The sequence below is a fragment of the Varanus komodoensis genome, unplaced genomic scaffold, assembly GCF_004798865.1.
Source record: "Varanus komodoensis strain SLA01 unplaced genomic scaffold, ASM479886v1 scaffold25, whole genome shotgun sequence".
Lineage (NCBI taxonomy): Eukaryota > Metazoa > Chordata > Lepidosauria > Squamata > Varanidae > Varanus > Varanus komodoensis.
The window spans coordinates 9,033,999-9,266,871 of record NW_025335661.1 but is presented as its reverse complement, the minus strand read 5'-3'; the positions used below and the strand labels follow the sequence as shown (position 1 = coordinate 9,266,871).

The window sequence follows — 232,873 nt, the reverse complement described above, 5'->3', positions numbered from 1 at the left end:
GCCCTCATTGGTCAAATTCCCCAACGGCAGTGTTTCACTGGTTCATCTGCTGCTACTCATAGCTTACAAAACATCCCCCTTAAATTAAAATGGTGCACCGCAGGACTGCAACCTTGACTGCTACCATCCTTTTAACAGTGAGTATTGAAACTTGATTCCCTGGACTGAGGTAGAAGTACTAATCAGAATTTTTTATTGCAGTAATTCCAATAATTAGCTATAAGCCTTTACAGTTCCAATAAAGATTCACAGATAACAGATACAGTGAAGCTGGTAGAGGAGAATCATTTCATGAGTGTTACAACAGAAGACTCATTTATACTTCAGATCAGCACATAGAACAAGTCCCAATAAGTACATAGTTCCCAAGAAAGCAGGAAACCTTCCAGGTTGCTTCTGCGTTCTTTTCAGTGGTCTGCAGCAGGGTGTTCCATCTTTGGCTGCTGAAGTTTTGCTATCAACCATTTGATCCTAACAGGGGAACCTGGCTCTCCGACAGTCTTTGAAGTTCCTTACCAGATGCATCTGCCTGAGTTGTTTAGTTGATGATGTAGCAAAGGGGACACCCTGAAACACCCTTTCCTTCAGAGACCTCCTGCGGCTGCCACCCCATTCCCATGGGAAACATCGCTGGTTGAGAAGCAGGATCCTTCATTAAGGCCAGGCCTCCTAGCTGTGAAAGACGGGCCATATTGGCCTCCTGTACCACATGCCCTCATGGCTCAAAAGCTAGTGGGAGGCCTGTTAGAACAGGGTTCTTAGGCATCGGGCTTCTTATGACTGGGAGTGACTCTACAGCTTCTGCATTTGACTTGGAAGCAGTGCCACAGGCTAGAGCTTTCCCTAGAAAGGTGCAAGATCCCACATCAGGTCAGGAGGAGGAGCTGCCATTTGTCAGGAGGGAATTTGCCCCCCCCCCCCGAACTGTGGGGCAGCAAACTTGCATTCTGCAGATTGGCAACATCCCTGTATCCTTTAAAGTAAAGATGTAGCATTCAAGACTTCCAACTCTGGGATTGGAAATCTGGCTCTAAAAGTAAAATAAAGTTGGTTATGTTCAGTTAAATGAACTGAAATGTTACTAAAAATAGGAAAGAGTTGATTTTTATTCCAGGATTCTAATTTAGATCTATTATTTCGAAGCCAGAATAATGGTCTAATGTTCGTTGCTTTTCAGGCACTTACGTTGCATGCTTAGAAACCATTTTTCAATTTACTGGATTCCCTTCTATCTGAAGCTGCAATGGGTTGTTATTGCTGTTTGCTGAGCAGTTTCTGTATTGACTTCCTTCTCGTGTGATGCATAACTTGTCCTGCAGTTCTTTATTACGCAGCCCATAAACCACAGGGCTAAAGCTTTGTGCAAATGAGAAAACAACAAAAGCTCCAAATTTTATTGCATTTTGTGTTCCCATTCCTTTTCCAATAGCTATAATGATTACAGGTGGAAGAATATGAAGACTCATTTGTAAAACATGAATAACTATTGTTCTTCTGGCTTTCTTATTTGAACAGTTAAAATGACCAGTGAGTTTTCCTTCCCTGTATAGGAAGAAATAACTAGTTACTATGGTGGCTGCAAGAAGTGAAATGAGAACAAGTCCAGATATTTTGGCAAAATTACCACCCAGAACAGTCAAGCAAGAGGGTTCCATTTCAAATTTGTGCTGTGGATTTTCTTCTGTATATTCTAGAATGATCAGGCATATAGATTTGAGCACTGTCCCAATCCAACTGCAAACTGTAACTTTGTGTTTTACCGAGTGCACAAATGCCAAGTATCTTAAAGGCCAGCAAACTGCTAAGCTAGTGTTAAGTGCCATCAAAGCCAAGGTTACTAGGACTGATTCTCCAATTGCTGTTTGTATTCCAAAGATTATCCATATCCCCAAGTTTTGCACTTTAAATGCTTGTAATGCACTGCACGCTGCGCCAAAGAAACAGAATAAAGAGGAACAGAGAAGATGATGGCATAGGAGGAAGTATCTAACTTCCTTCTTCATGCAGGAGTTTTCTCTCACAGTCTTGATTATTAATATACTCACAGCAGTAATGAAGATGAAATTAACCAAATAAATGCCTCCCTTCAGAATTACTAGTGTTGGTATTAAATCTGTTGTGTTTCTTTGGCTGGACGAATTCATAATCTCCAGATATAGTTCTTTCCCTGGAAATACACACATATTAACATTATAACATGAAACTAATTTTGTACTCGTATACAATGTTTAGATACAGTCTGAAGACAATCTGTGTGCACAGGATTGTAACCTGTGTGCATTGTTTCTATCCATTTGTTTTTGTACTGGCCTCTCTTCTTACTGTTCTCTCTATATAACTAAAACCTGAGAGATGACCTGAGTGGTGCAACCACATCCCAATGGCTGAATTGCGGAAGTATTGTTCATACTCACAAACATTCTAACTGATACAGGAAAACTTTCAACAACAGAACGTTCACAAGCAATACAGTTTCTGTAAAGAAAATGAAAGATTCACTGAAGAAGGGAAACATTATCCATGGCTTTGGAAAAGAGTGGCTATGAAAAGGTTTGCACACATTATGTCACAAAATACTTTTTAAAAAAGTTTCCCAACTACTGGCACACCTCCAAGGTACAGTTGCTGGGGTTCATATGACATGGCAAGCCATCATGGGTACAATAACTTGTAGAACAACCCATGAGTTCTCATGGTGGCTTGTTGCCCCCAAATATTGTTGTGGGGAAATTGCCTTTCTCCAAAATTCTAAGATATTCTGAGCAAGGAAAGATGTTTGACTCAACACTCAAGAAATACTATTCACACAAAACAGTCAGAGTTGCTGTTTAGTATCATCTATAAGCAGTTGACTGCTCTTCTTGCTTTATTTTCCATCACAGGTCAGGTGGCTGCCATATATGCCTTTGCCTAGCTTAGGCTGGTATGCTAGCTATGTCCTATGCCTGGAGATGAGATGCCTGGCCATCACAGCAACACAAGTCCTAGTTGCATCATATTTGTATTACTGCAATTGTTCTTCTGGGCCTTCAGCTAGTCTAGAATGCAGAGCAGTCAGTTAAGAAGGCCACCTACTGTGAACACGTAATTACCTTACTGCAGCATATGCAGTGGCTTCCCGTTCATCTCTGCTACCCTCATTGACACATGTGCCTCTCTTACATAAGGAAATGCCAAGAGTAGCATAATTAGAGCATAATCATATGCACAGTTGGCTGAGGAATGCTGGATTTGTTAGGATTTAAGATTTAGCTTTAGGATTTTTTATCTAAGCATGCCTAAGATTGTACCCTTAAGATTAAAAAAACCCCAGCACATTTGCATGGTGCTGCTTAACATGGTAAGGTGAACCCAAGTGATTTCAGGATAGAAGTTAGAAAATGGAGCTCTTGCATGCCACAGCCAATTTATGCACGCAACAAGAAGTAGAATATGTCCGCGTCATACATACCTTTTCACACTCCCCTCTCCCAAGAATGGGCTCAGATTTCCAAAGTGAAAGTTTAAGACATCTCAGATTTTATTACCACATTCAGCAGAGCATGATGACAGCCTGAAAATGCAAAATCTCTAGAGCCTGAAGTTCAATCCTAGCTTAAATTCTTAGATTTTTAAAAGTCTAGCAAACTGATGACAAATGGCAACAGAACTCCTCATCTGGAAACACTGGGTTCTATCCATTGTTAGTCTAGCTTACTTCCTATTCATTTCATGCGTCTACTCTAAGTAGGACTAACACTGCTTTACAACCCATCAGTTTCATTTGACAATGCATTCAAAAGATAGACATACCTTTCCGTGCTCCCTGCTTTTGGAGATGGTATCTCTTTCTTCTGCGTTTTCGTACTTGAAATGCCCTAAAACAGAAGAGGAACTAGTTCTAAGAAGTGAACATTCAATATGATACTAGGAGAACCAAAAACAAAGAAAGAAACCCACCTTCAAACAACTCCTATTAATTAGTTTCCAGTTTCCTAGCACGATCTACTTATGCTTAGTTCTATATGCTGTCTGGATCAATGACTATGTCGCTCAGAGCAGCCTAACCTACAATGGTTTTATGGAGTATCAATGTTGTGGGGGGGGGGGTAGTGGCAATGTACACTAGGCATTTTACCCACATTGCAAGGCCAGCCCAACTGGCACTCACGCTAACCCATCCTCCTTGTACTATCAGTGCAATTAAATCCCAGATTTCCCTAGCATAGCTTTTTATATGATGCAGTTTCTCACTAGGATATATATCAGTGTATGCTTAAACTGTGATACTATTCTGGGCTCAAGAGGAATGACTTTGTGGACTGGTGTTGGTGGAGAAGAGGAAGCATCCTGACGGAGCTTTGGCAAAAGAGCAGCAACCGTGAAGTCTTTCCCTTGCTTTCCCACCCCACTGCTTCTCTCTCTCTCTCTCTCTGACTTGCAGGAACAAAGCTGCTTCCCCTTCCCCTCCAGAAATATAAAGTTTGCAGTATCTTTTCAAGCCTGGAAATACATGCCTGCTCAGAAGTAAATCAGATTGTCTTCTAAGGAACTAATCCATTGGAAAGTTTGCATGGGAGAGGAGCTGCATTTGCTTTCCAGGAACTGCTTTGCGGTAGAGGGGCATGAGGGTGTTGATCCCTGTGGTGCCACCCCATGGGAGGTGGAAAGAGAGCAGCAAGTTTCCCATTCTCTATGATTTTTGCAAGAGGGTAAGGTGTCAATTATTTTCCCCTTTAAAAAAACTCTGCTTATTTACACAAACAGAAAGGAACACAAAAGCAACTTAAACTTAAAGGGGCATTTCCAGCACACAGTCCCTTTCCAACTCCTCCATTTCCTGCAATTGCATGTGTGCGTGACACAACTGCAGGTCACCAGCACCGCACTATATTCAGCAGCCTGTGTCCCAGCTGCAGTAAATGCACTTTGTGTAACATGCTGCAACTGTGCTATCTCATAAATGAAAGCGATCCACCGCAGATCTTCCCAGGGCCTGCTCCACACATTTTGCTGCCTGAGCAAAATACTCCATCTCTTCAGAGTTGAACCTATTTCAATGCTGGTGATGGAGTAGCATTAAAAGATGTCCTTTACTGCACCCAAGAGCCATAGGCTACCTTAAGGGGTGCAGGACAGGCTATGGGGCTGACGGAGCTCTGTCCTCCAACACTTCATAATCCCAGCATCTGCTGCCTAAGGTAGGTGCTTCGTTCTGCCTAAGGGTAGGGCTGGTCCTGAGTATTAACTGAATGCAACTTAAGGATCAACAGAATGCGATATAATTTAGATCAGCCTTCCCCAATTGGACACCCTCCAGCTTTGGACTTTGGGAGGGAGGGTAGGGAAAACCTCTACTTACTGAATTTCTGATAGTCGCAAATAGTTGTAAAGATCTAGGAGCCCTTAACCCCAAGAATAAGCCCGGGGGGCAACCTACATTTTGGTCACAGTATGACCAGAGGGTTGCATGCAAAGTTACTGTTTTGCTGCATGCTGTATTCAACAGGTGATTCAAAGCCAGACCTATTAAAATAAGTGGGACTTGTTGGATCCAAGCCTTTAGCTCCAACGTCTTTGCTCTGAAAGAGTTAAAGAGTGAATCCTTCACGGCTCAATGCAGCTTCCTGCCATTCTTCAACAACCTGCTGTTCCCGTAGATACAGCCGCGCGTTTGCAATTAGCTGTCTTCTACCTATCCATATCAAGGACTAAAGGGCTTTGTCTCGGCACTCTGCAATTAGTTGACGAAGTAGCTGGCAGGCTGTTGATCCGTGAAAACAAAAGCAAGCCGTCCTTGTGGCGAGAGTAGCCACGAGCCAGCGAAACGACTTGTAGCAAGCAAGCGCTTGCACTTTTCTCGCCCATCTTGTTAGCACCGGAACAAATCCGCAGTCGCTCACGCTAAGGAGGACCTGCCGCTGCTTCCCTTCCATTTTACCGCACACCCGCTCTCAGGACCGCCTGCTTTTAGAAATCCTGCAGGCTTAAGAAAAGATTTTGGCCAGACGTTTCTTATTTGTCACCCAGTGGGGGGCGCCAGAGGGCAATTCGTTGCTGGGCAGATTACAACGCAAACCAAGCTGCAGAGCTTCAATCGACTTCCTTCTGCACTTTAGGTGCATAGCAAGCATTGCTCACATGTTATTCCGAGGTTGCTTTTGCTGAATTAAAGGTCGGTCTGTGCGTTCTGCTGACGCCTGTTACTGACGGTTTGCACATCATTCAGTGGAGACAGATATCTTGCAATAAAGACAGATAACAGCTTGGAATTAAGAGCCTCCCTAACTGTGAAAATCAGACCTGATCTACACATGCTGCATTTTTTAATTTATTTTATTCATGCATTATATTTATACCCTGCTTTCCTTTCCTTTCAAGGAATGCAAGGTGGTTTACAGAATTCTCCTCCTCCTCCTCTTAGTCTTATCCTCACAACAACAGCCCTGTGAGGTAGGCTGGGCTGAGAGTCAGTGATTGGCCCAAAGTCACCCACTGAACCCCACGGCGGAGTGGGGACTAGAATCCAGATCTCCAAGACCCAATCCTGCACTCTTAACCACTACACCACACTGGCTCGTGATGGGGAGATGATTAGCCGCTTTTGAATTCTTGACTACATTTAGCTTACACCTACACAACCACTGACTCCCTGCAGACAGAAAAACACCACATAGGTAATGGGTTGAGTTAGAATAATTACTCACTGATGCACTGTGCTGCTTTGAAGTTGTGTGTGCCTTTTAGTGCAGAAGAGTAGCAAAATGATACACTCAAACTTGGAGGTGGAATGTGTACAGCCCCTTCCACCATCTCAGTGTTCCGCCACCATGTTCTCACCTCATTCTGATGTATGTTTAACTGCAAGGTACAAGGGCCACATCCTATGAAGTGAGACAGAACATTTCAGGGTCTTTCATCTCAGGATATGTAAGGAGGAGACAAGTGCTGAGGTGGCAGAATTATGCTCACAGGAAGCTCTGCATCAGCCTTCTATGACCTGCTACCATCATCCCCGGCCAGTATGATCACTGGCTGCCAGTTAGACCTTTGTGCATCAAGCACTTCTGATGCATAATCTGTATCAAGGACAAGATGCTACTGATAGAACATAATATGGAGAAACAGAATGGTTTCCTCTAGGCAAAGACTTCAGACAAGGGTCCCTTTTATCTCCTTGTCTGTTCAATCCGCAAGCAGAACATGTCATAAAGAAAGCTGGGTTGAGAACAGTAGGAGGAGGAATGAACATCGGCAGAAGATACATCAGTCGTTTAAGATGTTCCGATAACACAACATTACTGTCAGGAAGGAACAATGACTTGAAATGATTTCTGATGGAAGTTGAAAGAAGAAAGTGCGAAAGCAAGCCTGCGGCTGAACAGTAAGAAAACAAAAATCACAACTATGGGAGAATTACACTACTTTATTGTCAACACTGAAGCAATTGAAATTGTGAAAGATTTTACATACCTTGGCTCTGTCATCAGTTCAAAGGGAGACTGCAGCTAAGAAATTAGAAGATTGAAACTCAGAAGGGCAGCAATGAAGGAACTAGGAAAGGTCATCCACACTATTGTATATTTAATCACTATGTATGGGTGTGAAAGCTGGACAATGAAGGAAGCTGACCTGAAAATCGATTGGTTAGAAGCATAGATTTGGAGGAGAGCATTGTGAACATCCTGGACTAATGGAAAGACAAACATGTGGATCCTAGATCAAGTCAAGGCAGAGCCTACCCTAGAAGCAAAAATGATGAAACTGAAGCTGTTGTAATTTGGGCACATCATGAGAAAGAAAGTTTCATTGGACAAGACAAAATGCTACAGAAACTGACAGCAGAAGAAGATGAAGACCTAATATGAGATGGATAATGCCAGAATGGAAGTCACAGCCTTACGTTTACAGGAACTGTGCAGAAAAGCTGTTAAGGACTGAACATTCTGTAGGGGATTCATTCACAGGGTCACCATATGTCAGAAATAACTTGATGGTATGTAGCAACAATAACAACAAAAGGACAGAAATGTATGCTACATCTCCTACAAACTTAGATTACACAAAGAAAAATGTGGCTTTAGTATCAAGGCAGCTTTTTATCTCCTCCCTTTTCTGCTTGTGATCCAGTTTGATACTCCATGAATTCAAAAATGCACTCATCACTTTGTGACAGTATGGTTGTTATTGCCCAATACTGGATTTTGACATTTTTCTATTGGAGCAATATGGCTTCCATGTCTTTTCCTGGCTTTTGTGTGGTTTCTCCCTGTTCTAAAAGGCTGAAATGCCTCTAAGGCTCTAAAGCTTGAAACTAAAATATGTCGGTGTGCTTGGCCACTTCCCTTATGCCTTCGGTCCCACCTGCCACTGGAATGTTGCCCGAGAAGTGCCTGGAATCAAGTTCAACCCTCAGCCTCAAAGACCCTGCTCTAGATGCGTCAGTGAAAGTTGGGAGGGTCTGGTTCAGTGACTGACAGGTCCACCTTGTAATTCTAGAGGACATCTTACCATGGGCTCCAATGTCCTTTGGAAGAAGGTATGGGCATAACGATAAAATAGACATTCTTTCAATGCTACCATGTTTCACTGTGAAAACACCCTTAAACTGGTTGCAAGCAGCAACACTCCCTAGCTCTTCCTCCTATCATTCTGAAACATTCCATGTTTATTGCTTAGGACCACTGCTATGACATATCATTTCCATACAAGTTGACCCAAAAATCATTAGTCAGGGTGAAGAAGAGAGAAAGATAAATTAATTGCTTCTCCATCCAATATAACTAAGAACTGCCCTTCCACACAAGAACTATTGTATATATCCTTCTGAAACCTTGCAGGTTTTGCAGGTAGGGCTACCTCTAGACTGCTTGTACATTTTCAAAACAGTAGTTTGGGCTGTGTGTGTGGATAAGCATGTCCTCTTTAGGAACCTTCAAAATGTCAAAGTCAGTCTTACACAAAACCCCAGCTGGTATTGTTCTGAAATTTAGTATGTAGGCTTGATCCCCGCATAAGGGGCAACTGTTCCGGTAATTTTCATCCAAATTCCACCACCAAACAAACACCCACTATCAGCACTTCCCTCAGAAAGTGCAGAGTCATGTGGCACAAATTCCCCTGTACCTAATTTTCTGACTTTGAGAGGGCATATTCTCCTCCTTAAGGGTCTATAGCAGGGGTAGGCAACCCACAGCTCCGGAGCCACACATGGCTCTTGAATCCCTCTGCTGCGGCACCGTCACTCAAAACATGCTCTGGCACAGCCGCCCGCCGATCTGCGACTGAGGCTCCGAGTTACAAAATACTAAGGCCTGGCTAGCTGGTTAAGTAAATTGCTACATTCCTCTGCTATTGTGCAATCGAAGAAAAGTTTCTGAAGAAAACCAAACGTTTAATGATACATGGGTAGATTCATTTGCTTTTGAACTTATGGGGTTTGCTGTTTAATGCATGCAGCCCTTTAGCACTGACTTTGACTCTTCAGGAAACTGTTCTCCTATTCAAAATATATGAAAGGAGTCCTATTAGTTTATCATGTAAGATTAAAAATAACAGTTTTTAGTGACTGAACAAGAGCTGCAGCTAAATCATAATGAAGATTTACATAGCATTAAGGTAAAAAATGATATATGCAGTGTTACCTTCATTTTAGGTATCAAAAGGGTTTTGCGGCTCCCGCTGTTTTCTTTTGTGTGGGAAACGGGTCCAAATGGCTCTTTGAGCATTAAAGGTTGCCGACCCCTGGTCTTGAGGCTACAACTACCAACCAGTTCTGACCAAGAGGGAAGAAATGTTATAGCTTTTTATTTTCTGTAATAGTTAATAAGAGCAAGATCCATTTTTGACCCTAGACTCAGGTTCCTACATGATTCAAGATACACTGTCTTTGAATTAGTCTAAGCAGAAATGCTCAACTGGGAGTTAGTGTATACGTGAGCTGTGAGCTTCAGCTGGGCCCCCAGTTGTATGTACTTGAATCAAGTCCAAGTTTAATTAAATCTTTCATATCAACAGTAAATCAGGATTAAACTGAAAGAGCTATTGCTACAGATGAAGAACATGATTCATAATTAACAGGTGGGAAATGGAAACTCTTTCTTTCTTTCATGGTCGGACAGCTGCATCAGCACAATGAAACCAACACCCTAAATGTATAGCCCCCAAAATGTCGGGCTCAGCGGAATATCTCCCACATATACTAGTATTATGATTACAAAGAACAGAGGCACTGCTATCATTGTAAATCATAAACCAACCCAAGCTGAAACATTATGAGATGTGGCAAGTCTCTGGCTGTCACACAGATAGAATTACAGAAAGAAATAAACAATAAAAGAGCCTTGCCTTTCTTATTAAAGAAACAAGAAGGAAAAGAAAAATTAGCACAGAATATGCCTTGAAATTGCTGTAAGGCAGGGGTGGCAAATCCAGATATTGATGAATTAACTCTCATCTGCCCTAGATAGCATGGTCAGTCAAGGATCATGGGGATTCTGGCCCAGCAGCATCGGGAGGGCCACAGGTTCCTCGCAGCTGCTCTAAGGAGTGACTACATCTTAAGATCTACTTATTGGTGAGTGGTGTGGCTATCTGGGAATAAAAGTTTAACATGAATAAGGTTTGTGCTACCGTACCATTTCCATTGTATCTTTGTAGAGAAAAGCAAGAAAATGTAAGCAACAAGGAGTCTTGTGACACATTTAAGGCTAAGCCATTTGTTACTGCAAAAGCTTTCATAGGCATTTGATGGGGTGGGTGGCTTTTGCCATAAGAAATTTAAGGAGCCTAAAACCTCTAAAAACATTAAAGTACAGACTAAGAATGCAATCTTATTTACTCCTACTTAGAAGAAAACCCACTAAATTTAACAGGGCTTACATCCAAGTCTGTAGAGGATTGCCAGCATATTTGACTCCTCCTCTGTAAAAGTAAAACAGAAAATATTGTGCGCTTCAGACAACAGAAAATTTTTTAAAAAGATATTTGCTTGTTCGATGCCTATCTTCCCTAGACTGAATTCTCATTGATTGCCATTACACTTTTGTTCTCCAATGGCCACAAGTCCCTTGTCTTTTAGGGCTGAACACACAATTTAAAATGCTGTTTAATAAAGGTGAAGGAAATCTATTTCAGTCTGCCCAGCCATGCAAACCACAGCTGCTTCCAGCATTACCTGTCATTTTTTCTTCAGTAGGCATAGAACACTTAGGCAGGAGTGCCTGAATAATAATAGGCTGATTTTTCACTTACCTTCTGCACTTCCTCCGACAACCTGCTATGGTGGTCAGGCACTCGCCCAAACAGAGCCATGGAAAAGACAGCTGTGTTCCAGCTGCATTAGCAGATTCTCTCTCCCTGCCGCCCCACCATTTGGTAAGATTAATTATTGGAAAAACAAAGCATCATAATTATCCCCCATTCTGAACACCTTGTTTGCTTTGTTTCTCAAGAAGTGCTGATTCCCTAGACAACCAGGAAATTAAGAAAAAGCAACAGCTAGGCTTATGCTTCTGGATAGCTTATCAATACTAATCTAACACTGCTGGCTTTCATTTTGACTTTTCAACCTTATATAGACAGTGTGATGCAGACTAACATGCACTCATACATTGAGGAAATACATTGATCATTGAACTTAGGACTTCCCTAAACTGAGATACCATTCAGAGCGTACACCAACTCAGCCCCCTCCAGATGTGTTTGTGTATGCTCCATGCCACTCCTCCTAGTGCTAGGGATGGGGGAAATAGGGATGTTTGAGTTTGCTGCAATTCTCTGAACATAATTTTGAAGCTTAGTTTAGCTTGCTCTTTATTTCCTTTAATGACTTTTCTTGAAGTTCATTTGGAGTAGAAAGTGGACAGTTTTGAACGAGAAAAATGTGCATTTCTGTGTGCACAGAAAATGAAAAGTGTGTGTTTCCTTCCATTGACTAAAACATGAAAATGCACATTTAAAGTACATTCCAAAATGTTTATTAAAATACACACACACATTTTCCAAATGCAATTGCAAGTTTGGAAATGTGCAAACATATTTCAGAAAAAATGCACTCTCATTTGCATTGGAGAAGACAAATGGAGCAAGGTTAGATTGTTTGGAAAATGAAAATAAATTTTCATACCTTTTTCTATCCAGAGAATTGGAAAAAGTGCAAAGAAATGCAACTAGAATAATCAAGGAATTTGAGTAACTCCCCTATGAGGAGGTTACAATAGCTCAGAAAACAGACAAATACAGCCACACAAGGTAGAGGTGTTCAGAATTAAGTATCGTGTAAAGAAAAAGAGGGAGAAGAATGTATCTCATAATACTAGAACCTGGAATCATGTTATGAAGCTAATTGGTGGGAGATTCATGACAGGTAAAGGGAACTTAGTTCAATTTGTGGAATTCCTGCTACAAGAAGTAGCAATGGTCACCAATTCAGACACCTTCAAAGGGAATTTGACAGATTTTTGGAAGAGACAGCTACCAGTGCTATTCATCTTGATGGCTATAAGCTTCCTCCAGCATCAGAAGCCATGTGCTCTGTACCCCGGCTACTGGGAAGCTGAGGCAGGGGAAAGCTGTTGTATTCATACCCTGCTTGAGGGATCCTGGTTTACCACTGTGAGAACAGAATGCTGGACTAGGTGAACCATTGGTCTGACCCAGCATAGCTTTTCTTATGTTCTTATGTCTGCTCCTGTCCTGTACTCCCATTTGACTTATTGGTCCCCAAGTTTGTTTGTGTCCTCACACTTGTGGGCAACAGTTTTTCTACTGAGGACAGCATTCCCTCACCAGTAATCTACTGGGAAGTGTGTGTCGCAGTGTGTGTAGGGCTGGAACTGAGATTGAGTGCCTCACCTTGTTTCTTTTTCTGTCGTTCTCTTCTCTCTCTCACCCCCTCTCATGCTCTCTCCCCGCTCTTTCTTCCTCCTCTCCCTTTTTGCCCAGCAGAATGCCAGGAAAGGGACGGATGGCTCTTGCCAGCGATCTGAACTGACCTCATGCAAAGGGCTGGCTGAAAGTTTTAAGAAGGCAAACCTCTGTGCCGCACTTTTATGATTAAATGCTTCTCACTTGTAACTTCCTGTACATAGAAAATTAGAAAAAGGTGACATTAGATCTCTTTTTCTGATGTGTGTGGGCGTGTAGACAAATGGAAGGAAGGAAGCTTCCATCCTGTGAGTCGTGTGTCTGCAGACTGAAGTGGTATGGTGCAACCCAGATAGTTGGCTACAAACAACCCACCTTGCAGACAGTCAGGCTCACTGTGCGTTGCTCACCCCACCCTCCTCTTCTTTTCCCCACTCACTCCTGCTATGGGTATCCCAGGGGATTGTATGGCAGAAAATATTGACCTGCTTTCCCCCAACATCATGACTGCAAGCCCTTATTGTTCAATTTGGGGTTTTCTTGTTGCCTCCTTTACATCTTTTATTTCAGAGACTGTGAATTCCAGCTTGACAGCCAGTTTTGTGATCCCTGTTTTGACAGCCACTGACAGCTCCTTCAAACTGATACTTAAAACAAAATGAGTGTTGTTTCACAAAGGCCCAGATTTTGAGGAAATGGGAGACTTGCTTCCTTATTTTTCTTTCTTTCAGTCTAGGCTGTAATGTTGTGCTGAACATGCTCTCTTTCTGAAATGCTTTAAAAGTGACATTATGGAGGGAATTCAGCTTCTCATCAACCTTCCAAAATCACCAGGAATTAAAATAGTGGGATGGCCAAGATGAAAATCCACTTTACTTGGCTGTAGATCTTTCTCTCCCACTTGCACAGATTCGGTCAAGCAAGGCAGCAAATATGTATAACTGATTCTATGTATATTTTGTGGTAAGACAATGTGGTTGATCCAATATAGGATGGAAAATGGTTACAGACAATCAGATTAATGTCATCACTCCTAAAGACAAGTGCATTTTGCCTTGAAGGATTCTGGCACTGTCCAGGTTTAGGCCGGTGAGAACATGACACAGGACCTTCACTGTAGTGGCACCAACATTCTGGATCTTCCTTCTTGAGGTCCTGAATGTGGCTTCTTCCCTTTTCTCCTTATGATGGATGATGAAGACGGGGGATGTGCGAGGAATTCACTTTGGGAAGAGGAATCTGTCAGATTTTCTGTTTGGTCTGCTTTCACTCTGCCCTAAGTTTACCTCTTACTGCATGTTTGCATGGGCATCTGGCAGGAAGTGAGTTCAAGCAGAGTTGTGCTTCTGTATGCATGACTTTCAGCCTGTGAAAAGAATTACATACTCTGATTTTTTTTACAAAGAAACCACTAGCATTCCCAGGAATTCATGGACATGATCTCAGTTTGGCTTACTTCCTGGCCAGAGCCAAGCATGGAAAAGAAGTGCAGCAAGAGCAACAGAGCCAAATTCTGGTCTGATCTTTGCATCCCTAGTGAATACTATCCTTTTCTATCTGGCCAGACTCTGATTTGGTGAACGCTTTGTCTCCTAAGATGCTGCCATTGAGGTCCACTTTTTAAAATATAAATGCTTTAATTTGTATTATCATGTTTAATTTTGTATTTTAACTTTTTGTGTGCCATTTTGGGGTCTTGGGCAAAAAGCAACATAAAAATAATGTTAAATATAACATTTGCAAAGTTAATTTGTTTGCCATACATATTATCTATGTATATTGAAATAAATATTTGATCATTGAACATTTCTGCTCTGTCTCTCATTGTTGAGATCCAGTGGATGCAGAGTAGCTACACTGTTGGATTTGGACATGTACTAAGGTCACTGACTGAGTAGAAGAGTGGATAACATGGGAGCTTGAATATGGAAACCCAGATTGCTGCTCTAGCATGAAGCTCAGTGACAGCATTGGGCAAGTAACTTGATTGTCAAACAGGCTGCTTTGGAAGAAAGCAGCAGATGCAGCCGATTAGCCAGTGGCTTCGGATTTTACATTTCTGATATACTTACAGATAAGGCCTGACTGAGTGCAAAAGTTGGCTTGAAACTCAACATTAAGAAAACTAAGATCATGGCATCCGGTCCTCTCACTTCCTGGCAAATAGATGGGGAAGAAATGGAGGTAGTGACAGATTTTATTTTCCTGGGCTCCAAGATCACCACAGATGGGGACTGCAGCCAAGAAATTAAAAGATGCTTGCTCCTGGGGAGGAAAGCTATGACAAATCTAGACAGCATACTAAAAAGCAGAGAATCACCCTGCCAACAAAAGTGCGTATAGTCAAGGCTATGGTTTTCCCAGTTGCAAGGTATGGCTGTAAAAGTTGAACGATAAGGAAGGCTGAACGCCGAAGAATTGAGGCCTTTGAATTGTGGTGCTGGAGGAGACTCCTGCGAGTCCCTTGGACTGCAAGGTGATCAAACCGGTCAGTCCTAGAGATCAACCCTAACTGCTCTTTAGAAGGCCAGATACTGAAGATGAAACTCAAAATACTTTGGCCACCTAATGAGAAGGAAGGACTCCCTGGAGAAGAGCCTAATGCTGGGAACAATAGATGGCAAAAGAAGAAGGGGACGGCAGAGGATGAGGTGGCTAGATGGAGTCACTGCAGCAGCTGGTGTGAGCTTAAGTGGACTCCAGGGGATGGTGGAGGACAGGAAGGCCTAGAGGAATGTTGTCCATGGGGTCGCGATGGGTCGGACACGACTTCGTGACTAACAAAAACAAAGGCCTGATCAGTGCCAGTTCCAAGTACAGTGACCCATTGCCTTTTGTTCTTTTTTTGTTGCTGAATCATTTTGCATATATTTGAGAAGAAAGAGTTAAACAGAGTTTGGTATTGGTAAATTGGACAGTAGTGGGAATGGAAATTGAAAGGAAAAGGGGAGTAATAGCACTTCTGCGTCAAATAGAGGGGACACAGAAGAGGCATTGTGTATGGGTGAGGAATTTTACATATTTAAATTTTTAAAAGGAAATCAAATGGATGTTGTAACTATGAATTTTACCTTATATGGAACAAGAAATGTCTAATGTTCAAGCTGCATTCCAAAAAGAAAGAGGAATTCAAGATCATACTGAAAATAGATGTATACTGCAGTACACCAAAGAATTACAAAAAAGATCATCCTATGCTTTATAAATTATAACAAAGCTATTGGCTGTATGGATCATGAGAAGCATGGGTGGTCCTGAAAGAAATGGGAGTGCCTTAGCACTTGATTGTCCCTGACATGTAACCTGTATCATGGACAAGAAGCTATCGTTAGGATCGAATGTAGAGAACAGAATGGTTTCCCATAGGCAAAGGTATCAGACAAAAGTGCATTTTATCTCCCTACCTCTTCAATCTGTATGCATAGCATATCATAAAGGAAGCTGGATTCAGAACAGAGGAAGAAGGAGTGAAAATTGGCAGAAGATACGCATACATCGATTCTTTAAGCTATACAGATGATACCATATTACTGACAGAAAGCAGCAATGATGTGAAGTGACTCCTGATGAAAGTGCAAAAGCAAACCTGCTGCTGAACACAGTAAGAAAATAAAAATCACAACTACGGCAGAATCACACAACATTGTCAACCTTGAAAAAAATTGAAAGTGTAAAAGATTTTACATACCTTGGCTCTGTCATCATTTCAAAGGGAAACTGCTGTCAAGAAATTAGAAGATTGAAACTCAGAAGGGAAGCAATGAAGGAACTAGAAAAGATCAAGTGTCAGGACGTTTCACTGGAGAACAAGACCAAAATCGCCCACACTATTGTATATCCAGTCACTATGTATAGGTGTGAAAGCTGGACAATGAAGCAAGTTGGCAGGGAGAAAATTGATGCATTCAAAATATGGTGGTGCTGGAGGAGACATACCCTTGCACATACCCTTGACCAACAGAAAGACAAATGTGGATCCTAAATCAAATCAAGCTAGAACTTGCCTTGGAAACAAAAATGATGAAACTGAAGCTCTCTTACTTCAGGCACATCATGAACAGACAAGGCTTACCGGAGAAGACATTAATTTTAGGGAAAGTTAAAGGCCAAAGATGAAGGGAAAGATTAAATATGAGATAAGCCAATTTTGCGGGGGGGGGAGGCTATTTGTGGAGTAACAACTTGGAGATGACTTAACAGCATGTAACAATAGCAACATTTCACATCAAAGCTCCCATCCCATTTTCCCAAGAAAGTGGTGGTGCCTAGGACTGCAGCCTTATTTTAACTCCCAGCTGATGTTTCATTGTAATTGGCATTTGAAAATTGTTTTCAAGCAAATGCAGAGATAGAGCAGTTGCTCACTCCTAGCACCCAAATACAGAGGGCCAGACTCGTGAGCTGACTTTTGTATTGTAGCCAGCAATTGAACTGGGATTGCCCAAACTCTTTGAAACGTAGATCTTGTTCCAGAAAGTATAGCTTGTGAGATGCTAAGAATGCAGTGAATGCTGGGAGTTGTACAACTTTTTTTCTGTCTAAGCATGCCTAAGGTTGCGCCTTAAAGCTCTGCAACTGCCACAGAGGCAAAAGATCCAAATCTCTTGTTCTCTTCTTGATTAAAAAGAATGGAGAAACTGCTTCTCCATTGGGAAATCCCAGCTGTGAGGTTTCTTCAGGGCCTAAGGAATCCATCTATAATTTAAGATCACCACAAACTTTTTTTTTTGCTACTATCAACTCTCTAAGAATATTTTCAAATTTCCTAGTTGCTGCATATAAGGTGGAAAAGGTGCCACTCAATGTGGCTGTTTATAACTTTCTAAATTCAGAGGATGATGGGTTTCCAATCCAGAGCAGGAGGAATGCAGAGGCAAGAATTGTTTTCATGCCTCTTCAGCCCAGCAAAGGCATCAGTGGTTGGTTTTAGTTGCCCATGTCTGTTGCCCTGGCTTGTGAAGAGAAGAGCTAAGTCCCTGCTGAGATTACCCATATCCCAGTGGAACGTCATTCCTCTCCCCATAACCCCGCTCTGGCTTCGCACTTCCTGCAACTTCAGAGCTGCAGCTGGCATGGAAAGAACTGTGCCGACTGAGGACAGAGGCAGGTGGTCTGGGTTCTCGCTCTAACCCTGGAACATAATGGATTGAGCTTTTTAAGCATGAGGTGGACACCAGTACTAGAGACAAGATAATCTATTAACCAGGTGGTCTATTAATGAGATATTCTATACGTTAGAAAATACTATTTATTTTGTGGGTTTTGAAATGATGTTTGCCAATGCTTCTTAAGGACTCCAGAGACATGTGACCTTTCTTTTACCTTTTTTCCCTATGTTTATTGCTGTTTTTCTTGTGCCATTGCTGTTGTGTTGTGTTTGTATGGTTCTTATAATGTACTTATTCGCCTGTGAGTTTTATTGGTGCATGCCATCTTGGAAGGGCTTCTTCCCTTAAAGGCTGACAAGAAGTATTTTAAAGAAATAGTAAGTTTATTTTAGGCCAAATCCACTAAACCACCACCCCAGCCACATTTATGCGCAACCACGTGCAGCTCTTGGGTGCAGTGTTCCCCTGAATCCAGTGCTCCTCCTAGGCCACAGTTCATCTGGCTTTTAATGCCCTTTTAGTGGTGCCATCCCAGTTGTTGGATTACCTCCCTAAAAGGCTCCACTGGCACCTACACTACTTTATTTTGTTTTTTAAGCAGCAAAAGGCCTCTTTATTTTCTGGGTCATTTTAACTCTTCAGTTTCTAAAAGTAGAATGGTATGTTTTTGGATTTTTGTACTGTTACTGCTTTTGTCTTGGTTACTACTTGCCTTGTTTTTAGTTTACAGTTATCTATATTGTTTTTCAGTGTTATTGTATTTTATGGTTTTAAGCTTTGTCTTGTAATGAACCTAAAGATCGTTCTGTAATGGATGATATAAAAATGTACTAAATAAATAAATTTTGGGGAAAAACAGGGAGTACATCAGGGAATAGTGTGCTAGCTAGGTGGTCCCTTTGAAGGAAGAGTCATCTATTCAGCATCATAGCTTCCCTTCTGGGTGAGGATTTCTTTTCTCTCTCCAATATTCCATTCCATGATGGAGATCTGTTGGGGGCTGCATGCCATGTCGGGTGGGGCTACAGCCAAGCATGTGGGACACTGTAGGGTAAATTTATGTAGGGCTTTACCTGAGCTTTGCTAAAGCAAGCATGTGGTCCAAGGCCGTGGATTCTTCACACCTGGCCAAGGTCCACACACAAAAGAGCCATGCAGCCCTTGAAAGATTAGCAGTTTCATTCCACCACGTGTGGGATTCATTCCATGAAAAATGGAACCTACTCCAAGGTAAGCATGCATGGCAGCTTTCCCCAACCTGATGCCCTCCAGGTGTGTTGGACCAGGCTTGGGGAAGATGGGAGCTGTAGTCCAGCACATCTGAAGGGTGCTGGGTTGAGCACATAGGGCTGCAGACTCAAAGCTGTATGCAGTCTTAGTCCCAGTTAGGACAGAGACATTGAATTAAGTTAGACCCCAATCCTCTGTGCAATTAGACAGAAACAGTTCTTTCCCCGTCTAAACGTGTACAGGATTGCAGGCCTAGTCATCTAGTTAATTTCAAAGGGTCCTTTCCAAGTGAAGGATGCTACTAGGAAATGAGGCCAGCCAGGGGCGAAGGGCGAGAACATTTCTGCAACTGAGAAGCCAAGCCAACAGGGAGTGCAAATCCTGCCCGGGGAGGTCATTCTGAAGACCATCCTAGATCTACTCCCCCCACAAGTTTCCACGAATCCGGCTCGGCCGGGCTGCGAGCAACAAACAACGCCTCTTTCTCTTCGGCGGTGTCGACTTCACGACTCTCCCGCCGCGGCGCTAGGCTTGGATGCAGGAGAGGGAACCGCCGGCGCGCGGCCGCCGCGGGTGCGTTAGGCCGGGCGCGGGGTGGGAACTTGGGCCGGGGGCGCGCAACCGGCTTCCAACTCGCCCCCGCGCCAAACCTCTGCACGGGGGCAGCCAAATGGCACGCCAGCGATGGGCTGGTGGCGGCGCGGGGAGGGGGAAGACCACGCCGAGGCGAGCTTCCCTGCAGAGAGCAAAAGGGCGATGAGCAGGCGCGGAGACCGGCTAAGAACATAAGCCCGACGCGCGCCCCCCACCGCGCGGAAGGCTCCGGGCGCCGGGCTGAAGCTGCCTCCGCAGTTGGCACTGCAGCAGTGCCGCGAAGGCGCTCTCAGCGGCGGAGCCGTCGGGCGGTGAGTGGGCGCTTTCGCCGGGCCCGTCCCGGGGCTGGGTTGGGCGGCCCTGGCGAGCGGGAACGCGGCACGCCAGGCGGCAAGCCGGCGCAGGCAGCGTTGTCCGCTGCGGGGGGCAGACGTGCTGCTGCGGGGGGCGAGGTCACTCGCCTCTTGGCCCCGCCGTGATGGATGTGGAGGAAAAGTCCTCCTCTTCAGCCTCCTTTGCACCTGCCCGCGGCTGGGAGCCGGGTCGCGAGCTTTCTGCGCTCAGGGCGCTGCGAGGCTGCACCATCCGCCCCTCTCCCCGTGGCTTGCAGGGAGTACGACGCCTGTATAGAGTAGACCCATTGGAATGACGGGGCTGAAGCAGTTCACTGTAAATTGGACCCACTTTGGCTATCTGAAAAAGCAGTGTAGTCCCTCCGGGGGCTACCTGCATGCCGCGTATATTTCCTGTATGTCCGAGGAATCTGTAAGTGCTCATTTGATTGTACCCCCCAGCAGACTGGTTTTCTTGCCAGGTGCAATTGTCATTCCCGCACCCCCCAGCAGAGCTTGTCTAGGAGGCTTGGGGCTTCTGTGGGGTGGGGGCGAGGGGCGGACAGGGAACGATCCACCAGATGGCCGAGCCCAGCCCTTTTTCTTCGGTTCCTACTTACGGGAAAAACACGGCCCTAACGTTTGCTTCTCTTAGTCTGGGGGCCGGGTGGGGGATGAGGAGATGGCTCAGGGTATCATTGTTGTTTTGAGCATATTGTAAGTGGTCCATCTTCAGGCTTTGCCCCCACGCCCGTTGTCTCTGTCAGATCCCGGGATTGCAGTCATGCAATTAAAAGATCACTTGCAGTGAAATCCTATTCACTGAACAGAGTGGGGCTTATTTCTTGGAAAGTAGGTATAAAATTGCCCTGTTAGTCCCCAGCAGTTGCAGTATGCAATTATGTATAGTAGTAGTTCATTGCTTTTCTATCTTTCCTTTTTACCTCTTACAGAGAATCCAAGGCGGCGTACTAGGTTCCCTTCCTCTCCATTTTATCCTCACAACAACCACCCTGTGAGGTAGGTTAGGCTTGAGGGCCCATGACTGACCCAAAGTCATGCAGTGAGTTCCATTGCCGAGTAGGGTCCAGAACCAAATTGCCCGAGTCCCAGCAAACACTGCACCATATTACATTTATAACCAGCTTGTTTCAAAGCAGACCTGAAGCTGCCTTGCAAAGTGTGCAGAGAAGGCTTTAAGCATGAGGATCTGTTGCAACAAGTCCTAGTCAAATATTGCAGAGTACAGCAGGAAGTGGTGTGCTGCAGTCAGTGTGGGAGGCATGATCCTTAGTATGAAAAGAAAGGGATATATTGGAGGATAGGCAACACTTGGGTTCAGGTACAATACTGATCGCACAGCTAGTGGAGTGAAGGATCACATGGGTGCAATGATCAGGCCTTTGTGCTTCACAGGGATTAGCTCCTGGATATGCGAAGTGCTAGAACGGGTTGGTTGATGTGGGTCAGCACAGCTGCCTGCAGTTTTGGTCTCTCCTAAGGGGACTGTCATGATGAGTTCCAAGTTTTCTTGGAAGGAGGTCCCACTGTTACACAAGTGACTTGAATGGCAGCCTTAGGCAGTAGTCCTGTGGGCTCTGAGAGAGGCTTCCCAGGCCCTTGAAATATTTTGGAGCTACCATTCTGAAGGCAGAGACAAAGGTGCAGCCTTGGAGGGGGAGACCCAGCCTCACAAATTTTCCTCCAGGCACTGCAGCAACTTCTGCGGCCCATGCTTCTCTGTGTTAGAAGCCATAATGGGGTGTTCTGGGCATGTGTAAGCGGCAGATAGCAGGAAGGCTTGAAGATACAGGCTCCATAGCCTTCCTTTCCCCCTGCCATGCCCTGATAGGGCAGGGGAGATGCGTACAAGTGCAATCAGTGGGTGAAAAGTCATAGAAGTAAAGGGCAAGAATTCAGTGGGAGTGGGAGAAAAGAAAAATGCAGCTCTTCCTTCAGTTTTGTTCTGGCTGTAAAAGGCTGATGGCATTTTGGACAAGGTGATTCCTCCTACCCCCATTCTGGTAGGACTGCTCAGCCTACAATAAACCCCTTTGGATTCGGTGGGATAACATTCCTACTTTTTAAGGCAAATGACACAAAGGGTAGTGCACAAGTCTCTCTGGGAAACTAATTCCAAGTAAGCCAGTTTACAGACTGGACTTTTTTTTTGCAACATTAAAACAGATTTTAATATTGAAAACAAAACAGCATTTTAATGGGGAGATGTTTACCGGTGCAATTTTGTTCACTGTTCATGACCACATCTTAGCTGAGTCCATGTGGGCAGAGAGGAAGAAGGATAGCAAAAAGACGCATCCATGGACTCCTTTGAGACTAGAGAAGAATCTTGCATAACTGAAAGGCTGTTCAGCTCCTGCATGGTGGGTACAAGGAGATGTTTGTTTATTATTTATTGGTACGAGGAGATGTTTGTTTATTACATTCATATCCTGCCTTTTTTCCTTCCAAGGAACTCAAGATGGTGTACATCTTTTTCTTCTCTTGATGTTAGCCTCACCACAACAGTCCTGTGAAGTAGGTTAGATTGAGAGTCTGCAGCTGGCCTAGAGTCACCGAGTAACTCCATGGCTGGGTGGGGACTAGAACCCAGATCTTCTGTGTCCCTGCACTCCTGCACTCCTAACCACTAACCACACAGCTAGCAATACAGGTCATATATGATTGTCTTTGAATTAATCTCTGTGTAGAGGTGCCATTACTGTAGGTTTTTGGTTATGTTTTAAGCTGCCCTATGAGATAGGGATCTTTGGTAGAATACAATGTGACTGATGAATGTGTTGCACACATACAGATTTCCAGCAGAAGCAGGGAGATTAAGATGCTACCTACTGCTATTGTGTCAGTTCCATAGATTATGTTTTTTTTATTTTAAGCTTCAGGGATAGACAGTGATAGTATTTGGTAACATACATGTGTGAAAAAGCCCTTCATAATTCATCTTGCTTTTTGTTCTTATAACATTAAGGCACATGTTGTAATTAAACATGTATTATTATTATTATTATTATTACATGACTTTTATACCCTACATTTTTTCATCTTGCAAAGAACTCAAGGCAGTTTACGAGGCTCTTATCCTTTCTGGGTTATCCTCATGACAACAGTCCAGTAAGGTAGGTTGGCCTGAGAATCTGTGCCTGTCACCCAGTCACCCAGTGAACTTCATGGCTGAGTGGGGACTAGAAACCAGATTCCCCAAGCCTCAGTCCAACACTCTAACCACTTGTGGTGTTTAGGTATGTCTCTTTAAGAGACCTGTTTATGTGGAAAGAGAACAAGGGAGTGGTAGGTATGAGTGTGTGTAGAGGTGTAGTGGTGTGTTGTTTTAACTTGTTTGGTCCTGAATTAATATGGAGCCTGTATTTGGAAGGGGATTTCTTGAGTAAGATACTACATCAATATACCACACTGGCTCTTAATTATTCTTTGACTTAATCTCAATTTAGACTTTGTTTTGCAGCCCTAATATATTAACTTTCAGGACTGAAATTAAAACCCAGGATTCTATGGAAAAGTTGTGCTTTTGGACTTAGAAACAGAGAAAGCTGACAAACAAGTGCCATCTTTTAGAAATTCTGTTCTCAGATTTGATCTGTTGATCCTTCTACCTAGGGTAGGGAACCCTGTGACCTTCCCTAAATTTCATTTCTCAGCAGCCCCATGTCAGCATAGGCAACAGTCAGTGATGATGGGACTTGTAATCCAGCATTATTTGAATGACCACATGTTCTTAACTTGATGATCAGGGGAACGGAAATTACTGGGGCTAAATATTATTTGTGTAGTGACAAAGAGGACTAACAGGTTGAATTGCTGTGGCCAGTTATCAGTGACTTGTGTTGCCTCAAGTCTTTTAGGCTATGTTTTTCCTTAAAAAATGCTTATTGCTTAGAGGGGAACTTAATTGTCATTCTACATCATTGGGTAACTGGCATTCCCTTAGGTCATTCTGTACTGTAAGGCTGGTCCTTTTAGGACACTGCCACAAAATTCTTAATCTAAAAAGTCCCCAAATGTCCATTGCTTGCCTTTTTCATTTTTTTCCTATAAACCAAACATGCCCAGGGCATGAAAGTATGCTAGAGATAGTTCCAGGACTGAAATTTAAAGGGATAATTCACTGAGATATCCCAAACAGTATGTCCAAAACAAACACAAGAAGGTTTGATGCAGATCATTTTGGTTTCTTTTTGAAGATAAGCTTCTTAGCTGAAATCTGTAACCAACAAAATTACAATCTAGGGAAGGCTTTGCTATGATTTTTTTTTAAATCAGGAGGCCAAACTAATGTTACGTAGAGCAGAAGTCAATAGGACAAGCATTGATATACAGGTTTTACTGTTTTATGGAAATATTAAAACCTTAAATTACTTGCTGAGAACTGAAAGCCATTCTTACCTTGACTGAAACCTCCTGGGGTAAACATTGTTGTTAGTTGTGAAGTTGTGTCTGACTCATTGTGACCCCATGGACAACATTCCTCTAGGCCTTCCTGTCCTCCACCATCCCACGGAGTCTGCCTAAGCTCACACCAACTGCTTCAGTGACTCCATCTAGCCACCTCATTGTCTGCCGACCCCTTCTTTTTTTGCCATCTATTGTTCCCAGCATTAGGCTCTTCTCCAGGGAGTCCTTCCTTCTCATTAGGTGGCCAAAGTATTTGAGTTTCATCTTCAGTATCTGGCCTTCTAAAGAGCAGTCAGGGTTGATCTCTAGGACTGACCTTGCAGTCCAAGGGACTCGCAGGAGTCTCCTCCAGCACCACAATTTAAAGGCCTCAATTCTTTGGTGCTCAGCCTTCCTTATGGTCCAGCTTTCACAGCCATACATTGCAAGGGGTAAACATTAGGCAAGAACAAAGGCCTTTTACCTGCAGCATTTCCCATGCCCCAGTCATTTTTGTCTGGGGTAACAAAATAACTCTAAATGTGACTAATGCTAGTTTTTATTGACACTTGCTAATGAATAAGGATCCAGATTTACAGACATTCTGAGCACCGAGTACTCTGCTGGTATCCTGAAGTAATCATTTATTTGTGAGTGGCATTTTTTATTTTACTTTTCATACAAGGAGTTCAGAACATTGTACATGCCACCTCTCATTTTCTCCTCACAACAATCATGTGAAATAAATTAGAGGGAGATGTAATGAATGGTCCAAGATCACTCAGTGAACCTCATGCGTAAGCAGATACTCATTTAAAAATTCCAATAAAAGGCTGAAGACTGCAGTCTTAGACCCACACTTACCCAGGAATACATCCCCTTGGACTTAATGGGCTGCACCTCTCAGTAGACATGTTCCAGCAGAAATAATCTGAAGGCCAGAGTTACTAAAAGAGCAGTCCTGTGAAAATTTTGACAAAAGGGCCAACTACTCCCAGAATTAGCCAGCCAGCCCTAAGTAAAATAAATTTATCTTAGATTTGATTTCAGCAAATTATATCTATGGCAGTCATGAAACTGATGCTAAATATTGCATGTGGTTACTTTTCTCTTTTGAGTGGGGCTTCTTTTATATGGTGCATGTTCAAAAAGGAATATTAGAAAGGAAAATAGAAAGGGGATTCTTACCTCCTTCTCACACTATTTCCCCACCAAGAATTGCACCTCATTTAAATCCCATCTCAGGGCAAAATGTGGAAGACTAAATTAAATTGTTCCCAGAACAAAAGTGACCTTCCTAACATTAAGGTTATTATTAGGATAGCATAAAGTAAGGATTTGCACACTGACAGTGCAGTCTTATGAACTCAGAAGGAAGTCCAACTGAGTGAAATACTACTTCCCTGCAGGTTAGTCATTATAGAGTTGCAGTTGAAAAGAGATATGGAATATGGTAAGTGACCATATTCCCAGAATCCATGACTAGTTAAGTGGGATCAAAATCTAGCAATAGCTTGAATTGTAGCCTTAGAGACCTGCTTGTCTTACTTGATTAAGAGCAGAGAACACTGAGTAGTGTTTGCCTGTACTACTCCAATGAGTGGCCTCTGCCTTTTGAGTGGCATGATGGTCATTTTGGAGCAGTGAATGGAGGTGCAAAGCTAGGTCAAGGCTGCTCTGAGTCCGCAGTGAGGTGAGGGCCCATGTCCTATCCTGGTTCCAGCCTGCTAATGGGTGTATGCACTGGTTTTATGACTGATCTTTCCTGTTCCTGAGTGTATTTACAAAGCAGATAGCCAAAGATAAAAAATAACATGATGGTAACAGTGTAAAAGTATATTCATGGCCAAGAGGTTAGTCCATACTAAGGGCACGGTAAACATTTCAGTTCCCACTGCTGTTGCAGAGTGTTGAGAAACTGCTTCCAACCCAGGCCTTGTCATTACACTTGTCTATCTTCAACTTCACCTGATATCAAAAGTGAAAAAAGCCTAACCTACTACATGCATAGATTGAATAGGGAAAACTTTTTGTCACAGGGAAAAAAGTCTTAAGCCTCACAAAGACACTTAACGGGACATTTTTGGTTGTTTCTTATTAATACAGGGCCAGCATTTGATTGCAGAGCGGGAAATCAAAGCTCTTAATATATAATTTGTGGGAGCTGCCTTTGCTTTGGTTCATCTAATGGCACTGCTGTTACATTTAAAGAAGGAGTGTTGAACTTCAGACCTGTAGACCAAATCTGGCCCAGCTGGAGTGTTAACTGGGCCCTCTGCCATTCTCCATATGGCCACAGCCCTTCTCCTGGCAACTCCCTTAACCTCTGATAGGTAGGTGGTATCCAAGCTTTTGCACATTTTCCCCCATTCTAAAAGGTTGCAATTAAAAGATTAAAATATGTTGGTATTCTTCGATTATGACCCCATCCCTTTTGCCTACCACTGGAAAGCAGCCTGTAAGAAATTGAATTATCTGAAATTGCATTCAGCCCTCAGTCTGAAAGATGTTTGACTTCCCTGATTTCAAGGCTTGCCCCATGTGCCAATCACATGAGTGCCTGACACCTGTTTGATGTCTCTGACTCTCAGTAGGTGACAATTGAATGATGCCAATTTGCATGATTGCCCTTGCTCTCGTGCTGGTGGCATGTTGGGAACAGTCCATCAGAAGCAACTGCTAAATGGGATCTCTGTCACCCACCATTGTGGAGTGGGTTATCCTGCTGTGACTCCAACTGGTACCCATTCTGCATAGCTAGTGAGAGATACCTGGAAGAAGATGCTGGCTGGGATGTACATTGGCTCCACCTATTGGATAGATTCAGTATTGGCCCTGATAGCAGGCTTGCAGGAGGTATGAACAGTGGGGTGCTCCTTCCAACCCCATTTACGTTTGCTGCATTTCCCAGTAATAGTAGGACATTATCCTGCTCTTCACCAGAGACAGACAGCTTATTTGTACACATGTACAAAAATTGTCACCTGTGAATGTATGACAACTTGCACAGTTGATTATGCAAATTCAGTGTATCTCTCAGAGATTTCAGTTTGGCAGGGGAGAGGGCCCAGGCAGTGGCTTTTATGATATTCTGAATAAGCAACAGATGGCTTGATTATGCTAAACAAGTAGTGCAGATGGTTGTATCATTGCAATCAGCAGGGAGAGTAATTCTGGGCTGGATTGTGGCCATTATTGTTGTTTCTTAGGTCAACTATGGAAATTAAAGTACAAAATCTAAGTTAGAACACTGTAACCTACTAGACCAGAAAGTAATGCAACCATTTATGCATCATTTGAAAGCTAGAATAACTATTTGAAAATTGACATAGTAGCTGTAACCCATGTCTCTGCTTTGACTCCAGTTGTGCTTTGGTCATCTTAAGTTATAAAACTGTGCATGTAGTATGTAACTAAAGTTTTTTTAAAGATTGAATTGACTCAACATATTTTATATATTTATTTGATTTATAAAACTGGATGGTGTGCATCCAGTACTCACACATATCCTTATATATAATATGTAAGGAGAAAATGGAACTCTAGTTATCGGGTATAATCACATCAAGTGTGAAACATTTAGAAACATTGTCAGCTAACTTTGTTTCACCATACCTAGCAATTTTCAGAAAGGGGTTCAGCCTGATTATATTGACAGGTGCCTGTCATTTCTGTTTCTCCCCTTGACCACTTGAGACAGATGTGATCCAAGAGGAGTGAACTTGATGGAGGCAGTTTAGCAGTTAATTTGATTTAGCAGAAAATCTGTAAATAAAAAGCTTAAAGCAATTTTGAAAAGCAACAAATCTGAGCCTTTTTCAAGGTTTGATGAGAACTTTTTCTCTCTTTGTTTTAGGATACTTTGCAGAAAATGTATACCAGTTGTGAAGATACTGATTCCAAAGCAAGAGGAAGGATTAAGCCAAATCCAGATATTGATGGTGGATGGGCTTGGATGATTGTCCTTTCTTCCTTCTTGGTACACATACTCATTATGGGATCGCAAATGGCCCTTGGTATTCTGAACGTGGAATGGCTTGAAGAATTCAGCCAGAGTCGAGGCCTGACAGCATGGGTCAGCTCCCTCAGTATGGGTATCACTCTGATTGTAGGTAGGGGCCTGTATCATTTGATTTACCTGGTTGTTACAATTATACCCCACCTTTACTCCAGGGAGTCTGAGGCACATGCACAAACCTTCTCTTTTCTTCTTCACAGCAACCCTGCGAGGTAGGTTAGGATGACAGTCAGTGACTGCCTCAAAACCACCCAGTGAGCTTCATGGCCAAATGGGAACTAGACTGTGTGATACTAGATCTGAAATCATACAAAGTTTTCACAATAGCAGCAATGTCTGTCACTTTGGTGAGGAACTGAGCATGAATCACCTTCTCGCCTCCCCCATTCACATATATTTCTGCAACAAATAAGATTCTGCTAGATTCCAGATTGACAGAGAAGGCAGCCTTTAGAGCTGGGCAAGGATGAAGGTGAAATCAGAGACATCTGGGCTCAGCCACTTCTCTTGCTCTTGTCTAGCCAGCCTTGTATGAGTGTTGGAGCCTCCTCTTCTGCTACACCAGCCAGAGCACAGGCACATGATGAAGGTCAGGAACTGCAGGGTTCTTTGCAGTTCCTAGTTAATGAAGGGTCTGGCTTCTAGACAGTCTTTGTGTGCCAACCTAGGGAGACCAAGAAGTTTGTGAATTGTGAGAATATCCCACAGTAAATCAAGCCATTAACAATACTTTCTTTTAAAATAAGAGATGGTTTTCCAATTTCTCTTTTCCTTTGCCCTCTGCCTGTTATGATCAATTCTGGGTACTGATTTTAATGATTTTCAGCCAGTAACCTAGAATCTACTGGTCGTCTTGCAAATGAGAATCAAGTGGTTTAAGATCTCATTCTGTTCATGAAGAAAATAAACATAGTTTCAAACTACCCTTCCTGTTCCATCATAGGCCCTTTTATTGGCTTGTTCATTAATACCTGTGGATGTCGGAAGACAGCAATAACTGGAGGAATCTTGAATGCCTTAGGATGGATACTGAGTTCTTATGCCTCAAATGTGTATTACCTCTTTATTACATTTGGTGTTATAGCTGGTAAGCATGATTTATTTCTGATATGCATTTGTATATTTTAAATTACATTGTACCATATCTTAACACAAAAATATCTAAGAATAGAAGTGGCAATTTACAGTTTGTTGTGTTAAGAGGAACTCCACCATAATTCAGATCTTTTTAGTCTTGTACGGGTTTCTTCTTTCACTTCAATGCAGGGGACAGGTTTGTGCATGCAAAAAATGAAGAGATGTCTCCTGTCCTGGAGTCCAACAATGACATTTGCACATGCGGGATCTGTGTATGAGGATCAGGTTGCACACACAGATGTCTGTTTTTGATGATGTGTGACATTTAAGTTTAGTTCGAGAGCCACAATGAATTAAATATTTCTGTCTTCATGTGATTGTTAAGAACAAAGCAAATACCAAAACTTCACTTTCTTTTTCAAGCTTATATCCTGCTGTTTTCCCAGAGAAGGATTTTGAGGTGACGAACAAAAAAACCCATTTAAAACCTGCTCAAACCTGTTACTGTACTGTACTTGTAAATATTGGCAAACAAATTTCTCATTTCATGCCACAGGATTGTTGTGAAATGGCAAATTGATTGATTGATTATTAAAACTTTAGAACAGGCACAGAAAGTTTTTCAGCCAATGCCCAAATTCTATTTCAGAGAAGCTCCCAGGGGGCCTTATACCAGTGTCAAACAAAGCTGAAGGCAAGCACAAGGGGGTCAAAATACCAAATATAGCAGCATATTGTAACTTACAGCTTTTTGAACCTTTAGGAAACAGGAAAAAAACTGCCCAAATGCTGGGAAACTGCCAAACAGTTGGTGAGAGGAGAGGAGTGAGTGAGGGACAGGGGGCGTGGCCTTCTGGGAAATCTTGGAAGGGCAGATTGGGACTCCCAAAGCACTAGAATTGGCTATAAAACATTTCCGGGGTGGCTTACACAGAATGGTTAAGTAGATAGAACACACACAAATGCAACAATGTACTATACAATTTAGCCATTGTTTTTTAGCTCCTTGTGTTATTTTAGTGGAGTGCTTTGTGCTTTTGAACCGACGGCACATTGATGATACAAAGGTGTGTGATACAAGCATGATCCTGCCCTCCCTTCAACATCCTATTTCAACAATGCAGCCAAGAGGCCACTGAAATTATTAACATCAGGATGGTCAGAACTTTCATGTTGACAAAATCCCTTTGCTGCAGGGGAAATGTGTCAGTAATTTACTGTAAAATGTGGCTCCAAGTAAACAGGACTGTGAAATGTGAAACATTTGTATTCATTTCAGAAAGCATTTTAAAGAATATTCAAACTACACTGAACTGGTTTAAAGAAGTTGAGTGGGGCCAGTGTGTCTTTTCAAGAAAACTTTTTACTGTTTTGCATTGCTGAACCTTGTGAACGATATTCTCTGGGGTTTGTTCAGGTCACTAAATTTGGTCTTCTTTGATGTACACTTTCTTCTAAATTATTTACTTGATTGATAATCATTTGAAAACAGTAGGCAGCTTTGAACTGGAGGAGGCATTATTGATAGTTGAACATGATGGTTGATTTATGAGTTTCAAGTGATATATAAACTTGGATTATGCAACCAAGCAGTCAATATAAAGTAGCATAAGACGGTATGGCCTTGTAAGCTGGAAAGTTTATATGTAGTGCAATGCATTCCTAAGCACCTTCATTTTGAAGTATGTCCCACTGAACACACTGTGGCTTACCTGCCAGTAAATGTGCCTGGTTGATGCATCTCCCCCTCCCCCCCCCAAAAAAAGTGTAGAACTAGAGCAGGTGTAAAAAGGGGCAAACAAAATGATCAGGGGCCTGGTGCATTTTCCTGCGAGGAAAGACGACAACATTTGGGATTTTTCAGATTAGGAAAAAGGGCTAAGGGGCCGCTGTGGAAATGGGATGCTGGACTAGATAGGCTTTGGGTCTGATCCTGTATAAGTGTTCTAGATGCAGATTTAATGCAAAACCACGTTAAAAGGGAGTATTAAATTGCGGTACAATTCTATGCGTATTTAGTCTGAAGGAAAATAAAGCCTTAAGGCTCCCAGCCTATGGCAGCCAGCATTCTGGGAGATGTAGGTCTTCAGGGATTGCGCTCTTAATGAATTAGAGTTTGAGGCTGTTGCTTAATTTCCCTACATTCTCTGTCTTTAAATAGAGCATTTTAGACATCTCTGCCATGTGGTGGCTTATGGTGTGTGGCCACCTAGAAGTTGCTGTCAACAGTTATCATCAGCTGTCCATTTACAGAATGCACAGGCAGCCTTTTGCTCTCAGCTGTCCTCCTTGTAGTGTGACTGTATAAATAGATGGGCAAAGGGGGAGAAGTAAATTTTGCTGTGTGCAGAAGAGAAAGCTGATTTTTGGAGTAGAGAGAATTAATCAACAGCAGCACTGTAAGGAATTACTGGTGGACAGCTGTGGGGCCAGCCTAAGACATATTGGTATCTGAAGTGGAAAATCCTAATGGCACCCTCTGCTGCAAAATATACAATAATAAGTGAAATCAAACATTCAGACTCCATTTAATGGAATAGAAAAGCTGCTATCTTTGGTTGTCATCACCTTCCATCTTCTGATAGCACTTTCCTGTGACTAATACTCTCCAGAATAATAATGAGAAGAATCTTTATGTTCCGTGCTCACATTCATCCTAAAATGCATGGGAAGATCCCTAAGAAAAATCTTCCTGAAACTTTGATATAGAAACTTAGGGGCTTAGAGATAGCAAAAGCATTCTCCAGCAAAAAATGCCTTAGTCTGCAAATATGTTCGTATTCTTACAGATGATGCAACAGAATTGATCTAGGATTGGGTTGGATTTTTGCAAAAACCATTTAAATTGATTAACTTAGAGATTTTTTGAACACATGAAAACAGAATAGAGATCAATTTCAATGCTTTTCTCAGAAAAAAAACATTAAATACTTGCTGAAAATAGAGGTTTAACTCATATAAAGTTAGAGACTACCATTTTTACATGCAAGGTAGCATCTTTCATTAGAGTAGACGATTGTCCCATGAGACTGTGGGTTATATCCCAAACACTGTTTGGTAGATGAGCACCGAGCGGCTGAATAAGATTTGTTGACTGAATATTTGGTGCTAGTTTAGGGGCCAAAAATGACCGGAGAATAACACTAGGTATTGTCCTTCTGGTGACAGAGATGTAGCCTGCAATTCTCAGAATCATTTATAGAGCATAATCATAGGAGCATTGGAAAGGGCCTTTTGCCATCAAGTCCACCCCCCTGTTCAGTGCAGGACTCCAAGTTAAAGCATTCCTGACAGCTGGCTATCCAGTTGCCTCTTGAATGCTTCCAGTGTTGGGAAAGCCCACAACTTCCCTAGGTAATTGATTCCATTGCTGTACTGCTCTAGCAGTTATAGAAAGCAGTCCAGAAAATGACTTCATAAACTTAAAACCCATTATTCTATGTCCTGCACTCTGGGATGATTGAGGAGATCCTGGCCCTCCTCTGTGACAGCCTTTCAAGTATTTGAAAAACCAGTGTGGTGCAGTAGCTAAGAGCCTGGGACTAGGAGTCGGGTGATCTGGGTTCTAGTCCCCACTCAATCGTGGAGCCAAATGGGTGCCTTGGGTCAGTCACAGACTCTCAGTCCAACCTACCTCACAGGGCTGTTGTGGGGATAAGAATGAGAGCAGGAGGAGAAGAATGATGTAGGTCACTTTGAGTTCTTTAAAAGAAGGGCAGAATATGAATCAAATAAATAAAAAATCGTATCTTCCCCCCATTCTTCACTTTTCTAGGCTAAGTAAGCTCAGTTATTTCAATCTCTCCTTATAGGGCTTTGTCTCCAATATCCTGATTATTTTTCTTGCTCTCCTCAGAAGGGCAATAAAGATGATAGAGCAGACCACAAGCAATCTCCCATTGATTATATATTGCATATCAATAGGTCCTGATTTTACAGGGGCTATATAGGTCTGGGGAATGTATTCCATAACAATTTCTGCATAAAGTATGCCTTAGGATAGGTGGAAGAACAGATCAGTGGGCTAATCTAAACCTCAGTTTAACTACCCTTGCCATCACCCATTGCTGGTACTGCCAAAGATTTACCTATTGGGCTTGCAGGGAGTATATGCAAGGATGACACATCATTCTCTTGCACTTCAGCCTGTCGTAAGCCTGGTCCAAATTAGTCACTGTGAGGGCTGGTGGTTTGCAGGACCAGCTGCAGCTCTCTGGCTGGCAGGTGGCCAGTTATTGCTGCATGGATAGACTGTGGGCAGGCTTATAAATGGCTGAAAAGGAAGAATTACAGCAGCAAGAAAGAGAGCACACTATCTGCCTAAAAATGCGTGTGAAAATTTATATGTACAGAGGAGAAGTTAGTAATTCTTGTTGTCATTTAAATAGAAATACAGTACTTCTCTTCACACCACACAGTGGAGTGGACTGGACTGTGACCAGGTGACCCATGCACTTGTCTGTTCAGTCTGCTTCTCAGATGCAAACCGTCGAAAGACAAACTCTTAGGGTTCTTTTTCATTAAGTTGGACTTGGACTGGATGGCCCTTCAAAGAGAGGATAGAGGTAAAGGTGGTCTTCTGGTATTCCCTCAGATAAGGGACTTGGTTCTATAAGAGGAGCATACACAGCCACCTTAGCCATGGGAGGCAAAGCAAAGGCAGACATTTAGATGGACAGAAAGGAAAGCTGAAACTGCAGTGAGCGAGCGAGGGTGGCCAGGAGTTTTTTTATTGTTCACTCTAATGATAAGTTGCATCAGCTGATGATCGAGGTCACTTTTGCAGGCATGCCTGGTGACCTGATGGCTACTTTTGTTGCATGTTAACTACTGAGTCAGTACATTACACCGTTTCTTCTCAGTCAAATGTGTTGGTAGCGCAGTGCAATAGGCAGTAGGCTAGTATTTCTTCCCCCTTTTCTCTTTTTGGATGCAGAAGTACAGAGAGGAGATTTGGCTTTCTGATTCCAGGTCAATCAATATGGAACAAAACACACAATCTCAGTTCTACACATGCAACTGAGTTCAGGACATCTGAAAGTTTTCTCAGACAGCCCTGTCAAATTAATAGTCACAATCAAGTTCAAGGATACTCTGATATCACAGTCCAGAGCAACTTCATGGAGTGTATTCACAATCTGGACTTGTGGTTCCTGAAAGTTCTTGCTATTTACTGATTCTAAAAGCTGGCATAAGCAGAACAGTCTGGAGAATGCATGAGGGGTGAGGGAGGCATACTGATGCGGTTATAGGATTAGCCTGTGTAAGGAGAGTCTTGCCTGCAATCACGGCACATCAGCTGCGGCCACACACTTCGCAAGTTGCTGTGCAAAAGTCGGGGTTGGATTCAGATTTAGTCATACCTAGAAGAGACCCACTGAAATCAATGAGACTTAAGTCAATGGGTGTATGCTAGGTATGATTAAGTCTGGATCTAGCCCTTGATGTGCCAGTTTAACTGCACAGTACTTGACTTGGTTGCACTCAAAATGTGTCATATGCAGTGTGACCACACCAGCGCTCATGGGACTCATGGTCTATGTAGCAGGTCATTTGCACTTTTAAAAATGATTCCTCATTTCTGCATCAGGGCAGGTGAGAGGATCTCTCTTCTGAGAGCCTCACTCTTCTGGCCCATTCTGGGACTGAACATTTCCCTGTTTCAGTTATTTTCAGAAGTGCCATAGCCCCATAGATCAAGTGCTGTGTTCCCCAGTAATGAGTACAGTAGTTTCCAGCCCTAAGCTTTCCTATACCACAAAAAGCTTTATGAAATGCTGCAGCAATGCCAGTCCCATATTTGAGTGATCCTTGTATAAAGCCACACAATGTCCCGATTTCTCAGCATGGTTGTGCAAGGCAGTTCTGAATGCTTGGCTGATGCTATGCTAGATCATAATATTTGGCCTACGTCAGTTCAGCTTGGATGAATTATGCCTAGTAAAGGACTCTTAGATATGTTTGGAATGTCTGTTTTTCAGGTGTTGGGAGTGGTATGGTGTACCTGCCTGCTGTGGTCATGGTAGGAGAATACTTTCAGAATAGAAGAGCATTTGCCCAAGGACTCAGCACAACCGGAACAGGGTTTGGTGCTTTCCTAATGACAGCTTTGCTGAAATGTCTTTGCATGGAGTTTGGTTGGAGGAATGCCATGTTCATCCAGGGTGCAGTCTGTCTGAACCTTTGTGCTTGTGGAGCACTCATGAGACCCATTCATTCCAAGGAGGATGTTGCTGAAAATTGTGGGGAGAGAAACAGTTGCAAAGGTCAGAGCTCCGTGAATGATCTCTCCTGCTCTGTAGAAGCAGTGAAATCTAATGGTGTCTTAAAGGAAGAAGAAAAAGGACAAGGTAAGGAAGAAAAGCTGGGCAGTCTTCTAGTGTTGGAAAACAAAGATGAACCCAAACAGAGGGAGAATTTCTACGCTCTTTGTATTGTGAAGACAGTGAGCCAGCTGACAGTTACAATCCAGAAAGGCTTTGGGACCTGGTATTTGAGTTATTTTGGAGCTGCATCCCTCTTCACTAACAGAAAGTTTGCAGCCTTTGTCTTTTGGGCCCTGTTTGCCTACAGCACCTTTGTAATTCCTTTTATTCATCTCCCAGAAATCGTGAAACAGTATAACCTTTCTGCACAGAATGATATTTTCCCCTTGACTTCAATTATTGCTATTGTCCACATTTTTGGTAAGATCCTCCTTGGCATCATCTCTGATAGCCCTTGTGTCAGTGCTTGGAATGTCTTCATGGCAGCTAACTTTACTCTTGTCTCTTGCATTTTTATTTTACCACTTATGCATACTTATGCTGGATTGGCAGTGGTTTGTGCCCTAATAGGATTTTCCAGTGGATATTTTTCACTCATGCCTGTTGTAACAGAAGATTTAGTAGGGATTAAGCACCTTGCCAATGCCTATGGAATCATTATTTGTGCCAATGGGATATCAGCACTCCTGGGACCACCATTTGCAGGTAAATGTGATATTTTGTTTGACTTACTTTCCATACATCCATCCCATATTCATTAAAAATCTCATGACAGTTTACAACATTTTAAAAAACAATGCAAACAGTAAAACAATTAAAAACTCCTTAGTGCCAGTACTTGATGCTAAAATAATTAAAATACTATTTAACAATGTAAAACTGGGTAAGTAAAAGTTTGGGCCTGGTACCAGAATAAATAAAGCATCGGTGCCAGATCCACCACTCTAGGGAGCAAGCTCCATAATTGGGGGTGTTAGAACAGAAAAGGCCCTTCTCATAACAGCCCACCTCACCTCTTTCAAGGGGGGCTGTTAGGAAAGGATCTCCACAGATGATGTTAAGGTCCAGGCAGGCTCATACGGAAGGAGATGTTCTCTTAGATAGCCAGGCCCTAAACCATTTAGGGCTTTATATATCATCATTAGCATCTTAAATCAGGCCCAGGGTTCATTTGGTAGCAAGTGTAGCTGATACAGGACTGGCATAATATGTTCTTATCTTCTGGCCCCAGTCGGCAATCTGGCAGCTCTATTTTGAACCAGTTGCAACAACCAGTTCATCTTCAAGGGCAGCCCCACATAAAGCATGTTACCGTAGCCCAAGTTACTAGTGTGTGAGTTACTCTTGCTAGGGCCTGCCTGTCCAGGTTAGGATGCAGATGATGAACCAACCTTAGCTGAAAGAAAGCACTCCTTGCCGCAGACGCCACCTGGGATTCAAAGGGTAGCTTAGGGTCAAAGAGTACTCCCAAGCTGCGTACCCTGTCCCTTACCTGAACAGTTGACCTTCGCACCAGCAACACTCCTGTTTTATCTGGATTGAGCCTCAATTAATTGGCCCTCATCCAGTCCATCACACCATCCTGACACTTGTTTAGAACAGTCACCCCCTCACCTGGATTGGATGAAAATGAGACGTAGAGCTGGATGTCATCAGTGTACTTCTCCCAGCAGTTTCATGTAGATATTGAACAGCATAGGGGATAAAATGGAACCCTGTGGACCCCGTGGCATAACTGTCATGGTGCAGAGCCACAATTTCCTGGCAACACCAACTGGAATTGGCCAGTGAAGTAGGAGTGGAACAACCAGAAAGCAGTGCCTCTGACTCCTATCCTAGCCAGCCTATCTAGAAGCGTTAGGGTTAGGGTTTTGCCAGTATTTTGTAATGCGGTGCCTTCCAGAAGTTTGAACTACAGTCCTGATCAGTTCCAGCCATTGATCAGGGAGGAAGGAGATTGTATTCTAAACCATCTTGAGCGATCATGTTGGGAAGGGTTGTCCAGGCTGTGCAGTCCTTAAAGGTCATAGCAACTAATTGCATATGCTTTTCTCATTTGCAGTAGCAACATCATTTTCATTAAAAATACTGCACATTTATTTTCTTCCTCCCTTAAGACAGACTCTAATTTAAAGGGGGCTTCTAGCAGAAATTTAAATTGCATATGGAACCTTGTCAGCACTGTCTTTCTCAAAGATGAGCTGATAGTTTCTTATCTCATTGACTAGGGTTAGGCTCCAGTTCACTGGCTTCAGCATAAGCAAAACAGTGTGCAGTTTGAATCAAATCGTTACAGGTCACTCTAGATTGTTCTAGTGCTAAAGGGTGAGTCTCACCATGCCTGCTTTGGCATAATCAACTAAATACACATATAGAATGCACAGGCTCCATACTTTTTTCGGATATGGAGGTGTGTTGTTGTTATTGCTGTTGTGTGATGTGTAAGCAAGCAAGCAAGCTCTTTCCATGAGAACTTGAGTCTTAATTTTGATGCAGGGGAGACATCAAAGATGGTTTTGCAAGCCGTCTTGAGATCCATTTTGGATATAGATGGGATAAAAACGTTTTAAAAATACAATATAAATAGAGGAAAATGGAAGTAGAGTTCAACAAGGGAAAATGTGTGTGTATTCCTGTTACACACTTAGGCTTAGTTGCAGCAGCTTATCAGATCTAAGGCAGCAGTGGACATTCTCCAAGAGCTGGGTAGCATACTGTATCCTGGGACCTATCAAGGCCTGCCACGCAGTATTGTGATTTTGCAAGGAAGCAAGGCGTGTGGGGAGTATATGCCTTGTTTTCAAGCAAAATCTCACTTCTGTGCCTTATTTTCTTGCAAAGCTGCCATGCTTTTTACCACCAACATGGTTTCATTCAGTGGCAGGTGAACATATAAAAAATGGCCAGTCCTGTGTTGCCCACTTGTGATTAGGAAAAGGTTTAAAGGCTTATTGGAAAAAGTGAGTTTTGGGAGGTATTGGAAGAAGAGAAATGGCATCACACAGATTTTGGGAGGCAGTTCTGGGTAAAGGGCAGCAAGAGAGAAAGAACAGAGTTGTTTGAGGAAATAGCAGACCTAATGTAATGTAAAAGAGGATCTAGTTAAAGGTTTCCCATGTTGGAAATTGTTCAATTTAACTTTGAAGGTAGCATTCTGTATTTCTAATTTTTAAAGTATTTATTATGTCTTTCATTATCACTTCATCTTATTTCTCTTATTATATTGCATTTTTAATGTGAACCGCATAGGGATTTTAGTATATTAAACAATATAAACATATTATAAATAGCATTCTCATAATAATAATTCTGTAGATGGAAAACATGAGATGGTGTTGACTTACAATCTTTCTATAAACTGAGCCAATAATACCTCTGTTTCTAACTGATTTGTTGACCATACTCTGTTGATAACTGGTTCATTCTTGTTTTCCAGGATGGATTTATGACCTCACACAAAAGTATGACTTTTCTTTTTACATATGTGGCTTACTTTACATGGTGGGAATACTTACATTGCTGATACAGCCTTGTGTTGGCAAGAAAAAGTCAGCGCCAGAAAAAAACACAGAAAATGGAAAAGTATAGGACAGTTTACTGAATGTTTTTAGACTGAGTGTCATTTCTTCATGTTTTCTGAAAAGTGTACAAATGGTATGTTAGACGGGACCAACTGGACAGAATTACACCAATTTTGGCCACTGAATAAATGTTCACACTGCCACTGTCAGTGGACTGGTGGAAAAATCCTTAGCTGGTAGATCTAAAACCAAAATATCCAAACACAGAGTGGTGTAGGATTCAATAGGTGAACATTAGTTTTCATTTGTGATTTACAGTGGTTTAACACAAGCATAGCTCCATAGACTGGAATTCATTTACCCTCATGCATTGCTAACATGGAAAAAAAACCCCAAAACTGAATTTATCCCTTTAGGAATTACTGATGTGAGAATAATTCCTATGGGTAATTCCAGCCGAAAAAAATAGTTATTGAATAGAACTTAATAGTCTACCTGTGTTAGTAACTATACAGTAATTTCTTCCTCTAAGCTTTAGGGGAAGGCTCCTCTAAGCCTCTAAGTCTAAGGGCTCCTGATAATGATTAAAAATCTAGGTTTTCATTATGGGATAAATTTGTTCACTGTATTGAGGCCGCAATGCAATTTACTGTATTTGAGCTCTCTAAAATAACCTTGAGATACCAATGTGGTAAAGTTGTACAATGGAAAGAAAAGTCAAAAGCTTTTAGTGGTTACAGATGGGGAGATGTATCCTGGTTCTTAGAATTAAAGGATCATTTGCCAGGTTGGAAGATCTTACGTTTTTAGTTAAAGGTGGCTTTTGGTCACTGTTGAATTGGCAGTATCATCAGATCCTAATTCAAACGAAATCAACAGCTACCTCTCGATTCTTGCTTGCAGAGGTATAATGGTGTTTCTTCTGTTGACTCACAAGCATTATTAATAAATTCTGAATAACCCTCTTCGTTAGTTTGTAAAAATGCAAATATACAAGGGTCTAATATATGGATCAGAATATGCCTCTCTTTCTCAAGGTATGGCTGATCTTTTCCCTCATGTAGGTATTACAGCATGCTCCTCTGTTCCATACTAAAGCAGTAGCCTATGCATAGCAAACAGGGTTCAAAGGAGGGTTGATGTAAAGAGAAAAGTCATGGCCGTTACAATATAGCACTTGGGATGGGGCAATCCTCCACCATCTTAATCTTCTGTAGATCAAATCTCTCTCTGTGCTGTCATGCCAAATAGCAGGTTGTTTCTGCTTCTGCACTAGAGAAAGCTCCTGATGCTCACCAACCATGGAGTAAAGCCAGTTCTTCGTCGTGGCCTCTGTGCATCACACATGTGGGTATTGCGCCTGCGCAGTGCCTGTGGTCGGAAGATTGAAAGCTAATGGGTTTGGCGGGAAAAACTCCGCTCCCCTCCCCCCTAGCTGTATATATGGTGCAGAGTGTCCGCCATTTTCCAGTCTTTGCGACTACTGTTCGTTGTGCCTCGTGCCGCTTCGCTCTTGCTTAGATCATTACTTACCTCCTCTCGCTTGTTGAATTTTCTCCTTTTCTCTTATCAAGTTAGTATTCCCTTGTTCGTGTTACTCGTTAGTACTTCACTCAGTTCCTTCATTTTTTCACTTCTCTCTTGTTCCTAAAAAAAAAAAAAAAAAACCAAACCCCAAAAATATTATCTACTCCCTCTATACTATCTTCTTCTTTTCTACTTCTGCGATGGCGCAACGGGCGGCGTTCTGCAAGTGTGGGAAGTGTGGTTCTAAAATGCCCGCTGTGGACCCGCATGACCTGTGCCTCCTTTGCCTGGGGGAAGGGCACAGGACAGATAAATGTGGCCACTGTTTGGCCTTCTCCAAACAGGCGAGGAAGAATTGGGAGAACCACCTCCGCAAACTCCTGTGGGACCAGGCTCTCCTCCAATTGGACCAGCTGGTGGCTAAGCCTCCCACAACTTTGGCTCCACCTGAAGGTCGTCCAACTTCGGCTGATTCGCCGCAACGCCTGGCCTCTTCCTCCACTGTTCTGCCCTCGCGTCCTTCCGACAAAGGTGCTCTTAGCATGGGTGATCAGCCTGTTTCCCTACCAAGGAAACAAAAGGAAAAGAGGAAGCACAGTGACCCGGAAAAGTTGCCTGTGCACAAGAAGGCCGAAAAGGATAAAACCAGAAAGCCGATTAAAAAACCGAGGAACCCCGAGCATTCTAAGCTTCAGCACTCGGGTTTGGTGGCCTCTTCGATCCCGACTCCAGTCATGGTAGCTACCCCCTTGGTCCTGGCCATCCAGGCGGCTATGAGGGTCACTCTGCCAGGCTCCCCGCGCCAGACGGGATCCGAACTACTCAGGATCCACATCGCGGCTCGATTTCGGATGGCGAAATAAGAGATTCACCACCGAGGGCTCGATTTCCAACACCTATGCCGCCTGTTCCTCTGGATGTCAACACTGGCATGTCTCCTCTGAGAAGCCGCAGGAGTTGTTCTTCGGATGCCAGATTTGATGACTGGTACCAGTCCCAGTACTCCTCCATTCCGAGAATACCAATCTGTCAGGTACTACCCAGTACCCAGAGGCTGCTCTTCTCTGCCAGCTCCTCGGAATCGATTTCACTCCACACCTAGAGACGCTCCGAGGGTACCATCTAGAGAGAGCGGCAGATCGGAGCTGCCAGGAGATTCCTCCTCCATTGTCCCACCTCCCTATTGGATGGACTCGGATGAGTCCGAGGTCGCCTCAGCTTCACCAGATGCCACGGTTACTTCATAAGGCCCAGGATCGCCTGAAGAGCCGCACATCTCTTTCGCCGAACTGATGTCCAGGCTGGTGAAGTCACTTGAGATTGAAGCCCACCAATAACCGGGACCCAGACCCAACCGTTTTTACGATGTGGTCAGGGGCGAGCAATCCACCTCCATTGCCCTGCCGTTTATAACAACCCTACAACAGGCTATGACCCAACCGTAGGACCTCCCGGCTCATCCACAACCGACTTCACGCAGATATGAAGCTATGTACCGGGTTCAGGAGGGGGACATTCCGTTCCTCCTCCGTCACCCCAAGCCGAACGCGGTCGTTGTGGAGGGAGGCACAGGGGCACACCAGGGCTGGGAGGCACAGGGGCACACCGCGCCTCGTGATAAGGAGGGAAGAAAAGTCGACTCCCTCGCACGCCGGGTCTATGCAGCCTCTGGGCTCGGCTTACGAATCTCAAATTACGAAGCGACTTTGGCGCGCTATCAATACTTTATCATGCAGCACCTAGACAACATCTTTGCCACCTTCCCAGACAATCAAGGCGAATTGGCAAGGGTTTTTGTAAAAGAGGTTATGCAAGTGGCGGTGCAGCAGCTCTCTATAGCCAGGCACCATGTGGATACGGACTCGAGGTCTCTGGTCGGTGCCATTCCTTTCCGCAGGCACACCTGGTTGCATAACTGCAACTTTCCAGAAGAAATGAAGCAGAGAATTGAGGAGATGCCCTTTGACAGGTACGGTCTCTTCAATGCGAAGACCGATAGCAAATTGAAGAAAATCCATGAATCGAGGATGACGGCCTGTCATATGGAACTACAGTCCCAGCCTCGACGTAAGTGGTCATGGACCCATCCACAATACCGCCAACAATACCAGCCTCGACAGCAACCGCATCAACGCCAACAACGTCGTAGGCAGCAACCGTCCCAGCACTTCCAGCAAAGCCGTCGTCGCTTTGACGGGGGTAAACGCCAGTGCTGATGGGGTGGGTGAATCCTTCCTCTCCTTCCAACCTCACCCTTCCCCCTCTTATTCGGGGACCTGCTGAAAGGTTGGCTTCCCGTTTGGGAGTCCATTACATCTGATAGTTGGGTGTTATCCATCATGCAGCATGGATATCGAATAGAATTCGACGTTATTCCTCCATTGAGTCCCATCTGGTTTACTCCCAGCTCACCAGTGTTGCTGGAAGAGGTTCGCCAACTCCTTTCCAAGGGAGCTATTCGTTGCTTATCTCTAACAGAAGGACTCCACGGATTCTATTCCAGATATATTACAGTCCTGAAACGGGATGGTGGTCTCCGACCAATATTGGACCTAAGAGATATTAACAAATTCATAACTCCAAAGAAATTTTGGATGACCACTCTTCAAAATATCTTACCGCTGCTGAGGAGGGAGGATTGGTTCGCCTCACTGGACTTGAGGGACATCTATTTTCATATTTCGATCCATCCATGTCATAGGCGTTTCCTCTGTTTTGCTGTTGCGTCTGAAATCTACAAATTCACCGTGCTTCCGTTTGGACTGGCCACTGCCCCGAGGGTTTTTACAAAGTGTATGGCCCCTATCTGCACGCACCTACAACTTCGCGGGGTCCAGATATACCTCTACCTTGATGACTGGTTGTTGGTTTCTCAAACCAGAGAAGCACTGTGTTCCCCTATAAATGTTACCTGCTCCCTGTTACGGGATCTCGGACTTTGTATTAACCGCGAGAAATCCTCTCTTGTTCCTGCACAGGTGATCCGTTTCATTGGAGCTCGTCTGGATTCTACGGTAACGAAGGCATTCCTCCCCCGTGACAGACAACGCACCCTTGCTCGACACATCCATCAAATTCGAAGAGACAAAATTGTTCCTGCACGCTCTGTCCAAAGGCCGCTAGGGCATATGGCTGCATCCATAGCGGTCATCCCATATGCCAGGCTTCGGCTTCGGCCCCTCCAACTTTTCTTCAGCAAGGTTTTTCGGCCGCAAAGGGATTTGCCCACAAGACTGATTTGACTTCCATCCTCAGTTCTTCAATCTCTCATATGGTGGACAGTGCCAGACAACCTGAATATCGGGGTCCCATTCCAACTGCAACGCCCGACGGCGACTCTCGATACCGACGCATCTCTGCTCAGCTGGGGAGCACTATGCTCGGGCCCACGTACTCAGGGCGTCTGGAATCGACAAGAGTCCAGGAATCATATCAACTTCCTGGAACTTCTAGCAGTTTACAAGGCTTTTCAGTCGTTTGAGGACATTCTTCGCCATCGAGTCGTTCAGATAACCTCGGACAACATCACTACAGTCTTTTATCTGAACAAGCAAGGAGGAACGAAGTCACCAGTGTTAGCATGGCTAGCGATACAAATCTGGGAGTGGTGCATCCAGAGAGATATCTCCCTGATCGCAGTGCACCTCGCCGGTACGGACAATGTGGAAGCCAATTTCCTAAGCAGACACATGTCCACATCCCACGAATGGGAACTGGATCGCCAGACATGCGATCACCTTTTCCAGCGCTGGGGTCTTCCAGAAATAGACCTATTCGCTACCCAGAGGAACCGGGTTTGCGAGGTTTTTTGTTCGAGAGTGGGAATCGGACAGGGATCATCCGGAGATGCCTTTATGATCTCATGGAACAACGTTCACTTTTACGCTTTTCCCCCAATCCCCCTCATGAGAGTGATTTCGAAGATAATCCACGACACGGCCACAGGAATATCGATAACCTCATGGTGGCCACGGCAAGCATGGTTTTCGACACTCGTTCACATTTCTTGAGAAGAATACCTTCAGCTTCCATCCATTCTGTCGCTCATTACCAGGAGAGAAGGCACAATTCGCCACCCAGATCTGACATCACTGAGGTTGACAGCCTGGTGAATTCGATAGCAGTCCGTTTTGACACAGTATCGATGTTGTCTGCTGTCTCTATGAATCCTGTCCCCAAATCCGATGTACTGCGCCATGATTTGCACCTGCCTGTCTTCCCCATGTCTTCGGTTCCGATGGCCGTTTCCTCGGTTCCAACAGTTCTTTACCTGGACATCCAACACATTCTTGATTCTGCGCTGAGGCCGTCCACCTGAAAGTCATATGCGGCTAAGTGGCGTAGATTCTCTCTCTTTTCTGAATCACGATCGTTTCTCTCGCAGTCAGCATCCATAGATCATATTCTCCAGTTCTTGTTTGAACTCCACCAGTATGGACTTAAGCCATCCTCCATAAAAGTGTACACGACTGCTATTTCCTATGACCAGGGTGCTATCCAGGGCTCCTCCATTTTCTTTCAACTGCTAATAAAGAGATTCCTTAAGGGGTTACATAGCCTTCATCCGGCAGTCAGACCGCTTATGCCCACTTGGAGTCTTTCAGTGGTGTTACAAGCGTTAACAAGACCTCCTTTCGAACCTTTGGCAACAATTGATCTCCATCTCGTCTCTTGGAAAACTGCATTTCTTGTAGCAGTTACATCAGCACGGAGAGCGAGTGAGCTCTGTGCCCTTAGGGTGGACCCTCCGTATTTGAACTTCCATAAGGAAAAGGTAGTTCTACGAATGGATCAAGCCTTTGTTCCAAAAGTGGCTACCTCCTTCCACATGGACCAGGAAATTGTTTTAACCGCCTTCTTTCCATCTCCGTTGAATCCGATTGAGAGGTCATTACACACCCTTGATGTACGGTGCCGCCTTGCCTTCTATAGATCAAGGACTGAGTGTATTTGGCACTCCAACAAGCTCTTTGTGGAATATTCTGAATCCAGTCAGGGTTCTCCAGTCACCCCTCAGAGACTTTCCAAGTGGATAGTACAAACCGTTATTTTCTCTTACCAGTTAGCTAAGTTGGACTTACCTATGATCCCGAAGGGTCATTCTACTAGAGCTGTGGCTGCTTCTTCCGCCTTTACGTCTGGAGTTCCGATTGACACTGTCTGCAGAGCTGCTACCTGGGCTAACCCATGCACATTCGCAAAGCATTATTGACTGGATGTCCGTGCCAGGCAGGACTGTTCCTTCGGCAGAGCCGTTCTTTCATCTATTCTTCGTTGATGACACCGCCCTCCTCCATTCAGGGTAAGCTTGTTAATCTACCCACATGTGTGATGCACAGAGGCCATGACGAAGAAAAGCAGGTTGCTCACCTGTAACTGATGTTCTTCGAGTGGCCATCTGTGCAGTCACACAACCCACCCGCCAGCCCCGCTCGGTGTGATTGGGTGGCATTTTTTTCTTGGTACCATGTTGTTCTTGTCCTCGGTACCTATACAGTATTTTTCAAACTTGTCGGCAGTACTGACACCGTTCTTTTCATTAGTTCCATTTTTTTCTCTAGAGAGTGAACGTCCGGTCTATCAAAGACTGGAAAATGGCGGACACTCTGCTCCATATATATGGCTAGGGGGAAGGGGAGCGGAGTTTTTCCCGCCAAAACCATTAGCTTTCAATCTTCCGGCCACAGGCACTGCACAGGCGCAGTACCCACATGTGTGACTGCACAGGTGGCCACTCAAAGAACATCAGTTACAGATAAGCAACCTGCTTTTCTCAATAACATTGCAAGGGAGATGAAACCTAATCTTGTGCCAGTTCCTGGTGTTGAGCACATTATTCTGTTCTGTGCTGTCGCTATGCAGTCAAAGTTGAATTTTATAATCTAAGGGCAGCGTTATTTAGGATGTGGTCTTACCTTGCATCCAGTAATAAAAATACACTGTGGTAAATACTAGACTACACATTAGACACACATTGTTTTATTTTTAAAAACCTGTGGCTAATTCTTCTAGGCCGGGGTGGTGTACAGATGGCCTCTGAGCCACATGTAGTCCCTGTGTGATTCTTAGTGCTGCTGAATTTGCTAGTGCACCAGCAGGAGAAAAGCCACTTTAAATAGACCTTTTGGTGCAAATTTCTGTGGTAAACCACATTTTTAAAACTTACATGTTGCCACACTGCCCAATTTTGGTGATACATTTGGTGGCATAGGCAGGGAGGGTTTCAGGCTCTTTTAGGTTCCAAAGGAGCAGAATCAGCTCCCCAGGCTCCCAGAAGTTGTTCACCTCTTTTCTACGCAAAACAACTTTATAAGGCAACTTTCAGTAAAGAAATGATGGTGAAGGGAATGGGTAACCTTTTTGAAGCTGAATGGTTTACTGCTGGAGTTTTCTTCTCCAAGACATTTCTCATGTCTGTGGGTTTTCAGGTAAATTGCAAATATATCATTGTAATACTAGTGGCAAGTGGGGAGGTGTTACAACAGAAAAGAGGTAGGGAAGGCTTGAACATTTGTGACCCATGCTGCATCGCTGAAAATTGCCACCTCCTGAACTGCCTTGCCTGGAAAGAGCATGCATGTACAATGTGTAGCTTAGCCTTCAGTTTACCACCTTTTATTATTGCACAGAAACATTTTATCTATGTTATGAAGCAATTCTTCTTGATTCTTGCCAAAGACAATTTCTCAGTTCTAAGGCAACTGGAAATAATCTTTTTTAGCATGCTCTTTTACTATCTCCTGGACCTTATAGGTAAACAACCTCCCAAAGGGATTTCCAGCCTAGGAAATGTCTCCTGAGACATTCTGAAATTCCTTGCTGTCTTATTGTTTGTGTAACGTAGATCTGTACCATTTAAATTCTTAAAATGGATTGTGTAAGACAATTTCTCAGGGACAGGGCTTGTCGATATTAGGTAAAATTTGTCCAAAGTAAATATATAGCCTTAGAACCATTTTTACAATTTTAATATAGAATGTTTGATGGAAATGTATACAATGTGTGTGTGTGTAAAATAAGTCACAATGGTACAAGACATATAATCCAACAACACTTTAACATGCATTACTTCAATCATTTAAAAAAAAAAACATCTGAGTATATGATGCAAATACAAGATTTATTTCATGCATTTGCAGTAATAAGAACAGGTGCAACCTCCTGTACCCAAGGAACTAAGTCTCAAATTTTTTGAAAGTTAGTCTCTCCTTCAAAAATTGCCCTACCCTCTGTGGTCTCTAATGCAGCATCAATCACCTGTTCCCTAGATAAACACACATTGCACACACATGTTGTTATTAAATTTCTATACTGCTCCACAGCTAAAGCTCTCTGGGCAGTTTATATATGCTTTTCTAACTGCTGGGATCTTGGAACACTAAACCCAAATCTGGTTTGTGAATAGAACCTGATTTCTGACTCCTTTTAAAGTCATAAACAGCAAAACATCATTAGACCAAAGTCCTTTTTTTTTCTAAATCAAACTGGGATGATGGAGCAGTGAGGGTCCCCTGCTAGAGGGAATTCAATCCACCCAGATCCTGGTTGGTGAGAGCAGAAGGCACCTCCTGTTTTAGAACTCTAATCCTTTTTGGATGTTTGTTTCTGCCACTAGGTTCACTATCTCAAGAGGAGTCTGCCTCACATGTTCTGAAGTAGTAGCTTAAGGTATAATACAGGCACTTTCCGTGGAGATTTGATTTGCATAATTCTTCCCTTCAGTAAAGACAGTCCAATAGGTTCCATGTGCATGAGACTCTAATGAAAAACCTGCATCATTTTAGGGGTGCAATAGAGAGGGACCCATCCAGATAGGATTGGTGGGCCAGTTAAGTATGTGAAGAAGCCTCTGTTATCATATTTTGAGTGTTTCTAGAAATTATGTGGTAGTTTGTCTTATGAAAGTACTTTTCATTACAGACTAAATCATTAATGCAGAATTGCAGTACTGAGATCTTCTGAAAATGTAGCACAGTCAATCTAAACTACACAACCAATGACGATAAACATGAGCTTGTTGTTACTTTTGTTGGACTGCTAATAAATGTTTATTATTTCTCGTGAATCTGTTAATTGTTCATATGGAAATACTACTATCTATTGCTTTAAATTTGTAATTTATATAACTTATATTTCACATTATTTTTGTTAAAAATTAGAATTAGAATCCTAACATGTTAACCATTTCTGTTCTGTGTCATATACTTTTTTGCATAAGTAGAATATGGAATCAGCCATTTTTTTAGTAACTTACAGTACTATCTTGAATTCCACAACACTGCACTGAGATAATCATCTTTCCAGTGACAACTAGGATGATAAAAAACACTGGAGTAAGATACAGTTTGAACTTTTGGTGAAAATGGAGAGCCATCCTTGGCCATGACCTTCAGTAGACACTGAGAGATACTGTTCAGTATCTTGACAGCTGTATGATGAAAATCCAAATTAACTTGCATGAGAAGTAAATTTCTATTAGAGCTGGAAAACTAGTTCAGCTTTAGACCAGAAATAAGAATAAAGACTGCCACAGTGGTATATAACTAACCCTTTTCTATTTTGATCTAGAGACCAAGCACCAGTAAATCTATCCTTATGCTGGAGTGGAAATCCAAGAACTGCAGGTTCTGCTGAAGTAGACTGGGGGCAGGGGGCTGTAGTTCTGTTTGCCAAAGATCCCAAATTAAATGTCCAAGTTCTCCATGAAGAGCTAGGAAAGAATTCTGTCTGAAGAGCCACTGCTAGAACCAGATGGGCAGGTATGAGGTATAGGGCAGGTTTCTATGATCCCCAGCAGTTGCTTGGCTAGGTTTGTTCAAAATCTTCAGAAGAAATGCATCATACAGATTTGCAGCTCCCATTTAACAAATGTTGAGATTGCCAAAGGCATGCAGCAGTGTCAGTTGCTTGTCTCTTAACCACATGGTTGATCTGGCATCCTGGCTCCTACACATTTTCAAGGACTAGTTTACCCTGGCGCTAGAGGTGAATTGTGCTACCTCAAATATTTATACATATTTATTTTCATGAATGCTTTCACTAACATACATGAAAAGGAAATAAGAATTAGACTTAATACTAGCAGTCCACATTAAAACAATTTATTAAAAGGATTTGTAGTTTCAGAATAGCACTAGAATGATCACACATGAATGTACTCAAGTTATTTACAAAATATTTTATAAAAATGTTATTTTAAAGAAATATCTAAATAATATTTATAATAATACTGATTATACAACTTTCTAAAGGTAAGGAAACCAAATAATATCATTTAGTTTAGCCCTGAACAGTTTTACAAAAAAATTAGTCCTCTGCCAAACCTGAAGTGAAATACATACAGTTAAAAAGAACTAAATTCAAATTGGCACATTTTCTAAAAAGTCAGACATTGCAACAGCATAACTATGAAATATAATTTTGATCTGTATCATTGAATTGAGATAGGGAAGTGACAAAAGTGAATAGCTACTGTAATAAATGAAAATTTGTTTTCAGTTGAATAGCATTCTAATCTTACAAGTGTAAATTGTAGCTGGGTTAGATGAAAATGGGTACAACAATGGCATTGTTCTAGATCATTTGGCTTTTTTCACTGTACTTGTTAACAAGCAGATTTAATGTTTGATATTAAAAATGCAGTGATCTTGCCTTCAAAAATAGTGTCATGGGATTCAATATCAGTTGTGCAGTTAAGGATTCATTATAGTGTAAGCTAGTCAGGCCTCTCATATACTACATCAGCCTGCTAATTTCTTTCAATTTATAGTCTAAAATGGGCTTCTCAAACGAGATCAATCTGTTTTGATGACTTCCATTCTGGTACCTATACCTTTTCTTGGTGGCAATGTTCTCAGTTTTCATGTTTCTAGATTTATGTCCAAACACACATACAAAATCTTTTTTTCTTGTGCAGCAGACACATATAAACTGTCTACAGATGTTTCACGTTTGTGGCATACAGTACACTTATGCACTATCCTTTAGTGAGCAGAGAATCATTTGGAAAATTTCTTCTATTATTTACACAAGGGTGAGAAATACAATATACTGGCAACCTGTGTCATGTGATATGGCCATGTCATCTGTCAAGGAGTTAATGACCTTGGGTTGGCAAGTACTTTCTTATCAGAGGTATCGCATCTCTTATCTTTAGATGTTAAGCTGGTCTCAGAAACAAAGTATGAAAGCAAATTGTTTCTCTATACATTAAATTGTGGCAAAACCAATCTTAAAAATATTCCATAAATTATAATTAAGTCTGCATTTATTTCATCATGAATGAAAAATTGAACCAAATCATTTTGTTTCTTCCATTCATACCCACATATGGTAGGAGGGCCTTTCTCTTACGGCAATAGCAGATTTCAGTGGCCACGTGGAAAGGTGCCAGTTACTTTTCTGAAAGCGCCCTGGGTGTTGTGTTCTCTAAGCCATTGTGGGAAAAATTGCTGCTGCTAGTGTTGACCATTATTTTTTTTAGTGGCTGCTAACACCCTCCCCCAATTTCCTGAGCCACAGCACAGCATCTTAGTCCATTCTGAGAAAATAAATTGTGGGTTCTAAAATCACAAAAGTCAGCTCCTAAAAGAGGAAGTAAAATAAAAGATGACAATGAAAAGTTGTGTTAAATAAAAATGAATGTACCTGTAAATGAATAACAAGCATTAATGTAATTGAAATGAATTACCTTTTTACAGAATAAAAATGTATGGAATAATGAACTGCAGAAACTTTTCACACAAGCTCACTGAACCAAATTTCTTGTTTGAGAAAGCTTATCAAGATGCTCTTATCTCAACAACTATGCAGATTACAACAGTTGATTCCAACTGGCAAGACCACACCTTTAATCTGACAGGCTTTCTGATGAATCAGATTTCTTTCTCCTCCTTCGAAGCTGGAGCTGGAGCTGCAGTTTGTTAGTAAAGAAAAACTGTTTCCATCCCACATCTTGTGCCAGTGATCTCATTTCTGGGGTAATTCTGCCTGATAGATTTTCTACAACCATCTCCCATAACTTGTCAGAGTTGCATAACTATTTCAAAGAAACAAGAGGGTTAACAAATCTTATACATTGTTCATTTTTTTTAAATTAAAAATATATTGGAAAGCAAAGTCATTTAAATCTGATTCACCAGGCTGTTTGATTTCCAACAATGGCAAAGCCTTTTTAAAGAAATGAGTAAGTATTATAGCAGTAGTTTACGTACCTATCGCTTTTTTTAAATTATAGAACCTAGCATTAACTATTACAGTTTAATCAAACTGCATTTTCTTTCAGGTCAAATCACTTGCATTTAAATGCACTATAATTGTCACTCAAAGAATCTGTCTACAGTTAACATCTATCATCACAAATTATTTTAGTGTTTTATTTTAATGTGATTGTGGCATGTTTTAGACTTCATTTTTTTTTGCATATTCTCCTGGTATACACTATAATTAAAGATGGCTTCAAAACACTAAGTAAGTAAATAACAAGATATGATTTCCCCATTTTAAGTGTTGTCCATCTTCTTCAGTTAGAGTGGGAGAAGAAGTCCCCTCATATCTGTCCTTTATACTAGTCCAAATTGCTCTCTGAGTAGACTCTGCTACATTTTCACATTCCTGTTTGCATACCTTCTTTTCTCCCAAGTGAATCTGAAGAGGCCAACATTAAACATGGTTAAAATTTTCACTTAACAGAATGACGGATTGTATTGGAATTTTGAGAATGAAATAAAAGAGTTAAATTCCCATGGAAAGCACCTATGCCCTCTTTAACTGAATTGCTATACATTGGGTATTAGCTCCCCCTGGTGGCATTTTGCTTTACTTAAGTGCTATGCAACCATTTAAAATTTAAAGCTGAGGATGTAATATTCACTAATCATGGCTAGTCAGTGAGGAATATGGCATATCCTTTGTTATCTTACTAGGTGGGATACAGATGTAATGCATAATATAATAATATTTTATGACAGCCAGACAGTCTGCGTTTTTTTCTCCAATAGATGGATATATATAACAGAAGGAGGCATAAGGCCCAGTGGTATAAAGCACTACAAGGAAGGGGATATATTTGGAATAGTGTCTTATGTAAATATTAGAATAAACAATATTATAGTTAAGCACTGGCTGGATATGACATAATGTTGACATTTGGAACTATTTTTCTCAAGCTTGGACGCCAAATTGTCCAATGCAGAAATACTGCATTTCAGAAATATTGCTAGTTCTTTATAAAGCTCATTTCTTTCTAAACCAGTAACTAGCAGATAATGGTGTCTGAGACTTTATGGTTGTTGCATGTGTTTGAAAGCACTCAACTAGACAATAATTAGACATCAGGTGAAAGTGCACATCTCCTGATATGGACTATTTATGAGCTATTAAAGGATAACATATTTCAAACAAATGTTTACCGTTTCAAATCTGTGAGATACTTGAGAAAGCCTAGCAATGTCTTCAAGATCCAAGTAGGATATGATGTATAGAAGCAATGCATCAGGGAGTCGCACCAGGAAATCAAAATTACCCCGACACATATTGAAGATATGATCCAGGGTATCTCCTCCGAACACAATGGCAATCTGAACTGTAATTTTTAAAATACAACAAAGATCAGAAAGACTAGCCATTCCATTAAATATATGGAAAATTATGTTTTGCAGAGCTAAACAGTTTAAAGATGAGCACGTGCATATTAAACTACACAAGGTGAGATCCACAGGTTTTCAGTGAAAAAAATTGCATGCCTGGAAGAAAATTACAACTTTAGATATGTAATGTTAACTGAATTAAATCCAATGTGGAACTCTTAGAAGTTTATTGGGACTTTCTCCTCCTTTATTCCTTCCTGTTACCTTTACTTCTGCTCTAGAATGCTTCCCAGCCCTCTGAAATGTATTTTTAGTGTTGGAAGGAGAAGGATTTGGACAGGCAGGGACCAACCCTGTCTTGATTTTGTTAATGGAACTTTCTGCTAGTGTAATGACAAGACTGGACACACCCTGCTGCTGCATGGCAATAAAACTGCTGACATTAATGATAAACACTAGGCATGATAATTGCTAAAAACACACATGATATACCAACAGTGCAATCCTACATATATTCACTGTTGAACATATTTGAGAATTAAGGCTACAACAGTAACCTTTCTTCTTTCCAATTAACTAAAGTATATAATAGAATATATCAGAGATGACAAAGTATTTTACATACAAGTACATAACTGCATTCACATTTAATGATATGTGTAGTCTGTTGGACAATAAAAGGAAGCTGCAAACATACATGAGAATGACTAGTCATGATTTAGGTTATAAAAGAATCATAATAAAACATGGCTTTTTGTGCTATTGTGGAATTTTCCAGTGTTTAACCCTATGCAATTTTGAGTATTTCCTTAGCACTTTTAACTCCAAAATCTTCATTTGGCCGGGACTGAAATGTAGGCATACAAGACAAGAAATAAGCAAGCATATATTACTGATTCTCTGTTAGTACAGAATACATGAGAAATTTCCACCTATGGTCAAGCAAGACTGGGACCTCCAGAATGTGTAAACATCTTTCTCTATGTTTAGTGCCTAATGGAATCATGTTATCTGGCATATCCACTGTTTGTCTGTCTAGAGCCCCAATGAGGAAAGTACCATGCAGGAAGCATGAGAAAATCCATCATTTGTATTCTTGAAGTTTACACCCAAAATATGCATTCATATCCCTAAAGTTTATACCCAAAATATGTATACAATCACCTCTTGGATTCTGCACTGGTCACTCATGATGGGAAGAACAAACTCTCCATGTTACCTATATTCCCTTGTACCTATTTTCATCTTAAGGACACCCCCCACCCATTCAAGGTTTTAAAAAGGAATTCTGATTGTAACAAATCAGAAAAGAGAGTGTTCTTTTGTTCAACAAGGAACTCTCACCTTTTCTTGTTATTGACATACACTCTAATCTTTTACTGTTTGCAGAATTCAAGCCAAACCTATGATTTTTTTTTAAGTTTGAGCCCAGCTTATTCATAATTCATGAAGAACAACCTGTAGGACCCTGGTGCCCTAGTCTGAAGGCAGGACCCTTCTGCTCACCTCTGTTTTTGGAATAGCTAATATTAACACTTCAGTTTCTTTCCTTTTCAATTTTGCCTTTTTTCTTACACCTCCCTAATTTGAGAAAGATACCTGTGTTGCTTCAGGCCAAAGTGCTGTCTTTGTGATGGCCTCATCTCCAACCCAGTTAACTATCTTACCCTATCATCCTCCTATTTCCTTATCAGGTATTAGCATTCCCTTCTGCTCTGTCTTTCCAAAATATCTGTACCTTGTCCCATCTCTTCTCCTCCTCCTGCAACCTTCCCAATAAGTCACAAAATAACTGCTGGTCCTACTGGAATGTTGTTCATGGGCCCCATTTTGAAATAAGCAATGTATTAAATTATTCTAAACTCTGGTTTGCTATCTCTTCACACTTTCCTCACAACTGACTGTCCTAAGTACTCCTTTTGTATGGTTTTTGATGAAAGATATTACTATATGTCATTTGTATACATTTATATTCATGTAGACCAGGGGTTTCAAACTCAACTTACCTGGGGGCCGCTGGAAGTAGAGCCTGGGTGAGGCTGGGCCGCATCAAGTATTCCACCACCGCGGTGGTGGTGGGCCGCTCATCCCACGGCTGGCCCAGATGCCGCCAGCGCTTTGAAGGCCACAGGGCCCCTCCCCCATGCCCCGCCCATCCCGGCAATTGGCCCGCGGGCTGCGAGTTTGAGACCCCTGATGTAGATGATGACATGAAAGTTAGGCTGAGGTAACAAAATACACCATCTCACAAAGAACATGAAACAATCCTAATGTCTCAATAAAGAATGAAAAGTTGTTACTGTATCCTCCAATCTAATAGAATGGAACCAAAATATATATGCTCTTGTGTATGGCTATTCTGTTTAGAATGAACGGAAAGGTAAACTGAAACATGAAATAAAATGAACATAGGAAGATTGGATTATCAAGTTTTGATAGAATAGCAGTATTTAAAATAAAAATCTGATATAGGATAAATCTTCTGTTCATGTTACCAATTGATAGACAAACTTACTCAACTCAAAGAATCACAACCTATGCAGGGTGGGAGAAACACAGAGGAGAAAGTCCTGTCCTGCAAAACACCTGGACAGGCAATTTTGGCTAACTCTGATGCTTTGGATGGGGGAGGGAAGGAGGCTCAGTTCCACCAGGATACAATAGATGGTGGTACTGGACTCTTCCCTTCCCTGCTACCCGGAATGCCCAACAAAAACTTTATGTGATGTCACTTTGTGGCCCTGTAGCCAGCATGCTGACTGTAAGGGAAGGGGACAGGGGTCCAAATGCAGCTCCTCAAGCCAGAGTGATTTTCTGACCCTTGACAGGAAACTCAAACAATCCTATGGTTTCCTAGGCATTGTCTAGAGGCCACTGAAGTGCGCTCTTATTAAAAATGCACAATTGACTAAGTTTTGAACCTAAAGAAAAGGGATATAGTGGTCTGTTACTGAAATGCTAATACACAGAGAATCATAAAATTTCACAAGGCTTGTAGACATAGATGATCAAATATAAAATCAAATTAAAGAGCATGATAATGCCCTGAAACCCAGCATAAATTGGCAAGAATACAATTGCCATTGAGCTTGGCTGCTTCACTCTGCATAATGTTTAGACACTATTACTAACATTTTGAAACCATTATTAGTTCCTGATTATTTAAAATGTTTATCTCATAAGTATTCCACTATAAGCTTAAAGTGCCTGTGTATGATAGTAAACTGGCATAATGTTTAAACTGGCATAATGACAAAAATTATTTTATCTTTGCTTGAGGAAAAACAAATATTTTACAAAAGCATTTTTGTGAATGCCTCCCAGTGTTATAAAAGACATACAATTATAGCATGAAGACCAACTATGGAGAGGCAAAGTCAAATGTTAATTAATTACTCTAAAAACTAGAGATAAAATTAGCTAAATGGAATTAGCTATGGAATTTTGCATTTTTAGGATCTTACCAGAATTAGGATCAGATTTTCATTTATCAACAACTCAGCCCATTAAAGTAGTATCACTGGCTTAATTGTCATATTTTTTCACAAATTAATATATTTCTCTCTTAATTTTGCCAAAGTTTTAGACAGAAAAGGTTTCCTAAACTTGGAAAGATTTGAAGGAAAGTAAACAACCTTGGAAGTGGTGTGTCAGTACTGGTTCGCTTTTCATTTGGAACCTTCATCCCTCGGAGGGATTTCCTCCAAGCTGCACCACTTCGTCTGAGGCAAATATTCCCTGAAGAAATGTTCCACCTAACTTTGCACTTAAGCATAGAATAGTCTTGGGATACCCCCCATGGCTGTGTACTCCTCGTAGCTTCTAGGCTTTCCTAACTCCTGGATTATTTCTAGTTATTCCTGAAGACCCTTTATCCATTTCCCAGTACCCCTCCATATTCTGAATTCAAGTCATTCCATCAGAGAGATCTTTTAGCAGCTGAATCCATCTTGATCCCATTTAAACTTCTCCCGTCAAGCTGAGTAAATCAATCCTTTTGGCTATCATTAGTTCTCCCTGAACTTGTCTGTGCTGAATTTCTCAACTGTCTAAGACAGAGGATACTGACTTTAGTTAGGAAATAGTGACATGGGGGAAAGAAAGCCTGTATTTACTTGGGGATGTAAGAAATGTATTTCAGTGTAAAGGCTTTCAAGACCTGGCTCTCCAGTTTGCACAACTTGTCAAGGGGATACAGACTTCTGAAGCAAAACTAAGCCCTGTTGATTGCCATTATCTTCAGGAACTCAACCACCTTCTTTCTAGGACTGGAACATGTTACCTGCTCCTGGCCCTTGGGAACTTTGGTTGTTGCCTTTGGAACTTGCCTTAGTTCTAAATCGAACTTACTAAATGCCTCTGGCTACTTTATGCTACTTATTTTTGGCTCCTTAAAGCTCCTTTATTTATGCTCCTTTGGCTCCTTATACTGTAGCAAACAGTACAACCACAGGCCCTAAAATCTTGGGGATTGTCCAGGGGCTGACACACTGGGCCCTTTCACACTCCTTCATGCATTTAACCTGCTGCTGCCTGCTCCTGATTAGTGGAATCAAAGGAAAACCACCTCAAGGTACAGAAGGCAGGGTGAGTGACATAGGAATCTATCTTATACCAAGTCAGACCAGTGGTCCATTATTCAGCATTGGCTCTTCTGAACAGCCATCAGCAATCCAAAGGCTCATGTGAAGGTCTCATTCTTTTAGCTAGACATTTAACCTGGAATCTTCTGCACGCAAAGCATGTGCTCTACCACTGAGCTATGGCTTTCCCTAGAAAACTGATTTATAGCACATTTGAAAAAAGGGTTGGCATCTACTCATCTATCCCAATCATGAATATTTGAGATTTATTTAAACAAATAGATGCCATCTTATATCAATGACTCTAAGGTGGATTACAAAATTTTAAGAAGTTAAACATGAAGCAATATATGCAATTATAACAGCAGATAAAAATCCAATAAAGAAAAATGGTTAAAATATTTATGATGGCAAATGTGTTTTAAAATGCCTGGATGATTCTTTTTGGGCTTAGAATCTAACAGACAACTAAGCTAGTGCCCGCTCCCCCCCCCATTTATTTATTACGGTCACAGACCACGAAATTAATTTTTTAAAAATCAATGGTAGAATAAATACACAGTTAAAACAAATACAGTTTATACAGTATCTTCACTCAACAGGGTGACTACATTTTTTTCCTTCCTGGCAACATTTCCAGTAACATAAGAGAATACAACAAATTGATACCAGAGTAAAATAATTATTACTATAAAGGTCTGTTATTAGTGGTATAATCAATATCTCTGCATTCCCTATAAAAGCTGCAATATAAGAGAACATGTCCCACTGTTTCTACTGCTCTAGCTGCACAAGAACATACCAATTCATTGACTGGGATCTTGCTCAATCATCCTTTTAATAGTGCTGATGGTAGCACATTAAAGCAGGCAAGAGTAAATGTTCTTCTGTACTTTGGAATAGTTAATGTGTACAGATACGCGGCTGCAGTAATTCCAGCATTATAGCTGTTATTGTAGTTGGGGTGAAATAATGAGGAACAATTTTATTAGCAGCAGTTCTCAAATGCCAAAGATCCATTAATCTTTGTACAACAAGAAATTGGGACTTCTTGAGCCCATAATTACCCAAAATTACTGCAGAGAAGCCTAGTCTATATAGCTTCTTCTCCATCTCTCTCATTCAGCAGGTAAAATATGTACCTGTAAGTAGTAGAGAAAGGCAGCTACCAGGAGCTGACAGAAAATGTAAATGTAGCCACTATTTAAAGGTTTCCATCCATGTGCCAGGTATACCTCCCTGTGGAGGACATTCCATTATTGGGGTGCTTCTATCAAATATGTCCTTTCCTCTATAATGTAAGCTTTATAATGTAAGCTTTATGATAAAGGGGGTGAGAAGGGAGTCAACTGATGACTTTAACATGTTGGCATGATGTCAAGTTCCAGAGGCACACCCACCTCTGCCCTGCCCTGTCCTCTTGTGCTGATGGACTCAAGAAAATACCCCTGAAACACCTTCTCCTGCAGAGATCTCTTCCTGTTGCTAGGGATGATATCCTGACTGATATATAGGAGACTTCATCAAAGCTAAGGAGGACTGGCTTTATCAGTCTTTAACACCTCACACCATCCCCTTTCATCAGGCTGTAGGAGGCCAGGCAGAGCAGCAGGGCCCAACATTACATTCTCCTCTTTTGAGCCAGAATTCATGTCTGAGGCAGAAGCCCCACCTGGCAAAATTCAACATCCAGTGCCTGAGACCATCTTAATTATTCCACCCCAATAATACACAGGGAGCAGGACCGCTTTAACTAAAATGATGGCACTCTGATAAATTAAGATAGAGGACTGCACAGGACTGGAACTCTGCAGAATACCATTTTTGGGCCAAGCTGTTTTCTCAGCCTCCGGTACCATCTGGCTGAGCCAGAACCCTTGCAACCAAAAATAGCAAAACAAAAATTGGGGGTTGTCTTGTATGCTGGTATATGAATATCAAGAAAAAAGGGAAATTTTACAATATTTCCACTTTTGAGGGGGTCTTGTGCCCCCAACCCCAGAGAATATGGATGCCCAGGGCTTTTTTTTGTCATCGAACGCACCAGAACGGTGTTCTGGCACCTTTTTTTCCAATGGATTTTACGAAGTGATTTTGAATCATAGCAGATCAGCAGCAAACATCATTAACATAGTGCCTGCAGGCTGCTTTTGTGTCTGCTATCTGATAGTGAGATAGCTGCTGGCTTGGGATGCTCTACTGTGTGTGTGTGGTCGCACACTTACTGCCGGCTACTTGAGTTCCGGCACCTTTTTTTTTTTTTTTTTACAAAAAAAGCACTGTGGATGCCCAACTGTAATAACAACAACAACAATAGATGCACAAAATTTTTCCATATCTTGCATCTCGGTATAAGTGGACAGTGTCATTCTATAGCTCAATCACTAGCTGGAATCTGGGGAGAGTCAGATGTTTCTTGTTACTTGTCTGTTCTTGCTTGTAAGAGGAAGATAGATAAATGAATTCATTTCTTATCTACTGACTAGGGTGCCCTCTAAGACTTCTGAGAACTCCCTAAAAACTTCCAGCACTTCCATGCATATATCTTTCATTCAATCTTTATTACAGTCAATTGACCATACACCTTTAATACAAACATACAGTATTGCATGACTATAGGAAAACAGCTGACAAGGTCTAATAGAGATAGCCTTACGCAAAAATGTAGTCACTTGCTCCCTAATTGACTTATCTGAGCTTTTAAGTAATAAAATGGTTAAAAAGGTAAATCGAATGGCCAGAAAAAAACCCATATAATAGTATTTAAAAGGTCATTTCTTCCCCCTTGATGAAGCCTACAGGACAATAAAACAATAAACAAAATCAATAAAATATACCCTATGGATTCCCCCATATTACATGGGCACCATATTTTGTTATATCTACCATCCAAAAGTTTGGAGAAAAATGCACTGAATCTAGAAAGTGAAAATGCTTTCATATATTTAAGAGTCATCAGTCAAAATAGATAGGGCATCCCTTCTTTACTAAATGATACTGGTTATCCTATAGACTGAAGTGAACATGGTCCCTAGGCAGTACCACAGAGATCCTGTGAATCTATGTCCAGCAGCTGCTGTTTCACAATTGATTTAGCACTGGCCAGACCCCTGGATAATAACATGTCCAGAGAAAGCCTTGTTGAAGTAATTTTGGTCATCACAGCCTTTGACCAGGGAGATTCAAAAGAACCAAAGAGAGTCTGAGAGACCAGAGAGTTTATAAGGACTATCCTGCAGCAAAGCCAAAATGGATAACCTGGAACCAAGCAAAACAGCTTATTGAATTCAGTCCCACCTACAGACTGGCTTTAAAACAGCTCCTGTGACACTGAAAGAAGACGATGTAATACCTTTGAGGGAACAATTAGAGCATGGAAACCAAATTGGTGCCCACATAATATCTGTTCTATGAGTTTCAGATGCTGCTGCTGTGAGTTACCAATGCAGCTATGAGCATCTGACATGACTCATGAAGAGCTTCATTCTTTAGAAGAGTATCTTATAGTCTTTCCTAAGCTCATATTATGATGTGGGAGCTGAAGCTTATTATATACATGATATGATCTGTAGGCTGATTGAACATGGCTCTGGAATACAGAACATTCCTGGATGAACCATTTATTCCTGACAGATCCTGGTCACATTGTTGTACTAGCAGGGGCTTGTAAGAGTAACTTCAGGATTGGTATAGCTTCTCCAAAAATTTAAATGTCCTGGCTAGTGAGAGTGGTTATAGAAAGCATTTGCTAAGCAAGGGGAATGGACTAATGTATTAAAAGCCTGACCAATTTCATGAGACCATTGGATCTTCTTGGAATTTCCTATAGTCTATGAACCAGAAAATAGACTAAGTTGAGCCTTCAATTTTGAAGGACCTGAGTTGTCAAGAAGTAGCTCCAGGGGAGATGATCACTATCAGTATGGGCTGCATCTCCAAAACTACAGCCCCATATTTTAAACTGAGGATGTACTAGGATATAGTCAACTATACTTGCTCTTTCTCCTTCATGAATCACTGCCTTGTCGTGGTGAAGGGGCTTGTGTAGCTCAATGAAGCTATGAGCTGTGCTGTGCAGGGGCACCCAAGACGGACAGGTCATAGCAGAGAACTCTGACAAAACGTGATCCACTGGAGAAGGAAGTGGCAACCCACTCCAGTATCCTTGCCATGAAAACCCCATGGACGGTACCAAAAGGCAAAAAGATACGATGCTAGCAGATGAGCCCCTCAGGTCGGAAGGTGTCCAATGTGCTACTGGAGAAGAGCAGAGGGCTAGTACTAGTAGCACCAGAAAGAATGAAGCGACTGGGTCAAAGCCGAAAGGACACTCAGTTGCAGATGTATCTGGTGGTGAAAGGAGAGTTCGATGCTGTAAAGAACTATACTGCATAGAAACCTGGAATGTAAGATCTATGAGTCCAGGTAGTAAGCTGGATGTGGTCAAACATGAGATGACAAGACTGAATATTGACATCTTGGGAATCAGCAAACTAAAATGGACAGGAATGGGTGATTTTAATTCAGATGACCATCAGGTATACTACTATGGGCAGGATTCTCTCAGAAGAAATGGAGTAGCCTTCATAGTCAATAAAAGAGTAGGAAAAGCAGTACTGGGATACAATCTCCAAAATGACAGAATTATCTCAGTTCGAATCCGAGGCAAACCATTCAACATCACAGTAGTCCAAGTCTATGCCCCAACCACTGGTGCTGAAGAGGCTGAAGTTGACCGGTTCTATGAAGGCCTACAACACCTTCTAGAATTAACACCAAAAAATGATGCCCTGATCATCATGGGGGATTGGAATGCTAAAGTAGGAAGCCAAAAGATAACTGGAAAAACAGGCAAGTTTGGCCTTGGAGTACAAAATGAAGCAGGGCACAGGCTGGTAGAATTTTGTCAAGAGAATACGATGGTCATAGCAAACACTCTTTTCCAACAACCCAAGAAACGACTCTACACATGGACATCACCAGACGGTCAACACAGAAATCAGATTGACTATGTGCTCTGCAGTCAAAGATGGCAAAGCTCTATACAGTCAGTAAAAACTAGACCAGGAGCTGACTGTGGCTCAGATCATGAGCTTCTGGTTGCAAAATTTAGGCTTAAATTGAAGAAAGTAGGGAAAAGCACTAGGTCACTCAGGTATGACCTAAATCATATACCTGATGAATATACAGTAGAGTGCCTGAAGAACTATGGATGGAGGTTTGCAACATTGTAAAAGAGGTAGCAATTAAAACCATCCCAAAGAAAAAGAAATGCAAGAAAGCAAAAAGGCTGTCTGAGGAAGCTTTATAAATAGCTGAGGAAAGAAGGGAAGCAAAAGGCAAGGGAGAAAGAGAATGATACACCCAAATGAATGCAGAATTCCAGAGAATAGCTAGAAGAGATAAGAATGCCTTCTTAAATGAACAGTGCAAAGAAATAGAAGAAAACAATAGAATAGGGAGGACCAGAGATCTCTTCAAAAAAATTGGAGATATGAAGGGAATATTTCATGCAAAGATGGGCATGATAAAGGACCAGAATGGCAGGGACCTAACAGAGGCAGAAGAGATTAAGAAGAGGTGGTAAGATTACACAAGAAGAGCTTAATGTCCCTGATAACCACGATGGGGTGGTCACTGACTGCAAGCCAGACATCCTGGAATGTGAAGTCAAAAGGGCCTTAGGAGGTCTGAGCAACAACAAAGCTAGTGGAGGAGACAGTATTCCAGCTGAGCTGTTCAAAACCTTAAAAGACGATGCAGTAAAAGTGCTACACTCAATATGCCAGCAAATTTGGAAGACTCAACAGTGGCCTCAGGATTGGAAAAGGTCAGTTTACATTCCAATTCCAAAGAAGGGCAATGTCAAAGAATGTTCAAACTACCACACCATTGCACTCATTTCACGTGCTAGCAAAGTTATGCTCAAAATCCTACAAGCTAGGCTCCAGCAGTATGTGGACCGAGAACTACCAGAAGTACAGGCGGGATTTCTAAGAGGCGGAGGAACTAGAGATTAAATTGCCAACATATGCTGGATCATGGAGAAAGCTAGGGAGTTCCAGAAAAACATCTACTTCTGCTTCATTGACTATGCTAAAGCCTGTGACTGTGTGCATCACAACAAATTGTGGCAAGTTCTTAAAGAGATGGGAGTACCAGATTTTCTTATTTGTCTCTTGAGAAACCTATATGTGGGTCAAGATGCAATAGTGAGAACTGGACACGGAACCACTGACTGGTTCAAAATTGAGAAACGAGTTCAGCAAGGCCGTATACTGTCGCTCTGCCTATTTAACTTATATACAGAGCACATCATGAGAAAGGCAGGGCTAGATGAATCACCAGTTGGAATTAAGATTGCTGGGAGAAATATCAACAACCTCAGATATGCAGATGATACCACTCTCATGGCAGAAAGTGAAGAGGAACTAAAGATCCTCTTGATGCAGGTGAAGGAGAAGTCCGCAAAAGGTGGCTTGAAACTCAACATTAAGAAAACTAAGATCATGGCATCCGGTCCGCTCACTTCCTGGCAAATAGATGGGGAAGAAATGGAGGTAGTGACAGATTTTATTTTCCCGGTCTCCAAGATCACAACAGACGGGGACTGCAGCCAAGAAATTAAAAGACGCTTGCTCCTGGGGAGGAAAGCTATGGCAAATCTAGACAGCATACTAAAAAGCAGAGACATCACCTTGCCAACAAAAGTGTGTATAGTCAACTATGGTTTTCCCAGTTGCAATGTATGGCTGTGAAACATGGACCATAAGGAAGGCCGAGAGTTGAAGAATTGAGGCCTTTGAATTGTGGTGCTGGAGGAGACTCCTGTGAGTCCCTTGGACTGCAAGGTGGTCAAACCAGTCAGTCCTAGAGGAGATCAACCCTGACTGCTCTTTAGAAGGCCAGATCCTGAAGATGAAACTCAAAATACTTTGGCCACCTAATGAGAAGGAAGGACTCCCTGGAGAAGAGCCTAATGCTGGGAACAGTAGATGGCAAAAGAAGAAGGGGACGGCAGAGGATGAGGTGGCTAGATGGAGTCACTGAAGCAGTCAGCGTGAGCTTAAGTGGACTCCAGGGGATGGTGGAGGACAGGAAGGCCTGGAGGAATGTTGTCCATGGGGTCGTGATGGGTCGGACACGACTTCGCGACTAACAACAACAACAACTTGTACTTTTGGAGGATGTGTATGTAAATCCACTGCAGGCATCCTCAGCACTGCAGCAATTTAAATAATTAAATTGTTTCTGGATGCAAAGAGGAGTAAGAGAACTCCAGTAAAATTGACAAGGCTGTCTTTGGAACAGTGTAGATCATCTTTAAGGTTTTCCCTGCTCAAAGAAAAGTGCTCACAATTATTGGATGGGTCTACCAGGGAGGTCCCAGTTTTTGTATTAAAGCCTCCTGCAATTAAGGGATAGGCCAAAGGGAATTTTGCCAACTGTTCTACATAAAAGCTTTCATCTTTAAGCCAGTGAACCTAAACAGCTTCTCTCTACAAGCCAGCAGAGGATGAACAACATTAAAAAACAGAACAGATAGTCTCTTACCTCTTAGCTCCACTACTAGAGCCAGCACAAAGGGACAGCCTTTGCGAAGATCTAGAGACAACGACACCAACAAACATGAACCTTATCTGGCTCTATCTTTGCCTTTATTAGGAATTGATAGGGTATAGTGGGACACAAATCCATGAACATGAATAAGGACCGCACTCCAAGTTTCTTGGAGAATAACTTCTTCAAAGCTGTTGAGGTAGGCTATAAAATCTGGATCATTACACTTATATTTCCAACCTGCTATATTCCAGGAGAGAATTTTTAAGGGAAAGTTAGCATGAGGTTGTGCAAGCTTAGGCTCATGGAGCTTGTCTTTACACTCTGAATCATTTCCTCTTTGTTATGATGTTAGATTCTATTCTGCATGATTGCATGATACTTGTAGAAGATGTTTAAATGTCTTTTTTAGGTTTAAATATCATCTATCTTTAAATGTCAGGCTACTATCTGCCTGCCTGACCCCATTGCTGTACCCTGCATGGATGGACCATCCACGTCACTGTCTCTCTTTTCTACCACTGCCTTCCATAGCAACCCAAATGTGGCTAGAGAGAAAGAGAAAGAGTGAGAGCAGGAGAAAGCCAATCCCACCTTTAGGTTTGGGGTGTGGCTTTTCCAACAGCCATTTTCTTCAGTGGTAGTGTGCACGAAGGCACTTCAAAGATGGTGCCAAAGGGCTTTGCCCATTTGCCACTGGTTCAACATGGGTTCAGGTGCTAGGTCCTTTAGTGATGGTGAGGACATTTATTATAGGAACTTACTGTTTTATATGTGTTATTAATGTACTGTTTATCTTATTGTATTTTATGGTTAACCACCCAGACAGCTGTCTGGGCTATGGGGTGGTAAATAAATATAATCAAATAAATAAATCTTGATGGATTTGCACCTGTATAACTTATTACCCAGTTGTGTAGCTATCTTGGTTTTACTGTTCTCTGACCTAAATTTTTCCCAACCTTCCCTTTTGAGAGCAGTTGGACAGGAGGATTGTTTATACAGTTATCTTTTGGCTTAGACATGTTAAGAGAGTCCGGCATAACTGTTCCAACTAAGAGTTGTTCCCCTCCTCTTAAGCTGACCAACACAAAGTTCAGTAGGGTAGATAGATGCTCCTTGTATTCGGTCAAAAATACCTTTTTCTTGGATAGATCATCTGCCCAGCAGGAGAAGAGACTCCTTAACAGGTCGTATTGGTTGCTAAGTAGCTGTTTTTCAAACTGGAAATCTGCAAAAACATCATTGATATTCATAGGATGGGTATCCGGCTGTGTTGCTACTAAAACATCTTCTTGCTTGTACAGTTGCAAGTGGATGTCTGGGTGTTAATGGTTCTTAAATTTGATCTAGTGCTCACCAGAGATCTGCAGGGCAAAGCTTCTGAACTGCAGAAGACCTCTCCTGCAGAAGCCAAATCAGCAACTAAGCTGCCCCTACCTCTTGTCTATATTTTAGTGTCCAGAGATTTCATTAGACATTTAGGATCAAGAGACCAGTCTAGGGCACCCTCAGTGGATGTACTGGCTTCCCAATTATGATCATTTTCTCTACACAATGGCTTAAAAAAGGAATGATTCTGGGTTGTATAAACATCTTAACAAAAGACTTAACATTTTCAGTCACAGGGGTTAGACCTAACTGTTTGTATTGTTCTCTGGTAAAAACCATTCTCCGACAAGAGGGAGTTTATTATAATAGTGCTGACAAAAAGCCAAAATTATGTATTAGCCAAGTCTTAGGCTTAATCTAAAAATTACCAAGCAGCAAAAGTCTTCCTACAGAAACATTAAGAGCAAAGCAGAAAATGATGAACTGTTGGGCTCACTGAAAGCAAACTTAGAAATACTAAGCTACAAGATTAAGCAGAGAATCCCAAAATCCAAATTCAAAAACAATGCTTGTTGGATTAAAGTCTTTGCATTAACTAATTCCACTTCCTTACTCACTGTGGAGTTGAGCATAAATGTTGCAACAACTGTTTATAGTAATTAATGTAATAAGATACGGGTCTATAGTAAATTTGCTATCATGTCCTTGGTATTTGAGGATTTTAGGATTTCAAATAACCAGGTTAAATAACCAGGTTGAGGATTTTGATAACCAGGTTATAAAAATGAAACACTGCTTTTAAAATTAAAGGGGAAAAATTGAAACAATAACAAGCTTGCAAAGCTAGAACCAAGTTGCTTCCAACTCTTCCACCCTGACCAGAAGAGATGATATATCTACATATCAGCCATCTTTTTTACTTAGCTAAACAACAATGTCAGCACACTTAAACATTCAATGACATATTAGAAATACAAACTCCACAATTCATAATTTGAGACCAACAAATCCACACATACCTTTTAGAATCTTTCAGCAGTTTTTTTTTTGAAGATGGTAACTCAAGGGATTTTCTAATTACAATAAAAAAAGAACCTTGAAAAACATTTTGTACTTTCAAAAATTAGGGATTGTCCCCTAACAATTTGGTATATATATGATTTTAATTGATTTCCACCAGAAGTAGTGATTATATGTGTCCTTCAAAAGTATTTGGCATGAATGTACAAGATTATATCTTTTCCTTCTGAAACACTGGGCATATATTTCCTTCAAATCCTAACAAGCTAAAAAAATAGGAGGAATGTCATGTTAGTACTATTACATGCTGTCACCTTTCATCAGGAAACAAGGGTACTTTTCCATCATTTGAAATGTCATCTTTACAGCTCATCATTAAAGAGGTGATTAATCAAGGTCTTATGCTGGCATGTATATGGATAAGTGGCACATCCATCATGAGACTGTATTTTCCTGTATCTTACTTTGGAGAGAGGGGTCATCTAAGAAGTCTTCATGGGATTCTTTGAGTTCTCCAGGTCTTGCTTCACGATTTTCACTTCTAAGAGAAATTTTCCACCACCTGAAAATTACCTGTAAGTAGAGAATATTATCAAACATTAAAAATGAAGTTCAGGATATTTTATATACAATATTTTGCTTATATTAGCAAGTATTTTAGATTCAAATACTACAATTCTATACCCTTCTGATAATTACACCAGGAGGAATTGCATCAGATTATAGCTACTTTTCCAGTACCATATGTGATCCCTGAATGTTAGAATACCTTCATTCTTTAAGGGGAAAACTATTCCTCCTTTCTGGTGTGCAATCCTTTTAGCTTCTCAAGTATGACATATAATTAGTATCTCAGCTATGCAAGTGTTTGCATCAAGAAGAGAGAACTGACAATTCATGTAATTATCAGAGTGATGTCTGATTAAAGCTGACGGCTGGAATTCAAGAAGCTATTTGATGCATATTCAAAGTCTGGTTGCGTACAGTGGAACTGTTAACTATTTTTCGTTTTGAACAGCAGACTCCCCAACTATGTCATAAGGTGCTTTTTAAAGGCCTTTTATTTTCAAAAGTGCTATTCTTATGAGAGCCGGTGTGCTATAATGAATGAGAACTGGACTGGAACTCAGGAGATCTAGGTTGCAGTTCTTTTGGCTACAAAGTTCTCTGACTGAGTTTGGTTTGTCATTAACTCTCAGCCTATCCTACCTCATAGGGTAGGATAAAATGGATTATGTAATTTGCCTTGGATTTCTGCCAGGAAAAAGGTGGGCTATACGTATTTTTAATAATATTAATAACTCAAACCCACTCAGAAAGAATTAATTGCATTCTGCATACAAAAAACCCAGTATAATAAGCTACAGGGGAAGCATTACGGAGGAAAATTTGGGTATTTATTTCTTGTGTAAACATTCATCCTTCAATTCTATCAACTAAATGGCACATTGTATCAATCTCTTATAGAAAATGAAGACATACAGCTATACTGATATAGCATGCCTACAAGCCTATTATTTGCTTCATGTATCTGTTTTCCAGAATTTGTGTTTGTACACACTTCTACAAATGTATACTTTTGAAAATGCACAAATTCCAAAATGCAAATTTCCATATTTAGTCCATAGGTAAAAGTACACATTTTTAGTCAGAATTATTCATTTATTTATTTATTGTATTTTCAAGTATTAAAATTGCATACCATTCCAGAAACTAGAAAAATACTGGTCTGCAAGACTACGTAATCCATGCAACTCAGGAAAAACCGGTCTGTTGTGGAAACTGCAGGTCAGATTCATAGACCAATGAACCTATTTGAATCTATTACAGATTCTTCTGACATCCCTAATTAGGAGCTCAGTTTAGTGCTGGTACTCAAAACAAATTATTGGGATCTGAATTGGTCCAGACATTGGTTGGTAGAATTCAGGGTTCTAGTTAAACAATAGATACAGAAATCCTTAAGTCTTTCCAACATGTCCTTGGAGACACATTTAATAGAGAAAGCATGTTCCCCAGAAGACTGTTAAACAAGCACCTGCACTTACTTCTGGGTGAAAATTAATGGGTGGGTCAAATTCTGGCATGCATTGTAGCTCTCCTGATCTCATAGGCCTATGGATTCTATTTTATCCTGTTCTGAACTTTGGACAGAGGTACTATGTTTAAATGGGTCAGTTGCATACCTTTTAAAATATCATATACCTGAAGAACATGTAAAGTCCAAACTTCTGTATGTTTACGCAGATGTAACTCCTACTGTGTTTAATTGGGCTTATTCTCAAATAAGGATGCATAAACTTGCAGCCTTAACTGTTCACTGTATACTGTGTACTATGTTGTCTGACTACACCTACGATATTATATTTTAAGTACTATTAGACTAAATCTTACAGTAATGAAGAAGACAAGATTGAGTGCTGTCATCTAGTAAAGAAGCTTTTAATGAGTAAAAAGAAGACAGACATAGCATATCATTTATTATAATTCCATTACTCTCTTTAATATCTAGGTAATCTGAAATGCTGGAACATACACTCAGGGGGAAAAATAACCTTTCAGGGCCTAAGAATAGGAAGCAACTATACTCTTCAGCTAGAGTAACTTGTCATTATAACATATACTTTGTTGTAGTATTATTACAAGTCATCTTAACAGTTTGAGAATCCTGTTGGAGTTACTGTGATATCACTTTTTTATTCCAAAGAAGTTTATCCAACTTTTAAAAATATATTTTAAGCAACATGACATGAAAAGCTTTATACTTCAGTGCACTGTGACACCCAGAATGCATGGGTGACACCCAGAGTGCATAATTGTGTGAATTATGCATGGCTCAGGTTTTATGCACCTGTAATACTGTTGCGGCACAAAAAAGGGTGTGTGCACTACAACTCTAGTAGCATCCTGTACTGTCAAATAGAACAGAACTGACAAACCTCCTTCCCAAATCCTCCAAAACCCAGAAATTGCTGCAGTAGTACAGAATGCGGGGGTGATGAAGCGTCCAAACTAGCTTCCAAATACAAAACAACTAAAATTACTCCCTCCCAAGTGCCTGATCTTGGTAATGGACTGGATGAGGCTCAATAAACTGAAGTTCAAGCCATATAAGAGGTGCTATTGATGGGCGGTTCATCTGTTCAAGCTGGCAATCCGTATGATGTTCTGGATAGGATTACATTCCCTTACAAGAAAGAACTACTCTTTGGAGAGATTTGTAGATTCAGGTTCATTGATGGAAGCACAAATGGTGTCCATAGGTGTACCAACTGTGAGCCTTTCTTTAGCAGAGAAATCCTAGCCTCTAGTTCATGCTTTGAAACCTCTAAGGTAAACTACTATACTGCATGATGATGGTTTAAGAGGACTAACTGAAATGGGCACTACACACACATTGTGCTGATGCCAACATCTATAAAAGCTCCTGGTCAGCTTCTGAGTCCTAATTCAAAGCACCAGTACTTAATTCCTGCTAAGTCATGGAATCGACTGGGTGACTTTTGGCCAGTTGCAGACTCTCAAGCCAACTTACTTCATAAGGTAGCTGTTGGGAGCAGCAGGAGGAGAATTATGTAAGCTGCTTTAAAAGAAAAAGGTGGGATATAAATCTAATAAATAACAAATCTCCTGCTGTCTCTGCTGTCACAAACATAGTGAACACCAGTGACAGTAAAGAGCAGGGGTCCTCAAACTTTTTGAATAGGGGGCCAGTTGAAAGGCTGCAGTGACCATCACGGGCCGGTGAAGTGGGGGTGCCTGGGGGTGCAGGCAGTGAGGTGCCGTCAGGCGTGCGCAGCAGTGGCTCACTCGCTCGGAGATCTCCCAGCGAGTCCAAAACCATCTCTGAGTGAACAAGCCACCACCTCCCTGCCCGCGCTGCGAGGCAGTGGCAAGCGCATGCGTACAGGAAGCAGATGGCAGTGGCTTGCTCGCTCGGAGACCATTTCCGAGCAAGCAAGCCACCACCTCCCCACCCGCGTGGTAAGCGAGCGCACGGACGGCAAATGGTGGTGTGGGCCGGATGGATGGCCATGGCGAGCCAGATCCGTCCTGCGAGCCGTACTTTGAGGACCCATGGTAAAGAGGCCCGAGGCTTTGGCGAATGGGGCGGCATAAAAATGTTTTAATAAATAAATAAATAAAATAAAGAGCCTTCTTGGTGGCAGTGTCCCACTTGTGGAATATTCCCCCAAGAAAAGCTTAGTTGACACCTGATCTTGTCTATTTTAGTGCTAGGTGAAAACCTTATAATGTCCAAGGCATTTTAACTGAGTTTCATCTTCAGTTATGGTTTTACGCTGCTTGGTCATGCTCTATTTTATATTTGTTACTATTGCTCTTTTATTGTATATCTGCTATTATTTCAATTCTATTGCATTATTTCTATTTCTGATATTTCTATTTACTTATATTTCCTTTGCTAAGCTGCCAATTACTTAAAAAGTCCCTAGGCAGCTTACAAATATAAAGTTTACATCAACAACTTTCTGTGAAGAGCAGAGATTTGTAGCTGAAGTGAACAAAATTGTAAAATTCAGTTAAATTACTTCAGTAATAATGGAACAGAAAACAAATGATAAAAGCAGAAGCTTAGAAAAAGCAGCAATCACACTAAAACTAGAAACAAAATCCTGTAAAAGCCTAAGATGAGAAAAGTATCTACTTGCTACTGGAAAGACAACAGACTTAGAGCCACTGGAGTGTTGAAGGTGACACCATTCCAAAAAAAGGACACTATCAGTTACATAGTTAAAATCTGTGATACTGCCAGCAGTTGTCAGGTCTGAGAGATAAAGGTTATCAAGCTATCATTCAGTTATACTGAGAACCAGACACTCTAGAACTCTTTTCTCAAGAAGAGAAACACCCCAAAACTTTGGATGGAGTAAAGCAAGTAATAGATTTCTTTTTGTCATTCATTCACATATGTACCTTTCAAACTCAAGATCATAGCAACATCCTTTTCCAATACTTGAATCATTAGAGCAAGGCAAAAAAGAATTTGTAACAGTTCAACTTTTTCAAAAGAACTTTTACTTCAGTAATAGCTATGCAGTAAGTTAACCGCATCTTGTTTTACCTTTTCATCCAAATGGTAATTAAAAGAACAAAATAGTCAACTCATCGATGCAAAAATACATTTGCTTTAATATCTGCACTTTTCAAATCTAGGAGAAATCTCTTCCCCTCAGTGCCACCATGGTGGGAAAGAATTAATACTAGCCCTGATGGCTACCTACTATATGGACCAGAGACAGGACCCCTATGTGCATCCTTTGCTGGGGTCCATGGACAGAAGGGTGCTTTTGTACTGAAGCCCTCATGGGCTGCTGGTAGGCCACTATGTGAACAGTAGCCAGATGGACTCCTGGTATCATCTAGCACAGGTTCTCTTATATGTTTATACAAGGAGGAAAGGAAAGCAATTTCCATGGTTAAGAGTGCTCTAAATTATACTGTGCAGAACTGGGCAGGAATTCGAATCCAGCTGCCCCAGGTCCCCAGTCTAGCACTTTAACTACCACAACACACTGGCTATTTTGTGAGGATGGATGACTTCATTTTCTGCATTCAGTCTAGTATGTTGTCCAAGGATGATCAGAACAGTCCTTTATTGTCAAACGGGAGGTTTTCTACTCTCAAGTTTGTTTCTTGGTGAAAGCCTGAGTTGTAAGGCTAGATATGTTTCCTAAGGGAAATGCTATTGTCATCGCTTTTGAACCACAATAAGCCATGTGCCATGCTTTATTAATTTGCCAGCTTGTTAGCCTATGTGCTTTGGTTTGGAATATCACCATAAGGATCCTGAGATTTTAGGGAAGGCAGCCAAAGAATGATGTTACTTTATTCCACAGAAACTGTTAGTAGGCTGATGTTTGCTAATTGGCCCTCTAAGGGATAGTGTCTCTGTGGAATACTCTTTTGACTGATTGTCTAGTTTTCATCCCACTGTGGGGGAGGTGTGAGTGTTATGTTTAGGTTTTTATTGTGATGCTGCTCCTATTGAGTTGGGAGTAGACTGTTTGAACTAGAAGGCCTTCTTCCTAAAGTCTATAAAGTGTATAAAGAGTCTATAAAGATTCTCTATTTTGCAAAAAATTGGTGGCAGAATTGAGAGCTTTCACCATTCTTGCTCAATTATGTGGATTAAAGTAGGCAGCAATGGGATGGTGATAAGACTGTATTCTGTTGAACAGTGAATCTATGATAGGAGCCAACAGAACATTGATTTCTATGCTAAGAAACTGGGGTGTTCTTAAAACTTCCTCCCCATTAGGTCTGATATCATACAAATTCTTTATTATTAACAATAATATGCAGAACACACCATGAGTGCCCAGACCCATCAGCAAGGCCATGTGAAGAATCTACAAAAACACTTAAAACCTGAGAATGCCTTTCCTTCTTAAGTAGTTAGATCTACTGTCCACTGAGACAAAGTCTGATCATGTCAAAAGTTTGGAGCCACCTACTCAACATCAGAACTAAACAGTCTAGCTAAACAGTTATTTATCTATATTTGATGTCTACCTGAAGTGTTTCGATAAGACAAACTAAGTTCCTAAGGAACATGATCAAATTACAGTTTAATCAGGGTCAAAGAGATGTCTCATGTTTCAAGTCTATTAGGAGAAACAGTCTGTGGTTCTGAAAATAAAATCATCCCTAAGTGTGTGGATGGGTTTCTGCCTTTATTCAGGTAGCACGCTATCTTCCCTAAAGGAGCCACAATAGCCATTTGGGGCTCATCTAGGGGCATATCATTTGTAATGTAGCATGCTTTGTTTTCCTTTACCCCTGGGGGGAATATCCCAGTTAAGGAAACACTAAACTGAAAAATGAGTACACCCCACAGAGGCTATTCTTATTAGTTATCATAGTTGTCTAAGTCCTACACGGGCACTTTTATGGAAGATAATTACTTTGACTACAAAAACATTTTATTCATTTGTCCTCCTTTTGTTATTCCTGTCTTGTTACCCTGATTTTCCTTTGCTCCAGAGCTTCTGTAGCAGGAAATGTAACTCTAAAGAGTTAGTCTTTACAATTCTTTACCAAAAGCTCTGACAAACAAAATTGTTTCAACCTGCTAATTGTTGCAACTTGCCCTCCAAATAAAACAAAATGATGTTCAAAGAAAATCATTTGGAAGATTATGGCATCATCACAGATAAGACCTTATTTGCAACCGCTGCCCACCCAAATTCTGGGCCCCCAAGATAGAGCATAGTAATCATGACTAAAGATAGGTGACATTTCCATCAGAATAATTCCTCTATAGATTCCTCTGGGGAAAGCTAGTTTTGCAGAATTTTACTTTTCTCAAAAGAAAGCTGGAAATACATTGTATTTAAATCTTTGTACTGCTGGGACATCCTATTCTACTTCCTGCTTTTATTTTATACTGTAGTTTTAGCTATTTAGATTTTATACTGCATTTTATATTGTATTCTATGTTTTAAATTGTTTAATATTGTGCATTGCCTAGAGAGCGTTGGCTAGTGGTTGGAATTAAAAAATAAAATAAAATAAATGTCCCTATCAAAAACACCTCTTGGATGCCTGCCTTAACATGGTGAGAGGTTTTCAGAGTGTTGAGAACAATCCTGTCAAGAGACCAGAACAGTCTCCTAGCAGGGTCACCCAAGAATGGTCAAGAATGAGACACCAGAATAAGATGCATCCACCATTAGTAATGGTCATATCAGCAAAATGAGAATGGATCTCATTAATGGTGATGGGGGCAGAGAAACTTCTGAAAGGCAGCTACTGGGCAGCAACAGAAGATGAAGGTGACACTGGTGGAGGATCTTTTACAGACAATGGCAATGATGTTCAAGCTAACTCTGGTTAGTAGTACACAGGAGGATGTGGCAATCCCCTTTTGAATTTTCTCACTTTGAAAACCCTATGATAAAACGATCCAAAATGAAACAAGAGATGGTGTCAGAAGATGAGACCCCCAGTTTGGAAGGCACTTTCGGAGCTACTTGGGAAAGGTCAAGGACAAATACCAGTAGTGATGTTGCTAATGATGCTACTAGATCAAAACTGAAGTCTGATGGCTGATATGCACAGAGGTGAAAGGAAAATCCAATGCAGCACAACACATTCAATTAGGACACAGAACATGAGAATCTAAGAAGCATGAATCAAGGTAAACTGGAGATTGTGAAGCAAGAAATGGAAAGAATGAACATTGCAGTACTTGCTATGAGCAAACTGAATTGGACTGAAATGGGACATTTCCACTCAAACAAAATGCTGTACTCTGGAAATGACAAACTCAGAAGAAATTGAGTATCTCTAATATTGAGACAAGATGTAGCACAGGTAATAGCAGTTTATAATGCAAAATTCAACTTAATAATCTCAATCAGAATTAGTGGAAAACCTACCAACATAACCATCATTCAAGTTTATGCTCCAACAACAGATGCCAAACAAGAAATAAAAATTTCTATGCAGATGTTCAAGAGGAAATTGATAACACAACAAAACAAGAAATGCTGCTAATCCCAGAAGAATGGAAAAGTAGGAAACAAACCAGAATCAAATTTGGTAGGAAAATTTGGCGTAGGGGTAAGAAATGAATCAGAAAAATAACTAAGAATTTGTGAAGCCAACAACCTGTTCATTGCAAACACATACTTCAAGCAATGGCTCAGATGGTTGTCTACATGGACTTCTCCAGACGGCCAATACAGAAATCAAGCAGATTATGTAATTGGAAGCAAAGGATAGAAAAGCTGCATTCTTACTTCCAAAACAAGACCAGGAGCAGATTGTAGTAGTGACCACCAGCTGTTTATTTAAAAACCAGTGTCAAGCTAAAAAGATCCTCGATAGAAACACAGTGCCAAAATAAAATTTAAGTGACATCTCTTAAGAATTTAAAGTCCACATAAAGAACAGATTTCCATTGTGCAACAAAATTGACTGTGAGCCAGAAGAAAGGTGGACTGAAACCAGAGACATTATTAAATAAGGATGCCAAAAGACAATCTAGTAGCAACAAGGCAGAAAAAGCTTAGAGATTGAAGAAACACTCAAAGAAAGCTAGCACTTTCCCTAGAAGCAAAAATGACAAAACTGAGGCTGTCATACTTGGGACACACAATGAGAAGGGAAAACTTCCTGGAAAGACAGTAATGGTGATGAAAGCAGAAGACAGAAGAAAAAAAGGAGGACCAGATATGAGATGGATTGAATCCATAAAGAAATGCACCACCTTGAATTGAAAAGAGTTGAAGGCTGACATGGATAGGGCAATTTGGAGAGCTTTCATATATAGAGTCACCATAAGTTGGAGGGACTTGAGAGCACTAACAACAAAATAAATAATTAAAGTATTCTAATTAAAGTTGGCTTCACTGTCATAGCCAGAAAAAAGAAACAGACAGGCAGTATTGCTACAGCCTACTATACTACAGTCTAATTCTACTCAACGATTGCTTGATTCCACCAGATCAGTGAACATTTTTTTCTTAGTTGATACAATTTAACTTTTACAGATTATTATAGGCCACTTTGCCCTGGGAATTGTTCTCCAATTCTCTCTCCTGCTAAACTGGGTTGGAAATTTTAATTAAAATATGTTGAGTGTACATTTCAGATTTCATAATCTGAGCTTAGTAACATTACTATAATTACTATAAACCACACTGAATAGCAAATGAATCAATGCATTAACTAAAATTAATTTTGGACATTCTTAACTCTATTTGGAACTACAGTAAATTATTTATATTATGTATTAGTCATCTTTCAATAAAAAAACATTTAGATTCATGTACAATAAAACTTAACATCCCTAAAACAGTAATAAAAATAAAGAAGAGAAACATTGGAATCTATTCATCCATATATTCCTGTAAATACAGCAGGTCTTAACTGAATATCTAAAACTAACTGATGAATAGCCTGGCAAGCATCCTTAGGATGCTTATCTTCAGCTGGTGGCACCACTACTGAAAAGGCACTACAGAAAATTAGATGTTTCTTTTTGAGAAGAAGATATTGGAAGCAGCATCCTAAGGGCCCTAAAAAGTGACATGAAAGTAGTGATCACAGAGATATGCCAATCCTTTGCTATTTCATGATTAAACAGTCCTATTTGTTCTTCTCTATTTTGCTGCGATATGAAACCTTCTTAAATCCCTACACTGCCTCCGGTTTGATACTAGATTTAATACGGAATCTTCATTATCTTCAAAGGCCTCAAACAAGGCCCTCTCTCCCTTGCTACTCCTTATATCTGGGACTGCTTTCTACTATCTAGGCCAGTGATGGTGAACCTTTTAGAGACCGAGTGCCCAAACTGCAACCCAAAACCCACTTATTTATTGCAAAGCGCTAACACTACCATAAAACCTGAAAACTGAGGTTTTCATTTAGAAAAAACAACTCACAGCCATTCCAATCAAATACACACACACACACACACACACACACACACACACACGGCAGTGCACTGACCGGCCATGTGAAAGCTTGGATGAGTTGCAGCTAATCAAATCATTGCCTGGCACCGCTACTCCTTTCCGAGCATGCGTATGGCCCCTATGTGTGCTGTTATCCGATGCTCGGCTGCTGGGGCAATGCTGGGGCAACTTGGTTTGCGTGCTGACAGAGAGGGCTCTGTGTGCCCACTGTGGCACGTATGCCATAGGTTGGCCACCATTGGCCTATCCCTACCCTGGTGCATACCCCTAACCCTAATACAGGGCTAAAGTTCCATTGAAAAGAGGAAGATTTTGAAAAAGTCTTCCTTAAGTAGCTTTTTCTGCACAGCTCATCATTTCTGCCCATTCTAAACACATTCCAACCATAAAAATCATGCCAGGACACCTCATTTTTCTAACCCTAGCCCAGTGATGGAGAACCTTTTAGAGACTGAGTCCCCAAACTGCAACCCAAAACCCACTTATTTATTGTAAAGTGCCAACACTGCAATAAAACCTGAAAACAGCCAGTCCAACCAAATATATATGTATCTTTGGCAGCGCACTGACAGGTCATGCCAAAGCTCAGATGAGTCAAGGCTAATGTGTCGCGGCTTTTGACATCATCACCTGGCACCATTACTCCTTTCCGAGCAAGCGCATGGCCCCTGTGTACACTGTTATCCGATGTTTGGCTGCTGGGGTGATGCTGGGGCAACTTGGCTCGCGTGCTAACAGATAGGGCTTCGCATGCCCACTGTGGCACATGTGCCATAGGTTCGCCACCACCGATCTAAGCGATGACAGATCTTACTTTGTTCCAAAACTTCCTCAAAACCCACCTCTTTTGTTGGCTCAGCCCCTTAGTTTCCATACCTTATCCTCCTCTTACTTGAGCCTTAGCACATATAACTGAAACAAATAAGTAAATGTTCCTGCCTCAGCCCCTTCTTTATCACATTCTCTTTCTTAATCAATTTTAGATCTAAAATACAATTTAGATCTGAAACACTATGCAATCTAGAAGACTATCACAAGAATCAACATCCAAGTGCCACTATGCCTTTTTGTACACAGTTATTCCTGACATCACAAAACAATACCTTACCTCCTAATCAGTCCGGCTCAACAGGTAATTTCCTTTTGAAGTGAATGCTATTTATTTCCCTTGGAAGAGCACAATGCCTATGACTGGAACTGGAACTGCTCAACAATAACATGAAGATGCTATTTATGAGAGGACTCAGCTTCATATGTGGGTTGCAGCTCGCTCACTCTCTTGCTCGCTTTCTCTCTCTCTGCCATTGCCATAGAGCACATTGTCTCAACAGCCCTCACACAGATGCATTGGTTCTTACAAGGCATGCCTAGCCAAGACTCCAAGTGCTCTTAAGGTGCTTATGCAGGAGGTGCCATAAGTGTGAATCAGTCCTTGAATAGTGAGGGCAGTGAATCAGTGCTTGAATAAGTTAATTCAAGAAATAAATTATAATTTGTAGTAGCATAAATATATTAGAGACAAAATGTTGCATGACAAGATGAGTATTAAGTCTGGGTATATCAATAATTGCCAGTATAGAATGTTAAGCAGGAATTGCAACATTGCAACAGTATTTCAGATTAAGCAAGATGTATAAACAATATAGTACTGGATTAAGAAACCATGTAACTCTACCATTTCTCTCTTGCCAACAGTGCCAACATACTCACACATATTTGAGTCTGAAAGCTCCACTACACTGCTTTAACAAGGTAGCAAGCAGATATGTCATTTACTCTGAAGAAAGCTCAATGGACTTACTGTGGGTTGGCCAACTAGAGTGGTGGATAGGAAGGCATTATCAGTCCTACACTGTTATGGTTCCAGATAGATCAGAGGTCCCATGCCTGCAATATACAATGCCAAATAGCAATTTCTTATAGGAAATGTATCACTGTTAGGCAATATAAACTGCATGTGTGGAGCTCTTGACTAGAGTAAACCTAGTGGCTTTGGTGCTCCGCTGTGCAAGGAATATTCTGCCACAACACTGAATACCACAGTGGCCTGCTCCAATGCTACCACAGGCCAGGTCAACCATTGCTCTAAGGCAGAGGGGATCTGAAATGGATCATCCTTGAGCTCTTGCAGTCTCCTAGGGAGAGAATCAAGAGCAAGCATGCCCAGCCAGAATCCCAAAAATTAATTTTAAAATTTGAAGGTGGGTGGAGTGAACAAGGACAAAACACTGTATTTGTGACAGGCCAGAGAAATATTGTGCTATTGTCATGTTCTCTAACAAACTGCTGGGCAAACTCCCCTGACATTGAGGATATATATGTAATACAGAACAGTATCTACCACTACATCCAAATTAGCAGAGAATTCAGAACTTCTTTGCTAAAGGAAGACAGCAACAGGTGTGGTAAAACCACAGGTTGGGATAGGCTGATTTGGCACACAATCTGAAGAAGTCAGAAGAATTTATATTAAGCACCCAGGATACTCAGGTTGCCCTGAGGTGGAGGTTGGTTGAAACAAGTATTGAATCATTCTGCCGAAAGTCAGAACCAAGATATAAACAAAAGGCTAGAAAATTCTAAAGTAAGCATTTATCTCAACAGTTAAGAAAGGCACATGTTTATTTTACATAATTTAAGCATCCTTCCCCAGATATCATTTCTGAAGGAGCTGAATAGCAGAAACTCACATATATCATTACATTCTGCAACTCCATGAGTATTAGAGGGGGCAATATAATCTTGCCTCCCAAGTTACTAGTAAAATTAAGTCACCAGTACTATTTATGTACCCTGCAGTATAAGCACTTTTGCTGCAATCCCTGTAAATGAAGGCTAATCTCATTTATAACACAACTGCATTAAGTCCTGTGCAAGTGTCAGTTTCACAAATATGTATTGATTCTCCAACACAATTAAGATATATTTCTTAGTTAACAGATCTGTGAATCTCTAGTTATCCAGGAAGCGGCTGGTACTGTCAAGTTTGACAGAATAGGCCACGCACACATGTGGCTCCCTCCAATTCAATGTGGAGAATTGAGCATGTTCTCAAAGCAACTAGGAACTATATTTGTACCATGCTTTTGAACAGATCAGTACATTCCAGTTCAGCAGAGGAAATACATTCCATTGAATAATGTTTCAATGGAAAAAATATTCTTTGTTGGAGCTCATTCAGGGCAATATAACCTTGAACAAGTCAATTTGACTTTTTCTGCCTAAAAAACTTCAGTGAGCCCACCATATTCACTAGGCTTACAATCAGATGTGAACCTTGGAAACTAAGTTGCTTTTTCTTTTTGTATTTGGAGTAAGAATGAGGAGAAACAAACTTACTGGGAGACAGAAAACATGCATCTACCAAAAGAGACATTTGAGTGCTGGAAATCTATAGACCACTTTTTACAATAGTTAGTGCCCAATCTTAAGCATAATTGGGAAACTGTTGTTGTAGTTGTTGTTAGTTGCAAAGTCATGTCCGACCCATCGCGACCCACTGGACAACATTCCTCCAGGCCTTCCTGTCCTCCACCATCCCCCGAAGTCCACTTAAGCTCACACCAACTGCTTCAGTGACTCCATCTAGCCACCTCATCCTCTGCCATCCCCTTCTTCTTTTGCCCCCAATTGTTCCCAGCATTATCCTCTTCTCCAGTGAGTTCTTCCTTCACATTAGGTGGCAAAGTATTAGAATTTCATCTTAAGAATCTGGCCTTCTAAAGAGCAGTCAGGGTTGATCTCCTCTAGGACTGACTGGTTTGACCACCTTGCAGTCTCCAGCATCACAATTCAAAGGCCTCAATTCTTCAGCGCTCAGCCTTCCTTATGGTCCAGCTTTCACAGCCATACATTGCAACTGGGAAAACCATAGCCTTGACTATACGCACTTTTGTTGGCAGGGTGATGTCTCTGCTTTTCAGTATGCTGTCCAGATTTGCCATAGCTTTCCTCCCAAGGAGCAAGCGTCTTTTAATTTCTTGGCTGCAGTCCCCATCTGCGCTGATCTTGGAGCCCAGGAAAATAAAATCTGGCACTACCTCCATTTCTTCCCCATCTTTTTGCCAGAAAGTGAGAGGACCGGATGCCATGATCTTAGTTTTCTTAATGTTGAGTTTCAAGCCAACTTTTGTTCTCTCCTCTTTCACCCGCATCAAGAGACTCTTTAGTTCCTCTTCACTTTCTGCCATTAGAGTGGTATCATCTGCATATCTGAGGTTGTTGATATTCAAAGGCTTTGGCATAATCAATTAAGCAAAAGTAGATTTTTTTCTGGAACTCCCTAGCTTTCTCCATGGTCCAACTTATGTTGGCAATTTAATCTCTAGTTCCTCTGCCTCTTCGAAACCCTGCCTGTACTTCTGGTAGTTCTCGGTCCACATACTGCTGGAGCCTAGCTTGTAGGATTTTAAGCATAACTTTGCTAGCACATGAAATGAGTGCAATGGTGTGGTAGTTTGAACATTCTTTGGCACTGCCCTTCTTTGGGATCAGAATGTAAACTGACCTTTTCCAATCCTGAGGCCACTGCTGAGTTTTCCAAGTTTGCTGGCATATTGAGTGTAGCACTTTTACTGCATCTTTTAAGATTTTGAACAGCTCAGCTGGAATACTGTCTCCTCCACTAGCTTTGTTGTTGCTCAGACCTCCTAAGGCCCTTTTGACTTCACATTCCAGGATGTCTGGCTTGTGGTCAGTGATGGACGTTAAGCTCTTTCATGTATAGTTCTTCTGTGTAATCTTGTCACCTCTTCTTAATCTCTTCTGCCTCTATTAGGTCCCTGCTATTCTGGTCCTTTATCATGCCCATCTTTGCATGAAACGTTCCCTTCATATCTCCAATTTTTTTGAAGAGATCTCTGGTCCTCCCTATTCTATTGTTTTCTTCTATTTCTTTGCACTGTTCATTTAAGAAGGCATTCTTAGCTCTTCTAGCTATTCTCTGGAATTCTGCATTCAGTTGGGTGTATCGTTCTCTTTCTCCCTTGCCTTTCGCTTCCCTTCTTTCCTCAGCTATTTGTAAAGCTTCCTCAGACAGCCTTTTTGCTTTCTTGCATTTCTTCTTCTTTGGGATGGTTTTAATTGCTACCTCTTTTACAACCTTGTGAACCTCCGTCCATAGTTCTTCAGGCACTCTGTCTATCAGATCTAATTCCTTAAATCTATTTGTCACCTCTACTGTATATTCATCAGGAATGTAATTTAGGTCATACCTGAGTGGCCTAGTGCTTTTCCCTACTTTCTTCAATTTAAGCCTAAATTTTGCAACCAGAAGCTCATGATCTGGGCCACAGTCAGCTCCTGGTCTAGTTTTTACTGACTGTATGGAGCTTCTCCATCTTTGGCTACACAGCACATAGACAATCTGATTTCTGTGATGACCGTCTGGTGATGTCCATGTGTAGAGTCGTCTCTTGGGTTGTTGGAAAAGAGTGTTTGCTCTGACCATCATATTCTCTTGACAAAATTCTTCCAGCCTGTGCCCTGCTTCATTTTGTACTCAAGGCCAAACTTGCCTGTTATTCCGGTTATCTTTTGGCTTCCTACTTTAGCATTCCAATCCCCCATGATGATACGGACATCATTTTTGGTGTTATTTCTAGAAGGTGTTGTAGGCCTTCATAGAACTGGTCAATTTCAGCCTCTTCAACACCAATGGTTGGGGTGTAGACTTGGATTATTGTGATGTTGAATGGTTTGCCTTGGATTCAAATTGAGATCATTCTGTCATTTTGAAGATTGTATCCCAGTACTGCTTTTCCTACTCTTTTATTGACTATGAAGGCTACTCCATTTCTTCTGAGGGATTCTTGCCCGCAGTAGTATACCTGATGGTCATCTGAATTAAATTCACCCATTCCTGTCCGTTTTAGTTCACTGATTCCTAAGATGTCAATGTTCAGTCTTGTCTTCTCATGTTTGACCTTGTCCAGGTTACCTTGATTCATATATCTGACATTCCAGGTTTCTATGCAGTATAGTTTTTTACAGCATCGAACTCTCCTTTCACCACCAGATACATCTGCAACTGAGTGTCCTTTTGGCTTTGACCCATTTGCTTCATTCTTCTGGTGCTACTAGTACTAGCCCTCTGTTCTTCCCAGTAGCACATTGGACACCTTTTGACCTGAGGGGCTCATCCTCCGGCGTCATATCTTTTTGCCTTTTGGTACTGTCCATGGGGTTTTCATGGCAAGGATACTGGAGTGGGTTGCCATTTCCTTCTCCAGTGGATCAGCTTTTGTCAGAGCTCTCTGCTATGACTTTTCTGTCTTGGATGCCCCTGCACGGCATAGCTCATAGTTTCATTGAGCTACACAAGCCCCTTCGACATGACAAGGCATTGATCCTTGAAGGGGAATTGGGAAATATGTCCTGTTAAATTCACCACAGCTTACTTCTGAGTAGCCCTCAGACTGCAGACACAGAAGTGATGTAGAGCATGAGGATGAATTACTTCTAATGTAACAAGTCCATTACCACAAACAAAACATTCACAATCATATTTATCATATTTTGACAATTTATCAATATGCTTATTAGATATACAACTAGCAATAATTTTGCAAAATGTCTTAATGCGCAAACACTGATATTTCAACACATATGCTCCTGCCTGTGATGATATTCAATATGCCACCACGAATTGATGCTTCAGCACATGCTCTCTTATATCTTAATCTTAAAACACATTCACATGGGAAGTTATCACACACATTGAACTGGCTTTCAAAGTAATATGTTTGTAAAGATGCCATGGTGCAAAGAGTTAAATACTAATGCGAATGGCAACATTTATTTTTTGGGGGGCTGTGTACTTATCAAGAACATAGGAAAAGCCACACTGGATCAGAACAACGATCCATCTAATCTAGCAGTCTGTACACATGGTACTAAATCCCTGCCCACAGGATCCCTCAAGCAGAATGTGTACAAGACCTCCTGCTCAAGCTTCTCAGTAGGCACGGCACCTCTGGTACAGGAGGCACTCCACAGTCAGCAAGACTGGTAGCCATTGAAAGCATCCTTCCTCATAAATCTGTCCAACCCCTTTTTAAACCCATCCAGATTGGCAGCCATTATCATTTTCCATGGCAGTGAATTCCATAGTTTAACTATACTGCAGGAAGAACAACTTCCTTTTATCTATCCTAAACCTTCCACCAATCAGCTTCATGAGATGACCTAGGTTTGAGTGTTATGGGAGAGCAAGCTAAATGTCTCCCCTCTACATTCTTCACACCATGCATAAACAGCTCTCTCTTGTCTCCCCTTAGTCACCTTTTTTCTAAGCTAAACAGTCCCAGTTGTTGTACCTGCTCCTCATAGGGGAGCCACTCCAGTCCTCTGATCATTTTTGTTGCCCTTCTCTGTACTTTTCTCAACTCAATAATGCCCTTTTTTAGATAAGGCAACCAGAATTGAACACAATATTCCAAGTGCGGTTGCACCAAAGATATGTAAGTAAGAACTAAGACATCTTCTGCTTCTATGGCAGTTCTATTGTCTATTTTATTCCTAATTGTGCCTGACACAGAGTTTGAATTCTTCACAGTGGCTGTGCATTGGGCAGGCATTTTCATCAAGCTGTCCATTACCCCAGATCCCTTTCTTGCTCAGTCACTGCTAGTTCAGATGCCATCAATGTATCCTTGAAGCTGGGATTTTTTGCCCCAACATGCATTAGTCTACACTTGCTTATATTAAATTGCATTTGCCATTTTGATGTGCACTCTCCCAGCTTGGAGCTCCTCACAATCCTCTTTCGGTTTTAACATTCCTAAAAAATTTAGTATCATCAGTAAACTTGGCCACTTCAATATCTACTCCAAGATTATTCATGAATAGGTTGAAAAGTATTCCTCCTAACACAGAACCAATAAAGTGCCATTTATTCCCAGCCTCTCTCTTCTGTACTTTAACCAGTTAGTGATCTGTAAGAGGACCCCCTTCTTTATTTCATGACTGTTTAGTTTGCTTAGGAGTCTTTGATAAGGGACTTTATCAAAAGCCTTTTGGAAGTCCAACTACACAAAGTCTACTGGATTGTCCCATCCAGTGCTTTTTTTGGTAAGAAAAATGGTGCCAGAACTCATGAAATTATTTACCTTTCACACGTAGTCAATCACTGTGCATACACCCACACACATCAGTTGTGTAACGAAACATAATGGTCGCTGCCCTCAGTAAGCACTCAGCACGCGACCACATGACCAGTCACAAGCTGAGCATCGCCACAAGCTGAGCATCGCCATCATAACCAGCACAGATGAAGTACGCATGCATTGGATTTGACACACAAGCAGCTTGCATGCATCATTTTAATGATTTTGCTGCCAACCTGCTACGCTCAACAGGGCGATTCGAATCCACATGAACTGCAAGGTTGGCAGGAGCTGGGATGGAGCAACAGGAACTCACCCTGTTGTGCAGATTCAAACCAGTGACCTTTCGATCGACCACCCCAGCAGCACAGCAGTTTAAACCACTGTGCCCCTTGCATCCCAACTGCTTCCTTAGCCACTTACTTTCTTTTGATATATTGAAAGTAATCTTTATTGTAGGCCTTGATATTGTTAGCAATATGTTCCTGAAACTGTTTCTTTGATATTCTGATGCTCTGCTTGCATCTCCCTTGTGCAAGCTTGTGGTCTCATCTGTTCTTTTCATTTGGACAAGACTTGCATTTTTTGAAGGAAGCTTACTTCTCTCTAATAGCTTGAGTCCATGTGTTACCCACGCAGATGATTTCCTGGACTCTGTCCTACCTTTCTTCACTTGTGGTATTCATATTATCTGTGCCTCTATTACAGTGTTTTTGTGTAATTTCTAAGTGCTTTGAAATGGTTTAGACTTCTTGATCCTGTTCTTCTGCTTCTTCTTTACCAGCTCCTTCATTCTTGAGATGTGTCCCCTTTTGAAGTCAAATGCTACTGTGTTTGACCTTCTTCCACCTAACTGTATATTAAACCTGAAACCAGCTGTTACCTAATCACTCAACAGCATTTACATCCTGTACTGTCCTGGGCAACTCTACCTAGAGATTACCTCCCCTATGGTTGGTTCCATGACCAGCTGTCCAAGGGCACAGTCATTTATGGCATTGAGAAATTTAATCTCTCTGTCAAAAATGAAACATACATTTATCAAGTCAATGTATGGATAGCTGAAGTTCTCATTATTATAGTATTGCCTTGGTTGGAGGCCTCCTTGATTTCATTTCTCATCTCAGGATCACCCTGTGAGCATTCTGGTCTGGGGGAAGATAGCATATTCCTATGACTAAGTTAATTTTGGAGCCAGGAATTTTCACTCATAGTGCTTCTGTGGAGGAGTCTTCACACTTTAGATAGATTATCAAGTCTGCTGGACTCTGTGCCCTCGTTAACATAAGAGGGGAAACACCTCCTACAGTATGCCCCTCCCTGTCTTTCCTTTACAGTTTATATCCAGAGATGACTGTGTCCCATTTAATAAATAATAATAAATAAATAAATAGGTTATTTCTATTCCACCAGGTTTCAGTAATGCCTACCATATCTATGGTCTCCTTTATCACCAGGTACTTCAGCTTTCCCATTTTGACCCTAAGGCTTCCAGTATTTGCATAGGAATACCTAACCACAGTGTCCCCTCTGGCTGGGTGTAACCATTGTTCTGGCACATTGTCCTCTCCAAGTGGTTACCTCATTACTTCCTCCCTCCCCTCCTACACTTGGGCAATCTGAAACTTCCTTCCTTTCATTCACTAGAGATGCTTTGACCGAAACCAGATGCTTCCCAACTCCAGTTTTTCAGTTTAAACATTTAAGGTTCAGTTTAAAAGCTGCTCTACCACCTTTTTTATGTTACATGCCAGCAATCTGGTTTCATTCTGCTTTAAGTGGAGCCTGTCCATCCTATACAGGCCTAACTTGTCCCAAAATGTTCCTCCATACCCAACAAATGTGAAGCCCTCCTCTGTGAGGAAGCCCACCGTCTCATTCAAACATTGAAACTCCTCAGCTCTGCCTGCTTAGCTGGCCCTAGGTGTGAAACCGGTAGTATTTCAGAGAAAGCTACCTAGGAGATTATGGATTTCAACCTTCTACCTAGGAATGTAATTTGGCTTCTCAGACCTTATAACTACATTTTCCCACATCACTGGTACCAACATGGACCACAACCACTGATGCCACACCAGCATGTAATACCTGCAACCTTCACACCAGTCAGGTGTGAAGTCAGGTGTTACACCTCGTCCACAAACCCATCGTAAACCCAGCTTTCCAGCTTTTATTGCAGTCTTCCATTCCGACAGGGTTTGTTTTCACATAAAAATAATCTGTGCCCTCAAACCTTTGATCACTCTATTTTTGTATAAATATTTAGAAGAAAATAAGAATTTTACTTCTCCTTAAAGACAGGCTATTCATGCCAATCTGGTTTTACACCTCATTAGAAATCTGCCTAGATATGAAACAATAAATAAATATTCTATCTCATCTTTATTCATTTGATACTATACAGGAAGGAAATAAAAGATTCCTAATTAAACAGTTTTCATTAGTCCTTAACCTTATGATATATTTCAATCCTGGTTCAAGTTAGGTAACAACAATACAGAAGAGTGTGTAGTGGAATATGTAGAGTACGTCTTTGCCACATTTTGAGTACGTGCCAACATCAAGGAAATGGTTTATGGAGGAACTGAGACTCAGTCCAAAAACTTTTCAGAACAGAAGTGCAGCACCACGGTCTTAAGTACTTGACTTCCAAAGAATAACTATCTTACTCCTTTACTGAATCAAGCCTTTCCCTTGAACGAGGAGAGAAAGAAATTTCACCCATCGCTTCTTTTCTTACACCCATCTAGCGTACCCTCACGCGAAGTAACTAATACCCTTCTCTTTCCTATCGTCGACACACTATCCGTTATACATCACTCATCCTGCCGCCGCCGCCCCCTCCTCGTCACGCGCCGCGCCGGGCCAGGCAGGACTGGTGACATTACAGAAATATCTATCAAGCCCCATGGGGAGAACGGACGAGAGAGTTTACTCACTTCCTTCCTTGTAACCATGAGCTGGTAGAAATCCTTACTAGGCGCTGGGGCCTGTCCTCGCGCCTCGAACAAAGTACCTGCGAGGAGAGACGCCATTTTAGGACGCCAGGAGCTAGTTGCTGTGGCAACCAGGAAGAGGCGGGCGTACGGAGAGGTCACTGGAAGCCCGGCCCCCCCTCTTAAAGGAGACGACTATCTTTCCGTGCCTGGAGTCGAAGGAGCTTTGCCACCGCAACGATGGGAAGAGCTCCCTGGAATCGCCACGGTTGAGGAGGGGAGGGACGCAAAACCGCCAACGGGGGCGCCACTTGTGGTTTCGCTGACCCCGAGGGGGGACAACGCTTGCGCGCACCCCGAGGGTGACGACCCCAGCGGAGGGATACCTTTTTTTCAGCCAAGGAACGTCTGAGACAAGCGGAGGGGGACGGAAAGGATAGAACGGCTGCCGATCCTTGAGGGAGGGGAGGGGAGGGGGCTGCCGGCTCCGCGGCAGGGAGCGAGAAGGCGGGCAGGAGGAGAACACCCGCTGCTGGCGAGGGGGGGGGAGAGCGGGGGCCCGCGGGCCCCTTTGGGGGTAAAGTAGTCCCCGGCCTCCCCCTACGCCGCTGGAGGGGGTACGGTAGCGGAGGTAGACGGCGCACTGGTCGGTGGTGCGGCTTCAGCTGATAATTGAAGGGAAGAGGCACCGGCAGGGCAGAAAAAGAGCCAGAGCCATCAGGGAGGCGCGGAGCGCTTTCGCGGAGGCCGCGTCGGGACAAACTAGGTACTGTGAGAATATGGGGGGCGGTGGGGGTGGCTTGTTTTTCTATGTGAAGGTTTCTGTGGGAGTAAGAAGCCTCTCTTGTGTTGTTTTTCTTTTCCTTCCTCGCTGGGGTCAAAAATAGGGGATTTGGGGTAAGGTGGGGAGGAAGGGGCTGTTCTGTAGAACATGACAGAAGAGATTTGTGGTGAGGAAGTCCTGGGCCGGGAGGTGGGGAAGGTGACTGTTGGCTTGAGGCCTTTCATAGGCTTAAGGAAGTACTGCCTCTAAAAGAAGGCTCTTTTTATTGGGGTGGGGAGTGGTAAATACAAGGGTTTTCCTCATAAGAAAGACTGGTGGAAGAGAAGCTAGGGTGGAAGAAATGGAGCTGACAAAATGGCCAGACGGCTGCTTGAAGCTTATCGTGATTCAGCCCTTCCATCCTTTTCTCCTCCCTCTCTTGCAAACCCTAGCTGTTTAATGGGGTGAATCTGAACCTCGTATTTATATGCTGAAGTTCACAGTAGTATAGAATGCATAGACTATTACTACCCTCCCCTTTGCGGTTTGGGCCTACCGTCTACCCCCCCCCCCCCCCGGTTAAGATTTGCTTTCTGATTTGTGTGGCTTCTAAATACAAAAGGATAGTGTCAGTGTTGACACTGCACCCGATTTGTGTTCGGCCCCACTTAGAATCTCCCTAACCTTTTCACTAGCCACTATTTCCTCTGGGCTTTATTTTATGGGGTTTCTTTACCCTTTGAAGGTTCAATTGAACCCTCTTGAATACACTTGGGGGAGAAAAGAAAACTGTTCTCTGTAGCCAAACAACGACAACAATAAAAAAATGCTAAATGATCAGTAGCCTCCATATTGGCCGGGCTTTTGGTGCCCGAGGCACGGCGAAATCGTACTCTACTAAGCAGAAAACAGGTACTACTTAATCTAGTCCCTTTCGGTACTGAATCGCAAAACCGGAGCTGAATGTTTTTCACCCCTGTAATTTTAGAGCTGGGTTATGCTGCTTGTGCCTTCGAGAAGAAAGTAGCCTAGCTTGAGGCTTGTTTGCATAACGCGTCGTATTTAGATATTTGCATTCTTCTCTTTTTCCCATCCGTACCTTTCCCGCATGATAGCTTTTGAATATCTGCCGACTAGTACGGGGCTAACATTCAAACTGATCTCGGGGCTTTTCCAGCCTCGCAGGCCGAGCTGCCTGCTGTACAACTTTTATTGTTCCTTCCTCCTAATGGCCAGTGTTATTCGGTGGGGGCATTCTTCGCAGTAGGGGTTTAAAGGCATCAGGAATTTGAAAAAGTTTAGATTAGGAACAAGGAAACATTAGGGCGGAGAGACTGGAAAGTTTTATCAAGGGCTTTAGGGGAAAACATCGATGTATGGAACAAAGGTCCTGTCTGTATTATAGAGGCCTACATTCGAGGCCTGACTATGTCGCATTTACAGAGGAAAGAATTAAGAGCTTGGCATTTGTCTAATATATTCAATGCCTGGCATGCATTTTAGAATTGTTTCTAGGATTCTTTCAGTTAAATTTCAGGATCGGTTTTAATAATACAGCCATGTTCTAATAAATTTACTTTGGTTTTTCTTAATGTAAGCAGTTGTTTTCTTCCTATGTTTAGGCCTGTTCATCAAGAGGAGTATAGATCTGAGGCCACATCCCTTCCTTTTTTGACAAAATAAATTTCCTAACTATGACTTCATGTAGATATTGGCTCTTGTGACAATGTCTAGCTCTCACTTTTTTTAGTTTTGAGGATTAAAGGCAAATGGAACTAAATTTGCAGTAAAGGGGAGAAATTTTAAACAGCAAACTATTTTCAAAAAGTTGTCCTCAAAACAAGGCTTGGTAAAGCTTGTTTTCCCTACTGTTATATGTATCATATAAACAGATGTTAACAAAATGTTGTCTTGAGAACTAGAGGACAGCAGTTGTTGGTTTATTATTTGACACAATTGCATTTTCAACATTTGCTCTTATTGTATGATACTCTTTTTAATGAGTATCATACTTCTGAGGGAAGGCAACCAATAATTTCAGGAATTTGAAATTATTTAAATTTAGAGCTTTTAGATATTGTATCTTAAACACACTATATATTCAAGCCATCAGTTTACTTCAGAACCTTTAGTTAATATAACTGCATGCCATCCTTTAAAGGCATAGCTAAATTATCACTGTACTCAGCATTGATAAATTAAAGCTGCAATTCTGTGCCTTTGGGAGTATGTTCCATTTGAAACCAGAGGGACTTCCTTCTGGTTATAATTAGGCTGTTATTCTGTGCTATTTCTTAAGCATAATTTTAAAAATCTTAATCAGTTGCTTTCTTCATTTTTTGCACCTGCTTATAACATAAATCTATTTTTCCTTTCAGTTGCTTGATTCCTTTCCCTGTTGTAGTTTCTGAGGGATAAGGAATAGCAAGTACTTGGTCCCTTGCACCGTCATGTTATACAAGGATACTATGAGCCAACAGGTGTTAATCCACTTTCTGTATTTTGAATGTTTTATGCTGCTTATCCTTAAGGTTTCCTTTGCCTCCATTGTCCGCACATATACCAGGTAAAGACTGCACGAAGTAAGAATGATTGCTAACTAGAAGACTGCTATGTATTGGTTGGTTCTTCCAAGTGAAGAAGCCCTCTCCTCTAGCTACAGAAGAAATATAGAAGCCGGGTTAGGTACTGGGGATGAGCCACTTGATGAGCATGATTGATAGATATGGAACAACTTGAAAAGTATGGAAACAAAGTGATTGCCTATTTACAGTAGTTTACTGTAAACTCCTGAATTTAATAAATAGAGTTAATTTTCCAGGCTTTAGCATTGCTGGTCTGGGAGTAACTTGAGTTCCTTGATACCTTGCTGTGTAAATCTAATGTTGGCAACCAGGAATTGGAAGCATTATTCAGCTTAGAATGAATACTTTTCTGCCATGTGCTTTGGGAGGTATTTCTGCCATCCAGATTTTGACATGGGGCAGTGAAGAGGTTGTAAAAAGTTTAAATGAGTTTCTTGCACCTGTAATTTCTCTTTTGTGCTTGAAGTAAAAGGACACTCTAAAGTGGGTAGCTTTCCCCAAGACTCAGGTAAAGGAAACTACTTTGTGTTGAAGTATGCATAGCAAAATTCAGGATGCTTGCCATCAAGCAGCTGTTTAGTATACTTGTACAACTGTAGTATAGCTGGAGTCCTAAAACTATTTAGTGTAGGGCAGGCAACACTTAGACTTTTGCAGTAAGTGTCTCAGAACCACAGACTTGAACTAGTTTCATAAGGATTTCCTCTTCCTAAGGAGCCCCAGTACTATAATTCTTTGTGCTAGGATATTAGTCAAAACATTCTTGGTGCTCTTGCCAGACTACAGTCACAAGGACTCATCAAATAAACCTGAGTTATAATAGAACAGCTATAAAATCAGAGTAGTATACAAAAGACTTGAGCCACCTGTTCTTAAACTGGTAGCCTTCAGATGCTTTGACTACAACTCTTATCAGTTCCTATTTTGGCAAATGGTCTGAACCAACTGAAGGCCATTGCTTTGGTGAAGGCTGCCTTAAGCCACCAGTCATGCTGAGCAAGACTCCCTTGGTGTGTTACACACTTAATGTTATTAGAATTAGAATTTGAATGAACAGTTAACTACTGTGTTGTGGTGTTAATGAAAAAATAGATGCATGATATAAGTGGGTGCAGGGAATTTGAACCCAGTCTGGAATCCACCCAGAGTAGAGCGTTCAGTATATTTTGTGTCTGTGGAATTCTTCACTTGTTGATGTTAAGTAGACACTGGAGTTGATTTGGCATCTACTGAAGGCATTTTTACTTAGCAAATGTTTCTGGATTGATCAGCCATCAATTTTATAGTAGTATATATTATAATTTCATTTTAAATTTTAATTTTGCATTTTGATAATTCTTTTTGTTGATCACTGATTAGAAATCTATTAAAATGGAGTATAAGCATCTTGTAAATTATTCATTCACATTTGATTAACTGATTAAAGTATTAAACCTCAAATTTCATGTCTTTAGAACAGACAGCTATAGTGGTGATAACTTGGCAAAAACCTGGCCCTAATCTTGGAAGGGATAACAAGCTGGTGCCTATGTGCTAGTGCAATATTGCATAGTCCCTAGTTAGTCATAACAACTTCTAATCAAGATGTGGTAAGAATGTTGCTAGATTTTTACATGGTGTGCATATTATACAAATGTTAAGGTTACTTTGTCCCAGTTAGTGATGTGGGTTTTCCAGAAAATTTTGAATTGCATTTTTTTCTGGAAAATTAATAAAAAAACAGTTCTATGCAGACAAGCTAATCTGCACTGGAATTTTTATATGTATTAATTCTGGGGCAGGGCAACATGCAGTCTGGCCCCCATGTTTATACTGATTAATTTGGTGGTGGCAAAGAAATTGTGGGAGAAGTCAACCATTTTAGTGCTGTTGAACTCTTAAAAGCTAAAGTGTAGCTTGCTTTAAATGTGACTCCTTTAGCTTTTGAATCTCAATCATTGATTTTCCCTGCCCACCTGGTGTCCCATGAAGCATGGCCTGATGAAAATGGCTGACAGATTCTCCTGAAGTTGCTCACCCTGTTCTAAAAAGTGATGCCAATACTTGCAGAAATTTAAGGACAATGTTAGTATGTTAATGTTTCCTTTGAACCATTTGAATTTAAGAAAAAGAAAAGGTCCTGAATGGGCATGAAATAGCAAAGAATTGCTGCTGACAGTTTGCTTCTTTCATTCCTCTATCCCTTACAATTAATAATCTCATGCTAATTGAGTATATGTGGTTGTTACCAGTGATACCCTTAATACTAGTTGATGCTTACTAAGGGTTTAGCCATTTGGCTGATAGTTTCTCCATAGTTTTCAAATTTTTAAAACATGTGAGAACAAAGGAGAACCAACAGGTTCAACGCTGATAATGCAAAAAAATCTAATGGACAATTATTTTTATGTGTTTTGATTTGTTCCTTGCATCCCCTCCTTCCAATTTTAAACTCTCAGCAGTCCAGTGAGATAGGCGAAGCTGTGTATGGTGAGTCCAGTGTCATAATACATTTATATCTGAGTGTGAATTTGAACCTGAATCTCTTATCTGGTCAGATACTCTACTCCTAGTTAGTGGCCTTTCCTGCTGATGACTGAGTGTATTCCTATTTGTGGTTTCAGGAGGTTTTACAGAAAATATTTCTAATGAAGTAGACTGTAGTCTATGAATCTTCTATCTGTAGTAAACTATTAGATTTTTCTGGTACTGTGAGTCTTCACAGTTGATACAGCAGACTAAAACAGAAGCGACAGATTAAAACAGTTACCCCTCTTGTAATCCTGGAATAGCAACAAGAAAGGTTTTTTCTGGGGGAGTGTTTTGAAAAGTTTTTGGGACTTGGTCATCTCCAGCCAAACCTGAGAGGCTGCTTTAGTGTTTTCCTACTTTTAAATGCTTTAAATCATCTGGTTGGCTCCAGCAAAACTTGTTGAATATGGCTTAGTCAGCCTAGAAATTATTTACTTACCTATTTAGGTTTGAAATTGTCTCTGATAGATATTTACTGGGGCTATCAGCTTGTTAACATTTGTGCACAGCTCTAATCAGGATTGGTCTTTGACTATAATACTTGTTTTAATTTAATCAAATATAGTTTCCCAGTAAATAAGAAATGACAAATACTCGGTTTAACAGGTATTTTATCTTAAACTTTCTGGTGTGTGACTTTCCCTGAACTCTAAGAGTCCACAGATACAAAACAGCAAATGTTTTGGAATGGGAGGTTGTACCCTTCTGCCTAATATGGTGTAGAGGATCCACAACTTCTAGTCAAATATATAACCGGTGACCATTGATATTGCCCATCTTTCATTATTGGCACACTAGGTCAGAGGTGGGCAGATGTCAGACTTGTAGGAACAACTTTGGTTTTGGCTTGAACACTGAGTCCAGCACCAAGAGACTGATGTAAAAGGCATATACTCTAGAATGCTTTCAGATGGATGGCTCTAATTCTGTCAGTCAAAAGGTATTGCAGTAGTTATTCCATCTCCAATGGATTATTTGTTGGAAGAAAGACAAGGTGGTGGGAAAATAAGGGGAGGATTACAACTGGAATATGGCATTGTCTAGTTTACTTGTAAAATTCTTTGCATGAGGCAAGGCAAATGCACAATGAATGCTTCTTCTGGAAATACCCTTATGCTTAAAGAATTAGTACAGGAATTTGAGTACCAGAATTGAATGGAACTGATAGTGCTTCCATACAAACTCATTCCTTTGTACTCAAAACTTACTTGATTTCAGCAGTATAATTTAATTGGTGGGTGTTACTTTGTTGTGCCTAAGTAACAGTATTAGAAATCCTAGCGAATCTATGGCAAATCACCCAGAGATATACCAGTAGGTCTAGATTAACTTCTCACTCCTGCACTATATGGGTTAAAAGTTGGACTAGGTGCAGGGAGGTGGGAAGCTTGAGGTTCTGATTGGTAGATATAGTTAAAAAGTAAATGCTGTGGTCAAAGATCAGAGTGTCTGCTTCTTTCCTACTTTGAGAGGTGGTCAGTTGTGCCCCCACCTCTTGCTGATTGGAATAATATTAGTGATAATGCTACCTTCATTATTGTGAGTAAAAACCTGAAAGATGTTTAAGCCATGACTATGGCCATGTTTGCATGTACTGGGCTTAAGAACTAATCATAGGTTAACTTTGGATTGTTTAATCTACAAACCAAAGTGTGTGGGTTCATGTGTCTCACAACAACATACAATTGGGCAATTGGAGATGGCTTATATGAAGTGGAAACTGCTTGCACGTGGCAAGAAACTTGGCAAATTATAAGGTTAACAAACCCACGATTTGCTGCTGTTACATGCAAACCAGGTCATTATCTGACACTATTAATTACACTGGAGCTGCCTGAGCAACCGGTATGACTCCAGGTAAAATTAAGGGAGTGTTATACAGAGACCTTGCTTCTCAATATAATTATGTTATTTAACTTGTTCAATTAAGTGCTGGACCAAGACTTGGGATAAACTAAGGGTTCCATAGGTGTAATGCCAACTTTCACCAGATATTTGGTGGGTGTTCTGACCTTGGATTATGTTGACATCCCCTAGGCTTATTATTCTGGGCTATTTTTACAGGTGTGGTAAGGCTAGGTTTTCACAGCTTGGCCTCAGTTACAATTGTTTCTCTTCTCAAATGGTATGTTGCTTAGCACATATTGAACAGTATGCTATATTGCTCTGTAATTGAATGAAATAAGTAGAGATCACCATTGTTATGGCTAAATATTCTTCCTTCTAGTTCCCAGATCCTTAACTTCCTAGGGCCATCATAGAAGTGGTTCAGCTAAGATGGCTTGCCCCAGAGATATAGGGAACCAATTAGATTTTAGAATTTTTTCTCCAGATTTCCATGACAGCAATACTTTGCTGATTGATTAAGCTGGAGCTGACCTTCGTCACTGATAGTCATTTGCATTGTCTTCTATCATTTAATTATTTTAAGTTGCATAATGTTCACTTTCTGATTAACTTTAAAACAGGTGGTGTTTAGCATTTGATATCTCAAGTACATTTATGAAATCCAAACTTTTTTCATCCCAAAGAATTGATGTGTATTTTTTATCTGCAATGTGTGGAAAAGTAGATTCATGCTAGCTAATTGCAGCTGAATTTAGAGTAATGATAAGACTGTTCTAGTGACTTGAGGGAAAGGGGATTTCAGTGAAAGGGAGTAAAGTGGTGAGGGGAAATCATAATATGAGGGTCTGCTGCCATAGAAAGCAGATTACCTTCAATTGGTAGAGGAACATACTTTTCTGCAAAAAGTCACTATTAACTAGGGACACTTGACCAGCAGTTTATAAATTATGGCTGGGCTTAAAAGCCAAATATTTCTAAAAGTCAGCAGTAAAATAGTAAAAGTGCCTCTGAGCAAAAGCAAAGTCCTCTTTTTCCACCCAGCAAGTGGCAGCCTGCTCATTCCGCAGAATGAAGAAGGATTAATAATGTGGATAGCATTGTTTCACATAAGTTTGGGTCTCCTACAGGTCTCTTTTTGAAAATGAAAAATTGTCCCCACTTCCCCAGAGAGCATCAACAAAGCAAGCATCTGTTACCCAAACCTGGCTTAAAACAGTCATCTAGCAGCCATTCCATCAGGCTGTAGGAGAGGGAGAAGTAGGGATGCTTGATCAGCTTAGCTGAAAGACAAATCAGTCTTTTTTGCTCCTCCTCTCTTTGAATTTGTTTACATTCCAGCAGGTTGGATAATGAAACCAATCTTGTTGCACTGCAGTAGATTGTTATAATAACTACATAATGCTGAAAAATGCAGCCTGTTATTTTTCCCTCTGTCTTTCCTGATGGTTGCTAGGTGGGCTTTTTAACCTTTCTTATGAGGGTGCTTCAGAAGGCAAGGAAGATAGCTGTAAGAGGCTCAGAATAATTCATGTACTGGCTTCTCCAATCCCCCCCCCCCCCGCCACTCCCCTCTGCAGCCATTGGAACTCTTCTTCCTCTGAAGTCACTTTTCTAATCTTGGAGGGTAGCCAGTGTGGTTCTTTCTTCAGTACCTGTGAGGGGTTGGGGATATTAAATCATGTTAGAGCCAAGGTCAGAATGCAGTTTCTAACCTCGGAGGGGTTTTGTCAGTCACTCTGTGCTTCCTGGAATACTTGCTCAGGACCATAGGATTGCTCTCTAAGAGAAGGTAAATTTGAGCTTATTGTCAGACAGGCATGGCATGGGAAGACTAGTACCTATGAATTCCTCTCTGAAAAATGATGCCAGTGACTATGATTGTAGTAATACATGAGATGTAAAGAGGAGCACTGAATAGATGCTTTCCTAGCATGAAGCCTTCACAATGCGAATATGTGGACTATGATACAAAGGCAGGCACTGCGCTGCTGTAAAATTCTGGGTAACTGTGCCATACTGTGTATATTCTACTTCTTCCTGTGTTCAGAGATGCCAATAGGAAGGTCACGTGACATGACTAGGAAAGAAGAAGGCAGCAGCTCTCTAAAGAGAAGTTGTGGGGCAGTGGGGGCATGCTCTCAGAAATGAATCTGAATTGCGCTCCAGCCATATTGGCCAGCAAAGACTCACTCTTGCTATTAATATCGGATGATACCATGATGTAATAAAATAGGCTACTACTTGGAACATTAGATTTTATTCCCTCTCATGTATTTTTATAAGTAAATTGTCCATTATTACACTCTAAAGCAGGGGTGGGCAATTAATTTTCCTGTGGGGCCACATGAGAAACTTTGACAGTTGTTAAGGGCCGGACCAATACACTTACAGCTCTGCTCAATATATATCTCTATAAAAACAGTAAATGAAACATTACAATGATACAATGAAATGTGGAGCACAGAATATTTAATGAATATTCACAAAAACATGAGCATTACATGAAAAGCAATAAATTCATTTCAATTTAGCAGATCCTTCAAAATAAAAGCAGTGCAGTTGTATTGTGTGCAACTATATTACGACGATATATATTTGCATTGACTTTTAATTTGCCAGTGACCTCATGCGGGCCAGTCAGGGTCAGCCATCAGGCCGGATGTGGCCCGCGGGCCGTACAATGCCCAGGTCTGCTCTAAAGGGTTAGTGGAAGGAAGGGGTGGTGAGGTCAGAGAAGCTATATTGTGGAGTATTCAGTCTTGCTGTTGAAACTGATGGATAGCATTTAAAAGACATAGGCACTGCATACATTTATATGAAAGCATATGAGAAGATGATGCACCATTATGTTCTAGGTAAGACATTTGAACACCCACTTTTGCTCCTGTTTTAAGATTATGGCATTGCAGTAAAATGTACCTGAGCCTGGACTCCTCCTCTCCACCTAGGGTTAGAAGACTAATCTATTTATGGTTTGTCTAGCTATATTAGATTGACAAATTTCTTTTCTGACTTAAAAATTATTACAAATATTGAACACTTAAATCAGCCAGGACATTTTTCTACCAGCCAGTTGAAGGCTCACCTTGGAGCAGCAAACCTTTAGATGCAGTCTGTAATATGCATGGAGGTTGGGGCTCCCTCCTCTGGCAACTGAACATATAGGAAGGACAGAGTACTTTGTTTCTTTTCTGCAGCTCCTTGTTGTGTATAGCTACTAGGTGATTACTTAAATGTAAGACTTAATTAATCACCTAATAACTATGGACAACTACTATACACCTTAATTTCTCTTAAATGTAAAAGCTAAATTGTAGCTTGTCTTAGAGAACGGAAGGAAAGTATGGATCCACAGCCGGCAATAATAGAGGAACAGGTTATGTACTGATATTCAATTCTGAGGCCCCCGGAAGATGGGTGCTCAGCTATTCTAGCTGCCACTAGAATACAGAAGAAAGGAGGGAAAGCCAGAGGCTAACCTGTCATTCTAATGGAATTTGGTTGGTCCTTATTTCAGTCTTCTGTGGAAGGAAAGCACCAGCAATCTTGAAGGAACAGCTGGAGAGAAACTTTCTGCTGACCATCACTGATAATGACTTCCTTGCCTATGAGTGTTCTGCAAACATTTGGTGCTGAGCATACTACAAAACTGCACTGAATCTTTCTTCACTTTGTGTTGTCTTATTTTCTGAATTAGCATGTATATCCCTATATGCTATCACAAATGGGTGCTGGCCACAATAACATATAATTTATATGCATATATCTAGTTATGCTTTCTAAGCCCAGACAGCACTACTTTGTGATAGTATATAGAAATACAGATACAGTTAAAAGAAATAGAGTGAAGGCTGGGAAGTTAAGGAAGAATATGTATGCAGCTTTGTAATCTGTTCAGCTATAAAATGCATGTCTATTTCATTCTTGATTTTGTATGTTTGTGAGAGATAAGAGAAATGTGTATGCTTGTGCACATACATCAAAGATGAGATGCACATTAATTCCCTTGTTGGAAAATGAGAGTAGAGATGAGATGTGGCAGGGAGCTTCACATACAGTGTGCTGCCACTACATGTCATAAAGTAATGATAATTCATGCAAGGGGCATTACAGCTGACCTTAAGGGATTAGCAAACTGACAAGAGAGGAGACAGTCCTTCAAGTTGCCTGCCCCCAAGTTATTTAGCTACGATGACAGAGTTTACATGAATTTCCCTTATTGGATAAATATTGGGTACTGAACAGCAATCAGCTATTAAGGCAACCTTTCTGAGATGGAACACTACAGCCTTCATTTCATTTGCCCATTGGCATATTGACAGCAGATTGCTTGCAGATGTATATCCACCATTAACTCAATCGGAACTAAATGCAACTTCATAAAAGTTACTGTAAATGTGTATGCTGATGAGAACATGGCATGTTTGACTAGGTGGCAATATTTCAGGAATGTTGAATAAAGGGCATGCTCAATAGGTTTACAAATATTTAATGTCCTAGAACTTTAATTTTGAAAGAAAAGTGGCAGGTAATTTGAAAGAAAAGATTGAAGTTATTACAGAAACATTTAATTTTTAAGGAGTACAACAGTCTTTGAAAGTATGAACTATCACGTGAGCCATACAATTTCAAAGATCGCATCAGTTCTAAAGAATTTAATTTCATATACATTAGACGCAAAGGTGTTTTCTGTAAGTGGAAAGGCATTTCTTCTTCTTTAAGGTAGCCTAGGCTCATCCCTGAAAAGGCAGTTTCTATATGTGACAAATGATTAAATTTGCATTTGCTTTCTTACTGAGGATTAGTTGGCACAAGATTCAGAAAAGTTGTACTACTTTAGATAAGTTAGAAGCTATTGCCAAAGGTCACTTAATTATGTCTTGAATAACCACAGTTAAAAATCTATGTAAGTGTATCCAACCTCTGAAACACTATAGTGGGCTAACAGGTAACTTGATCATATGACTAAAAAGTTAGCAAATTCTAGTTGTTCCATTGCTTATTTGAGGAATTTGAAGGATTGGTCAAAAATCAGATTGCTTATGTCTCTCTTCTTTTGTCAAAATGATATAATTCATTGTCTTTTGTCAGAACAACATTGATCTGGTGACTTCCAGTTGTCTATATAATCCAAGATATAATGTGATGGCGCTTTTGGTTTGGTTTTGTGTTTCTCTGTAAACTTTAGGCTGGTTCACACATCACTGTAAGATATGGTAGATTAGTTGCTCACTGAACAACTGTTCACAGTGTGCCAGTATTCCAGTGTTCTTTGCAGTATAACCTGTCTTTGTCTCCCCTTCCCTGTTTTAATCTGTACCACATTTTGTTTGCCCCAGGTTTTTTCTCCTTTGGAACCTTAAGGAATCATACTTAGGTTTGGGGATGTGCTATTAAAAGACATGTGTCTATTTTTTCCTCCTTGGTCAAAATGATTAAATTGGCAATTGCACACTTCAGGTTATCCAATATGTGCTGTCTTGCCTGGTCAATATCCTCGTCAGTTTCATCTGTCAAAGGGAGGAGAAAGGTGAGTCTGCATATAAATTAATTTATGCACATAGGAACCAAGTGCCTAGCTGTCAGTTGAAAAGTACCAGTAAAGGGGAAAATAAATAGCAATATAAAGGGCCCCAAAAGAGGGTGGGGATAGTATCTCGCCTTAGCAATTTGTTGGATTTTAAAGTAAAGTTGAATTAACAGTTCTCATTATCTTCCACCTTTTCAACAATCTCCTGCTATTCCAGAAAAGAGGAATGTTAACTCTCTTCCCAGTCATTTTTCAGAGAACTTAACTTCTGTAGGAGCTGTGGTTTCTTGATGGCTCAAAACCCTTTGTGGAAATGTCTGCAAATAGCTGTAAAGAGGCCTGAGTACTAATAGCCGCCCACCTGACTTCCTTTGGCAGGAGCTCTCTCAGAAGAATTGCTATGGATGATCTTGGGGCCTGAGCAGGTGTATATGGAAGGAGGTAGTCCTTCAAGTAACTTGGATGCAATCCATTTAGGTGTTTGAATGTTAGTACCATAACAATGAATTGGGACACCTGGTCTTAACGTTTCTCCCATCTCAATTGTGGATCTCTTTACCTCCTCTTCACTTCTGACTGATGTCTTCCTTACCTGGCCACTGAGTTTTGGTGGAGGACTTTCTCTAGAGCTTTATTTCCATTTTGTAATAATGGACTTAATGGTACTCTGTGGGATGCTCATAGGTGGCTCTTCATTTTTGATAACTTCTGTGCCACAATAAAAATATGTTGCACTTTCACAGTGTTAAGTATCTGGTGTACATCAAGTGATGATAATGCAAATTTAATCCTCCTCAGTTTCAGGTTGCAGCACAACTGAATATGGAAAAGTTCAAGGGGAGGGATGACTACTTGTAAGATATTGTATTTTCCTTTTTACTGGTGCTGGTCAACTGACAGCTAGGTACTTGTGCTGATAAATTGAATATAATGTAATAACAAATGATGAATACAGTTGCCCAGGTTTTAGAAGCTGGAAAAAATATTGACCCTAATACTTTTTGGAACCTCTGAAAAACAAAATGAAGTGAATGAAAAAGGGTTGTGGTCAGAGCAGGAGACAGGTTTTCTTTTGATGGGTACCAGGATACATTGAAAAGCTAACTGGAAGGCAGAGGTAGAAAGGGAGGGGAACATACCGTGGTGAGTCTGGTTATCTCTTGGTTACACTGTAGATGGTTTAGCAAACAACCATCCTAAAGTGGCTTATTTTCAGGGTAGCTTAGTGTGACATCTGAACTTGCCCAGTGAGTTCAAACGTTATGGGGAGGAGTGTCAGCAGCATAGAGGCTGCAGAAGCCACATGAGCCTGGTAAGGCTCTTGACCCCATGATGCTGTGTCAGGAGAGAAGGGCTTAACCCTACTCTCAGCTTTTCTGAAGTGGCTTACAGATAAGAGGCTTGCCCGCTCCAAAAGGGCCCTCCCAGAGAGTTGGAGTCCAGGGTTGCTCAAAAGGAGTGTTCTTGGAAGTAGTTGCTAGATTGTGTTCAATGAACCGCTCTGTGGATGCTCAGTGATTGTACCTTACTGGATGTACATTGGAGAATGAAGAGCTTTTGCCAAAGAATGGGCTGTTGCTTTGAATATGAAGGGGGAAACCTAGTTTCTTACACTTATTTAGGAAGTTTGTTCAAGAATACCCACTCTGAGATCATTGACTGGGTGTTGTCAGAGGTTAAAGTGTTCCCTCACTGTATTTCAAATATTGTTCTTCCTTGTGTTAGATTTCTTTTCATTTATGTGAAGACTGGTCTATTTTTCACCTGCAGAATGCAGTAGGACATTGTTGGCATCTGATGCTATATTTAATCCTGGAAGATGGAGCAGGTGTATGAACATTAGATGGTGGATAGTCTTATTGGGCCCTGTAATTGTGTTGCCAGAGTAGAAGTGGAGAAAGAGGTAACAGCTGGAAATGCTGCAGGTTTCTGTATTCATATGTCTGTTATGAGGTTTTTTGCTGTTGAGCAATCATTGGTTATGGGGGTTTCTTGGAAGAGGGGAATATATTAGTCATATTTAAGGACCTAGAAGAAATGAATGGAGCAGGTATTTACACTCCTTTGAATATTTCTAATTCTAAAGATAATCTTCATAAACACTGTCTAATGTTAATCTGAATCAATGCTAATACTTTAATACAAATGCAACTCATCCAGAAATATTGGCAGTGTGTTCTGATTGTGAGCAGTTATTTAAAATTTTTGTGCTGCAGCAGGTGATCACTACTATCATTCACAGTGAACAAAGATAAGACTTCTGCTTCATTTAAGCAGCATTTCTGAAGTGAGCTGACTCAATAGCTTACAGGATTACAAATAAGGTTCTGACTGTTGTAAAGGTGTTTAGTGTCTTTGGACTGGATCTACTGCAATTCCCAGCACTGGAATAGTATTTAAGTGGTGCTGCTATCAGTATGGACAGAAGTGATGGACTATTTGATAAAGAGGCAAGGCCAGGATGCATTGTATCTTTCTTACAAAGATGAGATCCTTATTAAACTACAGCACTGACATTAAATTCCCTTGGGTACAAAAGCTGTTCTACAGAACTTTAATGTATACTATTAGAATTCACTGATTGTTTTTAATTTTTATACCTTTCATTGAATAGAAAACTGAGGGAAAGCAATAAAACATGGCATAGCTGTATAAATGTTGGAGACAACACCTGATTTAAAGACATATCCGTTTTTTACTTAGGAGTTTGATTACATAGCTGAATAAAACTTGTAGTCCCTCTAAAAGCAGAAACATACTTCCATTTTGGGATGCTGCTTTTGTTGTAGTCAACCGAAGAGGCATCCTTAGCTGTATGAGAGAAGAATAATCTCTTTAAGGTGTTCTTTCTAGTTGCCATTTTAAAAACACGAATACATCTAAAAATGCCTTGCAAAAATCATCTGCTTGAATAATTGGGACACTGTTTTAGTTAGGTTATTTATCAATTGATTAAATGTAGCAGCTTTTAGAAACACAAGTGAGCATTCAACTACCATACAGTATCATAAATAGTCATAAATAACATCTGGATGGTTACATATGTTATAGCTGTATATATATATGTTTCATTTTTCTGAGCACATCTATTATGGTTTGGCTAATGCAGGAAATGTTTCTTATTGTTCCTAAAGAGATTTTACTCTGGAGAAATATTATGTTACATTAAAGCTACAATTCTTTCCATGTAACTGAAACACAACAAATAATTTATTTTCTTAAATTAAAATCCCAGATAGTTAATAACACCAAAAAGTGGGAGAAAAGAGGATGGATAAAAATCAATGTTTTTTAAAAATTTAAATTGAATTTTTAAATTGAAATTGAAATTTCCTTACACGATCTTTTCTGGTCCTTTCCTTGTTTCCATTCCAAATCTCAGTTCTCTTCTTATTTCTTAGCTGCAGCCAATAACTGAGCCAAGGTGTACAAAATCTTTCACAGTTGCAGTTTCTTCAGTTTTAATAGACAAGTTCTCCAACTTTTGTGTAGTCATAATTTGTTTTATTTATGTTCATCTGTAATTCTGCTTTTGTACTTTGTTCCTTCACTTTTATTAGAAGCTATTTAAGTCCAGATTTCTGTATGATGTGGTCTATGTACAGATTGAAAAGGTAAGGAGATAACATACACCCTTCACTGATGCCCATGGGAAACCATTCTGTTTCTCCAAAGCAAAGACTGAACTGAAATTCTTTGGTGTGCTTCAGTAGCCAAAGTATATTTGCTCTATGATCTCTAGTACCACTTCCTTTTTGGAGTATAGCTTGAATATCTGGTATTTCTTATTCTTTATAGGTATTATTCCATATAGGATTGCACTACCTTGAGCATCACTTTCCTTACATGGCTAATTAGTGCAATATCAGTGCTGTAATATTTTGCATATCCTTTCTTGGGGAATGGTACATAATTTGAAGGTTTCCAATTCATGGGCCATTGTTTTGTTTACCATATTTGTTGGCAAATTCTTGTTAGGCTTTTGGCCAATTCAGTCTCACAGCCTGAATTTTACCTAACTATCGATTCATAAGAGGATGCCAACATCATTCTATGACTGCTAGTTTTGTTCAGGAGTCTTTTGTGAGGAACTTTGTTTACTTGGACTTCCAAAAGGCTTTTGACAATGTCTGGCAGATTTCCCTGTCTACATGTTTATTGGCACTCTCAAAGAACACTTAATAGTTTAGTGAGACAGGATTTGCTTTTGCAGAAGCCGTGTTGATTCTTTTTTCAGCAGGGCTTTTCCCTCTATGTGCTTGTGGGTTCTATAATAATGCTTTCAAGCAGTGTACCTAGGAGAGAAGTTAAGCTTAACTGGCTTGAAATTCCTGAGATCCCCTGAATTCTTTTTTAAAAACTTGGTGCATCCTCCAGTCCTCTGGTACAGAGGCTGATCTTAGGGACATGTGAAATATTTTGGTAGGTTAAGAAAGTAAGCAATTCAATATTCATTTACTATATTTATATCCCACTTGTTTTCCTTTAAAGGACACTTTATTTTATTTTTTATTTAAAACATTTCTATGCCACCCCCATTGCAACAAAGCCTCGGGGCGGCTCACAACAGAAACAAAATCATACAAAAATTATACACTAACAATATTAAAACCTGATGCATCTCGGCTTGAAAATTTTAAAAAATCCTACATAATTAACACTTAAAATAAGTTTTAAATAAAAAGGCCTTAGCCTGGCGCCGAAAAACAAATAACGACAGCGCCAGGCGGACCTCTCTGGGGAGCGCATTCCATAGATGGGGCGCCACCACAGAGAAAGCCCTCCGCCGGGTAGTCACCCTCCTAATATCATTCACAGAGGGTTCCCAGAGAAGGGCATCTGTTGCTGATCTCAAGGGGTAGGAGGGCATATATGGACACAAACATTCTTTTAGATACCCAGGGCCCAAGCCGTTGAGGGCTTTATAGGTCATAACCAACACCTTGAATTGGGCCTGGACTTCAATCGGGAGCCAGTGGAGCTGACGGAGAACTGGGGTTATACGAGAACAACTCCCAGTCCCCGTCAGCAGCCTGGCAGCTCTGTTCTGCACCAATTGAAGTATCCGGACCGTCTTCAAAGGTAGCCCCATGTAGAGTGCATTGCAGAAATCTAATCAGGAAGTTACCAACGCGTGTGTCACTGTCGCCAGGCATTCGTTCTCCAGGAAGGGACGCAGCTGATGGATCAGCTGAAGCTGAAGGAAAGCACTCCTCGCCACTGCTGTCACCTGGGCTTCTAAAGACAGCTCAGGGTCGAGGAGCACTCCTAAGCTGTGAACCCTGTCCCTCAGAAGGAGTGCAACTCCATTTAGGACAAGGCCCAAGTCCCCCATCCCAAGTCCCGAACCACCCACCAACAGGACCTCCGTCTTGTCTGGATTGAGCTTCAGTTTATTGGCCCTCATCCAGCCCATTACCTTGGCCAAGCACCGGTTCAGCACAGCCACTGCCTCACCTGGATTGGTGGAAAACGAGAGGTACAGCTGGGTATCATCAGTGTACTGATGATTCCGCAGCCCACACCTGAAGACCTCTCCCAGCGGTTTCATGTAGATGTTGAATAGCAAGGGGGACAAAATGGACAATTAAAGGACACTTAATTGTCTTCCTCTCAATCTTACATTTGTATCAACAACCCTGTGAGTAAGGTTGAGCTGAAAGTCTTTGGCCCAAACTCACTCAGTGAGTTCCATGGCTAAATGGGAACTAGAACTTAGATCTCCTGAGTTACCGTCCCACACTAGGATGGATGCCATCTGTACCAGTTGGGTTATTGACTTTCACTTTGTTAATAAGATTGAGAATGTCATCTTTTGCCATTACTATCAGCTTTGATTTCCATGACTCCCTTCCACATAAGTTCAGGAACAAGTACCTGTTTTGTACCCTCTGCTGTGAAACAGATAAAAAATATTCATTCATCTTCTCTACAATTTCTTTATCCCTTTTTAAATGGTTGATTCCTTTATCTAATTCCATATAATGCCTCCCTAGCTGGTATCTTTCTTCTGATATAAAAAGCCTTTGCTTATCTTTAGTTTCTATTTTTTTAAAATGCTTCCCTCCCCACAGTTGAAGTTTACAACAGTCTATTAAAACACCATCTGAAATGTTGCTGTTGTTAGTCGCGAAGTCATGTCCGACCCATCGCGACCCCATGGACAACATTCCTCCAGGCCTTCCTGTCCTCCACCATCCCCCGGAGTCCACTTAAGCTCACACCAACTGCATAAAAACATTAAATAAAACAACCATACCCCCCAAAAATTAAAATATCACATTTAAAGCCATAGTTATTCTGATAATATAAACAATATAAAACCTGATTAACATGGATTTTAAAAAGAACGCTAACAAAGCTCCAATTAATTAAATGCCCTGAGGCAGGGAAAAGTCTTGACCTGGCGCCAAAAAGATAGTAAGGTGGTGGGCCTCAGAGAGCTCATTCCTTAACTGGGAGGCCACCACTGAAAAAGGTTCTACTCCTTGTCTACCTATTTTTGGTTCATGCAGGCATTTTTAAAGAGCAATAATGTTTGGGAAAAGCCTGTGTGTTCTCTGGGGGCTAAGGAAAGGTGGTAAGAACAGCAACAAAAGCTTCTAAATTATCCCTTGAAGTTGATAAACCTGCAGTGATGGTAACATTGGTAACCAGCACAGAGAGGTGGTAATGTTGTTTCAACTTAGACACATTGTTATAAAAGCCAATTGAACATTAGTTTAAGATAATGAATTGTAGTACTGACAGTAGCTTTTAATGTAGGTGATTTATATAGTTTTCAAGGTGATAACAGGAGCTCACAAAATTAAAGAACTTGTGACCTAGAAAAATGTTGCTTTTTCTCAATTCAGCTTTCTACAAGATCTTATGATACTAAAATTCAAACTAAGACTAGTACAAATTAGCTTGAATATAACATCTTCAACATAAAAGGACTCAGGCTGAATGCCACAGTTGATGTGGCCCTGGAATGGAAAGTGTCCAGAGTGCTGTCTGGTTCATTCTTGTTGGATGAGTTTCAATTGCTGCAGCCTGGGAATGTAAACAAGGTTGTTGGACAAGTCCAACCCACCACCTGTTAACTTGTCCCTTGGCCTTCATGGCTGCTCACCAAAGCCAAGGATGGAATGTGTACCTGGGTCCAGAAGGTTATTAACACTTCTCTAAGGGAGGGTTGAGTCCTCACCCCCTTGAAGGAGGCGGTGATCAGGTCCATCCTGAAGAGGGTGAACCTGGACCCAGAGATGGCCACCAATTATAGACTGGTGGCTAGCATCCCGTTGTTGGGCAAGGTGTTTGAGTGGATGGTGGCTGGGCAACTCCAGGCAGTCTGGGAGGAAATTGACCATCTGGACCCATTCCAGTCTGGTTTTAGGCCTGGCTATTGGACTGAAACTGCCTTGGTCGCCCTGCATGATGACCTGTGCAGGGAGAGTGCATCCCTGTTGGTTCTCCTGGACCTCTCAGTGGCTTTTTATACCATTGGCCATGGTATCCTTCTGGATAGGCTGGCTGAGTTGGGGGTCAGAGTCACTGCTTTGTGGTGGTTCTGCTCCTAGTTGGCTGACTGATTCCAGAAGATGGTGCTGGAGGATTATGGCTCTGTACCATGGCAGCTTTGCCATGGAGTTCTGCAGGGTTTCATTTTATCCCCCATGTTTTTTAACATCTACATGAAACTGCTGAGAGAGGTCATCCAGGGGTTTGGGCTATGGAGTCACCAGTATGCTGATGACACCCAGCTCTACCTCTCCTTTACATCTAATCCAAGTGAGGCAGTGGGTATCCTTAACTGGAGTCTGGCCGGTGGGATGGGCTTGATGAGAGCCGATAAATTGAGACTTAATCCAGACAAGACAGAGGTCCTGTTGGTAGGTGGTTCAGCCTTCCAAGTAAGTGATTTTAGCCCTGTTCTGGATGTGGTTGCACTCACCCTAAAGGACAGTGTGCAGTTTGAGAGTGCTCCTCAACCCAGAGCTATCCTTGGAATCCCAGGTGGCTGCTAAGTGACGAGGAGCGCTTTCCTTCAACTGATTCATCAACTGCTCCCTTATCTGGATGAGCAGAGCCTAGCAATGGTGATCCGTGCTCTAGTAACCTCCCTATTGGGCTATTGTAACATGCTCTACATGGGGCTGTCCTTGAAGACGGTCCGAATTCTTCAGTTGGTTCAGAAAAGAGCAGCCAGGATGTTAACAGGGACCGTCAGATATGCACACATAACTGCGATCCTTTACCATCTACATTGACTACCAATTGATGTCAGCCCAATTTAAGGTCTTGGTGATGACCTATAAAGCCCTAAATGGCTTAGGACATGGATATCTGAAGAAGTGTCACCTTTCCTATGTGCCTGCACCCCCCCCCCCCGCCTTAAGACCTGGGTGGGAGGTCCTTCTTCAGAAGCTCTCTTTGAGTGAGATTAGGAGAGTGACTACCAGAGAAGGATGTTCTCTGCAGTGGCACTCTGGTTATGGATATGCTCCCCAGAGGGGTTTGCCTGGCGCTGACATTCTTTTTGGTGCCAGGACAAAATCTTTTTATTATGCCAGTATTTTAAGGTTTGAATTGTTTGAATTGGGGTTTTATAGATGATGCTGTGCTTTGCTTTTTTTACTTTGTTTTGTTGCAAGACTGTCCTGAGACTTTTGGTAATAAGGATGCTATAGAAAAGCTTTAAATAAATAAAATATTAAACAAATAATATTTGAGTGGGTATGTGACCAAAAATTGGTATTATGCTAAAAATTAGAATCCATTTGCAGGGTATTGATTGTCTCCATCCTGATGTTTACAGTGCATTCTTATACATATTCCCTCATATGACCCACTGAGTTCAGTGGGACGTACTCTCTGGTAAGTGTGTATATGATTACAGCCTAAGTGTGCCTGATAATTAAGTATTGGATCTCTTATTCTATCCAAAAGCATCACTTTCAGAGCCTAACAAAGCCAAGATTTAATCAGCACTAATACAGTTTAATGAAACTTCTGTGTTACACTCCAAACATATAGCACACTCTGTTACATTTCCTGGAGTTGGCAAGTAGTATCATTGTACATTAGATTTTTTTTTTTTGCACATGTCTCTGTATTGTAAACAAAATATTAAAATATTTCCTTAAAACTGTATCTTTCAGTTACTAAAATAGTTGGACTACTAAGATGATTGCTTACAGGAATACCTGTGTACTGACCAAAGACTTGAACTGGGGATATTTGGAAGTAAATGCTTGTAAACAAACTAGCTTAAGATTTCACCTCTGAACTAACATCCGTATCATTCTGATAAAAATGCTGGAACAACTGTAGACAGAACAGATATTATTTTGTCTGACTTTCCTCCGGTTCAGCTTGAGAATTATCAACATCATGGGCTATATAATTTGCTGTGGCATCCTGCAGTCCTAATGTTCAACACTTGAGGCAAATATAGTTCTAGTTGAGCCGTTCATGAGGATTTGTATTGGGCAAAGGTGCTTCTCTGTTTGTATTAACAAAGGTTAATATCAGGAGGGTGTAAGAATGCACATCTGAATGTATGTAACTGGACTAATCTCCATCCTGGTACCATCCAGATATGGACTAGGACTCCCACCATCCCTATCCAGCATAGTGTATGTATGTGGTCTAAAGCCTTTGGAGGGCTGGTGATGTGATTTTGCAGAGTTTGGAGAAATACTTGAACAAATCTGGACTACTTTGGATCATTTCACAATAGTAATGTTATCTCGGTTTGTGGGATTGATGAGAGACTTCATTTATTTCATTAAAAGGCTTAAGAGCCATGGTTCATGTTTGTCATTCTTGTGGAGTATAACATTGTTATAATCAATTTTATGTTTGATTCTGTGGAATGTCTTGCCTCAAAATTCATAAGAAATATTTTTATAATTAGTAAATGAAGTGTGGTTTTTTATATGAGCTACAGCTTCTTACCTAATATGCATTTTTCCTCTCTAGTGATAGCCATTTAATGTTAGTACTGGCTTCATTTAATGTGTGTTACATTGGAAATAAATTTGCTGCATTTGTAGCAATTGTTTTTGCTATAACTGTTGGACATGCGACCAACTTAAATATCTGGGTTATTTTACCTTGACAATTGTATTTTTCAGTTTTTCACTCCATGCAAGTTCTCATTGCCAATTTATATTAAACCTATATGTGGATAACAGCATTTGCTCCCATTTCTTCTTGTTGTATCAGTTGATATCTCCCCCACCTCTCCCCATTGTTGAATCTAGTTGTATACTCTTCTGGGCATAGCCCTGCCTGCTTTATTTTGTTTGTGAATCAGTATGGTGGTATGTTACAGCTATAGTCCTATATTTACCTGAGAAGAAGCTACATTTATTTAAGTAAGCTTCAGAGTAGATAATATGGTTGCGCCTTAGTAAGATCCTACATATTATCTGTGTGGTACAAGAATTTTTCCATACTTTTTCTTTTAAAAAAATTAAGGACAGACTCATAAAATAAGCTTATTGGCTTGGCTGCAATGAGTGCCTTAAATACAAAATAGTATATATAAAATAAAAATGGATAGTTTTGTATCCTTGGAATGGAATAGTCTTTAAAAACCTTTTCAAGGACTCTAGCAGGGTGGTATTAGTCCTTACTTTGAGGGCATTGTCAAAGTCTTGGAAGTTCACAAGTCCCCCAGCCTTCTTGTACCTTTTATACCCTTCAATGGTTATATATAATGATCATCCACCCTATCAATGTTATGTTTGTTTGCTGAACGGATTATTGGACTTGTCATGGGTTGCTGTCCTCCATCCTTCTTATTCTTTATCTGGCTCTGGCACATATCCCAGGGGCTTTGCCTGAAAAACCATTTTGTTTCTTTACCTAGCATGCTCCTTCTTAATTTTTATTTCTCTGGGGCTTATTTAAGGAAAGTAAATGGAGGGGAAGTGTGTGCACCTACAGAAATGGAGCATTTAATGGAGCTATGCAAATTTATCCTCCATTTCCCTGCCATCAGATGGGTATGTGTATCCCCCACTTCAAAAAAGGTGCAAGTATTCTGATAGTTTTAAAAATAAAACCCATAGAGATGGCAGAACAGGATAGAGTAAATGGGATGTTAGCACAAATGGTAGTTAAACTGCCCTTTTCTCTCAGTGGGGCACCATCCCTTGATCCCATTCAGATGCTTCTTCAGGGTTTTTGTTTGAATTTCCAGAGAATAGTAACTACAGCAGTAGGTGCTTTCAAAAAGGAACCACAGTGTAGTTCCTGTGTAAGTAAAAGGTAAATAAGTTACCTTTTGAGAGTAGCTGGAGAATTGAGGGAGTGTTAGGGAAGGTAAAAGATGCTAAGAACACTGAAGATTACATTTTGTAATTACAAAAGAGAATTACATTGCCAGACAGAACATATTGGTGCGTCCTTCTAATACTTTCCCCATGCTTTCCCCTGTTTTTGGTGCTTTTCCATGGCACAGATAGGTTTCTTCTCTCCTTTAGTACCATTTCCCCTTTCCTTGTACTTGTCAACTTTGTACAAACTAGCCTATTTGCTGGGGTGGCTGGACTTGTTTTATGGAAGAGCCACATATGGTAAATGTCAGATGTTAGAGTGCCACGAAATAAGAACTTTTTTTTTGGTCACCAGACAGACATTTGTTGGCATTATCAGGGTAGTTACTGCTAGTAGAGACAGTATGAGTCTTCATCTTGGCTGTAAACATTGCAAATCTGGCCGATATGTTGGCAAGGCTGTATGAATTGGCTCCACCTGGTGTGCTGACTGGGCTGCCCTTTGGGGCTCAGAGTAGAAGTGAGATGATTGAAGTATTGCTGTGATTGGCTATCACAGTAGGAGATTCATAGGACTTTCCCTGGAGGGTTATTGTGTTAGTAGGTTCAGCTGCTGATTGATTCTTGATTGGTTAAGGCTCAGAGTTGAAGTCACACGATGGAAGCACCATAATTGGTTATCACAAAGGAGATTAGTGTCTTTTTCCCTGCTTTTGTTTCTGCCTGCTTGGCTGCTCAGAAGGGAAGTTGTGTCCAGCTTTCTAGCCCCTCTGCAAGCCATGAAATAAACTCAAAGAACCACATGTGGCTTGCAAGTCTTAGTTTGACCACCCTTGCTATATACAGTCTCTCCTTGTCAGTTTCCTTGTAGATTCCCTACTTTACTTCAGTGCTACTTTTCAACACTGCAACATTCAAGGAAATTGAACAGGAAAGACAACACATATTGTACAGCTGCAAATGTGCTCCTATGCACCTATGAAATACTGACAAAAATGAAAAAAAATACAGTTTTTAGGAATCAAATGAAAAAAGCATGCCAAACAAGTGATGGTCACTCCAAAGTGCTGTTTGTGTGTCTATGAAGGGTCAGTCACAAAGAATGCTAGTTTTTCCCACTCTCACTGAGCAATTTTCTGATTCTAGTAATCCACATAATGAAATTGTTGTGTTGGGTTTGGATGAGAGAACAACGCATCGGGATACAAATAGCTCCTACAACAAGTGGCTTGCTCATGGAAAAAAGCCATTCTGCGGAAAGTGGGCTTGGTACACACAATGCAACAACCCACTGCAGCTATATGCCCCCAGTGAATTGCCATATTGTGTGCACCAGGTCAGTGGCTGCTTTAAAATTTCTGAAGTTTTCTCCCTCAGGGGAACACCTTTTTTCCCTCCTTGGACAGTTTTAAAAGCTATTCAAAGGGGAGTTTAAAGCTTGGCATTATAACTAATTTGAGCTATGAAGAAATCAATAAAGTCTGTCTTGTGCAGTATTTGCCTCCTCTGCTTTAGCAAGGGCAGAATTCAGTTTGAATTGTTTTAGAGCAGGTAATTCATGCAGGCTTATGCAAGTATTTGTTGGGGGAATTTTATGAAGTCTTGTGGCACCTTAAAGACTAAATGGCTTGGGACCAGGATACTTGAAGGGAACACCTTCCTTATATGCCCTCATGCCCCTTAAGATGTGTGGGAGAGGCCCTGCTCCGGGAACCCTCCTTGAAGGAGGTAAAAAGGGCATCTAGTTGGTGTAGGGCCTTCTCTGTGGTGGTGCCCACTGGGGAGTCCGCTCTCCTGAGAGGTTTGCTTGGTGCCAAGCCTATATTCTGTTTGGCGCCAGGTTAAAACCTTTTTATTCAAACACCATTTTAAGAATTAGTTTTTAGATTTTTAAACTTAACAGTTGCATGTTGTTATTTTATTTACTTTATTATTTTATCCATTATTTATTTATTCATGATTGTGATTTATTCTCTTATTTTTTATTGGTTTAAAGTTATTTTGTTAGTAATGATTGTATTTATCATGATCTATTTATTGCTCTTTATTATATTATGGATTGTATTTTTATTTTTATTTTATATTCTGTAAGCCATCTTGAGACATTTGTGAAAAGACAGGATAAAATGTTTTATTAAATTAAATTAATACATTCATTCTGGCATGAGTTTTTGTGGACACTGTCTAGTTCTTCAGAATTATGAAGTGTTAACCTTAGATTGGCTGTTCTATACACTCTTGGAGAGGGGAAGGAGGAAGTGATGCTGAACAGTGTAACAGTGTTGCAAAAGTGGATATGGTAACAAAGTTCATCTTTGTGTATATTGCAGGGGATGGTGTGAGGTCCACTGCATGTTAGTTCCTTATTTTTATTTATCATTGGTTTTAGGTTGCCCTTAATGATAGAATCCTCTCTTATTTTTTTAGGTTGGGTGGCTTTTTGTTAACAAGACCTGTGAGGTGGAAGTGTTATTGTTCAGCATGGGTTGTATGCCACTAAGGTTGCATTTGAGTGTTCCTAGCTGAGGATTATAAGTGATAAAACGACAGTCTGTTTTCTAGGTCTCTCCTGAGGTAGTTTATTTCCAGACTAATTATTATTAGCCTGGCCCAAAATGAAATTTATGTAACTGTATATCCATAATGAAAATAGCTGAAACAAGCATCTATGGTGGTTTTGTTCTTTTGTTTACAACATGTTTATGTATTGGAGAGCATAACATAACACTCTTGTGTGGCAAGTGATCACATGCACCTTTTCTGCATGAATTTGTCAAATGTCCACTAGTTAGGACATATTAGAACTGACTTGTCTGACTTGTTTTCAGCCAGCTTCTGAGGCTGGTTCTAGATCTCTGATTATAACCCTAGTCTGCTTTAACAATGGCTGGCAATTTTTCTTGCAAAGGAGACATAGTCTTTGGATTCAATAATAGTTAAACAGAGTGAAGTATTGTCTATAGAACCCCTTAAACATATTGATTTGATAAAACATCTGCTATAGTTCTTTGAAAAATTACCTTCTTTTGATCCAGTGATTCCCAGAGTGGGTGGCACTGCCCCCCTGGGGACAGTGGCAAGATCAAGGGTGGTAGTGAGGAAAAGGGGGACAGCAGGCATGTTAGGAAATTATGCATTACCGCTACACCCCCCCCCCAAAAGCACAAAGAGTTGATATGATTTTTTTTTAAATAGGTCTCAAGATTTTGTTACCCCCTCATCCCCGCAAAAATCTCACTATCTTGAACTGTAGAACAAAGTCAAGATGTACTTTGTTGCCTCCCCAATATCATATTTAGTAGAGTGAGATTTCAGTGCAGTCTCCCAGCTTCTTTCCAAACAAAGAAACAGACTGAAAATTAGTGAACTCCAGGATCTAAGACTTCTTAGTGCCTTCCAGCCTGACATTAAAAAATAATAACTCTGCATGAAGCACATCCATCCCATTAAAACTGTGAAAACAATGTATTTACAGATGAGATGTATTTTTTAAATTGAAAAAACACTGAACTGTTTTGAAAAGTTAAGCTTTATTTCTGAAATATATATATGCTTGTTTAACTGTATAGTGCCAGATTGCTTGTTTTAAATTTGCAGTAGAGTAATAGACCTAATACAAAGAAAGAGGGATGGGGGTATTAGGGTTGTCACCCAAGAGGAAAGGGGGGCAGCCCAAAAAGTTTGGGGATCATTATTTTAACCAGTTAGCCTTTATCCTAATTAATGGATATTTGGCTCCTCCTTTTCCAATATGTCTCCATGTTCCTAAAAAGCGTTCTGATGTGTCATTATTACTCAAGTTGAAGTAACTGTAAGCCCTATTCTTGGGAAGACAACTAGCAGCTCTAGTGGGCCATTTTTTAAAGCAATTATGCACAGCATAGTTGTAATAAATATTGAAACCTGTGTAAGATAAAACGTTGTTCATATAGTATTCAGGTTGTAATCAAGGTTTCTTGTAATCCTTGTAATCCAGGTTTCTTTACTCCATGCTTATTTGTACTTCTCCATTTCTGCTTCCAACTACTTAATCTTTTTCTGCTCTTTAGGGCTAGTGTGCTTTGTCAAATTAATAAGACCCTCATATAATCACTTTTTTTGGTTTCCACCACCGTTTCTGATGTAAAGATAGAGGACCTGACAACTTTGGAACATTGTGCAGTTTCCTATAGTGGATTTGTTACAGAAAGCTAATTTTTTGGAGGGGGAATGGGGGAGAGAGAGAAATTCAAATTCAGGTTTTAAATTACATCATTCTAGGTCAAATGGTGTGTTATCTCTGCTTTGAGACTCTGAATGACATTTTAACACAGCTTTAGTATATATTCTTGGGATGCTTGTTCTCAAGAAGATATACAACAAACACAATTTGGGGGGAAAGCAAGCAGCTCCATGAAAAGGAGCTTTGTTTTTTTTCTGAAGTATTCATATGTACTTGGTTCTGTGCTCTGCAAAATAATAGCCTTTTTCAAGATATGGAAACATGTCGACCAAGTAGTGACAAGTTACTACTAATTAATCAGTAGTGACAAATTAATTCAGCCACTTGTGACATACAGTGGAAAGTGTGTCCAGTGCACACACCTGTACGCAGCAACCATCTTGCATTTTATTAATAAACACATTTTTGTCTTTCAGTGAATGGTAGTGTCTAGAAAGGGTATGTCCCTTCAGGAGAGAGGTGCCAATGTCCAACCGGCCTAATAACAGTCCAGGGGGGTCACTGCGACGTTCACAAAGGAACACTGTCGGGGCCCAACCACAAGACGACGCAGTAGGAGGAAGGTATGATTATTTATAAACATCTTATTAGTAAGTCACCAATAGTCAAAAACAGATACATTATTTACAATCAAGGATTTGATTGATAACAGTATTTGTCCTGAGAATTTTAATACATATTTCTGAAATGTCTGCTTCTTTGTTATCAGCTGAAATTATGAAGGGAAATATAAAATGCACAAGCTTCTCTTATCCACTTAGGCAGAATAATTTATACTAATATCAAAATTGAATAATGAGGAGTATAAATTGCACAGCACAAATAACTGCAAACCATCTGTATTTCCAACCTATTACCATTTTATGACAAAGTGGGTGAATTCATCTTAAAAGAAACCAATATCACTTCTTGAAGTTTACTTGAAGCTTTTTATTTGGAAGTTAGACTTTCAGAATGATTGCATTAAAATTAATGTACATATTAAAAGTATATCCTAATTTGCTAGCCTGCTGGACATGTCCATAATCCAGAAACTTCTGCCATACTTGAGGTTGAAAGATCTTTTAATTTATTGTCTGTGCTATCAAAGATGGTAAATACTATATACATCAACACTTTAAATATGGCACAAATCTCAGACTTAGGATTCCTTAATAATATGAACTGCTTGGATTAGATCTTCATGATGAAAATGTAAATATTTGTAATGGAACTTAATGGCTCAAAGAAAGCATTGTGCCATGCAACCCCTGATCCTTATTCTATGATTCTCTAAAACAGGCCAAATTCTCAGGATTTATCTTTTAATTTCTCTCTGACATAACACAAGGTTTATATTAAATTTACAGGAGAAACTGTGCTTTACTAAAACTTTTTAAAATACTGGCCTTTTCACTTTTCATTACTGTTTATAAATCTAAATTAGCTTTGCTGCACTGTATTACACCTTCTGTGATTCCTTGAAAGATATTGCCTAAATGAACTTTGAAATCATCTATCTTGATTTTAATTTTGTTTATTAGATTTGTTTAAAAGCTGCATGTTAGCATCATGTTCTCTGGGTAGCTCAATTTTGGGATGAATTTTTATAATTGTTAGCAGAAAACCCTTTTTACTTGTCATAGGTAAACAAAGCTACTACCTGGAAGAAAAATTTGCAACATTTCCAGTTTCAATAACCGTTTGCTACTAATAAGTAAAATGTGGCTGGGATCCAGCCAGTCTTCATAGGATGAATGGGGGAGAAGTTTGTGCTTTTCTTTCCAGTGTAGTCCTTTACATCCTGCTCTAGATAATCCATCTTTCTTTAGAAGCAACTATCCAGAGGAGTTGGTAAGGCTGAAAGTCCTATTGTATGAACAGAAGCAAATGTACTGTCATTGGGATCATATGTATAGCACAGACTCATGTGGAATAAAGTGGTTCATAATACATTTAACTTTGTGTGTACACACAGTAACTGCTGTAGTGGAAGGTTCTGCACATATCTAGAAGCATGATAGTGTTCCAAGTGTTAAATTTTTTTGTCACAATAAAAATATTTTGCTCCTTCACAGTAATAAGTATCATTTGTGCATCAGTTGGTAACAATGGCAGTTCCACCCATTTCCATTCCAGTCTGTAACACAACAAAATGTGGAAAAGTGAAAGTGGGTGAATACTTTTGTAAGGCACTATGTTTGCACAATTAATTAAAATTTAAGCACAACTTGATGCTGTTTTAGTGCAACTTGTGTAACACTAAATGTAGCAACTAACACTACATTTTCACTGTTTGGTAGGTAAATAGGGAAGCAGACTGTTGAACAAGTTGCATTTCAAGCTAGATTCTGAAGTTGAGATCTGAAATGGTACAGGAATGTGCATTATAAGTATTCTGGAGTTGTTCATAGTTCTTGGTTATTAATACATTTATGAAGAATTAGACTGCTAATACCTGGCCGTTCCCAAGATGAATCCACACAATTAGAAGAAACTTAAAGGGGTGGCCATCTAGAAATTGAACCTCTTTATAGACTGCAGATGGACAGTTGCAGCATTGAAAGATTAACCTCTTAATTAAAAGTAACACCCCCAGTACATGAGCGTCTTGTATAGCTGATGTCTAGCCTTCTCTCTAATGTGCTAGACTTGTGTGGGGAGTGTTCAGATAGCTAGCTGTCCATCTACAATGTGTTTTTCCCCCTCAATGTATTGATCAGGAACTGCAGAGGTATTATCCAAGGCAAATCCCCATGTCCTATTTCCTATCTACTAAATAGATAATCTTCCTAACTTCAAGGTGGAATTATATTAGTGTTTGTTTGAAAAAACCCTTCATGGTATCACCACTGTCTGTGTATCTGCTTTGGTGAAGCCTAGGAGAACAGTGAGGTTTGTTAGGGAGAACAGCATAATGCACATTAAAGTAAGATTTCTTACTTTACAATATTGGCTGAAGGTCCTAACATTACAAGTATAGTAGATATAGATTCCATGTGATGAACCATCTTTGCCTATAAAATATGAAATATGTACATCATTATGCCACTTTGCTTCCTGAACATATCTTAAGTAGATGGTCTGCTATATCTTGTCTCTTCTAGATCTCACTGGCACTTGCTGTGATTTTGGCCACTGCCAAGTGAACTCTGCTATGACACTTGTCATATTGGACTTCTTTAAGCACATGGCTAATATGGTCAGAAGTTTGTAGTCAAGTGTGTATTGCTCTTCTGAGGCTTTCTCCAGCTCACCTCTGTAATATTGAGGCAGTCATATTAATCCTTAATACTTGGAATTCACAAATTCAAGGTTTGCTGTAACCCTTGAGCAACTGTTGCTTTTTCCCAGTGGACTTGAAGATGTGAGACGTGACCTTTGGGACATTATGCCTATATTTTGACTCCTGAAAACTGAGACTTAAAACTACAATGCTGACTGCTAACAATAGAAAATGAAATTCCAAACTGCTTTGTTAAACTGCTGTAATGTTATTTTTTTTACTTATTTACGCTGTCCTTTGGGCTCTAAATATCATACCTTTCATTAAACTCCCAGGATGGTTTACAAGAAGTTCAAGTTACAATAATATAGTTTGAAATAAAAGCATAGTAAGTATATTTAAAAAGCAGTCAGCAGAAATAAAAACAGCATGCCACATAAACAGTCCAGAGGATTAAAAATCTGGGGAAATAAGTGGGTTTTATGAGATATATATGCTGTAACTTTGGACTTAGAGTTCTGACATTTAAGTCCTACTGTAAATTATTTCTCCTTGAAATATTAAAATGTACCTGTTACTAGCAAGTTTTATAAACAAAGCTGTTCCGTATTGGAACAAGTGATCTTTTTTTTTCTAGTTACACAGAAGCATTTTAAGTATGACTCAGCTCTGCTTTAGTTGTCTTTCTGTAGAAAACTCCACAGGAGTTGTCTTCACCTTCACCATTATTGAATTTTGTGACAATGCCTGCGGCCTATATTTTATAACTAAATTATTGCTTCATTTTGCTGACAAACAATAAGGAAAAGCCTTTTGTAATGAGTCAAGCATGATAGTTTACTGGAGACCACCCTCTTTTCAACACATCTAAATACCATTACCACTATGGATTATATTCACCAGGTTTTACTTCTCTAGCCAGCTGTATACATAATACCTTAATCTTTAGTCAGTGTATTTATTGTATTTTTTATATTCTCCAGATAAGAGGCTGTGGCTTGCCTTGAAATTATAAAGTGTTACATGATTAGATTTGTGTTGAAGCATATAAAACTTAACTTTCATATGTGATTTCATGTTGGGTATTGTAAAATCATTAACCTAAACTCAAATGGTCAGTCACACCAACAATTGGTCTCTAAGATTTAGGAGGAAGATGGTATCTAGTGCCTTAACTGTGCCTGTGTGCATCTCCTTTAGCATTATCAGTAAACCTTGTGGCAGCTTGTGCTTCAACTTTGTCTAGACTATCCTGTCTAAATTTTTGTGTGGGGTGGGTACAAAATAAGCAGTAGGCATAGCTTTAAAGAGCAGCTTAGTAAAAGCCTTTCTGATTAAAGGAAATTTACGGTTATGGAAATGATTTATCTTGATACACTTGTACAACAGAGAAAACCTCATGTTTTCTGGATTTTCCAAATTTGAGTTATTCTCCTTGTTGAATAGCATACTCTTGATTTTTTTTATCCTTCCAAAATTGTCATGAGTGTTGCAATTGTGATGTCACAATGGTATCCACACATAACATTGTGTTACATTGCTCTTTACTTGGCTTTTGGGTTCAAACAATCTCATGGTTTCCATGCTGCTTCGGTTTCCACCCTCCTCCATCATTCCTCCTAATGGCAGCAGATATCCCATCAGCCTCCATGGCTGAAATTCAGTGCCAGGGTACATTGCTTCTGCCTGTATTGCCTGCCCCTTCCTCCCTGGTGTACACTCTCTCTTTGGTATACACACCATCCTAAGAAGCCCCTCTCCCACCTCCACCCGCACCAGCACATGCAGAGGTGGCTCACCCTGGTACCCTTCCTCTTACCAGGTCATGCTGTGTGCTGCCTGACCTGGTGCTTCCCTCACTCTTCTCCACACAGCCTCATAGCCAGCCCTTTCCAGAAGAACCATACTCCTATTACAAAACATGTCTTTATTTCTGTAGCATCATGGGTATTCAGATTCAGGGAAAGTGGAGCAGTACCAGAGAGCTAGCACTCTCTTCTGCCACTGTGTGAACTGAGCAACCCCAGGGCTGTGCCCGCATACTGCTTCCTACCCCTAGCTAGTATGCATCCAGCTGCTGGGTTCAGGTGCCCTACTTCTACCATTCACTGTGTCTGGCACTGCCTGCTCTCTCGGAGCACTGAGAGCCACTTGTGAGGTGGTGGGAAGGAAGCATCTGCACTGCATCTACCACACATGCAGTCCTTGTGTATGAGCAGCTTTGCAGAGAGGGAGCAATGCTTCTGCTAGAAAGAGAGAAGCAGAGCAACTCATGAACGCTTTCAGAGTAAACTGCAGCAAACAGACTGGTGTGGCCAAACACAGCTGTCTTCAAGGTCAGCTGCTGGAGGTTGCTCAGTGCACTTCTCCATTGCTGGTGACATTCTAACGCCACAGATGGGCATCTGGAAGACAGCATGAAGATAATGTCAAATGAGAGTGGAGTAGCCAATTGGAGCAGGGCAGAAGCATTTCCTCCAATAGTGGCTGCTCTTTTGGCAGGACTCCAGGGCATCAGCATTGAAACCATGCTTAAACATTGTTTATGGGTCACACAAACTATGGTAAAATGTGGAAACCACAGAACAGACTGTTTCTCTTTGTGGCTACTATGCTGTAGCTCTCTGGCTAGTCTCACAAAACAATAAAACTTGTCACAATGGTTCCCACCATGGGTTAGCACTAGATATGGATAATACTTCACATTTTTTTCCAGCTTTTGGAACCTAGTTGTTCCTGAAAAATAGTTGAGATTAGCCTATAATAGGGCATGTGCTTCACTTTTAGATATTACATAAAGGCTGCATACATGCAATGCTAAACCATGCTGTGCAATAACTATGCAGTGTGGCATATTATTTTGGGGATAGGGTTCAAAGACTTCCCTGAGGGGGGTTCATGTGGGCATCCACCTGAGACAGTTTTCTGGCTGTCTGTGTGAACAGTATTGTGTAGCTGTGGCAATGGTGCTTGTTAACAGTCCCAAGGACTGTGAGGGACAGAATAGAAGTGGAGGCATGGGTGGGAAGTGGAGCAGAAGATATACTGCTTGGGATACTTGTCCTGTTGGCAATGCCCCATGTGCTGCCCATGTGCTCCTTGAAGGCAGGGCAGCTTTCCTGAGAGTAAGCCTTTAAAGCAAAGACAGTACAGTAACCAGATGTCTCTCCAGTACAGTGTAGCAACCAGGCATGGGGGTCAGGCACGGCTGTCCCCACAAGCAGAGCTGCTGGATGCAGTTGTGGGGCAATGCCCTGCTGTTGACAAAATTCTGAAGCTGCAAGTGGGCATCTGAAGATAGCATTTTGGAATGGCAAGTCAGTTGCTGTGCAGACCTAGACACTCCTGAGCACAGGCAGGAGTGCCTGCGGCAGGCATGGCTCCTCTTTCCTCAGAACTCTATGGAAGAAGCATGGAAACTATGCAGAAGTGTGGTTTCCAGGTTCAGTTTCAAAAGCAACCATAATCAAGCAGGGAAACCATAGAACAGACTGTTTCTCCACATGGTTCAACAGAGACCATCCTTCACCATGGTTGTTGGGTGCAGAGATAAAGACAACCCATTCCACAGCAGTTTGCACTGTGGCTTGACATTTATGTTTGAACCTGGCCAAAGTGTCTTGTGTATTTTATGTAGCTTTAATAGAGGGCATAGCAACTTCAGTTTGGAACATTAGAAATCCAATTTTTCAATATTATTCTTTTTCTGTATTTCAAAGAACTTGTACCCACCCATCCTCATAACTCTGCACCATATAGGATTTGGGCAAAAAAATTCTACTAAGATGTTAATTGATGGCATTACCTGTTTTGCCTCCTGTACTGAAGTAATACCTCTAAAGGAATGTATTCTGACAAATTGTAAGAACCCTGCTGACAAAATCCTTCATAATATTTTTAGTATTATTCCTCCTCCTTTTTCTAACTAGTTCAAAAAGATTTCTTGTCTGGAAACCCAGGCTGTATCCGGTGCATGAAGGCCTATTGTTATTACTACACTTGTATACTGCCCTATAGCCCATTTGGGCTTCTGGGTGGTTTATAGATTTAAAATTTGCATAGAAACAACAAAATCACATTTAACAAGCAAAAAACTATGTAAAATAGTAATCATAAGTGTTACTGCAGAAGTCTTAATACCTTCTTGTACCAAACATAACACTATATCATTAGATGATGACTTGTGTACTTTGAAGGTATGACATCATTTCATCATCAAATTGTAGAGATGGGGGTCTGCACATGATTAGAGTTTGGATATTTTGTTAGAAAATATGGATGCGGTAAGGGTGAGAATGTGGAAAAGTGTAGCATGTCTTGTACGCTAGCAGGCTGACAGGCATTTTCTTTCCCTGGATGGGAATATAAAATACTCTGAAAGCATAGTAACACACTCACACTGCTCATTTGGCATTAATAAAGAGAGGAAGGGAGTTTGGCACCTGCCTGGTGATTGCTGGTAACTGTAAAACCAGGCTGCCTTTGGATCAGTGATATGCCTGCTAAGAAACTGGACTGGTGCAAATGTTTGGTAATCACTTCCTCATTTACCATGAGAATTGAGGAACTTGCCCATTCCTACTCAGTGAGCTTTATGGTTGCACAAAGACTTAAGCTTCTGTGTGAAGGTTGAGACTGTATCATTCCTGTCAAACTAATCCTAACACATTGTTGCACCAGATGATACCTATATTACATACTAACATAGATCTTAAGCTAAGTCTTTAAATGCATGCATTATAAATTAAACTGTTAATTGCACCATTGAACCATAATTTAGTGTTTAGAAAGCTTCTCAAGATGGGCTGAATGCATGATATGAAAATTAATTGTTCAGATGAAAATTACCTAATCCAAAATTTTTGTTGTCCAGAGTTTTGAGAAGAGAAAGCTGATAGAGATTTGGGAGTACGTTTTAGATAACTCAATGCAAGTTAATAATGAGAGAACATAGGCAAATACGAAGAAGACATGGAAATTCCTCAATAATTTCACCATTCTAAATTCCTATTTAAATATTGGGATATCTGGAAGACACAGAGATTGATGTCTGACATAATAAAGGCCAAGCTAACTTTCTTCCCTAAAATACCATTTTGTAGGCTTGATGGAAAACTATTTACATTGCTAATACAATGTGTAAATACTCCTTGTACATTTTTTGTTTGTATGAGAGTTTTCCTGATAGCTTTCTGTTTTTAACTTTCTGCTGACAGGTCACATTTAGGGCAGGCAAAACATAAGGCACATAGCCCTTCCGAAAGTAGAAAATCTATATCAAAGGCACCCAAAGTGCAGTCCAATACTACTTCTGAACAGTCCAAGGGACACTTTCCAAAAAGGTAATACTTTTATATTTATGAGTTTATATATGTAACTTCAGTGGCATATATTGCATTCTTATGATGGTTCTTTACTTGAAAATATCCAGAAATGCCCTATAATTTGATTAAATCTACAACTTTGTGAAATGGTCATGGCATCCTATTTCAAGCTTTAGTATATAGTAGGGAAAGCCTGACATAAAATGTTTCCAGCAGAATAAAAATTACCTATTAGGGTGATGTAGTAGTGTATTTGCCAGTCTGTTCTGAACTGTAACACAAGAAAAGGCAATTTTTATTTATGGAAGATAGATCCTCAAGAATGCTTCTGGCTTGTAATGTTGATTATAGGCTGGATATCCTGCCTGCATACTTCTTGAGGCATCTGGCTGGTCTCTTGACTTGACAGATCACTTGCCTGATCTCATAAGGCAATTCTTTCCTATTCATGGTCTTTAACTAGCTCCTTTCATACAAGTGAAACAGTATTTTCATTGGCCTAGTCAAATGGAATCAACTTAACTTACTAAACATTGATACCACATTCAGTTTTAGACAAAGACAGTGCTTGCTGTCCCATTTACTGTGAAAGTTTGGTGTAATTCATGCTGGTGTATCTTAGGAATCCAATGCAATCAGCTTAAGTACATTGTAAGAGTGTGTACTAGGGCTTGAATTCAGAGCAGCATTTGCTCTGCAAGCCCGTATAAGTGTGCTGCTGGGAACAAGCGAGCAGAGAGCCAGAGGAGTTGGGCATTTATCACCGTTCTAGGTAGCTTACTCTCTGAAAAGCTTTTCTAGAGTGGCTTCAGGGCAGAATGCTTCTTTCTGTGCACTGGCCTATTTAAGGTTGCTACTCCTTTCCCCAAAAGTTACAACAACTACTGCTGACTGCTTTTAAACATGCGGCATCTGCTGTTACTAGAAGTCTAACTGGCCACTGGGGAAAACTTTTCCCCAACTATATTGCATTTATGAATTTGTGTTAACAATTAAATGATATTCTAAAACTTAATGCCATCATTACTTGGTTATTCTTTATTGTTTTGTACATCTGAGAGACCCAGGTGGATATTAAATAAAAACTCAAGCTTCTGTAAACCTCTGCAGCACCACTCCTTGAATGTTTCCCTCATAGTTGCTTACTGAAATCTGAATAGAAATTTTGCAGTGAGTGTTTACCCTTACAATGGAAAGAACACTTAACTAAGTGCAAATTAAACAGTCTGGGTGATTTGTTGCTTTTCAAAATAATGTTTTTTTGAAGTGCTAATACTGCATCTCTTTTTACCTTCTCAGAGGCTGTAGCTCATCTGCTATTATAATTCCACAACAAGAGGCCCTGGACACAGACAATATTTTGGAACGACAAAAACCAGGGCAGGTGTCTAAAAAAGACAGTCCGCGAGGAGTGAAACGCAGTGCTAGCCCAGATTACAATCAGACAAATTCTTCTAGCCCTGCCAAAAAAACCAAAGCACTTCAGCACGCTGATTCTTCCTCTGATTTGGAAAGAAACAAGCCACAGACTAAGTCTAAGAAAAGACATTTTCATCAGGAACAGGAATCAAAGTCCTCACAATTGCCATCAACAAGCAAAGCTCATACCAGAAAGGGTGGAGCTACTGGTAGCTCCAGAAGCCAGAAACGGAAAAGGACAGAGACCTCACCCATTGTAAAGAGTCGTCCAGCAGCTGAATCGACTGGCAGTGAAGAGAGACCAGCAAAACCTACCAAGCTGGCTTCAAAATCAGCGAGCTCAGCCAAAGCTGGGTGTAGCACGATCACAGATTCCTCCTCTTCAGCCTCTACATCCTCCTCCTCTTCTGTTGTTGCATCTGCCTCTTCTGCTGTTCCTCAGGGTGCCCGAGTGAAACAGGGAAAAGACCAGAGCAAGGCCAGGCGTTCCAGATCTGCATCTAGCCCCAGCCCACGGAGGAGTAGCAGGGATAAAGAGCAGAATAAAATAGGTGGCTCTTCAAAGTTTGATTGGGCTGCTCGTTTCAGCCCCAAGGTTAGCCTGCCTAAAACAAAACTGTCTCTACCAGGCTCTTCTAAGCCAGAGGCATCAAAACCTGGGCCTTCAGGATTACAGGCTAAACTAGCAAGTGAGTTATTAAAAATTATCTTTACTTATGTGAAGGCATAAAAATCGGCTTCCATCTATAATATGCTTATTGTTTCAGTCTGGCAGGATTTGTGTTAACTAATGTGAAATGCAATTTATGAAAGATAATCATTCGGACCAATTTTTATAGTTAGTACAGCTAAGAAAAAGTTGCATTGCTACTTCAGAATATAGGTGGTGAGGGTATATATGTACATGCTTCCATGGGAGGGGTAAATCCATGTGAAGAGAAAGAATTCACTGTAATCTTCTCTGGATGCAATGCAGCTTTTCCTGTGGCCCTTATCTCACGTGTGTGTTTGTCTCCATTATAGCTGATCTGATTTATTGTACAGCAGGGCTGAGTAGTTTGTGGCCCTCTAGTTATTCTGGGCTACATGTTCTCTACTCATATTGTACAATATCAAACTCTGCTTTATATGTGGGCCTGATACTATTTTAGTAATTTTAGTAACCTCGTACTATTTTGTCTCTATATATTTTGCCTAGGCTTTATAATTCTGTATTTGTTTACTGAAACATGTTTGCCGAATAAGTCCAGGTTTCTTACCACTTAAGATTCTTCTAGCAAGCTAGAATGTTATTAATTTATCAGTCTGTATAGTATTTAAGGCAATAAGGTTTGGCAGTGTTGCAGGCTGTAATTTTAGAACATTGTAACTTGAATGCACAGAGCATATGGTGATGTAACCTAATTATTCATTTTGTAGAATTGCATATTGCAATATTTCTTTAACTTTTTGGATGGATATAAAAATTGGAAATAGTATGTTTCAGACTATTCTCTCTAACAGTTAGTCACTTTAAAAAACCCAGGATGGTTTGATTTAAATCAAGATTCTAATTTTGAAGTGCACATATTTCTGAACATGGATGTCTACTAATTGAGTTTTGTAACAGCAAAAATGTGTGTGCATTAAGTTAAGCATTTATGCTATGTAGGGGCATCCACCACATTTTCTTGTCATTCATTCCATATGTTTTTGAAATACCAACTTGATATCTACTTAAAAGAACAATTGTGAAATTAAGGCTTTCTCTTTAGCACACTGCATACATGTAAGAATATGAAGCAAGAAAGTTTGTTTCTCAGAAGTTGGTGATTACTGGGAGGAATGCTGTTTTTTCATAACATGGAAATGTTCATATTGGTTGGTTCCCTATCTAATATTCATATATTATAAAGTAATAAATAAAATTCATGGCCTATTTATAAGTCACATATTGTGGCCTCAGTGCAGGTCTGAGATTATTTTACATAATGAAAACTTGAAGTTGATGTTGCTGACAATGGAGAGTGTTTGAAGATACTTAAGTAAAAGCATTAGTTTCTGTTACATTCATATAATGTTTAAAAGGCCATGTTTTAAAAGTATAATGTTGACTGTTGGTAGCTTACTCCTAGTATGTACAAAGTCCCAGGTTTATCACTTGGTATTTGCATGTATGTCAAGGAAAGACAAATCTGAAATCCTAGAAATCTGCTGCTTTTCGGGGTAGACACTGCTGACCTACATGGTCTGGCTTGCTCATTCCCATGTTGTTCCATCCAGCTAAATATATCCAGGTTGTTTGGAATGTTTCATATATAAACATCACAACAGATCCATCTGGATTTATTTATTTAAACCAAGAATTTGGAATTAAGTACTGCTTTTTGGTTACTAAATCCCAAGTCAGACCAACCAAAAGGCTAAATGCCTATGATAGAGAACATACTTTGTTTACTTTAAGAACACAAGTGCCATGCTGGATCAGATTAATCTAATCCAACATTTTGTTCACACAGTGGTCAACCAACTGCTCACTTTGTTCCATGTAGTTTAGTTTTCATAGGGCAAAATACTTGTATCTATAAAACATTGGGTAAGTAAATGAAGTGCTAATTGGCTGACATTACCAGTTAGTCTTAGAGGTTACTCCTGTGTACTCTAAATGGTTATCAAGGGTGAAGTTGGGAACATCTAGTTATGTACCTCATTGGGTCTTTGTATACAGAAACTCTCAAGTTCAATCTTTGAAAGAAAATCTTGTAGTAGTTTGTTTTCACTAAATAAGCAGTGTCAGGTAATTGTTAGATGTTAGGATGAAGCTTCATAAGGAGAGGAGGCATAGCTAACTGGAAGAGCTGAATGCTTTGCATTCAGATAGCTGCAGGTTCACTTTCTAGCAACTCCCAATTAAAAGAATAAGGTAGCTGGTGATGGGGAAAGATTTCTACTAAGGCCTTAAAGAGAGCTGTTTCTAATCAGAGGGCAAAATCCAACAGGGTGCTTACACCAGTGCTGATTATTTTTTGACCTGCCAATTTCTTTCCACAAATTGCATTGTACAATCAGGACCCAACACTTAGGCAAGGAATATCTAGTTCATTTTAGGAGGATCCTTGAAACAAGTGGAAATGCTTACTTTTAGAAGGACGCAGGTTGGTGAAGCTTTCCTTATGTGAGTTCTACCAATTTTTCTGCCAAAGAAATGAGCATTTCCAGTTGATTTAGGTTACTCTAGAAGCTATGAACCACCATTATAAGTGATGAAGCAGAAGACAATCAATGGGAATGTAAGTGCCTGTTGGGTTCTGTCCAGATTAAACACTGAACAGAGATTAAAGGACATCACAGTTCAGTCTACTGGTTCAAAATATGCATGTTACAAAAACAGAAAAGAATAAGAAAATTGAGCACTGAAACAACAAATTTTTCTCTTGCTGATGGGTGGCCAGGATTCTCCCTAGCTATGAATTTTGTCTTGGACACAGAGGCTGCACTGACTCATAGTCTCCTGACAAGTATCTGAGGTTTTATTCTGAATGTGAAAGTTGCTACAATTTCCAACTTTTGTATACAACTGGGTAGTACAATATTCTGCTTGCAGCTATCCAGGTATTTGGGTCATTTAGGATCTAAACAACCCAGTGGCATAGAGTTGCACATCTATGCTTATGGAGATTGTTTGTAGAAAATAGGCACAATTGATATATTGTGCATGACCCCACAAACATAGATTAATTAGCCTTTGTGCCGCTGTGGTGTGCAGACCAGGTTTAAAGCTGGCTCTGTTTTATAACGAACTCCACAGCAAAGTGTTCTGTGGACATTGTAGCCAGTAGAGAGGATGTTGACTATTTCTAAGCAAGAGGCTTAACACTTAACTTGGTTAAAATTATAAGCAAAAATTATAGTGAAAAGTTTGTTGCTGCATGTAGTACAGACTTGCTGGATTAAATTCTTTTAGAAATTGCAGTAGGCTCAGTGAAAAGGTGTAGGAGAGAGATGTCTAATGGACCTCTACTAAAACTGCATTTCCTTGTTAAAAAAACAAAACAAAACTAGCTAGCATAAGACCAGTATAAGTTTATACTGCAAACATCCCCGTTTGCACCCTTTTCAGTCCTCCTAATTTTTCTACTAAAGCAGAGGACAAAACTTAAGGTGCTGTGATGTGTGGGTCCCAGCCTACTGGTTGAAGGAGAAAAAATGTTCATCATTAGGTCCCATAACAACCTTTAAGTTTGTGGCACTTAAAATCTTAACATCAGCAGATTTATAAAGTACAGCAGCAAAACATGTTGGTTAGCATGCCTGATCCTCCACCAAAAGTAAGATCTAAACCCCTTTCCCCAACCTAAGCCCCTAAACTTCTGCTGCCTAAACAGTTAGGTAGATAAAGCCAAGTGTCAAACTAGACATTGAAGGATAAGTTGTATACATTTTATTTTGTTGTTCCTTTGCAAAGTCATGCCGACTCTTTGTGACAATATACCTCCCTAATAACATAAAGTGTGGGGCTGGGAAGCTTTTTTTTTTTTAATAAAGCAAAGAACTTTCTGGAGTGAGGGACCTAAAAAGCTTACCTTATTTCTCCATTGCTCCAACCAACTTTCTCTCAACCCAGTTCAGCTATGGGAAGTGAAATGGATTCTCAGACAGTGACCTGCAGGAATGGAGTACAGTGAGTTAGAGCAGGGTTTAGCTCACCTCACCAGCCTACTCCAGTGTTTTGTGTGTGTGCCGCTGTATGCACGTTTGTGCATACATGTGACTTTAAATTGCATGATGTAATGTAGTACTTGCCACGTAAATATGCACAATGTGTGATGTATTATCTCTATAGTGTATATGCTTCCTTAAATTCATATTTGAGTTTAGAAGTTCTTGATTAGTGATGTGAGGAAAAAAATGGTAGGTTGAGTAGAAGTACTTCACTTGTTACACATCTTTCTCTTTACAGTGTATGCAGAGAAGCAAAGTTTCCTGGTGTTGACTGTCTTTTATTTATGTAGGCTTGAGAAAATCAACAAAAAAGCGCAGTGAATCGCCACCTGCTGAGCTCCCCAGTTTGAGGCGGAGCACACGGCAAAAGACCACGGGCTCCTGTGCTAGCACCAGGTATTACTGAAATCTAGGATTAGTGATGTTAGGGTTTCTGTGAAGAACAAGGACTCCTTGAAGACTTCCTGGCTTATTGCAGCATTCAGATAAGAGAAAGGGACAAGGATGAAGTGCATGAGGAAAAGTTTCTTGCATATCTTGGAATATTAACCTAAAACTTGACTATAGTTACTTTCTTAGGACAGCAGTTAAGTAATGTGAAAGATATCACGTTATTTTGTATTGTTTGAGTCAGCATTGAGGAATTTGGCCTTGTATAACATTGCAGAACTCTTGGGTGGTTTATTGCATATTGCCCCGAAGCCAGCAGTGCACAAATGGAGGTTGTCAATAGGAATTGCACAGTATGAAGTCTTTAGGTTGTTTCTCTGAAATGCAAGGTTTCCCTTATGTTCGGATAGTAAACTATGGTTATCAGGTTTGAAGCAGACCAAGATCCTGGGCTGTGATTTGAAGCAACCTCTAGGCGTTGGTTTGTTTCAATCAGGTAACAATAGATTGTTAATTTGGATGTAATAGGAAACATTAGAAGGTTCCTGAGGCTAACTGTGGCTTAGAAGGAGGGAGGGAAGAAAAGAGCTGCATTCTTGTGTAATATGACTTCACATATGTTGACATATGATAGTTTCAACTGGATCATTAAATTATGTATATTTCCAGGCTGAAGCTATGTTGCACAAGTTTGCAAACCAGATTAGCATTTTCTTTTAGGAAATTAAATACAGCAGCTTGGTACAGGTATGTGTTTCCAAAACCAAACTTTACTCCTAAAGGTTAAAATAAATGAAGGTGATATTTAATTGTGCAGAAGGAAAAGTGGTTCATATAATAGTGTTTTGAAAGAGTAATGGTCCTACCATATGTAGATACTTGCAGTACATGTTATATAGCACTCATGATATTTAATGAACGCAGAAGGAAACACACAACAGATGTTTCTTCATCAAGAAACGTTGAAGGTAACATTGAAGAGGCCACTGCTTCCATTCTAAGCTTTCTGTTCCTTTGAAAACTATTGTTTTTCTCTTGCTTTCTCTAAAAACTGCAGGGCGCGCCTCCTTTAAAGCCCTACTAATACACCTTTTTAAAAAAAAGAAAAATTAGTTTTGACCAAAGGGTATGTTCAGATCTGAAATGTGTTAAATTTTATTCAGAGATCTTAGCATACTACTAGCATTTAGTCTAGTGTGTGATCTTAAGATATATTGTTACTCAAAAACTGTTTTGATTTAATAAGAAATTCGATAGTATCATAGAGATTATGAAAATAGAAGGAAAACATTTTTAGGCGTTCTTTTAATTTTCATTCATTATTATGTTCAGCTAAGCACATATGTGATATTAATGAAGCATCTTTTTTCCTTAACACATTGCCCCTTTTTAATCTCCATATTTGGATAAGGTTTCCTTTTAAATTGGCTTGTATATGCATTGTCTATAGTTTGAATGCCACTGTGGGGAATGTATTCCCTGATGACTCCGTGTCTACAGAGGTTTTAATTTTGAGTGCTAGTAATACCAGCTTTGTATATTAAATAGTGTAACCAGGTAGGTCTCTGATGATATTTGTTGTTTTAGTCGGCGAGGCTCTGGCCTGGGCAAAAGAGGAGCAGCTGAAGCTCGCCGACAGGAGAAAATGGCTGATCCTGATAACAACCAGGATGGAGTTAATTCTTCAGCTGCACGAGCTGATGAGACTCCACAAGGAGCTGCAGGTAAGAAAAATGAGTGATAATGAACACATGTACAGAGTAAAATAATGTAGGTTTTGCAACTTTCATTTCTAACAACTGAAATAAAATCTTCTAGTGACGCTATTTTATTCAAATTGCTTCTGTTCGCTCAGTCTCTAAATGCTTGCATCAATAACTGAAAGAACCTTGATATCCCAAGTTCTTTTGCCCAGAATAAAGTAACATGCAGTGCTAGGGATGTTTACATTTGTATTACTTGAACAACTGTTCTCCACCAGTTTCAAATGCAAAATCCCTTTTGAAACTGGGAGGTTTTCATAAGTTGATGTGGTTTTTGGTGCTTCCCAGATGTTTTGGTCATTAACGCCTATCAGCCACTATGGTCAGTAATGTTGAGAGCTGTAATCAAAAACATTTGGAGGGTACCAGGTTGGGGAATGCTAGCGGAGAAACTTACTCAAGAGAATCTCTGAATTATCCTTCAGTTTCAGCTGTTGGGCAATATATACAGTAGATAATCAAAGAGAGAATATATAAAGAAAAATAAAATGTCCATTTAGTATTCTCCAATTTTGGGTGTATTCAGACTAGTCCTTTGGAACCTGACTCAAATCAAAACAACTATTTTCACCTACCCTGTGGATTGGACTTCTGTTTCTTCTTCAACAAATATTGGCTACTTTATAGTTGTTAGATGGAAACTAACCTAGATTCACTTTCTGAAAATACATAGTCTCTTACTGATATTCAATGTTTTGTTCTGATGTTAGATAAAACAATCCTACCTAGTATTAACTGTGGTTAAATAAGTGTTTTTAAAGTGGTGGCCAGGATAGTTCCCAAGAGAAACTATGGCTGGCTCTTGATACCTTCACTTTGATTAAAAAGGAATCAGCATTACATCTGTAGTATCTCCAGTTTAGTATATCTTGTGCATGATCATAGATTTATTGGCTTCTCTTTGGTCAGAAATATAGCTGAATCCAAATAAATGCTTCATCTTATTGGCTCTTGTTCCCTGTGACATTTCAATTGGCTGTGGCTTTTTGCTCCTTTGACTGATGCCAGTACCATGAGTTCCTGGAGTCTTTGTTATTTATAAACAGTTTCATAGGGAGCAAGGCCCATTGAAATCAGTGGACTTACTTCTGAGTAACACACACAGAATGGTATTATTAATAATGTTTAATGTGTGCAAGTATCTAACAAACTGAACAAATGCCTCTCTGTGCCATGAGACTGTAGGAAGTATTTTCTCTGTCTCTCACTGCTGTGATTCTGGCAGGTATAGAGTTGCTGCAGCAGTCTAAATCATACAGGCTGAGTTAATACAGATTTGCCTGAGAAGCCTGCTGTTGGGTGCAGTTATGAACTCCTGTTCACAAGTCCCAATTTGGAACATTCATAAATTTTATATTTAATGAACACTTCATAATTTTGTTTTATGTCTATTGGTATAATGCCTTGATCTTCTATTGTAATGAACTGCTATTTAGTAAAATTTCAAGAGGTTTCAATCACATGCATGGCTGAAAGTTTAAACTGACCTTGTGTGTCTAAGTGCAGTCTTTCCATACTGTGTGGGTCAGGACTAAAAATAAACTTGCTCTTCTTGTATGCCATTTCATATTCTTACTGGAGTCGCTAAACTTTTGTTTGACTACTTAGGAAGAAGGATTTCAGGGAGAGTTGACAAGTAAGTATACAGTTTGACTTACTAATATAGTGTCATTATTTTTTCTCTTTCTCCTATAGCTTCTAGTTCAGTTGCTGGGGCTGTGGGCATGACTACCTCCGGTGAAAGTGAATCGGATGATTCTGAGATGGGGAGATTGCAAGGTACAAAATAAAAGGCCTATTATGTTAATTTCATGGCAATTGTAAATATTCAATGCCCTTTGCTTTTTCCCTAAGAAGTTAATGCCTGTCTATGTTCTACTTTTTGTGGGAGGATGTACAGCTCAACTAGCAATACTTTTCCAGAATTGTAATGTAATACTTAGTTTCTTCTCAGTCCACTTCCCCATCCCCTTTAAGTCTGTCCAATTCCTGTGAAATTGAGTGCAAGCATAGGATTTAAATACACAAATAATATGAGCCTACAATGTTGAAAATGCCTTTTATCTGAATCATCGGTTCTGTTTCACACAATTATGTTAACTTCTTTGAATATAGCTCTGTTGGAAGCTAGAGGACTTCCTCCACATCTTTTTGGTCCTCTTGGTCCTCGAATGTCGCAGCTGTTCCATCGGACAATTGGAAGTGGAGCTAGTAAGGCTTACTTGCATGTTTTAAAATCTCAGAACCCTGAACTTTAATTTCCTGTAGGACTACTAATAAAAACTCTAATATTAATTGAATCTTGTACCTGTAACTCAAGTTGGACTTCAGATTTGTAGATCTGTAGATTTGTTCATCATCACAAGTTCAGTTTATTGTACTATACACAAATAGATTAAATATTTAGATATCTTTCTTTTCTTTTTTTTAAGCAACCTACTTTTTTCTAGTTTGATGAAGAAAGAAGCTTCATATTTAACAATACTTCTACAGTATTGCACTGCTCTGGTCGAGTGGATTTAAAGTTTTTAAACTTTTCTAATACTGTAGTAAGACCTGTATAGTTAGCAAATTGTCTTTATGTCTGTTTGTCCTCAGGTTTAAGCAAATGAGGCACGCTTCACATGGCTTAAACTTAGATTTACATCAAATTCTCCACTTTGCAATGATAATGATGTTTTTAAAACTTACTAGTGAGCTACTGTTCTTATACAGTGCAGAAATACAATTTACCTTGTGTTCTAATCCCCCTTGGCTGAGAGACAACTTAGAAATGCAATATGTTGTTGATATTTATTTCATTATTGTGCTACACAATAGCCAATGTTCATGTTAATGATAGTTCTGTATAAAAGGAACACAGTGTTTCAGGCATGAGTTTGTTTCTGTATTGGATTTGTATAGGATCATTCTTCCTGCACTGTCACTCTTCAAGTATCTGGGCTTTTATTTATTTATTATACTTACATCCCACCTTTTTTCCTTTCAAGGAACTCAAGGTGACTTAATTCTCCTCTTCCTCTCAGTCTTATCCTCACAACAACAAATCTGTGAGGTAGGTTGGGCTGAGAGTCTATGACTGGCCCAAAGTTACCAAGTTAGCTCCATGGCTGAATGGGGCCTAGAATCCAGACCTCCTGAGTCCCAGTCCTGCATTCTTAACCACTATACTACATGGGCTTTTAGAACTGCTAGCCTCCTGTTGTACAAGCAGTGAGTCCTTTATGAACAATGGAATGAGCAGGAGTGCTGAGACCCTGTTGAATACTGCCTGATATGACTCATGCATTTTACAATTACTGTCCTGTGACATTTAAACACTGACAGGGATTCATATAGAAATGAAGGATTATTAGTCTCCTGCATTCACCTGTATGATAAACAGCTAATGAAAATGTATTGTCCTTTTGGTCAGTTTCGTGATTTAATATGAACCAACATTTAAAAGGTTGATGCTTTTAAAATCCTCTATTTTTTTAGGTTCTAAAGCTCAGCAACTTCTACAAGGGCTTCAAGCCACTGATGAAAGCCAGCAGTTACAGTCTGTGATAGAAATGTGTCAGTTGTTGGTCATGGGAAATGAAGAAACATTGGGAGGATTTCCAGTCAAGAGTGTTGTGCCAGCTCTGGTAAGGATCAATATACACTTATTTGAATTTGTAACCTACTCTTTCCATTGTGCGTTCATGAAGGATCAACTGGTTGCAAAGTAATTGCACTGCCTCTACAAATATGTTGGTTTCATCAGTTGGCTTATTAAAGGCTAAGGAGAAAATCACTTTTTAAAAATAGCATGTATATTCTTTTTCTGGGTATTACTTGGATGTATTACATAGAATCTACAAACTGGGACAGTGAGAAGCTAAAGTGGTTGGTCCTTATAGATAATTGATTGGCCTTACTTTGTTTCAGTATACATATGCTGACTGCTGATGGAATAATACTATTTATATATAGTATTATTACAAAGTAAGTTGTAGTTACTATAGAAGGGAGTCTTTAACCAGAATTCAGTTGGTTTATCCTGATTTTTAGTAAATAGTAGATTTGTAGTATGAAATTCATATTTAGGTTATAATATCTTTACCATCCAGGCTGCTAGGATTTCATGTTTTGGATGATAACTGATAGTGATTCCATAAATTTGATAAGCATTTTCTCATTTTGCTTAGTATATCACAGTCATGCATGCATGGTTACTTCTGGTTTGGTTTCTGTAACATACTTTACATGTGGTTAGGCATGAAGAGAGTTTGGGAACATCAGTTAGTTGAGAATGCCACCAGTTTCATATTAGCATGATAGGGAGGGTAGAATTAAGCTTTCAATTTCTGGATTTGCTTGGGGTTTAGGGTATTTTAAGATATGTACAACCATTTTTTCTACTGTGGATTGATTTCTGTAAATGAGGCATAGTTTCTTAAATACTATCTACTACTAAAAATAGAGCTTTTCTGGTGGCAATATCATAGATAAGTCCTTCTCAAAGGAGGTATGTTTATTCTGTTGAAATGTTTTAGAAAATCAATAAAGATTTTTTTCTGATAGACTTTAGAGAATAGAAACACATTTAAGGTAGTGCTCTGACTTGTCTGTTTTTTGTTTTGCTTTTTTTCATGAATTTGTTATTGTATTTTACAATGTGTTTAATTTCACATATGTAATGAATATAATCTGCTTTCAAAGCCCACAAGGGCCAATAAGTAGGATGAACATGCAAAAGAAATAACAAACTATTGAAAATGCACTAAAGAGAGGCAATTACTATCACTTGTGGTGGGAATCCCTTCTGGCTCAGAGTTACTGGTGGTAGGAGGACTCAAGTTTATTATAGGAAAGAGCTTAGAATATGAAATACTATCACATCCATTATTTCTTTTGAATTACATAGTGAACATAGAGTATATTAAAGTCAACTATCTTACATAAAGTTGACTAAAACATAAGGAACTAATATATGGTCACTGCAGTTAGCTTTATGCAAAGTTAAGAAATCTCAAAATTTACCAAATTTGAAATAATGATTGGACAAAATGTGGGACTTGGCTGCTATGTTCAAATTAACACACTCACGTGGTCTGCGCATAATTAATATGGTTAATTGTTGAATTGTGAATTAGTGTTACATGCAAACTGGAACTTTTGCAAACTCCTTTTACACATTCAAAACCAAAAACTTTTCTTGCAAAATGTTCTTTATTGACCAAAGCATTTTCCAGATGCACAAACACCCAGAATAAATCTCCTGAGTGTGTACAGAGTGGTTTGTTGAACCCAATCTATTATTTACCTTCAGGAACACTCCTTATGAGCACTCCTTCAGGAGGAGTCTTCTGAAAATGAACATACTTTCTCTCTGCATGCCGATCCTCTAATTGTGCCACTGTTCTGTGCTGACAACATGTCATGGGGTCAAGAGTCTTGTCTGTCTCTGAGAAACTCCCCTGTTCTGATCCTCCTACCTCCAACTGTACATCTTGATCATTCCCAGAGACAGCCTGCCTACCTGGCAACTCTGGCCTTGAGAGAAGAATCTCTGCTTCTCTCATCTCAATGTCTGAAAATAGCCCACATTCCAAGACCTTCCTTTGTGTCTCCTTCCTCTTCGAACTCCTTTTTTGGGGACCAGCCAGCAGCTCTCGAGAATGTGCACCCAAAACAGTGGATTAACTATGGATTAACTGCAAGCAGCCCACAAAGAAAACCCATGGGTTCATATTGTGTTGTGGACTGTGGGTTCTTCAAACCATGGCCTTTTGCTCTGTATGAACCCAAAATTCTGGGTACTTGAGTTGGTTTGCCATGCTATGGAGGCAGTGGGCAAGAGCAGTAAAAAAAATTCCAGCCTCTTTACTCGGTATATTCTAGTACATCAGTATTGCAGAGGCGGTTGGGGCTGCAGAGAGGGAGTAGGCAATGCAGTAAAAAAACAAAACAAAGCAAAGCAAAAAACAAACAAAAAAAACAAGTCAAGGATAAGAAGATAAATTGTGGTTTCTTCTGTCATCCACGGGAAAACCCTGGATAGGTCAATAAACCATATTTTAAATAAACCACAGGTTAACATTGAATAGGATATTATGGGTTGGACCAGATTGAGCCAGCGGAAGAGAAGCCACTGGCAGATCAAATATCTCCCCTCTCCTGCAGCATGCCCCTCCAGCTCACAAACCTCCTCCAATGGGTTGGTGGAGATCTGCCCTGGAGCAGATTTAGGCACAAAGCAGAAAGCTGCTAGGAAGACACAGATACATTGCATTGTACAAGTAGACTTGTAGATCCCATATTAGGACAAAAGAGAATAAACAGAAGCAGAATTTAAATTGGAATTATTTAATTAAATTATGCAAAACTAATATGCTAATATAAACTAATTGTTTACACTGTTTGGATTCTAGTTAAGAGAAAAAAACTGTGCTATACTTCCTATATCTTTTAGATTTTTCTTTTTGTCAGGAAATAATACGGAGGGTTTGCTTATGTGAAAATAGCATGATAGACCATAAAACAGTAGAGTTGGAAGGGGCCAGAGGGTCATCAATCCCTTGTTCAGTGCAGGACTCCCAGGTTAAACCATGCCTTTCAGATGGCTGTCCAGTTGCATCTTTAATGTCTATAGTGCAGGAGAGCCCACAGCCTCCCTAGATAATTGGTTCCGCTGTCATACTGCTTGGGAAATTTATCCTGATATCTAGCTAGAAACTGGCTTTCTGTAACTTGACCCCATTATTCCATGTCCTGCACTTTGCAATGATTGAGAAGAGATCTTGTCCTTCCTCTTTGTGACATTCTTTCAAATACTTGTAGAGTTCAGTCATATCTCCTCCCAGTCTTCTCTTCTTGAGGCTAAACATGCCCAGTTCTTTCAATCTCACCTCATAGGGCTGTGGTTCCAGTCCTCAGATCATCCTTGTTTCCCTCCTTTGAACCTTTTCCAGCTTGTCTGCATCTTTCTTAAACTGTGGTGCCCAGAAGTGGACACAGTACTCCAGATGAAGCCTAACCAGTGTTGCTTAAAGGGGGGAACTAGTACTTGATCGGAAGTGATACTTCTATTAATGGAGCTTAAAATAACATTTGCCCTTTTTGCAGCCACATCACTTTGTTGACTCATCTTCAGCTTGTGATCTGTAACAATTCCAAGATCCTCTCACTTGAAGTATTGTTGAGCCAAGTAATTACTTCTTGTAATGATGTGCTTGGTTTCTTTTTCCTAGGTGCAGAACTTGACATTAGTTTCTATTGAATTTCACTCTGTTGTTTTCAGCCCAGCACTCCAACCTATCAAGATCACCTTGAATCTTGTTTCTGTCTTCCAGGGTATTAGCTATCCAATCTAGTTTGTGTCATATGCAAATTTGAAAATCATTTTATGCACTTCCTCATTCAAAACAATAATAAAAATGTTGAAGAGCACTAGACTCAGGACTGAACCTTGTGGTACCCCACATGTTACCTCTCCCAGTTTGAGGAAGTGCCATTGATGAGCACACTTTGGGTCTGATTCTGTAGCCAATGTGGATCCACCTGATTATTGTTCCATCTAGTCCACTTTCTGCTAGTTTGCTAATCAGGAGACATCAAGGGGCACTTTGGCAAAAGCTTGGCTGAAGTCAAGGTATGTTATATCAACAGCATTTCCAAAGTACATCAGGGAGGTCACCCAATCAAAACACTTAAATCAGATTAGTCGGGCAGGATTTGTTCTTGAGGAATCCATGTTCACTTCTAGTAATAAATGCATTGTTTTCAAGGTGTTTGCAGACTGTTTTATAATCTGCTCCAGAATTTTTTCCAGGGATTGATATCAGACTGATTGGTCTATAGTTTTCAGGATCATCTTTTTTTTCCTTTCTTGAAGAGACAACATTAGCCTTTCTTCAGTCATCTGGCACTTCCCTGTGATCTCTTCAAGATAATAGACAGTGGTTTTGAGAGTTCTTCTGCCAGTTTCTTCATGATTCTAGGATGAAGTTCATTGGGTCTTGGAGATTTGAACTCATTCAACCCAGTTAGATGATCTTTGACCATCAATCATGAGCTTTCATCCTACTCCTTCAGCTTATCCTGCCCCTTCAGGAAGGTCATAGATCTTTTGAGAGAATACTAAGCCAAAATAGAAATTGAGAACTTCTGCCTTTTCTTTATTATCATTTTGCCATACACATTGAGTAGCTGAACCCCCATTTCTTTCTTCTGTCTTTTACTTTGGACATTTCTGAAGAAGGGTTTTTTGTTGCTTTTAGCATCTCTCTCTAGCTTTAGTTTATTCTTAGCTTTAGCCTTCCTAACACCATACCTGCAATTCCGTGCTACCTGTTTGTATTCTTCCTTTGTAGCCTAACCTTCTTTCCACTTCCTGTACCCATCCTTTTTTGTTTTCAGATAATCTCTAAGCTACATGGATTTCTTCTGTTGTCTTCTACCCCTTTTCATTGCTGGATTTGTTTGCAGTTGTGCCTTTAGAATTTTCTTTTTTAAAATTTCCCACCCTCCTTGGGCCCCTCTTGAGAGTCGCTTACCATGAGACTTTACGTATCACTGTTCTGAGTTTATTAAAGTAGGCCTTTGTAAAATCCAGGGTACATGTTTGGCTACATTTGGCTTTTGTGTCCTTTAGAATCAAGAATTCAAGTATGACACAGTCACTTTCCCCCAGAGTTCCCATAACTGTCATGTTGTCCATTAGGGCTTTCCTGTTTGTTAGTATCAAGTCAAGGATAGCCTTTCCTCTTGTTCCTTCCTCCACTTTTTGTTGGAGGAAGTTATCAGCAACACATTTTAGGAATCTATTGGAGGGGTCACCTTTGTGTCTCCCAACAGGTATCAGGGAAATCAAAGACCTCCAAAGCAACAGTATCATGCCTCCTTGAAACACTGGAAATTTGCTTTTCAAAAGTTTCATCTTCATCTTCTTCTTGACTGGGTGGTCGGTAATAAACACCAACCACTGTGTTCCTTTTATTCTTTTTTTCCATTTATATTAATCCAGATGCCCTCAGATAGGGCTACTAAGTTCATCCTCCTGTATTTCTGTGCTGAGAAACGTATCTATAATGTGTAGTATGACTCCATCTCCCTTACAGTCATGGGAAGTCATCCCACCAAGTTTCAGTTATACCTATCCGGTCATGTTCAACCTCCTGTATTAAGAATTCAAGTTCATGCTGCTTGTTTCCAACACTCCAGGCATTAGTACATAGAAATAAGAGACAATATGCTTTATACTCTAGTTATACTCTTCCCACATTTTTTGGAAGCCTGTTATTGGGCACTGTTGGAGCTCCTCTCTCTGTTGTAGTGCATAAGCCTTTGTATGTTGTTAGGCCCAGGTGTGCTTCTCCCTCCCCTGTAGGATTCAGTTTTAAATGCTCCTGATAAACTTCATGCTGTGGCCAAACACATTCTTTCTAGGCCTTGTAAGATGCAACCCATCCTTGGCCAGCAGTTCATCTTCCAGGAAGTGTAGCCCATTGTCCCAGAATCCAAAGCTCTGACATTGGCACCACCTTTGTAGCCAGGCATTCACTTAGAGTATTTTTCTTTCCCTGTCTCTTCCTCTTGCAAGACCTGGAAGGATTGAAGAGAAAACTATCAGAGCACGAAAGTTCTGGACTTTCCTTCCTAAAGATTCAAAGTCTGATGTGGTTTCTTCAGAGCTCTGCTTGGCAGTGTCATTTGTTCCAACATGTATCTCTGTTGTAAACTGCCCAGAGAGCTTTGTCTATGGGTGGTATAGAAATGTAATAATAATAATAAGAAGAAGAAGGAAAGGATTCGTGTCATTTGGCTGCATGAGCCTTGGCAATGTTACAGTTATATCACTAATTTGTGCTTTGGGGAGATAGCATACAAGCATTTAAATCTCGTCCTTCCACCAAGCGCTCAGAATCCATGGGTCTTCCTGACATTCATGTGTCTCCATTCCTTACAAAAGGGAGTCTCCCACAAGTAACACTCTTATCTCCTTGGTCTTTCAAGCCTTGGTATCATTGTCACTGTTTGGTTGACCATTAGCCTCTTGTTCAGTGTTGCACGGGAGAACTTGCAGTTTTTCCACTGCAGGCTGCCCTTCAGTTGTATCCTTGAGTAATCAAAAGCATTTCCCTAATTCCACTGTTTCCACTGGCTCACAGTGTCTTCTAGTTCTTCTGCACCTGACTATCATCTTTTTCCAGGCAGTTCCCTCCTTATTTTCCCTTCCCTCGGGATTCTTGCTTCTGCCTCAGCTTACTGTTGCACTTCTAGCTTCTGTACTATTCTTAGCTGTTAAAGTTCCACAGCTCTGGCTAAAAACTCTTCATCTTTTATTACGTTGAAAGTAGACACTCACTGCTCTAGTGCTTTCATCTTTTCTTCTGTCAGGGCCACTAGCTTGCACTTAGTGCATGTGTAGGCCATGTTGCCCTCAGGCAGGAAAACATACATTGCACAGGCATTGTAGGTTACCACTACCAGAGAGGTTTCTTGGTCCATTCTTTCTGCTACCTTTTTTATTCTAGCTTGCTGAGCCTGTTGTGACAACTGCCGCTTACTCCTGTCTTCCCTATAGGTTAACAGCACAGTCCTACAAGTAAATGGGATGTGTTACAAGGAAGAAAAGGGTGGAGGGCTGAGGGGAAAATATAAGAAAAGTTAGGGTCTTCCCCCTTGACCTCCACTGCCAAACTTCTGTTTGCTTGCTCTCTGGGAGCTTGACTGTTTGTATCCCAGAGTCCTAGACCAGCTGGGTCAGCTTTTGCTCATCTTCTCAGCTAGGAGAAGGAACCAGAATATGTTAATTATTTTAACTGAAAATGAAGAATCTAGTTACTGGACATTTCAGACAACCAGGGAATCAATTTGAGGACACACATAATGGTAGAATACTGAATTTAATTGCTATTTTCACATTCTTCTTCAGCCACAAAGCAGATGTATTTGGCCTTGAGCAAGTCTTGATCTTTCTCCCTTAGGGTAGCTAATGCACAAAGGGCTCTAAGGATAAATTGGGCATGACCCATGTATCCTGTTCAGAGATTGTTACAGGAATCATGCACTATTGTGATCAATTAGTGCATGATTGCTGTATTTGATTGTTACAGGAATCAGAAATTTTATTTATTTATTTAAATTTCTGCTGTGCCATTCATTACTAAAAAAAAAGTCTCTGGATGGTTTACAACTAGTTCCTATATATACAACTAGTTTAGACTTCATATATGAGTGGTTCTTTTTGATGGATGCTTATACTGGAAACTTGCAGTATGACATAAGAACTGCAAGCTCTTTATAATATTGTAAAGACCTTTTCAGTTATCTAAAGTCTAAACCAAGAGCCAGTGTGGTATATTGGTACTCCAGTATGTTTCTCTTAAAATGTTTTGGACTGTGGTTGCCATCATACCTGACTATTGGTCATACTGGCTAGGTCTGATGCATGAAGTAGGCCAAGACATCTGGAGGGCATCAGGTGTGGTAAGGCCAATTTAGGCATTTTGAACTCTTCCCAGAAGGCCACTAGAAGCCAGAAAAGCCCCCAGCACAATATTATAAAGAGCTTTCAATCCTACATGTATAGAGGCAGCTTTCATTTCTGCACAAACTGTAGCACTTTCTAAAGAGCATGCTGTCACTTCAAGGTCAGAGCTTGTTCTCAATGAACACCTAGTGTCTGTGTTCACTTTCAGTTGCCTTAGAAGTGTTAAGTTCCAACAGTAATCAAGCCTTCCATTAGTAGATATTTTGAGACTCAGTTAAAATCAGATGTGAGAGAGAGAGCAGGACATCTGCATCTTCTATTCAGTGTGCAATTTCATATTTATGGTTGATTTCAAGCAGTTGCACATGCATGTTCAACTGAATAATGCAAAAGTGGGATAATAAATCATGTAGCATTGTTCTTGTACCTTCCATGCCTTGAACAGGCAAGATGTGAGTGCCTCTTAATACTTGCCAGGTTTCTCTTGAATCATCCAAGTTCCTGCAACAACGCATTGCCCAAGCTCCTTCCCAAACTTAACAGGATGAACAGGGTAGAATTTTACCCTTTTAAACTCTTAAATCTTATTCTTAGGCAGGGTCTTGGATTTTGACTCACTTGAAGATTGAAAACAGTAACTGTTTTGGCTTGTATGCTTTTGTGAACAAAACAACTTTATAAAATCCAGCTTGCAGTCTCCTAAAGCAATGGACATTGAACTCTCAGGCTTATAAATTTCTAGAAACAAAAGTCTTTTTGTAAACTGAGAAATGACTAATTATTTTGTATTGTTTATAGATAACATTGCTGCAGATGGAGCACAACTTTGACATTGTAAGTATTTCATACACACTTGGTTAAATGCAGCTTCAGGTAAATCTTAAAGCAAGCCTTTCTAATCCATATGTTCTGGATAATAATGGTAGTTATTTGTCACTGGCTATTTACCAGTGGCTGGCTGTATGTAACCTCCAGGATCAGAGGCAATATTGCTTTGACTACCACTTGCTTGAGGATATCAGCAACAGAGCACTGTTGCTCATGTGTTTTGCTTGAGAGCATCTTGGGAACATTAGGTTGACCATTCTGGGAAGCAAAATACTAGACTAGATAAAATTTTGGTGTGATCCAGGAGGGCTGCCCTTATGTTCTTATGTTGTCTTTCTAGATGAATCATGCTTGCCGAGCCTTAACCTATATGATGGAAGCACTTCCCAGATCATCTGCTGTCGTGGTAGATGCAATTCCTGTTTTTTTGGAAAAGGTAATCAATGTAGAATTTGTTGCAACTGAAGGCTTTGTGTTGGCCCCATTCACTAGGAGTAGCTGGAAATTATGAGTAACTCCATTTCCATGGAGTGCCTGCCAGTGCCAATTTGAATCTGCAGCCTCCAGTTGGGCTGATGGGAAGTTGCATTGTCATGCCTGTACCTTAGTGTACATTGGCTGTAAACCAAACCAAACACCACCTTGCTTGGTAGACTTCTTCTGGTTCCTATTAGAGATTCTACTGTAAAAGATGGCCTAAAAGTAGTATTAAATTGATAAATAAAGGCACTGCTGTGGTTAGATATTGCAAGTGTCTTTTCAGATAAGCAAAAGGGCTATATACCCTTGTGAAGCAGTGGAAGCCCCATGAAAATCCAGTTGGTGTAGGAAACATCATTAAACTATCATCTAATTAGCTCAAATGGAAACTTTTTTTTGAAAAGCAGTAATCAAAACCAATTTTGAGAATTATGAAATGCAAATATGCAAATACTACCTGGTATACATTTCATACTTCCAAACTGAGGCTTTTTAACCTGGCAATCACTCTTCTGCTAGCAATTGCCTAACAGCACCCACACATAATTTCTCTAGGCCTTATGCACAATTTTGATATGGCCCTTCTTTCCTCCCTGCACAAGAGGCATTGTGTGTTGTGAAAAACTGGAGGGGGATTGTCTGGTGTCAGTTTAGCTTTTTTTCTGGCTGCTTGATTTAGTTATAGCTGAACCGGTAGGATGGCATATATGTGTGTTTTTTTAATAAATGAATGACTTTTTTTAGTTGTTTATAGTACAAAATATTTGTCATCAACAGACAAAATGATGATCTACAGTTGAAACAAACAAGAACACTTTTCTATTCTTTAACAGTTGAACAGGAATGTATTTATAGCGCTAGTCACTTAATTAAATCCCTCCAGAATGACCTTTGAGATGACAGTTGTTTGTGGGTCAATGTTCCCTTCTAGATAAACAAAATAAACTGGAATCATAAAATATTTGTCCTTACTCCCCCCATCAAAACTCTGCCATAGTGGGTTAATGTCTTTGAGAGTATAGTTTTCCAGATGTTGGACAACCAGCCTTGCCTTGTATGACAGTACTTATTTTCCAATTTTGTTTTATTTCTAAGCAACAAAAACAGGATTGGCTCCCCATGTGACAAACTGTAAATTATCCATAGGAGAGAGAAGGGCCAAAGAGGGCTCAAATAATAATGTGAGTGATAATATCTGAATTAACTCCAAATGGTCCAGATCCGGCAGAGTCCCACCCACCACATATAGAATAACATTGGAACACCATCATGTTCCCTTCAGTATTGTATGAACAAGGAGGCATTTATCTGATGGCTTAATTAGAGTTAGGGCCACCTGTTGAGATGGTCTTGGTAGTTTTAGTTTGTTCTAGCTGCTACTGTTTATTTGGCATTGTAGTCTGATTTCCCATACTATTTTTAAACTCTGTGTGTTGACAGTCATTTCTTGCTAAATTATATTCCAAATATCTTGTGTCAAGACCTCCATACTTCCAATATGGATCTCCTCACTTTTTAAGAAATCAAAGCTGTGGAGTATAGACCCTGATCAATTAGGTTTTTTAAGTCAAAAGCAAGCTTTCTAAATGATTAAAATGAGTATCTTGGATATAGATTCCAGGAGCTGAGTGTTGCCAGTAAAATGTGTTCTCCTCTGCACCTACATATTTCATTCAGAATAGGACAAATAACCGTATCTTTTGCCATTCTTCAAGGGCCACAATAGCTTAGGGAGTAGTCTTTGGCAAGATGCAATGCCAAATCTGTTATCACACTTGCTTTTGGACTGCTCACTTTTTGAGGAGTTGTGCACCAATTATTTAGGTTCAGCTCTGATCAGTATGAGAGCTAGGTCAGATAAGGAAAAAGTCCAATTTGTCCTATCTACAGAGTTGGCTGGCATAGCAGAAAGAACAGCTGCCTTTCTGTGGGAGATTGTTATGAGTTGGTCTAGTGCCCATTATTAATGCTGTGTCTCAAGGATGTCTGTGGGACTGTGTGGATTTATGCAAATTTGTATTGTTATGACAATAAAGGTTCCTTCTACTTCTATATTATAAATGTTAGATAAAAGTCCTTTTGTATACTCTTAAATTGGAGGTACAGGGATTCAAATGTCATTAATGACAATAATTTTCTTAATGATTCCAGGGATAGTGTTTTGTGCCCCTGGGATTCTGTGTCAATTCTTCTGAGTCAGGCATGAGCAGATTTCAAACCTGTGAGATCATGTGGTGGTGGTGGTGTTGAAGAGAACTCTGAGGTCTGCCATGTAGAAAAAGGGGGTAGGAAGTGAAGGGATGCACTTAGAATAAGGACTGAGATGCCTCTGAGCAGATGCTCAACTTAAAAAAAAAATTTTTGGGCTGGACCAGAATTTATAGTCCTTTAATTGTGATCTTGAGTGCTTTAAAACTCACATAAATAAAAATAATTAAAAAGAGGAAGATTTTTTTCATGACTATTTGAAAGAAATTGCTAGATTTTGAATTGGGGAATCAATTTTGTTTGCATGTTGTTAAGCATGGAATCAGAGTGAAAGACGTTAATATGTGTGTGTTTTAGTGTGGATAGTTCAACAGGAATATCATTGAAAGTTCTACAAAACTGAAATATTTGAATTAAATAATATTAGAACATAAATGTTGAGGTAACAAAAGGTATAAAAGTTGGAAGACTTTGAAAATTATTGACAGTTTTAGATCAGTTTCAAATAGCATTTCATATCTCTCTGAAAAACATTCTAAATTGCTTTCATTTTTTTTAGCTGCAAGTTATTCAGTGTATTGATGTGGCAGAGCAGGCACTGACTGCCTTGGAGATGCTATCACGCAGACATAGTAAAGCTATTCTGCAGGCAGTAAGTATTTCTTCAGTTAAAATGGCTGGGCTTTAATCTTTATCATTAAAAGAGTTTTCTTCCCCAAAGATCAGTTACTCCCTGAAGCATATGCTTCTCTCTTGGTGAAATAAACCCCCATTTATGCTTGAACTGTTTGGTTGCTTTTTGTTTCATATTATAGGGAGGCTTGGCAGACTGTCTGCTGTATCTGGAATTTTTCAGCATAAATGCCCAGAGGAATGCACTAGCTATTGCTGCCAACTGCTGCCAGAGCATCACTCCTGATGAGTTTCACTTTGTTGCGGATTCTTTACCATTGCTTACACAAAGGCTAACCCATCAGGTCAGAATTTGTTGAGAATGTAACTTTCTTGTGTAATGTGTTGTGTTACATGATATTAAGGGATGACCATTGTATACCATGATGTATCTTCACTAGCCTCTGAGAAGAGTGAAGCCTACTAGAGGAGTTGATGCTTTATATCAAACTGTTTTTGTAATAAAATGAAGCAAAAGTTGTTCCATTTCCTTTGTCTGTGACTTTTGCTTAGGTATTAAAGCTGGGCAAAGTACTTCTGCTTCTTTCCTAATTAATATCTGGCAAGCTTCATGGTACAGCTGTAGAATTGCAGTTCTTGGTGTGTCTGACATTTCAAATCCTGTATATTGAAACCTAATACATGTCTTTAAATTTCATAGGACAAAAAGTCAGTAGAAAGCACTTGCCTCTGTTTTGCACGACTAGTGGATAACTTCCAACATGAAGAGGTAACACCTAATTTCCTTCTTGAACACCATATTTAAAAGATTCTGATGAGATGATCTCTAAACTTATTTTTCTGTTCTAGAATCTGCTTCAGCAGGTTGCCTCTAAGGACTTGCTCACAAATATTCAACAACTCCTAGTAGTGACTCCGCCAATTCTGAGCTCAGGGATGTTCATCATGGTGGTGCGCATGTTTTCCCTAATGTGCTCCAACTGTCCTGCACTAGCAGTTCAACTTATGAAGCAAAGTAAGTTGCTCTTGAAATTCGCTATGCCAGTGTGCAAAGTTAGTTCTTCTGAATTACCTTCTAATTTGTTTAAACTGAGATGTTACATTCAAAATCTGGGTGCCCATCAATGTCTTTGGCCTATTACTTGTCATAGTTAACATAGTACATTAACTGTACTATGTATTTCACCACCCAGTAACAGCAAGCTTCACAAACATATGAGATGAACTATTTTGCTGTTGATACAACTTTGAAAACTACAGTTTGCCAAATTTTATGCTGCTCTGAACTAGATTCTGCATTATTTGCTCTTCTGTACGACAAGGGGTTCATTGGTTGGTAAATTGGAGCAAGGGCTTGCAGAAGCAGTCATTGGCAAGCCAAAGTAAAAAGTACAGAGAAGGGCAGTAAAAATAATCAGAGCTGGAACAGCTCCCCTATGAGAAGCACCTACAACAAATGGGACTATTTAGCTTAGAAAAATGGTGAGTAAGGGAAGACATGATACAAGTGTTTAAAATAATGCATGCTGTGGGTTATTTAACCTACAAATTAGCCCTCTCCCATGGTGCTTGAACCTGGGGTCATCCCATGAAGCTGGTTGGTGGGAGGTTTAGGACAGATAAGAAAAAGTACTTCTTCATACAACATATAGATGAACTGTGGAATTTGCTGACACAGGAAATAGTGATGGCTGCCAATCTGGATCACTTTAAAAGGGGGTTGGAGAGATGCATAAGGTAGGAGGTTCTCAGTGGCTAATAGCCTTCCTGGCTATGTGCTACCTCGTTTATCAGAGGTGGCATGTCTGCATGCACCAGTTGCTGAGTAGTTTGGGCAGGAGGACATCTTGTACCCATCTTGCATGAGGGATCCTGTTGGCAGCTAGTTTGCCATCACTTCTACAGAGTGCTGGACCTGATAGACTTTTGGTCCGATCTGGCGTAACTTTACTTATGCTTTCATGTTCTTTAGCCAACTGTTTACCTTGCTGAGTAGACTGGTTTCTTAATTCCCAAGTTGTCTGTGGAGTACAAATTCTAGTGAGATAGTCCTAACATGCAGGATAAGGTCCAAGATCAGTTTCATTAGTTGTAAATGAGAGTTCTCCATTAGTTGTCCTGAGACTTTCAGTGAAGGATGGGATATAAAAGCTTTTAAATAAATAAATAAAATGTATAAAATTGCCAAAATTAAGCCCTGTACAACAAGTGAGATAAAGATGATGCCTCCATTTTTTTTCAATGAACTTAGCACCCTGCACTCAGAGAACTATGGGTACATCATGTGTGTACTATGGGACTAATTTGCTCTGGACAGTTAAATCTTTTACTAAAGAAAGTGCTTTCTTAAAGAATGTTGTGGTTGTGTCTTTTTATTTTTAAGATATTGCAGAAACTCTTCACTTTCTTCTTTGCGGAGCTGCAAATGGAAGTTGTCAAGAACAAATAGACCTTGTTCCAAGAAGTCCCCAAGAACTGTATGAGCTTACTTCACTTATCTGGTACGTTTTCTGTGAGTTTCTCCTTCAGATTTTGCCTAGGATCTCATTTCACAGTACACTAAAATGAAAATTGGTGTTACTTTCACTAACACACATTTGCTGTTAATAAAATGTTAATTTGTTGTTTTCAGTGAATTGATGCCATGCCTACCTAAAGAAGGAATTTTTGCTGTTGACACTATGCTAAAGAAAGGAAATGCACAAAACACAGATGGTGCAATATGGCAGTGGCGAGATGACAGGGGACTCTGGCATCCTTACAACAGAATTGATAGCCGGATAATAGAGGTAGCATCTTCAGTATATACTATACATATCTTTGTTTTACACTGGGGTTTAGAGATCACTTATCTGCCATTGACAGAAATGTATGTACTTTCACATATACAAATACTGATCAGACTTCAGCTGTTGGCCTCCTCAGGCTAAGTACTAGTGGTTATATTTTGATGCTTAATAATGGTCTATTTCATAAGATCATGGAACTTTTTGTCTGTTGTTTTGATTGTTCATTTGGATAGTTTGACACTGAGGCTCTGGGAATGTTAATTTTAACCAACTGTCCAGAACATAAATCCTTCTATTATATTACTCTTATAGAAATTTCTACCCTGTCCTAGCAGCCTACTACGGTAGCTGAAACAAATCAAGACAGTTACACATACATACAGGCTAAAAGCAGCAACATTCTTAAAGCATTATTTCTGACACGACTCCCTATGTAGGTGTTACTTGCACTCATATTTTCATTTTATGTCCATAACTAGGGCTGTGTGAGGAAACTGTTTTGTGGGTACGAATCCATCAGATTCCCTTCACTCAGCTGCTTGCACTCTGGCCTCCTTTCTTGTGGCAATGAGTTTGACTTCCTGGTGAATGCACTGAGCATGCACATGATGCTCACCAGGAGTCAAGCCCTATGTAAGAGCTGTGCAAGCAGCATCCCTCTCCTGTGAGCATGACTTGCAGCCTTTGCTTGTGCTACACATGATGTAGAAGAATGTTGCTTGTTGTGCAAACAGACTTCCTCTCAGCTCAACTCACTTTCTAAGACAGGGGTCAGCCCAAGAGGAAGTCCATGAATTGAAGAGGGTCAGATTCCATGGTGTGTCATTGCAACCCTTTCATAACATCTCATTTCTTAGTTTAGCTTTAAATGTCTTCACATGAGACAAGTGGACACATTTCCTCGGAAATGAATCTCTGTAGCTTTGTGTTAACACAACATTTAATGGTAATTTAAGCAAACTTTGAAATGTGGTATCTTCAGCCATGGAAACACAAGCATTCACTGCAGGGTGGGGAGAAGGGACAATATCCAAATCAGTCAGTACCTGTATTTAAACTTTTCTATTTGTTCTCAGGCAGCTCATCAGGTTGGTGAAGATGAAATAAGTCTGTCTACGCTGGGGCGTGTTTATACAATTGACTTTAATTCTATGCAGCAGATCAATGAGGATACTGGAACAGCCCGTGCCATTCAGAGAAAACCTAACCCTCTAGCCAATACCAACACTAGTAAGTATTATTTTTAAAATACTTCCCACATCTTGTGTATGTTAGTTTTGTGCAGGAAATTTCCAACACTTCACTCCAGTCACTGGAAATGGTAATGTAAAGGCATTTAAATCTTACATTTAAATTTTGGAATTGAGCTGTTTTACTGCAACTTATTCCTGAGTAGACTTGCATAGAATTGAGGTATGGCTGGCATGCTTGTTGGGAAAATGTTGACATTACTACAAATTACATCTGACACCAGCTAGTCTGCCTTTGACACTGCCCAGTGTTGGAAATAGCCCTCTAGTACTTCCCAAATTGAAATTAGTTCCCAGCTGAAAAAAGTGAATCTCTGGAGAGGTCCTATGTGTGTAAGTAATAAGTTTAGATCTAGGTAAGATAACTGCATTTCCATTTAGTTGAATGCAACTTGAGTCATTATTGGCTTGGCCAATTGATTTAATCTTGGTTCACCTAACTTACTATGGATTCAATACATAACTTTATGTATAATCTTTTCATGGCTTATTTATTGACAATTGGTCAATATGTGACCTTACATTATGGCCTGAGGCATGATAAAGCCCTAAACAGTTTGGGGCCAGGCTATCTGAAGGAATACCTCTTTCTATATGTACCTGGGTCCTAAGGGTATCCTCAGGTAATCCTCTCCAAAGGGAAGTAAAGAGGGGGGGCTACCAGGAAAAGGGTCTTTTTGGTTTTGGCACCCCAATTATGGAATCAGCTTTCCAAAGAGGTTCCCCTGAAGCCCATTCTTTATTCTTTTTGTTGTAAGGTAAAAAGCTTTTTATTATTTATTTAAAACATTTTTATGCCGCCCCCATCACAACAAAGCCTCGGGGCGGCTTACAACAAAAACCAAGTTATACAATAAAAATATTAAAACCTGGTGCATCTTGGCTTAAAAATTTTTAAATCCTACACAACAAATTAACACTTAAAACAAGTTTTAAATAAAAAGGTCTTAGCGTGGCGCCGAAAAACAAATAACGACGGCGCCAGGCGAACCTCTCTGGGGAGCGCATTCCATAGGTGGGGCACCACCACAGAGAAAGCCCTCCTCCGGGTACTCACCCTCCTAATATTCACAGAGAGTTCCCGGAGAAGGGCATCTGTTGCTGATCTCAAGGGGCAGGAGGGCATATATGGATGCAAACGTTCCTTTAGATACCCAGTATTAGCCAGTATTTTAATTGTTAATCCTTACTCTTGGTTTTATACTGTCTTTTGCATTGCTGAACCAATCTGACTGTGGTTGCTTTGGGTTTATTTGTCCTCATTTTATTGGGAATTATTGTTTTATTGTTGATTAAGTTTGGGTGTTTAGTTTTTGTAATATATTTTTAAACTTTGTGAACTGTCCAGAGAGCCTTTTGGCTATTGGGCAGTATCAAAATTAATTAAATACATGCATACATTAGTGTTTCTCTGCTGCAATTACATTCAATTTTGGCAAATAAAGAGGGTATACATCAAGAAAGTGACTTTAGCAGTTAATGCAAGGCAAAGAGAGTTCTACCAATGCTCATTTTAGAATGATGGAGAACAGTACTGAAGGAGATTGGAGAAGTTACCAGTCCTTGCTTCAATAAATCTGTCTAGTAAAAGGACATTTGATTGTCATTTTTTTCTGTTAAAATTTGCCAAACTCAAAAGGTTTCCAACAAAATTTTGTTACGTGTAAACTTGAAAAAATATAATGGATTTCTTCCTTGTAAAGAAAATAATTTCTTCTGTGTCTCCAATAGATAGTTGCTTTATTTGTTTGGCTTGTTTTACAGATATTGGTGAATGTTTCCATTTATCACTGTATTTTGCTATAGGTGGACATCCAGAATCGAAGAAGGATGATGCACGAGCACAGTTAATGAAAGAAGATCCAGAACTGGCTAAATCTTTCATTAAGACCTTATTTGGTGTCCTCTACGAAGTGTATAGTTCTTCAGCTGGACCTGCTGTTAGACACAAGTGCCTTAGAGCAATTCTTAGGATAATTTATTTTGCTGATGCTGAACTTCTGAAGGATGTGCTGAAAAATCATGCAGTGTCAAGGTAATGGTTAGCACAATTTTAATGTTAAACCTCTTCACAATTAGATGAAGGAATCAGTTCCTTAATATAGCTGTTTACTTTGACTAAAACTAGAGTCTTGGGATGCAAGTTGCCACTTTGTTATCAATTAAGGCTTCTGTGTTGGGCAATTGTAATTGTTGGAGTGGTTTGTACGGTATGACAGGCTTGTTGTCTCTGCTTTATCTTAACAATCAAAGATCACCCCATTTATAAGTTATTATTGTTATTAGGGGCTCAGTAACCCAATCTTTGACCCATCAGGCTTTGCTGGGTTCATCTCCAAAACCTAAAATGTCCAGTTTTAGATGCCATGGCAACAAAATAACATAGTGTTTTAATTGAAAGCAGAAGCGACAGGCATGCTTGAGGGAGCATACATTCATTCCTACTAGATCTTGAAAATAACCCACATATTGCCATTATGTGCAAACCAAGTCATTGTATTCTCTTAGAAAATATAAGATGCTGACTTTTTAAATAAAATGTAGGAGTCTGATAGTTTTATTTCAGAAGATTTCTTAACTGCTGTTTATTCTTTTAAAAATTCCGAAGTGATTCAAAATGATGAAATACCATAATATCAATCAATAAAACTCTAATATATCCAATCAATTAAACAATCTAATTAAAATAACTAGGGTTAGTTGACTGTGCTGATGGTCGGGAAATGTCTGGGCAAACAGGTGGTATCTTGAATTGTTGGTTGAAACAATCCACATAGTAGCCTATCTGGTACATAAACTTCTCAACAGCCAAATTACTATTATTAGCATTACATTTATATTCTGCTTGCTTCCTCTTGCAAAGAACTCAGAGTAGCTTGCAGTATTCCCCTCCTCTATTTTATCCTTATCACAAGAATCTGGTCCAAAGATTCCCAGTGAGCTTCATCGCTGAATGGAGCCTGGAAACCAGATCTTCTGAGTTCAGTACCCTTAATCACCACACTACAAAGCTGTCATTAGTAGGCTGCAGTAGAATGAGCAAGGACTGTACCTTCATAATGGAAAGACTGGGAGAAGTCTCTTGGATAACATAGTCCTGTGCTGTTTAGGCAAAAAATCCAAATGACCTCTTACTGTATGACAGATAACTCTCAGATTGCCTCTTGGAAGACCAGAAGAGAACCTAGAAATCTGACAAAGCTTCTTACAAGGGATGTGATTCTCTCCAGGCACTGAATCAAACATCTTTCAAAGGACTGGAGTGAGAGCCACTTCTGACACTTGAGGCTTGGTTGTAGGGTTGTGTTGTCAGTGTCCAGTAGTAAGTTTGGTCACATTACCATGTAATATGTGAAATGACCTTGATGATGCCACCACCATTGGCCTACTTCTTCCCCCTTGTGTTGTACCCAGTAATGAAAATGTCCTCATTTGTGTGTTGTGAACATACATGGAAAGTACATTAATCTTTTGATTCAGTCAAAGTATCTTAATATTTTTCTGTTGCAGTCATATTGCCTCTATGCTGTCAAGCCAAGACCTTAAGATAGTAGTTGGAGCACTTCAAATGGCAGAGATTTTAATGCAAAAATTACCTGACATTTTTAGTGTTTACTTCAGGAGAGAAGGTAATGCTCTTCTTTACATTTTATTTTCTTCTGGTCCTTTGTGCAATACCATACAGCTATATCTGATTCAGTGGAGTGGAGTGTAAAGTACAGAAAAATAACAGTATGAGGTATGGAGCTTTTGAGAACACCTTTGCATGTAAATAAGACATTTTGTTTATAAGTCTTTACATTTCAGTTCATAGGTTTGCTGCGCCTACAAGTGCAGTTGTGTTTCAGCATTTTTGACAGACTAGTTGGTACAGCTTGTAGAATTGGTAGCAGTGGTTGTTCTTCTAAGGAAGAGACTTAACAAGTTTTAAAAATTCTAATTTGTTGATGTGTTTGTTTCTTTTTTCTCATGCGATGGTGGATGTGAATACGGCAATGGGCAGATTTGCATGTCACACCAAACCACCCTGGCAATTAGTTGTTCCAAGAACAATCCACAGTGCATCTGACAATACATGGTGCTCCCTCCTTCTCCTACATTTGCTAGCTGGTATCACAGGAGACTTAGCAGTTCATGCGGCTCTTGCTGCCACAAACAGGAACCATTTTGGCTTCCCCCCCACTGTCCTGAGATTGTTTTTCATATTCTCTAGTTTGGCAGTCCCTCTGAAGCCCCAGGTGGCACATTGGAGTGGCTGTAAGTGGTTTACCACCTCTTTTTCATGTTATTTTATTATTTTTGTGTCCCAAATGTGCATGAATATTTTAGTTAATTTATTCATTTTAGCCAAAATTCTGGAGGTGCAGTTGAAAGTCTCAAAACACAGCAGGTAGTAACCATGGACATTGACCAAGAAAAGGCTACTGAGTAGATTGGTTGCACTCTGCTTTGTCTTGATAGCTGTCAAAAGGCAAGCTGTCAGTTCAAAGCAAAGATGCAAGTGATTTTTGCTTGCAAAAAGCATGTGCGAGGGATTAATACCTCCTTCGCACTGGGATCTTCAGGATTTTTTTGTGTTCTCCTGATAGATGTCAGCACCCCTAGACTTTGATTCCTTTTGAAAAAAGGCAGTTTGGTTTTTTGTTTTATCTTTGTTTTTTTTTGAAAAAGTTCCCTGTGATATTTTCACAGGGATATATGAAGGTAAGAATTACATAAATTCTACATTAGTTACATAAATTAAAAATTATTATTTGTAACCATTTGTTGGTGCACCATTTCTTTTTTGTCTGGGTTTGAATAATACACCACTCAACATGGGTATAAGAGATCTCTCTGCAGTTCTATATATGGGTTTTGCACCTGCTGAGACCTCAATTTAGTAAACTTCTAGACTAGAATAGAGTCTGAGCAGAGACCTTGTCCTCATCCTCTCAACATGTGTTTAAGAGTTCTCATCTTCTTCCTCAGCTCCTTTTCTATCACCTCAGTGACAATGTCTAGAGAATAACTTCCCTGCCTGTAATTAGACAAAAAAAAAACCCTTCTCACATTTTGTCATTATTACCTCTAAGCCAAGCTCCAGTATGTCTCTAGATAGTAAACTATCCCCAAAGAAATGCATGTCAGTAGATGCACACTTCGATCTGCTTCTCTTGAAAATTGTTGTTAGGAAAATCCAATTCAATATTTGTATCCCAGTAGTTTGTACTGACTGGGTCCAGAAGCACCCTCAGTAGTAATTGGCTAAGAAATACTTTGTGTCCTAAGCTTTTTGGTTTTCAGAAGAAACATTCAAAATGATAAGTGGCTGAAATGTGGAGTAACTTCCTAGAACAGAGATTCCCAGAGGAACCCCACCCCTGGGGACAGTGTACTGATCCAAGGAGGCAGTGAGGAAAAAGGGGGCAGCAGGGAGGCATTAGCATACTACAAGTGGTCCCTTGCTTACAAACAACCCATACTTACAAATGTACAGACTGCCATAAAACCCTATATGAATGTCTCTAGAAAAAAGTTGTGAATGTCTTCAGGGTACTGTGTGTTTAGCGACACTTCATCAGTGGCTGCATAGTTCCTAGAGATAGATATTCATGGCTTTTTGTTAGAGATTTGCTAGAGATTGTCAAGGCTGTCTCTATCTCTAAAGAACTACATATCTCTAAAGAATTATGAAATGTATTTAAAGACACATCATCAGTGACAGACTAGTTTCCTAAAGATACAGTAGTCACAGCTTTTCATTGTGCAGCATCAGCTTGAACGTACCCATGCCAGTGTGTTTCAGGGTGTGTGTAGGCCATGTAGTTCCTCTTTGGTTTTTCTTTAGCATTTGACCTTGTAACCAGGCCCTCAGATGCTACAAGGCCATTTATGATGAGAAAAAGAAAATGCCTGTACTAATAACTCTTGAAACCTATTGCAACTAAGCGACTCCTCTTGAGGGCCATAGGATGTTTTAATGCCCAGAAGGTCCTAGAATGTTTCAATTTCCCATCTCCATCATTGGAAAAGAACAGTCTGTTCCATCTCCTTTGAAGCTAGTCTAGAAAGAATCATGCTGGCTGCTTTTCTGAGATAAGAAATATTTTGGCAGTGTTCCAATCTCCACTCTCCATTCACAGAGCTGCAGCTTGCTAATTTTCTAACCCTGGATGGGAAGCCCAAAATCCTCCAGGTTTGGAGGCTTATGGTCATCCCCATTGGCTTGCAGTCTTAATGTGTTCTAAGAGCTGTATATCATTGTCATCCTTTCTTTTTCAGGCGTAATGCACCAGGTGAAAAATCTAGCAGAATCGGAGGCTTTGCTGACAAGTCCCCCAAAAGCATGCACTAATGGCTCAGGAACGCTGGGTGCTAATACAACAATAAGCACTGGAACAGCCACTGCTGCTAGCAATGCAGCTGCAGACTTAGGCTCTCCAAGCTTACAGCATAGCAGGGAAGACTCTCTGGACCTGAGTCCACAGGGGTTAGTATGCTCTATTTGGTCTTTAAATCAAACGCCTCTGATTAGATTGCTGATCAGCCTATTTGAGTTACGATTTCTGCACAGGAACTTTATCTTCAATATGTGTGTTAAAATAAGTAGGACAAAGAATTTTACGTTCTAAGCAGAAGCAATGTCTGTAAGATTGAAAAGATCTTAACATAGTGGGACTGTTGGGACAATGTAGGATTTTTTTCAAAATATAAAAAATTAGGCTGCATTGTACAACTCCTAGTGGAGTTGGCTAACATTCATCTGTAGGGTGGTGTCAGTTGGATCTTTGTGAATGCATGGCCTAAGTCTAAAGGAAGGATTGTATTAGAAATGAGAGTTGCATTCAGAGTTATTAGGAAAACTATGGAGTTATAACTTAATTACCATTAGTTATTAAGCTGCTTTTGTTAGGGTAGGAAAATTTGATTCACTAGAATTTATTTGAATAATAAATTTCAGTCAAAATCTTGATAGTAAATAAAAGTCAAAAGCCACATACCAAAGTTAAAATGATTTGGAAACTGAATTTCTTGGCTTTAGGTAATTTTGCAAAAAATCTGACTTTTTAAAATATTACATATCTGGTGTTGAATATTCTGGTGCTGAAATACCTTAGGACCACAGGTGCTCATAATTTGTAGTTGTAGCTAATAGATTACAATTCAGATGTATGTAAAACCAGTGTTCAAAGTTTGTTTACATGTATTACAGCACATCTCAGTTCTGATTTTGTGTGTATGTGCTTTAATTTAATAGCCGATTAAGTGATGTTTTGAAGAGGAAAAGATTGCCAAAACGTGGGCCCCGACGGCCAAAGTATTCACCTCCAAGAGATGATGACAAAGTAGACAATCAAGGTAAATTTGTGTTTAAATTGGATTGCATGTTTAGTAAGAAAATGAAATAAATACTAAGCACATTCACATGGAATAATATGCCAGAGTTCTCCGTAATCCTAGTTTATCATAATGACTTGGTTTGTGCAAGATGATAACCCATCGTGAGTAACTGATCCTGATCAATTGTTGTGCTATGTGTACCTGGATGTTTCTTGGCTTGCTTTGAGCCAAAAAGCCAATCCCACAATGGATTGCTGGGTTGTCCCCATCCAGGTGACCAACCCTGTCATGGATTCAGGGAGCTGCTTGGCAAGAACAGCAGAAGCCTATTGCTTTGATTACCCAGGCCACTGCCAGTGGTCCAGCCATGCTCCAACAGCACTTTGGGGTGACTGACATTGGTTTGATCTCCCCGTCTTGGTCACAACTTGTTTTCAGGGGCTTGTCACCTTTTTCTTATTTTTCCCCTTTTGTAAGCTTTGCCAATAAATGCTACCAACAGCCCCTCCAAAGTGCCCAAGCAGCACATTGGAGCAGCCATCCCTAATTTGCTACCTTTTAAAAATTATGTTTAGATACCAGAAATATGTAAGTATTTTTCCCAGTCTTTCACAGGTGCACACTTAAGGGTTGCTGAATTGAAATGTCTGGCCTGCTCAATGTCATGGTAATTGTCTGTGGTCAAAGTGAAGTAGGTAACAGCCATGGACATTGACCAAATAAGGCTACAAGTAGGGATTTTTTTTCACTTTCCTTCTTATTTGATGCCTGTCACATGGCAAACTGTCAAGCAATAAGATATTTGTTTGAGAAGGTGATGGTAAATACATCAACCCCTTCACAGTGAGATCCTCTAGTTTTGAAACTATCCTCCACTTTTCTACCCTTTCCCAAGATGTTAGGTGTTTGAGAAAGGAGGAAAGTGCATGGAGCTTTGCCAACTGTCAAAAGAAAGGGTATCTTTCAAAAGAGGATTTTTCATAGGGTTAAACAGGGCTTGCTGACAAACAGAGAGATTTCATGAGGAGGCCCTACGCACTCAAAAGTATTGAAGGAGAGCAACTGAAATGCCACCATATTCCCTTCACTACTCCGTCATAAGGCAACAGATGTGGGAAGTAGATTGAGCTGGGTCAGCATTGCTCTTCTCTTGTATTACTTGCACTTGGGAATATAAGGAAAGAGAAAAGCAGACTCCTACAGAGAGGCAGCTGTGATCTTCAGCCACCCTCTTTCCCTACAGAGTTTTAATTTTTCCATGCAAAAAGAGACAGAATCAATTGCTTCTGTCTGTCTCTTTATGGAAACTTCCATATGAAGGGAGGGACAGATGGTGTCTGTCCCTGGTATCACCTGACTGCTATGGGGTAGCTACTAGGACAACATTTGAGCCCCCTAGAACTAAATTAGTCCTGCATTAAAGCATGCACAAAAAGGAAATAAACATTATTGTGCAGCATTACAAAAATGTATTAGGGAAAATTGTTTGTAAAAATATGTATATTAGGAAAATTGCATACATATATTTAAATACATATATCAGGAGAGCTGTACATAAAGTGTATATAAATATCCATGTGGACTCCTGAAACAAATGTCAAAGTGATATGGGAACAAGCTGGAACAAAGTTAAGATGTGAGACAGAAGTGGAAAAATGTGAGACAGAAATGGTTAGATTCATCTGTTCCTACTTATAACTCTTTAAGCTGAATTCTGCTCTTTTTTCTATGTTTTTTTCCCAAAAGCTAAAAGCCCTACAGCTACTCAGTCTCCTAAATCTTCCTTCTTGGCAAGTTTGAATCCTAAAACCTGGGGAAGATTAAGCACACAGTCCAATAGCAACAACATTGAACCAGCACGTACAGCAGGTGTGAGTGGTCTGGCAAGAGCTGCCTCAAAGGACACAATATCCAACAACAGGTATAATGGCATCTACATAAAGCTTATTGTGCAAAATTCCATTCTGTGAAACCTACAGATTCCTAAAAGATTCTTCTAACACGATTTTGGAGTCTGTCTATAGCAGCTTAGCTTATTGTGAGTGGGGTAGGGGCACATTCTTTGGTAGGAGAAGAGGAGAAGAAGAGTATGCTACATTCTGTCTTTTACCTGAGGACAGAATGAAGCTTACAGTAGCCTAGATGGAATTAAGATAATGAGGATCACCAGGGAATGGAAAAATGTGTGAAAAGCAGAGGATAAATTCTAAAAATTGTATTAAAGGCAGAGCTGAGGGAGATTAGAATATGTGGGAAAAGAAAAGTATATTTACTAGTGGACTTCTGAAGAAGAAAAATTCTTCAAGTATCTGGTTTTTCTCAAATGATGTGGGATAACGGTTCTGATTATTATGGGAACAGAAAACATTGGCCCTTATTTTTTTGCCATTTCTTTATGCTTATGATTTTGTTTGTATAGTAGGTACATACCCAAGAGCTGTGCAGGGCAATCATACATAGCTTGCAGATATTGTGTGTTAAATATTTTCAACTGTACATTTCTTACAGAGAAAAAATTAAGGGTTGGATTAAAGAGCAAGCCCACAAATTTGTGGACCGTTATTTTAGCTCAGAGAACATGGATGGAAGCAACCCTGCACTAAATGTGTTACAGAGACTTTGCACTGCAACTGAACAACTCAACCTTCAGGTTAGGATTTTTTTATTTGACCTGTCCTCTTATGAAAGGTGAATTCTTGTAAACATAAAGCAAATAAAATTTCCAACAATTTAAATCTACAGATGGACAAGCCCTGGATTTCTTCTTTTGCAATTTAAACAAAAATTACATCTAGTCTCTAACTTCAGAAGAAATTTGTTTCCAGCTTGTACTTTTGCTGCCTATGTGGAGGGTTATACTAGTTTGGTAGCGTTATCTGTTTGCAAATAACATTTGCATGCAATCAGTGCCTTAGGATACAGGTAAAAGCTGCACCAAAAATTTTGGTGTAAAAAAGTTAACTTTCTAAATCAAATAAACCAATAATCATCGAAGAGTTTCAATAAGCACAGCTAACCATATGGAAATTAGGGCACAACCCATAGGTATATAGAGTACTGTACACAGAGAATTCAACAGATGATTATGTAGGTTGGGCCAAGCTGAGACTGGTTAAGATGCAGTAGATTCTCCTAGGCTTTTAAAAAAGTACTACTTTAAAAAAGTATAATTTTAATTTGGTTTTACATTCTTTCAACAAAATGAAAAATTGCTCAGAATACAAATTAAGATAGAATCACAAACACATACAGAAAAGAAGGGAAAAACAAAATAACCCACAAACACCCCATAGCTGCATAGTAACGAACAGAGATATATTGAACTAATCTTGAAACTATTTCTAATTATATTTATGTGTACACATATGCTCATGCAGATGCATACAAATATTCAAAGTTCCTGTCCCACATCACTAATATAGGCTGAGGTTTAGAATGAGTGTTTAGATGAAGTTGTTGTTGGTAGTATATTCATTCATAGGATGCCAGTGTTGTGAGGTCTTCAGTCCATTGCTTGACTGAGAGAGACGATTTGTCTGTCCATCCCTTTATAGTATGGGTCTCTTAGCTACCATGAGGGCTCATAGTCTACTTGTAGTGGCCAGAAGATAGCTTCCAGGATGTGGGAATGTAATTCAGCAATACATTGATATCTTTAAACAAGAATGACGTATTTAGGACAAAGTTGATGCATATAACAACTTCTCACCAGAAGGGGGCCACCACCGGACATTTCCACATCATGTGTACTCAAGATGCTTCTGCCATCCCATCCCACATTGCCAACATTTATTAGAGGGTGATAGGTTTTCCTGGAACTGGCCCTGTCAAGTCTAACATGCCCAAAAGAGCAGCTTTTGCTGCATAACTTGCAATCCAGCAGGCTGTTGTCGTCACCCCTTTCTTGGATGCACACGTCTCTGTTAGAGTGGATCATGCCCCAAATCTTAAAGATTACTGGAATTTTAAAGGTTAGAAGATGTTCTTGGTTTAATATACTCAACTAGTGTAGGCTAAAATGTCAAGTAAAAGAAAACTAGGTATTGTAGAACACTAGGAAACAATGCCTGCCTTAATTTATGCACTTGCAGGTATTTCATAATAGTATGTAAAATATATCCTGGTAAAATCATTAGAAAAAAGTAGAAACTTTTTCTTTCTGTCTAGTCAAATCAACAGCATCCAGTAACCTGTTAAATTCATACATTTCTTAGACTTATAAATATTTGTTTATTGCAAAAAGAGAGATTCTTAGTGTTCTTAACATAGAATAAGAGGCCCTGCTCTAAGTAGTATCCTTAAACATCAGCTGATTTAAAATTCATTGAAGCTAATGTATTGATCATTATCTGGCTAGCACGGAGAAATGAAACCACAAGTTTCTTAGTTCAGATGTAATGGGAAACTGTGTTCTTAGACAAAGTAGTGATAAAATCCTTATGGGAGGGAAGGGGAATCATTCTATCAGCCATTAAATTTGAAGCAACTCACAGAAATCTCATACAAATTTGAATATAATATCTGTACAAGTCTCTCTGGAGTAACTTTGAGAAAATTGCCAGTAACTCATTTTTATGAAGCATGTTGCAAAGGTATAGGCTCTTCTGTATACATTCAAGTCCTTCTTTGTGGTTTCTGTGCATCACACGTGTGGGCATTGCTGCGCAGCGCAAGGCCTGGATTGGAGTTAAGACTTGAGGTCAAATTCCACCTTACGTTAATTGCATAGCGTGTCACTGACCAGCTTCTTCTTGAGTAAGCATGCAGTTTTGATGCAGACTGGAACCACTGCTTACCAAGAAGTAAAAATCTGGAGTATATATCCCTCTGGATTTCAGATTTTTGCTTTTTAAATATGTTAGGTTCTTGTTTTATTTGTGGAATAGTTTTTGGACTGCTAAGCCTTGATCTCATACAGACACTGTTTATTCCAGGTGGATGGTGGAGTTGAGTGCCTTGTAGAAATCCGTAGTATAGTCTCTGAGTCTGATGTCTCTTCATTTGAGATCCAGCATAGTGGTTTTATGAAACAGCTGCTGCTTTACTTGACATCTAAGAGTGAAAAAGACACTGTGAGCAGAGATGTTAGATTGAAAAGATTCCTTCATGTCTTTTTTTCTTCTCCTGTAAGTACTCACAGTTCCAGTATTGCAGGGGTCACTTGCGTCTGATGTGTCTTATTTATTCTGTTAAGAATCTATGGGAGGTGGCATAACTAACTAGCACCCACAGGTGACTTTTCCCCTTCCCCAGTGAGAGCTTAGAAGACAAATAATTGTAGCAGGCTCTAACACAATGAAAACACAATGAAAATTAGTATTCTTATGGTGTCTTATGGAGTTTTAATGGTGCAAACTCTTTCAAACCTACACTTTAAACATGCATGTTTTATGAATCTGATTTTTGTCTTACTTCACCAGGAAAAGCATAGCAGTATATTCTGTTTGGATGGGGTTGCCTGAGCATTTAGAATATAAGACGGTGTAGAGAGGAGGCCCAGTTCTCACATAATACATTCATGTTTGGATACATTCATCTGATTCTGAGAAGGAGGTGGATGGCAGAGGTGGGCAGATATCTGGGCAGTTTCAGGGTTACCTAGTGAACATTCTTAGGCAGAATATGAGAAGAAGGTCCATCTTGGAAAATGAGGGAGATGTTTCAGAACTGATAGAGGAGGGAGATGCTGGGGTTGTTCCTTGACCTAGTCAGGAGGTGACAGGTGAACAAACCATAACAAAGTGTTTGGTGTTCTGCAGTCCAGCCTTCAGAGAGCAAGAGCAACCCCTGAGGGTGGAGTCAGAAGCTTTCTGAAAGAGATTGGGAGGAAAGTTTCAATTTGGATTCAACTCTTTACATGGGTAGATGGTTCTCCCGCACCTTAATGAGAACATTACTTTGATATGTGCTATTTTGTAATAGTATACTTATGTTAACTTTTAAGAGAAGAACTGTACTTCTAAAGTTTCATCTGAGTCTGCTGGGGGGGGGGGAATAAACTTGGTCTCAACATGCTGCTTCTTAGTTTTTAATACAGAGTTTACTAAATGACTATTTGGAAAATTCTTTTACTTATAAATATTGAAACAAAACTTTAATTGCAGCTTCCTGGAGAAGAACCCCTTGGAAGATTAGAGCCATTAGAAAATGCACCTTTGTTGGCATTGGTCCACAAAATGAATAACTGTCTTAGCCAAATGGAGCAATTTCCAGTTAAAGTCCATGACTTTCCAAGTGGAAATGGAACAGGGAGCAGGTAAGGATTAATGCTCAGGTAAACCTGTTCATTTCACACACAATCATTGTACCATGAGTTCTACATAACTATAGTTGCATACCAGGTTGTGTTTTCTGTCCAGTGTATAGCTAATCATGGTCATAGTAGCTTAAATTTTATTAAAATAATACTTTGCTTCTGTTGATGATGCTGTATTGTCTAAATACTGAGTAGGGATTTTCAGAACCAAACGACGTCTGTAATTTCAGCATGGTTAGCTTGAACATCTTTAATGGGCTTTCCTAGAAATCATCCTTGCTAAATACAGAATCCCAGCTTCTAAAAAATGTTTAGCTTACAGTGTGAAATCCAAAAATGTGTGGACACTCACTTCCATTAGCAGGGCAGATTAATTAGAAGCCACCCAGAAAGCAGAGCCACAGGTTTCTGTAGTTAGTTCAGCTCACAGAACTGAAGTTGTCTGGACAAATTGTTGTAGGACAGCTTAAGCCAAATCCAGAGAACTCACCATGAATTATAATAGCTCTTGAAATAGTGCAGGGTATCTGATTTATGAAAAGCTTTTTGGGATTTAGATGCAGGTAGGGGGTTTGATGTTTATCTACATATTAGCTTTAAAAATGTAGTCATTTAATAGTTATGATACTTTTGATCTAGCAATCCTGTAGTCTTAGTCTAATGTTTTCCAAAATGGAAGGTAAAATAGACTTTTCTTTTGAAAATGTGTACTTCTGCAATGACTAGTGAAATCCCAGTGGTGTGTAAGTTATTCCACAGCTTCAGTGTATTAATCTAAACAAGTGATGAAAGGTTAACTTTCTGGGGTGCTGATTTTCACTGAATACTGTCTACAATATATATTGGTTATATTTGAGCTTTAACAGAAATGCCAGTTTGGGTTCAGTACATACAGTTATAAGAAGATCTCTTTTGCTGAATGATCATACCCTGGTTGCTTCTAATTTCACATCAGTTAAAAAAATGATGTTTGAGCCACACCTTGGGTTCTGGAGTAGATGTGAAGGTACAATCTTTAAAGCTGACCTTCGTAACTGGTCTGTCTTCAGTCTCACAAGAGAGAAATACCCATGCAAGACTCTTGGCCAGAGCTATTTTTTCTTGAGAATATTATTGTACCAGCATCCTTTTACTGGCTGGTATTTTTCCCAAATCTTATTTCCTCAACTGATCTATAAAGCCCAATATGGAATATGAGGAAAACAGTGCACATTTCTTTGAGTAATTCAGCAAGTAAAAAACAGTTCAACAATAACTTGGGAAATGCTAGGTTTAAAGTAAGTTGTGAGTACTGGTTAGTTTGATCTTGTATTATATGTGCTTCCCGTGACTGTAGAATTATGTGGCAGTGAAAGACATGCAGCTTTCATACTACTTTGATGGGAAATGTTTGATGAAAAATTATTACTTCAGGATTAGACCTTTTTTATAAGATGAACCAGAGAAAGCAACCTATGCTTTTACAGGAGTAACAGTTTGATATACATGCATATCTAGGATAGCATACAACAGTGGTTATGCAGTTAACCTAATGCTAGTATAAATAACTTGTAGAACAGTGCTAATACTGAAAGCTGACACAATGGGATTTCCAGGAGAATTTTATTCTGTCAGCTTAAACTGTTGGTATTGCACTAGAGGTCACTTACACTTAGCACTGCATCAGTTCTTCATGGTCTCTGTGCATCTCACATATGTGTTTGTGTACCTGTGCAAGGCCTAGACCAGGAAAAACTGGAAAAATAGCTGAGTGTGCCAGATTGGATGGAAGCCCCTCTCCTTCTGTTTCTGGGAGGTATAGGGGAGGGGTTCCTGCCCACTCCCTCAGTTTCTTTCTGACCACCACTCTGCTAGACTGGGAATCTCTTTACTCGCCACTCTATGCTAAGTACTTACTTTGTTCTTCGTTTTTCTCTCGACCCTTTGCCTTTCTTGTGCTTCTTGCTTACATCCTCCTACAGCTGACCCATTTCATTCTCTTCTACAAAAAAAAAAAAAACAGCAGCAACAATACACACACACACACACACACACACACACCTGCCTATCTCTCCTTTCTCATCTCAAGGTCCCACACCCCCCTTTTCTTTCTTTCCCTCTTGCCACATCCCCATTTACATGATGGCATCAGCAGCCTTCTGTAGCTGTGCCTTCTGTGAGGCCAGACTACCACCCACTGACGGCCACTCTCTGTGTCTCCTCTTCCTTGGTGAGGAACATATTGTGGAGACTTGTGCTCATTGAATACTGCCCCAGAGTGAATTAGTTTGTAAAGCAATCCTCTACAGGCTCGCCTGGAATAAGCCCTACTATGTTCATTGGGACTTACCCCAGGTAAACATGCATAGGAATGCTACATTGGTCAACTAAATTGGTCTGAGCAGCACCTTCTGTAATACTTGTGTTCTGGCTTCAATCTATGACATTAGGTGATGGGATGGAGGCTCCAACTTAGAATGTCAGACTAAAATGCCTGCAGTTTACTATGTTCATCCAATGCAAAAGTCATAAACTGTTTTGATGACTGTATTTTATTGATAGACAACTGAAAATAGAATAACTGTAGCAACGTTTTTCATAAATTATCTTGAGTTTTTCTCTTAACAGAGGATCCCAAGCATTAAAATTTTTCAACACTCATCAGTTAAAATGCCAGTTACAAAGACATCCAGACTGTACTAATGTGAAGCAGTGGAAAGGTGGACCTGTGAAGATAGATCCCCTGGCATTGGTGCAAGCCATTGAAAGATACCTTGTAGTTAGAGGTACTTTTTCTTTGTTACTCTTTCACTGTGAACATGCAGTAATAACTTTGGGGGTGTGCCTTATAGCTATGTGGTATAAGACTCTTGCTGTATAGCTTCTAATGTAATGAAGCTGTTAATTTGAAAGAAGCTTTATATGCAACCTAATTTAACATTTAAATCTTTTAATAACCTAATGTCTCAAAAATCACTTGCATAGAATTCCAGTTTATTGAGGCTCTCTGTAAATCTCCTAGCATGATGGCTCTCCATTTTAATATAGAAATACCAGAGAACAATGAGCTGAAAACAGTATCTACCTTCCTCAGACCAAATGTTCTTCCTTATTGAAATCAGGATGCTGTGTCTGTGATCAGTAGATACATGTTACCAGCTAACTTAGGTTAGCAGTACTTGCAAAGACCCTCATGTTAAGTTTTCTTCTACAAAGAACTTTAAAGAGCATTTGAACAGGTAATGCATTTGTGGGGCTAGCAAAGCTATCAAATGCATCATCTCATTCTCCATGGACTGCTGCTCACCCACTGCCATAGATGCTATTTGTCTAGTTTTCCTCTGGAGCTAAAGTAAAGAGGAGCAGTGAATGGAAATGGTGGCAATTTGCTGATTCTTACCCTGTTAGATGTATAACTGTTATATTTACCCCATCTACTTCCTCTCCACCACCAAAATATGCACCTCACGAAATCTCTGCGTGTGTGTGTGGTGGCAGATCCCCTTCACAGGTGCTTTTTTTTTTTTTTAAGTGGGAAACTCATTTACCTATTTCAGCCGATACCTAACTTGCAGAAAAGAGGGAACAGTTGTCTAGGGGGGCTAAGGAGACGCTGTTGTGGTGACTGGGTTGCTGCTGTTACAGTTTCTATTGCATTTATATCCTGCCTTTTTACTTCTTGTGGGGAGCCCAGCATAGTTTAGATAGTCCTCTTCTACTCCATTTTAACCTCCCAATAACAGCCTTGTGAGGTAGGTTAGGCTGAGAGTGAGTGACTTTTCAGAAGTCACTCAGTGAGCTTCATGGCTATGCTGAGACTAGAATCCAGATATCCTGGGTCCCAAGTCTGACAATATAACCACGAAACTACCAAATTCTCAGAATACTTCAGGAACCAAATTCTTCTTGGAGCTTTTGTTGGAGCCACTTAAGCTTAGTTATAAGCTATGACTTATCATTTCTTGAACAAGCCTTGGGCTTATGCACTGTCCCTCCCCTCTCTTCCTATGGTGCAGGGAAAAATACTTCTGGAATTTTAACTTAAAAGGAAGCATAAAGTGAGTACTTCATAAGTACAGAGTAAATATTTGTTACGTGCATACTCTGTAGTTTTGAACATGGGATACCATTACTGCTGAATATTTAGCAAGCTGTACATATGGTATGACTCATTTTAAAATAGTTCTTAGATATTAGCTGTTTGCCTGAAAATAGAGTAACATGAGAAGTTTTTTGCAGCCTTTGTAATTTTTTAAAAAACATGCCTTACTCTGATGCTCCAGTTTAAATACTCGGTTGTCTGTTTTAGGTTATGGCAGAGTGAGAGAAGATGATGAAGACAGTGATGATGACGGATCAGATGAAGAAATTGATGAATCTCTGGTAAGGTGCTGTTTAGTACTGATCTCTGTATTGATACTGCAAAGGTGGTGTTTAAACTTGGGTTCTCCTTCTCTGTGTAGGCTGCTCAGTTCTTAAATTCAGGAAATGTGAGGCACAGGCTTCAATTCTACATTGGAGATCATCTGCTCCCATATAACATGACTGTGTATCAAGCAGTTAGACAGTTCAGTTTGCAAGCTGAAGAGGAAAGGGAGTCTACAGATGATGAAAGCAACCCATTAGGAAGAGCTGGCATATGGACAAAGACTCATACCATTTGGTAAGTTAAAAGAAGGGGAATAATCATCATCACTGAAATGATATTGGTGTTCATGCCATCTGAGCCTAAACATCCTTTCTTATACTTACTGTTCAATGTATACTGTTTTAAGGAGTAGTTTAAGGAATACCTGTATTATATAAATAATTCTTAGCTTTCATAATGAATAACCTGGAGATTAAACAGCTGGAAATTAGGAATGCTGTAGGGAGAGAGTTCAATTTTAAAGTGTGCAATAGTTGTATGTGTTGATTCCAAATAAAGTGATGGTTGTTTTTATTAGCTGTTGTTCTTTGACCATTAGAAGGCTGAAAGTATGAGCACTCTGGTGCTATTATTAAGTGCATGTTGGTGCTTATCTCCTGGTGAAAAATGATCAGGAGACCAGTTTTCAAACCAGTTTTCAGATTTATGCAGTTGGACAATATGGGCACACCCGAAGGGTTCCATTTCTTGTCTCTAGTTTCTCTTTTTCTGAGTCAGTCAGTCTATTTCCTTTAAAAAAGATGTTTTGCTTTCAAATTTGTCCCAGGAAAAACACAAATTAGGCTAAAAAATAGATTTCATGCTTGACCGTAGCTCCTGCTTCTAAATAACTATGGAATCTACCTGTTCATTTGTTCACTTCTCATTATTTTGAGGAAAGCAGGGGTGGAACCATGTAGACCTAACCCTAATTTAATACTTCTGTGAATTAAAATTTGTGAAAGAGTGCTGCTTGAAGCTAAGGGCTGACTTAACATGTGGAAGATCTGTGAGTGATCTTCTGACCTTTTATTAATTATATTATACTCTTGGGGGGCTCCTCTACCCTGGCTTCCTGATCAAAATTGCCATCCCTGCTGCTGTTTGCTTGAGGAGAGAATCTGAATACTAGTTCATTACCCCCACCCTGGAAATTAGGTTATTTTGCTCTGGAAGGAAATGAACAAAGAGAAATGGTTAACTTCCCTATAATACCAGTTGGGTGTGGAATGTGTTGTTTATTTAGTTATGTATGGGCTCAGCAAAAGCAAGCATTAAACAGTGGCTTTAGTTAGGAAGCTGTTGCTTGCACCTGGATTTATTAGAATCCGCATTGAGAAGCTCACAACGAAAAGTAAAAAAAAAAAAAAAGGTTTATTTACTCACAAGCAATCCATGTGTGACTTGCAGAGAGAAGAGATGTTGGTTCAGGAGGGACGGTCCATTGTTAGATAGTTAGATTAGAAGCAAAAGAGAGTGAAAATGTTGCTTCTCTCAAGGTAGTGTGTGTGCGCGTGGAGGGGGGGTGTCATGTGACATCTTTGCCTTTTCAGATGTGGTGGGAGAAAGAAAAAAGGGAAAGGGAAGACACAAACAGAGAAACTGGTTTCATTTTGTTAATGGCATTACCCCTTTTTTTCTCCCACTTTGATTACTGGAGTGTTTCATACACCTAACAAATGGTTATACATGTAGTTGCATTTCTGTTTGCAGATATGTCAGGAGAGGAATGTTGTATCTCCTGTGTAATATTTATTTGATCTGTATTCTGGTACTGCAAACTATGCCTTTAAAATGCTAAGTTTGCAGGTATGTTTTATTTTGGGTTGCCATGCCCTCTTATTTACTTTCAGATCTGTCACAAAAGAAAATACTGCTTTTCTAGTAGATTCCATCATTGAGTCAATCAATTACACCAAGATACTTCTTTTTAGGTACAAGCCAGTGCGAGAGGATGAAGATAGCAATAAAGACTGTGTTGGTGGTAAAAGAGGAAGGGCACAAACTGCTCCTACAAAAACATCCCCTAGAAATGCAAAAAAGCACGATGAATTATGGCATGGTAAGCATTTTGGTCATCTACAAGCATAGAGCAAAGATTACATAATTTTTGAAATACATTACTTCACTTACAATTTAATTGACATCCTGTCTCTGAACTAGCATGATGTAAAATTAATAAAATGAAAATGCCTTAGCTCATGTTTCCATTGATCAAAAGAATCTGTCTTTTTTAGATGGTGTGTGCCCCCTGGTCTCAAATCCGTTGGAAGCTTATCTTATATCTTCACCACCTGAAAATATAACCTTTGAGGATCCTTCATTAGATGTTGTCATTCTTCTGAGAGTTTTACATGCTATTAGTCGTTATTGGTATTACCTGTATGATGTGAGTATGCATGTTGTTGCATTAAAAACGTATCTGATCCATTTTGGTTTAGCTTTCTTTAAAACCCTCCTATTGAGACAGGATGAATTATGATCTACTTTAAACTCATTTAACTATTACTTCTCTAAAGTTCAGTTCTGAAATTTAATTTCATGTTTGAGACTATTATCAGAATTGCTAGTATTAGCGTTTCTTCATAAACAGCTTGGGCATAAACAGTAGTAAAGAGTACTGTTAACAGAAAATCAAGGGGTCCCTGGACGTTGTCCTCCTTAGTTGTTTAGTGATTCAGCAACTGAAGTATAAACACTGCTCCAAATGTTACAGATCATTAGATTTAATATTATAGGCTGACATGCCTCTCTTACAATCTTCAGTTCCAGTAGATCAGTATAAAGAACCATCCATTTTAACACCTTGTTTCCAACAGTAGTTTCCTGAAAGCCCCCAAGCAAGGGTAATGGCAACAGGCTTCCCCTGTGACTTACTTTTAACAGCTGGTATTCAATGGTATATTGCTCTGGAATATGGAGATTCTGTTTAGGTATATCATAGGTAATAGAGCTTTTATGAACTCTTAATTATTAGCCATCACTAGATCTTATTACAATATTCAATGTTTACTAATCTGTCAGTGATATACCAATTATGCCTAAGCTTCATTTTCATGAACCAAAAAGAACATCTACAGTTCTTACTTGCTGACTTTTAGTAGCTTTTCATTGTTCCTTCAGGTGAATGTATATTATAACAGTAAAAAGGAAGGGTACTTTAGTAGGTGTCAGGTACAGTGTCCAGGTCACATTGGTACCCGTGAACATTGCATTACCTACCCCAATTTGCATAATGTTGCTGTATTCCTCAGGGTGACAACTTCAGTGCAATGTCTGGTATCTCAGCTCAAAATCATTTCAGCTCATAGAACCTTGATTCACTGGTAGTTACATGCCTTGCTCCTCTCCTCCATGCACCATATATGTGTTATGTCCACAGACTTGATCACGTATAGTGGTTGACAGCTGGTCTACATAGCCTAACTCTATCTTCTTTGTTGGCAGGTTTTCTAGGACATGAACAGGATTCTTCATTCCCTTCTCTTTCTTTCTCAACATTAACTATAGTTTCATATTGTTTTATATGTAACACAAACTGTAATTCCCTTGTAAAAGTTTGCAAATCCATAGTTTCAATATTGCAGTGTGAAGGACAATCTTTTGGGTTGACCATGATTAATGCTGGGTGGGGAAAGTGGTCAAATAAATTGGAGAGGCGGAGGAAGAGTGAAGAAGCATGAATTCCCTTGGCTAGTTCCTGATCTTGTAAGCTATAGTTTGTTTGCAGGGAGCTATATCAAATCAGGAGGAAAATACTGCATTCATAAATCATTCCTACGTTTTGTGAAAAATGATAAAAGTCTTAACTGAGGTTGAATTCTTGTAAACAGTAACAACTTCTCTTTTTGATATTATAGAATGCAAGCTGTAAAGAGATTATTCCAACTTCAGAATTTATCAACAGTAAACTAACAGCAAAAGCTAACAGACAGCTTCAAGATCCTTTGGTGATAATGACAGGAAATATACCAACATGGCTGACAGAGCTTGGAAAATCATGGTATGAAATTTGACTTGACTGTGAACCTTTGTAGGGCTGTATAAATTCCTTCTTGTTTTAAGGCTTCAGTTATATAAAGGAATGAAGACTGGGAGGAAGATAATACAGATACCTGAAGCTTCATATTGAGGAAATTAAATGGAAGATAGTACAAATTATATAAGATTGTATAATCTAAAATACAGATTTCAGCTTTAGATATGAATATATACTTCAAGATAGTCAAATGTCTCTTGCCAGAAAACGAGGCAAGGATGCCACAAACTTTTACCTGTGCAGGGCACTTGAACCTCCTCAATCAAGTTTAAGGGGGTTTGGATACACTGGAGACTGCCATAAAAAGGCTTCAGTGTCATAATTTCACTTCTTGTTACATTCAGCCTGACTTGACACTGAAATAAGAAACTTTCTGATTAAAGCTTATCTTTCTTTCTCACAGTCCCTTTTTCTTTCCGTTTGATACACGGCAAATGCTATTTTATGTAACTGCTTTTGATCGGGACCGAGCCATGCAGAGACTTCTGGACACCAATCCAGAAATCAACCAGTCAGATTCTCAGGATAGCAGAGTGGCACCACGACTGGATAGAAAGAAGGTAAATGTATTGGGGTGGGTGGGAGGGAAGAATGGTCTCACTTAGAGTACAGTCCTTGGGGTTTGGCATTCAGTCAACAGAGGGCTCACTGCAGAGCCCTCTGACTTTCCTATGCCCTAGCCATAAGAGTAGGTCTCCATATAAATTGAAAAAAAGCAGCTGCCTGGGCCTTTAAGCCCATCTAGCTCACTTACCTTTTGGAGCACAAGCAGGAGACTGGAGAGGCCATGGGGTTCTGCATATGCCAACCCCTCCCTTCCCAGCAGCATGTTCCCTTTTGTTTCTCTTTGACTTCTCTTATGAGGTCACAGTTACATCTTCTTTGTGCTCATAGCTCTGTCTATGGACATGAAGGAGAAGATCCAGTACAGTATCTAATGGCACCACAGGTGCTGTCTAAGAGTATAGGATTGCTTTCTAAGCAGCTCTCCCAAGATCTTGTCTTGAATAGAATTCTGTATTAATTTGTAAGTTCCTTAAGTCTGCAATTCTTCATTTTAAATTTTCGAGCTGCCTATTAAGCAGGGATGGGCAGCCTATGAACGCTAGATGTTTTAGTCTACCCCTCCCATCAGTTCTAGAAAACATGGTGGATGGAGGAGGGGTGCAATAGGCCAGAACTTTAAGAAGGCTACAGTTTGCCTACCTTGTTACAATTAATAAAAATCCCAAGTGTAGCTGTGTCTTTAATTTGAATTGAGTGATGTTATGAAGCCTTTCTGTAGCTGCCATAGTGCACAAATGGTGCTAACTAGTACTATTTTATGTACACTAAAGTATTTGGCGTTCTCTGACACTTGATCTGTATTTTACAATGACTTCTTAACATGCTAAGCATTTTTAGTTTGAAATAAACAGTAACTGGACAGTGCATATGGATTGAGAATAATGATCTTCTTTCTAAAGGGATTCATTGTAATATATTTAGAGTGTTTATCTACAGCCAAACTTAGGGAACTTCGACCATGTACACTACTTAACTGAACAGTGAAGACTTTGTTTTAAAGGTGAAGATAGCTTGAAAATCTAGCACTGAATACTGAAGTGTTCTTTATTTAATACAGAGATTTTCCTTGCACTGGGAGCGCAGTTTGTCTTTAATGGTGTCTTCAATTGTCATTTTTGATGCTGCTCTAATACCAAAATTTGGCTATGTTTTGGTGCTGATTTTGGTTGCAGCAGTTACTCCAAACTCTTCTATAGGTAAATGCATTAATACTGAATACATGTAGTACGCTATATCACATTTAAGGTTGAGTAGTTATTAGCCTGGGACTGCAGGTGGCGCAGTGGTTTAAACCGCTGTGCTGCTGGGCTGGTTGATCGAAAGGTCGCTGGTTCGAATCTGCACAATGGAGTGAGTTCCCGTTGCTCCGTCCCAGCTCCTGCCAACCTTGCAGTTCGAAAGCATGCAAATGCAAGTAGATAAAAAGGTACCATTTCGGTTGGCAGGTAACAGCATTCCGTGCACTTCGGTGTTTAGTCATGCTGGCCACATGACCACGGAGACTGTCTGCAGACAAACGCTGGCTCCCTCGGCTAGGAAACGGAGATGAGCACCACCCCTAGAGTCAGGCATGTCAAGGGGAAACCTTTACCTTTAGTTATTAGCCTTTCCAGGTTTTTGCTGCTGTCTGTGGCCTTTGCTTTTAATACCAGAATTGGGGTGTGAAGACCAATGGTAATAAGTTTTATTTGATACACAGCGCACTGTAAACAGAGAAGAACTGTTGAAACAAGCTGAATCAGTGATGCAAGATCTGGGTAGTTCAAGAGCTATGTTAGAAATCCAGTATGAGAATGAAGTAAGTAATTACTGTGGCTGACCATCTTTGTATGTGGTAATAATTTATCTTCTAGTTCCAACTTAAAAGGTAGACTGATGGGATCTGAGCTAGCAGTGACTAATCTTGAGGTTGTGGTTACAGCGCAGTGAAAAGTCCACCCAGTGCACAGCTGCTGGGCAAACTTCATGCTAGACACAGTTAGGAAAGAAACTGAAAATAGAATTGCCAAGGTCGTACTCCCCTTATTTTTAGTGCAAATTTTTAGTACAAGCATACTTTGAATATTGTGTACAGTACTGGTCACTGCACCTGAAAAAGAACTTTATTGAGTTGGAGAAAATGCAACAAAGGGCAACTAAATGATGAAGGGATTGGAGCAACTCCCATATTAAAATGAGTCACAACAATTGGGCTTGTTTAGCGTAGAAGAAAGGTAAGAGGAGACATGATAGAAGTGTTTAAAATTACACATGCTTGGAGAGATTTTTCTCCCTCTCTTATAATACTAAAAACTGAGGTCATCCCATAAAACTGACTGGTGAGAGTTTCAGGAAAGAAAAGAGGAAGTACATCTTCTCACAACACATAGTTAAACTATGGAATTTACTGCCACAGGAAGTATTTATGGCCATCAATTTGTATGACTTTAAAAGGGGACTAGACAAATTCCTGGTGGAGGAGCTATCAATGGCTACTAGCCTTGCTGGCTATGTGCTAACTTCCTTATCAGAAGCAATATGCCTGTGTACACTCTTTGCTGAGGAACTTGAGCGAGTGGAATTCTTATACCCATCCTGCATGTGAGTTCCTGTAGGCAGCTGGTTTGCCACCATGTGAACAGAGCACTGGACTAGATGGACCATTGCCCTAATTCTTTGTTTTTCTTGCATTCTTCTGTTCTTATGATTATTTGCAACTTGCACTTCAAGTTCCTAGGGTATGTTGGCAACTTCTATAACATATTGAAAAATAATGCCCACAAACCATTGCTTTCAAAGTAGGATCTAAACTGATATTTGGTTAAGGGTGCAGGGTGGCATCTTTGTTCTCTCACACTATAGTATGTGGAAACAAAACTTCCTATCCTTTGGCATACAACAAACTTTTTCCTAGCACAGTGCAAGTGGTGCTACTTTTCTATTGCTGCTCCTTCTTCAAAAGTATTACTCCTGGATCCTCTAAAATGGGTGGCAAAATGTAGATCTTCAGATGTGTTGGACTCTAACTTGTAGTGGTCCTGACTTTTGCCCATGCTGTCAGGGGCTCCTGGGAGTTGAAGTCCCATGCATCTGGAGATTTACCTTCCTACTACCAATGTATGCAAATTTTTTTCCCCTCGTCACTCAAAAGTAAACAAATTGGTTGAAGAGTATAGATTTTAATGTACAGAAACATCCATTTGTAAAAAGGATGTTATCTTTCTGCCAATTAAATAATTCCTAACTTGGTTCTTGGATTTCCATTTTTAGTATTTTCTGTTGCAGAAAATGTATTTAGATTTCTTGCGGAGCTCATATGTAAGTGTTAAGCCATTGTTCTTCTCTTAAAAGGTTGGCACAGGTTTAGGACCTACACTGGAGTTTTATGCACTTGTATCTCAGGAACTACAGAGAGCAGACTTGGGCCTCTGGAGGGGTGAAGAAGTTACTCTTGCCAATCCTAAAGGTAACTAAGAGAGTAATCACAGGGGCCAGGTGGGAGCAATGTGGCAGATTTTCCACCACTTCCAGAGTCTAGCCTGCTCATACAGGCCATTTTTAAACAAAATTTGTAGCTTTTCACAGCCAGTATTAAGGCCCTTTGGGGAAACAGAGGGACTCTGGATCCAGCTGATCCCAAGCTGCCTCTGACTTCCCATTGGTCCCACTCCAGCACACCAAGTGGGAATATCACCAATGTTAGCTTTACATCCTATGGTTATCTACAGAAGGAGTTGGGATTTTAAAGGTGCTTGTATGCTCCCACCTGCCAATAGCAACACTTTAAGGGTGCTTGTGCGCCCCCTCTGGTGAGAGAGGTTTCTCCTGATGAGAGCTTTCTGGATTATTTCCCACTATCTTCTCCATATTTTTATAGGGTACAGTTTTCAAAGTTAATAGTGTACTCTCAAAGGAATTGATATTGTAAATGATACAGAGGTCTGTTAGAGCCATAGATGCTTTAAAGAAGTTCCATAAGGCATAGTTGGAACAGAAATGTAAATACTGCAAATGGAATGTACTTACTATGGCACTACATTAGCCTTTTGCTCAGCCAGAAGCAAGATAATAGTGTTTCTTCCCTTACATTTTGTTAAGTATCTATTTTCATTTCTAAATATATCAATTTACCTGCTGTTTAAAAGCTTGCTATTGTTAGTTTTGAGTAACAGTCTTGAGATTTGATGTAAATAGTTTTACTCTATGCATACCAGTTTGTGTTTATTTTCAAAATAGGAAGCCAAGAAGGGACCAAATATATTCATAATCTTCAAGGCCTATTTGCACTTCCCTTTGGCAGAACAGCTAAACCTGCTCATATTGCTAAAGTTAAAATGAAATTTCGTTTTCTGGGAAAACTGATGGCAAAAGCAATCATGGATTTTAGATTGGTAAGAATGAAACTGATTTAAAATTTAAAGTAACTTCTACAACGCTGGAATGGGGTGTGTGTGACAGTTAGGTTACTGGGCTATAATGACTGTTATTCTTTACCATTGGCCATAGCATTAAGTTTATGGGAGTTAGAGGCCTAATAGTATCTGGAGACACATTCTGCCCTCTGGAACAAAACTCTTTGGTCTTTTTGTTAAACCCAATTTTAAGAAGCCTGTCTTTGTGTTCTAGATCTGAAAAACATTTTATTCCAAACTAGCAGATTCTGAATTTAGGTGGCTGATATGGCACATTGTCAAGCAAGTATGAGTAGGGTTGTAACTGTGAAACTCAAACTTGTCATCTGTGGAATTTGTATAAGTGGTGTTTCATGATTTAATCATAACAATGACTGAAATTTTGCCTTTTTTCTAGGAGTTACTTTGGGTGGGAGGTAGTAGTTCTATACTTTTATAAGTTTTGTTTCCAGTTAAAGGGAAATTGTGCTTTTGTTTTTAGGTCGACCTACCCCTTGGCCTTCCTTTTTACAAATGGATGCTACGACAGGAAACTTCACTGACATCACATGACTTATACAATATCGATCCTGTAGTAGCCAGATCAGTATATCATCTTGAAGAAATTGTGAGGCAGAAGAAAAGACTTGAACAGGATAAATCACAGGTAGGCATAATTTTCAAACAGAAAATACCAAACCTGTCTGTGTTTCCATGATAGTTAGACTTGTGACAAAAGTTAATTCTTAGCTAACATGACTCATGGCTTAAATAGTATGGAGGTTGAAAACGTGCAATAAAAATAGGCTGCAAAATGCTGTCACTGAGTGTTTTCACTATTGCTTGACATACTTGAAATGGTATGCAGTAAAGAAATGGTGTCACATGCAACAGGCATGTCAACACTTTAGGCTTTACTCTATGCAGCTTGAAGTGAAAACCTTTTTTGTAAAATGTATGTTGATTGCAGTGGCCCAGTTCAGGCAACAAGAATCACAAACTGCTTAAACTATGGTTTGACTTCACCAGAACATCCTGCAGATAATTTTGGGCCCATATACTCTGCCCTTCCATCTCCTCTTTTTAGCAAGTTTCATGAAGTTGGCTTATTTCTATTAACCATAGCTAAAATTAACTACAGATGTCCTGGTTCAGATAACACTGCAAGCTGTGGATTATCTAAAATGGAAGTGAAAGTTCTGAATCTCTCACAGTTAGACCATATGAGAGGGGAGAGTGTGAAAGACTCGTTTCTCATAATAGTAAACTGTAGCTTACTATTTAATGTTAGATTCATGGGAATCCTATGATTAGGATTAAATTAAAATGTTGAAGACGTCTTTCTTTCTTTTTCATCCTTATCTTTAGCTTGACTTGTGCTTGAGTACCTGAGGCAGCTGATACTGCTTAAATTGATACAAAATATATGGGATCAAGTATTGCTTTTAAAGTCTAGAATACAAAACCTATTTTCTCCAAGTTGTTGCTAATGCTTATATTTATCTTTAGACCAAAGAAAGTCTACAATATGCATTGGAAACCCTAACAATGAATGGTTGTTCAGTAGAAGATCTAGGGCTGGATTTCACACTACCAGGATTCCCAAATATAGAGTTGAAAAAAGGAGGGAAGGATATACCTGTTACCATCCACAACTTAGAAGAATATCTTAGAGTGAGTAACAACACTGAATTCTTTTTCTAATTATTGTTAACTAATAATAATGACTGCTTCTAGGATTGACAACTAGCCAAGAGCACACTGGTTTAATCCTGAGATATATGAGTTCAAGATCTTTCTGCCAAAGCTCTGGGATGGCAGAGCTCTGGTAAAACCATTTACTATGATAAGAAGCTAGAGCCCCCTCCCTCCCTCTCCCTGCTTCCCATCGTAATGTTTTGCTAGTATGGAAAGCCTTGGAAGAAATGTACAGATTTTTGAAGATGTACTTTATGTGTCTCTATGTCCCTTTGAATTCTGTAACTTCGGGGGTGTTCAGATTTGGTCTATTTTGGAGCTACCCTCTTAGATTTAGATATTTCCTGAATCTGCCCAATTCAGTTTGCAGTTTGGCCAACTCTGATGCACATCCCTATGCCCACTGGATGTCTTGCAGAATGTTAAAAGTACAAAACACACTAATTGTACACATTATCATAAGATTTTTCTTTCCAGCAAAGGAAAAAAAACATAGACCTAGATAACAATAAAAACATGAAACATCACTTTTAAATAGCCTAGATTGTAAAAATGTAAGTCAGTTTAAAATACTGTGAACAAAAAGGTTTTCATCTGGCATTGAAAAGACCATGACAATTACACCAGGCATACTTCCATGAATATAACTGAATACCTCACTGATTATAACTGAATATACAACCATGGTAACTTGGACATAAATTGCATGACACACCACATAAGCATTTTTACTAAAATGCTAATTATTAAATGTAAATACAACCCAAATATGTAGCATATGCGTTCTAACTAGTACTTACCACAGACTACTTTGTATTCCGGTATCTTGAATAATGGATATGAAAAAGGTATCAAAGAGAGAAAAAACTGAAGTAATGTGTACTTATTACTGGTGTCTCTTTGGTACTAGGCTTTTAATTCGATAGTCATAACACTATCAGTAGTTAATAGATTTTGCATTCATCCTTTTTAGTAGAGTTGATAAACCAGTTTTATGTCACTGAATGACTTGGTTCACACAACATGACAATCCATCATGGACTTCCAATCTTGTTTGTTTCAGAGTGCCTTTTTGTGTTACCAGGACATGGAGGGAAGGCTTAAGTGTAGGTCATTAACCACTCAAGCTACCATGAAAACCCATGTGTGCTTCTTGGCTTGTTAGGGTAGTTTGTTGTAATATGCAAAGCCAGTGCTATGGCAGGTGTACAGGTATTTGAAAAGGCTACAGGGATGCCTAAAAATAGCAGCAAAAAAGCCCCTCACCACTCTCCACAGTGGCCTCTGCCCTTCTCCCAGATTGGTGCTTCCTTTGATGATGATAGACTTTATCCCTTCGTGAGCCAAGTCAGAACTGCTATATGTGTATGTGGGTTGACTTTATCTCTGCATAAGGAAGCACAGCCCCAGTTAAGGCCTGTGGCTATTTGGATGTGGAGCCATTTAAGCTTCCTCTACCTCTTCATCGTGAAATCCCCCCTGTTGCCTATTATGATGGCTCTGCATGTGCTGACCCAGAGGCAAATCAACCATACATACACACATAATTGTGGTAGGAACAATATTTGTCCTGAGCTGTAAGCACAGCTTCTTTTAAGTACTAAAAATGACAATAAAGAAAACCCTTAGCCACCTCTTCTTCAATGTAAGGTAAGTAAGTGCTTTGTGAGGCAAGAAACTTGTGGTGGGGGAGGCAAGACTCTTACCATAGCAAGGGTATAGCTGAGTTGTACCACAGAGGTCCCTGGGATACGTGCTGGGACCAGGTGAGATGACATGCAGGGGAACACACTATGGGCATGTCAGTGGGCAACCTGATAGTCAGCAGCAGCGTGGCTTAAACAGTCATTAACCAAGCCATCATGACTTGCTTTCAGTGTGGCTTATTGTGTCATGTAGACCAGCCCAGTGACTAGCCAGTCCTGAACAAGTTGCCTTTTCTTACATTTGTACTTTGAGTACTTGAATGATAAAAGGGGATGTTGACTCAAAAGGCGTCTCTTCAACATTTTTTTTCCTTGGGCTATAATTATTACATTAGGTTTGTATTTTGTTTCCTTTACCCAAAACATTGTATCATATAACATGTGATATTTGTTGTCAGCATTGCAGTTTTATTTCTGATATTTCAGATTTTTAGAAAAAGGTTTAATTACAGTTCCCTAAGTTCTTCCCATTCTACCATCCATAGCCCTCTCCTGTACCAGCTCTGAAATTTACAGGTTTGTGTTTTGCTAACCAGTACATTATTGAATTGTGTGGTAGTTTTATAACTTTGTGTATCTTCTCTTATAGTTAGTTATATTCTGGGCACTAAATGAAGGTGTTTCCAGACAATTTGATTCCTTCAGAGATGGATTTGAATCTGTCTTCCCCCTCAGTCACCTTCAGTACTTTTATCCTGAGGAGGTTAGTATCTTTATTCCTGGTACAGAATTTTTATAACATCTATTTTTATGAAGATGTGGTGAATGCCAGGAACAGTATGGGGGCATAGGTATCTGAAATGAAAGCTTTTCAACACCCTCAGAAAAATAATGTTTCCTGTTGTCTTGAGAAGATCAATGAGATTTCAGACAAGTATTATTTTTGTAGTCTGTGTAGATACTGCCTTGCACTGAGGAAAAGAACCATAGTGCTTGCTTGGGGAGGGGATTGTAGTTCTTACAGGATTAATTGTGTAGCACATGGTTTGTTTCTGAAGATTTTATCTATCTATTTATTTAAAACGTTTTTATTCCGTCCTTTGCTCAATCTCAGGAAGGCTTACAACAGTTAAATAATCATGTAAAATACAACTATAAAACATTCAATAATAAACATTAAAACATATGATAATAACAACTGTTCAAAATTGAAAGAAAGAAAAGATAAGCAAGAAAAAGAAAATGTGACTATATAAAATGGTATCATTTTATAATTAGTAAGATTTAATAAGATCACATTAAATAATAATTTTATAATTAATAAGATAATAATAACATTTTATATTCAGAAGTTCAGTAACTGAGTGGAAAAGATGGAGGCTTTCAAAAGTTAGAATTGCTAGTTAAAACTATTTGTTGGTATGAAGCTGATTCCTCCTGAGATTTATTAGTTGGTGGTACTTTAAGAGCTTCTCTGCAAGGAACTGCATTAATCATGTGATCATTCTGGAAGAACAATGATTTTTTCTAAATTGTCTTCACTTCTCTCTTCCATTCCTCCCACTCCACATTGTTATAGCTGGATCAGTTGCTGTGTGGTAGTAAAACAGATACATGGGACGCTAAGACGTTAATGGAATGTTGCAGACCAGATCATGGTTATACACATGACAGGTAATAGGAATTCATTGCTAAGTGGTGGCGATTAACAATTTGTGGAATGTATCAAGCAGCTGTTTGTATTGTTGCTATATAAACATAGTAATGTGACTATTCCTTAATGGATGGACACTTTAAAGACCTGTAATCTAAGTGTTTCTTTTGCTTTCTTTAGTCGTGCTGTAAAGTTCCTCTTCGAAATTCTCAGTAGTTTGGATAATGAGCAGCAAAGATTATTTCTTCAGTTTGTGACTGGTAGTCCTAGACTGCCAGTAGGAGGTGAGTGTTTTTATAATATTTACTGAAAGTGCATGCCAACCTAATAGCTACATTTGTGTGTTGAGAAAGACATTTGTGTGTCGAGATTGAATCCTAGCATATCTTTCATTTCAAAATGAGCATTCCATCATGCTGTAAACTGAATGGCATAAATAACCTTTTGAGTTGTGAATCTATACCATGTTTTTGATAATCTAAACTTAAATAATTTATAGTCTAAACCTACTTGGATTACATCTAAGTAAAGCCTATTCTGTTTTATTCCCAGCTAAGTTTATATTGGCCTGCAGTCTTAGCCTAGTGTGCAAGAAACTAAAATGTGTCCTTTGTTTTCCTAATATACACATGTAAGAGTGTTAACATTATAATGACACTTTACACTTGTCTGGGGTGAGTAGATAATGTTTCAAGGCAAGCATCCCAATCTTGTCCTTGAGGGTGGCACAGGGAACAAGAGATAAAAGTTCTATAAACTTTGAAACCATGAAAACCAGTGATGTCACCCACACTATAGTACAACTAATTTGTTTATTCTGTAGTCTCCTCCATTCTACAGAATCAAGTAGCCATAGAAAACTCTCAGGAAATAAATCCAGGAGTCATCGAATGCTACTTTTGCTGTGTGCAGCTTTGTCTGATCAGTGTAATTTTCTGAGACTTTATTGTCAGCAGCTTCTGCTGTTCCATCTTATGTCATCCTCATAGATTTCTAAAAATTAAATATTTCAACTGAGATGAGATTTCCTCTCCTGTCATCTGTCAGTTTATTTATTTATTTGGTGTAAGTATTTCCCAACATAGTCAAGTTTCTTTCACATGAAGCAGATAAGAAACATGGGCTGTGTCATACAAAGACCATGCCACAATATTGTGGAAGGAATATGACTGACTGAATCCTAGGTTGCAGTCATGGATTAAATAGCTGAAGATGTTTTAGATTCTGCAACATCTGCAAGTACCTTTCTAACATCAGGTATGCTGCAGCTTATATAAATACAGTAGCAGTTTTACAGTTACTTAGATTCTCCCTTTGCATCTTGGATCCAAATGGTGCAAAACAACATGATTTGGCTTGCAGCAAAATTGTTTCCATTTTTAATTAAGTCTTTCCCTTTGCTTCTTTCTGTACCTGTAAATAGAGACACATTTAGAGTCTCCTAAATAATTAGTTTGATTTTAGCCATTGGTAAGAAATGCCTGATGAGAAAGTGTACTGTCTGGTACAGATGAAGAAATTAACTACAATCTTCAAGAAGCTCAGCACTGAATTGGGAACACATCCTTTTCAAGTACTACATTCCTTACACTTCTGGGGACTTGACAATCATCAACTGTGTGCCTTAATTTTTAGTAAGAAGGAGATTATAATGTCACCCACTGAGTTCTACAGTGTCACTTTTCTTTGCATTCTTTTTGCCTCTTGAAAACTGCAGAAACAATATGAGCAGGTTTTATATGTTTTATAACGTCATTTATTCTTTTGCAAATCTCTCATCATTTCATTACGTGGGAGGCTTTGTTGGTGTAATACTCATCCAGTTTATCCATTAGTATCTCCCATACCACTTGCATTTTATTTGCATCATCAGCAAAGCAAAGACTTCACCTTTCCAGTACTCAATAGGATTTCACATATTTTACAGTGGTAATATTCTGCAGATTGTCTCTTCTCTCTGTTTCAGTGAGTCTGTAAATCAATAAGGCAGTGTTATCACAAAGGTTTTTTTTATTCCTTCTCCCTGCACATTTGCCCATTTGTGAATACTGAAAAGCAGCATTGCTTTTTCATTGCACAATTCCTATTACCTCTTCCTTTTCTGACTCTAAAAGAGGCTTTTTCCATTTTCTCAGGAACAGAAGTTATTCATAATCCAGGGATGGCTGTATTGCTGTTTGAAGAGTTAATTTCTGATCTTCAAGTGTCATATTGTCTAAAAATAAAAGCTATTGAGAGTCTGTTGTATTCAGTTGTTTGCAATATTTGCTTCCTCGATAGTCTTGATTGGGTGAACCTTTATGGCAGTCATGCTACCGAAGCAGCAAAGGGATTTAGAGATCAAGAACACTAAAAAGAGATACCTATAGTTCCATCATCAGTGGGCCCTCCTAGTATTCCTCCATGCTGTCTGGGGAATTCTAGGAATGGTAGGGCTTTTTTCTATCTAAACCTCCATGGGATTGCATCCTGAAGGATTTTTTTTTAAATTACACAGGATGCTTCTTAATGTTTGATCATCCTAGTAGTAATTTAGAAATGCATACTGCACATATTATATTTGGTAGGCTTTAAATCCAGACTCAAGCCTGCAGAAATATGCAAGCATATCAGGACCTCTTGCTCTTGCCATATAGTTCTTTATGCCACCCAAAAATTTGCACTAGAGGATTTTCCAGTACTTTGAAGCTGCTTTAGAGAGTGTGCATGGTGGGGTCAGAATCCCCTGCTCTTGGTTTACCCACCAGAACTTCTTCCATCAGCAGAAAAACTCAATTGAATTCAAACCCTAGTATTTCCAAATCACACATTTTTCTCAGAATAATTTGTGGAAATATTGGCATATGCTACCCCTTGTGCTGAGGGTAGGATAAGTAATTGTAGTAGTTCACATGTAAAGAGTAAGCTACAGCATGTACAAATTTAATAATGAATGAAACCCTTCCCTTCATCCTGAATTAATTTTAATCAGTTTTCCTGTTCCCCACGCCTTACCTCACCACTAAGGATGGGGGTGATTTTGCCACAGAGCAGCAGATAAGTGAATATTTGCCTCTGGTTTGCTTAGAAATTACTGAAGATAAGTTAATGCAGCTAAAATATAGTTTAGTATTCTGAATTCAGATAAAGTCAAGTTGCACTAAATAAGTATATTTTCTTTCAACTCCTTTGTGCTGCTTTGTACTTCTATGGATCACAAAGACACAGAAGCCAAGAGGAGTCAAGTTTTTCCAATGCCCAAACTTTAGATTTGTGTTTCCTCTTCTCCTGAACCTTTTGAGCAATTGGTGTAATAGGCCTCTTCTTTAGAGTCTTCTATAGGAATAAAAGGATGCTGTTGTCAGTGTCCATGATTCCCAGACTGCTAGGGCCTAACCACAAATCCATTAACTTCTAAATTGAATATCAGGAAAAACCAAACATCAAATGAAAGCACTAAATCCTTCTTTCTGTTGTTTAAATGGTAGTGCCTCCTGGTAGCAGAAATGCACTTTTTTCTTTCAGATAAGAGTTGTACTATATTATTTGTCTTTAGTATAGATGAGCTGGTATGAGCCTGTACATAGATTTGCATAAAGGTCTTCATATTGCAGTTTTTAGAAAATATTTTGGAGTAGAGTTAGGTTTGCAATATAGGATTATCATAAACATTTTATTCAAAACTGTAAGAAAATATTTTATGATCCATTTTTCAAATTTCTTCCAGTTTTTGAAGGAAAAAAATTCCCCAAATGACAAAGGGCAGGATGGATAAGAAAAAATATTTCCCAGAATTTTTTTTCAGCTAGGACCCCCACATCTCTCTCTAAAGCCTCTGTACTCATAAGGTATAGCAAACTTGTAGCAGTCACTCTGTTAATAGATGAGAGTTTATTTATTTATTTAGAAAATTTCTATGTGTTCTTAGCCACTGAGGGAAGGATCAGATGTATAGGCAAGTTTGTGTGTAACAGCACCGTGGATACATTTGCTTTTCTTGTATATTATCAAGCATCTAGCTGAACCTTTAATATTAAAAAGGCAACATCCAGAGGGCCTTCTGAAGAGGGGCACTATGAAGGCTACATCTGTGCTTCATTTCTCTAATGTTAGGAAAAAAACTAACCCCATTGTATTTGAAGGTATCAAAACTACACATACATTTTTTTTCTAATGTTGGTTCTAAGTCTGAAAGTGAGAACTGCTGATTTTGCACATGTGAACAGGTAGGAGGTATTAAAATTTAAACAGCTGAATTAATCTGTGTTAGTAAAACAAACACAGTATTTTCTTAAAATTGATTGCTTAAAGCTAGACTTTTTATTAAATTTGTAGTGAATGTTATTTTTCCTTCTTTTTAGGCTTTCGAAGTTTGAATCCACCCCTTACAATTGTACGCAAGACATTTGAGTCTACAGAAAATCCAGATGACTTCTTACCCTCAGTTATGACCTGCGTAAACTATCTCAAGTTGCCAGACTATTCAAGTATTGAGATAATGCGTGAAAAACTCTTGATAGCTGCAAGAGAAGGGCAGCAGTCATTCCATCTTTCCTGATCGCAATGAAAAATGCAATGCCTGCCTGTTACAGCAAAAAGAGAATCATGATTCTTTTCTAAATGTATCATCTGAGTCGAGGAAATGTTACGCCTTGTTGTAGAAAATGGCTTGCAGATTATAAGCAAAGACACTAGGTTGATATTCATTAAAGGCCCCGTGGACTTAAAAGTGATCAGGCCCTAAAGTTGTTGTGACAAGGTTTCTTTAGCAAGTTCTTGCTTTAAATTATCATTTATCAATGAGTGAAGTTTAACTTGCTTTGCTGTGTGAAATTTAAAAAAGGGATGTTTTTTCAGGCTGGAACAATAAATGTTGCTGTGCAGTTTAATACTGGGCTGTGTGTATCCATCTAGCCAAGTCTGCAGTTTTTTCCTCCCAAAGACAACTTTGTACATAAGTACAGAAATTGAAAACATGTATTGGCACATCGAGTTAAGTAGACTAGTTCTGTGTACCATCACTTGCCCCCAGCCTCCTTCCCCTCATGTATTGTCCGATGTGCAATCCACATGGCTCTCTGTGTGCACCACTCACAACAATTGTTACATTTTGGACATGGAAATTTACTGTTCCATGTTTACTCAAATTAAGAAATAATTTAATTTTATTAAATATATTGTCAATAATTCCGCCTTTGTAAGTAGGTAGAATCTTTCTTATAGCTTAGTTTTAATGTAGTAGTAGGATATATTGGCTACATTCTTTACCAGAAGATACTCTAGAACTGTTCACACAGTGATTTAGGCAACAGCCTCTTACCAGGGGCTAGGAAGAATTGATTCTTTTTGTGTAGTTGAAAAACTCAACAACTGGACTGGCCAATATTTATGGAGTGGCCAGAGCATTTTGAATTGATGTAAAGTTTTTTATAAAGTCAGATTAGTATTTTCCTTCCCTGTTCAGTCCTTTTTTCCTTGATTTTAAGTTCATGGGGTTTTTTCCTGTATTTCTTCCTCCCTTCCCTTTGCCCTTCCGAGCACCTTGCCCCCCCCGGCACTGGTGTGGATCAAAAGAGTTCAGCATTTCTTTCGACACAGATAAAGCACGTGTAATGTTCTGTCCAATTGTTTTATGTGCTGATTTCTCAAATCTGCAATAATTTACTTCATCAGGTTAATGTTTTTACCTGAATATAAATAAAGTTTGCTTCACCCTTTTGTTCATAGTTCTGTACTGTATGCATAAGTTCAATTGTGTAAATTATTCCAATGCAAGTAAATCATCTTAAATCTTCTTGGCTAACTAGCCACCTTGTTATGGATGATTTACCATTAAAACAAGACTTTGCAAGATCTGGTATTCTTTTATTTTCATATGAGTTAAAAAATAGACTATTCTAAAACATTCCTGAGATGTACATGCTTTACAGTTCATCTCTTAATGAAAATCTGACAGATTACTTTATTCAACTTTGAGAAATCAAAATAAACCCTTGAGTGCTGTTAAATTTGGTTGGATGATCAGGGTAGAACATTATTAAACTTCAGCAAGCTTCCTTTTCAGACGAAGAACCTGTAACTACACAATGTACTTCAGTACATATAACTGACATTCTCTTAAGTTAATGGGACTGGCCATACTGTGCACCACTGAACTGTGATGAGAAGCTGAATGTGAAATCATTGTGCAAAGACCCTGAGCAGTCTGTCAGATTAGAACTGAAATGGAAGTGCTTCACAGTGGACATAACATTGGTCATGCAGACCATGGCTAGTATTTCCTAAAAACCTAAAGGCAGTGTTAAAAGTATGGACTGGTATTTAAAATTGTTCTGATTATGCTATCAAACTTGGCACAAAGACTCGTGTTTATAGTGTGTTGATAGCAACTTGTTCTTTTTTTTAAGGTTCTATATTTTAAAAAGACTGACTTATGTAAAAATATTTTGTATTAAAATATCATCTGTATTGATATTTTTTTACCCATGTTGTCTCCCTACAGAATCTGGCTTTCATTGACTTGTATTTCTTAAATTTAAATAGTTTATACTAGCCATCTGGTGCCTGAAAGTCCATGTGGCTTGGGGGGCTGCCATTTGAGAAAAGCACGTCTAATGACCCATTGGATACATGGAACTGTTAAGTTATGTACTTAAGCTGGGGTTGGGGGTGAAGGGGAGGGTGTCTAAAGAATAGTAGCAACGCCGCAAACACATGTTACACAGAATGGCACATGAGGGAACCTAACATTGGCATTCTGAGTTTCTAGAGTACATTAGCAAACTCTTGCGTGCTAGTGCATAATGTGGGAAAAAGCACAGAGTTTGGACTGTCCAGCAACTGCTTTGAAGATACCAGTATGCTACATGGACAATTTTCCATGGTGTTGTCATACTACAAATTTTCTGTAGAACATTGCTGCTGTTTCGAGGAATAAAGGTATTTTAATATCATTTAATCTATGAAGTATAGTGCTTGAAAGGAACTTCTGAATGCAATGAAGATGGGATTCCTTATCTGTAAATGTCACTTTTAATACATATGCCATTGGCTGTGTATTGAACAAAAGAAAAATTTTTTCAGGAAAATCAGTTTAGTGTTCAGATTAAGCAGATGTATGTGATATTTCTTAGTTTGTCTAATTGTGATTCTGCACATCAAACTAGGTAAAAAATGCAAACCTGCTTCTTGTATACTTTGAACAAAATGCTAAAATTCAAGAGTTTATTGTATAATTTTGATAATTATGGCAAGAGGTAACAACATAGAAACCTGTCTCCTGAAGACTATGTGGTGTTCCCTCTTCATTTTGTGGCTTCAGGCACTGATGATGCACTTAAATCAGGGGTGTGCAACCTGTAATCATCTAGGAGTTGGACTCGAACTTACATCAGCTTGAGCAACCGTGAGCAATGCTGGGAATTGTAGGCAACAACTGAAGGGTCACAGGTCCCCTCCCCTTTCTGCTTTGAGCACATCTATAAAACTTTGAAGGCTAGGAACATAAGAATTAAAGGGGGAAAAGCTGGACTTCTCTAGAAATTCTGTGTGTGTGTGTGTGTGTGTGTGTGTGTGTGTAAAAGATGGCACAATATCTCCTTTTATGGTAGCACAGATTCCACAACTAAAAATGCATCATACTGATTGTGGTAAAATCCTAGTAGTATGCCCTTGTCTTCAGCTAGAGAGAATTGTCACTTCCAGAATGCCCCACCCATAAGCCTCCCAGACATATTTCATGGTCCAGTGCTAGAAACAAGTTGATGCACTTGTTGGATTCAGTAACATTTACTATTTTTAAGTGCCAATTAAAATAGTTGCATGGGTATACACTGATGTATGGTTTTCATAATAATTGGTGTGCCCTTTCATCCTTGGTCCCAGTATATTTTTAGTAAACAACCAGTGATTGCTCTTTGCGACAGTCCTTTTGCTGATTTTGTGGCAGCAATACAAATTCCCTCTTTGTTCACATCTGTGTGAATAATTACTTGAAACTGAACAGATAAAGAATTTTTCCTGTTTCCTGTTTTTTCCTTTTTCCATTTTGAAAATGATAAAAGGGAGTAGAAAACAATTCAACCATCATCAACACAATTAAGCCACTTTTCTGGCAGTATGCAGTTTCTTTCCTTGGACCTTTCTCCAAAGGAATTTGACCTAGTGTTTGATCCTGTTCAGCAAACTGGGGCTATTCATGGAAATTGTGAGTTTGCCACCACAAACTTTTTGGATATTCATATTATTCTGATTGCACATCCTGATCAGTGTTTCTGTGTGATAGCTCAGGCACTATATATTAATTTGCTTATAGCTTGAAGTTTGGATTGTAGATCAAACTATTATAGATCCTTTAAAGTGCACACTTCTTGCTAACTTAGAAGCAATCTGCATTTTTTTTCCAAACACCACCATGATGTCATTTGGCCTTCCTGCCTGATTGTCAGTATTGTGAGCAGAGATCGCCAGGTTCAGGTGGTCCTGCCAAAATTACTTCAGAGAGACTTCATGATTAGCCTTCCCAAATCTGGGTCCCCAGATACTGCATGAAAGCTTCATTCCTAGTGAGCATGCCAGTGGCTGGGATGACAGAACTACATCTGGGAACTCAAAGCTGTGAAAGGCTGCCCAGGATCACTGAAGCCCATCTTCTAGTAAAGCACTGCCCAGATGCTATTGGACTGCAAATCTTACTGGTCCCAACCACTGGCTGTGGTGATGGGACTGATTGGAATTGGCATTCAACCATATTTGGGAGCCACAGGTTCCCCATTGCTGTTGCTGTCTTGAGCAAAGGAATTGCCTGCCAGAGAGCAATACTGTTGGGTTATAGTCAGAAAAAGAAGACTGATGGGTAAGAGTGCCAGTTTGCTGCACAACTAATTTACCATGTAATTATGCATTTATTTTACAAGCTAACTAGTATTTGCTGCTATGTCATATATTTGGAGGTTTTAATTACTATGCAGCCTTTTTCAGCATATTTCCCTTCTTCCCTAAGGCTTTGAAATGGAGGTGACCTAGAAGACACATTGAGAAATGGTGCTTTATATAAGATGTTCATACTCCTTTATTAATTGCCAGTGGCCTTTTTGAGCTGCTGCTGGGGTTTTGTTTCCCCCTTCAGTGATCTATCCATATTTCCAAGGACATTTTCTCCCTCAGCAAATCCTGCAATTTTGAAGCCCAAATTTCCTAGAACATGAGGAAATCAAAATCAAATCTTATTTAACCTAAGTAACATGGATATAAATTACACTGAGCCTCTCAATCAGCCTTCACTAACTTGGCACCTTTGAGATGTGTTGGGCTGCTGCTGGGTGTTCTTAGGAGTCGAGGTCCTACTAGAGGGCACCTGGTTGGAGAAGGCTGCTCTAAAGTAAATAAATTCAGAGTCAGAATGATAACAGGGAAATAGGAAAGTAGGTGATTTTTTTGAAAAAAGATCTTACCCATTTATTTCATTTTTATACTGCACAATAGCCAGAAGGCTCTCTGAGGGGTTAACAAAGTTAAAAAGAACATATAAACAAAAAACAGAAGGCACCATGTTACAGTAAAACAATAGAAAATATTTACATTTAAAATTACAAATCAATTTTTAATAATTAAACATACTCTAAAGTTAAAACTGGATACATTCATTGGAAGACAATTGCTCTTGTTTTCAGTTCAATATTGGCAGTTTGGGATACTGTCCTGGCCAATGCATGGAATGAGTGCATTGCAGGGGAAAGCATCAGCCAGCAGTCACCTTCATTTTCTAAGAATGTCTCTGAGCCCCAGTGGTGGCCCAGAAGCATTCATAGGAAAAGATGGGAGCAGCTAGCAGCCCTCACTTGGTTTTGAAACATCCCAGCTTCTTTTTTTAAAGTGGGAAGGATAAGACACCTTAACAAACACCAAGAAATGTATCTAAAATTGCATATTCTTGCAAAAGTTGCATAGCTGTGAGAGTGATGGATTAGGGCTCTGGAGATGTGGGTTCTAGTCCCCATTCAATCATTAAGCTAACTGGGTGACTTTCGTCAACATAAATGTGTGTGAGTTCAAAGTTGGTCCAGGAGGCCCAGTACAGTTAGCCAGGGAGCCCAGGTTGGCCTTGATCCAGCCCTTCCTGCATTTATTTAAATGGACTTTCAGCTTGCTCCTCTGCTTTCTGACCTACAAAAACAGGATCCACAAATTACTTATTTCAGCCTAAAACATTATTTGTAATGTTCGTAACAAATCCCAAGTCCTCTTGTTTCCTGGTAAGAAAACTTGTTGGCTTTCATGGAAGTCTAATGTCTTGCAAAAATATTCGCCTTCCACCTTTGACTTTTATCCATTTTTCTGTGTTTCTACCTGAAAATGAAATGTTTAATTAATACTGTTACTACTTCATGTACACAAGAAACTTTGTGAAGGTGCAAAATATTTCTATAATGGCACGAAAGTTAAGTATACACAAACAAACCAGCACTTTTTGGTTACCTAAATGTTCACCCTCCCTCCGCCGCATGAATACTTGGTATTGGCACCTTGGCACCTTGGTAGAAGACACATTACAGCTATGTATCTTCTTGGGTAAGAATCAGCTTTGCACATCAGGACCCTACAATATTTGTCCAATCTTCTTAGTAAAAGTGCTCCAGCTCTATCAAACTGGATGGATACCACTGGTAAACAACTTTCAAGTTGTGCCAGAGATGTTTAATTGCACTGTGCATTGGGCTTTGACTGGCCCATTTTATGTCATTGAGTGTTTTTAAACCACTCCAGTGTTACTTTGGCTGTGTGTTTAGCATCACACTGGAGGTGAAGTTCTGCCCAAGCCCAGGTCCTTTGCCAACAGAAACAGCCATTCCTCTAGAAACATCTTGTGTATGGCTCCAGATCTTGCTCTTGATCTTGCCCAGTTTCCTCATCCCTGCAGAAGAAAAGCATCCTTACAACATGATGCTATCACCACCATGCTCCACCATAGACAAGGTGTTCCCAAAGCAGTTAGTGTTGTTGGCTTTGTACCATACCTATCATTTTTCATTGAAGCCAGAATGTTCCATTTTGGTCTCATCAGACCAGAAAAGTCTCTTCCCATATGTTTGCTATGATTTCCACATGCCTTTTTGAGAATTGCAAATAGGCTATGATATGCTTGCTTTCTTCAGCAATAGATTTTTTCTCACCATTCTTTGTGGAACACCTGGGTGATTGTTGTTGTCCCATGGACAGTTTCTCACATCTCATCTGCAGATAGCTCCAGCTTGTTCAGAGTTCCCATGGGCCTCTTGGTTGCTTCTCTGGTTAATGCCTTCCCTGTTGAGTTACTGAGTTTTGGTGGATGGTCGTCTTTAGGAAGAGACATCCTTCTGTTTTGCAATAATGGAGATAAAAGTGTTCCAGGAGATGTGTTGTGTGTGTGTGTGTATGTGAGTGCACACACACAGATGCTTCTATGTAACTTGATCCCAGGATTGTTTTGGTAGCTCCTTGGTCTTTGTGACACTGTATGTTTAGATATGTTATCCAAAAACAGTCTGGGGCCTTCCAGAAACAGTGTATTTAATCTGTGATTATGTGATACCAGAATTGCACACAGGGAGACCCCATTCAGTTATTTACCCTATGTGACTTCTGCAGTCAGTGAGTTGCACCACAGCTAGTCATGTCATAGCAAAGGGTATAAACACTTAAGCAACCAATACATGCCAGTTTGTTTTTGTTGACTTAAGAGTTTTTGTTTAGTTTGTTTACTTGTTTGTTTTTACGCCACAAGGAAAATAGTTTGTACCTTCACAGTTTTCAGTATTTTGTGTACACTGAGTGGTTGTTATGCCAATTCAATCCATTTCAGTCGCAAGTTGTAATACAACAAGACATGGACAACTCAAAGGGAAGAATCTTCTGCAAGGCATTGGGTCACTTGGTTTGTTCACCCATTTAAATCAGCATTCCCCAACCTGGTGTTCTCCAGATGTGTTGGACTATGCATGAATCCTCCAGCCACCCAGTTTGACTGATCATGAATCTTCCAGCCATCCAAATTCCTATTATCATTCCAACTCAGAAATTAACTATTTTAGAACATCCTTCACCAACTTGGTATCCTCTAGATGTATTGGGTTACAATCCAACCCATCTAGAGGGCACCAGGTTCAGAAGAGCATTTGATCTAAAGCATTTTTACCTGCCAGAAAAGATCAAGGGAAGAATGTCAGGGGGAAACTTCTTGTAGGCAAGAAGTTCCTTTCTTGTTGAAGGATGAGTCCAAGTTGCTCTTCCTCCTGCCAGGATGGTGAGAAGGTTTCCCCTGAGAGAAAGTGGCTGCAACTGCTCATTGGCACTTGATCCTCTGGCAAGTAGATGAGTCCAGAGTGTGCCAAATATTGAGAAGTTTACCTGTATCTATCTTTAAACAATGCTTAGTTTTTATTACCTTGAGTTCTCATGACTTGAGCAAAAGTTGCATAAACTCCAAACAGTAATATATGTGGCTCCTTACCTCAGGGAACAGTTTGGTGGCATTTCTTGCTATTGTTTTTATTGACCCACAAGCATTTAAAATCAGCATATTAAGCTGAAATGAAAGGCCAGACACAAAATGGGTGGTGTTTTTGAGGTTCAGTTGTAATTGGTTGACCTATTAACCATGCATGGCCCAATATTGGCAGTTATTATGGAAAATAAGCATCCAGGGGAGAAAATGGTTAATTGTTCTGTTTATGCTTGGCAGTCTGTCTAATACATGTCATCTTTGAATGGCATTCATACTGAACTGATTTAGAAGAGGTGTAGTAGTAAGATTCGCAGCTTAGCATATACTGTAATCTCTAACAGCCCTGTCTAATGTTCTGCTATGCATATTTAAAAAGCCACAGAGGTCTCCCAGTGGAGTGTAGCCTGCTTCACACCACACTTTATGTTCTAATGTAGATTTATTAAGGGAAGCAACATCTGATTAGGTATGTTTCTCTCTGTGTGTATATTTTGTGTTCAGGGAAATCAAGGGAATTTTCAAATATCTTTGTTTGTTATTTGAAGCTGAATGAATACCTCTAATTCTTTCAGCTCCTGTGATATGGATAATCCTTCAAATAAGGTTGAATAAGACATGTCAGTGATTCAAGCTGCACTAATAAGCCATTAGACTAACAGAGTATTTCAAAATCATGGCAAGTGTAAACAAAGAGAAAAACCTAAAACCTGAATATAGGACAAATAAAATGTTCATGGGTAATTGACTAAATATCTTTTACATTATGTATATCCACCATTAAACAGATATTCTACTTAAGACTCAGTCTTGCAAAAAGGATATTACATAAAATTCTTCTGAAAATATGAAACATGATCATAAGGAGCCACAGGCACTGTTGAGAATCTGGCACTGAATATAACTGTATTTGTTGCCTCAAACAGTAATTTTATGTGAAGTGCATTATCGGTGCATTTTATCCCACCTATGCCAGTGTGCTTAGGAATGGGTAGCAACCGTCAGTGGCAGAGACATAATTTCCCCCCCTGAAGATGGTTTTGACATGTCCATTCTGCTGCTCACACAGGTTCAGTCTTACAAACATATTTGTTAAGAGAAGTATGTAAACGTGGAATGGGCACGACCTTGATTGTTGAGGCTCCTCTGAGCATAAATGTTAAAAGAACCATAGCATATTAGAGTTGAGAGGAACCTTGGAGGACATTTAGTTCAATACCCTACTCAATGAAGGTTGCTATTACAAGCATCCAGGAAAGGCTTCCACTCATGTGGCAGTCTGTTAGATCATTGAACTTCCTCACCATTAGGAAGTTCTCTCAATGTTTCAGCAACATCTGCTCCCCTGCAATGTCTAGCTATTGATTCTAGTCATATCCACTAAAGTAACAGAGTCCCATCAAGCTATCTATTTATATTCCATCATCTTCTTAAAAGCAACTTAAGGCAGCTTGCACTGTCCTTTTCCTGTCCATTTCATCCTTATAACAACCCTGTATAGTAGGTTAGTCTTAGAGTCACCCAGTGAGCTTCATGGAGGCTAGAAGCCAGATCTCCCTAGGCCTAGTCCAACACTCTATATCATACCACAGTGGCTCTCTTGTGTGACAGCCCTTCAGACATTCCTCCATTTCATATTTTCTTCATGCTAAACATATTCAGGTCTTTCAACTGTTCTTCATCTGACTTAGTTTCTGGATCCCTCACTATCCTGCTTGCCTTCTTTTGAATATGTTCCTTTGTCTGCATCCTTCCTAATATGTGAGGCCCAATACTTAATCGTCATCCACTTCATGTTTTCTGTGCCCCATTGTGGCCTATGCTGTGACTGTGCTATCAGTGCTAACATGTTTCCCCTCCTGACGTTATGGTTAAAAAGGCATAGTAGTGCTCAAGAAACGGGGAAAATCAGAAGAGCATTGCACCCTGCAGGTGCATCAAACTACAACAGATTGGATCATAGGAGCTGTATTTCAGCACATGTATAGGGTATGAGTTGGGGAAGGTTAGCCTGTGTTCATCGGGTTGGCAATAATCCAATTGCCTCGAATTCTCCCTTGTCTCAAGCTCTCAAGAAACTGTTGCTCCCATCTGGTTGAAGGGTACATGAAAGGACAGTCTCTTGATGTCCCTCCTTGTGCCTTTTCTGTTTATACATATGCTTCATAATTTAACAAGATGAAGGCAAAGGAGTGGCTCATCAATGTTCTGAAACTGATGGATAAGCTACGCCTAAAACAAAAGCAAAGCAACTTAACACAGTCTTTTGAGCTGTAAAATGTAAATGATCTCTTCAATACTGGGATATCACAATTGGCATTAGGTCCAGGCCTACAATATATCCTACTAGCATACCCTGCTGTTGAATTATGATTGCCCTAGTACCACAAAGATGGTACCAAGAAACAAGAAGGATAATTCAGATAATTATCCTGAAACATGTTCAGGATAATTCCAGGCTTCACAGAAGCCCAAAGTTTAGACAGAAAACAACTTATTTCTGTGTGTGTGTGTGTGTGTGTGTGTGTGCGCGCGCGCGCGCATGTGTGGTGGGGAATATTTGACCCCAAATAACACAGTGATGCTCAGTGAACACAGACTGATGATTGACAGTTGGGGGGGTCAAGAAAATGGAGGGGAGGGCATTGTTTTGATCTGACAGAAAGAGCTCAATTTGGGGGGTTTTGAGTTATTATGCAGACACAAAATATTGCAACATGGAGTTCCATTTTGCAGCATTCCAGCCAGCTGTTTCCTTTTCTAGGATATTTCAACCTCTCCCCCCTATCCCGTTTTTGTCTTACAGTGTGCAATGAGCATTCTCCCTCCCTGCAGGCCTGCTCTGCTTTCCTTCCTCCTTAGGATTTTCACTTGCTCCTCTGAGAAATGTCTGCCGGTGCTGAGGTTCCTGCAAGCTGAATGGTACCACTGCCTTGTGCCATTGAGGCTACGTAAGACTCAAGGCTTCAAGAATGCTTTTGCCATTAGAATGAAAGATATATTTATTATCTGGGAAAGACTGCTATCCTAGTTTTTGTTCCTTTGCCCCCCTACATCCGGGCCATACTCCGGAGGAAAAAAGAAGAAACCAGGCGCACAAACTCTGGCGGCTCAAGGTGAGTAGGGTGGTTGGTTTTAAGTGGGAAGCTTACAGGCGCTGTTGTTCATGGTCTCAAAACAGCTTCTGCACCATGGACGGCTCCTTGCACGTTCAAACTACTGCATGCCCGGAGCGGACACAGGGCCCCACGGGCATTGCAGCCACGAGCTTTCGAGCGCGCGCACAGCATTTGTAAGACATGCAGGGCCAAGGCTGAGGGCTGCCTTGCACCTTTCTTACACGGAGGCCGTGGGCCCCTTTCTGCCGTCCTTGGAGGAGGAGCTCAAGGGGCTTTTCTTCATGCCCTCTCCACGTTCTGTGAGGTGGACTAGGGTGAGAAATAAATAGCAAAGTGGGCCAAGGTCAAGCCATGGGATTCCTTGCGTACGTGTGAGAAACGGGTGAGGCTCCCTCCACACACCCCTCAGACGTGCTTCCCCCAACCCGGCGCTCTCCAGGCATTTTGGACAGCAACTCCCATGTGGGCTGGGAATGCAAGTGCAAACGTTTGGAGCGCACCGGCTCTGGAAGGGCACCCACCGCGACAGCACCGCGGTGCACTCGCGCCCAGGAGGCGAACTCTCCGGTAAGGCGGGCGCCGCTTCGCAAGCCGCCATATCTCCGTTCGCCTCCCGCGACCTCGCCTGGCCCGCTGCGCCCCACGCGGCTCCAGGGCGCTTGTAGCGCCGAGCGCGGCGGGAGCGCCCTCTGCCGGCTGCCGGTGCTGACGTTCCGCCATGCCGGCCACTCCCTCGGCAGTCTCCGCCCGCGCGTTGCCGGAGCCGGGCAGCAGCGCCGCCGCCGCCGCCTCCGCCGTTTATCCCAGCCGGCAGTCGAGCGCCGAGCCCCGGGCGCGCTCCGTGCCTCCTCCTGCGGGCCGCCGCGATGCTGCCCCGCCGCGCCGTCCCGCTCCTGCTGCTCTCGGCGCTGTTCCTGCTCGACTTGGCCCAGCGCCGCGCCTGCCTCGCCGGGCCGGCCGCCGCGCCCCTGGAGAGCTCCACGGACCCGTGCCTCAGCCAGCCGTGCAAGAACAACGGCACCTGCTCGACGGCTCTGGCCAACCTCCACGCGGTGCCGCACCGCCTGCCGGTGCTCTTCCTCTCGCCCCAGCCGGCCTATGCCTGCGCCTGCCCCCCGGGCGTCACGGGCAGCGAGTGCCAGGTAAGCGGGGACAGCTGCGCTCCGCCGCCCGCCGGTGCGCGGGTCCCTTGTGTCCGTCGCTGCGAGCTGCGGGAAGCGCCCGCCTGCCCGCCCGCCCTGGCGGTCATCTCCACCTGCCCTTTCTCCTTGACCTCGCTCCACCGTGCCCACCTCAGAGTCTTTTCGTTCCTTCTGCGCATTTCGCCCCTTCTTCCACCCCTCTGGAAGTGGATTTGGCCGATCCTGTCTTCTTCCTTCCATCCATCCGTCCTTCCCTCGCTCCCTCGTTCCCTCCCTTCCTCGCCGGGAAAGACCGGCGCTTGCGATCCAGCTCTGTTCGTTTCCTGACTGCCTTCTCCCGAGCGATCGTCTTGGGTGCAGTTGCTTTCATCTGATGCGGGCAGTCTTACCCTCCCCGTGCCTTGGGTTCTCTCCTTTGGTGCAGATCATTCCCTCTGGCCGCCGTCACTCCGGCTTCCATTTCGATGCGGGGTTACACAACTGTTTCGATGTCTTTGAGCTGCAATCTTTCTTCGGCCCCTTTTTGGAAAGGGTGATACATCAACGCAACCCGAGGAGACGTTTCCAAGGATCCACGCGGCCGTTGTTAACGCTGATGGGGCGTGGAGGGGAGGGAACAAGGGCAAATGCTTGAGTGCTCAGGCTGAAGGGCATATTGGGCACATTAAGTAGGCATCCGGGTCCCCTTCTTCTCATATAGCTTTCCTGGGTATGTTGCACTTTTATGAGAGGCTCCCTAAAACAGAACTTTCCCCTTTCAAGCATTGGGGGTTTGGTGTCATCTAGGCTTGTCAGAATCGCATTACCTGTCAAGGGTATTGGAAACTGCTGGTTGACTTAAACCAGAGTTTTTATTCCGTTCAGCTCAAGGTTAAATCCAAATTTTTCAGCACATCTTTCTGTCTCTCTACTGTGGCTGCAGCCGCTGCCGCCACCACCTTCTTTTTCTTAGACAACAATTTCAGTACTTTTTCTTTATAGATATTTCTAGTGTAGTGATGAATATACCAGTGGCTTTTGTCACTTTCTGTAGGATCGGATTTTGCTTTTAGACTCTACATAGTTTTGTGATTTGACCTTATCAAGCATTGTAATAGTCTGGTATAACATAATATAAAATATGATAAAATATATAACAATACGATTGTAGTCTTTATGAATAATACAATTAACATAGAAAACTGCTTTGAAAGGTTATGTTCATAATCCTGTTTTGATGTGTTATTCATTTAAGAACACAGATTCATTTAATCTTTTCCACTTATTTGAAGGGAAAAGCTAATTTATATGAAGATTTTAATGTGGAGTATTGATTTCTTTTCTGTGAAAAAAGGATTGGGTGGTTTATATGTAATCAGATAAGATGGTCTTAGGCTATATTTTTGCACACACTCCTTGAGATCAAGTCTTATTGTACTAAATGGACTTGCTTCTGTGAAAAGTCACATAGGTTTGAGTTACTAATCATACTGATAAATTTTACTATGTTCATGTTATGGTATGTTCTTAACATGGCTAAAAGGTGTGTGACCCTTTTTCCCCTCCCTTTGCACTCTTATGGTAATCAATTCAAGAAGTGGATTCTATGAATGCAGGGAAATAGTTAGATCATTAAGACACAAAGGTTGCATGTAAAGCTTAATGTGGGAGATTTTATGAAAGGGACTAGAAAAAAGTTGTGTGTTTTTCCTGGAGTGTCTCTCTTGTTTCCTTGCAGTAATACAAGTCAGTTGCAGATTGAGCTGAATCAAGGAGATTTAAGTGAATTAAATTGAATCATTTTTAACCAGCTTCACCATCCTGTTAATATGGAGTTGACTGTTAGCAGTCCTTCTTCAAGGGTTGGGGGGGGGGGGTGGAGAATGAGTTAATTGCATGAATGCTGCTGCCTGCTGGCAGCTACATAGGGTAGTATCTGTGACAAAGATAAATTGTTATTTTAAATGCCAACAAAGTATGTTGCTGATTTGCAAAGGCCTGGAGGACAAGTTGCTACTGAAATTGTTTATGAGGGGGAAATTGTAGTACTTAAGTCATAAAATGTCTGTGTTTCCTCTGAGGTCTCTATGAAATGCAAGTTTTTTCCTATATGGATATTTCGCCAACCAACACAGAGTGAATATTATTCAACCACACTTATGAACAGATTGGTTCAGCATAAGTTAAGGGGACCACTTAAACCATTTGTATAGAAAGATCAAGTATTAAAACTTGGCAGTTAGTGTAGCTAAACATTATTTTTTCTGTAGTGTACTAAATTTATTTTCGTGCTCTAGTACTTTGGAAAAAATAAGTAAGTTATTCATTCTTGAATATTTCAGTAATTTACAGCTATTTTTCATATTGGACGAAAATTATTCTGGTCTTCACGGAGTTCTGAAATAAACTTGACTTTACCCTTTGATTCTAAATACATGGAAATTGGTGGGAAATGTATTCATACAACAAATTAGTAATATGGTTGTACAGCCTACAGTTCTGAACACCAGTATTTCCCAAGTTGTATTTAGATTTTGGACTACAACTCCTAGGATTACAGACCATTGACCATGTTGTCTGGGGCTGATGGAAACTGTTCCTCAAAACTTCTGCAAGGCAGCAAGTTGGAGGGAACCCGCAATACTGATAGAGACATTCCCCCATGAATTTAATGAGGCTTACTTTCTAGGTGGACATGTATAGGATTACACTGTCAAGTTCTTTAAGCAGAAATTAAACATGTACTGAAAACTTTCTATTAAAATAATGAGGAGGAAAGGATGGGGTAATATGGTGATTGGGTCCATCAGACTGTCAATCAATATGTTGATTTACCAACCTGATAGACTGAATCAACATTTTACTAGGTGTACCTGAAAGCTAATGGCTTTAGTGGTAGGTGCATATCTTAGCTTTCCTCCAAAGATATATCTAGTTTATTCAGTAGGGTTTGGATAAACATCTCCATGCAAACCAAAACATGCATCCAGATGCCAATCTGTCTCTAAAATGCATGCAAAAGTTGTGTGGACGGTTCTGTATTACTGGTTTTTGGTGTCCCCTAAGCACTTTTAATGGCATAATCCTATGCATATTGAAACAGAAAAATGCCCTACAGTTTGCAAAATTCTCCTGCTTCTAAGAATTGTAGGATTTTTTTCTCTCTGAACATGCATAGGATTTTGCCTTAAGCTAGCTTTGGCTGGATAGGATTCAGTGTTAAATTAAAAAAACCAAAAAGGATCTATCCAACTCTAAACAATATAGGAATAGATTAGACAGCTTTTGCTTATTTAGGCTACATTTCCCACTATTTAGTCTGATGTAAATGTATGGAAACAGGCAGAAGAATTTGTTGCTTTTGAGGCTATTGATGGAACAATCTCAATAATAAAGGCTTTTGTTAAGCAGAAGATGAAATAATAAAAGTAGGAAGCTCGACCACATTGCAGTCGTTCATCTGCTGAATATTTTAATGCACAGTATTTTTTCTGTAATAAGGGATTTATCTGATTGCAATTTACGTTCTACTGCTGGAGTTGGTTTTTAGAGGAAGATGCAATTTTAGCGGTATCTAGAAATTTTCTAGCTAAAACAAAGTGCGGTGGGATTCTAAATATGGTCACAGTTGGAAACTGCTCAGGAGTGAGTCTCTTAGTAATGTATTAGCTGTAGTGATTTTGGTATATTTCACACAGCACTGAACCAGGAGGAGAAACAAGAGCAGTGACACACCACATGTGTGTTCAAATATTTTTAAATAAGTAGTTCTCTTCTAGCACCATGACCAAATCACCTACATATTTTTATTTTTTTATGTCATAAGAAATAAGTTACTGGGGCAAATTCACACAACCTCTAGCAACTTTTGTGAGTGTATGTGGGGGGTGGGGAACATTAAATGGTGTATCTTTCTAATTGTGTACCAACCCTATCCTTTAAAAAATGTAACACCCCATGGAACGTACACGTAAAGAACCAAACATATTGTAAATTGCACCACTGTAATTGAAAGTTTTTATTCCAATGCAATAGCTTTGGTTTATACGGGTCAACAGGAAGGGTTTTTTAATCCCTGCAAGTCAGTTGGGATGGGCAGTCTTGTCCCACCTTCTGTGGGGAAAATGGAATTAACCCTCAATTCCATGAAAGAGAAATGGTTCTTAGCTTTTTACACACTCTCTTTACCTTGGTCAGCCCACGTCACATGTTTCCTGCTCAGCTCTTTTCCATGCAGCTTCTTTGCATGTTCACCTGTTCTAGGTCAGTTTGCAAATGAAGCAGGTTCATGAAACTCTTTCTTTGGGTGTGCTTCCCCCTGCCCCCAAGAAACTGCTTGAAGCTTCAGCTGCTGTGCTCTGCATGCAGTGAATGGCTGTAGCTCAGAGGCTGACCCTCTCCCTGTCATGGACACTTAAAGGAACTCATAGCTGGACTATGAACATCTTCTCCAAAGAGCTGAAGGCAGTCTGAGAAATCTGGGTTTGGACAAATGGACTGCAATTGACAGTGACATATGTTCATCTTCCATTAAAAGCTGTAATACATTAAACATTTAGCATGTGTCCAATTTTATCTTATACTATGTGAGGCAACTTTTCTTTATTGCCTGCTTAGGACATTTTGTATGCTGCTTCTTTGCCATGGCATTCAAGGAACTTTACTATTTAATAGTAAAACAAACCTACATTTCAGATGCCAACATGGCCTGAGCCATCCCTCAGGCCATTAGTGATCTGCCTTCTCAGAGCTGAAGGGATAAGCTTGCTGACTGAGCCCTTTCTTCTCCTTCCTTTGAGCTGGCCTGCATGATGGCTGCAGCCTATTTAAGGCGTGGTGGGTTGTGGCATGTGCAGTGGCTGATCCAAAGAAACCCCTTGCTTCAGGCTTTCACTGTGCCTTATTGTGTCATGTGAACCTTGTGAGGGTGGTTTATGCAAGGGTTAAACAACTGCTGCTTAATCCCCAGGCTGCCCAAGGGCTGTTCAGCTTTCACATCAGCCTTTCTCACCAGGTGCACATACCTGAGAATTGTAGCTTGAACATTCACGGTGGCCGCTGGTATATACTACAACCCACTGTAGCTTAAAGAAGCTATGCTAGGCTGTGCTGACTGTGCAGACCTGGTCCATCTTTGAGGTAACACAAGCCTGTAGTCCCTAGGGAACATGGGAGCTGCTTGCCCCAGCTAGGCTACCCAGCCTTTGGTTGTTTTCCTCAGGATTTGATGTCATGAACTCCTTCAACTCGGTGTCAGTCTTCTTTCACTCCCCTTCAGCAGAGGAGAAAGTGCAGGCATCAGTGAAGAAGCAGACACCTGAGGGATTGCAGTGAGTCCTAAAGCTGTGGTATTATGGAAGCTGTGGATTGTGTGTGACTGGACACTTCTATACAGAAGAGACATAGAATGTGAGCCGTAGGTGCACTTTAAACATGTGGATAGAATGGCTGACAGCTGACCTGATCTACACTTTCAGATGTGTCCTGTTTGGACCATCAACCTACAGAAAATCTGCAGCACCTGATTGTTCCCTCACCTCCTGCCCCCGACAGGTCAATAGCCCTTGATTAGAAAAGCAACACTATTTTCCATTGCTGTGTTGGAAAGAATAGGTCTATCTGTTTGCTTTCTTTGTTGTCTAGTAGCCTCTTTTCTGCTTTTCCTCCTCCCAACTGCATACAAGAGCAGCAATTGCTTCCCTCAAGCAATACCAAAACCACTGAGATGGCATTGGGTAGTGTAGTGATGGTTGCAGTTCTTTGGACAAGAAAGATATGCATCTGCAAGGTTTGCCTGAACTAGCTGTTACTAAAAGCACATAAATGATGGGACCTAGTGCTGGACATCCATAGTGGATTGGAAACTGCTGGCAGAGCAGCAGAATGTCCTTTACTTCTGAAGTCCCCGCCCCCAAATTTTGCTTTGGGAGGTTATGGAAATCTATTTGCGCAACAATTGGTGAAGACTTTTGCCATTATGGTGCCTTTTAAGAGCCATTTCTTAAAAATGTGAGGACTGCTTTTGTGGCTTAGAGGTTCTTTGCTCATGCTGAAGCAACCGTTTTGTTTGATATTGATGGGATGGATATATTTGATTATGTGCTGGGACCTGAGGTCCAGTGCATCTCCCAGCTAGGAGGAAATGTCCTTTTGGGTTCAGGGCAACATCTGCCACTTACTACACAGTCTTGTACATGTCTCCTGAGAAGTAAGCCCCACTGAGTGCAGTGGGACTTACTGCCAGGTAATGGGACCCTAGGGCGGTATAGGATTGTCTGTTATGCATTGCCAAGTCATCTCTGACGTATGGTGATCCTATGAATGAATGCACTCTACAGTGTCCTGTCCCTGACAGCCCTGCTCAGCTCAGCAAACTGAACTCTGTGGATTCCTTTATGGAAATGATCCATCTCATTTAATTTTCCCTAGCATGAGTGTCTTCTCAAATGAGTCTTGCCTTCTATGAGGTACCCGAAGTACAACAGCCTCAGTGTTGTCAATTTTGCTTCTTGCTTGATTTGATCTAGGACCCACTTTCTGTCAGTCCGGGGGATTTGCAAAGTTCTTTTCCAGCACCATGTTTTGAATGCATCAATATTTTTTCTAGTCAGTTTTCCTCAGGGCCCAACTTTAATACCCACACATAGTCATTGGGAATATTATAGTGTGGATTATCTGTAGATAAATTGGCCAGGTTTATATGAAATGACAACCCATCATGTGTTGTCATGTCATGAGAACCCAGACTTTGCCATTTTTAAACTTAACATACAGCTTATTTTTTTAAATCTGATTCCCCTTCTTCTTTTACCTAACATGACATGACTTCCTGTATAGGAGCTGTTTATATTGGATGCTTTCTCATTGCATCAAATTAGCTCTCTCAAAAGGAAAGCTTCAGCCATATTGTTTTCATTCTTTTTCTTTTTTCTACTTGAAATGATAATGCTTGCTCCCTTTCCAGTTCTTTCTCTTACCACAACTATAACATTGGCTACCTTTCTTATAGATTCTTGCTTTGTTAACACAGAAGTTCCTGGGTTTTTTGTTGTGACATGTGAATCTAGAACTCTGGGCTGTTGATTTGTTGTTAAAGCTCAAGTTTATTGCTCCCCCAGCAACTCACAGTTCAGGGTTTGTACATCCTGGTGAACATCCTAGGAATGGCACATTCTCTCCCCCCCCCCCCATTGTGTGCGTGCGTGCACGTGTTTGAAAGCAAGTGCAAAGCAGAAGTGGTGGGTGGGTATCAGGATTTGCAGAGTAGCATGACTCCCTCCAGTGGTTTATTAGAGCAGGCAGCCTGCTTCACCTTGCAAGTACTTACAGAACTGCTGTCAGGCTTGTGGGTTCTTTCAGGGATTAGTGGCACCCCACTGCAACCATAGGAACTAGCTAGAAGCCACAGGAGGGGCTGTAAAAGGCAGCTCACCCCTGCCTAGCCTTGTCAGAGCAATACAAGTGTTTGTAGTACCTGCTAAGTGGTCCTGATTTGGCTTCTGTCTCCACTTCTGCAGTTCCTTCATTTGTTCCTTGACTTCGCCTGTTCCTGACTTTGCCTCTACCTTTGGTCCTCCTATGAGTTGCCAACTGTCTGCTTCTTGCGTATTCTATTTTTGCCTTTGCCTCTGGTTCTGTCATGCTTCATCAGTATCTGACCTCTGCTTGCTCTTGACTTCACCTTTGCCTCTAGCCCTGCTGTGCTTTATTGAAATCAACCCTTGCTTGTACCTGGCTATGCCTTTGCAAAAGCTCCTCTATTCTCTGTAACTGGTGCTTCAGTTATAGATGCCTGATGCTTATATCCTAGAGTTAACTGTGGGTGGAAGGCAGTGCAATCATGTGTGTCCGCACAGCCCTGGTTATCTGGATTATTGTTCATTTCTGCATATGAACCTGGTGTGTATTGTTTCTTTTTTCATTTCATGTGCCTTCACATTCCTTTTGTTTCTCTATCATGTCCCTATTTACCAGTTATAATATTCTGTGTACCATCAATATTCTTCTTCTGTCTCTGTTCCATTTTTGGAATGAATATTTCTATCTGTTCTTATATTTGAAATGATGACCAAATATCTGTTTTCTTAGGATTTCACTTTGATTATCTTTCCTGTTCCCTTTCCTTGTGTTTTTATGTCACAATTTCCCTTCCCTAATTTTTGTTTCCTTGAGATTGTGATCTTCTGGGCAGGATTGGTCTTTTAGCTCATCCATGTGCAAATTTAATATATTTTATAATCTAAGTTGAAGATAAGAAAAAAGTCACAGCTTGATGGCAACCCGATATTGTTGATGCTGCTGTTAGTATAACTTTTATAAACTAAGGTTCTTCCTTTTCTCGGAAACACCTTCCTCTCCATTTTTCCTCACAACAACCTTATGAAGTAGGTTATATTGACAGACCAGGCCTGGTCCAAAGTGGCCCAGGCATGACCTAGTCCAAAGTTAACTTCATGACTGAGTGGGGACCAGAGCCCAGGTCATCTGAGTCCTGCTTCAACATTTTTACCAGTACACCACACTGATTCTCATATTACATTTTTAGAACCATCAGGCCAAACACAGGTGAAGTAATGACACCTGCACAGAGATGAACACAAGTACAGGTAATTTCTGTGTCCCGATCTTTGCTGAATTGTATCTATTTGCCATAATCCAGCTCTGTTGGATGTGTTTATGGACTATAGCAATACCTGCTTTCAGTCTGTGTTAAACAACTATGCGTTTTGCTCATTTTGTTCTAAATTCAAGGCTGTGCCTGTGGGTCCTTGTGCTGCACCTTGAATTTTAGAGTCAGTCCATCTCTTGGTCTTCCTTTCGGTCTTGGAATTCCTTTTCTTCTTCTGCCTTTGACTTTGCCTAGTATGATTGTCCGCCTTCTCCAGTGAGTCTTGCCTTCTGGTGATGACATCCTCAGTTCTGTCATTTTTGCTTCCAGAGAAAATCCTGGCTTGATTTCATCCAGGACCCACTTGTTTGCATTTTAGTCTGACTGGTTCTCCTCCAGCACTATGTTTTAAATGCATCAATTTTCTGCCAGTCAGCTTTCTTCTTCACTGTCCTGCTTTCAAACCCCCATACATAGTGATTGGGAATCCAAACGTGTGGGTGATCTTGGCCTTGGACTCCAGTGAAACAGCCTTACATTTTCTAGTTCCTCCGTTGCTGCCCTTCCAGGTCCCAGTTTTCTTTGAATTTCTTGGCTGCAGTCTCCCTGAATTTATGTCTGAACTCAGGTATACAAAATCTTTCACAATTTCGATTTCTTCAGTCTTGAAAGTCAAGTTCTGTAATTCTTTTGTAGTAGTAATTTTTGTTCAGCTGCAGTCCTGCTTTTGCACTTTCTTCTTTTACTTTCGTCAGAAGTTGTTTCAAGTCATTGTTGTTTTCTGTCAGTAAGATGGTATCATCTACATATTTTAAATTATTGATGTATCTTCTGCCAACTTTCACTCATTTGTCTGATCCTAATCCAGTTTTCCTTACAGTATATTCTGTGTACAGATTGAACAAATAGGGAGATAGAATACAGCTCTGTCTGATAGCTTTGCCTATAGGAAACCATTCTGTTTCTCCATATTCTGTCCTAACCATAGCTTCTTGTCCACAATGCATGTCATGCACCAGAACAATCAAGTGCTGAATCATGCTCATTTCTTTCAAGACCATCCACAGTTTCTCATGATCCACACAGTCAGAGGCTTTGTTGAGAAAACAGACTGGTCTTCTTCTGAAATTTGTTGGTGCATTTCGGTAGCCAACATATACTTGCAATCTGCTCTTGAGTGCCTCTTCCTTTGAACATCAGGCATTTCTTGCTTCATATAGGGTGTATTTGTTGCAACACTTTGAACATCACTTTGTTTACATGGGAAATTAGTGCAATGGTCCTATGATTATTGAACTATTTTGCATCTTTCAAAAGGGATTGGAATGCATGTTGAACATTTCTAGTCTGTGGATTGTTGTTTTGGTTTTCATATTTGTTGGCATATTCTTGTTAGGATCTGTACTAATTTAGTCTCTGCAGCTTGAAATAGTTCTAACAGTATTCCAGCAACTCCAGGTGCTTTCTGTTTTTCAAGTGCTTTCAGGGCAGTTTTCTAATAGTACAGGCTGTTCCTCATAGGATTTCTCTTGGAAGGGGACTCATCTTTTTTTTATCTCTTTGCTACATTTTTATATTGCGTCCACCTTTTTTTCTCTCCTGATTAGATAGAATGTCTCCTTGTTTGTCTTTCAGCATTCCTAATCTAGGTTTAGAATTTCCTTTTGAGTTCCTGCATCTTCTGGAAACCATCTCTTGTTTTTCCTATTTTGTTGCTCTCTTCTATTCTTCACACTGGTTATTGTAAAAAATCTTTTTTCTTTAACTCTTCATACTGGATTTAAAGTACTACCTTTTTGGGTTATGGTAGAAGAATGTAAAAGTTCCACCCTCTCCCCTGCTTCCCAGAAGATATCACACATTTTCACACTTTCATTAATTCTTGTAATTCTAAATTCAGGTTTTGTAATCAGAGTGTTGGTCATGGCTGGAACATGGTAGGATCAAGATTTTCCCTATGTTCAATTTGAAAGAAGTGATATATTTTAAAAGATGCAATATTGTATATGTGAAGTGTTTATGATATTTTAAGTGCCATAGAAATAATCATACTTTCCTGTTCTGTTCTTCATATAGTAATGATTGTTGATATTTGAGTACTGTTTCCATTAAACATTTAAGTGAATGGATTTCATTCCTACCCCTACTGCAAGATCAGACCATGTTTGGGTACAAGTACTGTTTTGATATTCATGTAAAAAAGCTCTGCAGTATAATACTCAAAGAGCCAACAACTTTAATTTCAGGAGAGAGTTTCTAGATTAGTCATGCTTATAACGTTGGACACATTGTGCTTCTGAAAACTGAGGATAGAAAAGATTCTGCTTTTCTGTGGGTCATCTTGGTAGTTTTAATAATACTTTAGGATTATGGATTAAGTAATTATGGATTACTTATGTAAAGCTCAGAACTACTGTTGGGGTCATGCCCCTCTGGAGGACTCCTCTTCAGTAAGTATCGTGGTGCTTTCTTGGTTCAGGCCAGACATTACAGAACAATTGATCCTTGAAAGAACTAGCAATCAGCTGTGCCCCTTATGACAGAGGGAGCCTCTTCTTGGACTCAGAAGCAGATTCAGGTGTGCAGGTGTTTCAAGGTTCAGGCTCAGCCAGGTGCAGGAGAGCCCTCCCAAGGAATAAGACTGCTCCTTATATAAGAGTAAAGGCTTTTTCATGAGAAGACCATTCCTTAGCTGGTACAGACAGTGTGCAGCTGTGCTCTCGGTGGGGCTCTGAAGGGTCAGGCTTTAAAGCCTTCAGTGTACTGGTTTCTAGGTTCTTCCCTGTCCTAGCTCTTCTTTGGTGCTGCCTCTGCTTGCATTGCTTGCTGTCCTTGTCTCTGACTTTGACTAAACTCCTGGACTTGTCTTTACGTTATCACAAGTGGGACAGTTGGAGGAAAAGTTGGAAGCTGTGTGTTATAGATATGGGCCATTGTGCATGAAGGAGGAGACTTTCAGAATCTCAGAGGCTTTGGTAATCTGACAAGATTCAGCATATTGTGGGTTCAAGACTGACATACCTCTTTAGTTCTTCCTGTCTTTGAGATTTGTTGAACTTTCAGCATTCCCAGCCAGCATGCCCAATATCCTTGCTGACTGAACATGCTGGAGTTTGTGTTGCATCACATCTGGAAGGACTTCTTAGGGAATGGTGCTCTACTTGAACACTGCTAGTTCACTGACCTGGAAAAGGGATTTTTTTATCTTTGGACTGGGAAATTGAAAGAGAGCTTGTTTTAAAGGCCACAATTTTGCTTGCCTGTATATACAAAAAACTAAGGTTCTCGAAGCCACCGATTTAAGGAGCTGACTCAAAATAGATTTTGATATAAACAAGGGCTTCTAACGAGTAATGTCTAGTGAAACAAAGACAATGAACTTTAACAGCATAAACAAAAATATAAAATAGATTTCAACAAACTTTGGGAACTATTTGGGAAAGTCCATTTAATCTTTTCTTAAATCAGTATTCAGAGTAGGCTTAAAATGCATTGCTCCCAAATAAATCAGTCCCATAATTAAAAGGAAGGTGGGTTCTATAGTAGGATGGCCTAGGAATGAAGGGGGGCTGTCGTGAGAATATTTGGTGCATTAGCTTTTGAAATATCCCTTGTTCAGTGACATCAGAGTTAAATTTATAGCTTCTATCCTTTTTATGAATTTGCTTCAAAAGCAGAAGCAGTCTGTTATACACTATCAAACCTGGGTGCAATGAGTACTTAGAATCATGGTAGATTGATACTCTCTACCATGTTTTATCATGTTCTACTCATAAGCTGATTGCAAGCTTCCTGTGCATGTACTCTCTGGTGATGCAAACCATAAAGTTAGGTAAAAAAATGTTTTTATACCAGAAGTGTCAGCTGCCAACCTAGTTAAGCTTAGAGGGACACATTGCTACTATTCTAAAGGAATCGAACAGAATCTTAAAATACAGTTCTTTGGCTTGCACTCTTGGGAGCTCATTAGACCATTTAATTCAGTTTTGTTATGGCATTACTCCCAATGCTGTGCTGTGTGGAGCATTCTGTTACTTATTTTTGTTCAGTTCCCAGACTTGTAATGGCATCTGCCAATGCTAATAGCATTTAATAGTTTGTATGTGTTAGGAAATGATATCTCTAGAAATCTTTTCAGTTTTATTATTTATAGTAAAATCATGTACTCAAAAGTAAATCCCACTGAGTTCAATGGGACTTACTCCCAGTTAAATAGATTTAGGATTGTAGCCATCAACTGTGCTTGTCTAGGTTCTGTGAAGAAATCTATCTTCTTCTGTATTTTAGCAGCATATAAAGTACTGTTCTGAACTGCTGAGTCTGCATGTACTCACTAGCCCACCTGCGTGTGTTATTTCTTACTGTCCCTGCCTTTAAGGTCAGAGCCAATCACACAGTTCAGTTCATTGGACTGAACTGATTCAGCTGAGTGTTGGTAGGGAGTTTCAGCTCTTCAAAAAGTCTGAGCAGGTTGTTTCCACCTAGTTGGTGATTGGCTAATAGGCATCACCTCAGATTTGCTAAAATGTAAGAGGTATTAAAAACCTTTAGCAAGGCTGTGGAGAATTCTCCTTGGACTTCATTTGTCTTGTTTTGTGTTGTCCAAGGTTGGCCTTGGAGGGTTCACTTCCTAAAGTGTTGTTCTATTGAAGATACATTCCGCTACTAAGTATAGACAGGTTTAGCCAGTTTTGTTGTTTGCAAGTACTGTTCCCAATTATCATTTTTTAAAAAATGTTATCCCCTTTCCCCTTTTCTGTAAATAAACTTACCACCTAAGAAGATCAAATGTGTGCTTTATTCGAGTTAGCCATGGTACTAGAATGAACCAGAAACCCAGAATTCTCCTCTTGGTTATTGTTACCATTGAAAGTCTCAGGCCTAGGGCTTTGGAATAGATGGTGCTGAGTTGGGCCCTTGTCTGGTAAGTGTTAGGGTTGTCCTGTGAGGTCTGAAAATTCCCTGGTTCAGGCTGAGGGTGGTGGCGGCCTGCTTTGCTAGAGCAAAGTCCAAGCAACCTTTTGTCCCTGCCTAGACCGCTGCTAGTTGGTGTCCCTCCCTCTCTCCCTCCCTCCCTCTCTCCACAGGTGTTATAGCAGCTGTCTGGTCCCACAGAACCATGGTAAGAGTAAATATTCTTTTTTATTTTAATGTCCTTTTCTGTATAATACTTTATGTGAGTTGCAGCAATTTCCAAGAAATTCCTTCAACTCCTGTTTAAAATTTGATGTGTCTTAAATTCTGTTTTGAGATGTCACAGGTCAGGAAGCCCATTTCTGTCACTGAGAAATAGAAATTCTCTTCTGTGCCTGATTTAAATTTAAATGCACATTTAGATGGTACCTATATAGCAACTTATTTGCTTTAAATAAATATCCAGCAGTACTATAAACATTCTTTCCCTATCCCTCCTATCTTTAAGGTGCAATATCTTAAATATGTATTTGCTTAGGTTTCAAGGCCACCTCAGTCTTTTGAAACTTCTGAAAAACAAAGAAAAATAGATTCTAAACATGCATGGTTTAAAATGTACAAAAAAGCCTGCACTGAAATTTCCTAACACCAAGATATCTCTTATCTTATTCATCCCTGACTACCAAAAGTGAAACCAGAATGGTTTTGCCTTGCTCACAGGTGCTCTTTGTGCTTGGCCTGTGATGTAGTACCTGTAATGCATGTCCAGGGAAGAAAACTTCAGATATATGCAACAACCAGTAAGAATATTCTCTGTGTACTTTTTTATTTCAGTGAATGGCATGCTTGAAAAATGCCTGAGTTGATAATGCAAGAATTGTCACTTAACTTGTGGCAAGCATAACCTATACTAAGTGTCTGTGTTCTTGATATTCTGGCCTTTTCCATTATTAGTACTCCAGTGATGGAACTCAGTCCTAGAGAACAGGTTGGCATCATCTTTACAGTCTTTTAGATGCCAGCCGAAGATGTTCCTGTTCTGCAGTTATTTTGAAGGGTGAATCTGTTGGCTCTGTGATTTTAATGATAGTTTTAAAGGTCTTAATATTATTAATTGTTGCTGCCATTTTATAATTTTATGAATAATCATGTCTATTTTTTACTTTAAGGGTTGCCTTATTTGGTTTAATATGCTGTGTTCTTTCTCGTTTCATTTTATTTGATTTTAACTTAATTTCCTTATTTATTTTTATTTGTTATTTTTATTGAGTATATTTAATGTTATTGGCTTTGTTGTACATGCAGATTTTGTTGTATTGCTGTATTGATTACGTTATAAGCCACCCAGAAAGCCTTATAGCATATAAATCAAATCTGATATAGAATTTAAAACAAGTCTACCACTATGGCTCAAAATGTTTGTCGGAGACAGCAGTCTGTGCTCATCATAGGTTAATTGTCATCATGTAATACCTCAATGGCAGGCCTTCTCAGTTGCAGCACCCACCCTGTGGGAAACCTCCCTTGTGCACTTTGCAGGACAAAATTTCTCTCTTGAAAGTGCAGCTCTTCATTCAAAATTTCCCTGGCCTGTAGTTACATTAAGCTCCATTTTAGTGCTCTTGCATTGTAATTATTTTTACTGTATTGTTTTTAAAATTGGATTTTAGATGTGATATTTCTATAGAAACAGCTTAAGGCTTTTTCTTAATACTTAAAAGAAAGTACATATAAATAAAATAGATAAATAATTGTCATCTTAAATATATGCTTCTGCCTTCCCTTTTCATATTGCTCTCTTCAGTCATGTTATCTGGAGGGCTGTACTGCCATCTCCCTGCACCTCTCAGGTAAGCCTTCTGATGTCCCTTGAAGCTAAGATGGAATTACTGAGAGGAAACTGAGATTTGGAAGGTTGACCTGGCCTTATGTCGTGTCATATCTGGAGGAGGATTCCCCAGTTGAAGAAAGCCTGGGCAGTGATCCCCAGCCACAGTCAGACACACAAGAGTCAAGGCTGTAGATGTCTGCCCTCCTTTAGAAGAAGAGGAACCAGGACCTTTAGGACCCTCCCTGTGGTTCCTCAAGAGCAGGAGTTAGAGGCAGAGGGGATCCATCCTGTGGAAAGGAGGAGGATTGCAAAGCTTTGGCTTTGACAGAAATCCAAACACTCTGAAAGGGAGTTGTCCGTGAAACAGCATGCTGACTTAATTAGCTGGCTGTGCTGAGTTACAGCTGGCTATAAATTAGTTCAGGCAGAGCTGTTCTGTGTTGCAGACAACAAGCGGCATTATCTGTGTTCTTGGACTTTGTTGATGTTAACTGGTATCTAGATTCCAGGCCTGTTTATTGGACATTCTTTTGGATACCCCCACCTAACTTGGAGCTTTGGATATGCATTAACCATATGGCCTTGACTCCTGGAGTGAAAGTGACAACTCTTGAGTAGGTAATGCAGAGACTGGGCTTTTGTGTACTCTGGGCAGCACACTTTTTGCTCTTCCCTTCAGGGGAACATAGTTCTTAAGTAGCCCATTTAACTGAGACAGCCCTACTACTGGTCTACTTTCTGTCATGGATATAATCATACAGGTGGAGAAGGTTAATTGGGTTGTATCCAATGTTACTATAACTTAAAGTATCCTAAGTAAGGCTAACACTGGGTACAACACAAGAGAAAATGCTGAACCACCTTAGCCGTGGGCCAGTCATGAAGTGGGGCACCTTTGAGCTATTGTCTGGAGTTGCACAGATCCTTTGCATTGTTCAGGGCCTGTGCAGTTTCCCACAGCCTTTTGGAACCTTTGCAGAGCTATGGGAGTCCAAGAAGTGCCCATCTTAGACTTTCATACAGGCTGTTCCATGGAAAGGGTATGCCCTGTCAAACATGCCAATTCCATCATGTGAACAAACAATAACATTTCACTCAGCTGTAATATTTGCATGAATTACACAATTACTCTTTGTAAGCAAGTTTGCTTTTTTACCTCCATGCTGTGGATGGGGAGTTAGTAGGTCAATTGGTAGATTTTTTTAATAATGTCAAGCGATTAGTCAATGAATGCAGTGAGATGTCAGGAATCTTCCTGGCTTGAATTCTTTGCTGCTAGCCTGCACCAGATGGTATTTATATTAGAAAACACATTCCTGAAACTTCTTTTAAATATACATTTGTTTTATCCCAGTGGCTTGATTCAACTAAGGCACCTTTCCTTGGATTCTAAGCCATCTTGAAAGAAACTAAACCAACTGTGCCCATGATGGTATACATGGGGTTAGGACAAACCCTTTCAGAATCCATCCCTTTTGCATTTGCAGACTTCCTATCTTGCTCTACCCAGTCCTGCAGAGTGAACTGAGCATGCTCATGCCCCCTGGTTGCACAACCAGCAAACTTGCCTGTCAGAAGCAGCTGCAGGATGTGCTGAGAGAGGGCATTCCAGGGTGCCCTTCCTGGTGATTAATCCTCCTCCCCACTCATTGCTGCTGATGGCAGCACACAGGGGAAAGGGCACTGCTTTCACAATGTGTGGGGCTTGATTTCTGGTAACCACCCAGCAAATGCTGGTTATACTTTCCAGAAACTTAGACTGTGCTGCTGCAAAGTAGACCACAGTCTGGGGAGCTGAGTCCAAGAAATTCCAGAGATTCCCACCCCAAAATGGATTCCTTGCACATCCCTAGGTATGCATTTTATTGCAGCATTAGTTACTTAAAAACATGAGTGCCCAAAGTGTCCAAGTGCAAAGCCAAAGAACACTGCCTCTTTCCTGTTTTGGAGGCTGTTGGTATGCCTCCCATCCTAGGAGACAAAGGGAAGGAAGGCGAGAGAAAGCCCAGCTATTCCAATTAGCTTCAATAAAAGCATCTTTATCTCAAGGAATTCATAGCACTTAATAGCTGATGATTGCATACATTCACTGACATCTTACAGTTTTCTCACAAGAATTAATACTAAGAAGTATCCATGGCTACACTTAAAGTCTATGCTGGTCATTGTGAACAGTTTGCACATAACTTTGCATTGCAATGTCATCCAGTTTTTGATCCCAATACCTTTTTTTTGTTTTCTAATAATTTGACTCAAGAATGGGAATGCAAGAAGGAAATTAAAGGTATTTTGGCCATTTATCTGGCCAGGGAAAAGTCAGCTAAGATCTCTCGGTTGCTTTTCCTCTTCGAAAGGAAAGCTACATGTCTTGACTTATAAGCACTTATTCAGGTGGTTTGATACATAGCTAAACCAGATCTAAAAAAGAACAATGGAAATAAATAACAAAACAGAATATGAAATGACTTTCCTGAGTTAAGGTGAGGAAAAATATAGTTTAGGGATTAGATATAGTTGGTTGAGAGTGATTGACTTATCTAGACACAAAGGTCACATACTTGTTAAATTGATTTTATGGGGAAGAGGGATGGGAGGGAATAAGGCAACTATAAAACTGAAATAGATGGCATTGCACTACAACGGAATCAAAAAGCTGTCTATGATAATAGACTTTGTTTCTCCTATTGAAACCCTAAGTAAGGTCCACAAAGCCTCTTATGTGAGTGGAAAGTGTTGCTATTTATAGTTGGATAATTGTTCCTTTTCCTTCCTAAATGCAATTCTTCCTGTTGCTGTGAATCTGACTCTGAGGGTCTCCTATCCTTCAGGAGATACTCTGGGGGAGACCAAGGAGTGGAATGGAGAGAGAGAGGGTCTTTGGTCTAAGTACTTGGTCCCTTTTCAAACAATAGGATATTACATAGGGGTCTATTAGAAGAAGTGAAAAAGGCTAACAAATGCAAGGTAATCTACAAGCAAATGGATAACATATGCATGTTCCAGATTAATTTTGAACAGTCAGGAGAAAGATGTGAGCATTGCTCTGACAGCTCAAAAAACCTCTCTGAAGTGGTAGTTATAAATGAAGCCCATATTAGAAATTATAAATAATAGAATAAAAATGATGACTGAAAACTTTGTATGTCTATACAGGAATCTGTATTATGGTACATGGGGATTTTAAATGCAGACATAAGAATAAAATGCACCAATGGAGGCAGGACCAAAGTGGGCAGCAGAAATAATGTAGGGTGCAAGGAAATGTACAAGAACCTAACCACAGCATATAGACTAGATGCAAATTGTATTGTTCATACAAATAATGAATGATAGATGGACTAGATAATCTATTTTACCTTATTTAGTAGATAGAATTAATAGGAACCAAAATGTGGCAAATGCAGTATGGCTTAAATGTCTTCTGTAATCTATGAATTCATCTGTCAAGATGCCCAAGTTCAATGGTTAATAAAATTAGCTCCTCTTGGCTGAATCTCAGGTTCGGTCTGTGGTTTCAGCCTCTACTCATTTCCTGCTGACATTCCCTGGAGCTCAGTCTCCTGTATCAAGTTCATCCTTGAAATATGTTTAAACAGAGGAGGGTGTCCAGTTTGTGAGGGGTCTGGAAACCAAGTCCCATTAAGAATAGTTAAAAGACCTGAGTATGTTTAGCCTGGAGAAGAGAAGGTTAGAGTAGAATCATAGAAGAGTCGAGTTGGAAGGGTCCAGAAGGCCATCAAGTCCATCCTCCTGCTACTGCAGGACACTAAGTTACACCATCCCAATTAGGTTAAGAAGATGCATCATGGTGGCCTTCAAATATCTGAAGGGCTATCACATAGAAGATGAAGCAGACTTATTTTTCATTTCTTCAGAGGGCAGGTCTTGAACCAATAGGGGGAAATGGCAGGGAAGCTGAAGGGAAACCAGATCTGGGTTAAATATTAGAGAAACTTGCTAAACATGCACGCTGTTGGCAGTGGAACAGCTTGCCTCAGGAAGTGGGTACTGCTCACCTTTGTGGAGATATTTCAGCAGAGGCTGGACAGTCATCTGTGAGGGATGGTGCAGTTATATCCTGCACTGCAAACCCGCCATTTAACAGGAAGCTTGAACTAGATAAACTCTGAGCTTTCATCCAACTATTGTAACATTTTCTTTTTTTACATGGGACTGCCTACAAACCAGTTAAGACACTTCAGTTGTCTCAGAATGCTGCAGAGCCAGAGTATTGATTGGGATTGGTTACCGACATGACTCCCTTTTTGCACCAGCTTCATGGCCATCATTTTTCCAGGTGGAATTTTAGATGCTGGTTGTGACCTATAAGGCTGTATATGGATTATGATTAGGCTGCCTGAAATGCTGCCTTAGACCATACAAACCTGCCCAGTTTGTAAGATCTTTGGGAGATACTTTTTCTTTCAGGTCTGCTACCTTCAGATGCATGTTGGGTGGCAACATGAAAGAGGGCCTTCTTGGTAGGTGCCCTGGCTGTGGAACTTCCTGCTGAGGGAGGCTAGGTTTGTTCTGTATCTGCTGTCCTTCTGCCAGAAGGCAGGGACTGCTTTATTCAAACAGGTTTTTGGTGAGAGTGCAGATGTGCAGTGTTTACTCATCTTGATATTGCTGTGCTTTTAATTGTTAACTTGGTGTATTATTGTTATTGTAAGCCACCTTGAGTGCCAGCTTTGGAAAAGTGGCATTGTACAAAACATTATCAATCAACCAACCAATCATTAAATCAATCTGATTTTGCAATCTCTAATCTCTGCTATTGTTTCTCCTTCATTCTGAAATAACTCTTCCCTTTAAGAGTATAAACTTTCAGGTAATTTGTTCCTAACAGAATTACTGTAGAAAGCATCATATTGGAGGCACTCTGTAATATAATATACTGCCACTGCTACCACTACTAAAATAATAAAAGTGTAATGAATAATTTCAGTCATGTGTATTTGTGTGTGACTATATATATACATGCATTGGATGAAAATGTTGTTAGTACATTGCAGTTGCATCCTGCCTTCTTCTTGCAGGAAAATTGATCAAGGTGGCTTAGTCCTCCATTTTATCTCCACAATAACCCTATGAGGTAGATGAAGCTGAGAGTGGTTGACTGGCCTAAAGTTACCTAGTGAACATCATGGTTGAGCAGGGAATAGAACCTGGATCTCCTAGGTCTCCAATCCAACACTGTAACAACCATGCTACACTGGATCAAACAAGATTTTTGTTACAAAATGACATGCTCAATCCATAACTCAATCCTGTATTGAAAAAGCTGGAATGAATGTTGTCCTGCACTGGGTGTTTCTGTGAAAGTATGCTTGTGACCTTGCTTTGTAACTTTTTCAGTATTTTCTGTTTTTTCATTGAGAACCATAACACTTTAGACCTGAAGGAAATGAAATTCTCCTCTGTCTTATGTCCAGACTTCAGAGACCACCATGCTCCTTCACCTGTTTTTCCTAAGGTTGAGGGCAAGATTGGTTTTCTGGAGGATAGGTAAGAGGTGGAAGATGGAGATGTGTTAACCTATAGTTCTGGCAGAATACATACTTTAAGAACTGGAGAGCTGTCTGAGGTGCTGAACTCCTGGGCTCTGGATAAGTGAAACATGGTTGTGTGCACACACGACAGACACTTCTAACAGATAATAGCTTCCCTTCCCCTCCCACATCAATCGGGTCATGTGTATTCTTGCACTACAGCTTGGGATTACATGTGCAAACATTAAACATGTTTTGAAAGTGGTGGAGGAAACCCATCTAATTCTGAGTCTGGTGCTAGTCCTGGGACCTTGTAGACATTTGGGTCCAGAGTTGAGGAAGGAATGGAACTGTTCTGACACAATGGAATCCCAAATGTGTTAATTACATGTTTATACCACACAATAGCCAAAGCTGTCTTTAAGTGCTTTTTTCTTTTAATGTAGAAGTAGCTATTAGACAAAAATGTATTTTGAAGCTTCTGGATTTGGGCTTTTGAATGTGTAGATAAATTGAGAAATAACATTTCCTGAATTTGGCTTGCCATTTTGAATGTAACACTAGAAATATGAGGGCTGCAATATTGCTAAGTTGAGTGCTTGTGCCATAAAGGTTAATGGAAATTAGATGTATAACAGGCATTTTTTTGTCTATGACCCATTGTGATGGGAAATACTGCTCAGTCCCTCTTTGCTACTTTGTTTTAAAGAGACAGTTGTTGTTGTTGTTAATTAGGAGCTATCAGCTGTAATCAACCCAGAGGTCTGAAAAGTATATCTGGTAGAAAATGACTTTTTTCATATTTCTCAGCACTATAGGAGGATGACAATTTCCCATATCTTCAAGCTAACCATATGAAAATGTAGTGTTAAAATCCTATGCAATCTTTAATATGTAGATTAGGCACTCAATTTTACTGGGGCTTCCAGGGAACTTTTAAGAGATATTACTGGGTTGTCCATGGCTCAGACATCAATTGGAAAGAAGACAGCATACAAGAAATTCAAAGACTGCAACTTGGAAGGGCAGCAGTGAAGGAGCTCGAAAAAGGTCTTTGGGTGTAAGGACATTTTACTGGAGACTAAGGACAAGATCATCCAAACTATTGTTTTACCAATAACAATATTGGTTATGGGTGTGAAAGCTGGACAGTGAAGAAAGCTGACAAGCAGAAAAACATAGTGCTGGCGGAGAGCTTTTTGAATACCCTGGGCCTAGACCAACAGAAAGACAAACAAGTGGATCCTAGATCAAACCAAGTCAGAACTTTCCCTAGAAGCAAAAATGACAAAACTGAGACTGTCAAACTTCAGAACCATCATAAGAAGTCAAGACTTATTGGAGAAGACAATCATGTTAGGGAAAGTCAAAGGCAGAAGTCAAATGGGAAGATGGAACAGATGGATTGAATCCATAAAGGAAGCCACAGCCTTGAACTTGGAAGAGCTGAATGGAACTGTCATGGATTGGTTATTTTAGATGGTTTTTCTTCAGAGGACACCACAGTTCAAAGACAAATTTGATGGCACATAACAAAAACCTTTAGTATGAACAAGTATCCATTTGATTGAATTATACATGTATGAATCATGTCAAGAACTAAATTAGAATCATTTATCAGTAACCAAAAAGTGCAGATTTCTTTTTTCATTTTAATTACAAAGGAATTGCAGAAAAAATATCATATTTTGCAAGATATAATTTCCAATTTTATAATTCATTGTACGATTTCTCTGAGGTTGCTTTGAAAAGTATAGGTAAAGAATCACTTGAACATGGCATTTCAAACAGAAGTCTTTTTGTGGATTTTGAAATTCAAATAAGATGCAAAATCCATTCTAGAAAAGTGGCAGAATTGGAGGAGTCCAACTGAAAAATAATACATAATGATTGCAATTAGCATCTGTCCCAAGTGAATGTTCCTGGTCAATTACTTTCCTAAGCATCACTGACAAAATTCCAGGATTATGCTGCATGTGGTCTGTGGTCTATGAAGGTTTATTATTGAAATCTTCTCAGCTACAGAAATTAATAGGTAATTCATAGGATGCTTCCGGATGAAACTTTTATAGTACCATTTCTTTCCCTCAGTACAAGGGAAATTATGAGGATTTATGAGGTATCCACCTTGCTTTTCACATCTTTTTCTTGCTGTGGAAAATTAGTTAAGAAAGAGAAGATAGAATAGTGCATCATACCTTCTCACTGGTAATGTGAAGGGCCTTCCATCTGAAAGTAGTCTTAGTTTTATGGGAAACTGCTTAGTGGAACCCCTTATGGTAAGGCACTAGCTATCTTTCTACTTTCGCTGAGCAAGGCATTTTTATGGTTCATTGTTGAACAGTATTGCATCAGTGACAGATTTCTGCTTAAGAATTTGGCTGTTGGTTAAGCAGCACATTCCCTTTAGAATACAATAGAAAAAATGCACATATTTCTAGTTGCTTTGGTACTATCCTTTTGTATGCAGTTTTTTATTACCATAGCAAACATAAGCTAGTAGGGGGGAAAGCTTTTTTCTTTTGTATTAAAAAGCAGATCCATAGTTAGATTATCAAGAAGTCATAGTAGATCCTCAGGAATTTGGATACTTAGTGAATTATATGTTTTCTGGGGACTACACATCACTAGTGAGACGCCACTCTTCCTTATTGTTGGACATGGATATGTAGGTTGTAGGTGTGTGCCCATCCAAGATGGGGGTACCATCTAACTCTGCCTATGTTCTGGTGTAACTGACATTGTGCTAACACAACCCAACACTTGTGCAATGTAATTAGCATGTGCCAGGGCAATGAAAAAAGTGCAAATAGGTGCTTTCCCCTCTCACTCTAGCAAGTGCCACTTATATTGTGCAAACTTTGGCTTATACTAGTGCAATGTCATTAGCAAGTTGAATACTACCATGTCGTCCAAGTAGGTTTGCCCTACCACTTTTCCCTCTTGCCCTTTGCTCCTTCTCTCTCTCTATCACCTGGAACCATAGCCTCTTTCACTGCTTCCCAAGTCCTCCATTTTCAATCACGTGGGTTTCCAAATGGTAGTCATTCTTGTAGTTGTTTGCCTCTGTATGCCCAAGCTCATTCTTGGTTCTTTCTGTCCATTCCTGTTAATCATAGTGGTCTTTGCTGCTTAGTGTGTGCTGCATTGATTTCTAGGCTTGTAAATGAGTCTTAGATGTGGATAGGGGAATGGTGTGCTAGTTGCTAATACTATAAAGGTTCTTTTGCCTCCTTAAGGTTGGAGTGTATCTTCCTTTAAAAGTAAGGAACACTGTTCCAAACACAGTTCATTTAGTTCTTCTTTTGATTTCAGACAGCATTCCCCCCCCCCCCCCCCATAGCTGCAGCAAAGCAGTTCAGGAAAAATAGCAGACAGGCAGACTAGCAGGATGTAACCTGGATTTCTGAAGAATTTCTTCTATAAAATTACATGTATTAATTAGACGTCTCACTCACCTTGGTGTTCTAATTCCTATGCACCACATTTTCTGGATATTGCTACTAGTGCTGACTCCTGCAGAATGACATCCCCAACACTGCAGGGAAAAGCCAGCAATTCAACCAGTCCGAGAGAGGTTTTCATTGAAAAATTCTTCTTGACCCCTAGGATGATGATCAGTGCCACTGAAGGCCCTGAGAAGGATTAGCATGGATTAGTAACTGATTAGAGCTCTGTAAATGGGATTGCAGCTGGTTCTCAGAAATAGAATCCCATTTCTGCTTTGTGATGAATTCACTTTTCAGTGCTAATAGGAGTACAGGTCAGTGTAAACCAATCGCTGTTTTTCTGCTTGCAAATGGGATTCAGTATCCAGAAGAAAAGTTCTGTTGAGATAGATGCATATTTTATGCAATTGGTTTTTTTAAGAAGTGCATGCCAGAAAATTGCTTGCATATGAAAAGGTGTTTTGAATGTCTACTCAGAATTATGTACTGTAGCCTAAAACCTGAACTGCACCACACCTGCAGCAACAGAAGGCATAAATCTCACAATAGTCCTGCTGCTAAGGTTTTCTCCCCTCACTCTTCTACATTGTATATCGATACAAGAAATAAAATAGTCACAGATGTGGAATTGGATGGATGAGAGAGAGCTATATCAGCACATCTAGGTTATGTAAATCATGAGATTTGTTGTGGGCACTCATGGTTTTTGTGAAATGGCTAAGAATAGATTCCTGAGGAATTTCAATGGAAGTAGGGAAAGTAGAACAGTTTCTCACTGCGGAAATTAAGACTGAGCAACTGAGCAGATACAAAGAGAACTGTTGAGGTCAAAGTAATGGAAATCTAGAGAATTTATTTATTTAAAACATTTCTATGCCGCCCCATCGCAATAAGCCTCGGGGCGGCTTACAACATCAATGAAGTGTGTCTGGATTTAACTGTGAGAGATTGCCAATTATTTTGGTTAGGACACTTTAAGTGGAATGCATGGGGTAAAATAAGACAATACAAAGTAACCACCTTACTGCTCAGATGCCCAAAATGATAGGTTGCCACTTTATTATCGTTATCTGTTGACCTGGGTTCTTCTGGTTGGAGACCTTCTAGTCAAAAAGCATTGCTTAGCTATTATGTCTTTTGCTCTTCCAGAAGAAGCATTGGGAAAATAAGGGAGGGTGACAAGTTGAAGACCCCACCAAGGGAAGCTGTATAAAATTCTATGAATAAATAGGGCAATTCTACGGTAAAAGCCTTGTCTGGAAGGATCTCTAGTGTTTTCAAAGCAGCTGTGAAGGTGACTTCCATGCAAGGGATAATTGGGAAAGTGATTGAAAATAAAACTGCCAATATCATAATACTGTATACAGATCTATAGTGGAATCATACCCAGATACTGTTTATCATCCTGATTGCTGCATCGCAGGTGGGATATTTTAGAAAAGGTCAGAAGATCACAACACCAGTGATCAAGGGACTAGGAGAGGGGCCCAATGAAGGTGCCTTGCTCAAGGGCCCTTAGAAACTGGGAATTGGCACTCAAGGAATGATTGCAATGCCTGGAGAATTTTAGCTGAAGAAAAAGGCAAGTATGGGGTAGAAAGTGGATAGAAGAATTATTCTCTGTAAGAACAGGTTCATTTAATGAAACTATCTGCTAACTATCTGCTAAAATTCTGCTAAGAATTTTAGGTTGCAGCAGCACAAATAAACATATTTTGGGAGATCCGCAGTTCCTTCACTTGCTGTTTTTTGGTGGGTTGACTGCATTTAGTGACACTTGGTTGACCACTCAACTGTGTACCTTTATTTTATAAAGCACCTTTAAATATATTCTGTAGGCGCACACACACATATTCTAAACAGTTCAGGGCTTTTACTAATTTAATATATTTCTAAGCTTGGTATATGCTGCTTCTAATTTGTCAATAGAATATGCAATAAAGACTGATATTGCATTGCAGACGAATACCATTGCTTTGCTGTTCATGAATTTTAATGAGTAAATTGCCCCTTAAGAATTGGGTGTGTTAATCCTTCCAGAGTATGAAAATGTTACTATATTCTGTGGTAGATACAATGTTAAACAGGACACTTCTTGTTTCAGATAGATCAATGTGGCTGTATAGTGTAATTAAAACAATTAGGTTTTTCTGTACTCTTCTCTTTTTACCTGTGCTTTTCTGTAGAAGTTGACAAATGAATAATAGATACATTGCTCTGTTGCCTCTAAATGTTTCTTAGGCTAAATTACTAGTGTTAGTTAACTTCATGGCTCAATGCTTCTTTGATTTCTTTGCTTTAAATAGGGGAGGAAACTTTTATTAGTCAGCCATTGAGCCTTGAGGTTGCTGTGCTTCTAATAACTGCAGGACAGAGAACCTCAGTCATTGCAGCTTCTCATGTCCTAACGTTGGCAGCATTTTGTCCCTATATTCTGCTGCAGAAAACAATGATAAAAGAAAGAAGATGTTGAAATAATTATAATCCCTGTTGTGGACATTCAGAATACCTGTTTGTAAGGAAATCTTGCAGCAGCAGCCAGAAAAGTATCTCATTAACACTTTTATTTATTTGTGTGTTTGCATATGCCTATGCTAGTCATGTGTTTCACATTGATGGCTTAGAAAACAAGGAAACAACACTCTTTCAGTTAGCAGAAGTGACAACTCATACTCTCTGCAAGTAACTATCCATCAGATTAAGCTCTTAGATAATGTGTTCATAGTGATTGTATAGGCATTGGAGTTTGGTCCCATTGGCTGGCCCTCTTTCAGCCTGCATATATGCATAATAATGCTTGGAACTGTGGTCATTTGCTTTACCTTGGACCACCCCATGTTCAAAGTAGGTCTTGGTCAGGAGTTACAGTGAACAGGTAGGGTTCCAGGGCAGGGCCATAGTGTTTGACATTCCTCACCCCTGATGATATTTAATCATCATAATTATGTTGTCTAGAGAGGACTTCTGTTGTATGTTTTCTAGAGCAGAGCATCTCTTAACAATGGAGTTTTCAAACACAATATTTTATTTCACTGCAGGAAATGATGAAACATTGGCATGATGAATTGTGTATCACTATTTTATGCTTATCTCTGTTTCTTGCTCTTGTTTCCTTCTACAAGGTGTTCTCTATAGACTAAGTTGAATAGAGTTGTATTGTTTTTATTTGAGCAGATTTCCTTTGGAAGTTGTAGAGCAGAAAGTGCTAAAGACCTTAAAATAGTTGGAGGAAAAAATCCACAATTGCCTATGATATGGAAAGTAAAATATAAGTAGTTGAGTAGGGCAACCATTCTGTATGCTGAGTAATCAGTATGCATTTTATTTATGTATTTAAAACTGTTATATCCTGTCCACTTTTGAGGTGTCAGGATGCTCTTAGAATAAACAGCATTTGCTCCCAATGGTGTTGCAGAATTATTCTTACAAGCTTGTGTACCTTGCTAGTTCAATATGCATTACCTGCAAGGGTGAGGGGATCATGCACATGCCTGGACAGGATTTGAAATTCTCGTTCTTATGCGTTTAATTAATATACCTCCCATGTTATTTTATGAAGTGTTATTTACAACATTATTCAATTCACAGTGCTTGCACAACATATCTCACAACTTGCTCCTCAGGAAGAATTATGAATTCATCATGTATCCCTTCATGAGATGAAATTTCTATCCTTTAATCAATTTTTTTGTTTTTGTTTTTAATAGAGACGACATTCAAAATCTGGCCTTCAGTTAAAATGCTACAAATTTTTTGAATGAAATGCAGTAATCTGTATTTTCCTCTTTCCACCATTTTGGTACACAGAAGAGCCTTGATGTCTCTGGAAAAGAACCTGTTAATGGCAGGTTCTTTCATTTCTGCTGATATCAAATCCACTTAGTATTCGGAGAAAGAAGAAGCAAATGTGATCCTTTGATTGAAGGGGATACAGAACAAAGCTCTGTATCTTGTATTATAGGGACCCAATGGAAGCCATTCTGTTAAAGAAGATTGCCTTATGCTGGGTCAGACCGTTGTCCCATGTGGTCTAATACTATCAACATGGACTGGCAATGAATTTCCAGGAGGAAGCTTTCCAGCTCTACCTAGAGATGCCACCTGGGACCTTCAGCTTGGAAAGCATTGGCCCTTCCTCCTCCTGCCACAATGCATGCTTTCTTGTAGCAAAAGCTAACATTCATCCTTTTGATTGTTTTGTAGAGGAAACAGTTTTGGGCAGCTGCGGCTTTTCTCACTGGATTGGCATTTGAACATGAACATTTTCAGTGTAAAGTGTACTAAAACCATGTCAAACATTAGATTTTGAGGAGTGCTTGAATACTGGGTATTTGTTTGTGCTTTATTTTACTCAAATACATTTCTAGTTGCTAAGCAACAAAAGGCCTGAGTTGTTTAACCTCACCCTCTTTCATTCCACAGTTACTGTCCCCTAAGGGAAGGAAAATCTTTAGAGGGCTGCAAATATTCTAAGGCTGTTTACTAGTTATCTATTTTAGTGAACTTAAATTTTATATGCATAATTATTAGCACTTTAATTGCACCTTCAAATGCTTCCTGTTGTCATATGTGCTTCACTTGTGATATTCAATTTAGGTCATATTTTATTCATAGAAATATGGAAATACTGGCATAAATTCAATATCTTTGGGTGATATTGGTATAGCTAATCAATCATCCTTTTAGTATTTGTAATCAGAGAATTTCCAACAGAAGAGACCAGAATTATAGCAAAGGAGTCCAATTTATTAACCAAAAAAGAAAAACCCCAAAAACAAAAAAACCAGCCAAACAAACAAGCAAACCCTGCTTAAGGGAGCAATCCTATGCCCCCAGACATTGTTTGAGAGGCCATAGGTTTCAGGAGTTTCCCCACTCCAAAACTGCAGGCAGTCCTCTGACCTCAGAAAGGGGAATCAGAGATCTGACCCCACTTCCACCCCTTTGTAGCTGGGGAGACAGAACCACACTGGATGGACTCTGATAAGGCTGCTGCTTACAGAACTGAGATGGACTCTGGGACTTTCTGCATGCAAAGTAGGTGTTCTGCCACTGAGGCGAGTCCTCTGCCTATCAGCAGGCATTGTTTGGTGGCAGTAGACAGCTGCAAGAGCTGTTGGATGGTAGCAGCACCTGTGTATTTTATTTTTCGATTTATATCCTGCCTTTTTTCCTACGAAGGGCTCAAGCCAGCTTACATCATTCTCCTCCTCCATCTTATCCCCACAACAACCCTGTGAGGTAGGTTGGGCTGAGAGTCTG

At 40.1% G+C, this 232,873-nt stretch overlaps 4 protein-coding genes across 10 annotated transcripts in view; 3 read left to right on the top strand and 1 right to left on the bottom strand.

Moving 5' to 3' along the window:
* The first annotated feature begins 19,725 nt into the window (after nt 1-19,725).
* On the top strand, nt 19,726-49,025 carry SLC16A14 (solute carrier family 16 member 14). Of its 4 annotated transcripts, XM_044432998.1 has the most exons (8): nt 19,746-19,757; nt 21,064-21,130; nt 22,383-22,494; nt 28,377-28,632; nt 29,482-29,625; nt 35,597-36,586; nt 39,318-39,342; nt 48,850-49,025. In XM_044432998.1, exons 3-8 carry the CDS (start codon nt 22,432-22,434, stop codon nt 48,860-48,862), a joined length of 1,491 nt encoding a protein of 496 aa, XP_044288933.1. In that variant the 5' UTR covers nt 19,746-19,757; nt 21,064-21,130; nt 22,383-22,431; the 3' UTR covers nt 48,863-49,025. The 4 variants fall into 4 exon arrangements, with proteins under 4 accessions (XP_044288931.1, XP_044288933.1, XP_044288932.1 ...); XM_044432996.1 differs by lacking the exon at nt 48,850-49,025 and having other exon boundaries at nt 19,726-19,757; nt 39,318-40,744; XM_044432997.1 differs by lacking the exons at nt 19,746-19,757; nt 21,064-21,130; nt 48,850-49,025 and adding an exon at nt 26,627-26,853 and having other exon boundaries at nt 22,432-22,494; nt 39,318-40,744.
* A 989-nt stretch (nt 49,026-50,014) lies between these two features.
* FBXO36 (F-box protein 36) lies at nt 50,015-89,788 on the bottom strand. Its single transcript, XM_044432923.1, has 4 exons — nt 89,504-89,788; nt 68,476-68,584; nt 53,340-53,512; nt 50,015-51,967 (listed from the first exon to the last, which is right to left on the bottom strand). Exons 1-4 carry the CDS (start codon nt 89,597-89,599, stop codon nt 51,779-51,781), a joined length of 567 nt encoding a protein of 188 aa, XP_044288858.1. The 5' UTR covers nt 89,600-89,788; the 3' UTR covers nt 50,015-51,778.
* A 252-nt stretch (nt 89,789-90,040) lies between these two features.
* Nucleotides 90,041-192,452, top strand: TRIP12 (thyroid hormone receptor interactor 12). Of its 4 annotated transcripts, none has more exons than XM_044432919.1 (42): nt 90,041-90,266; nt 118,646-118,792; nt 126,651-126,776; nt 128,058-128,866; nt 133,169-133,274; nt 134,856-134,992; nt 136,727-136,810; nt 137,147-137,242; nt 138,512-138,660; nt 147,291-147,326; nt 147,661-147,756; nt 150,568-150,660; nt 150,824-150,985; nt 151,342-151,410; nt 151,491-151,656; nt 153,025-153,142; nt 153,274-153,430; nt 154,507-154,660; nt 156,487-156,715; nt 158,191-158,309; nt 160,945-161,152; nt 161,921-162,021; nt 163,750-163,924; nt 164,512-164,653; nt 166,938-167,129; nt 168,108-168,259; nt 170,867-171,024; nt 172,548-172,621; nt 172,702-172,901; nt 174,581-174,708; nt 174,884-175,035; nt 176,507-176,649; nt 177,089-177,245; nt 178,952-179,050; nt 180,583-180,697; nt 181,468-181,622; nt 182,125-182,289; nt 183,132-183,296; nt 185,616-185,729; nt 186,546-186,640; nt 186,801-186,904; nt 190,961-192,452. In XM_044432919.1, exons 2-42 carry the CDS (start codon nt 118,695-118,697, stop codon nt 191,155-191,157), a joined length of 6,195 nt encoding a protein of 2,064 aa, XP_044288854.1. In that variant the 5' UTR covers nt 90,041-90,266; nt 118,646-118,694; the 3' UTR covers nt 191,158-192,452. The 4 variants fall into 4 exon arrangements, with proteins under 4 accessions (XP_044288854.1, XP_044288853.1, XP_044288857.1 ...); XM_044432918.1 differs by having other exon boundaries at nt 170,852-171,024; XM_044432922.1 differs by lacking the exon at nt 126,651-126,776.
* A 10,610-nt stretch (nt 192,453-203,062) lies between these two features.
* DNER (delta/notch like EGF repeat containing) overlaps nt 203,063-232,873 on the top strand; it is a 137,887-nt gene continuing 108,076 nt past the window's right edge. The window contains exon 1 of the mRNA XM_044432745.1: nt 203,063-203,338. Within this exon, the coding sequence (XP_044288680.1) occupies nt 203,063-203,338 (276 nt within the window). The remainder of the gene's footprint in view (nt 203,339-232,873) is intronic.

Excerpts from the sequence above, each read along its gene's own strand:
- TRIP12 (XM_044432918.1), top strand. The coding sequence starts at position 118,695 with ATGTCCAACCGGCCTAATAACAGTCCAGGGGGGTCACTGCGACGTTCA. Across the intron at positions 138,661-147,290 it reads AGAGTGTTGTGCCAGCTCTG|ATAACATTGCTGCAGATGGA; the intron begins GTAAGGATCAAT and ends TATTGTTTATAG. Across the intron at positions 150,986-151,341 it reads CACAAAGGCTAACCCATCAG|GACAAAAAGTCAGTAGAAAG; the intron begins GTCAGAATTTGT and ends TAAATTTCATAG.
- SLC16A14 (XM_044432996.1), top strand. The coding sequence starts at position 22,432 with ATGGACTCCTTTGAGACTAGAGAAGAATCTTGCATAACTGAAAGGCTG. Across the intron at positions 28,633-29,481 it reads GGGTATCACTCTGATTGTAG|GCCCTTTTATTGGCTTGTTC; the intron begins GTAGGGGCCTGT and ends GTTCCATCATAG. Across the intron at positions 36,587-39,317 it reads CCTGGGACCACCATTTGCAG|GATGGATTTATGACCTCACA; the intron begins GTAAATGTGATA and ends CTTGTTTTCCAG.
- FBXO36 (XM_044432923.1), bottom strand. The coding sequence starts at position 89,599 with ATGGCGTCTCTCCTCGCAGGTACTTTGTTCGAGGCGCGAGGACAGGCC. Across the intron at positions 53,513-68,475 it reads AGATGACCCCTCTCTCCAAA|TTCAGATTGCCATTGTGTTC; the intron begins GTAAGATACAGG and ends TAAAAATTACAG. Across the intron at positions 51,968-53,339 it reads TATCTCACAGATTTGAAACG|TTATGCAACTCTGACAAGTT; the intron begins GTAAACATTTGT and ends TCTTTGAAATAG.